Below are 249,855 nucleotides of genomic sequence, written 5' to 3'. Positions count from 1 at the left end.
ACGGTGTGTACCGTGCACTATATGCAGTGTGATCACAGTGTGTACCGTGCACTATATGCGGTGTGATCACTGTGTGTACTGTGCACTATGTGCGGTGTGATCACTGTGTGTACTGTGCACTATATGCGGTGTGATCACGGTGTGTACTGTGCACTATATGCGGTGTGATCACGGTGTGTACCGTGCACTATATGCAGTGTGATCACAGTGTGTACCGTGCACTATATGCGGTGTGATCACTGTGTGTACTGTGCACTATGTGCGGTGTGATCACTGTGTGTACTGTGCACTATATGCGCTGTGATCACGGTGTGTACTGTGCACTATATGCGGTGTGATCACGGTGTGTACCGTGCACTATATGCAGTGTGATCACAGTGTGTACCGTGCACTATATGCGGTGTGATCACTGTGTGTACTGTGCACTATATGCGGTGTGATCACTGTGTGTACCGTGCACTATATGCGCTGTGATCACGGTGTGTACCTGCACTATATGCGGTGTGATCACGGTGTGTACTGAGCACTATATGCAGTGTGATCACGGTGTGTACCGTGCACTATATGCGGTGTGATCACGGTGTGTACCGTGCACTATATGCGGTGTGATCACGGTGTGTACTGTGCACTATATGCTGTGTGATCACGGTGTGTACCTGCACTATATGCGGTGTGATCACGGTGTGTACCGTGCACTATATGCGGTGTGATCATGGTGTGTACCGTGCACTATATGCGGTGTGATCACGGTGTGTACCGTGCACTATATGCGGTGTGATCACCGTGTGTACTGTGCACTATATGCGGTGTGATCACTGTGTGTACTGTGCACTATATGCGGTGTGATCACGGTGTGTACTGTGCACTATATGCGGTGTGATCACGGTGTGTACCGTGCACTATATGCGGTGTGATCACGGTGTGTACCGTGCACTATATGCGGTGTGATCATGGTGTGTACTGTGCACTATATGCAGTGTGATCACGGTGTGTACTGTGCACTATATGCTGTGTGATCACGGTGTGTACCTGCACTATATGCGGTGTGATCACGGTGTGTACTGTGCACTATATGCAGTGTGATCACGGTGTGTACTGTGCACTATATGGAGTGTGATCACAGTGTGTACTGTGCACTATATGCGGTGTGATCACTGTGTGTACTGTGCACTATATGCGGTGTGATCACGGTGTGTACCTGCACTATATGCGGTGTGATCACGGTGTGTACTGAGCACTATATGCAGTGTGATCACGGTGTGTACCGTGCACTATATGCGGTGTGATCACGTTGTGTACCGTGCACTATATGCGGTGTGATCACGGTGTGAACTGTTCACTATATGCAGTGTGATCACGGTGTGTACCATGCACTATATGCGGTGTGATCACGGTGTGTACTGTGCACTATATGGAGTGTGATCACAGTGTGTACTGTGCATTATATGATGTGTGATCACGGTGTGTACTGTGCACTATATGCAGTGTAATCACGGTGTGTACTGTGCACTATATGCAGTGTGATCACGGTGTGTACCGTGCACTGTATGCGGTGTGATCACGGTGTGTACCGTGCACTATATGCGGTGTGATCACGGTGTGTACTGTGCACTATATGCAGTGTGATCACGGTGTGTACCGTGCACTATATGCAGTGTGATCACAGTGTGTACCGTGCACTATATGCGGTGTGATCACTGTGTGTACTGTGCACTATGTGCGGTGTGATCACTGTGTGTACTGTGCACTATATGCGGTGTGATCACGGTGTGTACTGTGCACTATATGCGGTGTGATCACGGTGTGTACCGTGCACTATATGCAGTGTGATCACAGTGTGTACCATGCACTATATGCGGTGTGATCACTGTGTGTACTGTGCACTATATGCGGTGTGATCACTGTGTGTACTGTGCACTATATGCGGTGTGATCACGGTGTGTACTGTGCACTATATGCGCTGTGATCACGGTGTGTACCTGCACTATATGCGGTGTGATCACGGTGTGTACTGAGCACTATATGCAGTGTGATCACGGTGTGTACCGTGCACTATATGCGGTGTGATCACGGTGTGTACCGTGCACTATATGCGGTGTGATCACGGTGTGTACTGTGCACTATATGCTGTGTGATCATGGTGTGTACCTGCACTATATGCGGTGTGATCACCGTGTGTACCGTGCACTATATGCAGTGTGATCACGGTGTGTACCGTGCACTATATGGAGTGTGATCACAGTGTGTAGTACCGTGCACTATATGCGGTGTGATCACGGTGTGTACCGTGCACTATATGCGGTGTGATCACGGTGTGTACCGTGCACTATAAGCGGTGTGATCACGGTGTGTACTGTGCACTATAAGCAGTGTGATCACGGTGTGTACTGTGCACTATATGCGGTGTGCTCACGGTGTGTACTGTGCACTATATGCGGTGTGATCACGGTGTGTACTGTGCACTATATGGAGTGTGATCACAGTGTGTAGTACCATGCACTATATGCGGTGTGATCACGGTGTGTACCGTGCACTATATGCAGTGTGATCACGGTGTGTACCGTGCACTATATGCAGTGTGATCACGGTGTGTACTGTGCACTATATGCGGTGTGATCACGGTGTGTATCGTGCACTATATGCGGTGTGATCACGGTGTGTACCGTGCACTATATGCGGTGTGATCACGGTGTGTACCGTGCACTATATGCGATGTGATCACGGTGTGTACCGTGCACTATATGCGGTGTGATCACGGTGTGTACCTGCACTATATGCGGTGTGTACTGTGCACTATATGCGGTGTGATCACGGTGTGTACCGTGCACTATATGCGGTGTGATCACGGTGTGTACTGTGCACTATATGCGGTGTGATCACGGTGTGTACTGTGCACTATATGCGGTGTGATCACGGTGTGTACTGTGCACTGTATGCGGTGTGATCACGGTGTGTACTGTGCACTATATGCGGTGTGATCACGGTGTGTACTGTGCACTATATGCGGTGTGATCACGGTGTGTACTGTGCACTATACGGAGTGTGATCACAGTGTGTACCGTGCACTATATGCAGTGTGATCACGGTGTGTACTGTGCACTATATGCGGTGTGATCACGGTGTGTACCGTGCACTATATGCGGTGTGCTCACGGTGTGTACTGTGCACTATATGCGGTGTGATCACGGTGTGTACCGTGCACTATATGCGGTGAGCTCACGGTGTGTACTGTGCACTATATGCGGTGTGATCACGGTGTGTACCGTGCACTATATGCGGTGTGATCACAGTGTGTACTGTGCACTATATGCGGTGTGATCACGGTGTGTACTGTGCACTATACGGAGTGTGATCACAGTGTGTACCGTGCACTATATGCAGTGTGATCACAGTGTGTACTGTGCACTATATGCGGTGTGTTCACGGTGTGTACTGTGCACTATATGCGGTGTGATCACGGTGTGTACCGTGCACTATATGCGGTGTGATCACGGTGTGTACTGTGCACTATATGCGGTGTGATCACGGTGTGTACCGTGCACTATATGCGGTGTGATCACGGTGTGTACTGTGCACTATATGCGGTGTGATCACGGTGTGTACTGTGCACTATATGCGGTGTGATCACGGTGTGTACCGTGCACTATATGCGGTGTGATCACGGTGTGTACTGTGCACTATATGCGGTGTGATCACGGTGTGTACCGTGCACTATATGCGGTGTGATCACGGTGTGTACCATTCACTATATGCGGTGTGATCACGGTGTGTACCGTGCACTATATGCGGTGTGATCACGGTGTGTACTGTGCACTATATGTGGTGTGATCACGGTGTGTACTGTGCACTATATGCGGTGTGATCACGGTGTGTACTGTGCACTATATGCGGTGTGATCACGGTGTGTACTGTGCACTATATGCGGTGTGATCACGGTGTGTACCGTGCACTATATGCGGTGTGATCACGGTGTGTACTGTGCACTATATGCGGTGTGATCACGGTGTGTACTGTGCACTATATGGAGTGTGATCACAGTGTGTAGTACCGTGCACTATATGCGGTGTGATCACGGTGTGTACCGTGCACTATATGCAGTGTGATCACGGTGTGTACTGTGCACTATATGCGGTGTGATCACGGTGTGTACCATTCACTATATGCGGTGTGATCACGGTGTGTACCGTGCACTATATGCGGTGTGATCACGGTGTGTACTGTGCACTATATGCGGTGTGATCACGGTGTGTACTGTGCACTATATGCGGTGTAATCACGGTGTGTACTGTGCACTATATGCAGTGTGATCACGGTGTGTACTGTGCACTATATGCGGTGTGATCACGGTGTGTACCATTCACTATATGCGGTGTGATCACGGTGTGTACCGTGCACTATATGTGGTGTGATCACGGTGTGTACCGTGCACTATATGTGGTGTGATCACGGTGTGTACCTGCACTATATGCGGTGTGATCACGGTGTGTACCTGCACTATATGCGGTGTGATCACGGTGTGTACCGTGCACTATATGCGGTGTGATCACGGTGTGTATCGTGCACTATATGCGGTGTGATCACGGTGTGTACTGTGCACTATATGCGGTGTGATCACGGTGTGTACCGTGCACTATATACGGTGTGATCACGGTGTGTACTGTGCACTATGTGCGGTGTGATCACTGTGTGTACTGTGCACTATATGCGGTGTGATCACGGTGTGTACTGTGCACTATATGCGGTGTGATCATGGTGTGTACCGTGCACTATATGCGGTGTGATCACGGTGTGTACCTGCACTATATGCGGTGTGATCACGGTGTGTACCGTGCACTATATGCGGTGTGATCACGGTGTGTACTGTGCACTATATGCAGTGTGATCACGGTGTGTACCGTGCACTATATGCAGTGTGATCACAGTGTGTACCGTGCACTATATGCGGTGTGATCACTGTGTGTACTGTGCACTATGTGCGGTGTGATCACTGTGTGTACTGTGCACTATATGCGGTGTGATCACGGTGTGTACTGTGCACTATATGCGGTGTGATCACGGTGTGTACCGTGCACTATATGCAGTGTGATCACAGTGTGTACCATGCACTATATGCGGTGTGATCACTGTGTGTACTGTGCACTATATGCGGTGTGATCACTGTGTGTACTGTGCACTATATGCGGTGTGATCACGGTGTGTACTGTGCACTATATGCGCTGTGATCACGGTGTGTACCTGCACTATATGCGGTGTGATCACGGTGTGTACTGAGCACTATATGCAGTGTGATCACGGTGTGTACCGTGCACTATATGCGGTGTGATCACGGTGTGTACCGTGCACTATATGCTGTGTGATCACGGTGTGTACCTGCACTATATGCGGTGTGATCACCGTGTGTACCGTGCACTATATGCAGTGTGATCACGGTGTGTACCGTGCACTATATGCGGTGTGATCACGGTGTGTACCGTGCACTATATGCGGTGTGATCACGGTGTGTACCGTGCACTATATGCGGTGTGATCACGGTGTATACCGTGCACTATATGCGGTGTGATCACGGTGTGTACTGTGCACTATATGCAGTGTGATCACGGTGTGTACTGTGCACTATATGTGGTGTGATCACGGTGTGTACTGTGCACTATATGCAGTGTGATCACGGTGTGTACTGTGCACTATATGCGGTGTGATCACGGTGTGTACCATTCACTATATGCGGTGTGATCACGGTGTGTACTGTGCACTATATGCAGTGTGATCACGGTGTGTACTGTGCACTATATGTGGTGTGATCACGGTGTGTACTGTGCACTATATGCAGAGTGATCACGGTGTGTACTGTGCACTATATGCGGTGTGATCACGGTGTGTACCGTGCACTATATGCGGTGTGATCACGGTGTGATCTGTGCACTATATGCAGTGTGATCACGGTGTGTACCATGCACTATATGCGGTGTGATCACGGTGTGTACTGTGCACTATATGCAGTGTAATCACGGTGTGTACTGTGCACTATATGCAGTGTGATCATGGTGTGTACCATGCACTGTATGCGGTGTGATCATTGTGTGTACCGTGCACTATATGCAGTGTGATCACGGTGTGTACCGTGCACTATATGCGGTGTGATCACTGTGTGTACTGTGCACTATATGCGGTGTGATCACTGTGTGTACTGTGCACTATATGCGGTGTGATCACGGTGTGTACTGTGCACTATATGCGGTGTGATCACGGTGTGTACCTGCACTATATGCGGTGTGATCACGGTGTGTACTGAGCACTATATGCAGTGTGATCACGGTGTGTACCGTGCACTATATGCGGTGTGATCACGGTGTGTACCGTGCACTATATGCGGTGTGATCACGGTGTGTACTGTGCACTATATGCAGTGTGATCACGGTGTGTACTGTGCACTATATGCTGTGTGATCACGGTGTGTACCTGCACTATATGCGGTGTGATCACGGTGTGTACTGTGCACTATATGCAGTGTGATCACGGTGAGTACTGTGCACTATATGGAGTGTGATCACAGTGTGTACTGTGCACTATATGCGGTGTGATCACTGTGTGTACTGTGCACTATATGCGGTGTGATCACGGTGTGTACCTGCACTATATGCGGTGTGATCACGGTGTGTACTGAGCACTATATGCAGTGTGATCACGGTGTGTACCGTGCACTATATGCGGTGTGATCACGTTGTGTACCGTGCACTATATGCGGTGTGATCACGGTGTGAACTGTGCACTATATGCAGTGTGATCACGGTGTGTACCATGCACTATATGCGGTGTGATCACGGTGTGTACTGTGCACTATATGGAGTGTGATCACAGTGTGTACTGTGCATTATATGATGTGTGATCACGGTGTGTACTGTGCACTATATGCAGTGTAATCACGGTGTGTATTGAGTAACCCCCGGATGAGGCACGGAGGGTCGGAAGGAGGGGGGCATGACCGGGCAGGTTGCCAGTGACCAGGTGATTGGGTTTTTGGGAAAAGGCAGGGAGAATGACAAAGAAGGAGGGGGGGGAGGAAGTAAAAGGATTGACAAAGGGGGAAATGACATAGGGGAAGTGACCTAGGCATGGGGGGGAAGGGGGGTCAAGGGGATAAAAGGACGCAGGGATTAGCCATAACCCTCTTTTCACTCCCAGGACGGCAGGACAACGAAGCCAACACAAGCCTTTGAAGCAAGCAAGAAGACTTCTGGAAAGACAATGGACAGCAAGCAAGATACCACACCTCCTGGAGATTCAAGTGGAAGGACATTACAGAAATCCTCAGAACAACTACTCCCCTCATCATTTCACATGCACATTCCTTCAAACAAACAAAGAAGACAGGAAGCATGTCTGCTGCTTCAGGGAGTATAATATGGGGGATATAAGTATGGGGGATGCGGGTACATATATACAGTACACAATATACAATATAGTGTCTTCAGGCAGAAACAACATGGAGTTTTTTTTTTGCTTGGGGTGTGTTCACACATAGCGGCATAGCTTGTAACTGTAAGATAATCCATGACTGCCAATCTGTACCAACTCTGGTGGATTTTGGTGCAGATTTGTGCTTTTATTTGCCTCGCCTGGCACTCCTGTGGTAATGGTGGCCTGGTTACCCAGTGTCTGTGTTCTGGCAGACCAGAAGATGGCACAGGCCATACTACTCTCACCATGAGAGGTCCAGGGGGGTATACACAACATAAATGATCACACTGTGGATTTGTTATATATATATATGTGCAGTGTATATATATATATAGGATCATTATATCCTGGGAGATCTGTGTCCTCAGGGATCTCTATATGTTACCTGCCTCATGCGTCCCCGTGGCAGGGCTGCAGACACGGGTACATGTATAGTAATATATATAGACAATGCTTATATTATGTACTGCATGGCTGTTATACCTTGGATAACTACCTGATTATTCAAAGCAGGTATATATATACATACTGCCATAGGGTATGCATGGGACTGGGGGTATTTATAGATACTGTAGCATGTTGGTGTATGCCGATGAGATATACATATCGCAAATGAGTGCATGGCGAATATATGGGATTCTTCAATATAATGCATGGCATGTATGTATATGCTGCAATTGAGGCCAGGGGTATATATTGACACCACAGTACAGTGCATGGCGCTTGTATGCATACTTTTACTGTTAAGGGTGATAGCAGGCGTATCACAAGTGCTAATAGGCAAAATATCCGATATATGGGTTCTGGATTATATATTTCGATATTAGATGATATATATGCCGCCATTAATTTTATGGTGCAAAGGGGTTACATCAATATCACTCTCTAGTAATATCTGCATGCATTAATGTTATTATATATCATAGACACTGGGTTTAATACATGATGGTATATACACATTGCTGTAGGATTCATGGCGGATATATCGATATTACATTATCCAGATATTTCTGGAGCATACAAGGCCTATTGTGGGACACGGGATGTATGGGTATATATATGTCGGCGTATATACATATAAATATATGTGTGTGGGTTTATGCGGGTATGTATATGTATATATACGTGGGGCGGATCTACAGATATTTTGCATGATTCATTGCTGATATATCAGATAATTCAGTATAGTGTAGGGCATAAAGCCATGTATATACTACAACCATCTTAGCACCATTACTGAAGAGACGCTATTACCTTGTGTCCCAACCGGTACTTCCAGTTTTATGATCCCCATTACACCAGGCTGTATGCTGGGGGAGGGGTGAGGCCCTGTGGGGAATTGCGCACACACTCCCAAGGGAAGGGGGAAGCCGGCCCTGTGCTATATGCTTGATGTATGGTCTATATGGAGGCTATCTATCCATGCCAGTTCTGCTGGGAATATATTCGCTTCACCTTTATATGTTGTACCCCTGAGAATAGCTGCACATCAGTGTGGGTGTGGATGTATGTATATATATATATATATATATGTTTGTATACGGCTGGACCTCGGCATATATTACTATTATTGGTTTATATAGCACCATTAATTCCATGGTGCTGTACATGAGAAGGGGTTACATACAGGATTATAGATACAGTAAACAAATTGACAATGGCAGACTGGTACAGAAGGGATAAGACCCTGTCCTGGCGGACTTACATACTGGAAATATTCCTACATTATATATATGTATATAGCAGTCTCCCTATCTGTTGTACCTCCTGAGCTATAATATATACAGGTGTCCCCCGGTACGTTTGGCTCTATACATGTATACTTTTACCCCAGACTTATGGCTGGCCCACAGGATATGGGTGGACTTAATAATAATAATAATAATGATGAAAAATGGTCTTTGTGTCACGCTGGCATGTCCGCGGCGCGTTGCAGTTGGGACACATTGTCATTGCGGTCCACATTGGGGCGCACAATCTAAATAGTTTATATGGCACTTCCTCTATATGTATAATCGGACCCTGAAAGTATAGTGCTACCCGGGGATATACATTATATATCCATACTCCAGAAGCCCAGTATATATGGCCAAGAGGCAGAGCCAAAAGGGTCCGTGTTTAATGGGTATAGCCTCTGCTGCAACCAAGAAGCAGGGCCAAAAACACATGCCAGCATTACCGAGGGCAGGCAGAACCCTAAGCAGCACGGTAGCCCAGTGGTTAAGACTGCTGCTTGCAGCATGGGAGATCACGGTTCTAGTCCCACCACGGGAAGTAGCAAATGGAAGTGCAAAATTTAAGGACATAACACTGCTGGCCATTACTAAGGACTAGCAGAGACAAACAACAAGTTTTTATTTAACACCCTGGGAAATTAGGCAATTGCTTCAATCGCTAGGACAGGCAAGAGTCATGAGCGGTGCCTTTATCCTATATGGTTGACCGTAATATAGATGAATTACCGTAAAGTAGGTAATATAGTGGATGAGGAATTAGTCAACGCAGGACGCAGGGGTCTAATGGGTATAGTCTGATGTTATGGACTGTTATGCTGACCAAGTCTTGTTTCTTTAAGGCTGTCTTCTGCACAAGTAGTAATCCAGTGCAATAAACTGAAGAGCGGTATACCTAATCGGGGGACCTTCAGTCCGGAGGAGTGACAAAAGAAAAAAGTGATCACGTGCATTAACACAAAGGACAATAGGCCTATTCCCAGTGCCCTCCAGCCACGGGAAGCAGCTAAGATGAGGGCGGTTTCAGACATTGGGCCCCGGAAGCAGAAGAAGCGGGCCTACCCTGCCCTCCCGGACTCTGGAGGGGGGCATCAGGGCTGCCAAGCCACTGATCAATTCATCCTTAGCAAGTAGCGCGTGAACGGCTTATCTTTGCACATGGCAGCTGGGGGAATACTGGTTGGGACAAGGGAGGGAGGACTTAACAGACAGGGATTTTTTATTGATGGGAATTAGGCAGGCCACGGTTGGTAAGTGGTCTACAGCGTAGAAAAAATCAATTAATTTCAGGGTTAGTGTTCGGGCTTCAACTGGGGAACAGAACGGACTTAAAAAAGAATTGTTTAGTAAGACAGGCCATTAAGGGTGTCCGGAAAGGAGAAAGCCAGGAAGGATAACAGGCGGCCTGTGCCATTTGGTTTATTGGAGAACCTGGATTACATTTAGAAGCGGGGTGCATGTCACGTTTTGAGGTGGGCCTGTTTAGCCTGGCATTCACATCAGCATTTTTCGGAGCAATGAGGATAGGGGAATTAGAAGCACCAGACGGAGCGAAGAGGTGGGGGCAATCTAGCTAAAGACATCATGGCTAGGCAGAAATTATTAGAGATATAGATCAGAAGAGCAAAAAAGGAAAAGGGTGCTATTGGAAAAGGTCAGCGGTTCTATCCGGTGTCCTTGGAAGTGTTTTATGATAGTCTTGGCCGCCAAGCCTCAACGGGATGAACCACTGCTATGTCACGAGGAGGGGTCCTTCTTGTCTAAGTAGCAATTTATTAAAGTATTCTGGAAATGCCTGGTAGGGACAGGCACGGATCCTGGCAAATACGCGGGAAATCCTTTTGGATTGGGGGCGGCAACAGAGGCCGTGGTGGGGGACTGAGCCCGTGACCAATTATGTTTAATGGCCGGGGGAGTCCCAACGGAGTCTTACGTACGACATCAGGTTATGAGGCAGCAATCTGTCCTGGATATGGTGCCCCGCAATAATTTCTTTTTGGTTTGTTACAGGACAAGGCCCGATCGTGATTTGGATTTTAGGACATTCATACGTTTTCTGTGGAGCACAGTGGGCTGACAGACGGACGGGTGGGAGACAGTTGGTTTTTGCAAGAGTAAGGGCGGTGATTAGGTGGCTGGGTGACAGGGGTTTAACATGGGGCCGGGTACTATACGAGTATCTCGGGCGGTATACCTTTAAGGGACCACAGATATATATTAGTACGTGCAGGGGGTAATGACCTGGGACCCAGCTTGGAAAAATGACTGAGTTCCAACATTAGAAGGGATGTACGTCAGCTGGAATTAGCGTATCCAAGTATGAGGCTAGTGTGGTCTGACATGGTACCTAGAAGGAAATGGGGAGAGGGGCTGGCAATATGTCACGCAGGCTTAGATTCTACGGAAAGAGATTGCTGGTTAGGGGATAGAGTGCATTTGAACACTATAGGGATGGATTTGTGGATTGACGGCTTGTGAGAGGGGATACGGAGGGCCACAGCAGGGCGGTCTGGTGGGGTCTCGAGCACTTAAAGGGGGGTCAGGTGCTCTCGGTGTGGCGCTGGTGGGTCCTCGAAGCAGGCAAAAAAGTTCGGTATGGGGGGGGTCTTGCATTGCGGGCCCCCCCTACAGTGGATGGTTACTGGTCTGGTGAGACTTGGGTGATACCTGACGAGGCAAGTCGGGGTCACATTATCATGGGACCCGGAGGGCCACCCGATGTTGGAGGTCGGGTGCGCGGTACCGATGGGTGGGTACCCGACGATGGAAGTCGGGTACAGGTTTAACGGTGTGGAGGCAACCTCTTCCCTCAAGTCATGGTGCTCCCGAGCCGGGAGGAAAACGCGGCGGGAAGTAAGGCTGGGGAAGAGGCAATGCCGACGGTTTAATAACCAGACCAGGATCGGGTTAGCTTCGAGGGCCCCACCAAGTGTTTTAATTAATATTAATATTATTATTATTATGATTAATAATAATAAATTGGCTGCTGTGGCCGTTATTATCCATAAGTACTGGTGTGGCGTGTTTATTCAAGGGGAAAAAAGGGAGAAGGTCACGGAAAGTCAACCTTGCCAAGGTCAAGTAACCCCCGGATGAGGCACGGAGGGTCGGAAGGAGGGGGGCATGACCGGGCAGGTTGCCAGTGACCAGGTGATTGGGTTTTTGGGAAAAGGCAGGGAGAATGACAAAGAAGGAGGGGGGGGAGGAAGTAAAAGGATTGACAAAGGGGGAAATGACATAGGGGAAGTGACCTAGGCATGGGGGGGAAGGGGGGTCAAGGGGATAAAAGGACGCAGGGATTAGCCATAACCCTCTTTTCACTCCCAGGACGGCAGGACAACGAAGCCCCACCCACCCATCCCAGAGGAGGAGAAGAACAGCTGAGTCGCAGTAGCCGGACCAACTATTCGAATAATGATATGAAGGATAATTATGGAAACGTGTTTAATTGGGCAGTTACCTCTAAGCCCAGGGGAAGGGCAATCCAACGCCATGGTTCCCTGGAGGTTTCCCCCACAGGGGGTTTTTCCTCTCCTGACTGGTGGCGGATGGCTCTTCGTGAGCCTGAGGTTCTGTTATAATCAACGAAAAGTGATTTGAGCGCTGGTGGGTCCTCGAAGCAGGCAAAAAAGTTCGGTATGGGGGGGGTCTTGCATTGCGGGCCCCCCCTACAGTGGATGGTTACTGGTCTGGTGAGACTTGGGTGATACCTGACGAGGCAAGTCGGGGTCACATTATCATGGGACCCGGAGGGCCACCCGATGTTGGAGGTCGGGTGCGCGGTACCGATGGGTGGGTACCCGACGATGGAAGTCGGGTACAGGTTTAACGGTGTGGAGGCAACCTCTTCCCTCAAGTCATGGTGCTCCCGAGCCGGGAGGAAAACGCGGCGGGAAGTAAGGCTGGGGAAGAGGCAATGCCGACGGTTTAATAACCAGACCAGGATCGGGTTAGCTTCGAGGGCCCCACCAAGTGTTTTAATTAATATTAATATTATTATTATTATGATTAATAATAATAAATTGGCTGCTGTGGCCGTTATTATCCATAAGTACTGGTGTGGCGTGTTTATTCAAGGGGAAAAAAGGGAGAAGGTCACGGAAAGTCAACCTTGCCAAGGTCATGCACTATATGCAGTGTGATCACGGTGTGTACCGTGCACTGTATGCGGTGTGATCACGGTGTGTACCGTGCACTATATGCGGTGTGATCACGGTGTGTACTGTGCACTATATGCAGTGTGATCACGGTGTGTACCGTGCACTATATGCAGTGTGATCACAGTGTGTACCGTGCACTATATGCGGTGTGATCACTGTGTGTACTGTGCACTATATGCGGTGTGATCACTGTGTGTACTGTGCACTATATGCGGTGTGATCACGGTGTGTACTGTGCACTATATGCGGTGTGATCACGGTGTGTACCGTGCACTATATGCAGTGTGATCACAGTGTGTACCGTGCACTATATGCGGTGTGATCACTGTGTGTACTGTGCACTATATGCGGTGTGATCACGGTGTGTACTGTGCACTATATGCGCTGTGATCACGGTGTGTACCTGCACTATATGCGGTGTGATCACGGTGTGTACTGAGCACTATATGCAGTGTGATCACGGTGTGTACCGTGCACTATATGCGGTGTGATCACGGTGTGTACCGTGAACTATATGCGGTGTGATCACGGTGTGTACTGTGCACTATATGCTGTGTGATCACGGTGTGTACCTGCACTATATGCGGTGTGATCACCGTGTGTACCGTGCACTATATGCAGTGTGATCACGGTGTGTACCGTGCACTATATGCGGTGTGATCACGGTGTGTACCGTGCACTATATGCGGTGTGATCACGGTGTGTACTGTGCACTATATGCGGTGTGATCACGGTGTGTACCGTGCACTATATGCGGTGTGATCACGGTGTGTACCGTGCACTATATGCGGTGTGATCACGGTGTGTACTGTGCACTATATGCGGTGTGATCACGGTGTGTACCATTCACTATATGCGGTGTGCTCACGGTGTGTACCGTGCACTATATGCAGTGTGATCACGGTGTGTACCGTGCACTATATGCAGTGTGATCACAGTGTGTACCGTGCACTATATGCGGTGTGATCACGGTGTGTACCGTGCACTGTATGTGGTGTGATCACAGTGTGTACCTGCACTATATGCGGTGTGATCACAGTGTGTACCGTGCACTATAAGCGGTGTGATCACGGTGTGTACTGTGCACTATATGCGGTGTGATCACGGTGTGTACTGTGCACTATATGGAGTGTGATCACAGTGTGTGGTACCGTGCACTATATGCGGTGTGATCTCGGTGTGTACCGTGCACTATATGCAGTGTGATCACGGTGTGTACCGTGCACTATAAGCGGTGTGATCACGGTGTGTACTGTGCACTATAAGCAGTGTGATCACGGTGTGTACTGTGCACTATATGCGGTGTGCTCACGGTGTGTACTGTGCACTATATGCGGTGTGATCACGGTGTGTACTGTGCACTATATGGAGTGTGATCACAGTGTGTAGTACCATGCAGTATATGCGGTGTGATCACGGTGTGTACCGTGCACTATATGCAGTGTGATCACGGTGTGTACCGTGCACTATATGCAGTGTGATCACGGTGTGTACTGTGCACTATATGCGGTGTGATCACGGTGTGTATCGTGCACTATATGCGGTGTGATCACGGTGTGTACCGTGCACTATATGCGGTGTGATCACGGTGTGTACCGTGCACTATATGCGATGTGATCACGGTGTGTACCGTGCACTATATGCGGTGTGATCACGGTGTGTACCTGCACTATATGCGGTGTGTACTGTGCACTATATGCGGTGTGATCACGGTGTGTACCGTGCACTATATGCGGTGTGATCACGGTGTGTACTGTGCACTATATGCGGTGTGATCACGGTGTGTACTGTGCACTATATGCGGTGTGATCACGGTGTGTACTGTGCACTGTATGCGGTGTGATCACGGTGTGTACTGTGCACTATATGCGGTGTGATCACGGTGTGTACTGTGCACTATATGCGGTGTGATCACGGTGTGTACTGTGCACTATACGGAGTGTGATCACAGTGTGTACCGTGCACTATATGCAGTGTGATCACGGTGTGTACTGTGCACTATATGCGGTGTGATCACGGTGTGTACCGTGCACTATATGCGGTGTGCTCACGGTGTGTACTGTGCACTATATGCGGTGTGATCACGGTGTGTACCGTGCACTATATGCGGTGTGCTCACGGTGTGTACTGTGCACTATATGCGGTGTGATCACGGTGTGTACCGTGCACTATATGCGGTGTGATCACAGTGTGTACCGTGCACTATATGTGGTGTGATCACAGTGTGTACTGTGCACTATATGGGGTGTGATCACAGTGTGTACTGTGCACTATATGCGGTGTGTTCACGGTGTGTACTGTGCACTATATGCGGTGTGATCACGGTGTGTACCGTGCACTATATGCGGTGTGATCACGGTGTGTACTGTGCACTATATGCGGTGTGATCACGGTGTGTACCGTGCACTATATGCGGTGTGATCACGGTGTGTACTGTGCACTATATGCGGTGTGATCACGGTGTGTACTGTGCACTATATGCGGTGTGATCACGGTGTGTACCGTGCACTATATGCGGTGTGATCACGGTGTGTACTGTGCACTATATGCGGTGTGATCACGGTGTGTACCGTGCACTATATGCGGTGTGATCACGGTGTGTACTGTGCACTATATGCGGTGTGATCACGGTGTGTACCGTGCACTATATGCGGTGTGATCACGGTGTGTACCGTGCACTATATGCGGTGTGATCACGGTGTGTACTGTGCACTATATGCGGTGTGATCACGGTGTGTACTGTGCACTATATGCGGTGTGATCACGGTGTGTACTGTGCACTATATGCGGTGTGATCACGGTGTGTACTGTGCACTATATGCGGTGTAATCACGGTGTGTACTGTGCACTATATGCGGTGTGATCACGGTGTGTACTGTGCACTATATGCGGTGTGATCACGGTGTGTACCGTGCACTATATGCGGTGTTATCACGGTGTGTACTGTGCACTATATGCGGTGTGATCACGGTGTGTACTGTGCACTATATGCGGTGTGATCACGGTGTGTACTGTGCACTATATGCGGTGTGATCACGGTGTGTACTGTGCACTATATGCGGTGTAATCACGGTGTGTACTGTGCACAATATGCAGTGTGATCACGGTGTGTACTGTGCAGTATATGCGGTGTGATCACGGTGTGTACCATTCACTATATGCGGTGTGATCACGGTGTGTACCGTGCACTATATGCGGTGTGATCACGGTGTGTACCATTCACTATATGCGGTGTGATCACGGTGTGTACCGTGCACTATATGCGGTGTGATCACGGTGTGTACTGTGCACTATATGTGGTGTGATCACGGTGTGTACTGTGCACTATATGCGGTGTGATCACGGTGTGTACTGTGCACTATATGCGGTGTGATCACGGTGTGTACTGTGCACTATATGCGGTGTGATCACGGTGTGTACCGTGCACTATATGCGGTGTGATCACGGTGTGTACTGTGCACTATATGCGGTGTGATCACGGTGTGTACTGTGCACTATATGGAGTGTGATCACAGTGTGTAGTACCGTGCACTATATGCGGTGTGATCACGGTGTGTACCGTGCACTATATGCAGTGTGATCACGGTGTGTACTGTGCACTATATGCGGTGTGATCACGGTGTGTACCATTCACTATATGCGGTGTGATCACGGTGTGTACCGTGCACTATATGCGGTGTGATCACGGTGTGTACTGTGCACTATATGCGGTGTGATCACGGTGTGTACTGTGCACTATATGCGGTGTAATCACGGTGTGTACTGTGCACTATATGCAGTGTGATCACGGTGTGTACTGTGCACTATATGCGGTGTGATCACGGTGTGTACCATTCACTATATGCGGTGTGATCACGGTGTGTACCGTGCACTATATGTGGTGTGATCACGGTGTGTACCGTGCACTATATGTGGTGTGATCACGGTGTGTACCTGCACTATATGCGGTGTGATCACGGTGTGTACCTGCACTATATGCGGTGTGATCACGGTGTGTACCGTGCACTATATGCGGTGTGATCACGGTGTGTATCGTGCACTATATGCGGTGTGATCACGGTGTGTACTGTGCACTATATGCGGTGTGATCACGGTGTGTACCGTGCACTATATACGGTGTGATCACGGTGTGTACTGTGCACTATATGCGGTGTGATCACGGTGTGTACTGTGCACTATATGCGGTGTGATCACGGTGTGTACCGTGCACTATATGCGGTGTGATCACGGTGTGTACTGTGCACTATATGCGGTGTGATCACGGTGTGTAATGTGCACTATATGCGGTGTGATCACGGTGTGTACCGTGCACTATATGCGGTGTGATCACGGTGTGTACTGTGCACTATATGCGGTGTGATCATGGTGTGTACTGTGCACTATATGCGGTGTGATCACGGTGTGTACTGTGCACTATATGCGGTGTGATCACGGTGTGTACTGTGCACTATATGCGGTGTGATCACGGTGTGTACCGTGCACTATATGCGGTGTGATCACGGTGTGTACTGTGCACTATATGCGGTGTGATCACGGTGTGTACCGTGCACTATATGCGGTGTGATCACGTTGTGTACCGTGCACTATATGCGGTGTGATCACGGTGTGTACTGTGCACTACATGCGGTGTGATCACGGTGTGTACCTGCACTATATGCGGTGTGATCACGGTGTGTACTGTGCACTATATGCGGTGTGATCACGGTGTGTACTGTGCACTATATGCGGTGTGATCACGGTGTGTACTGTGCACTATATGCGGTGTGATAACGGTGTGTACTGAGCACTATATGCAGTGTGATCACGGTGTGTACCGTGCACTATATGCGGTGTGATCACGGTGTGTACCTGCACTATATGTGGTGTGATCACGGTGTGTACTGTGCACTATATGCGGTGTGATCACGGTGTGTACTGTGCACTATATGCGGTGTGATCACGGTGTGTACTGTGCACTATATGCGGTGTGATAACGGTGTGTACTGAGCACTATATGCAGTGTGATCACGGTGTGTACCGTGCACTATATGCGGTGTGATCACTGTGTGTACTGTGCACTATATGGAGTGTGATCACTGTGTGTACTGAGCACTTGACCTTGGCAAGGTTGACTTTCCGTGACCTTCTCCCTTTTTTCCCCTTGAATAAACACGCCACACCAGTACTTATGGATAATAACGGCCACAGCAGCCAATTTATTATTATTAATCATAATAATAATAATATTAATATTAATTAAAACACTTGGTGGGGCCCTCGAAGCTAACCCGATCCTGGTCTGGTTATTAAACCGTCGGCATTGCCTCTTCCCCAGCCTTACTTCCCGCCGCGTTTTCCTCCCGGCTCGGGAGCACCATGACTTGAGGGAAGAGGTTGCCTCCACACCGTTAAACCTGTACCCGACTTCCATCGTCGGGTACCCACCCATCGGTACCGCGCACCCGACCTCCAACATCGGGTGGCCCTCCGGGTCCCATGATAATGTGACCCCGACTTGCCTCGTCAGGTATCACCCAAGTCTCACCAGACCAGTAACCATCCACTGTAGGGGGGGCCCGCAATGCAAGACCCCCCCCATACCGAACTTTTTTGCCTGCTTCGAGGACCCACCAGCGCTCAAATCACTTTTCGTTGATTATAACAGAACCTCAGGCTCACGAAGAGCCATCCGCCACCAGTCAGGAGAGGAAAAACCCCCTGTGGGGGAAACCTCCAGGGAACCATGGCGTTGGATTGCCCTTCCCCTGGGCTTAGAGGTAACTGCCCAATTAAACACGTTTCCATAATTATCCTTCATATCATTATTCGAATAGTTGGTCCGGCTACTGCGACTCAGCTGTTCTTCTCCTCCTCTGGGATGGGTGGGTGGGGCTTCGTTGTCCTGCCGTCCTGGGAGTGAAAAGAGGGTTATGGCTAATCCCTGCGTCCTTTTATCCCCTTGACCCCCCTTCCCCCCCATGCCTAGGTCACTTCCCCTATGTCATTTCCCCCTTTGTCAATCCTTTTACTTCCTCCCCCCCCTCCTTCTTTGTCATTCTCCCTGCCTTTTCCCAAAAACCCAATCACCTGGTCACTGGCAACCTGCCCGGTCATGCCCCCCTCCTTCCGACCCTCCGTGCCTCATCCGGGGGTTACTTGACCTTGGCAAGGTTGACTTTCCGTGACCTTCTCCCTTTTTTCCCCTTGAATAAACACGCCACACCAGTACTTATGGATAATAACGGCCACAGCAGCCAATTTATTATTATTAATCATAATAATAATAATATTAATATTAATTAAAACACTTGGTGGGGCCCTCGAAGCTAACCCGATCCTGGTCTGGTTATTAAACCGTCGGCATTGCCTCTTCCCCAGCCTTACTTCCCGCCGCGTTTTCCTCCCGGCTCGGGAGCACCATGACTTGAGGGAAGAGGTTGCCTCCACACCGTTAAACCTGTACCCGACTTCCATCGTCGGGTACCCACCCATCGGTACCGCGCACCCGACCTCCAACATCGGGTGGCCCTCCGGGTCCCATGATAATGTGACCCCGACTTGCCTCGTCAGGTATCACCCAAGTCTCACCAGACCAGTAACCATCCACTGTAGGGGGGGCCCGCAATGCAAGACCCCCCCCATACCGAACTTTTTTGCCTGCTTCGAGGACCCACCAGCGCCACACCGAGAGCACCTGACCCCCCTTTAAGTGCTCGAGACCCCACCAGACCGCCCTGCTGTGGCCCTCCGTATCCCCTCTCACAAGCCGTCAATCCACAAATCCATCCCTATAGTGTTCAAATGCACTCTATCCCCTAACCAGCAATCTCTTTCCGTAGAATCTAAGCCTGCGTGACATATTGCCAGCCCCTCTCCCCATTTCCTTCTAGGTACCATGTCAGACCACACTAGCCTCATACTTGGATACGCTAATTCCAGCTGACGTACATCCCTTCTAATGTTGGAACTCAGTCATTTTTCCAAGCTGGGTCCCAGGTCATTACCCCCTGCACGTACTAATATATATCTGTGGTCCCTTAAAGGTATACCGCCCGAGATACTCGTATAGTACCCGGCCCCATGTTAAACCCCTGTCACCCAGCCACCTAATCACCGCCCTTACTCTTGCAAAAACCAACTGTCTCCCACCCGTCCGTCTGTCAGCCCACTGTGCTCCACAGAAAACGTATGAATGTCCTAAAATCCAAATCACGATCGGGCCTTGTCCTGTAACAAACCAAAAAGAAATTATTGCGGGGCACCATATCCAGGACAGATTGCTGCCTCATAACCTGATGTCGTACGTAAGACTCCGTTGGGACTCCCCCGGCCATTAAACATAATTGGTCACGGGCTCAGTCCCCCACCACGGCCTCTGTTGCCGCCCCCAATCCAAAAGGATTTCCCGCGTATTTGCCAGGATCCGTGCCTGTCCCTACCAGGCATTTCCAGAATACTTTAATAAATTGCTACTTAGACAAGAAGGACCCCTCCTCGTGACATAGCAGTGGTTCATCCCGTTGAGGCTTGGCGGCCAAGACTATCATAAAACACTTCCAAGGACACCGGATAGAACCGCTGACCTTTTCCAATAGCACCCTTTTCCTTTTTTGCTCTTCTGATCTATATCTCTAATAATTTCTGCCTAGCCATGATGTCTTTAGCTAGATTGCCCCCACCTCTTCGCTCCGTCTGGTGCTTCTAATTCCCCTATCCTCATTGCTCCGAAAAATGCTGATGTGAATGCCAGGCTAAACAGGCCCACCTCAAAACGTGACATGCACCCCGCTTCTAAATGTAATCCAGGTTCTCCAATAAACCAAATGGCACAGGCCGCCTGTTATCCTTCCTGGCTTTCTCCTTTCCGGACACCCTTAATGGCCTGTCTTACTAAACAATTCTTTTTTAAGTCCGTTCTGTTCCCCAGTTGAAGCCCGAACACTAACCCTGAAATTAATTGATTTTTTCTACGCTGTAGACCACTTACCAACCGTGGCCTGCCTAATTCCCATCAATAAAAAATCCCTGTCTGTTAAGTCCTCCCTCCCTTGTCCCAACCAGTATTCCCCCAGCTGCCATGTGCAAAGATAAGCCGTTCACGCGCTACTTGCTAAGGATGAATTGATCAGTGGCTTGGCAGCCCTGATGCCCCCCTCCAGAGTCCGGGAGGGCAGGGTAGGCCCGCTTCTTCTGCTTCCGGGGCCCAATGTCTGAAACCGCCCTCATCTTAGCTGCTTCCCGTGGCTGGAGGGCACTGGGAATAGGCCTATTGTCCTTTGTGTTAATGCACGTGATCACTTTTTTCTTTTGTCACTCCTCCGGACTGAAGGTCCCCCGATTAGGTATACCGCTCTTCAGTTTATTGCACTGGATTACTACTTGTGCAGAAGACAGCCTTAAAGAAACAAGACTTGGTCAGCATAACAGTCCATAACATCAGACTATACCCATTAGACCCCTGCGTCCTGCGTTGACTAATTCCTCATCCACTATATTACCTACTTTACGGTAATTCATCTATATTACGGTCAACCATATAGGATAAAGGCACCGCTCATGACTCTTGCCTGTCCTAGCGATTGAAGCAATTGCCTAATTTCCCAGGGTGTTAAATAAAAACTTGTTGTTTGTCTCTGCTAGTCCTTAGTAATGGCCAGCAGTGTTATGTCCTTAAATTTTGCACTTCCATTTGCTACTTCCCGTGGTGGGACTAGAACCGTGATCTCCCATGCTGCAAGCAGCAGTCTTAACCACTGGGCTACCGTGCTGCTTAGGGTTCTGCCTGCCCTCGGTAATGCTGGCATGTGTTTTTGGCCCTGCTTCTTGGTTGCAGCAGAGGCTATACCCATTAAACACGGACCCTTTTGGCTCTGCCTCTTGGCCATATATACTGGGCTTCTGGAGTATGGATATATAATGTATATCCCCGGGTAGCACTATACTTTCAGGGTCCGATTATACATATAGAGGAAGTGCCATATAAACTATTTAGATTGTGCGCCCCAATGTGGACCGCAATGACAATGTGTCCCAACTGCAACGCGCCGCGGACATGCCAGCGTGACACAAAGACCATTTTTCATCATTATTATTATTATTATTAAGTCCACCCATATCCTGTGGGCCAGCCATAAGTCTGGGGTAAAAGTATACATGTATAGAGCCAAACGTACCGGGGGACACCTGTATATATTATAGCTCAGGAGGTACAACAGATAGGGAGACTGCTATATACATATATATAATGTAGGAATATTTCCAGTATGTAAGTCCGCCAGGACAGGGTCTTATCCCTTCTGTACCAGTCTGCCATTGTCAATTTGTTTACTGTATCTATAATCCTGTATGTAACCCCTTCTCATGTACAGCACCATGGAATTAATGGTGCTATATAAACCAATAATAGTAATATATGCCGAGGTCCAGCCGTATACAAACATATATATATATATATATATACATACATCCACACCCACACTGATGTGCAGCTATTCTCAGGGGTACAACATATAAAGGTGAAGCGAATATATTCCCAGCAGAACTGGCATGGATAGATAGCCTCCATATAGACCATACATCAAGCATATAGCACAGGGCCGGCTTCCCCCTTCCCTTGGGAGTGTGTGCGCAATTCCCCACAGGGCCTCACCCCTCCCCCAGCATACAGCCTGGTGTAATGGGGATCATAAAACTGGAAGTACCGGTTGGGACACAAGGTAATAGCGTCTCTTCAGTAATGGTGCTAAGATGGTTGTAGTATATACATGGCTTTATGCCCTACACTATACTGAATTATCTGATATATCAGCAATGAATCATGCAAAATATCTGTAGATCCGCCCCACGTATATATACATATACATACCCGCATAAACCCACACACATATATTTATATGTATATACGCCGACATATATATACCCATACATCCCGTGTCCCACAATAGGCCTTGTATGCTCCAGAAATATCTGGATAATGTAATATCGATATATCCGCCATGAATCCTACAGCAATGTGTATATACCATCATGTATTAAACCCAGTGTCTATGATATATAATAACATTAATGCATGCAGATATTACTAGAGAGTGATATTGATGTAACCCCTTTGCACCATAAAATTAATGGCGGCATATATATCATCTAATATCGAAATATATAATCCAGAACCCATATATCGGATATTTTGCCTATTAGCACTTGTGATACGCCTGCTATCACCCTTAACAGTAAAAGTATGCATACAAGCGCCATGCACTGTACTGTGGTGTCAATATATACCCCTGGCCTCAATTGCAGCATATACATACATGCCATGCATTATATTGAAGAATCCCATATATTCGCCATGCACTCATTTGCGATATGTATATCTCATCGGCATACACCAACATGCTACAGTATCTATAAATACCCCCAGTCCCATGCATACCCTATGGCAGTATGTATATATATACCTGCTTTGAATAATCAGGTAGTTATCCAAGGTATAACAGCCATGCAGTACATAATATAAGCATTGTCTATATATATTACTATACATGTACCCGTGTCTGCAGCCCTGCCACGGGGACGCATGAGGCAGGTAACATATAGAGATCCCTGAGGACACAGATCTCCCAGGATATAATGATCCTATATATATATATACACTGCACATATATATATATAACAAATCCACAGTGTGATCATTTATGTTGTGTATACCCCCCTGGACCTCTCATGGTGAGAGTAGTATGGCCTGTGCCATCTTCTGGTCTGCCAGAACACAGACACTGGGTAACCAGGCCACCATTACCACAGGAGTGCCAGGCGAGGCAAATAAAAGCACAAATCTGCACCAAAATCCACCAGAGTTGGTACAGATTGGCAGTCATGGATTATCTTACAGTTACAAGCTATGCCGCTATGTGTGAACACACCCCAAGCAAAAAAAAAACTCCATGTTGTTTCTGCCTGAAGACACTATATTGTATATTGTGTACTGTATATATGTACCCGCATCCCCCATACTTATATCCCCCATATTATACTCCCTGAAGCAGCAGACATGCTTCCTGTCTTCTTTGTTTGTTTGAAGGAATGTGCATGTGAAATGATGAGGGGAGTAGTTGTTCTGAGGATTTCTGTAATGTCCTTCCACTTGAATCTCCAGGAGGTGTGGTATCTTGCTTGCTGTCCATTGTCTTTCCAGAAGTCTTCTTGCTTGCTTCAAAGGCTTGTGTTGGCTTCGTTGTCCTGCCGTCCTGGGAGTGAAAAGAGGGTTATGGCTAATCCCTGCGTCCTTTTATCCCCTTGACCCCCCTTCCCCCCCATGCCTAGGTCACTTCCCCTATGTCATTTCCCCCTTTGTCAATCCTTTTACTTCCTCCCCCCCCTCCTTCTTTGTCATTCTCCCTGCCTTTTCCCAAAAACCCAATCACCTGGTCACTGGCAACCTGCCCGGTCATGCCCCCCTCCTTCCGACCCTCCGTGCCTCATCCGGGGGTTACTATATGCGGTGTGATCACGGTGTGTACTGTGCACTATATGCGGTGTGATCACGGTGTGTACTGTGCACTATATGCGGTGTGATCACGGTGTGTACTGTGCACTATATGCGGTGTGATCACGGTGTGTACTGTGCACTATATGGAGTGTGATCACTGTGTGTACTGAGCACTATATGGAGTGTGATCACTGTGTGTACTGAGCACTATATGCGGTGTGATCACGGTGTGTACTGTGCACTATATGCGGTGTGATCACGGTGTGTACTGTGCACTATATGCGGTGTGATCACGGTGTGTACTGTGCACTATATGCGGTGTGATCACGGTGTGTACTGTGCACTATATGGAGTGTGATCACTGTGTGTACTGAGCACTATATGCAGTGTGATCACGGTGTGTACCGTGCACTATATGCGGTGTGATCACGTTGTGTACCGTGCACTATATGCGGTGTGATCACGGTGTGTACTGTGCACTATATGCGGTGTGATCACGGTGTGTACTGTGCACTATATGCGGTGTGATCACGGTGTGTACCGTGCACTATATGCGGTGTGATCACGGTGTGTATCGTGCACTATATGCGGTGTGATCACGGTGTGTACCTGCACTATATGCGGTGTGATCACGGTGTGTACTGTGCACTATATGGAGTGTGATCACGGTGTTTACCTGCACTATATGTGGTGTGATCACGGTGTGTACTGTGCACTATATGGAGTGTGATCACGGTGTGTACCTGCACTATATGCGGTGTGATCACGGTGTGTACTGTGCACTATATGCGGTGTGATCACGGTGTGTACCTGCACTATATGCGGTGTGATCACGGTGTGTACCGTGCACTATATGCGGTGTGATCACGGTGTGTACTGTGCACTATATGTGGTGTGATCACGGTGTGTACCGTGCACTATATGCGGTGTGATCACGGTGTGTACCGTGCACTATATGCGGTGTGATCACGGTGTGTACCGTGCACTATATGCGGTGTGATCACGGTGTGTATCGTGCACTATATGCGGTGTGATCACGGTGTGTACCTGCACTATATGCGGTGTGATCACGGTGTGTACTGTGCACTATATGGAGTGTGATCACGGTGTGTACCTGCACTATATGTGGTGTGATCACGGTGTGTACTGTGCACTATATGGAGTGTGATCACGGTGTGTACCTGCACTATATGCGGTGTGATCACGGTGTGTACTGTGCACTATATGCGGTGTGATCACGGTGTGTACCTGCACTATATGCGGTGTGATCACGGTGTGTACCGTGCACTATATGCGGTGTGATCACGGTGTGTACTGTGCACTATATGTGGTGTGATCACGGTGTGTACCGTGCACTATATGCGGTGTGATCACGGTGTGTACCGTGCACTATATGTGGTGTGATCACGGTGTGTACCGTGCACTATATGCGGTGTGATCACGGTGTGTACCGTGCACTATATGCGGTGTGATCACGGTGTGTACTGTGCACTATATGCGGTGTGATCACGGTGTGTACTGTGCACTATATGCGGTGTGATCACGGTGTGTACTGTGCACTATATGTGGTGTGATCACGGTGTGTACTGTGCACTATATGCGGTGTGATCACAGTGTGTACCGTGCACTATATGCGGTGTGATCACGGTGTGTACTGTGCACTATATGCGGTGTGATCACGGTGTGTACCGTGCACTATATGCGGTGTGATCACGTTGTGTACCGTGCACTATATGCGGTGTGATCACGGTGTGTACTGTGCACTATATGCGGTGTGATCACGGTGTGTACCGTGCACTATATGCGGTGTGATCACGGTGTGTACTGTGCACTATATGCGGTGTGATCACGGTGTGTACCTGCACTATATGCGGTGTGATCACGGTGTGTACTGTGCACTATATGGAGTGTGATCACGGTGTGTACCTGCACTATATGTGGTGTGATCACGGTGTGTACTGTGCACTATATGGAGTGTGATCACGGTGTGTACCTGCACTATATGCGGTGTGATCACGGTGTGTACTGTGCACTATATGCGGTGTGATCACGGTGTGTACCTGCACTATATGCGGTGTGATCACGGTGTGTACCGTGCACTATATGCGGTGTGATCACGGTGTGTACTGTGCACTATATGTGGTGTGATCCCGGTGTGTACCGTGCACTATATGCGGTGTGATCACGGTGTGTACCGTGCACTATATGCGGTGTGATCACGGTGTGTACTGTGCACTATATGCGGTGTGATCACGGTGTGTACTGTGCACTATATGCGGTGTGATCACGGTGTGTACCGTGCACTATATGCGGTGTGATCACGGTGTGTATCGTGCACTATATGCGGTGTGATCACGGTGTGTACCTGCACTATATGCGGTGTGATCACGGTGTGTACTGTGCACTATATGGAGTGTGATCACGGTGTGTACCTGCACTATATGTGGGGTGATCACGGTGTGTACTGTGCACTATATGGAGTGTGATCACGGTGTGTACCTGCACTATATGCGGTGTGATCACGGTGTGTACCGTGCACTATATGCGGTGTGATCACGGTGTGTACTGTGCACTATATGTGGTGTGATCACGGTGTGTACCGTGCACTATATGCGGTGTGATCACGGTGTGTACCGTGCACTATATGTGGTGTGATCACGGTGTGTACCGTGCACTATATGCGGTGTGATCACGGTGTGTACCGTGCACTATATGCGGTGTGATCACGGTGTGTACTGTGCACTATATGCGGTGTGATCACGGTGTGTACTGTGCACTATATGCAGTGTGATCACGGTGTGTACAGTGCACTATATGCGGTGTGATCACGGTGTGTACCTGCACTATATGCGGTGTGATCACGGTGTGCACTGTGCACTATATGCTGTGTGATCACGGTGTGTACCTGCACTATATGCGGTGTGATCACGGTGTGCACTGTGCACTATATGCGGTGTGATCACGGTGTGTACCGTGCACTATATGCGGTGTGATCACGGTGTGTACCGTGCACTATATGCGGTGTGATCACGGTGTGTACTGTGCACTATATGCGGTGTGATCACGGTGTGTACTGTGCACTATATGCAGTGTGATCACGGTGTGTACAGTGCACTATATGCGGTGTGATCACGGTGTGTACCTGCACTATATGCGGTGTGATCACGGTGTGCACTGTGCACTATATGCTGTGTGATCACGGTGTGTACCTGCACTATATGCGGTGTGATCACGGTGTGCACTGTGCACTATATGCGGTGTGATCACGGTGTGTACTGAGCACTATATGCGGTGTGATCACGGTGTGTACTGTGCACTATATGCGGTGTGATCACGGTGTGTACCTGCACTATATGCGGTGTGATCACGGTGTGCACTGTGCACTATATGCTGTGTGATCACGGTGTGTACTGTGCACTATATGCGGTGTGATCACGGTGTGTACTGTGCACTATATGCGGTGTGATCACGGTGTGTACTGTGCACTATATGCGGTGTGATCACGGTGTGTACCTGCACTATATGTGGTGTGATCACGGTGTGTACCGTGCACTATATGCGGTGTGATCACGGTGTGTATCGTGCACTATATGCGGTGTGATCACGGTGTGTACCTGCACTATATGCGGTGTGATCACGGTGTGTACTGTGCACTATATGGAGTGTGATCACGGTGTGTACCTGCACTATATGTGGTGTGATCACGGTGTGTACTGTGCACTATATGGAGTGTGATCACGGTGTGTACCTGCACTATATGCGGTGTGATCACGGTGTGTACTGTGCACTATATGCGGTGTGATCACGGTGTGTACCTGCACTATATGCGGTGTGATCACGGTGTGTACCGTGCACTATATGCGGTGTGATCACGGTGTGTACTGTGCACTATATGTGGTGTGATCACGGTGTGTACCGTGCACTATATGCGGTGTGATCACGGTGTGTACCGTGCACTATATGCGGTGTGATCACGGTGTGTACTGTGCACTATATGCGGTGTGATCACGGTGTGTACTGTGCACTATATGCGGTGTGATCACGGTGTGTACCGTGCACTATATGCGGTGTGATCACGGTGTGTATCGTGCACTATATGCGGTGTGATCACGGTGTGTACCTGCACTATATGCGGTGTGATCACGGTGTGTACTGTGCACTATATGGAGTGTGATCACGGTGTGTACCTGCACTATATGTGGGGTGATCACGGTGTGTACTGTGCACTATATGGAGTGTGATCACGGTGTGTACCTGCACTATATGCGGTGTGATCACGGTGTGTACCGTGCACTATATGCGGTGTGATCACGGTGTGTACTGTGCACTATATGTGGTGTGATCACGGTGTGTACCGTGCACTATATGCGGTGTGATCACGGTGTGTACCGTGCACTATATGTGGTGTGATCACGGTGTGTACCGTGCACTATATGCGGTGTGATCACGGTGTGTACCGTGCACTATATGCGGTGTGATCACGGTGTGTACTGTGCACTATATGCGGTGTGATCACGGTGTGTACTGTGCACTATATGCAGTGTGATCACGGTGTGTACAGTGCACTATATGCGGTGTGATCACGGTGTGTACTGTGCACTATATGTGGTGTGATCACGGTGTGTACCGTGCACTATATGCGGTGTGATCACGGTGTGTACCGTGCACTATATGCGGTGTGATCACGGTGTGTACAGTGCACTATATGCGGTGTGATCACGGTGTGTACCTGCACTATATGTGGTGTGATCACGGTGTGCACTGTGCACTATATGCTGTGTGATCACGGTGTGTACCTGCACTATATGCGGTGTGATCACGGTGTGTACCTGCACTATATGCGGTGTGATCACGGTGTGCACTGTGCACTATATGCTGTGTGATCACGGTGTGTACCTGCACTATATGCGGTGTGATCACGGTGTGCACTGTGCACTATATGCGGTGTGATCACGGTGTGTACTGAGCACTATATGCGGTGTGATCACGGTGTGTACTGTGCACTATATGCGGTGATCACGGTGTGTACCTGCACTATATGCGGTGTGATCACGGTGTGCACTGTGCACTATATGCGGTGTGATCACGGTGTGCACTGTGCACTATATGCGGTGTGATCACGGTGTGTACTGTGCACTATATGCTGTGTGATCACGGTGTGTACCTGCACTATATGCGGTGTGATCACGGTGTGCACTGTGCACTATATGCGGTGTGATCACGGTGTGTACTGAGCACTATATGCGGTGTGATCACGGTGTGTACTGTGCACTATATGCGGTGATCACGGTGTGTACCTGCACTATATGCGGTGTGATCACGGTGTGCACTGTGCACTATATGCGGTGTGATCACGGTGTGCACTGTGCACTATATGCGGTGTGATCACGGTGTGCACTGTGCACTATATGCTGTGTGATCACGGTGTGTACTGTGCACTATATGCGGTGTGATCACGGTGTGTACTGTGCACTATATGCGGTGTGATCACGGTGTGTACTGTGCACTATATGCGGTGTGATCACGGTGTGTACTGTGCACTATATGCGGTGTGATCACGGTGTGTACTGAGCACTATATGCAGTGTGATCACAGTGTGTACCGTGCACTATATGCGGTGTGATCACGGTGTGTACTGAGCACTATATGCGGTGTGATCACGGTGTGCACTGTGCACTATATGCGGTGTGATCACGGTGTGTACTGTGCACTATATGCGGTGTGATCACTGTGTGTACTGTGCACTATATGGAGTGTGATCACTGTGTGTACTGAGCACTATATGCGGTGTGATCACGGTGTGTACTGTGCATTATATGATGTGTGATCACGGTGTGTACCTGCACTATATGCTGTGTGATCACGGTGTGTACTGTGCACTATATGCGGTGTGATCACGGTGTGTACTGTGCACTATATGCGGTGTGATCACGGTGTGTACTGAGCACTATATGCGGTGTGATCACGGTGTGTACCGTGCACTATGCTGGGAGCCGCTCTCCTCCCACACCTGTGTAGGGAGCGGCGTGAGGTGGAGCCAGTGGCTGGAGGAGGCGGCAGGAGCCCGGGGACGGGGATTACTCACTGCCGGGACTGGAGGTAAAGGTCGCCGGCAGCGGCGGGAGCCCGGAACACCGTATGGAGAGCGCGCTGTGATCTGCCCGGACCCAGCATGTCAGTGTACGAGCTGTACTCCCGGGTGAGTCCTGACGGCAGACAGCGCCGGCTGCACTGGTCTCACTGGTGACAGCGCCGAGTGCTCTGGTCTCACTGGTGACAGCGCCGGCTGCACTGGTCTCACTGGTGACAGCGCCGGGTGCTCTGGTCTCACTGGTGACAGCGCCGGCTGCACTGGTCTCACTGGTGACAGCGCCGGCTGCACTGGTCTCACTGGTGACAGCGCCGGCTGCACTGGTCTCACTGGTGACAGCGCCGGATACACTGGTCTCACTGGTGACAGCGCCGGGTGCTCTGGTCTCACTGGTGACAGCGCCGGGTGCACTGGTCTCACTGGTGACAGCGCCGGGTGCTCTGGTCTCACTGGTGACAGCGCCGGGTGCACTGGTCTCACTGGTGACAGCGCCGGGTGCACTGGTCTCACTGGTGACAGCACCGGATACACTGGTCTCACTGGTGACGGTGACAGGTGCACTGGTCTCAGTGGTGACAGCGCCGGGTGCACTGGTCTCACTGGTGACAGCGCCGGATACACTGGTCTCACTGGTGACGGTGACAGGTGCACTGGTCTCACTGGTGACAGCGCTGGGTGCACTGGTCTCCCTGGTGACAGCATCGGGTACACTGGTCTCACTGGTGACGGTGACGGGTGCACTGGTCTCACTGGTGACAGCGCTGGGTGCACTGGTCTCACTGGTGACAGCGCCGGATACACTGGTCTCACTGGTGACAGCGCCGGGTGCTCTGGTCTCACTGGTGACAGCGCCGGGTACACTGGTCTCACTGGTGACAGCGCCGGGTGCACTGGTCTCACTGGTGACAGCGCCGGGTGCTCTGGTCTCACTGGTGACAGCGCCGGGTGCTCTGGTCTCACTGGTGACAGCGCCGGATACACTGGTCTCACTGGTGACAGCGCCGGGTGCTCTGGTCTCACTGGTGACAGCGCCGGGTGCACTGGTCTCACTGGTGACAGCGCCGGGTGCACTGGTCTCACTGGTGACAGCACCGGATACACTGGTCTCACTGGTGACGGTGACAGGTGCACTGGTCTCAGTGGTGACAGCGCCGGGTGCACTGGTCTCACTGGTGACAGCGCCGGATACACTGGTCTCACTGGTGACGGTGACAGGTGCACTGGTCTCACTGGTGACAGCGCTGGGTGCACTGGTCTCCCTGGTGACAGCATCGGGTACACTGGTCTCACTGGTGACGGTGACGGGTGCACTGGTCTCACTGGTGACAGCGCTGGGTGCACTGGTCTCACTGGTGACAGCGCCGGATACACTGGTCTCACTGGTGACAGCGCCGGGTGCTCTGGTCTCACTGGTGACAGCGCCGGGTACACTGGTCTCACTGGTGACAGCGCCGGGTGCACTGGTCTCACTGGTGACAGCGCCGGGTGCTCTGGTCTCACTGGTGACAGCGCCGGGTGCACTGGTCTCACTGGTGACAGCGCCGGGTGCACTGGTCTCACTGGTGACAGCGCCGGGTGCTCTGGTCTCACTGGTGACGGGTGCACTGGTCTCACTGGTGACGGGTGCACTGGTCTCACTGGTGACAGCGCCGGGTACACTGGTCTCACTGGTGACAGCGCCGGGTGCTCTGGTCTCACTGGTGACGGGTGCACTGGTCTCACTGGTGACAGCGCCGGGTGCTCTGGTCTCACTGGTGACAGCGCCGGGTGCACTGGTCTCACTGGTGACGGGTGCACTGGTCTCACTGGTGACAGCGCCGGGTACACTGGTCTCACTGGTGACAGCGCCGGGTGCACTGGTCTCACTGGTGACAGCGCCGGGTGCACTGGTCTCACTGGTGACAGCGCCGGGTGCACTGGTCTCACTGGTGACAGCGCCGGGTACACTGGGCTCACTGGTGACAGTGCCGGGTACACTGGTCTCACTGGTGACAGGCTGCCTGTATTGCTGATACAGTGCTGGGTATACTGCCTGTTCTGGGTACACTGTTCGTGCTGGGGGGAGAGAGTGCTGGGCAGTGTCTGACTGGGGTGACAACTGCCCACCAGTAGTATTGACTTTGGGGGGTACCATTTTTCACCTGCAGACAAATAGTACACTATCCCTGTTCACAAGTATATATTGTTGTATAATAATGCTCTGGGTAGTTTGGTTACTGAATGATGTGATGCAGCTTTTTTCTGTACAGAGTGAATTATGCCAAGTACTGCCTATATATACAGTGGTGTCAGGTGCACAGATCTGCACAGGGGCCCATCGGGGGATTCCCCTATTCTGGGGAGATGGTGCCGGGTATGCTGCCTGTGATGGTGAGATGGTGCCGGCTGTACTGCCTGTGCTGGGGAGATGGTGCTGGGTATGCTGCCTGTACTGGGGAGATGGTGCCGGGTATGCTGCCTGTACTGGGGAGATGGTGCTGGGTATGCTGCCTGTGCTGGGGAGATGGTGCTGGGTATGCTGCCTGTACTGGGGAGATGGTGCCGGGTATGCTGCCTGTACTGGGGAGATGGTGCCGGGTATACTGCCTGTACTGGGGAGATGGTGCCGGGTATACTGCCTGTGATGGTGAGATGGTGCCGGGTGTACTGCCTGTGATGGTGAGATGGTGCCGGGTGTACTGCCTGTGCTGGGGAGATGGTGCCAGGTATACTGCCTGTGCTGGGGAAAAGGTGCCGGGTATGCTGCCTGTGCTGGGGAGATGGTGCCGGGTATGCTGCTTCTGCTGGGGAGATGGTGCCATGTATGCTGCCTGTGCTGGGGAGATGGTGCCAAGTATGCTGCCTGTACTTTGGAGATGGTGCCGGGTATGCTGCCTGTACTGGGGAGATGGTGCCGGGTATGCTGCCTGTACTGGGGAGATGGTGCCGGGTATGCTGCCTGTACTGGGGAGATGGTGCCGGGTATGCTGCCTGTACTGGGGAGATGGTGCCGGGTATGCTGCCTGTACTGGGGAGATGGTGCCGGGTATGCTGCCTGTACTGGGGAGATGGTGCCGGGTATGCTGCCTGTACTGGGGAGATGGTGCCGGGTATGCTGCCTGTACTGGGGAGATGGTGCCGGGTATGCTGCCTGTACTGGGGAGATGGTGCCGGGTATGCTGCCTGTACTGGGGAGATGGTGCCGGGTATGCTGCCTGTACTGGGGAGATGGTGCCGGGTATGCCGCCTGTGCTGGGGAGATGGTGCCGGGTATGCCGCCTGTACTGGAGATGATGGTGCCGGGTATGCTGCCTGTACTGGGGAGATGGTGCCGGGTATGCTGCCTGTACTGGGGAGATGGTGCCGGGTATGCTGCCTGTACTGGGGAGATGGTGCCGGGTATGCTGCCTGTACTGGGGAGATGGTGCCGGGTATGCTGCCTGTACTGGGGAGATGGTGCCGGGTATGCTGCCTGTGCTGGAGATGATGATGCTGGGTATGCTGCCTGTGCTGGAGATGATGGTGCTGGGTATGCTGCCTGTGCTGGAGATGATGGTGCCGGTGTACTGCCTGTGCCAGGTATGCCGCCTGCCTCTGAGAGATGGCGCTGAGTACGCCGCCATCACCGACTATTTTTTATTTTTCGCAAACTGCATCTTGGAGCGAAAATACATGTCCTGGGAAAGTAGCTCTTTAGTAAGGTCCTTTATACATTTTAATTCTCTCTATACTGGAATCACCTGTCTGTACTGGGGTCATTCACATCTGTCACCTCTCTGTATTGGGGGTCACTTGTACCTGTCACCATTTTTGCCTTCTTGGCCTTTTTTCATAGAATATGAATGATAACACCAAAACTTTTTCTCCACTCATGGTTAGTGGTTGGGTGAAGCCATTTATTGTCAAACTACTGTGTTTTCTCTTTTTAAATCATAATGACAACCCAAAACATCCGAATGACCCTCATCAAAAGTTCACATACCCCATTTCTTAATACCGCGTATTGCCCCCTCTAACATCAATGGCAGCTTGAAGTCTTTTGTGGTTGTTGTGGATGAGGTTCTTTATTTTCCTAGATGCCAAAGCTGCCCACTCTTCTTGGCAAAAAGCCTCCAGTTCCTGTACATTCCTGGGCTGTCTAGCATGAACTATGCGCTTGAGATCTCCTGAGTGGCTCAATGATATTGAGGTCAGGAGACTGAGATGGCCACTCCAGAACCTTCACTTTGTTTTGCTGTAGCCAATGACAGGTCGACTTGGCCTTGTGTTTTGGAACTTTCTCATGTTGGAACGTCCAAGTACGTCCCATGCGCAGCTTCCGGGCTGACGAGTGCTAATTTGCCTCCAGTATTTGCTGATAACTTGCTGTATTCCTCTTTCCTTCAACTTTGACCAAGTTCACCGAGCCCAAGAAAGCAAAAAATTCTGCCGGGGTATGTAAACTTTTGAGCACAACTGTAGTTCCTTTGTTATCCCGCAGATTACGGGTATAATTCAGCTGTACAATAAATATGAATTATCATTCTGTGCAAATCCTCAAAATTTAAACTTGGGATTTATTTATTAAACTCAGTAAAACTTGAAACAGTTTCCAAAGCAACCAATTATAGTTTTCAGACTGAAAACCAAACCCAGGTCTGATATATCTTATAGCTGAGGGTTTGCTACACTGGCTCAGGACAGATTCTGAACCTTTAGGGGGTACAACTCCATTTTGTTAGCTACTTTGTACCCTACAGTAGTTATTCCAATAATTTAAATTTCATTAGGGAATTGCTGCTTAAGCCATTTTCCCAGGAGCTTCCATTTAAAATTCAGCGTAATGAGCTGAGTTTCTGCATTTTCCGATGTGCTGCTGACTCAGATTGTGTTTAAAGCTTCAGCCTCAGCAGCTGATATTCAGGGAGTGATACGTGGATTAGGAAATAGTCTGACTTTTAAATCTCCTGCTCTTTTAATACTTACTTATATTTGTTGCAATCATCCACCGTCCACAGACAAACCATTGTGGATTCATCAACATGAGTATGGTCACACCTAGAAGAACTGTAGACTATTCTGTCACAACTACTATAATACTGCTATGTACAAGAATATAACTACTATAATAATACTGCCCCTATGTACAAGAATATAACTGCTATGATACTGCTCCTGTGTACAAGAATATAACTACCATAATACTGCCCCTATGTACAAGAATATAACTACTATAATACTGCTCCTATGTACAAGAATATAACTACTATAATACTGCTCCTATGTACAAGAATATAACTGCTATAATACTGCCCCTATGTACAAGAATATAACTACTATAATACTGCCCCCTATGTACAAGAATATAACTACTATAATACTGCCCCTATGTGTGCGGCACGGTGGCACAGTGGTTAGCACTGCAGCCTTTGCAGCGCTGGAGTCCTGGGTTCAAACCCCACCAAGGACAACATCTGCAAAGAGTTTGTATGTTCTCTCCGTGTTTGCGTGGGTTTCTTCTGGGCACTCCGGTTTCCTCCCACATTCCAAAGACATACTGATAGGGAATTTAGATTGTGAGCCCCATCTAGGACAGTGATGATAATGTGTGCAAATTGTAAAGCGCTGCGGAGTATTTTAGCGGCGCTATATAAAAATAAAAGATTATTATTATTACAAGAGTATAACTACTATAAAACTGCCCCTATGTACAAGAATATAACTACTATAATACTGCTCCTATGTATATATAACTATATATATAACTACTATAATACTGCCCCTATGTACAAGAATATACCTACTATAATACTGCTCCTATGTATAAGAATATAACTATTATAATACTGCCCCCCATGTACAAGAATAGAACTATTATAATACTGCCCCTATGTACAAGAATATAACTACTATAATGCTGCCCCTATGTAGAAGAATATAGCTACTATAATTCTGCCCTCTACGTTCCAGAATTGTTACAATCCCAAGATGAGTATTTGCTGAGTTGCAGAATTTCAACATTTCTATACTTTTTTTTCATAGTGTTTTTGTGTCTTTTTTATGTCATATTTTAAATTAAGTTACTTTCTTTTTGACAAAGCGTTATTGATACAGTCATGTTCAGATTACATGCATTGTTAGCATATTCCTGCAGCAGAAGCAGAAAAAAAAGCTTATACGCTTTTTACCTGTGGATTTTCCTCATCTACACATTGCATTGTTCCCTCATCCCTGTCCTGCTATGTGTGGCTCCCCCGTCCTGTTCTGCTATGCGTGGCTTCCCCCCATTTTGTCCTGGTATGCGTGGCTTCCCCGTTTTGTCCTGGTATGTGTGGCTCCTCCGTTTTGTCCTGGTATGTGTGGCTCCCCCGTTTTGTCCTGGTATGTGTGGCTCCCCCGTTTTGTCCTGGTATGTGTGGCGCCCCCGTTTTGTCCTGGTATGTGTGGCTCCCCCGTTTTGTCCTGGTATGTGTGGCTCTCCCGTTTTGTCCTGGTATGTGTGGCTCCCCCGTTTTGTCCTGGTATGTGTGGCTCCCCCGTCCTGTCGTGGTATGTGTGGCACCCCCATCCTGTCCTGGTATGTGTGGCTCCCCCGTTTTGTCCTGGTATGTGTGGCTCCCCCGTTTTGTCCTGGTATGTGTGGCTCCCCCGTTTTGTCCTGGTATGTGTGGCTCCCCCTGTTTTGTCCTGGTATGTGTGGCTCCCCCGTTTTGTCCTGGTATGTGTGGCTCCCCCGTTTTGTCCTGGTATGTGTGGCTCCCCCGTTTTGTCCTGGTATGTGTGGCTCCCCCGTCCTGTCCTGGTATGTGTGGCACCCCCATCCTGTCCTGGTATGTGTGGCTCCCCCATTTTGTCCTGGTATGTGTGGCTCCCCCGTTTTGTCCTGGTATGTGTGGCTCCCCCGTTTTGTCCTGGTATGTGTGGCTCCCGCGTTTTGTCCTGGTATGTGTGGCTCCCCCGTTTTGTCCTGGTATGTGTGGCTCCCCCATTTTGTCCTGGTATGTGTGGCTCCCCCATCCTGTCCTGGTATGTGGCTCCCCTTGTTATATGCATGGCTCCACGGTGCCTCATGGCTCACCCCCCCATCCTACTTACCCTCCTCGTGTGTCCCGGCAGCTCTTTCTTGTTCCTGTGCACAGCGGTTATGTGGTGCCGATTATTAAGGTAATGAATATGGGAGTGGAGACCCGTGCATATTCATAATCTTAGTGAGCGGTACCACGTGACCGCTGAGCACAGGAACAGGAAGAGATGCCGGGACGGAGATGCAGTGACGGAGGGTGAGTATTGATGTCTTCTGGAAGCCAGCAGCTGCAGCTGTAAGGGTATGTGTCCACGTTCAGGATTGCATCAGGATTTGGTCAGGATCTTACATCAGTATTTGTAAGCCAAAACCAGGAGTGGAACAATTAGAGGAAAAGTATAATGGAAACATATGCACCACTTCTGCATTTATCACCCACTCCTGGTTTTGGCTTACAAATACTGATGTAAAATCCTGACCAAATCCTGATGCAATCCTGAACGTGGACACATACCCTTACTGTGCTACAGCCGCCGGCTCCCCGCTCCCGCTTGGCTTTCTGGACAATAACTCGTGTATAAGCCGAGGCTGGCGTTTTCAGCACAAAACAATGTGCTGAAAATCTCAGCTTATACACGAGTATATGCAAAAATATGCAGCTCCAAAAAACTCATTGTGTGAAAAAGTGTTTTCCCCCTTACTAATTTCCCATTCTTCTGCATGTTTGTCACACTTAAATGTTTCAGATCACCAAACAAATGTAAATATTAGACAAAGATAACACAAGTAACCACAAAATGCAGTTTTTAAAGGGAACCTGCTGTATTGCGCACAGTAACCTACAGGCAGGGTCAGATCAGTGCCATTATACTGATTACAATGATACCTGTGATGAAATCTGTCTTGTGGTTGTTGTTCAGTCTTTATTTTCAGTTTTGAGTTAGATATGCTTGTGGTCCAGGGCAGCCTGTGTGGGATCTTCATGTGGTGCTCAGCTCAGATATTCACGTGTATGGCTTCTGACAGATCACTGATCCCTCACTTGAAAAGAAAAAATTCCCTTCTTAAGTCAGGTGCAGGCGGTGGCGCCTGCGCTGCAGCATGATTACATGTGTAATGGGCAGTTCATTGTTTTCATTGATGGTATCCATAAATTCCTGAAAAAAAAAAAATCGGTTTGAAAATGGTGCCGTTGGAGGAGGATTTTTTTTTCTTTATCAAAATGGTGCCGCCTGCGCAGTAGCAGCTATCGGATCACCTCTATATACACTGATAGCTGCTACTGCTCAGGCGCAGCCGGCACCATTTTGAAACCTTTTTTTTTTTTGAGGAATTTATGGATACCATTCAAAGAAAACAATAAACTGCACATTACGCAAGCGATCATGCTGCAGCGTCGGCGCCCGCCTGCTGCAGTATATTATTATTTTTTCAATGTATATATGTACAGTATATTCATTATGTAAAATAGGGGGAAGGTCACTGAGGGATCAGTGACCCATCAGAAGCCATCAGTATGAATAGCTAATCAGAGCATGACATGAAGACCCCCTGACAGGCCGCTGCAAAGCACGGGCATATCATTAACTCAGAACTAAAAATAAAGATTAAACAACCACAAGACGGATTTCATCACCAGGTATTATTGTAATGAGAATAACGGCACCGACCTGACACTGTCTGTAGGTTACTGTGCGCAGTCCTGCTGATAGGTTCCCTTTAAATGAAGGTCTTTATTATTAAGGGAAAAAGAAATCCAAACCTACCTGGGCCCTATGTGAAAAAGTGATTGCCCCCCCTTCCCCCTTAACCCCTTTACCCCCAAGGGTGGTTTGCACGTTAATGACCGGGCCAATTTTTACAATTCTGACCACTGTCCCTTTATGAGGTTATAACTCTGGAACGCTTCAACGGATCTTGGCAATTCTGACATTGTTTTCTCGTGACATATTGTACTTCATGATAGCGGTTAAATTTCTTCGATATAACTTGCGTTTATTTGTGAAAAAAACTGAAATTTGGCGAAAATTTAGAAAATTTCACAATTTTCCAACTTTGAATTTTTATGCCCTTAAATCACAGAGATATGTCACACAAAATACTTAATAGGTAACATTTCCCACATGACTACTTTACATCAGCACAATTTAGGAACCAACATTTTTTTTTGTTAGGGAGTTATAAGGGTTAAAAGTTGACCAGCAATTTCTCATTTTTACAACACTATTTTTTTTTAGGGACCACATCTCATTTGAAGTCATTTTGAGGGGTCTATATGATTTAAAATACCCAAGTGTGACACCATTCTAAAAACTGCACCCCTCAAGGTGCTCAAAACCACATTCAAGAAGTTTATTAACCCTTCAGGTGTTTCACAGGAATTTTTGAATGTTTAAATAAAAATTAACATTTAACTTTTTTTACACAAAATATATTTCAGCTCCAATTTGTTTTATTTTACCAAGGGTAACAGGAGAAAATGGACCCCAAATGTTGTTGTACAATTTGTGTTGAGTACGCTGATACCCCGTATGTGGGGGTAAACCACTGTTTGGGCGCATGGCAGAGCACGGAAGGGAAGGAGCGCCATTTGACTTTTCAATGCACAATTGACTGGAATTGAGATGGAACGCCATGTTGCGTTTGGAGAGCCCCTGATGTGCCTAAACATTGAAACCCCCCACAAGTAACACCATTTTGGAAAGTAGACCCCTTAAGGAACTTATCTAGATGTGTGGTGAGCACTTTGACCCAACAAGTGCTTCACAGAAGTTTATAATGCAGAGCCGTAAAAATAAAAAATCATATTTTTTCACAAAAATTATCTTTTCGCCCCCAAATTTTTATTTTACCAAGGGTAAGAGAAGAAATTGGACCCCAAAAGTTGTTGTGCAATTTGTCCTGAGCACGCCGATACACCATATGTGGGGGTAAACCACTGTTTAGGCGCATAGCAGAGCTCGGAAGGGAAGGAGCGCCATTTGACTTTTCAATGCAAAATTGACTGGAATTAAGATGGGATGCCATGTTGCGTTTGGAGAGCCCCTGATGTGCCTAAACATTAAAAACCCCCACAAGTGACACCATTTTGGAAAGTAGACCCCCTAAGGAACTTATCTAGATGTGTTTTGATAGCTTTGATCCCCCAAGTGTTTCACTACAGTTTATAACGCAGAGCCGTGAAAATAAAAATTCTTTTTTTTTTTCACAAAAATGATTTTTTAGCCCCCAGTTTTGTATTTTCACAAGGGTAACAGGATAAATTGGACCCCAAAAGTTGTTGTCCAATTTATCCTGAGTACGCTGATACCCCATATGTGGGGGGAACCACTGTTTGGGCGCATGGCAGAGCTCGGGAGGGAAGGAGCGCCATTTGGAATGCAGACTTAGATGGATTGGTTTGCAGGCGTCACGTTGCATTTGCAGAGCCCCTGATGTACCCAAACAGTAGAAACCCCCCACAAGTGACCCCATATTGGAAACTAGACCTCCCAAGGAACTTATCTAGATGTGTTGTGGGAACTTTGAACCCCCAAGTGTTTCACTACAGTTTATAACGCAGAGCCGTGAAAATAAAAAATATATTTTTTTTCCACCAAAATTATTTTTTAGCCCGCAAATTTATATTTTGCCAAAGGTAACAAGAGAACTTGCACCCCAAAAGTTGTTGTCCAATTTGTCCCGAGTACGCTGATGCCCCATATGTTGGGGTTAGCCCCTGTTTGGGCGCACGGGAAAGCTGCAGAATTGGCTGGAATTGAGATCGGACGCCATGTCACGTTTGGAGAGCCCCTGATGTGCCTAAACAGTGGAAACTCCCCAATTCTAACTGAAACCCTAATCCAAACACACCCCTAACCCTAATCCCAACGGTAACCCTAACCACACCCCTAACCCTGACACACCCCTAACTCTAATCCCAACCGTAAATGTAATCCAAACCCTAACCCTAACTTTAGCCCCAACCCTAACCCTAACTTTAGCTCCAACTCTAGCCCTAACCCTAGCCCTAGCCCTAACCCTAGCCCTAACCCTAATGGGAAAATGGAAATAAATACATTTTTTAAATTTTATAATTTTTCTCTAACTAAGGGGGTGATGAAGGGGGGTTTGATTTACTTTTATAGCATTTTTTATAGCGGATTTTTATGATTTTTATAGCAAAAAAGTTTTTGCGTCTCCACATTTTGAGACCTATAATTTTTCCATATTTTGGTCCACAGAGTCATGTGAGGTCTTGTTTTTTGCGGGACGAGTTGACGTTTTTATTGGTGACAGTTTTTGATCGCTTTTTATTCCGATTTTTGTGAGGCAGAATGAAAAAAAAACAGCTATTCATGAATTTCTTTTGGGGGGGCGTTTATACCGTTCCACGTTTGGTAAAATTGATAAAGCAGTTTTATTCTTCGGGTCAGTACGATTACAGCGATACCTCATTTATATCATTTTTTTATGTTTTGGCGCTTTTATACGATAAAAACTATTTTATAGAATAAATAATTATTTTGGCATCGCTTTATTCTGAGGACTATAACTTTTTTATTTTTTCTTTGATGACGCTGTATCACGGCTCGTTTTTTGCGGGACAAGATGACGTTTTCAGCGGTACCATGGTTATTTATATCCGTCTTTTGATCGCGTGTTATTCCACTTTTTGTTCGGCGGTATGATAATAAAGCGTTGTTTTTTGCCTCGTTTTTTTTTTCCCTATGGTGTTCACTAGTGGGACAGTTTTATAGGTTGGACGCGGCGATACTAAATATGTATACTTTTATTGTTTTTTTTTTAATTTAGATAAAGAAATGTATTTATGGGAATAATAAATATATATATATATATATATATATTTTATTTTTTTTACACATGTGGAAATTTTTTTTTTCACAGTTTTACTTTGTCCCGGGGGGGGGGGGACATCACAGCTTGCGCAGCACTCTGTCAGATCGGCGATCTGACTTACAGTGCTGCAGGCTTACCGAGCGCCTGCACTGAGCAGGCACTTGGTAAGCCACCTCCCTCCCTGCAGGACCCGGATGCCGCGGCCATTTTGGATCCGGGGACTGCAGGGAGAGGAGGTAAGAGACCCTCGGAGCAACGCGATCATATCGCGTTGCTCCGGGGGTCTCGGGGAAGCACGCAGGGAGCACCCTCCCTGCGCGATGCTTCCCTATACCGCCGGCACACCGCGATCATGTTTGATCGCGGTGTGCCGGGGGTTAATGTGCCAGGGGCGGTCCGTGACCGCTCCTGGCACATAATGCCGAATGTCAGCTGTGATTTTTAATGGAGGCCCAAGCAATTATTAGGTTTAGGGGGCAATCACTTTTTTCACACAGGGCCCTGTAGGTTTGGATTTATGTTTCCCTTAATAATAAAGACCTTCATTTAAAAACTACTTTTTGTGATTACTTGTGTTATCTTTGTCTAATATTTACATTTGTTGAGTGATCTGAAATATTTAATTGTGATAAACATGCAAAAGAATAGGAAATCAGGAAGGGGACAAACACTTTTTCACACCACTGTAGATGAGCAGTGAAGGCCTCTTCAGTGGAATCACTGGGGAATGCAATTGGGCGGCTTTGAATACTTGTGACAACAAGAGATCAGATGGGACGCAGCTCGACAGGTGTGCACAGCGAAAGCGGAAGTAGGGGAAGTAGTTTCGATTAATGTGCCAGGGATCGTAGATAATGTGTCCTTCGCCCCGTGAGCCACTGTTGCCTCTGACTTTTTGTGAATGATGTGTAATGGATCTGCCGCTCAGATTGGGGCCGTCGGTTTGGCCGCAAAACAGGTTTTCTCACCGTGTGCCTGTTGTCGGCACTGAATTGATTAGACGTTTACAGAAAACAGCGCAGCTTGTGTGGCCGTCCCTAATAATTGTGGATTTGCTTCAGGGACTGATGTTGCTAAGCTGCCGGTGCAATTTATAACCTGCAAGCTGGGACTCTGACCAGACACCTACTGCTGTGCCTCATAAAGAGACAGTACACCTGAAATCTGTCTTGGCGCCATTTGTAATGCTGAATATTGTTCTGTTATCAGCCAATACAGGCTAAATATAGCATAGCGGTCTTTAACAGGTGCCGCAAAACACCCTGCCCTTTAATTTTTGGGGACTGCACTTCCGTCACAAGCTCTTCTTTACTTTTATAAACAGACTACTTTACGGTTAGTGGCCCTTTAAATGTAACTATATACAGGTGTGACGGACATTTTTTTAATACTATTCTCATATACGGTATATGTGTATTGAAACTTTCTGTGTTCTTATAAGAGCTTTTGTAGCTTTTTTTGGTTCGGTGTACTTTTGCTGTAAAAAGCAATCAAAACATGATTTATACCATAAAACGGTATCAATAAAAATTACAGCTCATCAACAGGCAGAAAACAAGTCCTCATGCCGATCCATGAACATAAAAATAAAATGGATACAGATCTCAAAAAATGCTGATGCAGGCCAAAAATAGTAAAATATATAGAATTTCTGTGTATAAAATATATAGAATTTTGGGGTATTGACTCAGAAAAGATATATATTTTTGTACCGTGTTAGCCAGTAGATAGAATAATATTTTTAATGGCTAAAGATGAAAAGACGGTAACCTGTAATAAATTTGTTTGGGATTTTTTTTTTATATATATAGATCTCAGAAATATATCTATATATATATATATATATATATATATATATATATATATATATATATATATATATATATATATATATATATATATATATATATATATATAATATTTTTTTTTCATCATCTGGTCCGGGTTGCTAACCATCGAGAAATTTGTATTTGTGGACAGTCAGTAAATATAGGGCACTATTTTTTTTTTTAAACTGAAGAAAATTATTCATATTTATTTTTACAGTAATTATCATTATTTTAAGTTTACATTTTTCAGCGTTATGTGTTGGAGACGTTGATCACTTAGAAAAAGATAATAAATCATTATGATTATTTGTGCCTGTAAAAAAAAATATTGTCTGTCTGTGATCTCCATCCACAAAAAGTAAAAAGTAAAGATTGCAACCCTGCGTCTGATAGATGTTCTTCATTGCTCCTCTGTGTAAAAGTTGTATTTGGCAGCTCCCCAGATTTCTTCAGAACCTGTCGATATAGAGGAGGTTAATGCCAGTAGTGCCGTCTGCCTCATTATTACAGCCCATGCCAGCCATGATACCACGTTACCTCAGTACAGGTCCAGCAGGGTGCCCAGCGCTGCCACACAGGGATGCCCGCAGCCTCGACATCTGTTACTGTCTTGTATCTCATTAGTTTTTAAGTCGTCTCAGACAGTAGGGTTAATTAAGGTAACACTGTCATCCTTCATTACCGTCGAGGTGACTTATTTAATGGCCTTTAATGACCTATTAACATTTGCAATGGTGGAATGCACAGGATGACTACACCATGGGCCAGGTATTTGGGTTTGGCCATTGAGAAAGATAGAAAATATAATAATAGACCATGTCCTTTACGTTAAAAATGTGAAAACCGGTTGTGATTATCTTACTTCTACGCTGAGATATCATTGATGGAAATTACAGGCCCAAAGCCTGAGGCAGCACTACTGGAGATGTGCTAATACTTCCTGATTAGGCTTGGTGTCATGGAGACCTTATCACTGCTTACGACCTCCTACCTGGTGTGAATAGTGGCAGTTTTATGTGTGGACATTGGTATATATGGTAATTTTGACCTGTACCTGGCCTCCATGACAACACTGTAGGCCGCATTTTCTTTTCTACATATTTGCCAATGGTTTTGGAATCACAAAGTGCAGGGTTATCTGGTCTAACAATCTCCTGAGATTTGTAGGAAGCGGGTGACATGCCTCCATGATCAGTTCTCCTAAACCCTATACGGCCTGGTGGTTTTTCATCTTTTGCTTTTTTTTTCCCCTCATTTTCAAGAACCACACGCTTTGTATTTTGTTTTGTTTGTTTTTTTTTTGTCTACCTAGATGTGTGAGCGTATGTATTTTGTCAGGACGAGTTGTAGTTTTGAATGACACCATTTATTTTACCATATAATGTACTGAAAAATAAAAATAAAACTCAAAATGCAGTGAAATGTAAAAAAAAAAAAAACAACAAAAAAACCCTGGATTCCGCCATAGTTTTTGGGGTTCTTTTTCTGCGCGTTAAAAATGACCTCTTTCCATGAGTGTCCAGGTCCGTACAATTATAGCAATGCCTGATATCGGGGTTTCTTTCTGCTTATTTTTTTCTGAGTTGTGGCACAGCGGACGTTTTTGTTGATTAGACCGTTTTTTTTTTAAATTTTATTGCAATTTTTTTTTTTTTTTTAGTGCATAGACCATAAAAAAAAAAATAAGCAGAACTCTTTGAGTTTTGACTTTTTTATTTTTTTTCCTTTTTTATTTTTTTTATATTGTTTATTGTTTGGGTTAATTTTAAACTTTGATCATACTGTTATGGATGCCGCAATACCACATTATTTTTTAATTTTAATTTTTTTAATATTAATTGAGAAAATGGGGGTTGTTTTGAAAAATGTAAAAATTAAAAGCTTATGAACCAATCTACGGGACTGAAACCTGTGATTGCGTCTTCTATATTTTGCACTACAACAGTGATGTAATTTATAGAATAGGAGAAACATGGCAACCCATCGGTTCTTCGCTATTGCCGATTGGAGCTGGTTCATATTTTGGCCCCTAAAATGTTATTGACAACTAAGTCGTATCACAAAAGTATTGCAAATAAAAGCATTTTACTTTTTTTTTTTTTTACTATTGGCAAAAGGGAAAGTTGGCTGTGACAGGAAGGAGTTAAATGAAAAAATGCTTTAAACTAATAAAACAATTAAATCGAAAATGGAGGGATGATGACATTTCTATTAAGGAAAGCTTTCTCTGTTGCCCATAGCAACCAATCACAGTACAGCTTTCATTTAAAATTCTGCTCTTGTAACATGAAAGCTGCGCTGTGATTGGTTGCTATGGGCAGAGAGACCGTTTCATAAATCTGCCCCAATATGTGTGTGTATGACAATAGTGTTTATTGAGAAGTGGAGTTTTCCTTCAATTAAAGGGGAAGTGTCTTTAGCCTGTACTCCATTGGGGACAGTAACTGAGGACACCGCAGTGTGTTGACATAGCTGTGTCCATGGTTGCAGCTCCCAGAATGACGACATATGTCGATTCAATGTTGGTTGGATCTGGGCCGAAAAAATACATGAAACCTCTCGTTATCTGTGTGGTTGGGGGTAAATGAGCAAGAAAAGCGCAGCACAAAGTCAGGAGCTGAGCTGCCTCCATACATGGCAGGTGCCGGCTGTATTGATCACTGCTGTTTAACCACTGCAGTGCCGCTGCCGATCTCAGTGCTGCGCCGCTTTCGGCATCCATCGCGCCAGAACCCTGCAGAAGGAACCCGCCGTTGCCACCTTTGTGCTCCCAAGATTCCCAGCCAGTGACACGGCTCCATAAGGAAATTCTTAACCCCTTAGTGACGGAGCCAAATTTTTGAAATCTGACCAGTGTCACTTTATGTGCTAATAACTCTGCAACGCTTCAACAAATCCCAGAGATTTTGAAATTTATTTTTTCATGACATATTATACTTTATGATAATAGTAAATTTAGGTCAATATGTTTTGTGTTTATTTATAAAAAATATCAAAAATTTTAGAAAAATGTTCAAAAATTAGCAATTTTCAAAATTTGAATGATTATCCCTTTAATCCAGATGGTAAAACCACAGCAAACCATTAATAAATAACATTTCCCACATGTCGGGTTTACATCAGCACCATCTGTAAAATGTTCTTTTATTTTGGTAGCATTTTAGGAGGATTAAAAATGTAGCAGCAATTTTTCAAGAAAATTTACAAAATTTATTTTTTTAGAAACTTATCCATGTTTGAAGTGACTTTAGGGGTCTCATATATTGGGAAACCCCCAACGTAATATCATTTTTAAATCAGCACCCCCAGACGTATTGAAAACTGCAGTCAGGTAGTTTATTAACTCTTCAGGTGCGTTACAGAAATTAATGCAAAGTGGCATGACAGAAATGAAAATGTGTATTTTTATCACCTAAATGTCTCTAACTTCTGAACAGATTACTACAGCCGTTAGATTCTTAGGCCACTATTTGGTCATGAATTGCCATCGCAAACATCAGGACCACAAAATCATGATCTGAGGGCACCAATTTGGATAAAGAGGAATCCCCCACACTCTGTTAACCATTTATAATGATGTAGTCACTACTGACAGCAGCATCTAAGGGGTTAAACAGATATGGACGGTGCAAACACTGATGATGGCTGATGCAGCAAGTTGTCAGCTATAGTGTACAGCCAACAGCTGCTGGATTGTCACCTGTATGGGGATGCTATTCTCTTATATCTCAGGTCAGTTAAAAGACGTATTGGCTGTCACTAAGGGGTTAAATGCTCAATATACTCCCAATAATGTTATGTTGCTGTAGAACAAGCGGGCCGCAGCCTCAAGCCCCCTAGAGAGGGGTATACGATAACAGAATAAAATGAAAAAAAAAAAAAAGTTTTGAAAAAATATAAAATATATAGATAGATATACATAAACATATTTTGTCTCAACACAACCGATGGATCAGTATATAAAATGATTGAATACCGTATATATACGGTAAGGTCCATAAAGGGGGGGGGGGAAAGTGAGATGCTAGAAAGGACATATTTCGTTCAGCGCATATACCGCACTTGGCGACCGTCCTGGGTGAGTCGGCCTCCCGTTACTTTATTTTAATCATTTCGGAGGCAGATTTATGTCCCGGCCCCTCCATTGTTCTCTGCAGTCGTTGCAGAAAGCGCTGATAGCAGCACGGAGCGGCGGTAGAATGGTAATATCACTATCTGATTTCTATCCCAGAAGCGGCAGCACCGTCACACGTTACTGGCAGCGTCTTCACCACGTTCTGCCAAATTCCTGCAGTTAACATCCCTGCGGGACGGAAGCAGCAGTTACATCGGGGGATTTCTTCTCCATAAAACATGTGTAATAGTAATATTTGTATAGTCATCACATTACATCAGAACATGATGGTCATATAGGGATCAGCGGCGCTAAACAGACACTGCTTATCTATTCTCATCTGTAACAGATTACTCGAGCATCATGGCGTCACTAGCTGCTGCAGAACTTCATAATACACATCTCAGCTCCTGCAGAACCTCATAACGCACATCTCAGCTGCTGCCGAACCTCAAAATGCACATCTCCGCTCCTGCAGAACCCCATAATGCAGATCTCAGCTGCTGCAGAACCTCATAACGCACATCTCAGCTGCTGCCGAACCTCAAAATGCACATCTCCTCTGCTGCAGAACCTCACAATGCACTCCTCAGCTGCTGCAGAACCTCATAATTACACTCCTCAGCCCAGGTTATTTTACTTGCCCATTTTTCCTGCTTCCATCACATCAACATCATAATGAATAGATCTACCAATAGATTGATGTGAATAAATGGATTCCTGTTCTTTATAAAACCTACTTCTACTCTGGGCACTGACCCGCCAGGTCACCAGATGTAAAACAAATCTATCACCAGGATTCACGTACATTAATAAATAGATCCCTCAGACCTGATGACGTTGGTGTAGTTATATTGTAAGTCTATGGCTATATAATCTGTAAAATGTATTTTTAGGCAGGGAAATGTTTAGAATACAGCCCCTCTGACGTGGATAAGCGTAGTAAGTATACCAGCTTTATCAGGTGTCATGGGTTTACCGCGACCAAGTGGGGCCAGAACACCGCAGCGTCTGATTTAGCAAATACTGCACTGATTAGAAGCACTTCTCCCTCATATTTAATGGTGCAAGTTTCTGTTAGCAGTGCAGGGGTTAAACCGCTCAGCTTAGAGTCCTCTGTAGCTTCCTGCTTGGATAATCTCAGCTCTTCAGTGTTGGCCACTCCTGACTCCTGATCTCTGGCAATCTGTATTGCTAATGTTAGTTTTGTTGTACTGCCTTGTGTGGAGTGGAGAAGTTGGTTGTTGGTAGAGGCGTTTGGAGTGTTGATCTGTGATTGTTGCTTTGTGTTTCTGCTGTGTGCGATTCCTCAAACTCTACTATGTTGTTTATCTCCTTTTTCTCTCTGGTGTTCCTCTCTGTTGTCTGTGAGTGCATATTTGTAAGTTTAGTGTTTTAATTTATCCCTGTACATCCCCCCTTGTTAGTCTGGGTTGTGTATTAGTATACACTACTACTCCCCACTTCCCTGAGTGGAAAAGAGGGCAGATATAGGTCTGATTCAGGAGTTCAGCAAGGTACGTGGCCCCAACGTTTTCACCATCAAAAGTAATCCGGGGAACAGGCATAGGGCATCTAGCAATCTAGGGCACCCCTATTAGGGACACAAAAGGAGACCCTGGCCCTGGGTAATCCAACAACAGTGTTGTGACATCAGGTCTAAGAGATCTGTTAAATAAATTAAAGTTAGCATTATGAAATCTGCAGAGATGTCTGCTTTAACACCCATTCCTGACATAATGGATGAGGTGTGCGTTATAAGGTTCTGCAGCAGCTAAGAAATGTTAGACCGAAATAAAAAATGCAATACAAAAATCAAATTGGTGCCAATAAAAGCTTCAGCTCAGTGCACAAAAACAAGCCCTCGCCCAGCTCCATCAACCGGAAAAATAAGTTACAAGTCTTGGACAGTGGGGACAAAAAACTTTAAAAAAAAAATAAAAAAAAAAATCAGATTTTTTTTGTTAAACTCTAAAATAGATATAATATAGCTATGAAAGTTTATCACCATAATCAGACTGACTTGGAGAATTACGTTTCCTGGTCGTGACCTCCTGTAAAATAAAAATAAGTGTCAGAATTACGGTACATTTTTAAAAATTATTTTTGCACCATACTTCTTTTTTTTAAGGGCATTTTATGGTAAAATGACTGATGTCATTCAAATCTACAACTCGTCTTGCAAACTAAAATCAAGCCTTTTGTTGCCGAAAAAAAAAAAAAAAAAGAATGTCTGGAAAAAAAAAAACAAAAGCAAAAAATTGAAAGTTTGCTTCAGCAAGAAAGGGCTTAAAGGGATATTCTCACCAGGTTTTACCACAGGGGAGCCGTGTCTTACAGAGGGAACTGTACTGTTACGTATTGAGGAGGGTCCGGAGCTCGGACAACCACATCCCTAATACGGTTTATCATCACGAGAGCAATTTTCATTTCTAGTTTTCTTCCTTTCTTGATGATTTTCTGTCTGGAGCCTCCTGGTATCGCTGAGTACCGTGTCATGGATGTGGATGGAGAGTTATTCTTGTTGACCTACTACACTTTTTTAAATTATTTTTTAATAAGTACAAGAATTCAATGTTTCACAACACTTTTCTGCATTCACCGAAATTTCTTGCATGGTAACTGTAAGTGGGTCAGCCTTCAGCATGATTCAGTGAGCAGATTGTGTGGTAATATGGTGGCTCTATGTGCTGCTTCCTAGGGCCCGGAGCCAGGCTGGTCCCTGACAATGACATGAGCCATTATTCCCATCTACTCCTGTGCAGCTGGCATTCCTAAATGGGAAACTGATTAAGCTGACTTTCCCCCAGGCGTCGCTCCAAAGACCATTCTGCAGATTTATTAGTAAAGTGTACTTACTTTTTTCATTTAAAAAGTTCCTCTACATTTAATATACTAGATTACAACCTAATTGATCATCTTTGTACTTTGTATTCATTAGTGATCCTGTACTGATCCCGAGTTACATCCTGCATTATACCCCAGAGCTGCACTCACTATTCTGCTGGTGCAGTCACTGTGTACATACATTACATTACTGATCCCGAGTTACATCCTGTACTATACCCCAGAGCTGCACTCACTATTCTGCTGGTGCAGTCACTGTGTACATACATTACTGATCCTGTACTGATTCAGAGTTACATCCTGTATTATACCCCAGAGCTGCACTCACTATTCTGCTGGTGCAGTCACTGTGTACATACATTACATTACTGATCCTGTACTGATCCAGAGATACATCCTGTATTATACCCCAGAGCTGCACTCACTATTCTGCTGGTGCAGTCACTGTGTACATACATTACATTACTGATCCTGAGTTACATCCTGTATTATACCCCAGAGCTGCACTCACTATTCTGCTGGTGCAGTCACTGTGTACATACATTACATTACTGATCCTGAGTTACATCCTGTAGTATACTCCAGAGCTGCACTCACTATTCTGCTGGTGCAGTCACTGTGTACATACATTACATTACTGATCCTGAGTTACATCCTGCATTATACCCCAGAGCTGCACTCACTATTCTGCTGGTGCAGTCACTGTGTACATACATTACATTATTGATCCTGAGTTACATCCTGTATTATACTCCAGAGCTGCACTCACTATTCTGCTGGTGCAGTCACTGTGTACATGCATTACATTACTGATCCTGAGTTACATCCTGTATTATAGTCCAGAGCTGCACTCACTATTCTGCTGGTGCAGTCACTGTGTACATACATTACATTACTGATCCTGAGTTACATCCTGTATTATAGTCCAGAGCTGCACTCACTATTCTGCTGGTGCAGTCACTGTGTACATACATTACATTACTGATTCTGAGTTACATCCTGTATTATACCCCAGAGCTGCACTCACTATTCTGCTGGTGCAGTCACTGTGTACATACATTACTGATCCTGAGTTACACCCTGTATTATACCCCAGAGCTGCACTCACTATTCTGCTGGTGGAGTCACTGTGTACATACATTACTGCTCCTGAGTTACATCCTGTATTATACTCCAGAGCTGCACTCACTATTCTGCTGCTGCAGTCACTGTGTACATACCTTACATTACTGATCCTGAGTTACATCCTGTATTTTACTCCAGAGCTGCACTCACTATTCTGTTGGTGGAGTCACTGTGTGCATACATTACAGTACTGATCCTGAGTTACATCCTGTATTATACTCTTATACTCCAGAGCTGCACTCACTATTCTGCTGGTGCAGTCACTGTGTACATACATTACATTACTGATCCTGAGTTACATCCTGTGTTATACTCCAGAGCTGCGCTCACTATTCTGCTGGTGCAGTCACTGTGTACATACATTACATTACTGATCCTGAGTTACATCCTGTGTTATACTCCAGAGCTGCGCTCACTATTCTGCTGGTGCAGTCACTGTGTACATACACTGTGTTCCGTCCCCTCATTTACACTCTTCCTCATCAACTCCCCAAATGTTGATGGATAACTCTCGCTTTGGAGCGCTGCCTGTTAAAAAATTAAAGTCAAATGTTCACTTGTAGAGCAAAAGCAAAAAAACAGTATAAATACCCTCCCCCCCACCCCCCTGCAGTGTAGATATTGCTCGGGCTCTTCAGTGTCCTCTGTATCCACTTCATTCATTGCAGGACGCTGGGACTTTCACAAGCCTCCGCATCAAATGTCAGTGCACAATGAAGAGCGCAGTTCCCTATAGGGTCAGGTAGCCGGAGGCTTGTACCGAACACTTGAAGGTTCCTGCAGACATTCCACTAGGCTGAGACGACGACGTCCTTTAACCTCGGACACTCCCAAATTTTGTGCAAAGCATAAATGCATAAATCCATGTCATGTAAATGAGTCTTTGCATATGAAAATGAGGTAGAGTCGTCTTCACAGCGATGTCTCGGAGTTTTCTTGCGCCTGGTAGTTTATAGATCTGGCGTCCGGTGTAACGTGACTCGTTGTATGTTGCTGATTCTTTTGACATTAGCAGACAAGTAATACATCCGAATTCATAGTGCGGCTCGTTCGGCTGCTTTTCCTCTCCATTCACAACAGCAAAGGGTTTGGGACATAAATCTGAGACTTTTATGGCATATTTGTGAATATTTTGTGCTCTCCCTTTATATATTTTTTACTTAGTGTGAATGCCGCTGTTCTCCTGAATCCGGCGATGTTTTTCTTTAGTTCCTGCGCCTCTCCGTTCCTGACATATGGCCCTCTCTTCCATGTATATAAATCTAGCCTTGTTTTTCAAATAGGTGTGGTCCTCATGGAAACACCCACTTGGCTAAAAGGCTAGCTTTATATACAGAAAGAAGACAGGACCGTATCTCAGGAACAGAGAGGCGCAGAAACGAAAGAGTAACAGCGCCGGATTCAGGAGAACAGCGGCATTTACACCAGATAGAAAATAAAATATAACATAATTATGGCAAATGACTGGTCCTCTTCAAGAATCAGCACTTGTGCCATTTTATTATGGACGGTCAGTGAATTTCACCATCTGACATTCGACATGGTCGTAGTCCTGGTCCCTTGTGATGTGAAGTGTTTAGCAGTTTCATACTGAAAAATGGCGCCGTGTCATGTGACATGAAGAATCCATAACAGAAGTGACTGTGTTGGTTTCTGATAAAATGACGAAAGTCGGGAATATGTTTATTTCTCTGTGAGATCCTGGGCAGACGCCTTCACGTTTCATGTTCTCTGCATAAAAATATTTCCATTATTGATCAATATGATTGAGATGAAAGTGTTTCCTCTGAACTCGGCGTGTCAGCCACCGGGGCTCAAAGCCGAGCCGCAGCTAAAGAAACATGAAACATCGGAGGTGCAGAGAGGAGACGCTGCTGAAGAACACACACTCATTCCAATGATCAATAGCGTGGGCTCCGACTCCACAGTTCTAACATGTGAGCGGTGCCGATTCCTGAATATTCCTGTGCATCTGGCAGACGCGAAATCATTGTCAGACTTTATCGTGTTTGACTTAAATCAGGTTTAGCGCATTGGGTTTATGGTAATTGTGCATAACTGACCATCACAGCACAGAGTATTTCAGTTGAGAATATACGTAGGTGTGTGTGTGTGTGTATGAGTGTACAGTAATACAATAATTAATGATTGTTTTGTTTACTCAGTGAAAGTTTCTGAAAAGCTGCTGGCCAAATAGTGAGACCTGGTGTACAATGGAGAACGGTGGTAAAGGGCCTGTCCATCTTTAAATTAAAAAAATACATGATACATTGTAAAAACATATTTCTCATCTTGCACTTGTTACTGTTTTTTTTACTTCCTGTATTATGCTCCAGAGCTGCACTCACTATTCTGCTGGTGCAGTCACTGTGTACATACATTACATTGCTGATCCTGTACTGATCCTGAGTTACATCCTGTATTATACCCCAGAGCTGCACTCACTATTCTGCTGGTGCAGTCACTGTGTACAGACATTACATTACTGATCCTGAGTTACATCCTATATTATACTCCAGAGCTGCACTCACTATTCTGCTGGTGCAGTCACTGTGTACATACATTACATTACTGATCCTGTACTGATCCTGAGTTACATCCTGTATTATACTCCAGAGCTGCATTCACTATTCTGCTGGTGCAGTCACTGTGTACACACATTACATTACTGATCCTGTACAGATCCTGAGTTACATGCTGTGTCTATACCCCAGAGCTGCACTCACTATTCTGCTGGTGCAGTCACTGTGTACATACATTACATTACTGATCCTGAGTTACATCCTGTATTATACTCCAGAGCAGCACTCACTATTCTGCTGGTGCAGTCACTGTGTACATACATTACATTACTGATCCTGTACTGATCCTGAGTTACATCCTGTACTATACCCCAGAGCTGCACTCACTATTCTGCTGGTGCAGTCACTGTGTACATACATTACTGATCCTGTACTGATCCTGAGTTACATCCTGTATTATACTCCAGAGCTGCACTCACTATTCTGCTGGTGCAGTCACTGTGTACATACATTACATTACTGATCCTGTACAGATTCTGAGTTACATGCTGTCTCTATACCCCAGAGCTGCACTCACTATTCTGCTGATGCAGTCACTGTGTACATACATTACATTACTGATCCTGAGTTACATCCTGTATTACACTCCAGAGCACCACTCACTATTCTGCTGGTGCAGTCACTGTGTACATACATTACATTACTGATCCTGTACTGATCCTGAGTTACATCCTGTACTATACCCCAGAGCTGCACTCACTATTCTGCTGGTGCAGTCACTGTGTACATACATTACTGATCTTGTACTGGTCCTGAGTTACATCCTGTATTATACTCCAGAGCTGCACTCACTATTCTACTGGTGCAGTCACTGTGTACATACATTACATTACTGATCCTGAGTTACATCCTGTATTATACTCCAGAGCTGCACTCACTATTCTGCTGGTGCAGTCACTGTGTACATACATTACATTACTGATCCTGAGTTACATCCTGTATTATACTCCAGAGCTGCACTCACTACTCTGCTGGTGCAGTCACTGTGTACATACATTACATTACTGATCCTGTACAGATTCTGAGTTACATGCTGTCTCTATACCCCAGAGCTGCACTCACTATTCTGCTGGAGCAGTCACTGTGTACATACTTTACATTACTGATCCTGAGTTACATCCTGCATTATACCCCAGAGCGGCACTCACTATTCTGCTGGTGCAGTCACTGTGTACATACATTACATTACTGATCCTGAGTTACATCCTGTATTATACTCCAGAGCTGCACTCACTATTCTGCTGGTGCAGTCACTGTGTACATACATTACATTACTGATCCTGAGTTACATCCTGTATTATACCCCAGAGCTGCACTCACTATTCTGCTGGTGCAGTCACTGTGTACATACATTACATTACTGATCCTTAGTTACATCCTGTGTTTGTTGCAGTAACATTTCGGACACGTGTTCCCCATCTTGTGCACGCAGTGACACATTAGCGTTATGATATAAATTGCTGATATTTGGGACATTTGAGCCCCTTTAATCAGGCAGTGATGGCTGCTTCCTCCATGTAGAGAAGACATCCGTACACTGATGAGATGGATGGCGGTGTGGTGGTGGCGGTGAGGTCTTGTGCAGGGCAGTGTTTCTGGCTTCTCCAGGCCGCTGTCGGTCGTTGGTTATGTGAAATTTTGCTCAGCGGGCGTTTGCTGCGGCTTCTTTGTAATTAAGCTGCAGGAAAATTCCACACTTGGTATCGTGGATGTAATTAAGATCTGAGTCAGAAAGACCAAAGCTATTATTAAGGAACGCTTCCCACGGCTCTAGGGGGGAAAGAGTGGTCCTCTAACCCCCGAGCAGGTAACATGGAGAGAAAACCTACAAACACCAACTGCGTGTGTCACTGGCTGCCCAGCATCTGCTAATCTGACCCTACAGTACAGGTGATGTCTCCTCCTCGACATGTGATGACCTGAGCCGGCTCCATACATGTCAGCTGCCAGCAGTGTCGTACAGCCAGTGCCTGCCTCTAACAGCACTATAATGCTGCTTTTAGTAACGACCCCCCATCTTCTTCATCTTGGTGGTCCCATGAAATACCAAATATGAAGTAGTAAATATTAAATGCTAAAGTTTTGCAGTATATTGTGCAAATTGCTGGTTCAAGCTCTGCAGAGGTGTTAGGAAAATATCTAAAAAAAATTGTTAACTGAACAGCCCCCCCCCTCCCTGGCATGTTTGGTGTTTGCCACATTTATAAATAATTATGTAATGGACAGAGGCATTTGTCCAGTGGTGTTTATCGAGAGAGTCTCTCCCAGTAATACAGGCTGGTTGTAAGGCCAGAGAGTCTCTCCCAGTAATACAGGCTGGGTGTGAGACCAGAGAGTCTCTCCCAGTAATACAGGCTGGGTGTGAGACCAAAGAGTCTCTCCCAGTAATACAGGCTGGGTGTGAGGCCAGAGCGTCTCTCCCAGTAATACAGGCTGGTTGTAAGGCCAGAGAGTCTCTCCCAGTAATACAGGCTGGGTGTGAGACCAGAGAGTCTCTCCCAGTAATACAGGCTGGGTGTGAGGCCAAAGAGTCTCTCCCAGTAATACAGGCTGGGTGTGAGGCCAGAGCGTCTCTCCCAGTAATACAGGCTGGGTGTGAGGCCAGAGCGTCTCTCCCAGTAATACAGGCTGGGTGTGAGGCCAGAGCGTCTCTCCCAGTAATACAGGCTGGGTGTGAGGCCAAAGAGTCTCTCCCAGTAATACAGGCTGGGTGTGAGGCCAGAGCGTCTCTCCCAGTAATACAGGCTGGGTGTGAGGCCAGAGCGTCTCTCCCAGTAATACAGGCTGGGTGTGAGGCCAGAGCGTCTCTCCCAGTAATACAGGCTGGGTGTGAGGCCAGAGAGTCTCTCCCAGTAATACAGGCTGTGTGTGAGGCCAGGGTACTGCTGTCTTTGTTAGCTCATATATTAGCACAGCTTCTATCCTGCACTTTTTCTTCTTCATGTCCTTTCTTCCTTACATGTAGCATGTTTTCTCTGCCCTCCCTGAGATTGCAGTTGATTTTTTTTCCCCCTCTACACAGGAATTTGAGTACAATCCCTACCCTTTTACTGCCATCTTTAAAAAATGAGATGAGGAGCATGTGGTCTCGCCCTACACTGAATCCATTAGTGACTGCATTGCGTTGTATGTTATCACTGGCTGTTAGGGGGAGATCTAGCTTTGATCACAAATGACAGGGGCAGGTTGGCGGTGATTACTGAAGAAGTAGAAGGATTAATATGGCTATTCTGGAGCTGGAGGTTTGGGTGCAGCTGTAACTACAAGGGAAGTATTGGGACTATGTAGGCAACGAAGGGGACTGCTGTGGCTGCTAGGTGGCACTGATGTGCGGGTGGGCAATGTGGGGGTGCTGCTATGACCACTGAGGGCATGTGGTGGGGACTGTAACTATTGGGGACTGCTGTGTCCACTGTTAGTGGACACAGCTAGAGTACGAGTGTTGCTGTGACCCCTGTGATAACGGATTGGGTTATGTGACTGTCAGGGGACTGCTGTGGTTTATGTCAGGACATCACTTTGGCACACATAGTCTCAGTATATAGCGCAGCATTTTCTGGAGACAAGTGGCAGTAGTCAGCAGTGACGGATCTTCAGGGACATTGCAGTTGTTCTAGCACATCCTTATCCATCACTGACACGTGAGATAACACTAAAAACCTTGACACTGCTGAGGCGTAAAAAAACTTTTTCCAGCTCTGCGCTAACTATCAGGTACTTGGCAGAGAGTGAACCCCGTCACCTGAAGGCTGCGTATAGGCAAGTGACTGTGCAGCCGTCCTGCTGATTGCAGCACATTATGAAATACAGCGAGGAGTGTAAAGGGAATTATCCGATGTAAAATGCTCTCGCGCCTTAGCCGTGCCTTCATCTCGCACTTGGTTATGCTTATTATGCTTTTCTAAGGATGAATGATTCTGTAATAAAGCCAACAAGAGTCAGGCGTTTGTTTGTGCCCGTACCTGCAATCAGCGCCATCGTCTTACTGCTGATCTGAGCAGCGGCTCCTGAAAGTGAGAAGTCGGCAAAAAAAAAAGGAAACAATTGATAAATAGGAAGACATACCATTAATTGTGAATTTTTGGTTCCATTTTTAACATTAACTCTGTAAGCCACTGATAATAAGCTGCTGGAATCCCAGTGATCATCCGTTGGGGGATCACGCAGAAGGTGCTCTATTCCACTGCAGCGCCACCGCAGGAGAAATGAAGTATTGCAAAGCAGTGTAACCATAAAAGTTTCAAATATTGTGGTCACATTTGGGCCCTGATTCATCGCTGGCCTTTTATTATTTTTAGTCTTGTTTTTTTTTTTTTGTCTTTTATAATTTTTTGCACTAGCAGATTTTGTGCTAAATTCATCAAAATTGTGCACGATGTTTGAGGAATTTAGTGCAAAGATGTTTTATTTTCTATCTCTTTTGCTTTCTTTGTACCTTTTGTTTAGTAAGATGTCACACAACCCCTTGAATAAGCTTTAAAATATTGCATGTTAGGCTTCTACACACAAAAAAAGATTAAGGCACTGGGTACGATTGTGCAAAACATTGATGGGTTTGACCAAAATATCTGAATAATGAAAACCACACCCATATTGAGAAGCAAACCTTAAAAAATTAAATAAAATAAATAAAAGTAGTGTAAAATGGAGCAATAGTCATAAGGAACTTGGTGCACGCATAAAAATGCCTAAAAAACAAACGTTTACGCTAAGGGTGAGTTCCCACTGAGTCTTCTTGTTTTTGGGGTGGAAATGTTCCAAAATCCTCCTCAAAAACTTGGAAGGAAATTCGGCCTCAAAAACTCAGTGTGAATGCAATGCAAAGGCTTTTATAGCAGAAACTGTCCAAATTCTTCTGAAACGTTTGTGTTTTTTTAGATGGATTTGTAGAGTTTCTGCTTATTTTTTGCTCCAAAAACTCAGTGTGAGCACACAATAAAAAAATGCAGAAAAATGATGAATCAGGGACTAAGTGTATGTGCCCAGGGTTAAGCTATGCAGCGAAGTTTCTGAAAAGAATGCCCGCTGCGTAATACAGTATCGGCTTAGTGGATGACATTTTACAAAATCTAATCCCCAACGGATACTGTCTGGAGCTGCGGATATGAAATCTGCAACATGCCAATTTATGCAGCAAATTTCCCTGTGAATTTGCATTGCAAAGGGAGAAATGTGCAGAAGTTCCCCAACAAAATCTGATTTAGTGTGAATTTTCCACTGTGGAATTCCAAAGTGAATAAAGCCCCATGTGGATGTGCATCGCCCCAGAGTCCTGGTCGTTGCAGTAATGTCACTCTTCCACCAGGGGGAGTGATGTTACATCTGATGGTACTAAAGGAGTTCACCTGACCAGGTATCACAGTCACACACTACACTTCACACTCCAGTCTACCTGGGGGAGCAAAGGGTTCTATCTACTAGGCCACTCCTCACACATGGGTAAATCTGGTGGGTTGGATAGGAAGTCAGTCAGAAGCTACCTGGGTTAGACCCAGAGAGGACCTGTCAGGCAGACAGGGGGAGAAGGAGGAACATCTGAGCTGCAGACAGAGGGTCCCTGTCAGGGGTGGGATCCTGACAGAGGCCAAGCACGAGATAGAACGTTACGGAGCTGCGCCTGCACTTCATTGCGGCAGCATCCTAAGAGAGGACACGAAGCGAAGTATATTGTGGAGAAGTGAGAAACGAGATCACAGCACAAGGAGATAATACCGGGAGGAGTTCTGCCCCAAGATCGGCAGCCTCCTTCTGAGGCGCGTAGCCTGTGGCCGGAACACCGAGGGAGTAATAGGCTCTACGCATAACTTCAGAGACCGGCAGGACAGTTGATTCCAAGTTGGCTGCCCGACCTTAATACCTATGAAGACACGGAGGCAAATTGTGGGAGAGGGGCGTCTCTAGGGTCCCTATAAAATAGCTCCAGGCCTATCCATATACACTCACCGGCCACTTTATTAGGTACACCATGCTAGTAACGGGTTGGACCCCCTTTTGCCTTCAGAACTGCCTCAATTCTTCGTGGCATAGATTCAACAAGGTGCTGGAAGCATTCCTCAGAGATTTTGGTCCATATTGACATGATGGCATCACACAGTTGCCACAGATTTGTCGGCTGCACATCCCAAAGATGCTCCATACAAGGCAGGATGGATCCATGCTTTCATGTTGTTTACGCCAAATTCTGACCCTACCATCCAAATGTCGCAGCAGAAATCGAGACTCCTCAGACCAAGCAACGTTTTTCCAATCTTCTACTGTCCAATTTCGATGAGCTTGTACAAATTGTAGCCTCAGTTTCCTGTTCTTAGCTGAAAGGAGTGGTACCCGGTGTGGTCTTCTGCTGCTGTAGCCCATCTGCCTCAAAGTTCGACGCACTGTGCGTTCAGAGATGCTCTTAGGCCTACCTTGGTTGTAACGGGTGGCGATTTGAGTCACTGTTGCCTTTCTATCAGCTCGAACCAGTCTGCCCATTCTCCTCTGACCTCTGGCATCAACAAGGCATTTCCGCCCACAGAACTGCCGATCACTGGATTTTTTTTCTTTTTCGGACCATTCTCTGTAAACCCTAGAGATGGTTGTGCGTGAAAATCCCAGTAGATCAGCAGTTTCTGAAATACTCAGACCAGCCCTTCTGGCACCAACAACCATGCCACGTTCAAAGGCACTCAAATCACCTTTCTTCCCCATACTGATGCTCGGTTTGAACTGCAGGAGATTGTCTTGACCATGTCTACATGCCTAAATGCACTGAGTTGCCGCCATGTGATTGGCTGATTAGAAATTAAGTTTAACAAGAAGTTGGACAGGTGTACCTAATAAAGTGGCCAGTGAGTGTATATAGGGTTGTCCTATCCATATCATCGGGGGGACAGAGAGAGAGAGAACATCAGAAACATCCACGACAGTTGTGAGGACTATCCCGTGGTGCTCAGCAGGGAGGTACTACAACACACAGGCGCTAGTAGGAAGGCTACTGATTTCCACCTGGATAAGAGAACTCTGGATGTGCCTTGGGACCGGCCGGACTCAGCCTGCCCTGTGAACGGTACTCTGGACTGTGGACGCCGAAGTCTTCAGTAAAAGGTAAAGAGACTGCAACCTTGTGTCCTTGTTATTCATTGCGCCTTAGGACGTCCACCATCACCACCTATACAACTGGGAAGCCCTGGGGACACACTTCACCTGTGGGAAGATATACCATCTAGCTGCCATTCCATCACCCCAGCGGACCCCTAGCAGCGTCGGTCATCCTGACCGAATACCACAGGTGGCGTCACGAACACCGTACAAACAACTACACCTTTAAGTGGACGCCCCTCAGAAGGGTCACGGACCGGGTCGGGCCACCGTGACATTCCCCAGAACCGAGAGAGATAGACCCGGTACCGAGTACCCCATTGCCCTTACACGTGGGGGCGATCCAGATGTATGCTAAAAAATGAAAGAAAAAAAAACCCTCTTAGGCCACATTCACATGATGCGTCTGATGCTTTTATGCTTTTTTTTTGCCTAGATTTTTGGAAAAACTAAGCAAAATAAAGCAATTTTACAGGAGAGGATTTTTCGAAAGTAGGTCAGCAGCAGAGGATTTTTTAGTACTAATTCAGCATCAGCAGTGGATTTGTCAGGACTTGTTTATCAGCATCACAGGGTTCAGCAGCAGGAGAGGATTTCCAGGACTAGTCCAGCTGCAGCAGAGGATTATCCAGTAGTAGTCGAGCAGCAGCAGAGGATTTTCCAGTAGTAGTTCAGCGACAGCAGAGGATATTACAGTGGCAGTCCAGCAGCAGAGGATATTACAGTGCCAGTCCAGCAGCAGAGGATATTACAGTGCCAGTCCAGCAGCAGAGGATTTTCCAGTAGTAGTCAAGCAGCAGCAGAGGATTTTCTAGTAGTCGAGCAACAGAGGATTTTCCAGGACTAGCCCAGCAGCAGCAGCAGAGGATTTTCCAGGACTAGCCCAGCAGCAGCAGAGGAATTTCCAGGACTAGTCTAGCAGCAGCAGCAGAGGACTTTCCAGTACTAGTCCAGCAGCAGCCAAGGATTTTCCAGTACTACTCCAGCAGCAGCAGAGGATTTTACAGTACTAGTTATGCTGCAGCAGAGGATTATCCAGTAGTAGTCGAGCAGCAGCAGAGGATTTTCCAGTAGTAGTTCAGAAACCGCAGAGGATATTACAGTACCAGTCCAACAGCAGAGGGTTTTCCAGTAGTAGTCAAGCAGCAGAGGGTTTTCCAGTACTAGATCAGAAGCAGCAGCAGCAGAGGATTTTCCAGTACTAGATCAGAAGCAGCAGAGGATTTTCCAGGACTAGTTAAGAAACGTGGATTTGGCCGTGGACCAAGTGTCTGATAACGCAGCTGTCGCAGCAGCCGCCAAATAAATGGAGCAGAATAACAGTTTCCATTTAACACAACTAACACACACCGGCTGGATAAATTCCTTGCAGATCTTGGGGTGACGCAGGTTTGTGGCACTGTACGTTTGACTGCTCTGGAATTGTCTCTCGATTCTGCTGTCAGAGATTTTCACCTTAGAAATCAATCTTTTACTACAATGTTGTCTTAGGCCAAACATTCTGTGGTGAATGATTTATTAATATGTTTTGGATGACGGTTGGAGCTTTTTATTCCTGCACAGAAAAAAAGTTAGGCAAATCCAGGATTCATAGACTGAGTAGAGACTGCAATGTCCGGCCTGACCTCGAGTCTTGGGTCATATGCATCGTACATATTGTGTGCAAGGAGACCCATGGATAATTCGGACATCACCGTTCGGATTAGAACCATGAATTATGGATGCATGTAGGTGGCAGGTTGAATGAGTGGTCCACCTAATTTTTTTAATTGTTCAGCCTACTCTAAAATAAAAAAACAAAGTACGGTATATTTACTTTTATTCCAATGCTGTCTTTCTTTCTAGCAGCCGAGCAGTGTTTTTCTAGGCAAAGCCGCTTCTGGAAACTGCCGACGGACATTTTCTTGAAGCAGTTTCGCTGGTGGCTTTGTCATAGGGTGGAACATATTACTACTTTTAACCGCTTCATAGTTTCCGTGTAAACGGGTAATGTGCTGCTGACAATGTGATGTTATATGGAGATAGAACAATTGTACAAGTATTATCGATCGTTCTGTTATTTGGTTCTTGCCGGCCCTTATAAACTGGCCAGTAAATGAGTGTCGATTGGCTTGTATGTAATTGTAATTGACCAGCGCTCAGTAACGGGCCAAGATCAGCCCGTCAGAACGTGCCATAGTAAACCATTTGGATGGCCCGATATCTGCCCGATAATGAGCGCTGCTTGACTATCAGCACTCGTTCACTGGTCTCTTACACGGCCCGGCGACAACCGATGGGAACAGAACGATGGATGCATCATGTTGTCAGCAGCACATTCCATGTTTACATCGGGCAATGTGCTGCTAAAAAACATAGATTTTGCCGGCATAAAATTAATCTGAACACCTGATAAATAAATGTTGTGTTCGTTTGTCAGGTAATTTCCAGTATATTAAAGTGAAGTACCATTACAGTACAGTAAATGTTTTGGAGTCCTTAATGGTTACAGAAAACAGAAGCCCCATCTCCTGTGTCATGATGTCAGTACGCCCCCCCGGAGTTTGGTTCTTTTCTTGCCTGCACAAGTTTCCACGTCTGTGGAGAGTTCTGCTTCACACAAATGAGACTTCCTAATTATAGACACTGAATCGTCTATTAGTTTTCTCCAGATTCGTATAATACATTAATGTTAGATTAATATTTTATAGCTCCCAAGGTGGAGGGGGGCGATTACCATTAAAATTAAGGCTACAGGGTGACTAATGGCTGCATGACCGTAATAACAGTGCAAATGTCACAGCTAATAATGGTGAATATTCATTTCAGCCGAGGTTTCGGGATTCGGACAGAAGCTCCATACGGAGGTATGAATCGCGACACAGATGTGATTTGAGCCCGGCCTAAGACTTTATTCAGAAGGCCATATTGTAGACATGCCTAAACAGTGTTGCCCATAGCAACCAATCACAGTGCAGCTTTCATTTTTCTAAAGCACGATAAGAAAAGAAAGCTGCTCTGTGATTGGTTGCTATGGGTAACCAAAACTGTTTAGGGAAAAATTGTGGCCAAAGCTCAGCTTACAGCCAATGCCAAATGCCGACCCAATTTTGTTTCACTATTGTGCGGACATTGGTCTTGAACGCTTGTAGGTAGAGCGTGACTATGCTGAGTAGGGGTCGTCTGAGTAGTGGACAACACCTTTAAATGGTTCCTGACAGGGTGTGGTAGTACGCCCTATGTGGTTTTGGCTAGCTCCATTTGCTGCTGTTTAACCACTTAAGTGCCTGGTCACTCTTTGACAGTAACATTTAAATGTCCTGATTCTGCGGTGCAATTGTTCTAACACCCCTGTACCATCACAACGAGGACATGGGCAGCCAGGGCCGGCTACAGGTTTTCATTGGCCCCGGGTAAAAGCGTTTCAGTGGGCCTTTTTAACACCACAATTTATCTGTATTATACCACCACACCGTGACCACATAATGATCAGTATGGTGTTATTATTCTGATTCTAAGAAAAACCACTGTAACAAGACTAACATTACCACCATACAGTGACCGTATTGTGCTAGATATTAGTTGTACTCAGGTGATCTGTATGCCATAGATATGTGTATTATTTACTGATAAATCCAATTACCCTAAGTTTTCTGTGACTGAACTCTTACGTTTCGCCTGTTCTTCCCCAGCCCAGACGGCTATGACAACTTACTACTATTGTTTTATTTCTGCAGAATTTCACACACAAATTTTTACTCAGCTCTTACTAAACTAAATAGAGGCCTGCATAGTAATAATTACACTAATTTAATCCCCCATTTGCATATCCCAGTTTTCTTGACAACCCCCCAGCTAACACTGTACCCATTCTACCTAAACACAGCTATTCTGCCCTCTCTAGGCCTCCACACAGTAATAGTGCCCTCTTTTTTCCCCCATGAAGATGTCATGTTCCTTTGGCAATGACCTGCTTTGTGCCCCATACGATAATTATGTCCCTCTTTGCCCCCCCCATACAATAATGATGTCCCTCTTTTAAGGCCCATACAATACTTATGTCCCTCTTTGCCCCCCATACAATAATGATGTCCCTCTTTGCAGGCCCATACAATACTGCTGTCCCTCTTTGCACCCCCATGAAATAATTATGTCCTCGATTGAGCTACATGCAACAGTTGTCTCCCTTTGCTCCCCATACATATTTATTAATTCCTTTGTCCTATAAAATAATAATACACCTTACAGTAATAATACTGTCCCCTTTGCCCCACACACCTCGGATCCACCATCACTGATCCAACCACTACCAGGCCAGATCCCCCATCACTGATCCAACCAGTGCAGACGTCAGATCCCTCATTAGTGATCGCTTGCCTCTCGGGCACTGCTGGTCTCTGGGACATTGAAATCTTCTTTCTTCTTGGGGGTCTTTACGGTCACTTTAATGATCAGGGGGGAATTTAAGGAGGTGGGGATGGTGATGCCGACCCTGCGGAGAGCCAATGGTTTGCCGCCATCTTGGTACTCCCCAGACTTTTTTTTCACACAAGTTTGATATTGCCGTAATCATACCGACCTAAGCAATCATATTGCCAGGTAATTTTTACAGCAGACTCGCTACAAACAAAGCTCCAAAAAGCAATGGTGGAATTACATTTTCGTTTTTCACCACTACCACTCACTTGGAATTTTTTTTCCCCATTTTTCCATTTATTGTATAGTAAAGGGAATGGTGTTGTTCAAAAATACAACTCGTTCTGCATGAAAACAAACAATCCCACTTACGGCTTTGTCGACTGAGTAATAAAAAGGCGAGGAAATAGTAAGCGCAAAAATGAAAATCAGACTCAGTGAGAAAGGACTATATGGGTTCACCCACAAACCACATTTTGTTGCCTCTTCACAGAGGGAAAACCGAGCGATATGCTCTGCAATCCACGTCAGTCCTATAGACAATGAATAGAGCATTAGTCTGAATGTGCAGCATCAAATGGGGGCACGGACCCTCATTCTTGGGATCTCTGGTGTAGGGGAAAAAATAAATAAAAAGCGCAACAATGCAAAATCCTTCTAGAGAAAGGGGTTAAAATAACTTGTCATGATTACGGGAGCTTAGTCTCCAGAAACTCGGTGAGATTCACACCCACATGGTTTGTGCTGAAGTTTGTATCCTCTATGCTACAAGTTTGTGAATAAAGAAATGTTATCTTCACGGATTCGGTGGAGCTGGACATTCACTTTTTTTTGGACTTTACACGTTTGGACATAGCGGGTCCGTGCTCCGGAAGTTCAACTAATGCATCACGGGTGAGCTGGTTTATTTCTCTTTTCGTTAAAGTAACTTGCCCGTGAAGCTAAAATGTAGGAATGGCATTTTTTGTCATGTATTTCCATTCCCTAGGGGCATTTTAAAGGCCACTAATTTGCAATTTTTACATTTTTTTTAATGTATTGCCTGCTTAGACTTGTGGTCTCCAATCCCTGCTTCTTCAAAACCTGACATAGGAGATGGATATACATTTTATATTTTATATATAATTTTTATATATATAATTATTATTATTTTTTGTATCTGATCCAAATAGTCAGATGCATTCTAGAGACAAGAATGACTGTGGCTACTGGTGCTTTTCACATTCTCAATACTTCCTGCACCTGTTTTTACAGGGCTGGACATGTTGTTGAATGTGGCTCATACATGCCCGGCGGGTGTCCATGCCCCTCCTATGTTACTTCTCATTGCTGAACTATTTTCATAGTAGAGATAGCATTTGCAAAAAATGTGTTCTCTCTAAAAGGATCTTGAACAGGCGTGTTTTTCATATATATACTGTATGTGTATATATAATATAATTAATTTATTTATTTATACACTGCTCAAAAAAAATAAGGGGAACACTAAAATTCCACGTCCTAGATATCACTGAATGAAATATTCCAGTTGTGAATCTTTATTCATTATATAGTGGAATGCGTTGAGAACAGTAAAACCTAAAAATGATCAACGTAAATCACAACTAATATCTCATGGAGGTCTGGAGTTGGAATGATGCTCAAAATCAAAGTGGAAAATCAAATTGCAGGCTGATCCAACTTCAGTGGAAATGCCTCAAGACAAGGAAATGATGCTCAGTAATGTGTGTGGCCTGTATGACCTCCCTGCAACGCCTGGGCATCAGGGCCGTATTTGCCACTAGGCACCCGAGGGCACGTGCCTAGGGCGGGGACGATGCGGGGGGGCGGCACCAGAGCAAGTGAGCAAGGTTTTTTTTTTTTTTTGATGAGCCATGCATGGGGGGGGGGAGGAGGGGGAGTGATGAGCCATGCATGGGGGGGGGAGGAGGGGGAGTGATGAGCCATGCATGGGGGGGGGAAGGAGGGGGAGTGATGAGCCATGCATGGGGGGGGAGGAGGGGGAGTGATGAGCCATGCATGGGGGGGGAGGAGGGGGAGTGATGAGCCATGCATGAGGGGGGAGTGATGAGCCATGCATAGGGGGAATATGAGTCGTGCATACAAGAGGTGGGGGGGTTATGAGCCATGCATACAGCCAGGGGGGCGGGGGGGGGGGGCGGATATGAGCCATGCATACGGGGGGGGGAATTATGAGCCATGCATACAGGAGGTGGGGGGGAATTATGAGCCATGCATAGGGGGATATGAGCCATGCATACAGGGGGGGAATTATGAGCCATGCATAGGGGGATATGAGCCATGCATACAGGGGGGCGGATATGAGCCATGCATAGGGGGATATGAGCCATGCATACAGGGGGCGGATATGAGCCATGCATACAGGGGGGGGAATTATGAGCCATGCATAGGGGGATATGAGGCATGCATACGGGGGGGTGGATATCGGCCATGCATACAGGGGGGAATTATAAGCCATGCATACAGGAGGTGGGGGGGAATTATGAGCCATGCATATGGGGATATGAGCCATGCATACGGGGGGGGGGGGAATTATGAGCCATGCATACGCGGGGGGATATGAGCCATGCATATGGGATGGGAGGAAGGTGAGCCATGCATACAAGATGGGAGGGCGGCATTATACACTATTGAGCATCATATGGGGTCATTATACAGTATGCAGCATCATGTGTGGTCATTATACAGTATGGAGCATCATGTGTGGCCAATATACAGTATGGAGCATCATGTGCGGTCATTATACAGTATGGAGCATCATGTGCGGTCATTATACAGTATGGAGCATCATGTGCGGTCATTATACAGTATGGAGCATCATGTGCGGTCATTATACAGTATGGAGCATCATGTGCGGTCATTATACAGTATGGAGCATCATGTGCGGTCATTATACAGTATGGAGCATCATGTGCGGTCATTATACAGTATGGAGCATCATGTGCGGTCATTATACAGTATGGAGCATCATGTGCGGTCATTATACAGTGTATGGAGCATCATGTGCGGTCATTATACAGTATTAAACATCATTTGTGGCCATTATACAGTATGGAGCATCATGTGCGGTCATTATACAGTATGGAGCATCATGTGTGGCCAATATACAGTATGGAGCATCATGTGCGGTCATTATACAGTATGGAGCATCATGTGCGGTCATTATACAGTATTAAACATCATTTGTGGCCATTATACAGTATGGAGCATCATGTGCGGTCATTATACAGTGTATGGAGCATCATGTGGGGTCATTATACAGTATGGAGCATCATGTGCGGTCATTATACAGTATGGAGCATCATGTGTGGCCATTATACAGTATGGAGCATCATGTGCGGTCATTATACAGTGTATGGAGCATCATGTGCGGTCATTATACAGTGTATGGAGCATCATGTGGGGTCATTATACAGTATGGAGCATCATGTGCGGTCATTATACAGTATGGAGCATCATGTGCGGTCATTATACAGTATGGAGCATCATGTGCGGTCATTATACAGTGTATGGAGCATCATGTGCGGTCATTATACAGTGTATGGAGCATCATGTGCGGTCATTATACAGTGTGGAGCATCATGTGCGGTCATTATACAGTGTATGGAGCATCATGTGCGGTCATTATACAGTATGGAGCATCATGTGTGGCCATATTTTTTTGGTTATAATTATTGTATATGAAACAGTTGTGATCAGCAGTGCTAAATGGGTGTGGTTGGGACTTGGATATGGGTGTGACTAGTTGTGAAATGGGTGTGGTCAGAGGCGTGGCCTAAAATTTGCCGCAGCGCACTACGTGCGCCGCAACCTTTATACCTCTTTCCCTTCAAGAGTTGGGAGGTATGGTACCGCATTTGCCAGATCACAGCAAGTGCCACAAATCCCATAGCGAATGAATGAAGCCAAGCGCAGTGTTGCCGTAAGTGATCCGTTGTAAGTGATCTGTTACGTGGCAGATGCAAAAAAACTGCCCGATCTGCTGCAAAAGGCTATTTTCGCAACAGCGATTCTTGCCAAAGTCACTGCCGATAGTGTTATACTCACCAATGGGGGGGCAGCGCTAAAAGTGCCTAGGGCAGCAGAAACTCTAAATACGGCCCTGCTGGGCATGCTCCTGATGAGGCGGCGGATGGTCTCCTAAGGGATCTCCTCCCAGACCTAGACTAAAGCATCCACCAGCTCCTGAACAGTCTATGGTGTGGATGGAGCGAGAAATGATGTCCCAGATGTGTTCAATCGGATTCAGGTCTGGGGAATGGGTGGGCCAGTCCATAGCTTCAAGTCCTTCATCTTGCAGGAACTGCTGACACACTCCAGCCACATGAGGTTTGGCATTGTCCTGCTTTAGGAGGAACCCAGGGCCAACCGCACCAGCATATGGTCTCACAAGGGGTCTGAGGATCTTATCTCGGTGCCTAATGGCAATCAGGCTACCTCTGGCGAGCACATGGAGGGCTGTGCAGCCCTCCAAAGAAATGCCACCCCACACCATTACTGACTCACTGCCAAATCAGACATGCTGAAAGATGTTGCAGGCAGCAGATCGCTCTCCACGGCATCTACAGACTGTCACGTCTGTCACATGTGCTCAGTGTGAACCTGCTTTCATCTGTGAAGAGCACAGGGCGCCAGTGGTGAATTTGCCAATCCTGGTGTTCTGTGGCAAATGCCAAGCGTCCTGCACGGTGTTGGGCTGTGAGTACAACCCCCATTTGTGGATGTCGGGCACTCAGACCATCCTCATGGAGTCGGTTTATAACCGTTTGTGCAGACACATTTTCATTTGTGGCCTGCTGGAGGTCATTTTGCAGGGCTCTGACAGTGCTCCTTTTCTTCCTTGCACAAAGGCTGAGGTAGCGGTCCTGCTGCTGGGTTGTTGCCCTCCTAGGGCCCCCTCCACATCTCCTGGTGTACTGGCCTGTCTCCTGGGAGCACCTCCAGCCTCTGGACACTATGCTGACAGAGACAGCAAACATTCTTGCCACAGCTCGCATTGATGTGCCATCCTGGATGAGCTGCACTACCTGAGCCACTTGTGTGGGTTGTAGAGTCCGTCTCATGCTAGCACGAGTGTGAAAGCACAACCAACATTCAAAAGTGACCAAAACATCAGCCAGGCCAGAAAGCACTGGTACGGAGATGTGGTCTGTGGTCCCCACCTGTAGAACCACTCCTTTATTGAGGGTGTCTTGATAATTGCCAATAATTTCCATCTGTTGTCTATTCCATTTGCACAACAGCATGTGAAATTGATTTTCAAACAGTGTTGCTTCCTAAGTGGACAGTTTGATTTCACAGAAGTTTGATTTACTTGGAGTTATATTCTGTTGTTTAAGTATTCTCTTTATTTTTTTGAGCAGTGCATATTAATAAATATATATATATATTATAATAATTAATAATACCTGTCACTACTTAGTGATGTCATAGGGATTATTTTAACCCTTTATGGAGTCAATGGAAGGTTCACACAGATGGGAACTACAATGGATTTTCCGCCTGCATTTTCTGTCTGAAAATCCTCCAGTTAATACAGTAGCTGGAAATGATCTAAGAAAATCTTATCTACACGCTGCAGGAATTTTCAGTGCTTAGGCTATGTGCACACGTCAGGATTTCTAGCAGAAATTTTCCTGACAAAAACCGGACATTTCTGCCAGAAATCCGCATGCGTTTTTTTTCGCGTTTTTTCATGCGTTTTTTACACGTTTTTTGTGCGTTTTTTTCCAAATGCATAGAATTGCGTGAAAAACGCGGAAAAACCGCAAAATTAATGAACATGCTGCTTTTTTTACCGCGATGCGTTTTTTTCACGGAAAAAAACGCACTATGTGCACAAAACATGCAGAATGCATTCTAAATGATAGGATGCATAATGTATGCGTTTTTAATGAGTTTTTATCACGAAAAAACCTGAATGTGTGCACATACCCTTACGGTAATTGGCCTGCGGTGTGTTAAATTTGTCTTGTGGATTTATTGCAGATTTTTCCCATTCTTGATTGAATGATAGAATCAAAATCTGCAACAAAACCCAATTGATGTGGATTTTGCTGCACAAATTTTGCGACTTTTCAAATCGATTTAGTCCAGAATTTAATCACTTTGATGAATCTGGACCTTGGTGTTTTTTAGCCTGTTTTTGATTCTTCTTTTAATTTATGACTTTTTTTTTTCCAAATCTGTTTAAGATGTGGTTTTTTTTTCGTTTGCTTTTTTCCTTTACTATTGCATTCATGGTTTTTGTTTTCCAGATATTTGCGGCTGATTAAATTTTTTTTGTAAATGTACTCAAGTATCATCCCCGCTTCCTCCCTGGAATGATTTTATGTACCGTGTTTTTTTTTTTTTCCCCACACAATTTGTTTCATTTTAGCAGAACATTTCTTTTTTGTTCGGAAAAGGCTGAATAAAGGTAAAATAGAAAAATGAAGAGCTTTTTTTTTATTTTAATTTTGCACAATATTCTTGAACCTTGTGCACCATTTTAAACGATTTGGCATGAAAACATTTCAAGGAATACTACAAGACAAATAAAGGAAAAAAAAAAGCGACTGATGAATCGGGCCCCGAGTATTTTTCCAGTTCCAGCGGTCACTGGCGATGACACGAGTCGTACTTTTCTGTACTGAATGAAATCCGTAGAAAGGCTCCTGCTGACGTCATGTCTGTGCAGGGCTGACAATAGTAATGCTGTAGGTTGTGCCGGGTGTCACAGTTCTGCACCTGAGTCACGCTCGCCTCCTTTTTTATGTCAAGTTAATAGCACCCAGGACATGCTGTCATTGCAGCGGGTGTGGTGTCCCGGCACATGGCGGCTCCACCTATCCCATTCCTCATCAGCCCTGGTAATAAATAACCGAGTCTGCTGATTACATCTGTCTGTAGAGCTGCCATTCCATTTTTAGTAAACTGATCGTGCTGCGGACAAGGTGTTTCCAGGCAGCGAGGGATAGTGCGCAGAATGGCGCAGCATTTTGGGTGGGAGTCAGGTGATCACTGTTGGCCGATCCTATTAGTTTCTATAGCTCTGGACTTTGCACTGAGCTCATCTTACCTGCGGGCGAGGACTAAATGAGTTTATGATGATATCATCGCTTAGTTTGCATTGAGAACATTTCTGCATGTAAGTACAAAGCTGGAAAAACCGCCTTATACACATCCGAGCCGATTTCATCATTTGCGGTTTTTTTTTTAGTCTTCGGGTGTTCTTTGACTTTTTTTTTTTTCCTGCAAAATACTTCAAAATCGCACACGTGGTTCATGAATTTTATGTAAAATCAAAAATGTTTTTTATTTTTGTCCCTTTTGTTTGTGACTTTTTTTTTTTTTTACCTCTAAGGGCTGTCCCACACGTCCAGATAATTCCGGTACCGGAATAAATCGGTACCGGAGTTATCCGTGTCCGTGTGCCTGGGAACTCACGGAGGCCATACGGGCGGCACACGTGTGCCGCCCGTATGGCGAGTGGGTACCACACGGAGCGTGTGGTACCCACTCTGCATGGTGCTGAAGCTGCGATTCATATCTTCCCTGCAGCAGCGTTTGCTGCAGAGAAAATATGAAGAATAGTGTTTAAAATAAAGATCCATGTGTCTGCCGCCCCCCCCACCCCCTGTGCGCCCCCCCGCTGGTCAGAAACTACTTACCCGCTCCCTCGCTGCTTCCTGGTCTGGCCGCGGCTTCTCCTGCATGCGGTCACGTGGGGCCGATCATTTACAGTCATGAATATGTGGCTCCACCTCCCATAGGGGCGGAGCCGACTATTCATGATTGTAAATGATCGGCCCCACGTGACCGCATACAGTAGGAGGCGCGGCCAGACCAGGAAGGAGCGAGGGAGCGGGTAAGTATTTTCTGACCAGCGGGGGGGGCGCACAGGGGGTGGGGGGGCGGCGGACACCTAAATCTTTATTTTTAACACTATTCTTCATATTTTCTCTACAGCAAACGCTGCTGCAGGGAAGATATGAATACCGGCTTCAGCACCATGTGGGGGGGACAGCGCTTACTGTAGCGCTGTCTCCTGCACGCACACGGACCCCAGACGGAGAATGTCCGTGTGAGGTCCGTGTTTTACGCGGACCCATTGACTCTATTGGGTCCGTGTAAAACGTGCGCTCCCACGAACACTGACATGTCTCCGTGTTTGGCACACGGAGACACGGTCCGCAAAAAATCAATGACATCTGAACAGATGCATTGGTTTTTATGGGTCTACGTGTGTCAGTGTCTCCGGTACGTGAGGAAACTGTCACCTCACGTACCGGAATCACTGACGTGTGAAACCGGCCTAAGGCTGTGGGTTTTTGACGCTTCGTATTTCCGATGCATCTTACAGTTCCAGCAAAGTGGATGGGATTTATAGAAATCTCCAGCCCACTGTGCTTTTTTTTTTCACCTGCAGTGCGAATTTTGAATCTGCAAAATGTCAATTTCTCTTGGGGGTACGCCGAGCTTTAGGTGCAGATTGTTCCCGTAGACTTGCGTTAGATGTAGAAAATCTGCAAGTAAAAAAACAAACAAACGCTTTTTTACTTCGGAAGTATCGTAAAAACGCATGTAGTCCGCACAAGACGTTTTGGCAAAGCCAAATCCCAGGAACGAAGCATCTTTATTTAAAGCATAACATAACAAAAAGAGGCATAAAACTCGCAACCAACATCGAAAAAGGCGATAAAAAAAGCAATGACAGATGCAATATAAAAAAGTAACCGAATTTACCTCTGCAACATCAAAAACACACCAAAAGCTCATTGTGGGAAAGTAGCCTAAAAGTCACGTATTCTGGTAAAAAGAATTAAAAATATAAAAAATCACGCAGAGGACTCTGGAGTCATTTACAGATAAATGTTGCAATTTTTTAGAAAGTCGCTATTGGCGAATTGGCCAAAAACAACTGGAAGTTCCAAATCTTGGCCATAATAGTTACAAAACAAACCAGGCGAGCACATATGAAAAAAATAAAGATAGAAAAAGGCACAAAATAAAAGATGGTGCAAATGAAAAACACCAAAAATGAGACAAAAAAGGTACAAATGCAATAATGAATAGGCCTAATGAGTCTATAATCGTATCACATTCGAATGTGTTTCATAAGTTTACCCCGTTAAAGGGGGTTGTCCGGCCTTATGATACAAGTCTGTAGTTTGTGACTGCAGACTTGTGAACTCTCACATCCTTCACTCTGCATGCTGGATTATTTGGAGCGGGCAGTCATCTGACCGCAACTATGCAATTTGCATACTACTGGCTACATTCCGACTAGACTATTCGGCCTCGCTATGTACACTTACATTGAGCGAGGCCATGTGCATCTAGTCGGCATGTGACTACATGTATGTTCATTACATTCTTGCAGTCACCCACCTGAGGTTTCACAAGTCTGCAGTCAAATACAGTGACAACCCATATTTGAAGGGTAGGTGATAATTAGTATAGTGGTGGGGGTCTGACCCACACCGATCAATAGAAAAGAAGACTTGTATCCCGTTTGAAGGTCGCAGTGGCCGCACATGTGCGTTGCTTCTGCAGGAAACAGCTGAGCACTGTACTCCAATAGTCCTATAGAGACTTAACTAATAGATTGGTGGAAGTCCAACCACCACCAAACTAATGGCTCATTCAGACGTCCGTTTTTCTCGTATGAGTTGTATCAAAGGCTTTTAACCAATTTGCGTCTTTGCAAGCTCAAAAGACGGAACCTACGTACAGCCAGTCGCTTTTATATGACACTGCATGTGTGCATCCTTTTTACTGTTTCTTTAGAATGAGTTATTGAGCTGGCCCGCCTGAAAAAGGCGGTTTGTGCACATACCCTAAGGCTAGGATCACACGACCAGGTTGAGAAAAACTGCAGCCCAATGTTTTCAATGGAGCCGTTGACTTGTGTTGCTTACTTTGATCTGACACTCAGATCAAAGTCAAACGTCGGTGATTTTTTTCTCAGTCCGAGGAAAAAACTCGAATAAGTGCAGGACCCACCGAATAACATGGGTACGAGTGCTATCCGTCAAAACCACGGATATCACTCATCCGATTTATACGGTCGTGTGCACGAGCCCTAAGAGTATAAACTGCTGAGCATTAGATCTAGCTCCACTAGCAGCAGTTAGACTTTGTTGCAAACTGTATAATGCAGCCGGCACCCGTGCGGTATGGAGCAAATCTAATGTATGAAAGCGGCATCTTAGATGTTAAACTGCTGCTATTCGATATCCGTGTATACCTCACTCACACCTGTTGTCCTTGGGGACCTTCCCTGTGCCAATGGCTGTGTATAAACCCAATTGTATATAATTTGGGAGTGGAGAAGCCATAAGAGAATGCCGCTGTGATATCTGGACAATAAATGGTGTTTATATGCTATATATATATAGTACGTGTAAGAAGATAAATGGGTGTTTGCTGTAGGTGCGGCCGACGTGTTCTCTTTGACATCTCCATACCGCGCACAGCGTAGGCTCGAGCTGCGCATTAGACGGGCAGGATCTCTGAGAGATGGTGACAGGCTGTAATGGGTTCTGGGTATCAGGCGGCAGCAATGGTTATTTGTAGGTAATGAAGAGCTTCTCCTGTGCACATCACACAATTTATAGCCTGGGACAGAGGGAGAAAACGATCTGCATAACCCTAATGTCCGCGCCACCTCTTATTTATGTACAACGCTTGCTACAGTCAAAGAAAGCTTCTTGACTTGTTCTTAACGCGTTGAGACCCGGGTGGTTGATTTTTGTGTGTTTTTCTTCCTTTTTTCCCAAGAGCTATAACTTTTTTTTTTTTTGAGGGGATGTAGTTTTGAATGACGCCATTCACTTTACCATATAATGTACTGAAAAATAGGTGGAAAAATGCTCAAAAAAGCCCCCCACAATTCTGAAATACTTTTTGGGTTTCATGTTTCCGACATTCAGTGGAAGGTAATAAATGACTCCAAAATATCGTTCTTCGGGTCACTGTGATTACGGCGATATCACTTACATGGTTTGTCTTTTTTAACTATTGGTTACAAAAATTTCAGAACATTGTAGCAAAAAATAAAAATTGTTTCCATTTTCTGAGACTCGTAACTTTTTGTATTCTTCCATCGATGAAGCAGTGCGAGGGCTTGTGCTTTGTATGGCGAGCTGGTGTTGCTATTAATACCATTTTGGGGTACATAGGGCATTTTATCTGCTTTTTTATTGCATTTCGAGAAAGGTGTGGTGACCAAAAACAGCAATTCTACAGTTTTGATATTTTTCTTTTTTCTGGCATTTACCGGGCAGTTTAATTAAATTCATAAATTTTGCTAGATTGGACTTTTCCAGATGCAACAATACCAGAGATGTAGAAAAAAAAAAAAAAAAATTAAACTGTGAAAAGGCGGTGATTTTGAGAATTTTTATTTTTTTTGTTATTTATTTTTTTTTATTTATGACTATATTTTTTTGCCCCTTTGAATCTGGGACCCATTGATCTCTTGTTCTATATACTGCAATACTACAGTATTGCCATGATGCACTGCAAAAGCATTAAAATAGTTAAAAAGCAGTGATCGGAGCCAGCCCTGGTCACTTCTGTTAGATACAGGTGCTGGTTGTACAACACAGCTGACATCTGACTTGCGTGGTGCGGACCTTCATCTCGCCAAGGGGTTAAATGTTTATTACTCATTATTTACTCAGCTGTACATGGAGTGATTTTTCTTCCCACTCCTGTTATTTTGCAGAATCTGCAGCTGCATCCCCCTCTTCTCCCCCTTCCCTATATTTTATATACTGTATTACCTTAGACACATTTCTTGGTGACTGAGGAGGTTTCTGAATATATACAGAGGCACAGCCAATTTTCGACAGTGCCAGTTTCGCCTTATAATATTTATTATGAAGTTTTATGCATTGACATATAGTAATGATGCAGTAGAAGTCTTTTCTCGTCTGACATCTCTGCTTTATTCATTGCTTGTGTCTTGCATAAAATCCAAATGATGCAGCCTATTTGTCTTAGTACTCTACGTAGTGGTGTTCCTCTGTTATTCCTCCTGGAAATGTATTAATAAATTGACAGCTGGCTGCAGCCATTCCTCCGTCATGTCTGTGTTATTGCACTTTGACTTGTCTTTTGAGCACTTTTATTCTTACGTTGTCATTATTGAGGTTAATGATTCCTGTAATAAATGACTTCCTGTAAATTCGCCGCACGTCTCGTTTCTTCTGGACCTTTCCTAGAATCATTCACCAGAATATCTGTTCTTCTAACATAAACGACTCTGCCGTGAACGCGATGTTTAATCCGCTACCCGCGTCATGGGACGCCGTATCTGACCCCTGTATTGACATGTTAGTGCGGGATATAATATGATCTCAAACACTATTTTACTCGTTGCGCTCTGGTTTGGTGGTCATGACGAAACTTTTAATTTAATTTTTTTTTTAATGTAGGCTTCCACAACAAAAGACGTAGTAACCATCTGCTATTTATTGTATTTTTCTTGTTTTTTTTATGCATGTTCTAAGGTTTTTTATGCTTTTTTTTTTTTTTACTGTTCATGCAGCATTTTTAATGCTTTTCAGTGCAAAAACACTGCATCTCCGCATTTGCCACTTTCATTTGCATTTGTTTTCAAGCTCTGTGGGGACAAAATGAACAGTTTCGCCATAAATTTAAACGCACAGCGGCCATAAATTTTCATTAAATCACATTCACTTTGCTTGAATTGTTAGAGTATGTTCACACAGGAGTTTTCAAAACAAAAAGTGGAAGAAAACGTACCCCGGACTAGCATCAGATACGTGAATGGGGCTAAGCTGCAAGTGTCGCTTGATCATGTCATGGGGTACTAAGTGGGGGCTATTCGCTGAGCAATGTCACACAGATGGTCTGTTCCAACACAAGCAAGTGCCGAAGTCTCCGATCTCAGCAGTATAGCCTCTCGGGTGCTGCTGTAAATCGCAACAACAGTATTTTATAGGTTAAAAATGGGGAAAATATTTCATCCAACACCTATTGGGCCCCCCAACATTATTATGCGGTATCCATGGCATTATTATGGGAGAGTGGTGGGCATCGAAGATTCTCGTGTTGTCATGTTTGTACCTTTGAAGGCCAGCCAGTGGCTTGGCTTCATAGGAGATTAGTAATTCTACAGTACGCTGCAATATTACAATATTGTATTTATACAACTTCTCTAGGGGTACCAATAAAAATGAAAAATATATATATATATTTTTTATATAAATAAATTAAAATAATAAAAAAAGTAAAAAATAAATATATGTGTGTGTGTGTATATATATATATATATATATATTTTTGTATAGCAAAAAATGACATTGCTCAATTTTTTCACAGAATGTTAATAAGATCAAAAGAATAAAAATAGAAAAAGAAAATTTGGTATCAGTGGATTTCCCTGTCAAAACAAATAAATCATTATCATATTTATCCCATACAGTGACCGTAGAAATAGGGAAAAAATTGAAATGACCGAATCTATATTTGGTCATTTGAGCTCCCCAAAGAAATGAAAAAATGGAAAGTGTCAGTAATGATAAAAACTACAGCTTATACCGCAAAAGACAACACCTGATCCAACTGTATCGACTGAAGAATAAATAAGAAAAGTTATAGCCTCAGGAAGGCGAGGAGGTAAAATCACCGGCAGTGTGTAATACCCCATCCAGCCTGTAGCAGGCAGTACTCAGGGGATCCAGAATTGGCCTAGAACAATCAGGAGTCCGCATTCCTGAACGCCGCACACCTCATGTATAGGGATCAAAGGACAATCACATAAAGGGACAGGGATATATATAATCTCGTAGAACCGGTCGGCCGGCGACATACGTATTATTCTTCTGTTCTTGTGAAGATGGTTTCCAACTAGCACATGGATATTTGCTTCCTCTTACTACATGTACGCGCCATTCATAGTACCAGCAGCCGTCTGCTCAGATCTCAGGAAAGCTGGGTGGTGTGACAGGTAGATAAATGATCAGGATTAGACAGTCGGTGACTGCATCAGCCCCTTATCTGGTTTCTGAAAAAGTGAAATAAGTCATAAAAAGTGACAGCGGAAATTTCTATTGGGCTCATATATTATTGCTATGTCAAATGTGGACGCAAGCGCTGCAGTGTGAAGCATGGGGGAGGGCACAGCACCTTTAGAAAGAAGAAAATTTTGATTTGTCCAATTTTGATTCTTAGGTTCTGATACAAGATACTTTTGTGACCACCGTAGACTCCTACAGACAGTGCTGATGAGCCGGAGCCACTGACCGTAGCTGAGAGCTGAAACTTTATTACCATTACATCAACCATTGACCTCCAATTCCAACAGGTAAAGGGTAGGTGATGAATGTGTAATCTCTGGGGCCCCACTGATCACAAGGACAGGGTCCAATGGAGCGTCTGTAGTGACTGGCAGAGAGTCATGGGACCCCCGTTTTCACGATGAGCGGGACCCCAGGGATCACATATTTATCGGATGTCCAGGTGAAAGCGGTGGGACGGCCACTTTCTGATCTGCGTAGTCTTATCCCGGATGGAGGGTTTCCGACCCCATAGTCCTCCTCTCCTTCACAGAAAATGAGACTGTGCGGAGACAGCGATTTTTCCGGCTCACAAGCGGGGGCACCTGGCATCAGTGTCGCACCCGTGTATAAATAGCAGCATCCCATAGACTGTGCACAAAACCTAATTAACGGGCAATTAATGCTGACAGCAGAGCAGAACGGAGGCGCTGGCGTGTCCAATGTAGGAGGCAGCGATGATGTGCAGGAGGATCGGATCTGCTCCCTCGGATCACGCGGATTTCTGCTATCGTGTTATTAAATATCCTGGATCATTAGTTGGGGGATTACAGGGAAATCCGCGTGCTTGAATATTTGTCTATGAAATATAAGTATGCGCCCACTGTTTTAGGAAAATCCACCAGAACAATCGCCCAGAAAATGCTCAAAATATTAAACGTATAAGACAGCTCGCTGTTCACATGATCAGGATATTGGGCGACTTTTAACCTCTTCAGGTTTTCAAACACGCCAAGAAGTGACTGGACCATTCTTCAGTAGTGACGAGCGTGTGTGCTTGGATAAGGAGTTATCAGAACATGCTCGTGTGTATAACGGAGTGTCTTCCGTGTGCTCAAAATATATGTTCAAGTCCCCGCGTCTGTTTAGGTTCTTGTCCCCCAGTACAAAAGACACCTATTTTGTAGAGATGCAATGTGCCAGTCATGAGAAATCTAGCAAAGAAGTCATATGCAAATCAGGCTGCAAGTGCACTAGGGGGCAGGGCATGTTCCAAGACTGACACGCTCCCAATGTAGGCATCAGCGAGCCGTCGCCATGCTTCCCTGTAGGCATCAGCGAGCTGCCACCATGCTTCACTGTAGGCATCAGCGAGCTGCCACCATGCTTCACTGTAGGCATCAGCGAGCCGCCACCATGCTTCACTGTAGGCATCAGCGAGCCGTCGCCATGCTTCCCTGTAAGCATCAGCGAGCCGCCGCCATGCTTCACTGTAGGCATCAGCGAGCCACCGCCATGCTTCGCTGTAAGCATCAGCGAGCCACCGCCATGCTTCACTGTAGGCATCAGCGAGCCACCGCCATGCTTCACTGTAGGCATCAATGAGCCACCGCCATGCTTCACTGTAGGCATCAGCGAGCCGCCGCCATGCTTCATTGTAGGCATCAGCGAGCCGCCACCATGCTGCACTGTAGGCATCAGCAAGCCGCCGCCATGCTTCACTGTAGGCATCAGCGAGCCACCGCCATGCTTCACTGTAGGCATCAGCGAGCCGCCTCCATGCTTCGCTGTAGGCATCAGCAAGCCATTGCCATGCTTCACTGTAGGCATGAATGAGCCGCCGCCATGCTTCACTGTAGGCATCAGCGAGCCGCCGCCATGCTTCACTGTAGGCATCAGCGAGCCACCGCCATGCTTCACTGTAGGCATCAGCGAGCCGCCGCCATGCTTCACTGTAGGCATCAGTGAGCCGCCACCATGCTTCACTGTAGGCATCAGCGAGCCACCGCCATGCTTCACTGTAGGCATCAGCGAGCTGCAACCAGCAGAACGGAGATCACTATGAGAGGACAAGGTCAAATGGTTTTTGTAATGAGACTAAGTTCACTTCTGCTGTACTGTTGGCAACGTAGCACACTCCACACTATAAAGCTGTGTGCGATTATGAGAGTGAGCTGTCACTCATTACATGTCTCACACTAGTAATTCCCCCTTTCATATAAATTCCACTCCAGAGGCTGATCTCTCGGGGAGATCCATGTCCGGCCCATAGATCTAAATATATGTAAATGAGCTAAGAAACGTGGATTTCTCTGGAAAAACACATGAGATCAGAGATATCAAGGTATCATTTTGTTAAGTTTCCTATAACCTAGATGCCCACATAGACGGCTTAGGAGGATTGATCCTACTGACAGATTCCCTTTAAGGCCGGGTCACTGCAATGCGAGAAACTCGCCTCAATACCCGGCGCTGCTGCCGGCACTTGGGACCGGAGCGTGCGGCTGCAAATGGACGCTCCGTCTTCTAGGGGGATGTCTGGGGCAAAGTTTTAATATCTTAATTTTTTCTATTTTTGTAACCTATATATTAAATTGGTGCCAGAAAAATGACATAAAGGCCATGATCATTTCTCCCTATCCTCTTCACATTAGTAACAAGTTAGCTTTCTTTTTCAAACATTTTTATTGAAATTTTCAAAAATTGAAACATACAACTGTGAGGAATTTATAGTTTTATATGAGGAAAATATGAGATGAAGGAAATAAAAGGGAAGGGGGGGGAAAGGGGGAGGGGGGGAAGGGGGAGGGTAGGGGACAGAGGGTAAACTGGAGAACTTTAATTCAAGTAGTGTCTACATGAGTAACTTAAAACCATAACTTAATCCTAAATGGATAGAATCTTTGACAAAATTAGCTTTCTAAGCTCCATTGACACAAGGTTGCGGAGTGACTGTCCCCTTATGACTTCAGATGCTATTTACTGGGTAGGATTTGGGCAGGATGCCTGCTGATGAGGTCACAAATAATTAGGACGCAGTGTTTTGTTTTTCAGATGTTTTGGGGAAAAACAAACAAAAATTAATTTGGATGTTATTAGACTGTGGTGCGTCACTGACTAGACCGCGGTGACTGCGACGGAGCTCACTGAGTGGTCAGTCTGTTTTTTTTTCTTCTTGGTATGCAAGTACATCTGTTCCCAAGTATTTTTAGGGCGGCATTTTTAATGTTTTGGTTATTTTTTACCATACCGCTCTCTAATCTGCCTGCAGAACACGAGCCCGATTCGTCACGGCTAGGATACTCATTTAAAAAGTTGTCAAACTTTGGCCACATCTTGAGGCTTTGCCACATTTTTGCATTTTTTGACGTTCTCACTTCATTTTTGCCCAGTACCGATAGAGTTGGGGTGAGACAGGGTCATGATGAGCGGTGATGTTTGCTACTCCACAATTCTTAGGCTACTTTCACACTTGCGTCGTGCACTGCACGTCGCTATGCGTTGTTTTGGAGAAAAAACGCACCCTGCAAAAGTGCTTGCAGGATGCGTTTTTTCTCCATTGACTTGCATTAGCGACGCAGTGCGACGCATTGCCACACATCGCAACCGTCGCCACCAAAAAACGTTGCTTGTAACGTTTTTTGGTGCGTCGTGCCCGTCTTTTCCGCCCCCGCCTCCCCGCACCTCACAATGGGGCAGCGGATGCGTTGAAAAACAGCATCCGCTGCCCCCGTGTGCGGCGCTTGCACAGTATGCGTCGGTGCGCCGCAACGTCGCTAATGTGAAAGTAGCCTTACTCCAGCAAGAACTAGAGTAAGATTTGTGGCGAGGCTCCCATACCTATGTGTCTGATATGGATTGATAGTGGTATGTTCATTTTCTTTAGTGCAGTTTTGTAAGTAATGACCAGAAATTAGGTTTCTAAACCAATACTATATATATATATATATAGTACTGCACCATGCGTGGAGCTGAGCTGCAATATCCTGTCTGCATAACCTGTGGTGCTACTTATTTTTAATCCTGGTCAACCTCAGTGACACCCTGTCACTTACAATAAATATGTAATTTATTTATTTTTACCCACTGTAAATGCCGCTGTTCTCCTGAATCCGGCGATGTTTTTTCTTTTGTTCCTGCGCCTCTCCGTTCCTGACATATGACCTCCTTTCCCCTGTATAAAGATGTAGTCTTGTTTTAGCCATGTGGGAGGGATATTCGGCTCTTTTCTTAGGACATCTATATGAGGACCACTCCCAATTGGCTAAAAAGACTACAGTTATATGAAAAAGTTTGGGCACCCCTATTAATCTTAAGCTTAATGTTTTATAAAAATTGTTTTTTTTGCAACAGCTATTTCAGTTTCATATATCTAATAACTGTTGGACACAGTAATGTTTCTGCCTTGAAATGAGGTTTACTGTACTAACAGAAAATGTGCAATCTGCATTCAAACAAAATTTGACAGGTGCATAAGTATGGGCACCCTTATCATTTTCTTGTTTTAAATACTCCTACCTACTTTTTACTGACTTACTAAAGCACTTTTTTTGGTTTTGTAACCTCATTGAGCTTTGAACTTCATAGCCAGGTGTATGCAATCATGAGAAAAGCTACTTAAAGTGGCCACTTACAAGTTGTTCTCCTGTTTGAATCTCCTCTGAAGAGTGGCATCATGGACTCCTCAAAACAACTGTCAAATGATCTGAAAACAAAGATTATTCAACATAGTTGTTCAGGGGAAGGATACAAAAAGCTGTCTAAGAGATTTAACCTGTCAATTTCCACTGTGAGGAACATAGTAAGGAAATGGAAGAACACAGGTACAGTTCTTGTTAAGGCCAGAAGTGGCAGGTCAAGAAAAACATCAGAAAGGCAGAGAAGAAAAATGGTGAGATCAGTCAAGGACAATCCTCAGACCACCTCCAGAGAGCTGCAGCATCAACTTGCTGCAGATGGTGTCACTGTGCATCGGTCAACGATACAACGCACTTTGCACAATGAGAAGCTGTATGGGAGAGTGATGCGAAAGAAGCCGTTTCTGCAAGAACGCCACAAACAGAGTCGGCTGAGGTATGCAAAAGCACATTTGGAGAAGCCAATTTCTTTTTGGAAGAAGGTCCTGTGGACTGATGAAACCAAGATTGAGTTGTTTGGTCATACAAAAAGGCGTTATGCATGGCGGCCAAAAAACACAGCATTCCAAGAAAAACACTTGCTACCCACAGTAAAATTTGGTAGAGGTTCCATCATGCTTTGGGGCTGTGTGGCCAATGCCGGCACCGGAAATCTTGTTAAAGTTGAGGGACCCATGGATTCCTCTTGGTATCAGCAGATTCTTGACAATAATGTTCATGAATCAGTGACAAAGTTGAAGTTACGCAGGGGATGGATCTTTCAGCAAGACAATGATCCAAAACACCGCTCCAAATCTACTCAGGCATTCATGCAGAGGAACAATGACACTGTTCTGGAATGGCCATCCCAGTCCCCAGACCTGAATATCATTGAACATCTGTGGGATCATTTGAAGAGGGCTGTCCATGCTCGGTGACCATCAAACTTAACTGAACTGGAATTGTTTTGTAATGAGGAATGGTCAAAAATACCTTCATCCAGGAACTCATTAAAAGCTACAGGAAGCGACTAGAGGCTGTTATTTTTGCAAAAGGAGGATCTACTAAATATTAATGTCACTTTTCTGGTGAGGTGCCCATACTTATGCACCTGTCAAATTTTGTTTGAATGCAGATTGCACATTTTCTGTTAGTACAATAAACCTCATTTCAAGGCAGAAACATTACTGTGTCCAACAGTTATTAGATATATGAAACTGAAATAGCTGTTACAAAAAAACAATTTATATAAAACATTAAGCTTAAGATTAATAGGGGTGCCCAAACTTTTTCATATAACTGTAGCTTTATCTACAAGGACGAGAGGGCCATATCTCCGTAACGGAAAGGCACAAGAACAAAAGAAAAACATCACCGGATTCAGGAGAACAGCAGCAATTACACCAGGCAGGGGAAAAAATCATATTTATTGCAAGTGAAAGATCCTATTTAAAATTACATTTTTCTGAGACTATGCAAAACTTTAAATTTTATTAGTCATTTACAAAAATTCTCCTGTGTGTAGATTTTGTTGTCAGACTTTTAGATAAGGTTCCCTGCGGTTCTTTTAATTCTCTCATGGAAAGTCCACATCCAGGGATCATACATACTCGTCAGCTCTGCCCCATCACACGGTAACCATTAGGAAATGGGGTCACAAGTCGTGGATTGTTCCTACTAGCACTTGACAATGTCCTGGCTGTCTAGACTGGAACAAACCCTCAGCTGTGATTAAGTCCTAGAGGTTTTTACAGCCTCTGAATGTAAACATGATTGTTTGCACTTATTGACAGCAAGCTGAGATACTGAAAGTGGTGAGGAACTGAAGAAAAGTATATTAGAAAGATAAAGAAAGGTGAGGAATCGAGGATAAAAGTTACAGCACTGGGAGATATTGCTTCTCACTGTTCCCAGGAGACAGTAGTAACCGGAGGTTTAATTTGCACTTGATACAAGAAATCTCTTATTAATCTAGATTCACTGTCTTTCAGATTTGTGCGAATAATAGTGTTGGTTATGACTGCGGTCTAGTTCTGGCAGACACGCTCAGCATCGAGCGTACATGTATTCACCACTGAGGTATGTGTGCCGGCCTGATATAGCTCTGCTGCAATTCTATTCACTTCAATACCAAAGTCATCTTATTGTGATCTCTCCCTGCAGAGTGCCAGAGAAAGTCATCACTTCTACACGTGACAGATTTATATCTGCTACATGTGGCTAAATCAAAACTGCTGCATCTGATTTACAGGGTTCTGCTGCATCTGGCTAGCTGGGTTCTCCTGCATCTGATTGGGCTCTGCTGCGTCCGGCTGGCTGGGCTCTGCTGTGTCCGGCTGGCTGAGCTCTGCTGCGTCTGGCTGGCTGGGCTCTGCTGCGTCCGGCTGGCTGGGCTCTGCTGCGTCCTGCTGGCTGGGCTCTGCTGCGTCCTGCTGGCTGGGCTCTGCTGCGTCCGGCTGGCTGGGCTCTGCTGCGTCCGGCTGGCTGGGCTCTGCTGCGTCCGGCTGGCTGGGCTCTGCTGCGTCCGGCTGGCTGGGCTCTGCTGCGTCCGGCTGGCTGGGCTCTGCTGCGTCCGGCTGGCTGGGCTCTGCTGCGTCCGGCTGGGCTCTGCTCTGCTGCATTTGGGTGGCTGTGCTCTGTGCATGCGACTGGCTGGACTCTGCTGCATTTGGGTGGCTGGGCTCTGCTTTATCCGACTGGCTGGACTCTGCTGCATGACTTCTACATGTGACAGATTTATATCTGCTACATGTGGCTAACTCAACACTGCTGCATCTGATTTTTAGGGTTCTACTGCATCTGGCTGGCTGGGCTCTCCTGAATCCTATTGGGCTCTGCCTCATCCGGCTGGCTGGGCTCTGCCGCGTTTGGCTGGCTGAGCTCTCCTGAATCTGATTGGACTCTGCTTCATCCGGCTGTCTGGGCTCTGCTGTATCCGGCTGGCTGGGCTCTGCTGTATCCGGCTGGCTGGGCTCTGCCTCATCCGGTTGGCCGGGCTCTGCCACTTTTGGCTGGCTGGGCTCTGCTGCATCTGGCAGACCTGACGGCCTATGCATAACGCATTAATCTTTCCTCCATCTGATGATGTAGCAGAGCTGAATTTCAGTTCTCTGCAAACCCAAATACAACATTTTGTGATCTCTTTGCTTACTGCCAGATGAGAAAATATTCACTTCTACTCTTGACAGATTGATATCAGCTCTGCTGCATCTGGCAGACCCGGCACCTATACATACAATGGAATGTAAAATTTTGGGCACCCCAGGTCAAAATTATTATTATTGTGAACAGTTAAAGGGCACCGGTCAGGTCCCCTGTGCCCCTCCTTTTATTACACTAAAATATATAAACTTTGACTAGTCAAGGGGGCGTTAGTGTCTCCAGAGTAGACGGCCCACTTAGCATGTTATCACACCCCTGTGGGCGTGATATTGTGGTTTACAAGCGCCGGGGTCATTGCAAGCTATATACTTACCTGGAGCATGCGTGCGGCTTCTTCCCCGCTCATCATTGATCCTCTGATGCCGGATGTACGTGTGCTGGCTTCATAGCGGCCCCCTGCACGTGATCGGAAGAGTTTATGTAACGTATTACAGGGACTGTTACGAGGGCATCTGTGTATGCGGACACAACTGCTGCTGGTTCTGGAGGCACGGGGGGCCTGACCGGTTCCCTTTAAGCAAGTTGAAGATGAAATTATCTCTAAAAGGTCAAAACTTAAAGATGACACATTTCCTTTGTATTTTAGGCAAAAAAAAATATACGGTATCTACATTTTCATCTCTTACATTTTAAAAATTACAAAAAGGAAAATGAGCCGATGCAAAATTTTGGGCACCCCGCATGGTTAGTACCTTCTAGCACCCCTTTTTGAAAGTATCACAGCTTGTAATCGCTTTTTGTAGCCAGACAAGAGTCTTTCAATTATTGTTTGAGGGATTTTCATCCATTCTTCCTTGGACAATTCTTCCAGTTCAGTGAGCTTCCTGGGTTGTCTTGCATCCTCTGCTATTTTGAGGTCTAGCCACAGATTTTCAATGATGTTCATATCAGGGGACTGTGAGGGCCATTGTAAAACCCTTCAGCTTGCGCCTTTTGAGGTCGTCTATTGTGGATTTTGACGTGTGTTTAGGATCATTATCCATTTGTAGAAATCATACTCTTTACAACTTCAGCTTTTTTTTTTTACAGATGGTGTTATATTTGCATCAAGAACCTGTTGAAATTTAATTGAATCCATTCTTCTCTCTACTCATGAAATGTTCCTCGTGCCCTTGGCTTAAATGCAACCCCAAAACATGATTGATCCACCCCCATGCTTAATGGTGGGTGAGATGTTCTATTCCTGAAATTCTGTGCCCTTTTTTTTCCACACATACCTTTGATAATTGTGGCCACAGATTTCTACTTTAACCTCATCAGTTCACAGGACTTGTTTTAGATGTTCTTTTGCATACTTCTGAAGCTGACTTTTATGGTGAGGACGCAGAAGAGGTTTTCTTCTGATGACTCTTCCATGAAGTCGATATTTGTGAAGAGTCTCTGAACAGTAGAACAATGTACCACAACTCCAGAGTCTGCTAAATCTTTCTGAAGGTCTTTTGCAGTCAAGCGGGGGTTCTGATTTGCTTTTCTAGTAATCCTATGAGCAGCTCTTACTGAAATATTCCTTGGTCTTCCAGACCTTATCTTGACCTCCACTGTTCCTGTTAGCTGCCATTTCTTAACTACATTTTGTATTGTGGAAAGGACAACTTGAAAACGCTTTGCTATCTTCTTATAGCCTTCTCCTGCTTTGTGGGTCTCCACCATTTTCATTTTCGGAGTGCTAGGCAGCTGCTTAGAAGAACCCATGGCTACTGTTTTTTGGAACAAGGTTAGAGGAGGCTGGTTCACAATAACAGTAATTTTGACCAGGGGTGCCCAAACTTTTACATGCCACTGTAACAGATGAAGCTTTCCTACATCTGACAGCTTAATCAATAACAAATCTAGAACGTCATCCTCTGACCAGCTCTGAGCCGTATAGAGATGCTTTGCTTCTGTGAGAATCCCTCAGCAGCGAGATGTCAGACCCTGTTACTTATTGTTTCATAGTAACCTGCTTTCCATGGTGATTGTACACAATAGAATCTGTGCAGGTCAGTGGAGGATAGGCCGGTCACACGGATGAGATTTCACAAGAATGTGACTTGTAGATCTTATAGCGCTGGTTAGGACAAAGTCCTGTTATTTTTGGAACTCCCAGCGAGACCCCAGATACCCACCACATCCAAGATGTCCTATCTCTCCTGCTGGGGAATGGATGATATCAATGTTTTAGGCTTATCATCTCCCTATAGTTCATTACAAAATAACTAGTGAATGTACACAGTGACTGCATCAGCAGAATAGCGAGTGCAGCTCTGGGGTATAATACAGGATGTAACTCCGAATCAGTAATGTAATGTATGTACACAGTGACTGCACCAGCAGAATAGTGAGTGCAGCTCTGGGGTATAATACAGGATGTAACTCAGGATCAGTAATGTAATGTATGTACACAGTGACTGCACCAGCAGAATAGTGAGTGCAGCTCTGGAGTATAATTCAGGATGTAACTGAGGATCAGTACAGGATCAGTATTGTAATGTATGTACACAGTGACTGCACCGGCAGAATAGTGAGTGCAGCTCTGCAGAGTCTTCCATAAGGCAACAAGTTTACTCAAACTGAGGTGGAAGCAGCGGGTTGAATGCTGGCCATTTCCTCTACAGCTCTTCTGTGACACTCTTAGGCTACGTTCACATTTGCGGTGTGCGCCGCAGCGTCGCCGCCGCAACGCACAGCGCAAATGTGAACACATGCACAACGCTGCTTTTTGCGCCGCATGCGTCCTTTTTTCCATTGATTTTGGACGCAGCAAAAATGCAACTTGCTGCGTCCTCTGCGCCCCGACGCGGGCGCCGCAGGGACGCATGCGGCGCAAAAAGCAAGTGCACCGCATGTCCATGCGCCTCCATGTTAAATATAGGGGCGCATGATGCATGCGGCGCCGCTGCGGTGCCCGACGCTGCGGCGCTAGCCGCGAATGTGAACGTAGCCTAAGTGCAGCACAACCCTCTGTTACTTTTCTTCACAGAAAAGTGCTGAATTTGCTTGCCTAACAGTTTTAATATAGCAGAAAAGGGGGAGCAGCGCTTACCTGCCCAGGTCTCCGGTCTAATACGCTATCGGGATGCAGCAGACCCATGTAATAAAGTTGGCTGCAACACAGGTGCAAAATACTGATAAGGCTACGTTCACATTTGCGGTCAGCGCCGCAGCGTCGGGCGCCGCAGCGGCGCCGCATGCGTCATGCGCCCCTATATTTAACATGGGGGCGCATGGACATGCGTTGTGCTGCGTTTAGCGCCGCATGGCCGCAAGCGTTGGACGCAAGAAACGCATCAAGTTGCATTTTTTTTGCGTCCAACTTGCGGCCAAAAACGACGCATGCGGCGCAAAACGCAGCGTTTTAGCGTGCGTTTTGCCGCGTTTTTGTTTGCGTTGTGCGCTGCGGCGCCGACGCTGCGGCGCACAACGCAAATGTGAACGTAGCCTAAGACAGCCACTCACCGCCTACCAACTCATGGAGGGGATGACTGCTTAGTATATGATTGCACGATAGAGGCTTGTATAGAGCGCTGTTCACATGTAGGTAATGCACAGTATCTGGTTTACAGCCTATTGGTTGCACCCATACTATCTAAATCCATCCCACAATACACCCCAGTTTACAAGACCGAAATTGCTGGGCCTGGCTGCACCCTGAAAAATAAAGTGTAAAAATGCATATAAATATGTGAGGTATTGGTCAATGTTTTGGCCAAGATATGAAAGCTCACAACCCAACCTCAAGGGTCCTCACACTTGAGAGTCCTAACTCTAAACTTAACCTGGGCAGGTGGACACTGCTGCCCCTTTTCTGCTGTATTAGTTCTTGAATTTTTGGAGGATTTTTAGTCCTCTTTTTGTGGCTTTGCTATTAAGTTGTCTTACAGTTTGCGCACTATTGAGGGCTCCTCTTGCAACCTGTTTTCATACAGTTGATCTTACACATATTACTAACAAAAGACTAGCCGCTACTTCCAAACAGAAAACGTGTGTACAGGTGTAAACTAAGAGCAGCCATCTCCATGTACAACTAACAAATAAAATTGCACTTTGTAGTGTTATAACATGAAATATAGGAAATGTGAATTACATTAATGCTTTAGAAAATAGGAAAAAAACATGAATACTTAGCGCATAAATTGGCCAATTCATGCTACGATAAGGCAATTGTCTTTGCTGGGACCTAACCTAATGTGATTCCACTCCTGGGCTGATAGCCTAGATTTATATGGGTAGGTAGGATCCTCATGTGATTATTGTGACTGCTGGGTACACATGAATTGACAAATTCATGTATACCCAGCATCCACGGTAAGGCGACAGTCTTTTCTGGGACCTAACCTAATGTGATTCTGCTCCTGGGCTGATAGCCTACATTTGTTATGGGTAGGTAGGATCCTGTTGTGAATAAAGCTGCCCAAGGCCATCAGCCCAGGAGCGGATTCACATTAGGTTAGGTCCCAGCATAGAGAGTTACCTTATCGTGGCTGCTCGGTACACTTGAATTGGCCAATTTATGAGCTAAGCATTCTGTTTTTTTTTCCTACTTTCTAGAGCAGTAATGCAATTCACATTTCATATATTTCATATTTACATGCTATAGCGCTACAGAATGCTAATTTATTTGTTAGTCATACTACACATATTGACCTTGTCCGTATAATGATATAACACCCGCAGAGTGGCGGACTAATATCGGTGGCCGTAGTCCAGCTAGCTGCCACATTATTGTAGCTGTCCCCAGTTCTTCTCACCTGAGCTGGGGAATTAGTCTAGTTGTCTGCGTAATTATGAACAAAAGGAGCTGACTGCAGATTTAATTTGTAACCTGAGCCACATTCTATCATTCTGTCAACTCGTGTTTAAAGAGCCAGTATGACGAGCGCCAAGTCACAGTCACCTGGCACCAACCGGGGAACGCGCCAAGAGAGCAGGTAGCTGTCAGCTCTAAGTGTGACTCTGGAAATCTGCCTGTGGGTGTGAAAGGATTTATCGTCGCCATTTCTAGCAATAGCGCCGTCATACTCGACAGCGTGGTACACAGATTGCAGTTCTAAGGAATGGAGACAAGTGGAAGATCGCAGACTGAGCGTGTTATAATGGAAGAAGGAGGTTTTCCAGCAGCACAGAGTATTTCAGGAGAGGAGTGTAGTGATCTTGCATCATTTATGTGATCGTCATGGTCTAGTGATGGTGACACCCGGATGATCACAACCCAAATGTGGCAATATAGTTTTTGTTGCACCCCTCCATATACATGCACACTCGGTTCAACTGAGCGTTCACATGTTCTCAGTGGAAAGAGTGGAATAAGTTGCTAGATGCCAACTCCGGTAGGTGTTCTTCTCATAATGAACTTTATTTTATCCAATTCTATTCTTTTCCAACATCTGCTGAACAAATATGGGATGAGCATGGAATACACAATGGATCAGGGGGGCACAGATGCTGAAAGGTTGTGCATCTTTGCTGTAAAGGGAATTTGTCCCACCCAAAAAAACTATTTCTATGCACATGTTGATCTTTCAAAGACCAGTCCAACAATATCTTTACATGGCCGGTCCATTCCTCCATTACTGAGAAATCCGCGTTTGAATTGATATGCAAATGAGGCTGAAGAGCTATGGTAGATCTGAAGCCTCTGTCACTCCAGCTCTACTCCACACCCAGCTTAGACTCCTCCTGCTTGATTTCATCTATATTCTGCGTCTTCAGGCAAAGGATCCGTCAAATTCCCTTTACATGGTCAGATGATCTCACTGGAAACAGCCCCAGCCGGGGGTTTGGAAATTGTTACCGAGAATCTGATGGGTATTTCCCCCAAAAAATCAATCATCGGAGAGAAGATTCTTGTTTCCACATTCTTCTGAGCCAGAAAATGTAACTGTAATGCTGATCTTGTAGTGGAAACATTTTGTGTAATCTGATACATTGAAGCAATCAGGACTAGATACAATTGCAGCAAAATGTAAGATGTGAGAAGTGTTGGGTCAGGACAGGACGGGTTTTTAGAGTCTGGATGTATAGAACAAGGTTTCCATTCACTTACAAGCAAGCAGAGATCTTGGAAAAAAAGGAACAAATTGAGAAAAATAAAAATTAAGATAAAATAAATGTTTATTATTACCAGTGTACTGCTCATTCCCCCAATGACAGAGAGAGAACGTGAACGCTAAATTTCCGCATGTTTTCCTCCCGTTGTGGGAAGTTCTGTATTCCGCGTTCCACAATACAAAGTATTCATATATATTTTATATTCTTGACTTGAGTCAGCATTAAAAGTGGATGAGCCGTCGTCTTGGAGGAATAAAACTTTCCTGTAAATAATGGATGACCCATGATACTGCGCACCGAGGTTCTGGGCATTTTTAGGTTTTTGTACACTTCACTTTGAAAAAAAGAAAATATTTCTAGCGCAAACATAGCAGAGAGTGGGCGGCTTAAATGCTCTGCGCACAAGTTGCTGCACAACTACAACTCCCGGCCTGCTTGTAAAGAGATGCTCAGGGTTGTAGTTTAGTAACAGGAACTCTATTTTTGGACCCATAATAAAAACAAAATAGAATATTCCTGGATAAGCCCTTTAAGCCGTGCACCTTGTTTCGCCACTAAAATTGTGATATCGCCATAGCCTTATACTAGTCACTATGTCACTAGACCGCGACGTCATCGAAGGTCCTTCGCTCAATGCATCCTTGGGAATGGAGGCCGCCGTTTCCACCGCTGAGAGCCGCGGGTAAGTATATCCCGTATTTTTTATTTTTATTCTTTTTTTTACATGAATATGGATCCCAGGACCTGAAGGAGAGTCTCCTCTCCTCCAGACCCTGGGGACCATCCGCACCGCACACGCCGTATAAGATGACTGGGCGCATAATATGACCCTCGTCTTATATGGCGAGTATATCCCAAACTCCATATTTTATATGGAAAAGTTGGGGGTCGTCTTATACGCCCAGTCGTCTTATACACCAGAAAATACGGTACTATAATACTGCTCCTTATGTACAAGAATATAACTACTATAATACTACCCTATGTACAAGAATATAACTACTATAATACTGCTCCTATGTACAAGAATATAACTACTATAATACTGCCTCCTATGTACAAGAATATAACTACTATAATACTGCCCCTATGTACAAGAATATAACTACTATAATACTGCCCTTATGTACAAGAATATAACTACTATAATACTGCCCCCTATGTACTAGAATATAACTACTATAATACTGCCCCCATGTACTAGAATATAACTATTATAATACTGCCCCCCTATGTATAAGAATATAACTACTATAATACTGCCCCTATATATAAGAATATAACTACTATAATACTGCCCCCTATATATAAGATTATAACTACTATAATACTGCCCCTAAGTACAAGAGTATAACTACTGTAATACTGCCCTATGTACAAGAATATAACTACTATAATACTGCCCCTATGTACAAGAATATACTATAATACTGCCACCCATGTACAAGAATATAACTACTATAATACTGCCCCTATGTATAAGAATATAACTACTATTATACTGCCCCCTATATATAAGAATAAAACTACTATAATACTGCTCCTATGTACAAGAATATAACTACTATAATACTGCCCCCTATGTATAAGAATATAACTACTATAATACTGCCTCTATGTACAAGAATATAACTACTATAATACTGCCCCCTATATACAAGAATATAACTATTATAATACTGCCCCCCTATGTATAAGAATATAACTACTATAATACTGCCCCCTATATACAAGAATATAACTACTATAATACTGCCTCCTATGTATAAGAATCTAACTACTATAATACTGCCTCTATGTACAAGAATATAACTACTATAATACTTCCCCCTATATACAAGAATATAACTATTATAATATTGCCCCTATATATAAGAATATAACTACTATAATACTGCCTCTATGTACAAGAATGTAACTACTATAATACTGCCCCTATGTACAAGAATATAACTACTATAATACTGCCCCTATGTACAAGAATATAACTACTATAATACTGCCCCTATGTACAAGAATATAACTACTATAATACTGCTCCTATGTACAAGAATATAACTACTATAATACTGCTCCTATGTACAAGAATATAACTACTATAATACTGCTCCTATGTACAAGAATATAACTACTATAATACTGCCCCTATGTACAAGAATATAACTACTATAATACTGCCCCTATGTACAAGACTATAACTACTATAATACTGCTCCTATGTACAAGAATATAACTACTATAATACTGCTCCTATGTACAAGAATATAACTACTATAATACTGCCCCTATGTACAAGAATATAACTACTATAATACTGCCCCTATGTACAAGAATATAACTACTATAATACTGCCCCTATGTACAAGAATATAACTACTATAATACTGCCCCTATGTACAAGAATATAACTACTATAATACTGCCCCCTATATACAAGAATATAACTATTATAATACTGCCCCCCTATGTATAAGAATATAACTACTATAATACTGCCCCCTATATACAAGAATATAACTACTATAATACTGCCTCCTATGTATAAGAATCTAACTACTATAATACTGCCTCTATGTACAAGAATATAACTACTATAATACTTCCCCCTATATACAAGAATATAACTATTATAATATTGCCACTATATATAAGAATATAACTACTATAATACTGCCCCCTATATACAAGAATATAACTATTATAATACTGCCCCTATATATAAGAATATAACTACTATAATACTGCCCCCTATGTATAAGAATATAACTACTATAATACTGGGAGATTTAGCGTCTCTCTTGGGAAACATTTGATTCTTGTTACATTTTGTGCTTATGACGGTATACGCTGATTAGAGTGTGTCTTGTTTTGTACATGTCGGTGAATGATGTCCTTGGTTTGCATTTTCTGCTCTTTTTGCTCTGTAGAAAGCCTCAGAAGGCTTTGATTCCTCATGGCCCCAGGTCAGGATGGGAGGCTGAAGATTCAATTTCTGCTTTTCTGTGTAGTGAAATCCTCAGAACAATGGGAGATATAATGTTTTATGATGCGTCCATACATGGAGGAGCGTTCACCAGCAGTTTTCTTAGATTGGAGAATATAAGGCCGGGCTTCTTTCTGTGGGTCGATAATCTGTTCTCAGAGCGCTTGTAAAATAGAGATTTTATTGAAAAATATGAGCCCCCCCCAAAAAAAAAAACCCGAAACCAAACCCTCGTTGCTTCTTTTTATTACATTGTTTTTCAATTCTTGAACAAGCGCCTTTTATTTTATGTCTTTTTTCCCCAACCCCAACCTCTTCCATTTCTAATAGGGCCGTAATTTAGAATGCCATGGTTCCTGATATGGGGCACCCACTATAGCCCATGGCCGTTTAGTTTAATGCAAGAAAACTGGCTGCTAATGTTTGGGATATGGCCGCCTACTGCAGATTATTTGGAGAAAGAAAGTGACAACTGCACCTTGTACATTTTTTTGGCTTTGGCTAATCAATTTGTAGTTACTGCCATGATATAACCCGGGCTGTGGAGTCTGAGTCGGTGTCATGGCTTACCTACTCCACAGCCCTGGTTATAGCATAGGACCTAATTACATCATTAAATTCTCCATTCCTAGGGGCCATTATTGAGATCAACGGGGGTTCCAGGGATCAGACCCCCAGCAATCAATTAGTTATCGCCTACAACCCTTATAAATATTCTGATAAGATTTTTTTTCTGCTGTCTTTTATTATTTCCGCATCTGCACTGCCTAGTAGTGCCCTAGAGAAGAAGCTGAGCAGGGCAATTGCTGCTTTGTTGCACTGTGTATTAGTTCTATGGCGTATTTTGTCCATTTAATGTACTTTAAATATATATTTTGGGTAATAAAGTAAATAGACATGGTGGCTGAGATTTTTTTTAATGTATGTATGGACTTTTGCAGTCATTAATTATTGCTTGCATAAATATAATAATTGCTTCGGTATCTAAATCTTGTTTCCTTTTTTTATCTTTTGTAGTACACCCGGGTGTGGATCCCTGATCAGGAGGACGTTTGGAGATCGGCGGAAATCATTAAGGATTATAAAGAGGGAGATAAAGTCCTGCAGCTGAAACTTGAAGATGAATCTGTAAGTAGATTATCGGCCATTACTATTGCGGTCCTTCGATTTCTTACACCCGTCATCCGTGTCCTCTCATCTCCCCGTTAGTGGTCTGGTGCTGTAATGATGGCCGTGGTGGGGGGTCATTTCCACTTGGCCTCTCTTCTGTGTGACACCATTTTCTCCCACTTACAATAAGTATTGGAAATGCACAAAATAAAGTCTCGGCAGTTCTCATTGTAATTGTTTGATCTCATTTGGCAATCAAAAGAGAAAACAATATTCCAGAGGTGTCCCAGGAGATTGGGCGTTCTCCCCATTTCTTACTAGGCTCTCTCTGGCTGTTGGGCTTCGAGCTACAAGCAGGAGCCCCCCGCGGCTGTGTCTGCTCTAGAGGTCCGAGCGAACCATGTCTGCCTACTCGGTCAGATAGCTTAAAGGGTTTGTTCTCCCCTCCATGTCTGTATGGAGCTGGTCCACTGGGCACAGTCATGGGGAACAGAAAAGAGTCTTTCCCAAATACAATTGTCCACAATGTCTTGTGCTGAAGATTAAGGCTATGTTCACACGTTGCGTTTTTGCAGCGTTTTTTTAATTGAAATTTTACCAGCCTTTCACAGTGCCAGCAAAGTCTGAGATTTTAGAAATCTCATGCACACACAAAAGCTTAGTTTTTTATGTTTCTTCTTTGCTGCCAAGAGCAGGTTTTGACACACAGAAAAAACGCAACTTGTGAACATAGTTCCAGGGAAGGGAAATCTTAGGCAAAGGAACCGAGGCCGCCCCCTAATAACAGCCCATAGCATTATCCTCCTCCACCATCTGTACAGCGGGCACAATGCGGTCAGGAGGTAACGGTCTCCTGGAATCACCAAACCCAGACCCCTCCATCAGACGCCAGAGAAGTATGATCCATCACTGCACAGAAGACGTATCCTCCAGAGTCCAGTGGTGGCGGCTTTACACCACTCCATCCGATGCTCAGCATTGTGCTTGGTGGTGTAAGGCTGCATGCAGCTGCTCGGCCATGAAGCTCCCAGAGGCTGAGTTGCTGCTGCTTCTTCCACTTCTCAATAATATCACTTGCAGGTGATGGGGAAAGATTCAGGAGTAAGAAATGTCATGAACGGACTTGTTACCCTCGTGGCTACTATAGGAGGGCAGAGGTTATACACTGGGGGCCCGGAAGTTATACCCTTTGGGCAGGGGATTGACTGTTATACACCTGGGGGAAGGACCGGAGATTATACACCTGGGGGAAGGGCCGGAGGTTAAATACCTGGGGGAAGGGCCGGAGGTTATGCACCTGGGAGAAGGGCCAGAGTTTATACACCTGGTGGAAGGGCCGGAGGTTATACACCTGGGAGAAGGGCCGGAGGTTATGCACCTGGGAGAAGGGCCGGAGGTTATGCACCTGGTGGAAGGGCCGGAGGTTATACACCTGGGGGAAGGGTCGGAGGTTATACACCTGAGGGAACCGTCGGAGGTTATACACCTGGGGGAAGGGTCGGAGGTTATACACCTGGGGGAAGGGCCGGAGGTTATACACCTGGGCGAAGGGCCGGAGGTTATGCACCTGGGCGAAGGGCCGGAGGTTATGCACCTGGTGGAAGGGCCGGAGGTTATACACCTGGTGGAAGGGCCGGAGGTTATACACCTGGAGGAAGGGCCGGAGGTTATACACCTGGAGGAAGGGCCGGAGGTTATGCACCTGGGAGAAGGGCCGGAGGTTATGCACCTGGTGGAAGGGCCGGAGGTTATACACCTGGGGGAAGGGTCGGAGGTTATACACCTGAGGGAACCGTCGGAGGTTATACACCTGGGGGAAGGGTCGGAGGTTATACACCTGGGGGAAGGGCCGGAGGTTATACACCTGGGGGAAGGGCCGGAGGTTATACACCTGGGGGAAGGGCCGGAGGTTATACACCTGGGAGAAGGGCCGGAGGGTATACACCTGGTGGAAGGGCCGGAGGGTATACACCTGGTGGAAGGGCCGGAGGGTATACACCTGGTGGAAGGGCCGGAGGTTATACACCTGGTGGAAGGGCCGGAGGTTATACACCTGGGGGGAAGGGTCAGAGGTTATACACCTGAGGGAACGGTCGGAGGTTATACACCTGGGGAAGGACCGGAGGTTATACACCTGGGGGGAAGGGTCGGAGGTTATACACCTGAGGGAACGGTCGGAGGTTATAAACCTGGGGGAAGGGCCGGAGGTTATACACCTGGTGGAAGGGCCGGAGGTTATACACCTGGGGGAAGGGTCGGAGGTTAAACACCTGAGGGAACGGTCGGAGGTTATACACCTGGGGGAAGGGCCGGAGGTTATACACCTGGGGGAAGGGCCGGAGGTTATACACCTGGGGGAAGGGCCGGAGGTTACACACCTGGGGGAAGGGCCGGAGGTTATACACCTGGGGGAAGGGCCGGAGGTTATACACCTGGGGGAAGGGCCGGAGGTTATACACCTGGGGGAAGGGCCGGAGGTTATACACAAAGGACAATGAAGCTGGGTGTTATATCCAGGGGCGATGAGGCCGCATCTTAAACATGAGGCCTTGGGGGGTAATGGGACTGAAATAAAAACGGAAATTTACTGATTAAGACGTGAGGAACAATAATTTTCTTCATACAGAGGTATATTTGACATTGTGCAGGGGAATATTAGAGGGGGATACTGCGTTGGGTTGAAGGGGGTCCCAGTGATGACCATGAAGTGTTGCTGTATCCTAGTGATGCCATAACTATAATGGGAGCCGGATTTATGTCGGTGTTTGCAGGGGCTGAACCTCTGTGATGGTAGATTGTGGACACAGTGAAATGTTATTCCCCGTTTGCTCCCGGGTGACCCAGAGTCTGGGTTGTTTCAGTAAGACGCCGTGTGTGTAAGACGCCATTATAAGTCTGTAGGTGACGATGTGGTGATCTACAGTGACTGCGATATCCCCGCTCCTGTGTCCGCTCCGTATCTCATACCTCATTATTAGGCTGTCGGGATGTCTCCTTGCCCTTGAGGTGGATTGTATTTTCTTACGATCAGCAGAAGAGCAGTGGATGGCTGTCAGTCGCAGGCCTGGGGTATTGATACATGGCCGGTGTCTCGTCTCGTCCTACTTTTCAAATAAACTGCACGGAATAAATCCGTGTTCATCCCGGTGGACGGCAAAGGAGCTTTTTATGTCGGCTGTGTGTGATCCTGCTGCGTTTGGGAATGGGGAGAATGTTATAGATCCCAAATCCAGAAGACTTCTCTTGGGCCATGTGCATACATCATCTTTTAAACTCAGGCAAATTTAGGCTATGTTCACATGTTGCATTTTTGCTGCTTTTTTTTTTCCTGCCCTCTTGGTGTTTATTGTCTCTTGTGCATGCTGATAAAGTTTAGTGTCCCCTCACCCCCCCAAAAAAAACACACAAAAAAAATGCAACTTCCTAAAGTTTTTGCACCAAAAGTGCAGGAAAACCTGATACCTGTGTTTTTTGATGCGTTTTTGCACTTACTCATTGCTTTCTATGGGTGAAAAAATGCTGCAAAAACACTGAAAGAAGTGACATGCAGTTTTCCAATTTAAAATCGCAATGTCTGAACACAGACTTACAGAGTTTTTCAAGCAAAAGACTCTTCAGGAAAATCTGGCGTCTACTTTTCCTGAAACATCTACTATGTGGGGTTTTTGGTAGTTTCTTGAGAGTTTTTCTGATGTTCTTGGCCGCCCGCAGTTTTTCAGGGGATTTATGTGCCATCTTTTTTTTTCTTTTTTACTGTCGTTTTCCAGTAAAAAAAACAATTTTTGCACTAAATCATGAAGTTGTATTTTTCTGTAAGTAATGGTGAATATGCTAGCAATTTTTAAGCAAAACTGATGGCAAAATGCTGCAAAAATGTCCCTCCGTCCTCCAGGTGTCTTTTAAGCTTTTCATGGACTTTTATTGTAAAGCAGAACGCGGCTTCCATCTTGGAAACCGGAATTGGTTAAAAGACGTTGAAAAGACTGAACACATAAGCAGTAAATTGTTTTTGGTTTTTTTAATAGAAATGTTTATATTGATTGACGTGTGCACATACCCCTATAGGAGATCTGAAAATCAAAAGGAAATAGATTGTATCTAAACTTGTCCTGTGTTATTGTCTGCTGAGCTGTGTATCCAAGTACCTAATGTATCTCAGCCTAACCTGTGAACCTGTCTAGTGAGCATTAATGTATCTAAGCCTATAATGTGTGATATGCTTATATCCAAGTGAATTTTGTGCGATTCTGACTGCTCAGCCACTGTATCCAAGCTTATCATGTGTGGTACCACCTGCTGACCAAGTGTGCCGTGTCTTACCTTATTATGTGTGATACGTCTGCTGAGCTGTGTATCTTAGGCTACTTTCACACTAGCGTTAACTGCAATACGTCGCAAATGCGTCGTTTTGCCGAAAATACGCATCCAGCAAAAGTTCTTGCTGGATACGTTTTTTCGTCATAGACTAACATTAGCGACGCATTTGCGACGCATTGCCAAACGTCGCGTCCGTTTTGCGACGCTTGGGCGTGTGTTAGCGGACCGTCGGGAGAAAAAAACCTTACATGTAACGTTTTTTGCTCCCGACGGTCCGCTTTTTCCGACCGCGCATGCGCGGCCGGAACTCCGCCCCCACCTCCCCGCACTTCCCCACACCTCACAATGGGGCAGCGGATGCGTTGGAAAAATACATCCGCTGCCCCCGTTGTGTGGCGGAGACCACGCTAGCGTAGGGAACGTCGGCCCGACGCACAGCGACGGGTCTTTCCCGACGCTAGTGTGAAAGTAGCCTTAGATCTTACCATCCCATGCGTGATACTGTGTATCCAAGCCTGTGATGTGCAGTAGCGTCTGTTGAGCTGCGTATCTAAGTCTATCATGTGTGATAGTGTCTACTAAGCTGTGTATCCAAATATTTGTGATACCTTCTGCTGACCATGTGTGTATCTTACCTTATCATGTGTGGTACTGTCTGCTGAGCTGTGTATCTAAGCCTGTCATGTGTGGTACTGTCAGTATTAAGTACTCAGGCTAAACAATCTTGTGATTCTGCTGAGGTTGTGTATCTATGCTTATCATGTGTGATACCATCTGTGAAACAAGTGTATTTAACCGTATCCTGTATTAGCCTGCGTATGCTTTCACATTGTGTTCCCCCGGTTGCCCCATTAGGGCTTACATCCGGACCCCCGCAAAACGGGATTCGAGTGTTTGCGTCAACGGAGCCACAGACCATGATGGTGCCGACAGAGCGAACGTGTTTATGGCCGGTGGTTTAATGCTCCTGGATCCCGTTTTGTGGGGTATCTGGACGTCCATTCCATTGGGGCCACCGAGTGTGTCTCCCTAATAAGCCTGTCATGTCAGCTCCTCTCTGCCAACCACTGTATCCGAGCTTATCATGTGCGATACTGTCTGCCGAGTTTATGTATCTCAGGTAACCTACAGATCGTTTGTGTGTTTTTTTTCCTTTTCGCTGTGGTTGACGTGTTTTATTCTCCTAATTTGTGGTGTCCATCCGCTCCCAGGTTCTGGAGTTCCCCGTGTCTCCCGCCTCGTTACCTCACTTGCGTAATCCGGACATTCTGGTGGGAGAGAATGACCTGACCGCCCTCAGTTACCTCCATGAACCGGCCGTGCTCCATAACCTCAAGGTCCGCTTCCTAGAGTCCAACCACATCTACACATATTGCGGTGAGTCCGTGTCACAGCCGTGGCGGCCGTCTTCACCTCGGGATTTGCCTTCATCTTGGGTCACTTTTTTGGGGGTCACAATTAGGGCTCATTCAGACGTCCCATTTTCTCGTAAACGGCCATCTGTGGTTTTTCACGGATAGCACTCGTACCTGTGATAATCTAAGAGGCCACTCACATGTCCGTGACTTTTCGCGAAGAGAGAGCAGTCCGCAGAAAGTCACGGCGATATGTCTGATTTTGATCTGAGAGTTGGATCATATTTATATCTTTATATTATATATAAATGTCTGAATGAGGACTTAGACTGGGATCACCCAATATCATTATCACTGCAGAATTACCTAATTTCTGTAATCTGCCACAAAGGCAAGATCCACCCTGGCTGTGGGGTACGCCAGGGGCGAGGGCATGTGCACCAGGGGCTGAGTGCCAAAGGGTAGAGGCAACAAGCCGTTTTGTCTTATTAAATACAAGGAAAATGCATTAAATTATTTGTTCCGGGTCAGTGGGTTCCGACTCTTGGTTTGCCCTTACGTGACATTTGCAATACTGAAGACCACCACTGCCACCATCTTTCTGCCCTTTTAAAATAAAAATAACTAATAAACCGATTTGGTAGCGCTTTGTCCTCAAAATTATTTAACCCACAAGTTAAAGATCGTAAAGAGAAAATAAAATCAAAACACTCGAATTGTAGGTTTGTTTTTTTATTACCGAATCTTTATACAAGAAACAATTGAAAAGTGATCAAATTGTCATATGTAATCCAAAATGGTATCAATGAAAAATACAGCCCACCATGCCAAAAACAAGCCAGATTGTCGCCGGAAAAATAAAAAGTTCCATTTTTTTTTTAGCCATTAAAATATAGAAAAAAAAAATCTCTACAAGTTTGGTATAGCCATAATTGTACTGACCTAGAGAATCACATCACCAGGTCTTTTTTTTATTATTTTTACTGCAAATTGAATGCTGTAGAAATAAAACCCAAAAAAACTTTGGCAGAATTGAATATATTTTTTTTCTTTACACCATTCCATCCAAAATTGTTCCCATTTTTTTTAGTACAAAATTAATGAAGTTATTCGAAACTGAAACTCATTATACAAAAAAAACAAACCCTTGTATGCGGATGGGGAAAAATATTTAAAAGTTATAGCTCTTGGGAAAAAATTGCAAAAACGTAAATGGGCTAAATTGGTCGTGGTGGAATGGGGGTTAATAGTCATGTTGCAGGTGTATTTTGTTTGCACATCTTTACCTACTGCTACTCAAAAGGCATCAATAGATGATGTACAGACCTCTCCCCAGCAGCTCTGCTCCCCTCCTCTAACCCTCATGGGAAACTGCAGCTGCATCCCCCTCCTCTCTCCTTCTCTCTGCATCATGGAATTTTCTAGTGGTTGAAGAGGCTCCTGCAAGCACAAAAATGTGGCTCCTTTTTGCTGGAAAAAACACTCTTTACACTAATAAAATATATAACAAATAAATAAGTGTACCAGTGATTTATGCAAAAATATTAGTGATACAGAGGCAAGTAAAAGTCACCATACAGCTGCAGCGAAGTTTCCAGTCTCCCATACTTGTATAGAGACCTCCTATATAGGGTTGTAGTTTGATTCCCTTCTTCTTCGGCTAGGACGTTAAGTGTAAATTCATTTTTAGGGGTAAATCATTTACATAAGGGGGGTCATCACTACTGGTTCTTAAATCCTGACTCCTGTTTTCTCCATAGGAATTGTGCTAGTTGCCATAAATCCCTACGAGCAGTTGCCAATCTACGGTGAAGATGTCATTTATGCCTACAGTGGGCAAAACATGGGCGATATGGACCCTCATATTTTTGCTGTGGCAGAAGAGGCCTATAAGCAGATGGCCAGGTATGTCTGTATGTATGCAGTTACCGTAAGACCAGAAAAACTGCCCAGTGCGCACAACGGTAAAGAGGATATCTTCAGATTGGATGTCCGTGATAAAAAGTAAAGATCACTGTATAGAGGATATTCTACAACGGTGTGATATATTCTGTGCTCCTATTCCTTATTATTTGTACGTTCTTGCTGTCAGTGAATGAGAGCTGTCATCATCTCAATTTCAGAAATGGATACAATTGTATCCAGTATAGACAATGCTTTGTGAGCTAAACACATCAGCATCAGCAGCACAGATATCTCTGCAAAGTGTGCTACAATGTATCAGTTTGGAAGTATGTTACAATGTATCAGCTTGGAAGGTTTACACAATGTATCAGTTTCGAAAGTTTACTACGATATATTACCTTGGAAATTTGCCACAATGTATCTGTTTGGATGTTTGCGACAATATATTAGTTTGAAAGTTTACTACAATGTATCAGTTTCAAAGTTTGCTACAATATATCAGTTTCAAAGTTTGCAACAATGTATCAGTTTGGAAGTTTGCTACAATGCATCTGTTTGGAAGTTTGCTACAATGTATCCGTTTGGAAATTGCTACAATATATCCGTTTGGAAGTTTGCTACAATGTATCAGTTTGAAAGTGTGCTACAATGTATCTGTTTAGAAGTTTGCTACAATGTATATGTTTGAAAGTTTGCTTCAATGCATCTGTTCGGAAGTTTGCTACAATGTATCTGTTTGAAAGTTTGCTACAATGTATCTGTTTGGAAGTTTGCTACAATGCATCAGTCTGGAAGTTTGCTACAATGTATCCGTTTGGAAGTTTGCTACAATGTATCAGTTTGGAGCTTACAGAGCATTATTTACTCTGGATACCATTGTAGCCACTTCTCAGCTGAGCGCAGGACTAGTTCGGCGCAGGGATACTGTATCTGAATGGAAATGTGTTCTCATTCCCTGACAGCAAACATATCTTGGAAATGGTAAGAAACTGAAACAAAATATATCAGAAGCTTGTAGAACTTTTCCTGTGTACACTGAATAGGTTACAAAGGGGTACAGGGATAGCTGATTACTTGCTGATTGCTAGGAATGTGACCATTGCCAGAGACAGCCGAGCGCTGTGCTAGTCTTTTTCTGACAGTAACGTTGAAAAAAAAATAAAAAAAAATAAATAACTAATAGCTCGATGGTACACATGCTCGGCCATTACTCTACTCTAGCGGATAATTTCAGGTTCTGGTTTTTGGAATCTGTCGGATCCCATCAGCGAGTGTAAACTTGATAAAATATGAATGACCTAAACTATAAAAGCAGCAGTGTTGGGTACTAGCAACTTTTTCTTTCTTCTTTTTTTTTCAACTTTCTTCTACAGTGAAGGATCTGTCTTGTGTATTATCCGCCTTCCCTTGTTGCACACACATTCCCCACGCTGACTCTTCCGCCTTTGACTGAAGAAACGGATAATTAAAATCTTTGGCAGCATTCCCAAAAACTAAAAAAATGTTTTAATTGCATTTTGGCATTAATATTCAAAGGTGTAAAAAGCACAAAAACAGATTTACAACATTGAGTAAATCTAGTTGGCGTTCCGCTCAGCATCCTGGATAATACATGTGTGTGGCTGAAAATAGGAATAAGAGGCAGCAGCTGTCCGGGCGTAACCCTTAAAAATCTGAGATCTTCATTATTTACGGGGGCTTCTGTGTGCAAGTGGCTTATCGGAGCCATTTGCCAGTGACATGTATTGTTACTCTTCTCTGCACTTGTTATCATCCCCGTCCTGCTGCGCTTATATAACCACTATCTGGTCGGATACATTGGACACGGACTCTCAGGTCGATGGTAATAATTAAATCTTCCCTTCATTTATCATTGAAATGGCATGTGAACGTACAGGGTTTTCAGGGTTAGAAAAATATTTCAGGTTTTTTTTATCCCCCCAAAACAGCTCCACATCTGTCCTGGGTTTGTTTCTGTATTCACTAAAGTGGATGGAGCTGAGCTGCAATACCCTTAATGGCCTGTAGACAGGTGTGGCACTATTTTATAATGAAGGCTGCCAAGTATTTCTAATTCTTTGCAACCACTTTAAATAGAGATTATATTGGAGGTAGAATATAGAGTACCAGCCCCCAGCTGTCACCTTTAGCTTGGCTGGTTGTCAAAAATGGGGGGGACCCCATGCCGTTTTTTAAATTATTTATTTAGATACCTAAAAATACAGCGTTGGGACTCTTCTATTCTTGGTAACCAGCCTTGCTAACACTTGGCAGCTGAGGTTTGCAGCCCCCAGCTGTCAGTTTTTCCTGGCTGGTTATTATAAATACAGGGGAACCCATGCGGGGTTTTTTTCTTATTTATTTAGAGCCCAGGTGCCAGCTGATGAATACTCCCATTAGCCGCCGCCTGCTCTGACTGTTATTAGCAGAAGCAGATGTAGGCTGATGGGAGCAGTAGTCCTATCAGCTTGATGCCAGTGCCCAGAGGTACATTTTTTACCTCCGATCACAGCTGCGGGCTCACGCTGTCATTTGACAGCCTGGGAACTGCTGCTGTCTGACCGGCGGTAATGATTTTACCACCGATCATAAGCTGTGTTTGCCATCCTGTCATGTAAATGACAACGTGGTAAACACTGGATATTCGGGCTCCCATTCAAGTGAATGGGGTTCGGGTCTGGGTTCTGTTCTGGTACCCAAACCCAAACTGTTCGGCCGAACCCACCAGGCCAGAACATCCAGGGGTAAGCCCATCTCTAATCGTAAGTTCAGAATTTCCATCCCTCATACTGATGAGTTGGGCATAAGAGGTGGTCAGCTTGTGTTTTTTTGTTTTTTATTCCGGTCACTTCTGGGACACTTTTTTATTCAGCATTAGTGGGAGTCTTGGCAGCTGTGTCCTCTGTCCTTGCCTGGAGGCATTCATTCCCATTGTGATCATAGGTTTTCAGATCTCCCAATCCTTCACTGATCATGCGTGAACTGTGAAGTTTTCATGAAAGCCATTACTAGGACCCTTTCATTTGGAGTGGGTGTGATTAGCTACGGTTGGTATATGACAGGGCTCATGGACATGGTCTGATGACCTGGAAAATACACTATATGGAGAAAAGTAATGGGCCCCACATCTTAATCATTTAATTCAGGTTTTACATTCAGTCCGATTGACCTGGTATATAGCATCTGGCCACCCCATTGCCCCGGCGTATAATATCAGGTCCCATTGCCCCTAGTGTATAGCATCCAGCCCCTCACTTCCGGTGAACGATATTTGGCACCTAGCCCTCCATGTATCACATCCAGCCCCATTGACCCCGATGCATAAGATCCGTCCCCTCGCGCCCCCAACACCCCCCCCCCGGTGCATAAAATCTGTTCCCTTCCCCCCCCCCCCCCCCCCCCGTTGCATAAAATCTGTCCCCTCGCTTCCCCCGGTGCATAAGATCCGTCCACTCGACCCCCCGGCGCATCAGATCCATCCCCTCGCCCCCCGGCGCATAAGATCTGGCCTCATTGCCCCCTGTGTATAACATCCGACCCCTTGCCCCCGGTATATAATATCCGACCCCTCGCCCCCGGTGTATAACATCCGGCTCCTCGCCCCCGGTGTATAACATCCGGCTCCTTGCCCCCGGTGTATAACATCCGGCTCCTTGCCCCCGGTGTATAACATCCGACCCCTTGCCCTCGGTGTATAACATCCGACCCCTTGCCCTCGGTGTATAACATCCGACCCCTTGCCCTCGGTGTATAACATTCGACCCCTCGCCCCCTGTGTATAACATCCGGCTCCTCGCCCCCGGTGTATAACATCCGGCTCCTTGCCCCCGGTGTATAACATCCGACCCCTTGCCCTCGGTGTATAACATCCGACCCCTTGCCCTCGGTGTATAACATTCGACCCCTCGCCCCCTGTGTATAACATCCGGCTCCTTGCCCCCGGTGTATAACATCCGGCTCCTTGCCCCCGGTGTATAACATCCGACCCCTTGCCCTCGGTGTATAACATCCGACCCCTTGCCCTCGGTGTATAACATTCGACCCCTCGCCCCCTGTGTATAACATCCGGCTCCTCGCCCCCGGTGTATAACATTCGGACCCCGCCATGCTGTCTGCTGTTACTAACTTGGTTATCACCAAGCCAACATGCCGGAAACATATTTTCTCTATTGGAGTTTTGTTTTGGGGAATGCCAGGAGAACGTTACCTCGTAACTGCACTGTGCCCGCTGTACAGATGGTGGAGGAGGATAACACTATGGGCTGTTATCAGGGGGCGGCCGAGGCTTCTTAGTTCCAGTGATAGCATATGACATTGTGGACAACTGTAGCCTCCAGCTTTGTGGGAACAGTTTGGGGAAGACCCTTTTCTGTTCCCCATGACTGTGCCCGGTGCACAAGCTCCATACAAGCGGGGAAGAACATAAGTGGCCGCACAGAGCCCGGACCTCAGCCCCATCCAACACCTATAATGGAGATTGTGAGCCCGGCCTCCCCCCAATATCAGAGTCTGACCTCACTAATGATCTTCTGGATGAAGGGGAAAAAATTCCCAGACGCCTCCAAAGTCTTGTAGAATCGTCCCCAGAAGAGCGGGAGCCGTTATATCTGCAGAGGGGAAGACTCCATAGTAATGTCTATGGATGTAGGATGGGAGGTCAGAAAAGCTCCTGGAGGGGAATGTGGAGGCGTCTCAGTAGTTTTGGGCACATAGTGTGTATTTCTAACTTATTTTCTGTGTGTTTGTGTGAAGGACGAGAGTCTTTTGTTCCCAAACTCGCCCTATGATGAAGCGAACGATATCTGTAGCATAACCATGGCAGACGCGAGTGTTGCTAGGGAATATATTAGGAATACTGCAGTGTAAGATGCTAGAAAATGTAGATTTTCAGAAAAGGTTTTTCAAAAGGCAGCCTTTTTTTTAGTCCCGATAGAGGGTTTCCTTGAGTTGCTCTCAAGGGTTTGGCAAATGGAAAACTATAGGATAACGAAATTTACTTATTCCAGATTATGATAAAAAAAAAAAATCATTTTATTAGCTGGATTATACGTTGCTATAGATACACTAACCATTGTTTTTGGTGCCCAAAGCAACCAATTACAGTGCAGCTTTCATTTTTCAAGATCACTGTAAGAAATGAAAGCTGTGCCGTGATTGGTTGCTATGGGCAACAATGGCCGTCATCATAAATGTCCTCCATTTTATCGGTTATCATCCTTCTTTTTTTAATAATGTATTGTAATGAAGGCTGAGCGGAGGCCAGAACATTTCTACAATTGTGGTTGTTAGGTTTGCTCATTTATTCGTTTCTTTATACGTAATCTAACAATGCAGACTCCGTGTTCAGGGCAGGAACTGACCTTGGTGACGGGACACATTCCAGTCAGATTACTGTCCTGGTATTCCTGATGGAGAAATATTCAGATTTTCAGACGCCCCAATTAAACAAGAATGCAGATGGTTGTAATTATTTTGCCCCAATGCACTTCAATGGTCGCAGACCCAACAACTCTGTTCTTTCATTCATGAGACTTTCATCTCAAGCTGAGAAAAAACACATTATTAATCTTCACAAAATGATCAAACCTGTTTCATAAGTTTAGAGCTTTGATTGGATTTGTTTCTATATAATCAAGGAAAATTAAAACCTGTGTTCTTTTCTTGGACTTCTGCAAAAAACCCCTTCACTTCCAGAAAATAGAGGAAAAAAGTCATCTGTAATATACACCCTGTTCACCATACATTCATGGCGTATCCTCAGGATCAGCCGCCATTTCAGCTTCTGTTAGGATTTCCACCTTCCACCTTCAGCTTTGGTCTGATGGACTGTAATACCAGTTGGGTGTCCTTGAACTGGGACCATCGCAGAACGAAGGGGCTACTAGGCTAAATAAAGGGACAAAACCCTTTAAGAGCCACCTTAGGTTCACACATACTTACCATGTACTAGGATTGTAATGTTTCAGGACAGACATCACGATACTAGGATGATAAACAATGATCTAAAGTACAGGGATAATAAACAGTGATGTCACAGTACAGGGCTAACACACAGTGATGTCACAGTCAGGGCCGGTTTTAGACAAAGTGGGGTCCTGGGCATAACTTTAACCCCTTAAACCTCAGAGCTTTTTTTGTTTTTTTTGTTGTTTTTTTTCGCTCCCCTCCTTCCCAGAGCCATAACTTTATTTTATTTTTCCGTCAATATGGCTTGTTTTTTGCGGGACGAGTTGTACTTTTGAACGACACCATTGGTTTTACCATGTCATGTACTCGAAAATGGGAAAAAAAATCCAAGTGCGGTGAAATTGCAAAAAAAAAAGTGCAATCCCACACTTGTTTTTTGTTTGTCTTTTTTGCTAGGTTCACTAAATGCTAAATCTGACCTGTCATTATGATTCTCCAGGCCATTATGAGTTCACTAGATGGCAGCCCGATTCTAAAGAATCGGGAGTCTAGAATCCATATATACTTTATTTATTCAAATGTAAGAATAATTTGGTGGGCGGGGACCCTCGGCCTCCGATTTGGTTGGCGGGGCCCCACGGCCTCCGATTTGGTGGGCGGGGTCCCTCTGCCTCCGCTTTGGTGGGCGGGGCCGCTCGGCCTTCGATTTGGTGGGCAGGGCTCCTCGGCCTCCGATTTGGTTGGTGGGGCCCCTCGGCCTCCGATTTGGTGGGCGGGGCCCCTTATCCTCCGATTTGGTGGGCGGGGACCTTCAGCCTCCGATTTGGTGGGCGGGGCCCCTCGGCCTCCGATTTGGTTGGCAGGGACCCTCGGCCTCCGATTTGGTGGGCGGGGCCCCTCGGCCTCCGATTTGGTGGGCAGGGACCCTCGGCCTCCGATTTGGTGGGCGGGGCCCCTCGGCCTCCGATTTGGTTGGTGGGGCCCCTCGGCCTCCGATTTGGTGGGCGGGGACCCTCGGCCTCCGATTTGGTGGGCGGGGACCCTCGGCCTCCAATTTGGTGGGCGGGGCCCCTCGGCCTCCGATTTGGTGGGCGGGGCCCCTCGGCCTCCGATGTGGTGGTCGGGGCCCCTCGGCCTCCGCTTTGGTGGGCGGGGCCGGGCCCCTCGGCCTCCGCTTTGGTGGGCGGGGCCGCTCGGCCTTCGATTTGTTGGGCGGGGCTCCTCGGCCTCCGATTTGGTTGGCGGGGCCCCTCGGCCTCCGATTTGGTTGGCGGTGCCCCTTATCCTCCGATTTGGTGGGCGGGGACTCTCGGCCTCCGATTTGGTTGGCGAAGCCCCTCGGCCTCCGATTTGGTTGGCGAAGCCCCTCGGCCTCCGATTTGGTTGGCGGAGCCCCTCGGTCTCCGATTTGGTGGGCGGGGACTCTCGGCCTCCGATTTGGTGGGTGGGGACCCTCGGCCTCCGATTTGGTGGGCGGGGCCCCTCGGCCTCCGATGTGGTGGTCGGGGCCCCTCGGCCTCCGATTTGGTGGGCGGGGACTCTCGGCCTCCGATTTGGTGGGCGTGGACCCTCGGCCTCCGATTTGGTGGGCGGGGACCCTCGGCCTCCGATTTGGTGGTCGGGGACCCTCGGCCTCCGCTTTGGTGGGCGGGGCCCCTCAGCCTCCGATTTGGTGGGCGGGGTCCCTCTGCCTCCGATTTGGTGTGCGGGGACCCTCGGCCTCCGCTTTCGTGGGCGGGGCCCCTCGACCTTCGATTTGGTGGGCGGGGCTCCTCGGCCTCCGATTTGGTTGGTGGGGCCCCTCGGCCTCCGATTTGGTGGGCGGGGACCCTCGGCCTCCGATTTGGTGGGCGGGGACCCTCGGCCTCCGATTTGGTGGGCGGGGACCCTCGGCCTCCGCTTTGGTGGGTGGGGCCCGTCGGCCTCCGATTTGGTGGGCGGGGCCCCTTGGCCTCCGATTTGGATGGTGTGAACCCTCGGCCTCCGATTTGGTGGGCGGGGACCCTCGGCCTCCGATTTGGTGGGCGGGGCCCCTCGGCCTCCGATTTGGTGGGCGGGGCCCCTCGGCCTCCGATGTGGTGGGCGGGGCCCTTTGGCCTCCGATTTGGTGGGTGGGGACCCTTCGGCCTCCGATTTGGTGGGCGGGGACCCTCGGCCTCCGATTTGGTGGGCGGGGACCCTCGGCCTCCGATTTGGTGGGCGGGGCCCCTCGGCCTCCGATTTGGTGGGCGGGGACCCTCGGCCTCCGATTTGGTGGGCGGGGCCCCTCGGCCTCCGATTTGGTGGGCGGGGCCCCTCGGCCTCCGCTTTGGTGGGCGGGGCCGGGCCCCTCGGCCTCCGCTTTGGTGGGCGGGGCCGCTCGGCCTTCGATTTCTTGGGCGGGGCTCCTCGGCCTTCGATTTGATTGGCGGGGCCCCTCGGCCTCCGATTTGGTGGGCGGGGCCCCTCGGCCTCCGATTTGGTGGGCGGGTCCCCTCGGCCTCCGATTTGGTGGGCGGGGACCCTCGGCCTCCGATTTGGTGGGCGGGGACCCTCGGCCTCCGATTTGGTGGGCGGGGACCCTCGGCCTCCGATTTGGTGGGCGGGGACCCTCGGCCTCCGATTTGGTGGGCGGGGACCCTCGGCCTCCGATTTGGTGGGCGGGGCCGGGCCGCTCGGCCTTCGATTTGGTGGGCGGGGCTCCTCGGCCTTCGATTTGGTTGGCGGGGCCCCTCGGCCTCCGATTTGGTGTGTGCTCTGCCTGGGGCCACTGTGCTCTGCCTGGGGCCCCATATGCTGCCTGGGGCCCCTGTGCTCTGCCTGGGGCCCCATATGCTGCCTGGGGCCCCTGTGCTCTGCCTGGGGCCCCTGTGCTCTGCCTGGGGCCCCTGTGTTCTGCCTGGGGCCCCTGTGCCTCTGCCTGGGGCCACTGTGCTCTGTCTGGGTGTAGGACACTGGTGACGTCACTTATCTCCGGACATTAGCTCCGGACATTAGCTCCGGACATTAGCTCCGGACATTAGCTCCGGACATTAGCTCCGGACATTACCTACGGACATTAGCTCCGGACATTATCTCCGGACAATAGCTCCGGACAAAGCCACGGAAGTTGGCACAAATTGCAGGAAGTAGTATTCTAGGCAATTATATATTAGATTTTAATGTTATCAGTGTTTACCTTTGAACGTTTATATTGTATTGTCCTGTCACCAGCCATGTGTACGATTATCGGCCGAAAGCCTCTCTGGAACCAATAATCACCCCATGTAAAGGTATCTTTATAAGTTAAAGATTCAGAATACTATGACTTTTATCATATCCTGAACAGTCAAGTTTTTTATGAACCGTTAAGGTTTTCTGGTTGAAGTAAAAAAAACTCTGAGTGTTTACAGTTTGAAACCATAAAATGTTGAAAAATTATGTCATTCTTGAGTATATCACTCAATGGTGCTCATAAACGTGTCAAATTTGATCTATAATATACTTTAATATACGTTACTTTAATCTTTAATATACTTAAGAACAGGGCCCCAGACATCACACAGGGAGTCTGAAACACCGCACAGTGGTCCACAATATCGCTGTGCTCTGCCTGGGGCCCCATATGCTGCCTGGGGCCCCTGTGCTCTGCCTGGGGCCCCATGTTCTGCCTGGGGCCCCTGTGCTCTGCCTGGGGCCACTGTGCTCTGCCTGGGGCCCCATATGCTGCCTGGGGCCCCTGTGCTCTGCCTGGGGCCCCATATGCTGCCTGTGGCACCTGTGCTCTGCCTGGGGCCCCATAGGCTGCCTGGGGCCCCTGTGCTCTACCTGGGACCACTGTGCTCTGCCTGGGGCCCCATATGCTGCCTGGGGCCCCTGTGCTCTGCCTGGGGCCCCTGTGCTCTGCCTGGGGCCCCATGTTCTGCATGGGGCCACTGTGCTCTGCCTGGGGCCCCATAGGCTGCCTGGGGCCCCTGTGCTCTGCCTGGGACCACTGTGCTCTGCCTGGGGCCCCATATGCTGCCTGGGGCCCCTGTGCTCTGCCTGGGGCCACTGTGCTCTGCCTGGGGCCCCATATGCTGCTTGGGGCCCCTGTGCTCTGCCTGGGGCCCCATATGCTGCCTGGGGCCCCTGTCCTCTGCCTGGGGCCCCTGTGCTCTGCCTGGGGCCCCATGTTCTGCCTGGGGCCCCTGTGCTCTGCCTGGGGCCACTGTGCTCTGCCTGGGGCCACTGTGCTCTGCCTGGGGCCCCATGTTCTGCCTGGGGCCACTGTGCTCTGCCTGGGGCCCCATAAGCTGCCTGGGGCCCCTGTGCTCTGCCTGGGACCACTGTGCTCTGCCTGGGGCCCCATATGCTGCCTGGGGCCCCTGTGCTCTGCCTGGGGCCCCATATGCTGCCTGGGGCCCCTGTGCTCTGCCTGGGGCCCCTGTGCTCTGCCTGGGGCCCCATGTTCTGCCTGGGGCCCCTGTGCTCTGCCTGGGACCACTGTGCTCTGCCTGGGGCCCCATATGCTGCCTGGGGCCCCTGTGCTCTGCCTGGGGCTCCATATGCTGCCTGGGGCCCCTGTGCTCTGCCTGGGGCCCCTGTGCTCTGCCTGGGGCCCCTGTGCTCTGCCTGGGGCCCCTGTGCTCTGCCTGGGGCCCCATGTTCTGCCTGGGGCCCCTGTGCTCTGCCTGGGGCCCCATATGCTGCCTGGGGCCCCTGTGCTCTGCCTGGGGCCCCATATGCTGCCTGGGGCCCCTGTGCTCTGCCTGGGGCCCCTGTGCTCTGCCTGGGGCCCCATATGCTGCCTGGGGCCCCTGTGCTCTGCCTGGGGCCCCATATGCTGCCTGGGGCCCCTGTGCTCTGCCTGGGGCCCCATATGCTGCCTGGGGCCCCTGTGCTCTGCCTGGGGCCACTGTGCTCTGCCTGGGTGTAGGACACTGGTGACGTCACTTATCTCCGGACATTAGCTCCGGACATTAGCTCCGGACATTAGCTCCGGACAAAGCCACGGAAGTTGGCACAAATTGCAGGAAGTAGTATTCTAGGCAATTATATATTAGATGGGCATTTCCTGAAGGAAATACATGGTGCTTGAACAGCGCTACCAGCTTTACAGCAGCACTTTTCACACACGGGACTGGGGGGCGCGCTTACTTTTGCACCCGGGGGCGCGCTTACTTTTGCACCCGGGGGCGCTCTTACTTTTGCACCCGGAGGCGCACTTACTTTTGCACCCGGGGGCGCACTTACTTTTGCACCCGGGGGCGCACTTACTTTTGCACCCGGGGGCGCACTTACTTTTGCACCCGGGGGCGCACTTACTTTTGCACCCGGGGGCGCACTCACTTAATTTTGGGGCCGCACTTACTTTTGGTGGGCGGGGATCCTCGGCCTCCGATTTGGTTGGTGGGGCCCCTCGGCCTCCGATTTGGTGGGCGGGGCCCCTTATCCTCCGATTTGGTGGGCGGGGACCCTCGGCCTCCGATTTGGTGGGAGGGGACCCTCGGCCTCCGATTTGGTGGACAGGGACCCTCGGCCTCCGATTTGGTGGGCGGGGACCCTCGGCCTCCGATTTGGTGGGTGGGGACCCTCGGCCTCCGATTTGGTGGGCGGGGCCCCTTATCCTCCGATTTGGTGGGCGGGGCCCCTCGGCCTCCGATTTGGTTGGTGGGTCCCCTCGGCCTCCGATTTGGTGGGCGGGGACCCTCGGCCTCCGATTTGGTGGGCGGGGCCCCTCGGCCTCCGATTTGGTGGGCGGGGCCCCTCGGCCTCCGATTTGGTGGGCGGGGCCGGGCCGCTCGGCCTTCGATTTGGTGGGCGGGGCTCCTCGGCCTTCGATTTGGTTGGCGGGGCCCCTCGGCCTCCGATTTGGTGTGTGCTCTGCCTGGGGCCACTGTGCTCTGCCTGGGGCCCCATATGCTGCCTGGGGCCCCTGTGCTCTGCCTGGGGCCCCATATGCTGCCTGGGGCCCCTGTGCTCTGCCTGGGGCCCCTGTGCTCTGCCTGGGTGTAGGACACTGGTGACGTCACTTATCTCCGGACATTAGCTCCGGACATTAGCTCCGGACATTAGCTCCGGACATTACCTACGGACATTAGCTCCGGACATTATCTCCGGACAATAGCTCCGGACAAAGCCACGGAAGTTGGCACAAATTGCAGGAAGTAGTATTCTAGGCAATTATATATTAGATTTTAATGTTATCAGTGTTTACCTTTGAACGTTTATATTGTATTGTCCTGTCACCAGCCATGTGTACGATTATCGGCCGAAAGCCTCTCTGGAACCAATAATCACCCCATGTAAAGGTATCTTTATAAGTTAAAGATTCAGAATACTATGACTTTTATCATATCCTGAACAGTCAAGTTTTTTATGAACCGTTAAGGTTTTCTGGTTGAAGTAAAAAAAACTCTGAGTGTTTACAGTTTGAAACCATAAAATGTTGAAAAATTATGTCATTCTTGAGTATATCACTCAATGGTGCTCATAAACGTGTCAAATTTGATCTATAATATACTTTAATATACGTTACTTTAATCTTTAATATACTTAAGAACAGGGCCCCAGACATCACACAGGGAGTCTGAAACACCGCACAGTGGTCCACAATATCGCTGTGCTCTGCCTGGGGCCCCATATGCTGCCTGGGGCCCCTGTGCTCTGCCTGGGGCCCCATGTTCTGCCTGGGGCCCCTGTGCTCTGCCTGGGGCCACTGTGCTCTGCCTGGGGCCCCATATGCTGCCTGGGGCCCCTGTGCTCTGCCTGGGGCCCCATATGCTGCCTGTGGCACCTGTGCTCTGCCTGGGGCCCCATAGGCTGCCTGGGGCCCCTGTGCTCTACCTGGGACCACTGTGCTCTGCCTGGGGCCCCATATGCTGCCTGGGGCCCCTGTGCTCTGCCTGGGGCCCCTGTGCTCTGCCTGGGGCCCCATGTTCTGCATGGGGCCACTGTGCTCTGCCTGGGGCCCCATAGGCTGCCTGGGGCCCCTGTGCTCTGCCTGGGACCACTGTGCTCTGCCTGGGGCCCCATATGCTGCCTGGGGCCCCTGTGCTCTGCCTGGGGCCACTGTGCTCTGCCTGGGGCCCCATATGCTGCTTGGGGCCCCTGTGCTCTGCCTGGGGCCCCATATGCTGCCTGGGGCCCCTGTCCTCTGCCTGGGGCCCCTGTGCTCTGCCTGGGGCCCCATGTTCTGCCTGGGGCCCCTGTGCTCTGCCTGGGGCCACTGTGCTCTGCCTGGGGCCACTGTGCTCTGCCTGGGGCCCCATGTTCTGCCTGGGGCCACTGTGCTCTGCCTGGGGCCCCATAAGCTGCCTGGGGCCCCTGTGCTCTGCCTGGGACCACTGTGCTCTGCCTGGGGCCCCATATGCTGCCTGGGGCCCCTGTGCTCTGCCTGGGGCCCCATATGCTGCCTGGGGCCCCTGTGCTCTGCCTGGGGCCCCTGTGCTCTGCCTGGGGCCCCATGTTCTGCCTGGGGCCCCTGTGCTCTGCCTGGGACCACTGTGCTCTGCCTGGGGCCCCATATGCTGCCTGGGGCCCCTGTGCTCTGCCTGGGGCCCCATATGCTGCCTGGGGCCCCTGTGCTCTGCCTGGGGCCCCTGTGCTCTGCCTGGGGCCCCTGTGCTCTGCCTGGGGCCCCTGTGCTCTGCCTGGGGCCCCATGTTCTGCCTGGGGCCCCTGTGCTCTGCCTGGGGCCCCATATGCTGCCTGGGGCCCCTGTGCTCTGCCTGGGGCCCCATATGCTGCCTGGGGCCCCTGTGCTCTGCCTGGGGCCCCTGTGCTCTGCCTGGGGCCCCATATGCTGCCTGGGGCCCCTGTGCTCTGCCTGGGGCCCCATATGCTGCCTGGGGCCCCTGTGCTCTGCCTGGGGCCCCATATGCTGCCTGGGGCCCCTGTGCTCTGCCTGGGGCCACTGTGCTCTGCCTGGGTGTAGGACACTGGTGACGTCACTTATCTCCGGACATTAGCTCCGGACATTAGCTCCGGACATTAGCTCCGGACAAAGCCACGGAAGTTGGCACAAATTGCAGGAAGTAGTATTCTAGGCAATTATATATTAGATGGGCATTTCCTGAAGGAAATACATGGTGCTTGAACAGCGCTACCAGCTTTACAGCAGCACTTTTCACACACGGGACTGGGGGGCGCGCTTACTTTTGCACCCGGGGGCGCGCTTACTTTTGCACCCGGGGGCGCTCTTACTTTTGCACCCGGAGGCGCACTTACTTTTGCACCCGGGGGCGCACTTACTTTTGCACCCGGGGGCGCACTTACTTTTGCACCCGGGGGCGCACTTACTTTTGCACCCGGGGGCGCACTTACTTTTGCACCCGGGGGCGCACTCACTTAATTTTGGGGCCGCACTTACTTTTGGTGGGCGGGGATCCTCGGCCTCCGATTTGGTTGGTGGGGCCCCTCGGCCTCCGATTTGGTGGGCGGGGCCCCTTATCCTCCGATTTGGTGGGCGGGGACCCTCGGCCTCCGATTTGGTGGGAGGGGACCCTCGGCCTCCGATTTGGTGGACAGGGACCCTCGGCCTCCGATTTGGTGGGCGGGGACCCTCGGCCTCCGATTTGGTGGGTGGGGACCCTCGGCCTCCGATTTGGTGGGCGGGGCCCCTTATCCTCCGATTTGGTGGGCGGGGCCCCTCGGCCTCCGATTTGGTTGGTGGGTCCCCTCGGCCTCCGATTTGGTGGGCGGGGACCCTCGGCCTCCGATTTGGTGGGCGGGGCCCCTCGGCCTCCGATTTGGTGGGCGGGGCCCCTCGGCCTCCGATTTGGTGGGCGGGGCCGGGCCGCTCGGCCTTCGATTTGGTGGGCGGGGCTCCTCGGCCTTCGATTTGGTTGGCGGGGCCCCTCGGCCTCCGATTTGGTGTGTGCTCTGCCTGGGGCCACTGTGCTCTGCCTGGGGCCCCATATGCTGCCTGGGGCCCCTGTGCTCTGCCTGGGGCCCCATATGCTGCCTGGGGCCCCTGTGCTCTGCCTGGGGCCCCTGTGCTCTGCCTGGGGCCCCATGTTCTGCCTGGGGCCCCTGTGCTCTGCCTGGGGCCACTGTGCTCTGCCTGGGTGTAGGACACTGGTGACGTCACTTATCTCCGGACATTAGCTCCGGACATTAGCTACGGACATTAGCTCCGGACATTAGCTCCGGACATTATCTCCGGACAATAGCTCCGGACAAAGCCACGGAAGTTGGCACAAATTGCAGGAAGTAGTATTCTAGGCAATTATATATTAGATAGATACTAAACATGTCTAGGTTCTTTTTTATCTAACGGTGAAAAAAAATCCAAACTTTGTTAAAAAGAAAAATCTGATCTGGGGTTGGGTGAGGGTTTATTTTTTGTGCGTCGAGCTGACGTTTTTAATGATACCATTTTGGTGCAGATACGTTCTTTTGATCGCCCATTATTGCATTTTAATGCAATGTCGCAGCGACCAAAAAAACGTAATTCCGGCGTTTTTACTTTTTTTCTCGCTACGTCGTTTAGCGATCAGGTTAATTCTTTTTTTGTTGTTGATGGATCGGGCGATTCTGAACGCGGCGATAACAAATATGTGTAGGTTTGATTTTAGTGTTGTTGTTTTATTTTGAATGGGGCGAATGGGGATGACTTGAACTTTTTATATTTTTTATTTTTTTAATATTTTTAAAACAATTTTTTTTACTTTTAGCATGCTTCAATTGTCTCCATAGGAGACTAGAAGCTGCCACAACCCGATCAGCACTGCTACATAGAGGCGATGTTCAGATCACCTCTATATAGCAAAAAAAGATGACTGAGGGGCGATCTAATAACCATGTATAAGTATATAAGGGGACAATACAAATATCTCTCTGAGGATCTGTTTATACCAAGGAAGGTGACGGTCACATGAGGGCATTCTGTGCGTCTGGAGGAGAGAAGGTTTTTCCACCAACATAGAAGATGATTCTTTACTGTTAGGGCAGTGAGAATCTGGAATTCCTTGCCTGAGGAGGTGGTGATGGCGAACTCAGTCAAGGAGTTCAAGACAGGCCTTGATGTCTTCCTGGAGTGTAACAATATTGTATCTTACAGTTAGAAGGACGTAGATCTGGGGATTTATTCTGACGGAATATAGGCTGAACTGGATGGACAAATGTCTTTTTTGGCCTTGTTAACTATGTTAGCAGAATTGCTTACTTGCTATGAGCACTGACCACTGGGTGCTGTCAGAGTTTGACAGCGGCTTTTAAATGGTTAATAGCCAGGGGTGGACCGTGATTCCACCCACGGCTATTGCTGGCACATGTCAGCTGTTCAAAACAGCTGACATGTCCCCGGAAAGATGTGGGCTCACCGCTGAAGCCCACATCAAAGGGAGGGAGTCCGACATCGGCAAACTATTATGCCCGATGTCAGAAAGGGGTTAAAGTGGGGCCCCAAATGCTAGCACATTGCACTATCCCACAGAAACATTTCAGTTGAATTTTGACACTTGTTTCACAGGCTCTTTACACCAGCTGAGGAAGAATGACGGTACATAACCATCACTACTAGATCAATCTGTCCCCATACAGTATCAGGTTATCAGCAGCATATCTGCAGTTTTCACGGGGCGATGTGCTGCTGAGAACAATGATTTTAGTTCCAGGATAAACAATCCAATCACTCAAAGAATAGGCAGCATTTTGCTTGTTTAGTATAATGCACCCCATAGTCCTCCACATAGTATAATGTACCCCATAGTCCTCTCTATAGTGTAATGCACACATTATATTCCTCCATATAGTATAATACACTCCCCATAGTCCACCATATAGTGTAATACAATCCTTATAAAACTCCGTATAGTGTAATACAAAACACTCCCCATAGTCCTCAATATAGTATAATACGCACCCCGTAGTCCTTCATACAGTATAATACACACCACATAGTCCTCCATATAGTATAATACACTCCTCATATTCCTCCATATAGTATAATACACTCCCGATTGTCCTCCATACAGTATAATGCACTAACCATAGTCCTCCATACAGTAAAATGCCTACCCATAGTCCTCCATATTGTATAATGAATCCCCCCCAGGCCTCCATATAGTACAATGTACTCCCCATAGTATAATGCACCCCATAGTCATTCATATAGTATAATTCATTCCCGATAGTCCTCCATACAGTATAATGCATTACCCATAGTCCTCCATATATAGTATAATGCAGCGTCGTAGACTATATTGCAGCCTCGTAGCATATAATGCAGCCTCGTAGAGTATATTGCAGCCTCGTAGCATATAATGCAGCCTCGTAGAGTATAATGCATCCTCTTATGGTATAATTCAGCTTCATAGAACATAATGGAGCCCCAAATTGTATAATGCAACCCCCATAGAGTATTATGCAGCTTCATATAGTATAATGCAGCCTCCATAGAGTATAATGCAGCCCCATAGTCCTTTAGTATTATGGCCTCCACAATGTACTAACTGATTTAAAAAAAAAATACAGTACTCACCTCTCCCTATTCCCCATCTCGTCAGCAGTGTGGCTTGCGATGAATTTACGTCATTGTGCCCCACTGTCAGACGCAGTAGGGGAATGAAGGGAGACCATCAAAAGAAGAAGGAAATTGTACTAGTCTCTTAAAACTTCAACACTTTAATAGAAGAGTTAAAACACTGGGTTGCAGGGGTGAACGAAATGCACCGAGGACACAGCGGTTTCACGCCAAACAACACTTCAACAGGTCCTTGTCAGCTGATGCTCTCTCTTCCATCATTGCTTTCAACTCTGTCGGCATTTATGATGCTGATACAGTTGAATGCACGATGCAGGGAAGCTGGAACAGGTGCTGGTACAGGGCACCCCTGACTCGCATACCCCATTGCAGCTGCATTGTGTACCGCTATTAGCGGCACGCCACTAGCTGGGGGCCTCTGGGGTTGTGGGGGCCCTAGGCAAATGCCTAGTTTGCCTGCCCCTAAAGCTGGCCTTTTTCACAATGCAGAGATAATACACAGTGATGTAGTTACTTATCCTGCACTGATCCTGAGTTACATCCTGCATTATACTCCAGAGCGGCACTCACTATTCTGCTGGTGCAGTCACTATGTACATACATTACATTACTGATCCTGAGTTACATCCTGCATTATACTCCAGAGCTGCACTCACTATTCTGCTGTTTATTAATGAAAAGTGTATACATACACTAGGGAAATAACTGTGCACATAGTTGTCAGTTTATTCATACATTTCCAGGAGGAATAACAAAGTAACGACACAAGGCACATTTCAAAGTAAAGATGCTCCAAATTCTTGCTTTATTGGGAATACTAGTACCCGTATGACAAGTACACATTAAATCAAGGTATTTTAAATAATTGAAATTAAACCTGCCAGGAAGACTCTGATATTACAGGTTTCGGCAGTTCGTATGATGATCTTCTGCCTGAACAAGTCTGAACACCGGCATGCTTTGTATTTTGAATGATTGGACAGAGTTAACTGCACAGTTCTTTTGATTGACAGCTCGGCTTCCCTGGAGGTTCTGCAGCGGCTTTACGTGCCAAGTAGCCAGATAATTACTGAGAAGCGAAGGTGTAAATGTAAATTATCAGCCAGCTCCTCTGAGACAGCGTCTAAAAATGCTTTTCTGATGACTCTCCGTGTTATCCTTTTAATGGGATATCTTCTGACCTACAAGATAGAGGGAGGGACATAGAATTTATTCAGCATCGTCAGGAATTCACTAATCACAAAATCACCCATTTATATGGAGATTAGGCAACATGTTTTGTTTGGTCATAACTCAAATGAACCTGATCCCACTTTTTGTATCGAAGCCTGCTTGTATTACATTGTCTTATACTCTAGTCACACCCAGAGCTGCGGTGGCATCCACTGTACAATCCCAATATATAGATTATTGCATTGCGGTACTTCAGTGCAAGTGGGTGACCTGGTGACCAGAGGTTCGGCCCCTGTAATTCCACGATGGCTGACGATGGTAACCCCTTCCTGCCTCCCAGAAGAGACTGATACGCTACTTCTTACATTGTTATTTTATCGCTTGGCATTCAGAGCTGAATCTTAGACAGACTCGTTAATGTTTATTGGTTTCCGTTAATGTTTTCTCCACGCTTTGTGCTGACATGTCAGATCCAGCTGCTCCGTGTAAGAGTTGAATAAAGGTTCAGGAATCATTAACCCGTTACTGTGGCCGAGAATTGGTATTGATGTGAATTGATTAGTTACTAGAAACAATGTTTAGGGTCATGAAACCTTGGGAAACTACATCATTTCTGCAATGATATCCCACAAAGGTAATAATGAACATGATGTCACAGTACAGAGATAATAAACACAGTGATGTCACAGTACAGGGATAATAAGCACAGTGATGTCACAGTATAGGGATAATACACAATGATGTCACAGTACAGGGATAATACACAGTGATGTCACAGTACAGAGATAATAAACAGTGATGTCACAGTACAGAGATAATACACACAGTGATGTCACAGTACAGGGTTAATAAACACAGTGATGTCACAGTACAGGGATAATAAACAGTGATGTCACAGTACAGGGATAATAAACACAGTGATGTCACAGTACAGGGATAATACACACAGCGATGTCACAGTACAGGGATAATAAACACAGTGATGTCACAGTACAGAGATAATACACACAGTGATGTCACAGTACAGGGATAATACACACAGTGATTTCACAGTACAGGGATAATACACACAGTGATGTCACAGTACAGGGTTAATAAACACAGTGATGTCACAGTACAGGGATAATACACACAGTGATGTCACAGTACAGGGATAATAAACACAGTGATGTCACAGTACAGGGATAATACACACAGTGATGTCACAGTACAGGGTTAATAAACACAGTGATGTCACAGTACAGGGATAATAAACAGTGATGTCACAGTACAGGGATAATAAACACAGTGATGTCACAGTACAGGGTTAATAAACACAGTGATGTCACAGTACAGGGATAATAAACAGTGATGTCACAGCACAGGGATAATAAACACAGTGATGTCACAGTACAGAGATAATAAACACAGTGATGTCACAGCACAGGGATAATAAACAGTGATGTCACAGTACAGGGATAATAAACACAGTGATGTCACAGTACAGGGTTAATAAACACAGTGATGTCACAGTACAGGGATAATAAACAGTGATGTCACAGCACAGGGATAATAAACACAGTGATGTCACAGTACAGAGATAATACACACAGTGATGTCACAGCACAGGGATAATAAACAGTGATGTCACAGTACAGGGATAATACGCACAGTGATGTCACAGTACAGGGATAATACACACAGTGATGTCACAGCACAGGGATAATAAACAGTGATGTCACAGTACAGGGATAATAAACACAGTGATGTCACAGTGCAGGGATAATACACAGTGATGTCACAGTACAGGGATAATACACACAGTGATGTCACAGTACAGAGATAATACACACAGTGATGTCACAGTAAAGAGATAATAAACACAGTGATGTCACAGTAAAGAGATAATAAACACAGTGATGTCACAGTACAGAGATAATACACACAGTGATGTCACAGTAAAGAGATAATAAACAGTGATGTCACAGTAAAGAGATAATAAACACAGTGATGTCACAGTAAAGAGATAATAAACACAGTGATGTCACAGTACAGGGATAATAAACAGTGATGTCACAGTACGGAGATAATACACAGTGATGTCACAGTACAGGGATAATACACACAGTGATGTCACAGCACAGGGATAATAAACACAATGATGTCACAGTACAGAGATAATACACAGTGATGTCACAGTACAGGGATAATACACACAGTGATGTCACAGCACAGGGATAATAAACGCAGTGATGTCACAGTACAGGGATAATACACACAGTGATGTCATACAGCACAGGGATAATAAACACAGTGATGTCACAGTATACATGGATAATAAACACAGTGATGTCACAGTACAGGGATAATACACACAGTGATGTCACAGTACAGGGATAATACACACAGTGATGTCACAGTATACAGGGATAATAAACACAGTGATGTCACAGTACAAGGATAATAAACACAGTGATGTCACAGTACAGGGATAATAAACACAGTGATGTCACAGTACAGGGATAATAAACAGTGATGTCACAGTAAAGAGATAATAAACACAGTGATGTCACAGTAAAGAGATAATAAACACAGTGATGTCACAGTACAGGGATAATAAACAGTGATGTCACAGTACGGAGATAATACACAGTGATGTCACAGTACAGGGATAATACACACAGTGATGTCACAGCACAGGGATAATAAACACAATGATGTCACAGTACAGAGATAATACACAGTGATGTCACAGTACAGGGATAATACACACAGTGATGTCACAGCACAGGGATAATAAACGCAGTGATGTCACAGTACAGGGATAATACACACAGTGATGTCATACAGCACAGGGATAATAAACACAGTGATGTCACAGTATACATGGATAATAAACACAGTGATGTCACAGTACAGGGATAATACACACAGTGATGTCACAGTACAGGGATAATACACACAGTGATGTCACAGTATACAGGGATAATAAACACAGTGATGTCACAGTACAAGGATAATAAACACAGTGATGTCACAGTACAGGGATAATAAACACAGTGATGTCACAGTACAGGGATAATACACACAGTGATGTCACAGTATACAGGGATAATAAACACAGTGATGTCACAGTACAGAGATAATACACACAGTGATGTCACAGTACAGGGATAATACACACAGTGATGTCACAGCACAGGGATAATAAATGCAGTGATGTCACAGTACAGGGATAATACACACAGTGATGTCATACAGCACAGGGATAATAAACACAGTGATGTCACAGTATACATGGATAATAAACACAGTGATGTCACAGTACAGGGATAATACACACAGTGATGTCACAGTACAGGGATAATACACACAGTGATGTCACAGTATACAGGGATAATAAACACAGTGATGTCACAGTACAAGGATAATAAACACAGTGATGTCACAGTACAGGGATAATAAACACAGTGATGTCACAGTACAGGGATAATACACACAGTGATGTCACAGTATACAGGGATAATAAACACAGTGATGTCACAGTACAGGGATAATAAACACAGTGATGTCACAGTACAGGGATAATACACACAGTGATGTCACAGCACAGGGATAATAAATGCAGTGATGTCACAGTACAGGGATAATACACACAGTGATGTCACAGTACAGAGATAATACACACAGTGATGTCATACAGCACAGGGATAATAAACACAGTGATGTCACAGTACAGGGATAATACACACAGTGATGTCACAGTACAGGGATAATACACACAGTGATGTCACAGTATACATGGATAATAAACACAGTGATGTCACAGTACAGGGATAATACACACAGTGATGTCACAGTACAGGGATAATACACACAGTGATGTCACAGTATACAGGGATAATAAACACAGTGATGTCACAGTACAAGGATAATAAACACAGTGATGTCACAGTACAGGGATAATAAACACAGTGATGTCACAGTACAGGGATAATACACACAGTGATGTCACAGTATACAGGGATAATAAACACAGTGATGTCACAGTACAGGGATAATACACACAGTGATGTCACAGTATACAGGGATAATACACACAGTGATGTCACAGTACAGGGATAATACACACAGTGATGTCACAGTACAGGGATAATAAACACAGCGATGTCACGGTACAGAGATAATAAACAGTGATGTCACAGTACAGGGATAATACACTCAATGATGTCACAGTACAGGGATAATACACACAGTGATGTCACAGCACAGGGATAATAAACAGTGATGTCACAGTACAGGGATAATACACAGCGATGTCACAGTACAGAGATAATACACACAGTGATGTCATACAGCACAGGGATAATAAACACAGTGATGTCACAGTACAGGGTTAATAAACACAGTGATGTCACAGTACAGGGATAATACACACAGTGATGTCACAGTACAGAGATAATACACACAGTGATGTCATACAGCACAGGGATAATAAACACAGTGATGTCACAGTACAGGGATAATACACACAGTGATGTCATACAGCACAGGGATAATAAACAGTGATGTCACAGTACAGGGATAATACACAGCGATGTCACAGTACAGAGATAATACACACAGTGATGTCATACAGCACAGGGATAATAAACACAGTGATGTCACAGTACAGGGATAATAAACACAGTGATGTCACAGTACAGGGATAATAAACAGTGATGTCACAGTACAGGGATAATACACAGTGATGCCACAGTACAGGGATAATACACACAGTGATGTCACAGCACAGGGATAATAAACGCAGTGATGTCACAGTACAGAGATAATACACAGTGATGTCACAGTACAGGGATAATACACAGTGATGTCACAGTACAGGGATAATACACAGTGATGTCACAGTACAGGGATAATACACACAGGGATGTCACAGCACAGGGATAATAAACGCAGTGATGTCACAGTACAGGGATAATACACACAGTGATGTCACAGTATACAGGGATAATAAACACAGTGATGTCACAGTACAAGGATAATAAACACAGTGATGTCACAGTACAGGGATAATACACACAGTGATGTCACAGCACAGGGATAATAAACAGTGATGTCACAGTACAGGGATAATACACAGCGATGTCACAGTACAGAGATAATACAGTGATGTCATACAGCACAGGGATAATAAACACAGTGATGTCACAGTATACATGGATAATAAACACAGTGATGTCACAGTACAGGGATAATACACACAGTGATGTCACAGTACAGGGATAATACACACAGTGATGTCACAGTATACAGGGATAATAAACACAGTGATGTCACAGTACAAGGATAATAAACACAGTGATGTCACAGTACAGGGATAATAAACAGTGATGTCACAGTATACAGGGATAATACACACAGTGATGTCACAGTACAGGGATAATACACACAGTGATGTCACAGTACAGGGATAAACACAGCGATGTCACAGTACAGAGATAATAAACAGTGATGTCACAGTACAGGGATAATACACAGCGATGTCACAGTACAGAGATAATACACACAGTGATGTCATACAGCACAGGGATAATACACAGTGATGTCACAGTACAGGGATAATACACACAGTGATGTCACAGTACAGGGATAATACACACAGTGATGTCACAGTACAAGGATAATAAACACAGTGATGTCACAGTACAGGGATAATAAACACAGTGATGTCACAGTACAGGGATAATACACACAGTGATGTCACAGTATACAGGGATAATAAACACAGTGATGTCACAGTACAAGGATAATAAACACAGTGATGTCACAGTACAGGGATAATACACAGCGATGTCACAGTACAGAGATAATACACACAGTGATGTCATACAGCACAGGGATAATAAACACAGTGATGTCACAGTATATATGGATAATAAACACAGTGATGTCACAGTACAGGGATAATACACACAGTGATGTCACAGTACAGGGATAATACACACAGTGATGTCACAGTATACAGGGATAATAAACACAGTGATGTCACAGTACAAGGATAATAAACACAGTGATGTCACAGTACAGGGATAATACACACAGTGATGTCACAGTACAGGGATAATACACACAGTGATTTCACAGTACAGGGATAATACACACAGTGATGTCACAGTACAGGGATAATAAACACAGCGATGTCACGGTACAGAGATAATAAACAGTGATGTCACAGTACAGGGATAATACACAGCGATGTCACAGTACAGAGATAATACACACAGTGATGTCAAACAGCACAGGGATAATAAACACAGTGATGTCACAGTACAGGGATAATACACAGCGATGTCACAGTACAGGGATAATACACAGCGATGTCACAGTACAGAGATAATACACAGCGATGTCACAGTACAGGGATAATACACACAGTGATGTCACAGTACAGGGATAATACACACAGTGATGTCACAGTATACAGGGATAATAAACACAGTGATGTCACAGTACAAGGATAATAAACACAGTGATGTCACAGTACAGGGATAATAAACACAGTGATGTCACAGTACAGGGATAATACACACAGTGATGTCACAGTACAAGGATAATAAACACAGTGATGTCACAGTACAGGGATAATAAACACAGTGATGTCACAGTACAGGGATAATACACACAGTGATGTCACAGTACAGGGATAATACACAGCGATGTCACAGTACAGAGATAATACACACAGTGATGTCATACAGCACAGGGATAATAAACACAGTGATGTCACAGTATACATGGATAATAAACACAGTGATGTCACAGTACAGGGATAATACACACAGTGATGTCACGGTACAGAGATAATAAACAGTGATGTCACAGTACAGGGATAATACACAGCGATGTCACAGTACAGAGATAATACACACAGTGATGTCATACAGCACAGGGATAATAAACACAGTGATGTCACAGTATATATGGATAATAAACACAGTGATGTCACAGTACAGGGATAATACACACAGTGATGTCACAGTACAGGGATAATACACACAGTGATGTCACAGTATACAGGGATAATAAACACAGTGATGTCACAGTACAAGGATAATAAACACAGTGATGTCACAGTACAGGGATAATAAACACAGTGATGTCACAGTACAGGGATAATACACACAGTGATGTCACAGTATACAGGGATAATAAACACAGTGATGTCACAGTACAAGGATAATAAACACAGTGATGTCACAGTACAGGGATAATAAACACAGTGATGTCACAGTACAGGGATAATACACACAGTGATGTCACAGTACAGGGATAATAAACACAGTGATGTCACAGTACAGGGATAATACACACAGTGATGTCACAGTACAGGGATAATACACACAGTGATGTCACAGTACGGATAATAAACACAGCGATGTCACAGTACAGGGATAATACACACAGTGATGTCACAGTATACAGGGATAATAAACACAGTGATGTCACAGTACAAGGATAATAAACACAGTGATGTCACAGTACAGGGATAATAAACACAGTGATGTCACAGTACAGGGATAATACACACAGTGATGTCACAGTATACAGGGATAATAAACACAGTGATGTCACAGTACAAGGATAATAAACACAGTGATGTCACAGTACAGGGATAATAAACACAGTGATGTCACAGTACAGGGATAATACACACAGTGATGTCACAGTACAGGGATAATAAACACAGTGATGTCACAGTACAGGGATAATACACACAGTGATGTCACAGTACAGGGATAATACACACAGTGATGTCACAGTACAGGGATAATAAACACAGCGATGTCACGGTACAGAGATAATAAACAGTGATGTCACAGCACAGGGATAATAAACAGTGATGTCACAGTACAGGGATAATACACTCAATGATGTCACAGTACAGGGATAATACACACAGTGATGTCACAGTATACAGGGATAATAAACACAGTGATGTCACAGTACAAGGATAATAAACACAGTGATGTCACAGTACAAGGATAATAAACACAGTGATGTCACAGTATACAGGGATAATAAACACAGTGATGTCACAGTACAGGGATAATACACACAGTGATGTCACAGTATACAGGGATAATAAACACAGTGATGTCACAGTACAGGGATAATAAACACAGTGATGTCACAGTACAGGGATAATACACAGAGATGTCACAGCACAGGGATAATACACAGTGATGTCACAGAACAGAGATAATACACAGTGATGTCACAGAACAGAGATAATACACAGTGATAATAATAATAATTTTTATTCATATAGCGCCAACATATTCCGCAGCGCTTTACAACTTATAGAGGGGACTTGTACAGACCTGCAACCAGGCACAGCATATCACCGATGTTGTAACACACGGTTCTTTTTCCCATGTGCCTCCTGAGGAACCATATCATGGGGGGGAAACGCGTAGAGGCAAGATCTGGGCACAGATAAGTGCACCAGACTTTTAACTATTTATTTCTTTGATTTTTTCACCATGTATACACTCTAAGCTAATATTGATATTGTATTTATGTGCCTTTAGTATATAGAGAGTATTGTATCTCCTTTGTTTTCTGTGATAAATTCACAAACGGTCGATATGTCATATGGATACTGGGTCTGACTCACTGTGCATTTTTTGACACTGCCTTATGCCTATATTGTAGCCCACTAGTACAGCCCCATAGGCACTTTCCTTTAGCAGGTTCAATTATCTGTAGGGACTTGCCTAGGGCATCCAAGGGACAGCCGCCGAGGAGCGGGGGCGCCATTTTGCGTTCAAGAGGGTGCCAACCTCCGCTGTCAGGCAGGGCAGTCCGGGCAGGGACGTATAAGGGTGTAATAGCCAGTGAAGGAGGCTTAGAGCAGACGGCTAGGTGTGCCATATGTTATCCAACTGAGCCTTGAGAGGCAGTGTGTTTGTTTGTCATTGTGGCACTTTGGTGAAAATCTCATCTGGCATCTGTTTTATTAAGTTTGGGCCCTAGGTGTGGGCAAATGTGAGGTGTCCACGAACAATTGTTTACTAGGGATCCACAGGGCATTGAGGGTCAGCCGTCGAGGAGCGGGGGCGCCATATTGCGTCCAAGAGGGTGCCAACCTCCGCAGATAGGTAGGGGGTACTCTAGCGACGTGTAGGTGTCAGATCTCAGACAGGTATCCCACTCCTCTCTGCCCACGTACATACAGGCCAGTTAGTTAACCCTGTCTTATATAGAAGGGTTTTTTAAGGGGTTGTGTTGGTTTGTTTATCCTAGTTTTGAAATAAAGATATTGTTTAAATTAGTTCTTGTTTAGTTTTCCGACTTGTACAGACAATAGACATTACAGCATAACAGAAATCACAGTTCAAAATAGATACCAGGAGGAATGAGGGCCCTGCTCGCAAGCTTACAAACTATGAGGAAAAGGGGAGACACGAGAGGTGGATGGTAACAATTGCTTTAGTTATTTGGACCAGGCATAGTGTAAGGCTCGGGTGTGCATGTAAAGCTGCATGAACCAGTTAACAGCCTAAGTATGTAGCAGTACAGACACAGAGGCTATTGACTGCATAAAGTGTATGAGAACACGATGCGAGGAACCGGATTGTGTTTTTTTTTTGTTGTTCTGTTTTTTTTAATGGGCCACACAGGGATAGTTAGGTTAATGCGTTGAGGCGGTATGCCAGTCTGAACAAATGCGTTTTTAGGGCACGCTTAAAACTGTGGGGATTGGGGATTAATCGTATTAACCTAGGTAGTGCATTCCAAAGAATTGGCGCAGCACGTGTAAAGTCTTGGAGACGGGAGTGGGAAGTTCTGATTATACAGGGTGATGTCACAGAACAGAGATAATACACAGTGATGTCACAGTACAGAGAGAATACACAGTGATGTCACAGTACAGGGATAATACACAGTGATGTCACAGTACAGAGATAATACACAGAGACGTGACAGTACAGAGATAATAAAGTGATGTCACAGAACAGGGATAATAAACAGTGATGTCACAGTACAGGGATAATCAACACAGTGATGTCAAAGTACAGAGATAATAAACAGTGATGTCACAGTACAGGGATAATAAACAGTGATGTCACAGTACAGGGATAATCAACACAGTGATGTCACAGTACAGAGATAATACACAGTGATGTCACAGTACAGGGATAATACACAGTGATGTCACAGTACAGGGATAATCAACACAGTGATGTCACAGTACAGGGATAATAAACAGTGATGTCACAGTACAGGGATAATACACAGTGATGTCACAGTACAGGGATAATACACAGTGATGTCACAGTACAGGGATAATACACAGTGATGTCACAGTACAGAGATAATACACAGAGACGTGACAGTACAGAGATAATAAAGTGATGTCACAGAACAGGGATAATAAACACAGTGATGTCAAAGTACAGAGATAATAAACAGTGATGTCACAGTACAGTGATAATAAACAGTGATGTCACAGTACAGGGATAATAAACAGTGATGTCACAGTACAGGGATAATCAACACAGTGATGTCACAGTACAGGGTTAATACACAGTGATGTCACAGTAGAGGGATAATACACAATTATGTCACAGTAGAGGGATAATACACAATGATGTCACAGAACAGAGATAATACACAGTGATGTCATAGTACAGGGATAATAAACAGTGATGTCATAGTACATCTATATATATAATTGTCTAAGGGTTTTTCTTTCTGTCTGTCTGTCTGTCCTGGAAATCCCGCGTCTCTGATTGGTCGAGGCCTAGCGGCCTCGACCAATCAGCGACGGGCACCGTATCGACGTAGATTGTTATGACCCTTAGTGGCTGAGGATCGCAGATCTAACCAGCTAAGTAACTGAACATAGAACGAGCTCTAGGGAGGTGGTAACTGGACTGACCGCAATCCTGATCCTATCCAATACACACTAAAAGTAGCCGTGGAACGTTTCCTGAAATCCTAGACGTCTCTTCACGGCCTGAGAAACTGACTACCCCTAAAGAGAGAAAGCAAGGCCTCACTTGCCTCAGAGAAAATACACCAAAGATATAGAAAGCCCCCCACAAATAATAACGGTGAGTTAAGGGGAAAATACAAACGTAGAAATGAAACAGATTTAGCAAATGAGGCCCGCTAATCACTAGATAGCAGAAGATAGATAGGAAACTGTGCGGTCAGTAAAAAACCCTATGCAAAAAATCCACGCTGAGAGTACAAGAACCCCCACACCAACTAACGGTGTGAGGGGAGAAACTCAGCCCCCTAGAGCTACCAGCAAGCGAGGAATCACATATTAGCAAGCTGGACAGAACTCATCATAAACAAAGAAACATATAGAACGCAGATGAGCAAAATATGAACAAACAGAAACTTAGCTTCTCTTGGAGAGACTGATAACGAATGTAGTCAGGAGGGATCAGAATAGCACTGAATACATTGACAGCAGGCAACAAGTGAAAGTCCAGGTGAGCTAAATAGGGAACCAACTAGCAGATGACGAGACAGCTGATCCCAGCCACAGACCCGCAGAATGACAAAAAGAGCCACCAGAGGGAGCCCAAAGACAGCACTCACTCAGTACCACTTGTGACCACAAGAGGGAACCCAAGAACAGAGTTCACAACAGTACCCCCCCCCTTGAGGAGGGGTCACCGAACCCTCATCAATACCCCCAGGGCGATCAGGATGAGCCACATGGAAGGCATGAACCAAATCGGCCGCATGAACATCAGAGGCGACCACCCAGGAATTATCCTCCTGACCATAGCCCTTCCACTTAACCAAATACTGAAGCCTCCGTCTTGAAATACGAGAATCCAAGATCTTCTCCACCACATACTCCAATTCTCCCTCAACCAGCACCGGAGCAGGAGGCTCAACAGAAGGAACCACGGGCACCACATACCTCCACAACAAAGAGCTATGGAACACATTATGAATGGCAAACGATGCTGGGAGGTCCAAACGAAATGACACAGGGTTAAGGATTTCCAAAATCTTATAAGGACCGATGAAACGAGGCTTGAACTTAGGAGAGGAGACCTTCATAGGAACATAACGAGAGGACAGCCACACCAAATCCCCAACACAAAGTCGGGGACCCACACAGCGACGGCGGTTGGCAAAGCGCTGAGCCTTCTCCTGTGACAACTTCAAATTGTCCACCACATGGTTCCAAATCTGCTGCAACCTATCCACCACAGAATCCACCCCAGGACAGTCAGAAGACTCCACTTGACCCGAGGAAAAACGAGGATGAAAACCAGAATTACAAAAAAACGGCGAAACCAAGGTAGCAGAACTAGCCCGATTATTAAGGGCAAACTCGGCCAATGGTAAAAAAGTAACCCAATCATCCTGATCAGCAGAAACAAAACATCTCAAATAAGTTTCCAAGGTCTGATTAGTTCGCTCGGTTTGGCCATTCGTCTGAGGATGGAAGGCCGACGAAAAAGACAAATCAATGCTCATCTTAGCACAGAAGGTCCGCCAAAATCTGGACACAAACTGGGATCCTCTGTCAGACACAATGTTTTCCGGGATGCCGTGCAAACGAACCACATTCTGAAAAAACAGAGGAACCAAATCGGAGGAGGAAGGCAACTTAGGCAAGGGCACCAAATGGACCATTTTAGAAAAACGATCACACACCACCCAGATGACAGACATTCTCTGAGAGACTGGAAGATCCGAAATAAAATCCATGGAAATGTGCGTCCAAGGCCTCTTCGGGACAGGCAAAGGCAAAAGCAATCCACTGGCACGAGAACAGCAAGGCTTAGCCCGAGCACAAATCCCACAGGACTGCACAAAGGAACGCACATCCCGCGACAAGGATGGCCACCAGAAGGACCTAGCCACCAAATCTCTGGTACCAAAAATCCCAGGATGACCCACTAACACCGAAGAATGAACCTCGGAAATAACTCTGCTGGTCCATCTATCTGGGACAAACAGTCTCTCTGGTGGACAACGGTCAGGTCTATCCACCTGAAATTCCTGCAGCACTCGTCGCAAATCTGGGGAAATGGCTGACAAAATCACTCCCTCTCTGAGGATACCAGCCGGCTCTGAAACTCCAGGAGAGTCAGGCACAAAACTCCTAGAAAGAGCATCAGCCTTCACGTTCTTCGAACCAGGCAGGTACGAGGCCACGAAATCGAAACGGGAGAAAAACAACGACCAACGAGCCTGTCTAGGATTCAGCCGCTTGGCAGACTCGAGATAAATCAGATTTTTGTGATCAGTCAAGACCACCACACGATGCTTAGCCCCCTCGAGCCAATGTCGCCACTCCTCAAATGCCCACTTCATTGCCAACAACTCCCGATTACCAACATCATAATTCCGCTCCGCAGGCGAAAACTTCCTCGAAAAGAAAGCACAAGGCTTCATCACAGAGCCATCAGAGCTTCTCTGCGACAAAACAGCCCCTGCTCCAATCTCAGAAGCATCAACCTCGACCTGAAAAGGAAGAGAGATATCTGGCTGACATAAGACTGGAGCCGAAGAAAACCGGCGCTTCAGCTCCCGAAAGGCCTCCACGGCCGCAGGAGACCAATTAGTCACATCAGAACCCTTCTTGGTCAAATCCGTCAAGGGCTTAACCACGCCAGAAAAATTAGCGATGAAGCAACGGTAAAAATTAGCAAAACCCAAGAACTTCTGAAGACTCTTAACAGATGAAGGCTGAGTCCAGTCATGAATAGCCTGGACCTTGACTGGGTCCATCTCAATAGTAGAAGGAGAAAAAATAAAACCCAAAAAGGAAACCTTCTGGACTCCGAAGAGACAATTTGAGCCCTTCACAAATAAGGCATTGGCACGCAGGACCTGAAATACCATCCTGACCTGCTTCACATGGGACTCCCAATCATCAGAAAAGACCAAAATGTCATCCAGATACACAATCATAAATTTATCCAGATATTCTCGGAAGATGTCATGCATGAAGGACTGAAACACAGAAGGAGCATTAGACAGTCCAAAAGGCATCACCAAGTACTCAAAATGGCCTTCGGGCGTATTAAATGCAGTTTTCCATTCATCACCCTGCTTAATACGCACAAGGTTATACGCACCACGAAGATCTATCTTGGTGAACCAACTAGACCCCCTAATCCGAGCAAACAGATCAGACAGTAATGGCAAAGGATACTGAAATTTGACCGTGATTTTATTTAGAAGGCGATAATCAATACAAGGTCTCAGAGAACCATCCTTCTTGGCCACAAAAAAGAATCCTGCACCAAGAGGGGAGGAGGACGGGCGAATATGTCCCTTCTCCATAGACTCCTTTATATAACTCCGCATAGCGGCATGCTCAGGCACAGACAAATTAAAAAGTCGTCCCTTAGGGAACTTACTACCAGGAATCAAATTTATAGCACAATCACAATCCCTATGAGGAGGTAGAACACTGGATCTGGGCTCATCAAATACATCCTGGTAGTCCGACAAAAACTCAGGGACTTCAGAAGGAGTGGAAGAAGCAATCGACACCAAAGGTGCGTCGCCATGAACTCCCTGGCAACCCCAACTTGACACAGACATAGCTTTCCAATCCAGGACTGGATTGTGAATCTGCAACCATGGCAGACCCAACACGACAACATCATGCAAATTATGCAGCACAAGAAAACGAATCGCCTCCTGATGTACAGGAGCCATGCACATGGTTACTTGAGTCCAGTACTGAGGTTTATTCTTAGCCAATGGTGTAGCATCAATTCCCCTAAGTGGAATAGGGATTTTTAAAGGCTCCAAAACAAAACCACAGCGCCTGGCAAATGACAAATCCATCAGATTCAGGGCAGCACCTGAATCCACAAAAGCCATAACCGAGTAGGATGACAGAGAGCAAATTAAAGTCACAGACAAAATGAATTTAGGCTGTATAGTACCAACGGTGACCGATTCAGCGATTTTTTTTTTTAAGCGCTTAGAGCATGCTGAGATAACATGAGCAGAATCACCACAGTAAAAGCACAACCCATTTTGACGTCTATGATTTTGCCGTTCAATTCTGGTCAGAATTCTGTCACATTGCATAGACTCAGGTTTCTGTTCAGAAAACACCGGCAGATGGTACGCAGATTTGCACTCCCGCAAACGCCGATCAATCTGAATGGCCAAAGCCATTGACTCATTCAGATCTGCAGGCGTGGGGAATCCCACCATGACATTCTTAATGGCTTCAAAAAGACCTTTTCTGAAATTTGCAGCCAAAGCACACTCATTCCATTGAGTAAGCACCGACCATTTCCTACATTTTTGACAATACACCTCTGCTTCATCCTGACCCTGAAAAAGAGCCAGTAAAGCCTTTTCTGCCTGGTTCTCAAGATTAGGTTCCTCATAAAGCACTCCATGCGCCAGAAAAAACGCATCCACATTCAGCAATGCAGGGTCTCCTGGCGCCAGGGAGAATGCCCAATCTTGAGGGTCACCACGTAATAAGGAGATAATTATTTTAACTTGCTGAGCGGAATCACCAGAGGAACGAGGTCTCAAAGAAAGAAATAATTTACAATTATTCTTAAAATTCAGAAACCTAGATCTATCTCCAGAAAATAACTCAGGAATGGGAATTTTTGGCTCTGACATAGGACTGTGAACAACAAAATCCTGAATGCTTTGAACCCTTGCAGCAAGATGATCCATACTAGAAGTCAGACTCTGAATATCCATGTCTGCAGCTGAACTCAGAGCCACCCAGAGATTAAGGGGAAGAGAGAAGCTGGACAAACTGCAGCGAAGGGAAAAAAAAAAAAAAGCACTCCGGACTTCTCCTATCCCGCTTCTGCGATGCATTAAACACTTTTAGGCCTGCTGTACTGTTATGACCCTTAGTGGCTGAGGATCGCAGATCTAACCAGCTAAGTAACTGAACATAGAACGAGCTCTAGGGAGGTGGTAACTGGACTGACCGCAATCCTGATCCTATCCAATACACACTAAAAGTAGCCGTGGAACGTTTCCTGAAATCCTAGACGTCTCTTCACGGCCTGAGAAACTAGCTACCCCTAAAGAGAGAAAGCAAGACCTCACTTGCCTCAGAGAAAATACCCCAAAGATATAGAAAGCCCCCCACAAATAATAACGGTGAGTTAAGGGGAAAATACAAATGTAGAAATGAAACAGATTTAGCAAATGAGGCCCGCTAATCACTAGATAGCAGAAGATAGATAGGAAACTGTGCGGTCAGTAAAAAACCCTATGCAAAAATCCACGCTGAGTACAAGAACCCCCACAACAACTAACGGTGTGAGGGGAGAAACTCAGCCCCCTAGAGCTACCAGCAAGCGAGGAATCACATATTAGCAAGCTGGACAGAACTCATCATAAACAAAGAAACATATAGAACGCAGATGAGCAAAATATGAACAAACAGAAACTTAGCTTCTCTTGGAGAGACTGATAACGAATGTAGTCAGGAGGGATCAGAATAGCACTGAATACATTGACAGCAGGCAACAACTGAAAGTCCAGGTGAGCTAAATAGGGAACCAACTAGCAGATGACGAGACAGCTGATCCCAGCCACAGACCCGCAGAATGACAAAAAGAGCCACCAGAGGGAGCCCAAAGATAGCACTCACTCAGTACCACTTGTGACCACAAGAGGGAGCCCAAGAACAGAGTTCACAACAGTAGATGTCATAATGGTTGCCATGGCAACGATGATGTCATAAAGGTTGCCTCGACCAATCAGCGACGGGCAGAGTCTGCCGCGAATTCTGGAATCATCATTGTCCATATACTACGGGGACTTGCATATTCTAGAATACCCGATGCGTTAGAATCGGGCCACAATCTAGTAAATAATAAATGGGGATGTTACAGTATGGGGATAATAAATGTCACAGTACACCGGTAATAAGCACAGCGATCACGGTACAGAGAATACATACAGGGACAAAACAATAATGAATAGCCCCGGAATACATACGGAGGACCGCATGGGAATCGGCAAAACGTAAGAGCTAACAAAATCTTCCAACACAAATCATTTCAATTATAAAATAATTTTTATTCAGTTGCAGAAACGTTAAGAGCAATTAAAAAATTATTTTTGGAGATGCAAGTAAACCATACAGGTGATGGAAAAACGCACAACGCTGGACATGAAGTTTATAAATTTGTGCTTAAAATAGGGCAATGTAAAGTATGGCTCATCCTAAAGTAATCGTGTAACCAGAAATATAAACAAAATCAAATGCAAGAGTAAAGTGCATAGTGCATAGACGGTAAAATTAATTGTGCAAATACAGGGTATTTAAATATCTATGGTAATGCATAATAATAACAAAGATCACTCACTTAGTATAGTAAACTTAGCAACAATAGTAATGTGCGCACCATAAACTCGAGGTAGCCAGGTATAGAGATGATGGTATTCAATATAGAAACCCAGAGTTGATATAATTACCCTATATAGGAACACGTCCAGCGAACCCCTTAACGCGCGTTTCGATCTTGTATCTTCCTCAGAAGGGACCCCCTTCAACACTTTGGATCACCAACTCCTCCTCACTATTCTCCGTTCTGTTGTAGGAACTCGAGGGAAGTGCATTTTCCCCAGGTGAAGAGATTGAAGGAGACACCAGGTCAGGTGATAGCTGTGGCTCCGTCAGTAATTATAAAAGACCCAGGAAAGGCAGTGAAGGGAAGGAGTTGGCGCCCGAACCTGTAGGACAGACGTGCGGTTCAGCAAGCTGTTTTTGAGCTTCCATTACGAGACACCAAATCCAAGGAAAGACCCGAGAGAGACCAGAGCCGGGAGAGCTGAGCGAGCAGAACCAGGGCAGAGAGAAAAACAACTAGGCCGCAGCAGAGGGACGTCCGTGTGAGCCGTCACTTCCAGTGTAGACGTATGGTACAAAATGGTCACCTGAGTCGTACTTCAGGGAACGTAGGCGGCCAGTGTGACGAGTGTACGAGTAACTCGAAAAACCTGGAACTTGTGGCCTAGAGGGCAGTATCATTGACTCTGGTTAGGGCCTGTGTGATGTTTTGTGTTCCTTAGAGAGTGACGAATGTGACGGGCCCGGTAGTGACAGTGACGCCCTTTTAGGTTGGGGTATTAGACCTGAGACATCACTGATGATAAGTTATTTAATGATAATAATATAACGGTAGTGTAAACAACATTGTGTCACTATCACAATTACAGTATTCTTTTTGTAACAAAGCTAGTTTCATTTTCACTGTTTGCACTATCCCCTGATATTGAAGGCACCTCGTTGATTGCATTAATCAAATAAATAGTTGTTGGTTTAAGTACAACTGTCTCCTCATTGTCTGCGCTGTTGCATCCGCGTACCTGTTAACACATCTACCATTACTCCCCTGCAGCATGCGAGCTGTCTTGGGGTTATACTTAACTCCGGTCCTTCCTTCACTCCCTACAACCAATCACTCGCTCACTCATGTCACTCACACCTCAAAAACATCTCTAGAATTTAAACTTTTCTTACCTTTGACTCTGTAAAAACTCTTACTGTCGCACTTATTCAATCTCACCTGGACTATTACAACTCTCTACTGAACAGTCTCACTCTCCCTAAACTCTTTCCCCTGCAATTCATCCTGAATGCATCAGCCAGGATCATATTCCTCTCCAACCGCTACACTAATGCCTCCACCCTGTGCCAGTCATTGCACTGGTTGCATATCCGTCACAGAGTCCAACATTAACATATCACTCTCACGCACAAAGCGCTCCACGGTTCAGTGCCCCCCCTACATCTCCTCCATCGTCTGTCTACTACCCTACCGTGCCCTCCGTTCTGCTAATGACATCTTCTATAGTCCAAACCTCCCATCTCCACGACTCCTCTGGTGTTGCTCCAATTCTCTGAAATGCACTACCCAGGACAATTTGTTTAATACCTATTGCCTCACCTCAATTATTCCCATTTTGCTTTCCAAATTTTTCTTCTGAATCTGGCCCTCGTTGCATCTGTTTATACACCCTCCATGCACTTATTAGCCCTCTGTGTCTGTACTTGTGCACACACTGTCTGGTGACCTTTTCATGCAGCATTATGTGAATAATACCCTATTTATTATTCTGATGGCTGGACCGTATAATACAAGCACTCTTTACCATTTCCTCAAAAATTGTAAACTTGTCAGCAGGAACTTCACCCCTCCTGGTATCTGAGTTATGTGTTATTCTTTGATGTCTATTTTATGTACAAGTCCCCTATGAAATGTAAAGTGCTGCGGAATATGTTGGCGTTATAGGAATAAAATTATTAATTTATTATGTGTGGGGGCTTTTCATCCATGGAGGGGGTTCGCTGACAATTTTGCCTAAGAACACTGCCATGAATAAGATCTAAACGTCCTCCAAAAGCACCTTCTCCCAACCATCCAGGAACAATATGGTGATGACGATACTTTTTCCTGCATGATGAAGGCAAAAGTGATAACTAAGTGGCTCAGTGAGCAAAGCATTCACATTTTTGGGTCCATGGTTTGGAAACTTCCCGGATCTCGATCCCATTGACAATTTGTGATATACTCCAAGCACTGATGAGATGAGAATGGGCATCAAGCAGGATTTGGCCCACAAGCCAATATCCAACTGCCGGGATGAAGGGCAGAAGTCTGCAGAAATAAGGGGCAACACTGTAAATATCGATTCTTTATATAAACGATGCGAAAGTGAAAAAAAATTATGAAACATCTGACCTAAAAGGTCTAAAAACACAGAAGCAGCAAATTGCGAAAACCAAAATTTGTGTCTGTCAAAACCAAATATCCCCAAAATTTCAGCCACTATAATATTATAACATGTAAATTCATTAAGTCTGCATTCCTTTTCTTATATTGTCCAGGGATGAGAAGAACCAGTCCATCATTGTAAGTGGAGAGTCTGGAGCTGGAAAGACTGTGTCCGCCAAGTATGCCATGAGGTTCTTTGCCACCGTCGGGGGTTCCGCCAGCGAAACGAATGTGGAGGAGAAAGTCCTGGCGTCCAGTCCCATTATGGAGGTGAGGCTTCAAACCCATGCCTACTTCCAGACGTTACCTATAAAAGCATGTTCACATTTATTTGTGGTTGTCTTGCTTATGCGGTTAAAGATAAATAGTAAATGTTGTAGAACGTGAATCACTGTGAAGTCAGATTAAGATCCGGCGGCCACGGAGGACAGGACTGGGCGCCTATTTTATGGCACAGACGGCTGTTTGGTAATGCGTGTTTTTGGAAATGAGCGACTTGATTTGCGCTGTCCTGGTCCAGCATTAGATCTGGTCCACTGTGGCAGCCCCTTTCTTTTACTGCTTACTAGTCCTCATTCGATATCATGATATAGAATGTGTCGTATGCAAAAGTGAAGACCGGCTGCCACGGAGGACCAGTCCAGAACATCGAGAATCGAATTGCCCATCTCAACATGTAGTGCTAAATGTGACCTTTAGTGTCCGCTGTTTGCCCAACAATAATTGCAGATCGCCAGCGGCAAGAAAAGCCAAACCTGCCGAGATCAGCTGATTGCAGCATCAAGTTATCTTTAAAGAGGGTTGACCTCTGTGAGGAAACCCCTTTTGATAATTGCAATATCTTAGGACCTCTGAATCTACACACACTTGTCAGTTTAGGATTAGAAGTTCATTTATTCTGCTTTTCTTATATAGTTCTATTATATTCTGCAGCACTTTCTATACATCATCATCGCTGTCCCCATTGGGGCTCACAGTCTACATTCCCTATCAGTATGTATTTGGAATGTGCGAGGAACTCGGAGGAAACCCACGCAAACACGGGGAGAACATACAAACTCCTTGCAGATGTTGTTCTTGGTAGGATTTGAACCAAGGACCATAGCGCTGCAGTGCTAACCACTGAGTCACCATACAGTGCTAACCACTGAGCCATTGTTTTGTCCTATGACCTATGCCAGATGTACGACCCACCTCATCTGAGGATGACGTTCGGCACAAATGACGTTCCGTTCCAGGTATAGATAATTAGGTTTACAGGAACTCTTCATCCTGGCAGCATTAACTAGTGTTAGGTGTGGCATTCTTCAGATGAGTAGCACAGATAATCGGCAGCTGGACTCATTTTTAATCTGCAGATTTCATTATGCCAGAATCTATTTGATGTGACCGCACTTAATAAACATATTGGTCATTCTTTCACAGAAAGGCAACGTCGATATTCTAATGCTGGAGGCAGAGAATGCAGAAACAGTCACTTATCCATGATGATGATGGAGGTCACAGCTCACCTCCTCCTCCCTCTCACCGCACAGTAACTTCTGCACATGCCACAGAGCATGCTCACTACACTCCCCCCCCTTAAAAGACAATCAGTCATGTTCTGTCCAGTCTCTTGCAGCACTTTTTTAGATGATTTGTCCTCTTGTCTATGAATATGAACTTAAAGGAGTCGTGCCCATTCAGAAAATCTTGACCACAGGCACAGTTTGTTATAAAAACACAAATCACACTTTACTCGCCGTCCTCAGGTCAAGAGCCAAGCCTTCTCAGCTGCTCCCGGTGTCTGGTATTCACTGTGACGGTGACATCACAGCGGCTAGTCAGTGATCTCAGCAGCTCTGCTCAGAGCATTTCCTCTAATGATTGGCTATCGATGTGACATAATCGCCGCACCCAATACCTGACACTCGGAGTGGCGTAAGGAACTCGGTGCTGGACCTGGGGACAGTGAGTAAACCTTTTTTTTTTCTTTAAACTGAACCTGGAGTCCATGATTTTTTTTTTTTTTTAAAGGGGACAACCACGTCAATTAGTTTTTTACTGGACAATCCCTTCATTACTTACAATCAGAATCGGTGATCAGTGGAGGTCTGACCCCTGACACCTGCACTGAGACTTCGGAACGGTAGCACGAATGTTTGACCACCCTCTCTATTTTTTACCTTTGGGGCTACAGAAAGCTGCGTTTCAACTTTTTCCACCCGAGACATAGAAAATGAATGGAATGGCGGTCAGCATCTAAACTACTGCTTCATTCTATAGCCAGTATGAAAATTCCCATTCTGCCGATCGCCTTTGGTCCCAGCGATCGGACGCCCACGTATCAATATGTTATCTCCTATAGTGTGGATTGGATGATGTTTTTACCGAACAACCCCTTTTAAGATTCCTAAAATTTTTCAACAGGGCTGTCTCTAACTTTTACATTGATGGCCTATCTTTAGAATGGGTCATCAATATGTGGATCATATCATGGGAATGCGACACCCAGCATCGGTCAGCTGTTACCTGTGCCTGCGTCGGCCGGAAGTTCTCAGTTGCGGAGCTGCACAGCTCTCCACTGTATAGTGACCGTAGTTGGTCCCTGTTCAAATCTATACGGGGCGGATGTGCAGTAGTCGGCCGCGACCACAATACTGTTGACTACGCTGTGCTGTGCAGTTCCACAACTGAGCACTCTCGGCGAGGGCCGGCACACGGAAATCGATAACCTATCCAGGGCTAGGTCATCAGTGTGTACAAGTCCCAGAAAACCCCTCTTAAGTTTCCTGAACCGAGAGCAGAAATTTCCCTTATTCGCAGTCACTTCCAATTTATTTTCCAGATAAAATTTTATTTTTTCGCATCACATTTCCATAAAGCAAGCGCGACTTGTAATTGTAAGAAGTAATTAAGCGATATTGTGACGCATCACTGAGATAACCCATCTGATTCAGCGAAAAAAATGAGCTGCAAAATGATAAAACATGTTTCCGAGCTCTGTCACCACAGGCCGTGAATGTATTGACATTTTCATCACAAGTTATTACTAGTTATTCAATTAGCGCAAACCTAATTTTGTTAAACTTTGTGCTTTTTTTTAATGAAATAGTTTTTTTGTTTTGCCATTGTTGTTCTTTTAAAAAGATCTCTCGCTACTTTTTAAGAGTCCATTGACCCAGTGATCATCTGTGATCTGAAAGGAAACCTGACAGTAAGTATTCAGTTTCTCTGCAGTGCCACCGCTGGAGAAATGTAGTATTACATGATGTCCATACAAATCAATTGGTTGTCTGTGTAATACAGGACAGGACAAGTCCTCCAGAGCAAGAGATGCTCTGTGTGACTCTCGCCACTCTGGCCAAGAGATGAGGATCCGGAACAGGGGACCCCTCTAATAACTCAGATTTACCTATTAGGGGGCTATTTTTCTTTGTAATTCTGCCTCCTTGATGGAACATTTAGATATCCAGCGATGTAGGAGATGACATCAAGGATGACTTATCCAGGGCATGTCCCGTATCTGTGTATAATCCGGGTCCCAACAAGAACTGCCTGCAATATTCTCAGTAAGAATATTACATGTAAAAAGTCAAAGACAAATCCTTTTTGTTTACTTCCTATACGTCAACGATTGGTGCTACAGACCTGATGTCATCAGTGCCCCTATTGCAACACTTCTTGTTTTGGCCATCTTGGTCTTCTTACCGACCCATCATTTATCCAAATCACCATCTACAGTGACATGTGGACACCCCTGGTCAAAATTGCTGTTACTGAGAACAGTTAAGCAAGTTGAAGATGAAAATTTGTCTAAAAGGCCTAAAGTTAAAGATGACACCTTTCCTTTATATTTTAGGCAAAAAAAAAAATCTTTGAAATTTCAAAAATTACAGAAAGGAAAATGGGCCAATGCAAAAGTTTGGGCACCCTGTATTTTTAGTACATGCTAGCACCCCTTTTTGAAAGTATCACAGCTTGTAAATGCTTTTTGTAGCCAGACAAGAGTCTTTCAATTTTTGTTTGAGGGATTTCCATCCATTCTTCCTTGGAAAATTCTTCCAGTTCTGTAAGATTCCCGTGTTTTCTTGCATGTAGTGCTATTTTGAGGTCTAGCAACTGATTTTCAATGATCAGGGGACTGTGAGGGCCATTGTAAAACCTTCAGCTTGTACCTTTTTAGATAGTCTAATGTGGATTTTAACGTGTGTCAGGATCATTATCCATTTGTAGAAGCCATCCTCTTTTCAACTTTCAAGCTTTCTTACAGATGGTGTTATGTTTGCATCAATAATTTGTAGAAATTTAATTGAATCCATTCTTCTCTCTACCCATGAAATGTTCCCCGCGCCATTGGCTGCAACACAACCCCAAAGTATGTTTGATCCACCCCCATGCTTAATGGTTGGCGAGATATTCTTTTCCTGAAATTCTGTGCCCTTTTTTCTCCACACATACCTTTGATCATTGTGGCCAAATATTTCTATTTTAATCTCATTGGTCCACAGGACTTGTTTCCGAATGCATCAGACTTGTTTAGATGTTTTCTTGCATACTTCTGACAATAATTTTTATGGTGAAGACGCATGAGAGGTTTTCTTCTGATGACTCTTCCATGAAGACCATATTTGTGCAGGTGTCTCTGAACAGTAGAACAATGTACCACAACTCCAGAGTCTACAAAATCTTTCTGAAGGTCTTTTACAGTCAAACGGGGGTTTGAATTTGCCTCTCTAGCAATCCTACGAGCAGCTCTCGATGAAATTTTTGGTCTTCCAGACCTTATCTTGACCTCCACTGTTCCTGATGATAGTGAACAAGCCATAGCCCTAAAGGTACCTTCACACTGAACAACTTAACAACGATAACGATAGCGATCAGTGACGTTGCAGTGTCCTGGATAGCGATATCGTTGTGTTTGACACGCAGCAGCGATCAGGATCCTGCTGTGACATCGTTGGTCGGAGCTAGAAGGCCAGCACCTTATTTCGTCGCTGGCTCACCCGCTGACATCGCTGAGTCGGCGTGTGTGACGCTGATTCAGCGATGTCTTCACTGGTAACCAGGGTAAACATCGGGTTACTAAGCGCAGGGCCGCGCTTAGTAACCCGATGTTTACCCTGGTTACCAGTGTAAATGTAAAAAAACCCCAAACACTACATACTTACATTCCGGTGTCTGTCGCGTCCCCCGGCGTCCGCTTCCCTGCACTGTGTCAGCGCCGGCCGTAAAGCAGAGCACAGCGGTGACGTCACCGCTCTGCTTTAGGGCCGGCGCTTACACAGTGCAGGGAAGCGGACGCCGGGGGACGCGACAGACACCGGAATGTAAGTATGTAGTGTTTTTTTTTTTTTTACATTTACACTGGTAACCAGGGTAAACATTGGGTTACTAAGCGCGGACCTGCGCTTAGTAACCTGATGTTTACCCTGGTTACCCGGGGACTTCAGCATCGTTGGTCGCTGGAGAGGTGTCTGTGTGACAGCTCTCCAGCGACCACACAACGACGAAACAGCGACGCTGCAGCGATCGGCATTGTTGTCTATATCGCTGCAGCGTCGCTTAATGTGACGGTACCTTTACAGGCTAATTAAGGTCTGAAACCTTGGTCAAAGTTATCTGAGCACACAAATCTCCAAGAGTGCCCAAACTTTTGCATCGGCCCATTTTCCATTTTGTAATGTTTAAAATGTAAAAGATGAAACTATGGATATATTTTTGATTAAAATACAAAGTAAATGTGTCATTTTTAACTATAGGCCTTTTAGAGATCTTTCATCTTCAACTTGCTTTAGGGTACCGTCTCACAAAACGATTTACCAACGATCACGACCAGCGATACGACCTGGCCGTGATCGTTGGTAAGTCGTAGTGTGGTCGCTGGAGAGCTGTCACACAGACGGCTCTCCAGCGACCAACGATGTCGAAGTCCCCGGGTAACCAGGGTAAACATCGGGTTACTAAGTGCAGGGCCGCGCTTAGTAACCCGATGTTTACCCTGGTTACCATCGTAAATGTAAAAAAAAGACCATAAACCATAACCATAACCATCTAATATATAATTGCCTAGAATACTACTTCCTGCAATTTGTGCCAACTTCCGTGGCTTTGTCCGGAGCTAATGTCCGGAGCTAATGTCCGGAGCTAATGTCCGGAGATAAGTGACGTCACCAGTGTCCTACACCCAGGCAGAGCACAGGGGCCCCAGGCAGCATATGGGGCCCCAGACAGAGCACAGTGGCCCCAGGCAGAGCACAGGGGCCCCAGGCAGCATATGGGGCCCCAGGCAGAGCACAGTGGTCCCAGGCAGAGCACAGGGGCCCCAGGCAGCCTATGGGGCTCCAGGCAGAGCACAGTGGCCCCAGGCAGCATATGGGGCCCCAGGCAGAGCACAGGGGCCCCAGGCAGCATATGGGGCCCCAGGCAGAGCACAGGGGCCCCAGGCAGAACATGGGGCCCCAGGCAGAGCACAAGGGCCCCAGGCAGAGCACAGGGGCCCCAGGCAGCATATGGGGCCCCAGGCAGAGCACAGGGGCCCCAGGCAGAGCACAGGGGCCCCAGGCAGCATATGGGGCCCCAGGCAGAGCACAGGGGCCCCAGGCAGCATATGGGGCCCCAGGCAGAGCACAGTGACCCCAGGCAGAGCACAGGGGCCCCAGGCAGCATATGGGGCCCCAGGCAGAGCACAGGGGCCCCAGGCAGCATATGGGGCCCCAGGCAGAGCACAGTGGCCCCAGGCAGCATATGGGGCCCCAGGCAGAGCACGGTGGCCCCAGGCAGAGCACAGGGGCCCCAGGCAGCATATGGGGCCCCAGGCAGAGCACAGTGGTCCCAGGCAGAGCACAGGGGCCCCAGGCAGCTTATGGGGCCCCAGGCAGAGCACAGTGGCCCCAGGCAGAACATGGGGCCCCAGGCAGAGCACAGTGGCCCCAGGCAGAGCACAGGGGCCCCAGGCAGAACATGGGGCCCCAGGCAGAGCACAGGGGCCCCAGGCAGAGCACAGGGGCCCCAGGCAGAGCACAGGGGCCCCAGGCAGCATATGGGGCCCCAGGCAGAGCACAGGGGACCCAGGCAGCATATGGGGCCCCAGGCAGAGCACAGGGGCCCCAGGCAGCATATGGGGCCCCAGGCAGAGCACAGTGGCCCCAGGCAGAGCACACACCAAATCGGAGGCCGAGGGGCCCCGCCAACCAAATCGGAGGCCGAGGGGCCCCGCCAACCAAATCGGAGGCCGAGGAGCCCTGCCCACCAAATCGAAGGCCGAGCGGCCCCGCCCACCACATCGGAGGCCGAGGGGCCCCGCCTACCACATCGGAGGCCGAGGGGCCCCACCCACCAAATCGGAGGCCGAGGGTCCCCGCCCACCAAATTGGAGGCCGAGGGTCCCCGCCCACCAAATTGGAGGCCGAGGGGCCCCGCCTACCAAATCGGAGGCCGGGGGTCCCCGCCCTCCAAATCGGAGGCCGAGGAGCCCCGCCCACCACATCGGAGGCCGAGGGTCCCCGCCCACCAAATCGGAGGCCGAGGGTCCCCGCCCACCAAATCGGAGGCCGAGGGTCCACACCATCCAAATCGGAAGCCGAGGGGCCCCGCCCACCAAATCGGAGGCCGACGGGCCCCACCCACCAAAGCGGAGGCCGAGGGTCCCCGCCCACCAAATCGGAGGCCGAGGGGCCCCGCCCACCACATCGGAGGCCGAGGGGCCCCGCCCACCAAATCGGAGGCCGAGGGTCCCCGCCCACCAAATCGGAGGCCGAGGGTCCCCGCCCACCAAATCGGAGGCCGAGGGTCCCCACCATCCAAATCGGAGGCCGAGGGGCCCCGCCCACCAAATCGGAGGCCGAGGGTCCCCGCCCACCAAATCGGAGGCAGAGGGTCCCCGCCCACCAAATCGGAGTCCGAGGGTCCCCGCCCACCAAATCGGAGGCCGAGGGGCCCCGCCCACCAAATCGGAGGCCGGGGTCCCCGCCCACCAAATCGAAGGCCGAGGGGCCCCGCCCACCACATCGGAGGCCGATGGGCCCCGCCCACCACATCGGAGGCCGAGGGTCCCCGCCCACCAAATCGGAGGCCGAGGGTCCCCGCCCACCAAATCGGAGGCCGAGGGTCCACACCAACCAAATCGGAGGCCGAGGGGCCCCGCCCACCAAATCGAAGGCCGAGGGGCCCCGCCCACCAAAGCGGAGGCCGAGGGTCCCCGCACACCAAATCGGAGGCCGAGGGGCCCCGCCCACCAAAGCGGAGGCCGAGGGTCCCCGCCCACCAAATCGGAGGTCAAGGGTCCCCGCCCACCAAATCGGAGGCCGAGGGGCCCCACCAACCAAATCGGAGGCCGAGGGGCCCCGCCCACCAAATCGGAGGCCGAGGGTCCCCGCCCACCAAATCGGAGGCCGAGGGGCCCCGCCAACCAAATCGGAGGCCGTGGGGCCCCGCCAACCAAATCGGAGGCCGAGGGTCCCCGCCCACCAAATTATTCTTACATTTGAATAAATAAAGTATATATGGATTCTAGACTCCCGATTCTTTAGAATCGGGCTGCCATCTAGTAAGACCATAAAAAGACCATAGACTTTTATGGCCATTTATCCATACAAACATGTTCACTGTACATTAAATAAATAATGGTACATAATGAATAATAATAAATACATAATAACACATGTACATAATAAGTAAATAACTGTACATAATAACTATATATAATAAACTACTTGTTAAGCAAGTAAAAATAATTGTACATATGGTAAGTAATAAATTGTAATAAATAACTGTGCATAGTAAGTAAAAATAAATAACTCTGCATAAGTATTAAGTAATAAATAACTGTACATGATGAATATTACGGTACATAATTATACATAAGTAATAAAAAAATATGAAATAAGTGTACATAAACTGTGGTTTTTGTAGGGTTCGCATTGTAAAGTGTGACGTCTGTAACAGGTAATAATATGCAGCCTGCTACTAATAAGATCTACAACGTCCCTAAAATTTGCCCTGATATTTACCAGTCTGTTGAAAAGGCTCTGAAACCAAATCCTCCAAGTCTGAGTGTAATTATATTGACGTGGTTTTACTCTTGGGAACGTTAAGAATAACCTGGGGATGTTTTATTTTGTGAGGTGCAGTTTGTCTCAGTGGACTCTGGGTGGCGCTGTTTTCTGTAGGTTGCATTCTATTTTCTGGCCTTTTGACCATCCGTGGACTGTAGGTCCACGCTCACCTCTGACATTTTGCTCATACAGGCCATCGGGAATGCCAAAACCACCCGGAACGACAACAGCAGCCGGTTTGGGAAATACATCCAGATAGGATTTGACAAGCGATATCACATCATCGGTGCCAATATGAGAACGTACCTGCTGGAGAAGTCACGGGTCGTGTTCCAGGTTGGTGTCTTCTAGAGTTTTCTTGCACTTTTGATTAAGAAACTTTAATTCACTAACTAAACTTTACTGCACGAAATATCTGAACATTATAAGTACATTTTTCTGTCTTTCTAGAAAAAGTTTCTTTTGAAGCAGCACCGTAGTGGCAGAGGGTGCAAACCCCAGGTCCTCCATAAATCTACCGGTAGCTCACAACATGGCAGCACTTCCAAATCTGCTGACAAAAAAAGGGAAGCTGCCTTTATTTTATTCCATGACTTAAGGCAGCAACTTTTCAATTACATTCTTGGGAAAGGTTCTAGGTGGAACTGAAATGTCGCTGCTGTCAGTCATGGATTAAACAGAGGCAGCTTCACTCTTTTTCTACCTGAATTTTGCAGTGCCGACATTTTTGAGCCATATCTACCCATCAATAGCTCTCATTATCTACCTGTCTTATTATCTCTCTGTCTCTCTTATCTATCATCTATCTATTATTTATCTCTCTATTATCTATCTATTATCTATCTATCTATCTATCTATCTATCTATCTATCTATCTATCATCTATCTATCATCTATCTATCTATTATCTATCTATATCTATCTATTATCTATCTATTATCTATCTATCTATTATCTATCTATTTATCTATCTACTATCTATTATCTATATTATCTATATCTATCTATCATCTATCTATCTACTATCTATTATCTATATTATCTATATCTATCTATCTATTATCTATCTATCATCTATCTATTATCTATCTATTATCTATCTATCATCTATCTATCATCTATCTATCTATCTATTTATCTATTATCTATCTATCTATTATCTATCTATTATCTATCTATCTATCTATTATCTATCTATTATCTATCTATCTATCTATCTATTATCTATCTATTATCTATCTATCATCTATCTATCATCTATCTATCATCTATCTATCTATCTATCTATCTATCTATCTATCTCTATCTATTATCTATCTATCTATCTATTTATCTATCTACTATCTATTATCTATATTATCTATCTCTATCTATCATCTATCTATTATCTATCTATCATCTATCTATCTATTACACTATGTAACAAATTTTTATTTATTTTTTGTTCCTGGGTCCAAAGTGTGTTTTCCTAACCCTTTATGCCTAAAACAAATAGAAAATAGTTGTTGTTCCACAAAAACTTTGCTTTTGTGATGAAATTTAGAAATTTGTCTGTTTTTGGGAAAATTTGCAATTCATATTCAATACTGAGTGGTCTTCGAGAATATTGTTAAACTGCTATAATTGTGCAGAAGTTTCCACAGTGCGTACCAGAGAGGGTACCATGTGGTTGGCGCTCATAGCAATGCTGTAATTCTGCTACATAGAGGTGATCAAGCCATGGCAACTTCCAAAAGTTAAATAAAAAAAAAAAAAAAAAGTTTTTAAAAATATAAAAAAAACATTTAAAAAATATAAAAAATCACCCCCCTTTCGCCCCATTCAAAGTAAAACAATAAAAAAAAAAGGCAAACCTACACATATTTGGTATTGCCGCGTTCAGAATCGCCCGATCTATCAATTAAAAAAAAGGATTAACCTAATCGCTAAACGTGTAGCGACAAAAAAAGGCAAAATTTCCTTTTTTTGACACAATGGCCTGTGGTCATAAAATCAAAGTTTGTGCTGAATAGAGATGTTTTTCCATAGTCTTTAAATAAGCAGTTGAAATATTACACTTGGAAGCCAGGAACAAAAATTGTGTTACATAGTGTTATCTATCTATCTATCTATCTATCTATCTATCTATCTATCTATCTATCTATCTATCTATCTATCTATCTATCTATCTATCTATCTATCTATCTCTCTATCTATCTATCTCTCTATCTCTCTATCTCTCTATCTCTCTCTATCTATCTATTATCTATCTATCTATTTATTATCTATCTATCTATCTATCTATCTATCTCATATCTATCTATCTCATATATATTATCTTTATCTATTATCTATCTATTTATCATCTATTATCTATCGATCTATTTATCTATCTATCTATCTATCTATCTATCTATCTATCTATCTATCTATCTATTATCTATCTTACTACATAATTATCTCTCCCGATATCTCTCGGTCTCTCATCTATCCATCTACTATCTGTGTATTTCATATCTTTCTATCACCATTTTTTGCTTACTTCCACTTGTAGACTTCTAGGATTTTTATCTATACAAAAAATGAATCCGAGCACACAGTTCTTTGGACAGCCATTGAGTCAACACAGGGCAGTATTCTATAGCACCACCTTATGCTGCAGCGTTGTACACAGGATATTTTTGTCCACATCCGTCCCTGTTATCTGCAGGGCTCACAATTTAATTCTCTTTTCCCTGGCGCAAACTTTAAGAAACTTTGCCGTAAAAGTAATTGAATTAGATTTGCTTCCATCTGCCCAAGTGATAAAACCTAGACAGAATCTCAGCTGCCATCCCCCCCCCCCAAAAAAAAAATAAAAAAATCTGAAGATTGAAGTCACTTTCTCAGTGAAAGACAAATGTCCCTTCACCGCTGCTGCTCGGGATGGAGCGTCTCATGTTTTTCTGCCAGATTGATTTTTTTTTCTTTTTATAAACCTTTGATGAGACCAAGGACGAGTGAGGAGCAGCAGCCATCGCTGCCGCCGTGCACAAGGCCGAGTCTCTGGAGCAGAACTTCCACACTGCGTTAAGTTTTGTGTTGTGGATCTCGGGCTTCGGCATCCATGGACGGTGCAGTCACTACGGGACTATTCACACCTCACTTTCGGATTGCCTTTGCTGCAGTTTGGTGAAACCATTCTGAAAAAAAAAAAAAGTCATTTGACCGTGAGATGTGACGTCTGCTCAAAATTGTAAAGAAAATATACAGTATGTGGATATATACATACACATTAATAATTAACCCTTTTCCGATGTGGCCAATCTCTGTTTTTGCGCTTTCGTTTTTTACTCCACTTGTTCATGGAGTCGTGCAATGTGCTGAAAACTGAAAATAAAATTCCAAGTGGGGGAGAAATGGTGGAAAAAGATTCGAAGCTTTGTCATGAGAGCTTGTGTCCCGTCACACAGATAACGTTCCGCCAGCCTGGGGCGCAGGAGGGTAATAGATTTGCGGGCCTCTAGTTTAGCCGTAAGATATTACTGACCCGGACGCTGGGTCAGAATCCGCAAATGGATCTGTTCATCTCTAATGGCAACCCATCGGTTCACACCATCATTAATTGGTTAAACAGCAGCAATCGGGACTTGCTCCAGTCGCTGCTACTTGTGTCTGATATTGGCTGTATAACACAGCCAGCACCTGCCTTGATTGCATTCGGCTTAGCTCTTGAGCTCAACCCATAACTTGCCTTGGCATAAGACATAGCCTCTAGTGATGACTGAGCATGATTGGATAAGGTGTTATCTAAGCATGCTCAGGTGCTAACCGAGTGACTCGGCCGTGCTCGAAAAATATGCTTGAGTCCCCGCGGCTGCATGTCTCGCGACTGTCTGACAGCCTCAACACATGCGTGGATTACCCGTTTGTTAGGAATCCCTGCATGTGTTGCAGCTGTCGATCAGACATGCAGCCGCTGGAACTCAAACATATTTTTCGGGCACACCGAAGACACTCAGTCTGCACCCGAGCATGCTCAGATAACACCTTATCCTCGCATGCTCGCTCATGAATAGTAGTTTTACATCCTATGCTGGGAAAGGATTACAGTTTCTGCGCCCATGATGGCTGCTGCAGTGGCACAGGGATCGTTGGTAAGTCTGAACCATGCCTCCGCTGTACAGGAATTTTGGGCAAGCCGTGATGAAGAGGGGTTGGAACGTTTGTCTCAGCTGAGAGATTAGCCAGAGGCCACCAAGAAGTGTGACAATATACATGAGAAACCTATAGTCATTTATTAGTGCCAGGTTGGAGGGTCACTTTAGGACTTTTAATGCTCCACCTTCTAAATTTAAATTTTAATTTTTAGTATTTACATTTGAAAAAAAATCCATCATCATTTTTAACCCCTTCCCGACATGTGACGGAATAGTACGTCACATGTCGGGACCCCCGCTTTGATGTGCGCTCCGGCGGTGAGCGCACATCAAAGTCGCGACATGTCAGCTGTTTTTTACAGCTGACATGTGCGCGCAATAGTGGCGGGTGAAATCGCGATCACCCGCCGCTATTAACTAGTTAAATGCCGCTGTCAAACGCAGACAGCGGCATTTAACTACCGCATCCGGCCGTGCGGCCGGATATGAGCGCATCGCCGACCCCTGTCACATGATCGGGGGTCGGCGATGCTCCTCCATTGTAACCATAGAGGTCCTTGAGACCTCTATGGTTACTGATCGCCGGTGGCTGTGAGCGCCCCCCTGCGGTCGGCGCTCACAGCACACCTGCATTTTAGCTACATAACAGCGATCTAATGATCGCTGTTATGTAGCAGAGCCGATCGGGCTGTGCCTGCTTCTAGCCTCCCATGGAGGCTATAGAAGCATGGCAAAAGTAAAAAAAAAAAGTTTTTAAAAATGTGAAAAAAATAAAAAAAACATAAAAGTTTAAATCACCCCCCTTTCGCCCCAATCAAAATAAATCAATAAAAAAAAAAAAAAACCTACACATATTTGGTATCGCCGCGTTCAGAATCGCCCGATCTATCAATTAAAAAAAAGCATTAACCTGATCGCTAAATGGCGTAATGAGAAAAAAATTTGAAACGCCAGATTTACGTTTTTTTGGTCGCCACGACATTGCATTAAAATGCAATAACGGGCGATCAAAAGAACGTATCTACACCAAAATGCTATCATTAAAAACGCCAGCTCGGCACGCAAAAAATAAGCCCTCACCTGACCCCAGATCACGAAAAATGGAGACGCTACGAGTATCGGAAAATGGCGCAATTTTGTTTTGTTTTGTTTTTTGCAAAGTTTGGAATTTTTTTTCACCACTTAGGTGAAAAATAACCTAGTCATGTTAGGTGTCTATGAACTCGTAGTGACCTGGAGAATCATAATGGCAGGTCAGTTTTAGCATTTAGTGAACCTAGCAAAATAGGCAAGCAAAAAACAAGTGTGGGATTGCACTTTTTTTGCAATTTCACTGCACTTGGAATTTTTTTCCCGTTTTCTAGTACACGACATGCTAAAACCAATGATGTCGTTCAAAAGTACAACTCGTCCCGCAAAAAATAAGCCCTCACATGGCCAAATTGACGGAAAAATAAAAAAGTTATGGCTCTGGGAAGGAGGGGAACGAAAAACGAAAACGGAAAAACGGAAAAAGCTCCGGGGGTGAAGGGGTAAATGACCTTCAAAAAAACTTGTCCTTTTCTTAGATGAAGGCAACAAGATGATGTATTTATTATTTTTTCAAGTTGAAGTGTTATTGAAAGAATTTAACATATTGATTATTATTTATTTATATAGCATCATTAATTCCAAGGTGCTGTACACGAGAAGGGGTTACATCAAAATACAAATATCACTTACAGTAAACAAAAGTAACAATGACAGACTGGTACAGAGGGGAGAGGACCCTGCCCTTGCGGGCTTACATTCTACAGAATGGTGGGGAAGGAGACAGTAGGTCGGGGGTTGCAGTAGCTCCGATGGTGTTGAGGTGGCCGTGTGGTCATTACAGGTTGTAAGCTTCTTTGAAGAGGAGGGTTTTCAGGTTCCGTTTGAAGGATCCAAATGTGGTGGATAACCGGATGTGTTGCGGCACAGAATTCCAGAGGATGGGGGATATTTGGGAGAAGTCTTGGAGGCAATTGGGTGAGGAGCGAATAAGTGTGGAGGAGAGGAGGTGGTCTTGGGAGGACCGGAGATTACGTGAGGGAAGATATTGAGAGATTAGTTTGGAAATATACAGAGGAGAAAGGTTATGGATGGCTTTGTAGGTCAGTGTTAGTAGTTTAAACTGGATACGCTGGGAAATTGGGAGCCAGTGAAGGGATTTGCAAAGAGGGGAAGCAAGGAGTGTAGCGAGGAGAGAGATTAGTTGGGCAGCAGAGTTAAGGATGGACTGGAGGGGTGCGAGAGTGTTAGCAGGGAGGCCACAAAGGAGGATGTTGCAGTAGTTGAGGCGAGAGATGATTAGGGCATGCACAAGCATTTTGGGAGAGTGAGGGTTGAGGAAAAGACGGATTCTGGAAATATTTTTGAGCTGGAGGCGACAGGAGGTGGCGAGAGCTTGGATGTGCAGTTTGAAGGACAGGGCAGAGTCAAGGGTTACTCCGAGGCCGCGGATTATCGCGACGGGGGAAAGTGTGAATTCATTTATTGTGATAGATAGATCAGGTAGGGAAGATATGCAAGATGGAGGAAAGATAATTAGTTCAGATTTGTCCACATTGAATTTGAGGAAGCGAGAGGAGAAGAAGGAGGATATGGCTGATAGACACACTGGGATTCAGGAGAGCAGAGAGGTGACATCTGGGCCAGAGAGGTAGATCTGAGTGTCATCAGCATATAGATGGTACTGGAAGCCATAAGACCTTACAAGTTGTCCCAGGCAGAGTGTATAGATTGAGAAGAGTAAGGGTCCTAGGACAGAGTATTGGGGACTCCAACAGAGAGGGGGCGAGATGAAGATGTAGTATGGGAGTAGGAAACACTAAATGTGCGGTTGGTAAGGTATGAGGAGATCCAGGATAGGGCAAGGTTTTTGACACCAAAGGAAGAGAGGATCTGTAGTAGGAGGCAGTGGTCAGAGGACAGGTCTAGAAGGAGGAGTGTAGAGAATTGTCTGTTAGCTTTGGCTGTAAGTAAGTCGTTAGTAATTTTGGTCAGGTCAGTCTCAGTGGAATGGTGTTGACGGAAGCCAGATTGTAGGCTGTCGAAGAGCGAGTTAGATGCAAAGTGAGAGGAAAGTTCAGCATGGACGTGCTGCTAAAGGAATTTGGAAGCAAATGAAAGCAGAGATATGGGGCGATAGCTGGACATAGCGCTCGGGTCAAGGGAAGTCTTTTTGAGGATAGGTGTGATTGTAGCATGTTTGAAAGCAGAGGGGAAGGTACCAGAAGTTAGTGATAAGTTGAATAGATGGGTTAGGGATGGGATTAGTGTGGTGGTGAGGTTGGGGAGGAGGTGGGATGGGGTCAAGCGCACAAGCGGTGAGGTGTGATTTGGAGAGAAGATGAGCAAGCTGTCCTTCAGTGATTTTGGAGAGGGAAGTTACGGCATTAGGTCATTGGTCTGGTATACAAAGGGGTTGTGGTGGTTTGACAACAAAAACTTGCCTTGTTTGGTCTATCTTAATTTTGAAGTGTGTGGCAAAGTCCTCAGCAGAGATTAAGGAAGTCGGAGGGTTCAGTGGGGGCGGAGGAGGGAGTTAAAAGTGTTGAACAACTGTTTGGGGTTGTGGGATAAAGAAGATACGAGGGTTGTGAAGTAGGCCTGTTTAGCAGAGGTGAGAGCTGATTTGAATGCGAGTGTTGCCTGTTTGAGTGCAGTGAAATCATCTTGCGAATGTGTTTTCTTCCAACGCCGTTCTGCGATTCTGGATACTTGCCGAAGCTTTTTAGTGGTGTTATTGTGCCAGGGTTGTCTATTGATTCGTCGCACTCTGCTATACATGACAGGGGCGACCAAGTTGATGGCTGATGAGAGTGGCATTGTAGAAACTAGTGGCAGTGTCTGTCGTGGAGTGAGGATATGGATGCCAGTGGTAGAATAGAGTCAAGAGAGTGTGTGGGTGTCTAGGTGTGCGAGGTTTCTGCGGGGGTGCGCATGTTGCTGGACATGGGTGACAGGTGAGGAGGACAGGGATGAGAAGGTGAGCAGGTGGTGGTCAGATAGAGGGAGAGGGGAGGTTTATGACAAACATGATCTGTAGCTTGTAAGAAAAATCACAGCATGAGACAAAGGAGAAGAAAAAGAAGTTCTAGGGGGAAAGAAGAAAAGGGTTGGTAGAGCTGATGGCGGCAGGGTGGTTTTCTATATAACTAACAACTTTATATCATTTTTCTTATCTGTAATACAATGATATCCGTGGAATTCTGCTCCAGGCTTGTGTTCACATCTGTTCACGTCTGCTGAGATATTCCATTATAGGAACAGACTGAACGCAGCAGAGGACCCCATTAACTATTACGAGGTCCATTTCATATCTGTTTTTCAGAACGAAAAAAAAAAATTCTAAAAAAACCTAAAAACCTAGACAGACCCCATAAAAATGACCTGTCCCCTCTGTAGCTGTTTGCATAACTAATACAACTGATCACTTCTTCGTCAGTCTCTTCAGAAGATGTAACAGATAATCAGAATGTTTCAGAATGAATGAGTCGTAATTGGATGTGTGAACAGAATCTTAGTTGGGAGCTAATAGTGTGCACCCTGTGCCAGTTATCGGGTCTTTATTTCCAAAGGGCAGTATGGGTTCTTTACCTTAACATATGCATACACCCATTTGTGTCCCCAATAATTATGACCATGTGGTCCTCCCTGGCCAGTTAGGTTCAGAGACCTCACAATTAACTTATATTGCCCAATTATGGAGGACCTTCGTTATTACGGTGATGTAGATTGGAGCAAGATCAGAATGCAGTGCATGGACTGGCTGGCGGCTCTCCCAAGAAAATGCATGAAGCTGTCACTCTCTGGTCGGGAGATCTTACAGCCGGTGCGTGCACTGTATTCCGATCTCGCTCTGATTTATATGGCCTTCTGACTGCGTCCTTAAAGCGGTCTTTCTGCGGAGGGATATGCTTTAAATCAGTTACCTAGCTTTTCCCGGACCCAAAAATGTACCCTTCCCTAATGATCCAACTTTTCTTGTCGGAAGTGGATACCAGAAGATCAACAGTGAACCTTAGCAGCACTGCAGAGGATCATCGAGGGATCGGTAGGTGAGTATGTTTTACTATTTTTTTGTGGCAGACCAAAAATAACTTAAAGGGAATCTGTCAACAGGATGTCACCCCCAAACTATAGGTGCATGTACCTCTTTCAGAGACAAGTTCAGCAAAACCTTTACGTAGTTAGTCTGTTAGTCTATTATTGAGAAACCAATGTTTGAATTGATATGCAAATGAGGCTGAAGAGCTATGGTAGATCTGATGCCTCTGTCACTCCAGCTCTATTCCCCGCCTACCGCTGCCTCCACCTGCCTGTGTGACATCCTCTATGTTGTGTTATTTCCGGCAAAGGAGCAGTCAGTCAAGCAAAAGGGCGCAGTTTACAGTGATGGGGGGGGGGGAATAGAGCCGGAGTGACAGAGGCTTTAGATCTACCATAGCTCTTCCTTCTTTGCATATCAATTCAAAAGCTGATTTCTCAGAAACTGAGGAGCGGACTGACCATGTAAAGGTATTTCTTCACTAGTCTTTGAAAGCGCTACATGTCATAAACATAGTTTTAAAGGGATTAAATTCTGCTGACAGATTCCCTTTAAGTGGAACCAACATTCCCGTTATAAGTCAGTGGAGTCTGTCGGGCGACATTGTGTGATCTGTCGCTGTGTTGTGGATTTCATTTTATTTAACCCACTTTTCCTCGTTTCTTTCACTGCTCATTATTTTTAGGGGTTTACTCGACAATGTCGGTATGGGTTTCATTACCCAGATGTCTTCAGCTAATTCATCATTTGCAACTTTTTGAAACCCTACAAAAATATTTTGGCAATTGCTCTCCAAAACCTAGTAAGATATATAATCGGGCTATATATTTTTTTCCCAACTTTTTCAAGCTGTTTGCCAAGTCTGCCCTAAAAAAAAAAAAAAAGAGGCAAAGGAAAAAAAAAAAAGTGGCAAAAATTCACAAGAAAAAGCAGAACATCTAAATAAAAATTTGTTAAAAAAATACAAAATGATGATTCGGGGCCATTATTAAAACCTAATACAGGAGTCTGATCAGCACTGACTATGTCGGCTGTGTGTGAATACGGCCGTGGTGATCATGGGTGAAGTGACCTGTTTCAGATAATGATTTGCTCGTTAAGATGTAAATTGCCGTTTGACGCTAACTCTTCCATGTTCCGTTCCCAGGCGGAGGACGAGAGGAACTATCACATCTTCTACCAGCTCTGCGCTTCCTCGGGTTTGCCCGAATTTGCCGATTTATCACTATGTAAGTCATTTTTTTCACAACTCAGCTTTTCGGGGCTCATAAACGGCCCGTTAGATGCGAGAATAAAATCAGTAAAATCCATTAGATTGTCATAATGAATAATTATGGCCCACAGATGTGAGCTCTGATGTAATTATACCAGAATGCGCATAATTTACCCTATCGATAAAGTCTATCAAATAAAACGCTTTACTTGCTTCACCGGGGGGTCGGCAGCCCGCTTGTAAATTAACGGCCCACTCAGCAGTTTGTGTTCCGGCTGAGATCTAATTGGGAGGGGTCCGACAATGTATTTTGCAGCACCGCTTTCATTAAAAGGGTATTCCCATCTCCATGACCCCATCCCAATATGTAGTAGGTGTAATAATAATAATATTAGCAAATACCTCCAATTAGAAATGTAGTATAGTTCTTCTGATTAGCTTATATCTCTTTGTTCATGTACAGGCATTGCAGGACCTTTGGTATCCATGGTTACGACCACGCAGACAGTGAGTTAGCTAGTTGCTAGTGGTCGTCACCATGGATACCTAAGCTACTGCAATGCCTGCACATGAGAAAAGAGATCTAGCGAATCAGAGGAACTGTGCTACTTTTCTAATTGGAGATGTATGCTAATATTATTACTACACCTGCTACATATTGGGATAAGGTCTTTGAGATGGGAATACCCCATTAATACTTCCTAATTTAGGATAAGTTGAACATTTTCTAGATGAAGGCTTTGACTATCAGGTTCTCTTTTTAATCCCATGCTGTCTTAGTTACGTGCACACCGACTAATTTTTTTCTTGGCTTTCAAAGCTGAAACTGAGCAGGAAGTTTGAGAATTTACCTCTTAGTTTCTGCTTCAAAAACTTGTTGGAAAAAAAAACTACGTGTGCACATAGCCGTAGGGTATGTGCAAATGTATGTTTTTTTAGGAGCAGAAAGTGAGCTGGAAACTCCTGAAAAACCTGGAAGCTCTGCTCCAAAAACTCTTCTAAAAAGTCTCCATGTGCACATGTTAAAGGGGCTGTCCATTCTTAGGCTAGGCCCACATAGCCTTTTGCAGGCGGAGAAATTTGACAAGTTCTTAAAGCTGAAAACACTTAAAAAAGGCTCCAAAAAAGGGGCATTTTGTCTCTTTTCTGAAGCAGTTTTGAGAAAGGAATTTGAAATGGTTTGTCAAATTAGGAGCAGATTCTGCAAGGAATCTTCCTGAAACAAGTGACATGCCGCTTCTTTATTTTTTTTTCTATGATGTTTTGAAAACCTCATCTGAAAAAAGTCTCTCTGGAAACCTTCTGGAAGAACAGCAGAATGGATTTTCCATTAAAATGAATAGGAAGATTTTTCAAAGAGTATTTGAAGCTGATTTTGGAGTTGATGCTCTTCAAAATACTAAATAAAAAAAACTGCACGTGAATCTAGATCCATCAAGTGGTGCTCACCTGAATTTCACTGTAAATCTGTTTGAAATCGAAGTTTGCAACCTTTGGCAGTTTTTACACCAGTCTTGGCCAACTCATCAAACTTTTTAGAAAATTAGGCCGGGCGGGACAGGGCTTGGCCAAACACGGTGATCACGTTAATCATAATTTACACCAAAAGATGATGAAAATTACACCAAAATTGTTTTGGACCCACAGTGGTAAATGGCAGGTAAGAGGCACCGAATTCATTAAAGGGACGCACACCTCTTAATGAATTCGGCACATCTTACTCCAGCCCATTTTGCATTAAGACTGGCATAAAAAATGCCAGTGTTAAGTAATCGCAGCATAATAGCGCCACACTGTGCACTGGTTGTCCTTGGTATTGCAGCTCAGCAGCGGTATAAGCTACAGAACTAAACAATTCAAAAAGGGATTTGTTGTGCTGTTTTACTTTTTTTTTTGTTTTTTTATTATTCTGATTTTATAGGCGGTGTTTCATCTTGGGTAACTTTGCAAAGGACTTCTAAAAAAAAAAAAAACAAGCAATGTTTCAATTTATCGCTTATTAAAATTTTTCCCGTACTCCTTAATAAAGGGATTTTTAATTCTAGAATTTAGAACTGTTTTTGCCTAGTTTACTAGCTACTTCTGCAGTCTCAGGGGCGGCCGGTTTCCTAGGCAAGGAGCATGCGCTTTGCAAGCCCTCTGCCTTTTAGAGCCTGCTTGCTCTCCTTTGAAGGTGGATCCGGTCTGCCATTTCTCAAAAGTTTCCTCTGCTTGCAGCATGGGAAAGCTCTCAGTTTGGACCAGTGGTCCGCCCAGCCGCTAGTCTGAATTGTCATTCTTAAGAAGCACGACGACATCCGGCATGCAGAATGTCAGGAGGCAGGGGGACAATGTGCTCCAGAAGAAATAGGATGACACAAGCCATTTAAGATGTCCCAGGAGGCATCCATATTAGTTCCCCCTCCGTTTCGCCCTTTCAGTGCTTATGCAGGTGAAATAGGAAGTCAGTAAAAAGTAAGGCTGGACTTAAGCTTGGCAGGATAGCTTTTCAAAGGCTATTTCCTTATATATTTATGGCATAGCCGCAGGATAAATAGAAGTCTGTATCTCTACAAACACTTTTCCAACCTGGTGTTATGACCCCAATGGCAGAGGGTCTCAAAAGTTATTAGCAAGTCTGCAAACACAAAAAACCAGCTCATAGGGCAGTGGTAACTAGGCTGACCGTATACCTGATCCTAGCACCACAAATAGCAGCAGCCGGGGAACGTACCTACGTTGGTTCTAGACGTCTCGCGCCAGCCGGAGAACTAACTAACCCTAGAAGGGAAAAGATAGACCTTTCTTGCCTCCAGAGAAAAGACCCCAAAAGTTGGATACAAGCCCCCAACAAATAATAACGGTGAGGTAAGAAGAAAAGACAAACGTAAGAATGAACTAGGTTTTTAGCAAAGAGAGGCCCACTGACTAATAGCAGAATATAGTAAGATGACTTATACGGTCAGCAAAAACCCTATCAAAATTTCCACGCTGGATATTCAAGAACCCCCGAACCGTCTAACGACCCGGGGGGAGAATATCAGCCCCCTAGAGCTTCCAGCAAAATCAGGAATCACATTTAGTGCAAGCTGGACAAAAAATAAGAGCAATGCAAATAACCAAAAAAAACAAGGAAGCAGGACTTAGCTTATTTTGCAAGAACCAGGACCAGCAGACAGGAGCAAACAGAAAGGAACTGATTACAACGATGCCAGGCACCAGACTGAAAATCCAGGAAGCTTAAATAGCAACACCCCTGGACTAACGAGCCAGGTGGGTACCAAGCAGGGGAAAGAAACTCAAAGTGTCATGTCGCTAGTGACCACAAGAGGGAGCCAAATAATCCAATTCACAACACCTGGTCAGACTATTGGTTGTCCCATTCAGAAGGAGAAAGGATAGTAAGGTGGCTATCTTCACAGTATTGGCCATAGAAATATCAAAGAATGCTGTGTGGCTACCCTGGAGGGCACTGCAGCAGCCGGCCTTGACTATCTGTCCACGGCTTGGTCCTCGTCCTCGGGTCCTGGTTTTAAATGTGACCTGTTGTGAATTCTGCTCTTGGGCTCCCTCCGGTGGTTATAAGTGGTAGTGCTGCTGTCTTTGGATTTCAGCATTCATCAGGTGTTTCCACTTTTTGCAATTCTGACTGGGCTATTTAGTCTTGCTTGACCCTTTAGTCAGTGCCAGTTGTCCATTGGTCCTGGAGGATTCACATCCCTGCCTGGTCTCTCCTGCTTTGCTGTTCATTTCAACAAAGATAAGTTCTGGCCTTGTTTTTTGCAGTCCACATCCTGTGGCCTTATAGTTCAGTTCATTTCCATGTTTTGTCTTGTCCAGCTTGGTCTGTATAAGGATTTGTTCAGCCAAGCTGGTATCTCTGGAGATGCAGATATACCCTCCATATCTTTAGTTAGATGTGGAGATTTTGTATTTTCTGTGGTGGATATTTTCTAGTGTTTTAATACTGACCGCATAGTACTCTGTCCTGTCCTTTCTATTTAGCTAGAGCGGCCTCCTTTGCTAAATCCTGATTTCAGTCTGCGTATGTTATTTCCCTCTCCTCTCACAGTCAATATTTGTGGGGGGCTGTCTATCCTTTGGGGATTTTCTCTGAGGCAAGATAGTTTTCCCTTTTCTATCTCTAGGGGTATTTAGTCCTCCGGCTGTGTCGAGATGTCTAGGGAGTGTTAGGTACATTCCACGGCTACTTCTAGTTGCGGTGTTAAGTTCAGGGTCTGCGGTCAGTACAGGTACCACCTTCTCCAGAGTACGTCTCATGCTGCTCCTAGGCCACCAGATCATAACAGTGACCATTGTGAATATATCCATGGAGCGGGGGTCATCTGTGGCTGTAAATTTATTCCGTTGTCCTTTTCCATTGATTTACGTGGATAGTAAAGCTTGCCGGTCACTATTTTCCATCCCTTTACTCCAGGGTTGGTTTATCATCTGTCTTAGGTTCCATTCGTGACCATTACGGACTCTCTCTCCACCTTTGGTTATTATCATGAAACTTTTTGCTCTTTCCAAATTGTTACCTCCCTCCTCTTTCATTCTCACTTGTAACACCAAATTGTACCTTCAGGCTTCATTTTTTTCTTCCCGTCTTCATTTTCCACCTACTCGCTACACTAATTTGTGTAATAGCAAATATTCTACATAATCATATAAAAGATAAGAGCCGGAGTAAAAGATACACAGTGATTCTTCTCCCGTCAAGTCAATTAAACCTCGTCTCAGGTGACTCTGAAGACAGAGAGGAACTTCAGAGAGAGCGTGAAATTAAACTAAAAAGTCATCAGTCTCCACAGTTCAGACGCAATCCGCAGCCTCCGCAGACAGAGCACAATTCTCCGAGCAATCACTTGTCTTGGCAAAAGAAAATCCTATTATATTCATGATTTAAAAATTTAGCATTCGTTATAATATATTAATAGTTATATTTTACATGGTATTATAGTAGTTATATTCTTGTACATAGGAGCAGTATTATAATAGTTATATTCTTGTACATAGGAGCAGTATTATAGTAGTTATATTCTTGTATATAGGGAGCAGTATTATAGTAGTTATATTCTTGTACATAGGGGCAGTATTATAGTAGTTATATTCTTGTACATATGAGCAGTATTATAGTAGTTAGATTCTTATACATAGGGGCAGTATTATAGTAGTTATATTCTTGTACATAGGGGCAGTATTATAGTAGTTATATTCTTGTACATAGGGGTCAGTATTATAGTAGTTATATTCTTGTACATAGGGGCAGTATTATAGTAGTTATATTCTTGTACATAGGGGGCCGTATTATAGTAGTTATATTCTTGTACATAGGGGCAGTATTATAGTAGTTATATTCTTGTACATAGGAGCAGTATTATAGTAGTTATAGTCTTGTACATAGGGGCAGTATTATAGTAGTTATATTCTTGTACATAGGAGAAGTATTATAGTAGTTATATTCTTTTACATAGGGGCAGTATTATAGTAGCTATATTCTTGTACATAGGAGCAGTATTATAGTAGTTATATTCTTGTACATATGAGCAGTATTATAGTAGTTATATTCTTATACATAGGGGCAGTATTATAGTAGTTATATTCTTGTACATAGGGGCAGTATTATAGTAGTTATATTCTTGTACATAGGGCAGTATTATAGTAGTTATATTCTTGTACATAGGGGGCCGTATTATAGTAGTTATATTCTTGTACATAGGGGCAGTATTATAGTAGTTATAGTCTTGTACATAGGGGCAGTATTATAGTAGTTATATTCTTGTACATAGGAGCAGTATTATTGTAGTTATAGTCTTGTACATAGGGGGCAGTATTATAGTAGTTATATTCTTGTACATAGGAGCAGTATTATAGTAGTTATATTCTTATACATAGGGGCAGTATTATAGTAGTTATATGCTTGTACATAGGAGGCAGTATTATAGTACGGTAGTTATATTCTTGTACATAGGAGCAGTATTATAGTAGTTATATTCTTGTACATAGGGAGCAGTATTATAGTAGTTATATTCTTGTACATAGGAGCAGTATTATAGTAGTTATATTCTTTTACATAGGGGCAGTATTATAGTAGCTATATTCTTGTACATAGGAGCAGTATTATAGTAGTTATATTCTTGTACATAGGAGCAGTATTATAGTAGTTATATTCTTGTACATAGGAGCAGTATTATAGTAGTTATATTCTTTTACATAGGAGACAGTGTTATAGTAGTTATATTCTTGTACAAAGGGGGCAATATTATACTAGTTATATTCTTGTACATAGGGGCTGTATTATAGTAGTTATATTCTTGTACATAGGGGCTGTATTATAGAGGTTATATTCTTGTACATAGGGGCAGTATTATAGTAGTTATATTCTTGTACATAGGAGGTAGTATTATAGTAGTTATATTCTTGTACATAGGGGCAGTATTATAGTAGTTACATTCTTGTACATAGGAGCAGTATTATAGTAGTTATACTCTTGTACATAGGAGCAGTATTATAGTAGTTATATTCTTGTACATAGGGGGCAGTATTATAGTAGTTATACTCTTGTACATAGGAGCAGTATTATAGTAGTTATATTCTTGTACATAGGGGGCAGTATTATAGTAGTTATATTCTTGTACATAGGGGCAGTATAATAGTAGTTATATTCTTGTACATAGGGGGCAGTATTATAGTAGTTATATTCTTGTACATAGGAGCAGTATTATAGTAGTTATATTGTTGTACATAGGGAGCAGTATTATAGTAGTTATATTGTTGTACATAGGGAGCAGTATTATAGTAGTTATACTCTTGTACATATGAGCAGTATTATAGTAGTTATATTGTTGTACATAGGAGCAGTATTATAGTAGTTATACTCTTGTACATAGGAGCAGTATTATAGTAGTTATATTCTTGTACATAGGGGGCAGTATTATAGTAGTTATATTCTTGTACATAGGGGCAGTATTATAGTAGTTATATTCTTGTACATAGGGGCAGTATTATAGTAGTTATATTGTTGTACATAGGGAGCAGTATTATAGTAGTTGTATTCTTGTTCATGGTAGATGGTATAATAATAGTTTTTATATACATATACAGGTATACTGTTGACACATTGCTTTGCTTGAGGGCCTGACACATTTGGAAAACTTCTTTTCATATAGTGCAGCTAAAATAAAATGTCTGCATTATTTAGTGTAACAGATGACTCCAGTTTCCCTCTGATTTCTTGCACGTGACCAGTGACTGCTGTTTATGCCGCATACAGTATTTCTGGGCTCCACAATATAAAATAGAAAGCTGATATCGGGGTTTACTACACTCGGTGTCTGGGCTCATTTTGTAATTGTTTTTTTTTAATCCTTTCCTCTTCACTTTTCTTCTTCCAGCACAAGCCGAGGATTTTTTTTACAGCTCGCAGGGAGGTGACACAGCCATTGACGGGGTGGATGACGCAGATGACTTTGAGAAGACCAGGCAGGCATTTACACTTCTGGGTAAGGATTGTATTTCAAATGCTCCAGACCGAAAGATCTGAGCGTCTGCGTTGGATTGGAAATGTCCATGTTTCACAGGTGTAATATTCCAGATAATAGCACATAATGGGAGGCCTGAAGGTGCGATACTGATAAATCCCCTCTGATCAGTGGAGGACGTCTATTTAAAAGGAATTAACGTTTTTTTATCGAATAATTCCCTAAAGATAAGATGATCATAGAGCGTCCTGCTGCTCTATCCTCCAACAATCAGCCGCAATCTGTGACCAAACCTGTCAGAAAGTTTCCATCTTCCTGCAGCTCCTCCACAGGTGAATAGAGGTATTACACTGCTCCCATGGAACTAATTGGACCTGGAAATTAAAACCTGCACGAACCGTACATTTCATTTGTAAGATTCGCGTTCAGTAGCCCAATATAAAATATTAAATCCATTTATTTTTTAGACTCTATGGATACTAATATAAATAGCTGAAATTTATAAAAAATTTAAAATCATTTTTACTTCACAATTTTAAAAACTTTGTTTAATGTAAAAAAAATTTAAATCAAACATGAATGTGCATGGAGAGGGGTAAGGAAGGACAGCGGATGATTATTGGAGATGGACCTAACCAGTCCTAGAAAAATAAAATCGCTGCATGCCCGACTTTGATCCGATGAATATCACTTGGCTATGCAATCGATGGATCTCACTCGCCATGCAAGTTACTCATCTATGGAAACCATCGGTCCGCACTCTGATGACATCTGAGTGCAGTCTGATTTTGACAGTATGACACAATGGGGAAGATGGAGAATTATTTTTTTTTCATCACCTCCTCATCCAAGAGAATCTGATCACTGTGGTTTTCATAAATCGACCCCATTCTCTCAGACGAGAGAAAATACTGTCGTCTTCACCTAGCCTTTGGAGGAGTGATTTGTTTCCTGCAGCAGTTATGGGATATGTGCACACAAGGTCTTTTTTCAGGTGGATCCAATCTGAAACGCGCCATCAAAAGCACTTTAAAAAATGCGAAACAGAACGATCATATACTCTGCAATGTCAAAATTACTTGCTATACATTTACTCAGGCTTTTTCCCAAGGTAAATAATATCTAATATTAAAAAAAAAAAAAAACTACTATAGGCAAAAATTGTAACAAGGAACACCCAAAAAAATATTTAGGAAGGACACTTCCAGCATTTTCCGCTTAAGAAAACAGCGGATACATCGGCGCCTAAAAGATGTTGTGGGTACTTAGCCTTACAAGGTTTTGAAGCTTTTTAGGAAAGGTTTTTTTTCCTGAAGGATTTTTTTTTGCAGCCTTAGGGCTCCTTCTCACCCAGAGCAGGGTTTGCTGCGAGACTCGGACGTATTTTACGCAAGTGAGAAGGAGCCCTTAGGCTGTGTGCACACGTTTAGGATTTCTTGCAGAAATTTCCTGAGCAAAACCCGACATTTTCTGCAAGAAATCCGCATGCGTTTTTTTCACGTTTTTGCGCATTTTTTGTGCGTTTTTGATGCGTTTTTTCCAGAGCTTCCCAATGCATTAAATAGCGGGAAAAACGCAAAAAATCCGCAAAATTAATGAACATGCTGCGTTTTTTACCGCGTTGCAAAAACGCATCATGTGCACAAAAATTGCGGAATGCATTCTAAATGATGGGATGCATAATGTATGCGTTTTTTATGCATTTTTATAGCGTCGTTATAGCAAAAAACGCGAAAAATCCGCAATGTTTGCACACAGCCTTAGAGTACGTAATTTGGAGAGTTTCCATCGGAAGCTGCTTCAAAAATTAATAATCACACATTTTCTTTTTTCCCTCCTGGCACTTTACAAAACCAGAAGTGAGGAAAAAACGCTCAGAAGACTGAACACATGAACAGCAAGTGGTTTTAGAATATAAATGAATAGGAAGAGTCTTTTGAGCGATTTTTCAGACATTTTTGGAGCTGTGAACTGCTCAAAAAATCTGTTTGAACAACTTTTTGTGCACAGATCCTGACTTGAGCCATTGACTTGGTGGAGGCAGTCAGCGGCTCTACTCCATCTACAGCCAAGCTATCGACCCCGCGTATAGCTGCTTGTATATAATCACCAGAATTCCCCTATAATATACAGAACATTTCCGATATTAACATTTAAAGTAGTAAGTGGGAGCGCCATGTGCCGCTGCTTTCTTACCCATTAGGGCTGCAATTAACTTTTATTTATCAAATATTAAAAACCAAAACGAACTAGAACTATACGCAGTGCCCAACCAGACCTATGTCCAGATTGTGACCAAATGTTGGTAAGGTGTAATGACCAGATAATTATTGAGGTGAGAACCCAATTAGTCTAACACAGATACAAATACTCACCCTATATCCACCTTATAGTCACACCTGCCTTGCTGCGGAGGTTGGCAGCCTTGCTGCGGAGGTTGGCACCCTAGCTTGAACGCAAATTGGCTCCCCTGCTCACCGGCAGTTCACCTTGTGTGTCGTCTAGAAGCCCCTAATCTCCATTGATATCACAATACTATTGGGGTATTACATTTGATTTTTGTGACTAGATCCAAAATCCAAACTATTTATCAATAGTAAAGATTTATGTAAGCAGGTAGTCTCTAAGGGAAAGATGTTGACAGCAGGGTTTGGAGTGAGATCCTCAAATGTATCACCTAATAATCAATTCTCATTGATCCATTCAAGAAATATGACCATATTCTAAAACAAGGCCTATATTCAGATCCCTAATAACCAATCAAATCAGCCAGAAAGATAAAGACAAAAAATTAATACATAACCTTCCTATGTCCAGGGGAATGGTAAAGATGGGGACTATTAAACTGCTTACTCTCAAAAATCCCTAATAAGTGTCCCTACCTTGCGCCGAGGTTGGCACCCTAGGTTGTACGCAATATGGCGCCCCGCTCACCAACGGCTGACCTTAGCAAACGCTAAAAACTCTCCGTCCTATATATGTGTATCTTGATAACTAATGTAACATATAAGACCCTATACCGGAAAAGTACTGAGATGAAAGTACGAGATAGTACTCAGCAGAGAAACTTATAGCAGTCTCGACACACTTCCCTTCCATGTTAGAAGGTCCTCAGGAGGCTCCTGGGACAAGCAGTATTACAGTCCTGACATCTGGAATAAGTGGCAGCCTGGTTGTAGGTCTGAGTGTATGAAGCTCCATGAGGCATTTAACATGAGGCTCATTCAATCATCAAACATGTGGGTAAATGCATAGAGAGACACAGTCTAGCAACCAGGCAACCCCCACATGTACTCAGGCTGGCTAGTAGCTGTAAATCATTCAGCTGCCGCCATGAAAACTAAATCTCCGAGCAGTCATAAATACTTGGAGGTCACCCGAGCCTGCTCAGGAAAACCCGAGCAACGAGTATATTCGTTCATCACTATACCAGACCTCATGTGGCTGGAGTGTGCCAACAGTTTCTGCAAGATGAAGGCATTGAAGCTATGGACTGGCCTGCCTGTTCCCCAGACCTGAATGTGATTGAACACATCTGGGACATCATGTCTCGCACCATCCACCAACGTCACGTTGCACCACAGACTGTTCAGGAGTTGGCGGATGCTTTAATCCAGGTCTAGGAGGAGATCCCTCAGGAGACCATCTGCCGCCTCATCAGGAGCATGCCCAAGCATTGTAGGGAGGTCATACAGGCACGTGGAGGCCACACACACTACTGAGCATCATTTCCTTGTCTTGAGGCATTTCCACTGAAGTTGGACCAGCCTGTAACTTTATTTTCCACTTTGATTTTGAGCATCATTCCAACTCCAGACCTCCGTGGGATATTAGTTGTGATTTACATTGATAATTTTTAGGTTTTATTGTTCTCAACGCATTCCACTATGTAATGAATAAAAATTTACAACTGGAATATTTCATTCAGGGATATCTCGGATGTGAGATTTTAGTGTTCCCTTTATTTTTTTGAGCAGTGTATTTAGAATTCATCATAAACAAAGACCAAATGATATTAGGGCCCGAAATCAAGACACAATCCTTTTTGTTGGAGTATGTTTGATACAGCCGTCTTTCTAGATATAGTAATGGGTAGAAAAGTTTTTCTTCCATGTTAAAAAATTCTAGGTGTACTCAAATGAAGCAACCATACGGTAATGAGCTTTTTTTCACTAATCCAACTAATATAAATGGTGTAAGCCCCCTTTGAGGGCTGCAATTTATTACATATGTGTTGTTTTTTTGTTTTGTTTCAAGAACTAAATCTTTCTTCTTAAGTAAATTTATAACCCCGATAATGAAGGCTTCTAATTAGACGCAGTTAAGTTAACCGTTTCTCTTACTGTCGTGCATTTATCTCTGATTGGAAACTGTCAGCTTGATGGAAGACCCCATTGTAGGGCTGGAAACTCGTGTTATAATCAATTTTTCAATATTCTCTCTTCTTCAGTCAGGGTTTGTGGTTTTATTCCTATATTAGCAAGCTGTCACTTATCCGGAAGTGGTCAATGGTGGGGGGACGAGTATTGGGGCCTCCAATCTATCCCGAGGATGGGTGTTTGAAATGCCCCTTGATGATGGAGCGAGGGATAGACAACGATACTGACTTCTCTGTAGGAAATGTCAAAAGCCGTACCTATGTGGCCTGGATCCATGTTGCCTTCTGGGTGGCATTTGATGGCCATTTCTCGATGGTTCAGAGAGGGAAGGGGCAATAGTAAGATTCAGCTTCTGCGATGAGTCAAATGTAAGATGTCAACCGATGCCAAAAAACGTCGGCTGGTCCAGGCTTTACTTCATTGATCATGAGCAACATCCTATTCTTATTCTCTAGTCACACCCAGAGCTGCACCGAGAATTGTTTAGCACAGACAGACACTTTAACAAGATGCCAGAAGACTTTTATGGGGCTTGTAGAGAACTCAGGATGCCACAGTCAGTTTTTTTGACTCGTGCACATGGCGGTGTTACCACTTCATGTTGTAACAGGGCACCACTTTATAGACCCCTTTAAGCCTCAGATATCATAGAGAGGCTTTCTCTGCTGGATTCATTTGTATAGCTCCTGCGTGCTAGAACCCTGATCATACAGCAGCACACCGAGCACCTGAGCCACCTAATGTGTGCCGCCATATTGGCTCTACAAAGTGCGTGAGATCTTGTAGACCAGTGTTCCCCAACTCCGGTCCTCAAGAGCCACCAACAGGTCATGTTTTCAGGATTTCCTTAGTATTGCCAGGTGATAATGGCATCACCTGCACAGGCAGGAATTCCATCACCTGTGAAATACTAAGGAAATCCTGAAAACATGACCTGTTGGTAGCTCTTGAGGACCGGAGTTGGGGAACACTGTTGTAGACCAATAAACACTATCTTGGTCTTATATGTCCACAAGACGCTTTCACAGAAGGATTTTGGCTTACTCCCGTACACTATGGTAAACTGCAGCCTAGCTTTTTTATGTTTCTGTGTCAGCAGTGGGGTCCTCCTGGGTCTCCTGCCATAGTGTTTCATTTCATTCACATGTGGATGGACAGTTTGCGCTGACACTGATGCACCCTGAGCCTGCAGGACAGCTTGCATTACTTTGGAACTTGATTGGGACTGCTTACCCACCATCCGGACTATCTTGAGTTGCAACCCTTCATCAATTTTCTCTGCCGTCCACATCCAGGGAGATTAGCTACAGTGCAATGGATTCCTGATTATGTTGCACACTGTGGACAAAGGAACATCAAGATCTCTGCAGATGGACTTGTAACCTTGAGATTGTTGGTATTTTTCAACAATTTTGGATCTCAAGTCCTTAGACAGTTCTCTTCTCCTCTTTCTGTTCTCTTTGCTTAGTGTGGCACACACAGACACACAATGGAAAGAGTCAACTTCTCCCCTTTTTATCTGGTTTCAGGTGTGATTTTCAGATTGCCCACACCTGTTACTTGCCACAGGTGAGTTCAAACAAGCATCACGTACTTGAAACAAAGTTGTTTAGCCACAATTTTGGAAAGGTGCCTTCAACTTTGTATAGCTCATTTCTGGGGTTGTGTTAAATAATGTCCAATTTTGTTCTTTTGCACTGTTCCGATACGCAAAAAGGAAATAAACGTGTATAACAAAACATGTGTAATTGCAATAATATTCTGGGTGAAAATACTTCATTTTCTGTAACAATTTCAAGGGTGCCAACACTTTCAACCATGAATGTTCCCATTTTTTAACTTTTTAAGTAGCTTCTGAAGTCTCTGCTCATTTCAGGAGCCTCCCAGACTTTCTGCAAGTATTGGAAAATATGATGTGTAGGTCTATACAGTGAAACCTCTCTACAGGACCACCTCTTTGAGAAGACCCCGCTTTGTGCACTGCTGAGCTCTAGAAAGAGGGTCACTCTTTACTAATATCGCGCACGACGTGTGTCCACGTTGAGTGGCAAGTCTGGGTCTGTATGGCGGTATGTTAAGCACCTAGGAATAGCTTAAAAATGCAGCTGTTGTAACCAGATGGGTGGGGATCTGACAACCTTGTGCTGATGAAAAGGAGACTGACTCCTGTTACTAGCACCTATCTGATCTTCTCATTTTACATGCTTTTTCTGTATTTGTGCCTTACCAGGAGTGAAGGAGTCGCACCAGATGAGTATTTTTAGGATCATAGCTGCCATTCTGCACTTGGGGAACGTCGAGATCATCTCAGAGCGGGACGGGGAATCCAGCAGCTTGCCGGTAAGCAGCACATCGTTCCGTTCAGGAAATTGTTCCCTATGTGTAACGGTTGTAGGTTCTAATGTAATGAAAGGGATTCAGAGGGATCCACATAGCCCTTTATTTTATGTCAGCCACCGATTGAGATCCGTGAAAGCCCCAAAGACATTGTGATGGAAATGAGTAATTCAGGAAACCAAAAGCCTATCACTGTCGTAGACTGTGCAAATAACATTTGTGTTTTAGTGTTAGTAACTAAAAGAAAGTGTGCAATATTGTCAAAATTATAATGCCACATCATGCTCAATAAAGTGCTTTACAGTGCCCAATAAAAGTGCTGGGTAGTGCTCCATAATAACTGTGCTATACGGTGTAAATAAGCGCCATACAGTGCCAATAATAGTGCTGTACAAAGTCCAAATAACAGTTTTGTGCATTGTTCTATAAAAACTGTGACATACAGTGTAAATAGTGTCATGCAATGCACAATAATAGTGCCGTACAATGTATAAACAACAGTGTTGTGTATTGATCAATAACTGTGCCATACAGTGTAAATACTAGTGATGTACTGTGCTCAATAATAGTGCCGTACAATGTATAAATAACAGTGCTGTGTTTAACTTCATGATGACTGTGCCTTACAGTGTAAAAAAATAGTGCCAGTGTCCAAATAACATTTATGTATGTTGTGCCATACAGTGTATATAATGATGCCGTACTGTGCCCAATAATATTGCTGTGCCATTTCCAAATAACTGCTCCATAACACATATGTAAATACTAGTGCTGTATAGTGCTCAATAATAGTGCCGTACAATGTCCAAATCACATTGCTGTGTACTGCTGCACAATAGCTGTGCCACTCAGTGAAAGTGTCATAAAGTGTAAAACAAAATAGTATTATATGGTGCCCATTGTACAAAAAACAAATGATAATGCTGTCTACTGCTCCATAGTAAGTGTGCCAAATAGTGTAATTAATAGTGCCATACTGTGAGCAATAATAGTGCCGTACAATGTCCAAATAACAATGCTGTGTACTGCTCCACAATAGCCGTTCCATACAGTGCCCAGTAGTAGTGCTGTGCGATATCCCAATGTCAATGCTCCATAATATCTGTGTCATACAATTAATGGCACCATACAATGCCCAAGAAAAAAATATCCTGTGCTATCAAATTAAGTGTCGTATATTTATCACTAATGACAGTGTCCTCATGTGGCCAAATAAAGTTGTCTAAAAAAATAACAACCTCATTAAGTGTACATCTAATAGTATCTGACAATAGCGAGGCCAATAAGTGCCCCAAGGATAATGCCGTATAATCTCCAAACAGCATTGCTTTGTATTGTTCCATAAGTTTTTGACAGTGAGGGTGACCAATGAATGGAACCAGCTGCCACGAGAGGTGGTGAGTTCTCCTTCAATGGAAGTCTTCAATCAGAGGCTGGACAGACATCTGTCGGAGATGGCTTAGTGACTCCTGCATTGAGCCGGGGGTTGGGCATGGTGACCCTGGAGGTCCCATACAACTCTAACATTCTATGATTATAACTGGGCCATAACAATAGCGCCATATAGTGCTCAATAATAGTACCGTACAATTTGTAAATAACAAGGATATGTATTCCTTCCTAATAACTGGGCAGCACAGTGCCCAAATAATGGTGTTCATAAAAACTACAGCCCAGTTGAGTGTCCAGACACAATTGCCTCCAGTCTGTGATACATTGCGAGCATTGATGCAGACGGACAGATTAATTAATTAATGGCTCGCCACTCAATAGACCATTCATCTTACTAGCAGAAGGCATCACCGGATTGACCTGTTTCGGTTGGTAGATAAATTGCCGCCATTCTGATGACTTCCACACCCTCCGATCACATTGATTGGAAATTCTGTGCTGACATCTAGTGATGCTGCCTCCCATACTGGTCCATAGCCAAAATATTGGCCGGCAGCCGCGATAATACTCCCTGGAAGTATGAAAAAGGAGCAGTCGGCTCTCCTGACCTGGCGCCCAGCAAAATACTCCAGTAATGGCAATAGTCCAAATGATATCCAGTGCTCCCATCTTCTTAAAAGAATTGCTTTATTGATCCAATAGTATAAAAGGCACAAAAAATGGATGAACACAACGGCACAAAAATTAAAAAGCCAGAAAAGAAATATCTGCTGCTCTCTCAGGCAGCATGTTTCACACCTACACTGACCTTTAGGACCAGGTCTGAAACCTGTTGCCTGCGAGAGCAGCGGATATTTCTATTCTGCTTTTTTATTTTTTGTGCTGTTGTTTTTAACCATTTTTTTTGCTTTTTACACTACTGGATCAATAAAGCAATTCTTATAGGATGAGTCGAGCGCTGGATATCATGTGGAATGTTGCCCGGAAAAGGGCAACTCACATGTGGAATTTTGATTTGTACATTCATGGATTTTTGTTTGCCCCGGTCTTATTACTACCCCACCCAGCGCTGTCCCCTCCGGATGGTTCCCTTTAAACCTTGTCTCATCTATCCTTTTCTATTCTCTAGAAGGGAGACGAGCACCTGAACCACTTCTGTGCGCTGCTCGGGGTGGAGCACGATCAGATGGAGCATTGGCTGTGCCACCGGAAACTCGTCACCACCTCGGAAACTTACGTGAAGAACATGTCCATCCAGCAGTCTGTCAATGCCAGGAATGCTCTGGCCAAGCACATCTACGCTCAGCTGTTCAACTGGATCGTGCAGCACGTGAACAAAGCGCTGCACACCACCAGCAAGCAGCACTCCTTCATCGGGGTGCTGGATATATACGGGTAAGGGTGCCCTAATAATGATACTTAGCGCTTAGACAATGTACCGATCCGTAGTGCGCATGCTTGACCTCCACCATTGAGCCTGTTCTGTCCATCGGTGGCGGTCCGATCTCTTCGTACGATCTTGGGACAACAACCTGTAACTATTATTCTATCCATTGCCACCTTTGGGGTATGTCCAAAATTTTAGCTACTTTTTTTTTTTAACTGCCCCCAGTGTGCAACCACCTTTTTATGTAGTTCTGCTTTAAAAAAAAAAATGTGTATACAGGTCCCATGCAGATTGATGTGTTTCCTTGGTTATAGACTAATGGCGCTATATAAATAATAATAATAATAATAGACTACAGAGATCCCTGCATGGACTGATCATGGGGTCATGTATAATGTTACACCCTCAAGGTGCTGATAATGAAAGGGAGTAACACCTGACCTCAGACTACACACAGTGTTTGTTTGTAGTCTGTTACCTTGGAGACACATAGTTCCTCATTGGAGCTGTATACAAAGAAAACGTTGGAGATACTCGTTGCAGTTTTGTTTCATTTTGCATGGATTGGAGCAATAAGAAATAGTTGTAAAACTCTATTTTGGTCCTCGTGGGGCCATCGGGGAGACCTTTCCGTCCTTTGTGTCTACTTGTAGTCATACGCACGGAGAGAGGTTACGGCACAACACCGGGTCTTGGCGTTTTTTCTTCAACTTGGAGCGTCTTTGACTTCCTAGATACAAGTAATTGGATGATATATGGAGTCTTGGGGGCAGCAGCAGGGGAGAAGCTTAATTGTTTGTTTCGCTGCTGTGTTGCTTTGGCACGGGGCTGTAAATGAGCGGATAATATAAATCTTCCGTACGACGTCGCGCCGCTGCTCCGAAGGCTCTGACAGGCGCACTGCGTCTCCCTAATTGTCCTCCGAGATTACGGAGTCTCCGAGCAGATGAATGGACGCTTTCCTCTCCCTTATAAAAAGACAATTAGTATCTCCGGAGCGGAACGTGGCCATCGCCTGAGCTCATTTCACAAGATTAAAATTTGTTGTTTTTTTTTTTTTTTTTTTTATAGAAAACTAGAAATAATGTAAAGCTTCTAAAATCTCCATCATGGGGGAATGGGAGCATTATACGTGATGTACCATACTGCGCAATGCCAAACTGCCTCATTGCTTAACTAAAAAGCCAGCGGGCAGGAAAGTCAACCCAAGAGGGGTCTTGCCTGGCAGCGTGGGTCTCCTCCCCTCCTAGGGTGCCTCTGGAATGGAATTTTATTTATTTATTTTTTCTTGTTTATGAAAATTGTTTTCCCATTCTCCAGCTCTTTCATTGGTAAATGGGATCAATCAAAACGTCAAATCGGTCTGCAAAAAGCAAACTCTCGTATGGCTATGTGGACGTCAAAATCGGACAAGTTATGGCTCTTGGAAAAGGGGGAGGAAAAAAGTGCAAAAATAAAAATTGGCCGCGCCAGGAACGGTTCAGAGAGGCTTCTCAAGTTTTAAGGTTATCCCCGATCCTATAACTTCCCAATCGCTGGGGGTCCGACTGCTGTAGCTCAAGAGCCTGGGCTCTGTAAGACTTGTGTGAACGGATTGGAGGTCGCGCTACCCCTCCATTCATGGTAGCACTGGAGATTGCCGAGCGCAGCACCCCTCACCGTCTGATCTTCGGCTATCCTGTTAGAATGAATGGAGAGTCAGTGTGCGTGATCCATCTCCGCTCTACAGACCCCAGCTTCTCGGGAACGGTGGTGATTGGCAAGTTATCCTTTGTCCCATGGATAGGAGATAACTTTCAAATTTGAGAATACCCCTTTAAGCTGTGGTGGCAGACATACCCAACTTTTCCAGATGTAGATATTACGACTTGGATTTATTTTATTTTTTTTTCTTCTTTATTTCCAGGTTCGAAACTTTTGAAATAAACAGCTTTGAACAGTTCTGCATCAATTACGCCAACGAGAAGCTGCAGCAGCAGTTTAACTCGGTACGTTGGCCCTGGGCAACTTCTCTCCATGACCCATGAAGCCACCCCCGGGCGAAACAATTACTCGTAAAGTATTTGCGTATATGCGCTATCAAAATACTTTTCTTTTTTTTTTTAAATGTTTCTGCCTTTTGAGGCATAAAACATATAGAGATTCGTGGGAGGAACTGTGTATGAATGTGAGTAATCTAAAGACTTAGAGAGGCCTAATTCCAGCGATGTGTCACTTACTGTTGGAGCAGTTTTGACAAAAACCTGTTTTCTCTGCTGTAGATGTAGCAGAGCTCAGACTGCTGAGCTGTGTATAACCCCACCCACACCCTTGATTGGCATCTTTCTGTGTACAGTGCGTTGTCAGCCAATTACTGGTGAGGGTGGGGTTACACAGACCTAGCTGGACTGGTTAGCACATGACACCTAGTCCTGCAGTGATAATCTCCTGCTGATATATTACTGATTGTATTGAAACCCAGCCTAATAAGTGACACATCACTGGATTCAGGCTTTTTTTGCCCTATATTATGCTGCCCCCAGATGAAATAGCAAAAAAACTTCTAATAGTTTCCCTTTAACCTTTGTTCAATGACAAAAGTTGGTGCATTTAGAATGGGGAGTGCTGCTCCCGAGCACAAACATCTGCTTTAAAAAGTGGTAAAAAGTTTTTTAAGAGATATATGGAATTTACCAAGGTGGTCACGTGGTTGCTTGTCGTTACCACCCCCCCAGTGGAAAAAGTAAGTTTTTGTACAATTGTAATTCTTAGGTGACCTCATGTAGTGATAACAGAAAATATGAAGCTATCCTTCCATTCTGCCTTTTTATGCAATCAACTATATATATATTTTTTTTTACATTTTTATTTTCTCACCATAAAAAGGCCTACAATATCTGGTTCCTATACTAGCGAAAAAGTGGAGTATAGACACTGAACTGTATGAAACAAATTATAAAGATTTTATTATTAAAATACAATAGAACATCTAATACAATAAGAAATATATATATAACTACATGACAGAACACATAGACATTCTAACATGTAGACAGGAGGAGAACCAAACGGTACACAAAGGAATAGGATACACATCCAACGTATGACTAAGGTAAGTTTATGGTCACAAGGACAAAGTCCATACCCTCATTGTAGAGAAAAATCAAAAAATCACTAGTGGGCCAGAGTCCTATATCACATAAGATACCATGATGTCCCAAATCACTAATGGACCAAAGTCCTATATCACATAAAATACCATGATATCCTGGCATAAATGTATCATCAAAGTGATAAAAACGTACCCATATTCAGTCAGGATGTCTGTATAACCTACCCGCTGCCCCTGACGCGCGTTTCGCTCAATCGCTTTCTCAAAGGGGAAGTGACGAAGGTGTCTTGTTACTGCCGCACTATTTATAGGGGGTCAGATACCAGTATATTCGGCGCATGCGCATCCAAGCCCCACACATATGGAAAAAAAGGCGCGCACTCCATAGGCGTCATTGTGCGGCGCACATGTGGGCGAAAAAACGCCTACGGTACCATTAAACATGTGCGCCGCACCGCCTATAGACGCCATGGAGATCGCCCTGTGTCGGGTAGATACGGCTGGGCATGCGCACTACTAGCATCAAACAACCCGGAAGGGATATTACAAGAGACCCGGAAGTGTCCGATCGTAAGTTGGAATTGTGCTGCGCCTGCGCGTCATAGGCGTCCGGTATATCAAATCCTTGGTGTTGTTACCATGGTGACGCAGGGGAGCAGACGCACGCATGTATTTTCAAAAGGTATATCTAGAAATATTGAAAATGCGCCATAATCAAAGCGTACAATATTTATGCAAATCAGTGCCTCACATACTCAAGATGGACATCGAATGCATGCACTAATCCTTGGTGTCACCACATTAAAAACACAAAAATAATAACATGGAATCCCAAAAAGATATACATATGTACACATATAAATACATATATACATATATATACATATACACCCGACGGCAAAAAAAGGAACATCCATTATACAGTAAATGACTATACCAGTCAACAACCCGTCGGTGCATATGGTTTCCAAAAGGGATCCCATATCAGATACAAGAACGGACATAAATCAGAAGCAAAAAATGAAGGGAAGGGAAAAAAAGAAAAATACGGTATCATGAAGTGCATAGTGACCATGATGTGCACATGTGTAAATAGACAATATACGTTCAGAGATTAATAAATATACTAAAAAAGTGAATAAATATATATACAACAATATTTACAAGTGCAATAGCATGTGTAAATAGACACTATACGTTTAGATGCTGAGTTTATGACATGATAACATATATCATGCAAATATTAGATTAATAAATATACAAAAAAAGTGAATAAATATATATACAACACTATTTCCATATACAATAACGTAGTGACAATGTGAAATAAAGAGTATCCCCCCCCAAAAAAAAAAAAAAAGGAAGGAAGGAAGTTTCTCTCTCCATTTAAATCTTGATCCTAATAAGATGTCCATTCAATTTGTCCAAGGATTAAGTGCTTCGGTATTGTAAACGAGTCTTGATATCCAAATTTCAACAATAGTGCAGAAATTAATGTATCACATGTATAGAATTCAAAGGAAGAAATACTAAAAAGAAAATAAAAAAACAAAATAATGAATAAAAGACACACAGAAATAAAAAAATAAAAACCTGTGTGTCTTTTATTCATTATTTTGTTTTTTTATTTTCTTTTTAGTATTTCTTCCTTTGAATTCTATACATGTGATACATTAATTTCTGCACTATTGTTGAAATTTGGATATCAAGACTCGTTTACAATACCGAAGCACTTAATCCTTGGACAAATTGAATGGACATCTTATTAGGATCAAGATTTAAATGGAGAGAGAAACTTCCTTCCTTCCTTTTTTTTTTTTTTTTTTTTTTTGGGGGGGGATACTCTTTATTTCACATTGTCACTACGTTATTGTATATGGAAATAGTGTTGTATATATATTTATTCACTTTTTTTGTATATTTATTAATCTAATATTTGCATGATATATGTTATCATGTCATAAACTCAGCATCTAAACGTATAGTGTCTATTTACACATGCTATTGCACTTGTAAATATTGTTGTATATATATTTATTCACTTTTTTAGTATATTTATTAATCTCTGAACGTATATTGTCTATTTACACATGTGCACATCATGGTCACTATGCACTTCATGATACCGTATTTTTCTTTTTTTCCCTTCCCTTCATTTTTTGCTTCTGATTTATGTCCGTTCTTGTATCTGATATGGGATCCCTTTTGGAAACCATATGCACCGACGGGTTGTTGACTGGTATAGTCATTTACTGTATAATGGATGTTCCTTTTTTTGCCGTCGGGTGTATATGTATATATATGTATATATGTATTTATATGTGTACATATGTATATCTTTTTGGGATTCCATGTTATTATTTTTGTGTTTTTAATGTGGTGACACCAAGGATTAGTGCATGCATTCGATGTCCATCTTGAGTATGTGAGGCACTGATTTGCATAAATATTGTACGCTTTGATTATGGCGCATTTTCAATATTTCTAGATATACCTTTTGAAAATACATGCGTGCGTCTGCTCCCCTGCGTCACCATGGTAACAACACCAAGGATTTGATATACCGGACGCCTATGACGCGCAGGCGCAGCACAATTCCAACTTACGATCGGACACTTCCGGGTCTCTTGTAATATCCCTTCCGGGTTGTTTGATGCTAGTAGTGCGCATGCCCAGCCGTATCTACCCGACACAGGGCGATCTCCATGGCGTCTATAGGCGGTGCGGCGCACATGTTTAATGGTACCGTAGGCGTTTTTTCGCCCACATGTGCGCCGCACAATGACGCCTATGGAGTGCGCGCCTTTTTTTCCATATGTGTGGGGCTTGGATGCGCATGCGCCGAATATACTGGTATCTGACCCCCTATAAATAGTGCGGCAGTAACAAGACACCTTCGTCACTTCCCCTTTGAGAAAGCGATTGAGCGAAACGCGCGTCAGGGGCAGCGGGTAGGTTATACAGACATCCTGACTGAATATGGGTAAGTTTTTATCACTTTGATGATACATTTATGCCAGGATATCATGGTATTTTATGTGATATAGGACTTTGGTCCATTAGTGATTTGGGACATCATGGTATCTTATGTGATATAGGACTCTGGCCCACTAGTGATTTTTTGATTTTTCTCTACAATGAGGGTATGGACTTTGTCCTTGTGACCATAAACTTACCTTAGTCATACGTTGGATGTGTATCCTATTCCTTTGTGTACCGTTTGGTTCTCCTCCTGTCTACATGTTAGAATGTCTATGTGTTCTGTCATGTAGTTATATATATATTTCTTATTGTATTAGATGTTCTATTGTATTTTAATAATAAAATCTTTATAATTTGTTTCATACAGTTCAGTGTCTATACTCCACTTTTTCGCTAGTATATGATATCTTCCTTGGGAGTGATACTATTTTTTGATTTATTCTGATATTGGGAGAGCTTTTTTTCTTGATTTTTTGAATATGCTCTCGGCCATTTACAATACATGCTTATTGATTATTGTGTGCATCAATATCTGGTTCCTGTAGTCTTATTAATTCCTATGGAGACTGTCTGCACCTAATAACACAGTCTTGGGGCCTGCAATAGCAGTGCCTCGGCAGCCGATCTCCCACCCCATCATACATTTACAACTTGTCGTATTGGCCCCCAAAGAATAACCCTGCCAAATACAGCAGTTATAGGGCATTGTGGCGTTCCTCTGTTATTCCTCTTGACAATGTATGAATAGATAACAGCCCCTCTGTTAATGTGGAGTGTCCATGCACTCTCTTACCAGAACTGATTGAGTCAGACTGTATAGAGACGCCCCCGATGGGGAAGGGTAGTGGGAATACCTAGTTTAAATTGTAATCATACTTTTCCTGGACGAATAGCAGAGAGACAACATTGCGCAGATTACTTTTTTTTTTTTTTTTTTTTTTAGTATTTATATTAGTTATGTAGTTACTAAACCTAATATGTCCAAAGAGCATGGCGGTGTGTGATCTACCACTTTTGGTAAATTTCCAATACTAGCCATGTTTCCCTTGCAGCATGTGTTTAAACTGGAGCAAGAGGAATATATGAAGGAGCAAATCCCATGGACCCTCATTGATTTTTACGACAATCAGCCCTGCATTGACCTGATTGAGGCCAAACTTGGTATCCTGGACCTTCTGGACGAGGAGTGTAAGGTAAGTCAACTAATCAGGACAAATAAAGGGTTTATACCTTTTAGTTTATTTTTCCAGTTTTACTTTTGTTGTAGACGTGACAAGTCATAGTACAAGGTATAAACATTAATGACTCTTTAGGGATAAGCCACCTTTTTGAAGGGGATAATTTTAGTGTAACTTTTTCTGAAAAGTGAAGGATCTACTATGTAGTATGAGCCAAGATAAGCTGCAGTCACACTGATAATAAGCAAAGAGTAGGTTGTACCGTATGAGCCAGGATAAGCTGCTGACATCCTGATAATAAGCAAAGAGTAGGTAGTACAGTGTAAGCCAAGATAAGCTGCAGTCACACTGATAATATGCAAAGAGTAGGTAGTACAGTGTAAGACAAGATAAGCTGCAGTCACACTGATAAGAAAAGAGTAGGTAGTACAGTGTAAGACAAGATAAGCTGCTGACACCCTGATAATAAGCAAAGAGTAGGTAGTACAGTGTAAGCCAAGATAAGCTGCTGTCACACTGATAATAAGCAAAGAGTAGGTTGTACCGTATGAGCCAAGATAAGCTGCAGTCACACTGATAATAAGCAAAGAGTAGGTTGTACAGTTTGGGCCAAGATAAGCTGCTGTCACACTGATAAGAAAAGAGTAGGTTGTAACGTATGAGCCAAGATAAGCTTCTGTCACACTCATAATAAGCAAAGAGTAGGTTGTACATTTTGGGCCAAGATAAGCTGCTGTCACACTGATAAGAAAAGAGAACATTATACAGTATGAACCAAGATAAGTTGCTGTCACACTGATAATAAGTAAAGAGAAGATTGTACAGTATTAGTCAAGATAAGCAGCCCTACATGTCAGACAAGCGGACACACATGTTGATTAGTGATTTATGCTGTCATGTATTTCTATTATAAGGGTTATTCCCATCTTCATAAATGGATATTCCTGGATAGAGTTTGCAAATACAAGGAATTTTGTTGTCTTCTGCTTATTAAAATATTCAGTCATTCTTGAGATAGTAACAGTTTTCTTTTGATTACAGCTCGTTGCTTAGGAGTACGACCACCGCTGATAGCAGAACATGCGCAGTGTTTACCAGCTCTTTTCTATTGAGCCTACACACACGGTTTTAATGCTGGCCAGGATTGCTGGAGCGCGCTGTCACCAGCTTAAGCGCAGTACTTACAAGTTAGACAGCAGCGGTGGTCGGTCTCCTAGGCAACGAACTGTAGACAAAAGAAAAGTGTGAATATCATAAGAACTGATGCAAATGTTAATATGCAATAAACTGCAAAAGTGCTTGTTTTTACATGCACTGATTTATACAGATGGGTGAATAACCCTTTAATGCACATCCAAACATAAAGGGGTTGTCAGAGGCTTATTTTTAGGATTGGCTAATAGATGAGCGGGAGCCTGTAATCTGGGAACCGCTGCTGATCAGTTTATAAAAGAGGCGGCTGAGCTGTAATTTTTTTTTTCAATCTTTTCTCAGCTCATTTATGAGCATTCAACAACATCAAAGTTGAATGTCGAGGAAATTGCTGACTTGTTGACTTCCTTCCATGGAACTCTATGGGTCTCTGTGTCATGTGGTTCTGTAGAATTAGGTTTCATCTTTAGTCCTGGCCGGATGCAGCATTTAGTGCCGCACTATAGTGACAAGTTGTTTGTCTGTAGGTCCCAAAGGGCACGGACCAGAACTGGGCTCAGAAGTTGTACGACCGTCACGGCAGCAGTCAGCACTTCAAGAAGCCTCGGATGTCTAACATCTCTTTTATCGTGCTTCACTTTGCTGACAAGGTAAGTGATGACTCTCGACGATAAAGTCAATGCGTCAAAACCTCAAAGTTTAAGTCCACTTAATCAAAATGGGTTTTTTTAGGTCCAAGATTAATTATAATGGTTAAAGTTTTTCAAATTATCCCTTTCATTGGCATAGATTTAAAACACGACACGCTGGCTACCTGTATCCACCACTAGAGGGAGCTTACCATTATTCACCAGTTATATCGTATGCCAGTCCAGTGCTCTCCACTGGTGACGTCACCTACAGTCACATGATCACATACTTGTAATCATTACTGCTGAAGCCATTGACATCTCTTCACACAGCCAGAGTTAAATGGTAAAATGCCTGCAGCCACCACTAGAGGGAGCTCACTGCATATAGATTTATAGAGTTTACAGCAACCGCCACTAGGGGGAGCTCACTGCATATAGATTTATATATCTTACAGCTGCCGCCACTAGGGAGCTCACTGCATATAGATTTATAGAGTTTACAGCAGCCGCCACTGGGGGAGATCACTGCATATAGATTTATATATCTTACAGCAGCCGCCACTAGGGGGAGCTCACTGCATATAGATTTATAGCGTTTACAGCAGCCACCGCTAGAGGGAGCTCACTGCATATAGATTTATAGAGTTTAGAGCAGCCACCGCTAGAGGGAGCTCACTGTATATAGATTTATAGAGTTTACAGCAGCCACCGCTAGAGGGAGCTCACTGCATATAGATTTATATATCTTACAGCAGCCGCCACTAGAGGGAGCTCATTGCATATAGATTTATGGAGTTTACAGCAGCCACCGCTAGAGGGAGCTCACTGCATATAGATTTATAGAGTTTACAGCAGCTGCCACTAGGGGGAGTGTTGTGAATTCTGTTTTTGGGCTCCCTCTGGTGGTTACTGGTGGTACTGGCTGACTTTTGTCTTGCACCTGTTCCCATCAGGAAACTGGGAGTTTCCTATTTAGTCTGGCTTCTCAGTCATTCTAGTGCCGGCAATCAATGTTACCAGAGCACCTCTGTTGCTTGCTACCTGCTCCAAGTCTGCAACTCAGCTAAGATGGATCTTTGGCATTTTTTGTGTTTGTTTGTCCAGCATGCATTTATATTTCTCTTGCTGCTGGAAGCTCTAGTGATCTGAAATTACTACTCCGGTGTCATGAGTTGATAACGGAGTTAAAGTAATTTCAGCATGGCTGTTTAGGGTTTTGAGGTGACCGCGTAGTCCTCTTTTGTATTTTCTGCTATCTAGTCAGAGGGCCTCACTTTGCTGAATCTATATTCATACTGCGTACGTGTTTTCCTCTTACCTAACCGTTATTATATGTGGGGGGCTACTATCACTTTTGGGGTTTCCCTGGAGGCAAGCCAGGTCTGTGTATTCCTCTACTAGGGGGTAACTAGATCTCCGGCTGGTGCGAGGTGTCTAGGGATAATCGTAGGCACACCTCCTGGCTACTATTAGTTGCGTGTTAGGTTCAGCGTCGCGGTCATCTGAGATTCCATCATTCCTAGAGCTAGTCCGTTTTTGCCTGAGTCCCTGCCATTGGGAACCATGACAGGGGAGCTCACTGCATATAGATTTCTAGTTTACAGCAGCCGCCACTAGAGGGAGCTCACTGCATATAGATTTATAGAGTTTACAGCAGCAGCCACTAGACTGAACTCGCTGCATATAGATTTATAGAGTTTACAGCAGCCGCCGCTAGAGGGAGCTCACTGCATATAGATTTATAGAGTTTACAGCAGCAGCCACTAGAGGGAGCTCACTGCATATAGATTTATAGAGTTTACAGCAGCCGCCACTAGACTGAACTCGCTGCATATAGATTTATAGAGTTTACAGCAGCCGCCGCTAGAGGGAGCTCACTGCATATAGATTTATAGAGTTTACAGCAGCCGCCACTAGACTGAGCTCACTGCATATAGATTTATAGAGTTTACAGCAGCCGCCGCTAGAGGGAGCTCACTGCATATAGATTTATAGAGTTTACAGCAGCAGCCACTAGAGGGAGCTCACTGCATATAGATTTATAGAGTTTACAGCAGCCGCCACTAGACTGAGCTCACTGCATATAGATTTATAGAGTTTACAGCAGCAGCCACTAGAGGGAGCTCACTGCATTTAGAGTTGTACAGTTCACAGCAGCCACCACTGGGCGGAAATCAATTGCATATACATTAGGAGAGTTTACAACAGCTGTCATTAGGGGGAGCTCACTGTGTATAGATTTATACATTGTACATCAGTCACCACTAGAGAGAGCTCACTGCATATAGATTTGTACAGTTCACATCAGCCACCACCAGGGGGAACTCACTGCATATAGATTTGTACAGTTCACAGCAGCCGCCACTAGAGGGAGCTGACTGCACAGAGATTTGTAATTCTCCCATTAAAGGATTAAAGGGAAACTGTCACCTCATTTTGGCCCTATAAACTGCAGCCACCGCCATTAGGGGCTCATCTACAGCATTCTGTAGTGCTGTAGATAAGCCCGCCATGTTACCTGAAAGATAAGAAAAACAAGTTTGATTATACCCACCCAGGGGCGGTCCGGTCCGATGGGTGTTTTTCTTATCTTTCAGATTACAGAATACTGTAGATAAGCCCCTGATGGCGGTGGCCACAGTTTATAGGGCCAAAATGAGGTGATAGATTCCCTTTAAACGCGATAATAAAGTTGTATTCGGTGATCGCCCCCTAGTGGCAGCAGAGAGATATACTTTTTCGTTTTAAATGAGTTTTATGAAATTGGAAGAAAATTCAGGGAGAAAAAGAAAATATAACAATATCGGCATCAGAACTTGGGCAAGTGATCCCGGTGTTATGTGTCCTCCTGGATCTAGATTCCAGTACGTGGAGACGTTTCGGTAATGTCACACAGTTAGTGTAGAGCACAAGTAGCTTTAGATTGATTTATTTTTTGGCTTTTTTTTTCGTACATGGTCTGAGTTTTGGGTATAATTACAAATCGCGGCCCGTCAGGCTTCCCCGTGGTGCCGGCTTATGGCTCCGTACACGGAGAAGAAGGTCACAGACTAGATTTCAGGTTATTTCAGCAAATCGCCCAACAAAATGATATTGAATATTGTGCGCCGGAGGCAAAGTGACCTTTATAAATGGAAAGGGCAAATTTCATTGTTTGGTAACTGAGTGACTACGTAAAGATTTAGACTTTATTACAAGTTGTTATAGAGTTTTTCTTCCTCTGAAACCTTAAAAAAAAGGATGAGATTGAGTTTGTAAGGAGGAATCCCAGCATTAGAGGAGATCACCTACCCAAAGGAAAAGCGATGACTTGCTGATCGGCGAGGGTCCGAATGCTGGGACCCCAGGCGACTCAGAAAAAATGAGAAAAGAAAAGAGATTAGGGAATTCAGCTCCGGAGCACAAACTGCAGCTCTATAGGCAAAGCCAAAAATCCGCTCCATTCCTAAACTTGTGTACGGTTTTCGTGTTCGGCATTTAATGTTTCATCTTCTGTGTGACCCCATCGGACATGTATGTTGTGTAGGTGGAGTACCAGTGTGATGGCTTCCTGGAGAAAAATCGGGATACGGTGTATGAAGAGCAGATTAATATACTGAAAGCCAGTAAGGTAAGCCTTTTCTCCATCACACATTATGTGATTTTTTTTTTCGGATACATTTTTGACTCCTTTCAATATCTCTGCTTGCTGAAACTTTTCTATTAATGTCCAGAGGTTTAAAAAAAAGTAATAAAATAGATCTGGAAGCTTAAAATGTGTATTAAAGGGGTATTCCCATCTCCTAAAATAAAGGCATAGGGCTAGGATATGCCACGACTGTATGGAAGGTGGTGGACAGGCCTCTCGGACCCCCATGGCCTTGGGAATGAAGAGGGCGTAGATCCGGTGTATGAGGACAGCGGCAGTTCTGGGCACCCCTGTAAAGACAAATTAGAAAGGGAAGTATCTCTACCCCAGCGCTCAATCCCCCTGTAGTTCCAGGATTAGAGATGGTGGTCCCAGAAATGAGACCCCAAAATGGGGATATAAAGTGACAGCACGATTCTTTCTCCTGTGCTGATAATTTGCTACATTGTAGCAGTGCAGGGTAAAATCTATGAAATCATTTAACTCCTAGAAGTAGGAAATTCTTAGTATAAGTTTTGTTTGTATGTAACAACAATAATAATAATTAAAAAAAAGTTTCCATTCACTGCCAGCAAGTATTGCACATCAGTCCCTATTCACTTCAATAGGAGCTGCAGTACCCTACAGGGTTACATCTGGCAACCCCCGCCCCCGGAGGAGATAACATCTGATTCCTGGGGACCCCCCTCCGATCTGCCACTGATAGGTCATCAATATAAAAGGACTGGACAACACCTGAAAGTTTTCTTTTTGTAAAGTCAGAAAATTCCTTTAAAGTTACAGCCAGACGTGCAGCGCTGACGTGTGTTTGTCCGACAGTATCAACTGGTCGCCGATCTGTTCCAAGACGACAAGGATCCCATCCCCCCGACTCCGAGCGGAAAATCCAAAATTAACGTCAGACCGGCCAAACCGGCCATTAAAAATGCCAATAAGGAACATAAGAAAACAGTGGGACACCAGGTAAATCTCACATATCTAATTGCTGCTCACTGCACCTGCTTCACTGATGGCTCCTTTGCCGAAAGCCACACAGCATCGAGGCTGTCAGTCATGTAGGAGAATTCGGCACTGGACGGGTAAAAGAGCCGGAGTGACATAGGCATTAGAGCAATAGTAGATCTGAAGCCTCTGTCACTTTAGCCGTATTCCCCGCCCAGTGCGGCCTCCTACTGCTTCACGGACTGCTGCTTTGCCTGAAATCACACAATATAGAGGCTGTCAATCATGAAGGAGCATTCGCTATTGGGTGGGGAATAGAGCCAGAGTGACTCAGGCTAAACAGCTATAGTAGATCTGAAGCCTCTGTCACTTTAGCCCTATTCCCCGCCCAGTGCTGCTTCACTGACTACTGCATTGCCTGAAATCACACAATATAGAGGCTGTCAATCATGAAGGAGCATTCGGTATTGGGTGGGGAGTAGAGCCAGAGTGACTCAGGCTAAACAGCTATAGTAGATCTGAAGCCTCTGTCACTTTAGCCCTATTCCCCGCCCAGTGCTGCTTCACTGACTACTGCATTGCCTGAAATCACACAATATAGAGGCTGTCAATCATGTAGGAGAATTCGGTATTGGGTGGGGAATAGAGCCGGAGTGACATAGGTTATAGAGCAATAGTAGATCTGAAGCCTCTGTCACTTTAGCCCTATTCCCCGCCCAGTGCGACCTCCTACTGCCTCATTGACTACTGCTTTGCCTGAAATCACACAGTATAGAGGTTGTCAGTCATGTAGGAGCATTCGGCATTGGGTGGGGAATAGAGCCAGAGTGACTCAGGCTAAACAGCTATAGTAGATCTGAAGCCTCTGTCACTCCAGCTCTATTCCCTGCCTCCTCCTCCTTGAATGACTGCTCCTTTACCTGAAATCGCACAATCACACGGTTTACAGGCAGTCAGTCATACGGGAGGATTTGTCACTGGGTGGGGAATAGAGCCAGAGTAACACAAGCTAAAGAGCTATAGTAGATCTGAAGCCTCTGTCACTCGAGCTCTATTCCCTGCCCAGGGCGGCCTCCTCCTGCTTCACTGACTACTGCTTTGCCTGAAATCACACAGAATAGAGGCTGTCAGTAAGTAGGAGGAGACTGGGAATAGAGCTGGAGTGACAGAGGCTTCAGATCTATCTTAGATCTTCAGCCTCATTCACATATCAGTACAGACAATGATTTGTCAGTAAGAGAGGAACAGACCGGCCAAGTAAAGATATTGTTCGTCTTGTCTTTTAAAGAACTACATGCCCATGTAAATAGTTGCTGACAGATTCCCTTTCAGTGACAGTAGGATAATATCGAGTCCAACTTTACTGGTCTTTTCCTTTTGTTTCTTTCAGTGATAGGTGTCAATGTATTTTTTTTATATTTTTTTTTTATGATGGTTTGCTAATCTCCATCTACTGTAACGATGATAATCGGTGGTCTGACATGAAATGTCCGGCAACTTGAATCTTGATTATTACATTACGATATGAAAGCTGTAAAAAAATCATAATATAAAAAGTCACAATCTGTTTAGTGTATACAGTTACCGCGCAGACTAATGTGTCTCTATGGTTACAGACTACACACAAACCCTGTGTAGTCTGATCCTGCAGTCATGTGTTATTGATAACCTGTAGGCAGTATATCAGGGGTCAGACTGAAGGGATAACACCTGACTACAGGATCCCACCACACATCTGGGGAATAGGGTGTCAGAGTCTGATGTCGGGGGACGGATCAGTAATGGGAAAATAATTTATATTTACTCTTTTATTTTCAGTTTCGTAATTCTCTCCAGTTGCTCATGGAGACTTTAAATGCAACCACACCTCATTATGTACGCTGCATTAAGCCCAATGATGAAAAGCTAGCATTCAGGTGAGACCTATTCATTTCATGTATAATGTACCGAAACTTATCCTGCACTGATCCTGAGTTACATCCTGTATTATACCCCAGAGCTGCACTCACTATTCTGCTGGTGCAGTCACTGTGTACATACATTACATTACTGATCCTGAGTTACATCCTGTATTATACTCCAGAGCTGCACTCACTATTCTGCTGGTGCAGTCACTGTGTACATACATTACATTACTGATCCTGAGTTACATCCTGTATTATACTCCAGAGCTGCATTCACTATTCTGCTGGTGCAGTCACTGTGTACATACATTACATTACTGATCCTGAGTTACATCCTGTATTATACTCCAGAGCTGCACTCACTATTCTGCTGGTGCAGTCACTGTGTATATACAGGATGTAACTCAGGATCAGTACAGGATCAGTAATGTATGTACACAGTGACTGCACCAGCAGAATAGTGAGTGCAGCTCTGGGGTATAATACAGGATGTAACTGAGAATCAGTACAGGATCAGTAATGTAATGTATGTACACAGTGACTGCACCAGCAGAATAGTGAGTGCTGCTCTGGAGTATAATACAGGATGTAACTCAGGATCAGTAATGTAATGTATGTACACAGTGACTGCACCAGCAGAATAGTGAGTGCAGCTCTGGAGTATAATACAGGATGTAACTCAGGATCAGTAATGTAATGTATGTACACAGTGACTGCACCAGCAGAATAGTGAGCGCAGCTCTGGAGTATAATACAGGATGTAACTCAGGATCAGTAATGTATGTACACAGTGACTGCACCAGCAGAATAGTGAGTGCAGCTCTGGAGTATAATACAGGATGTAACTCAGGATCAGTAATGTAATGTATGTACACATTGACTGCACCAGCAGAATAGTGAGTGCAGCTCTGGGGTATAATACAGGATGTAACTGAGTATCAGTAATGTAATGTATGTACACTGACTGCACCAGCAGAATAGTGAGTGCAGCTCTGGGGTATAATACAGGATGTAACTGAGGATATCTAATGGATATATCCCATTTTTACGTACTATGACCACACATCGGAGCGCAGTGTTACAGATGCCGCGGCTCTTATGTTAGTGCCCCTCCCCCCATATCTCTCTGCTGCTCTGCCCGTACTGACCTCACAGTATTGAGAATCTCTTGCCTCTGCTGTTTCCCATCTGTCTGTGTGTGGCTGCGGAGAGATCGTATTATCGGATGAGAGCAGAGCATAGAGGCAGGCCCATCCTTTCTGCTCAGCAATGAGTCAGGCTAATGGCATAGGCGGCTTCAGTGCAGAAGTCTTCACGCCCTGGCACTGAGATTAGTAACCTGTATAGGAGCCCTATCCCCCAGCCAGGAGGCTGATTGTACAGATGTAGCAGAGCTGAGTTGGTCATTGGGGGATATCGCAGTCTGGGCTTACCTAGGACTGCAGGTCACTGGATTTATAAAAGCCAGACCTAAAGATGAATAATGAGATGCAGGAGGGGACAGTGGCAGGATTGTCTGGGTGTAAGTGTATCTGGGCAGAGCTGGAGATCTGGGCTACTGAGCCTGGGAACCGGTTATCCGCTGCTTCACACGGCCACGGTCAGCGCCGCAGACATGGAGGTAAGCCCCCGCTGGTCACAAAGGCTTGCAGTCATTTTCTAATTGTTCTCTTCTGATCTCTGCTCCTGTCCCTGTGACTTCCTATAAAACAGCGCCCCTCCTGACTCGCTGCTGTGCCTGGTATTGCATCTTAAGCCTATTCAAGTGAATGGGGCTACATTTTAATTTCAGGAAAAGGAGGATTTACCACTTGTGTCCTGTAATATCAATGTAGCAGAGCTGAACCGATCATTGAATGGTATCTAACGTTGTTACTCTGCATTTTTAACTTTCCATAAGGCTAACATTAAACTTTACAGAAAGGTAAACTTGCTCCTGTGCACTGAGCACGCTCAGCTCTGCTGCATCTGTGCACTGGCTTCATAAATGCATCCTCCATATACATCCAGCTTTTCTGACTGGCACAGCGCAGCCGGTATTAAAAGGCCCGACATCGTCTGATAAGTATGTCTGCTCACAGATGGGTCTGCTGGATTCTGTCTCATTGTGTCTATAGCTCCATAAGGACGGACATGGCTAGAAAGGAAGAAAGAAACTGAAGCAGATGTGTAACTTCACAGTGTGATTTTCATCTGGCATACATGTCATTCTCAAAATATATTTGTGCTTCCTGGGGGGAAAGTATTGTACATAGCGGCAGTATTATAGTAGTTATATTCTTGTACATAGCGGCAGTATTATAGTAGTTATATTCTTGTACATAGGAGCAGTATTATAGTAGTTATATACTTGTACACAGGAGCAGTATTATAGTAGTTATATTCTTGTACATATAAGCAGTATTATAGTAGTTATATTCTTGTACATAGGGGCAGTATTATAGTAGTTATATTCTTGTACATAGGAGCAGTATTATAGTAGTTATATTCTTATACATAGGGGCAGTATTATAGTAGTTATATTCCTGTACATAGGAGCAGTATTATAGTAGTTATATTCTTGTACATAGGGGGTAGTATTATAGTAGTTATGTTCTTGTACATAGGGGCTGTATTATAGTAGTTATATTCTTGTACATAGGGGGCAGTATTATAGTAGTTATATTCTTGTACATAAGAGCAGTATTATAGTAGTTATATTCTTGTACATAGGGGCAGTATTATAGTAGTTATATTCCTGTACATAGGGGTCAGTATTATAGTAGTTATATTCTTGTACATAGGGGCAGTATTATAGTAGTTATATTCTTGTACATAGGAGGCAGTATTATAGTAGTTATATTATTGTACATAGGAACAGTATTATAGTAGTTATATTCTTGTACATAGGAGCAGTATTATAGTAGTTGTATTCTAGTACATAGGGGCTGTATTATAGTAGTTATATTCTTGTACATAGGAGCAGTATTATAGTAGTTATATTCTTGTACATAGGGGCCGTATTATAGTAGTTATATTCTTGTACATAGGGGCAGTATTATAGTAGTTATATTCTTGTACATAGGGGCAGTATTATAGTAGTTATATTCTTGTACATAGGAGGCAGTATTATAGTAGTTATATTCTTGTACATAGGAGGCAGTATTATAGTAGTTATATTCTTGTACATAGGGATGGTATTATAGTAGTTATATTCTTGTACATAGGGGCAGTATTATAGTAGTTATATTCTTGTACATAGGAGCAGTATTATAGTAGTTATATTCTTGTACATAGGGGGTAGTATTATAGTAGTTATGTTCTTGTACATAGGGGCAGTATTATAGTAGTTATATTCTTGTACATAGGGGCAGTATTATAGTAGTTATATTCTTGTACATAGGAGCAGTATTATAGTAGTTATATTCTTATACATAGGGGCAGTATTATAGTAGTTATATTCCTGTACATAGGAGCAGTATTATAGTAGTTATATTCTTGTACATAGGGGGTAGTATTATAGTAGTTATGTTCTTGTACATAGGGGCTGTATTATAGTAGTTATATTCTTGTACATAGGGGGCAGTATTATAGTAGTTATATTCTTGTACATAAGAGCAGTATTATAGTAGTTATATTCTTGTACATAGGGGCAGTATTATAGTAGTTATATTCCTGTACATAGGGGTCAGTATTATAGTAGTTATATTCTTGTACATAGGGGCAGTATTATAGTAGTTATATTCTTGTACATAGGAGGCAGTATTATAGTAGTTATATTATTGTACATAGGAACAGTATTATAGTAGTTATATTCTTGTACATAGGAGCAGTATTATAGTAGTTGTATTCTAGTACATAGGGGCTGTATTATAGTAGTTATATTCTTGTACATAGAGCAGTATTATAGTAGTTATATTCTTGTACATAGGGGCCGTATTATAGTAGTTATATTCTTGTACATAGGGGCAGTATTATAGTAGTTATATTCTTGTACATAGGGGCAGTATTATAGTAGTTATATTCTTGTACATAGGAGGCAGTATTATAGTAGTTATATTCTTGTACATAGGAGGCAGTATTATAGTAGTTATATTCTTGTACATAGGGATGGTATTATAGTAGTTATATTCTTGTACATAGGGGCAGTATTATAGTAGTTATATTCTTGTACATAGGAGCAATATTATAGTAGTTATATTCTTGTACATAGGAGCAGTATTATTGTAGTTATATTCTTGTACAGGAGCAGTATTATAGTAGTTATATTTTTTACATAGGTGCAATATTGTAGTACTTAGGGCTGTGGTCTTTTTATTCTCAAGATTGGTTAGGGTCTCAGAAGTCAGACCCCCACTGATCGTAAAGGGTATTGATATACAGAGTGCTCCTTTATTATGCTGTATTGTGGTTTCTTCAGGTGTACAAAATGTTTCCAACTTAGTTTGTCTTAGTTTTGTACTCCATGATAATTTGATAAACGTAATCTCCTTTTATCTGATTACCTTCCTTAAATAAATGTATAATTGGGGTCTCTGTCCCCTCCGTGCTTTTCTTCCTTTATTTCCAATTATAGTGTGCTGTTTAGAACATAATACATGGTCAGATGATTGACAGCCGACGCTGAGGCGTTTGCTTTGATTCTAATGCACAAATTATGTAAAACAATAATTAATTTGCTTGGTAGAAAATCAATGTTTTCCTTTTCCTGCCTAACATGACCCTGATTTAATCTGTGTAATAACTCTGACATCTGCAGTGAGAGTGGCTGGCAGATATGTGATTGGCATAATGTGCAGAAAGCTTACCTCGCATTTTATGTATCCTACCATTTATTGTTTTACAGCTTCGATCCAAAAAGAGCCGTGCAGCAGCTGAGAGCTTGTGGCGTTCTGGAAACGATCAGAATCAGCGCCGCAGGCTACCCCTCCAGGTATGTGACCCGGCCGTCCATCTCCTCTTTTAGGGGGCCATCACTTCATTCAGTTGGACAGTACATATCTGTAGCTTGCTGTAGTGTTTAGTAGCCTATTTGCATCCCATCTTTTTGCAATCCGTAACCATGGCCCTTACCTTCCCAGGCATTACTCGGTTAGCCATTGAGCGGGTATAAATGTGCAGATACATGCGGCTTTCTCTGGCAATTGAGCCTTAAGAAGACAGAAGACGAGACTTACTTAAACTTCTATTTGAAAAGTGGCTTTACTGTCACGCTTTGACTGTCTTTAGTAGGAAAGAGGGGCCTCAAACTGTCCCTGCATCTGGGACCCTAACTATCCCTGCCCTGGGGGTACTCTTGATGGTAGAGAAGCCCGAGTCTCTGACCTTACTATGCTCCTGTTAAACCCTGATCTGTCCCCTTCCCCACCCCATGAGGCATGGGACAGAAATGTAAGGTAAACAAGACACAAAGACAAAACAGGGTTAACCTAAAACCTCTATCATACAAAAGCACTAACCAGCAATAGGGAGGAGGATAGGGACAGGGAGGAGAAAACTAAATTGGAACAGGGACCAGGAGATGAATACGCACGTACTACAGCAAACCTCAGAACACCTCTACAACAACTCTACTCCAACCATTTAGCTTTAGCACACAGCACAGGAAGTCAAATCTTTCACCAGCAGGTGCGAGAAGGTCTTAACAGTTTTTGTAGGAAAAGGTAATGACCAGATCAGAAGCAGCTGAAATGGAGCTGCATGTTTCTGACCAGTATAGAAAGGGTTGTTAACCTCTTCAGCACCAGAGGAAATTAAATCCATTCATCATGGGACACAAATCACACCATCTTTAAAGAAGACCTGCAATTCATTCCCCAACGTGACCGTCTAACTTCAGAGGGACGTGACACCCTTGTGACATTTACTCATGATACGCCCTACGAATCCGGACACCCCATGCTCACCTCTTCAAGGAGAATTAAGCCGAACCAATCAGTAACCAAGAGCTCTTTTGCACCTTTGTGATCAGGTGTTGGGTTCTTTGCACCCCAACCTCCCCTAATCAAAACTTTTTACTTGTTAAGTGATGGGTAGCATTTTATGGGATATTTCCAACTTTAGAAGTTATCACGTATACAAAGGATAGGTGATAACTTTCTGATCAAGGAGTATCGGACCTTCATTAATTGTGAATGGATCTCTGAAACACCTCTACGGATTGGAGCTGTGGCTGCGCAAGCGCTTTGCAGCCTGTTCGTCACCTGGGACCCCTACGGTTGCTACCCCCTAGCCTAGACAGAATTTGAGCAGAGCAATTGCATCACCTTTCTAGTCAATGTCCATGGCACTGATGAAAACTGCAAAGCATTGGTCTTAGCCAGATACAGGTGGGAAAAGGAAAGGAGGCAAAGAGGACTGGGGATCCCGTTTCTTACGATCGATTGGGATTCCAGTCGTCCACCTCCCACTAATCTAACATTGATCACCCTTACACATTTTTGCTGTTAATTTATAATTGACTTCCATCCTGTTACATCGCATTTTTCACTCTGTTCCCTTTAGGCTTATCGCCCATATTCTACATAGGCTTTGTGCTGTGCAGTTACCGCACTGTAACAATTCGTCAGTCAGCGGGTATCACTTTCATTCTTAGAATAAAGATCTCAGACGTTCCTGAACTCTCCGAAATTTTATAGCTGGAGGAAAATTTTATCTGCGTTGGTTCGAAAAGAAGAATAACATAATTAAGAACTATGTTCATGCTGACTGTGAGGACTGTTTGTCTCTCCCAGTAATATAGATGTGAGGTCTGTGACAATCTGGTTTTGCTTCCTCCTACAAAACCCTGGTTCTTCTCCTCCAGGAAGAGAACCAATCTAGACTAAGATCCTAGTTCCACAACTGGGGGCATGACCAACTCTCCTCACCAGATTCATGACCAGCACTCCCCACCAGGGGAACGGCAGGCTCTCCCCACCGGGGGGAGGGTGGGCACGGCAGGCTCTCCCCACCGGGGGGGGGGGCACGGCAGGCTCTCCCCACCGGGGGGGCACGGCAGGCTCTCCACCAGGGGCACGGCAGGCTCTCCACCAGGGGCACACAGGCTCTCTCCACCCCAGGGGGCACGGCAGGCTCTCGCCACAGGGGGCACGGCAGGCTCTCGCCACCCCGGGGGAACGGCAGGCTCTCGCCACCCAGGGGCACGGCGGGCTCTTTACTCGGGGCACGTCAGGCTCTCACCACCTGGGGTCACGTCAGGCTCTCTCCACAGGGGGCACGGCAGGCTCTCGCCACCCCAGGGGAACGGCAGGCTCTCGCCACCCAGGGGCACGGCGGGCTCTTTACACGGGGCACGGCAGGCTCTCACCACCTGGGGTCATGGCAGGCTCTCTCCACAGGGGGCACGGCAGGCTCTCGCCACCCGGGGGCACGGCAGGCTCTCCCCATCTGGGGGTCATGATCAGTTCTCACTTTTTTCAGTACGCTCGGCTGGAGAGCTCCATCTCAGGCTCTTGGTCAGATGAAAAAAAAGCTGTTCTGTCTGTGCTATTGTATATTACTGGGGTGTAACAGTACACTACTAAAACACTACAAATACATACCCGGTATTGTGCTGAGAAATTATACAACACATTGGTAACAGGAAATAGTCAGGACGGTAGCTGTAGGGGTCACTAGAATATAAGAGGTGATGCAACTTGTGGCAGTGTTTTACATACTTACCAAGAACTCCATTTTTGCCCTGACAATTCCATGAATTGGACCACAGAAGTAAAAGTTAAGTAAAAGCATGCCCAAAAGTGTCCCAAAATGGGTAGTTTAATGGAAGTGGGTTTATACATCCAGAATTTGTCTTTCTATGTGCTGGTTTGTTTGCGTGGAATGACATTTGTATTGTGCTGTTAATATTCTGAATGTGCTTCTTTCTAGGTGGACCTACCATGACTTCTTCATTAGATACCGTGTATTGATGACTAAGAAGGATCTTTCCCAAACGGACAAGAAAATCCCCTGTAAAAACCTGCTGGAAAATCTTATAAAGGTGACTGATTAGAAGATAGTTATCAAGCGATATTACAGTCACTCGATCATTATCTTTACATCCACAGAATTTATGCTACTTGTGTAGTGTCTGATCGCAACTATTATTATTATTATTATTATAGCGCCATTTATTGCATGGCGCTTTACATGTGAGGAGGGGTATACATAATAAAAACAAGTACAATAATCTTAAACAATACAAGTCATCATAACTGGTACAGGAGGAGAGAGGACCCTGCCCGCGAAGGCTCACAATCTACAAACTATGCAACTAATTTAGTTGTTAATAATATTGGGTACAAAATTGTGCTAGTGCTGCCATGTTGGAGACATACTGTACCTGTTACATGATTTGTATAGAGAGTGTAGCAGGATGTGTGCTTTAAAGCATGAGGCTCATAGCCACTTAGTGTCCTAATGAAGAGGATAGTGCTCCCCACCAACCAAGAGTAATGTGTATAAGATATGTTGCATACAGTGATCTTTCTGCGCTACACATTTAAATACAGCGGGGTGTGTATATAAATTCCCCTCTATTTTTGTGCATGCCTGCCTGTCTAGTCCCTAGCAGTACAATAGAGAAATCATTTAGTCATTGCAACCTCAAACTCATAAAAACTAGATCTACAAAAACGGGTTATCTTCCAGTGATATAAAAAAAATGGTAATGGGATATAAGATATGAAGGCCTTTAGGGATGTGGGGCCTAAAACAAATGGGGCCCATAAGAATCAGATTGACTACAAACAGTATGTGTTCTCCAAAGATGGCGGTCATCAATCATTAGCATGAAAACAAGGCCACGAGCTGACTGTGGAACTGGTCATGAACTTTTGCTGGCAAAGACTTGAGTCAAGCTGTGAAAACAGACTAGGCAAAAGGTCCAACATACCTGAAGTATTTGGAACAATATGCACAACCGATTTATATCACTGGACACCGATGACAGAAAGCCTGAGGAATTATGGACACATATAAAGACTATTATTACTGAAGAGGACAATAAACAAGAGGCAGAAGAGACCCCAGCAGCCATGGATAACAGAAAAGACCCTAAAGATCATCAAAGAAAAACGAATGGCAAAAGGTAAAAAACAGAATGCAGACAACATCAGTAAAAGACTAAAGCGAGCCAATCGAGCAGATAAAGGACTTTATTACCAAAAAATATGTACAGAGATAGAAAGCGAACATCTGGGGGGCAAGACCAGGAAGGCATACCAAAAGATCAAAGAGATACCACAAGTTTGAACCAAGACTGGGAAAGTTGAAAGACGCCAACAAGAGCTAACTACCTGAGCCAGAACAGATCAAAGAAAGATGGAAAGAATACACGGAGCACCTCTACGAGAACGACTCAGTGATACGGGAAGAAACTGACTGCCATATAACTTCTGTCAAACAACAAAGTGCCTGAATGTGACAATAATCCAACAGAGCTAATAGTCTTCTGAAGCAGCAGTTTGTCATCACATACCTGTGTCCACATATATGGACAACTGGTAAATGGCCCAAGGACTGGACAAGAGCCGTGTTTATTCCTATTCCGAAGAAGGGACATGCTACCGACTGGAAACTATCAGACTATTGCGCTAATACCTCATGCCAGCAAAATACTACTGAAGGTCCTACAAAGACGGTTTACTTTTACAAAGAGCTACCAGAGGAACAAGCAGAATTCCGAAAAGGCAGAGGAACAAGAGATGTGATTGCTAACATTAGATGGATAATGGAAAACGCGAAAGAATACAAAAAGATCTATTTTTGCTTCTTCGACTACAGCAAAGCCTTCGACTGTGTTGATCATCAGAATTTTTGGGCTACCATGAAGAATATGGGTGTGCCGAACCATCTGATCAGCCTCATTAAGAATTTTTACATCTATCAAGAAGCAGCAGTCCGATCGAAATACGGCGACACAGCATGGTTCACAGTAGAGCGAGGTGTTAGACAAGGTTGCATCCTGTCACCATTTCTCTTAGATTTATATGCAGAAGCTATTTTCAAGAAGACTGGACTTGCTGAAAAAGAAGAAGGAATCAAAATTGCTGAACGAATCATTAACAATCTTTAATACGCAGACGATACAACATTGATAGCAACAAGCACAGATGGAATGAAGGACTTACTACAGTGTGTCAAGATGGAAAGCTTGAACATGGGACTTCTGCTCAACACAAAGAAGACCAAGATATTGACTACTGACAGAAACGACCAGGACTCATTTGAGATGGACAACAACAACTGAAAGAACTTCATCCTACTCCGATCAACGATCACTCAAGATGCAGCGACGAGACCGGAAGTCAATAGGAGAACAGCTATGAGCAAATCAACAATGAAGTCACTGGACAAGGTCTTCAAATGGAGGAACATTTCACTAGTGACAAAGACACGGCTCGTACATAGTCTGGACTTCTCTGTAGTAACATACAGGTGCTAAACCTGGGCAATTAAGAAACAAGATAGAAGAATCGACGCCTTTAATATGTGGCGCTGGAGAATGATGTTGTCAATATCATGGATGGCATGGAGAACAAACCAATCATGTACGGAAGAATAGAAGGAAAAAGGTGAAGAGGAAGACCATCAACCCGATGGCTTGATACAATGAATATTACGGTGGAGAAAACTGTGGTGGACCTATCTAGGCTTGCACAAGATCAGTCTTTCTACAAAACGTTCATCCATTAAGTCACCATGGCTCAAGATCGAGCTGAAAGCCCTTAACCCCTTTCTGACATTAGACGTACTATCCTATTGAGGTGGTATGGGCCCATATGACCACCGACGGGATAGTACGTCTAACGCGATCAGCCGCGCTCACGGGGGGAGTGCGGCCGATCGCGGACGGGTGTCAGCTGACTATCACAGCTGACATCCGGCACTATGTGCCAGGAGCGGTCACGGACCGCTCCTAGCACAATAACCCCTGGAACACTGTGATCAAACATGATCACAGCGTTCCGGCGGCATAGGGAAGCATCGCGCAGGGAGGGGGCTCCCTGCGTGCTTCCCTGAGACCCTCAGAGGAACGCGATGTGATGCTCACCACATATCTAGATAAGTTTCTTGGGGGTCTCCAAACGCGACATGGTGTCCTATCTCAATTCCAGACAATTTTGCATTGAAAAGTGAAACGGCGCTCCTTCCCTTCCGAGCTCTGCCATGCGCCCAAACAGTGGTTTACCCCCACATATGGGGTATCAGCGTACTCAGGACAAATTTTACAACACCTTTTGGGGTCCAAGTACATTTTTTGTGAAAAAAAGTTAAATGTTCATTTTTTTTTTAAACATTCCAAAAATTCCTGTGAAACACCTGAAGGGTTAATAAACTTCTTGAATGTGGTTTTGAGCACCTTGAGGGGTGCAGTTTTTAGAATGGTGTCACACTTGGGTATTTTCTATCATATAGACCCCTCAAAGTGACTTCAAATGAGATGTGGTCCCTAAAAAAAAAAAAAAAAAAGGTGTTGTAAAAATGAGAAAGTACTGGTCAACTTTTAACCCTTATAACTCCCTAACAAAAAAAAATGTTGGTTCCAAAGTTATGCTGATGTAAGGTAGACATGTGGGAAATGTTACTTATTAAGTATTTTGTATGACATATCGCTGTGATTTAACCCCTTCATGACAGTGGGATTTTTCGTTTTTCCGTGTTCGTTTTTCACTCCCCTCCTTCCCAGAGCCATAACTTTTTTATTTTTCCGTCAATTTGGCCATGTGAGGGCTTATTTTTTGCGGGACGAGTTGTACTTTTGAACGACATCATTGGTTTTACCATGTCGTGTACTAGAAAACGGGAAAAAAATTCCAAGTGCGGTGAAATTGCAAAAAAAGTGCAATCCCACACTTGTTTTTTGCTTGGCTTTTTTGCTAGGTTCACTAAATGCTAAAACTGACCTGCCATTATGATTCTCCAGGTCATTATGAGTTCATAGACACCTAACATGACTATTGATGAAGGTTATTTTTTACCTAAGTGGTGAAAAAAAATTCCAAACTTTGCTTAAAAAAAAATAAATAAAATTGCGCCATTTTCCGATACTTGTAGCGTCTCCATTTTTCATGATCTGGGGTCGGGTGAGGGCTTATTTTTTGCGTGCCGAGCTGGCGTTTTTAATGATTCCAATTCAGCGCAGATACGTTCTTTTGATCGCCCGTTATTGCATTTTAATGCAATGTCGCGGCGACCAAAAAAACGTAATTCTGGCGTTTTGATTTTTTTTCTCATTACGCCGTTCAGCGTTCAGGTTAATGCTTTTTTTTTATTGATAGATCGGGCGATTCTGAACGTGGCGATACCAAATATGTGTAGATTTGATTTATTTTTATTGATTTATTTTGATTGGGGCGAAAGGGGGGTGATTTAAACTTTTATATTTTTTTTATTTTTTTCACATTTTTTTAAACTTTTTTTTTTTAACTTTTGCCATGCTTCAATAGCCTCCATGGGAGGCTAGAAGCAGGCACAGCACGATCGCCTCTGCTACATAGCAGCGATCTGCTGTTCGCTGCTATGTAGTAGAAAATCAGGTGTGCTGTGAGCGCCGACCACAGGGTGGCGCTCACAGCTACCGGCGATCAGTAACCATAGAGGTCTCAAGGACCTCTATGGTTACAATGTACAAGCATCGCCGACCTCCGATCATGTGACGGGGGTCGGCGATGCCGTCATTTCCGGCCACCCGGCCGGATGCGGTAGTTAAATGCCGCTGTCTTCGTTTGACAGCGGCATTTAGCTAGTTAATAGCGGCGGGTGAATCGCGATTTCACCCGCCGCTATTGCGGGCACATGTCAGCTGTTCAAAACAGCTGACATGTCCCAGGTTTGATGCGGGCTCACCGCGGAGCTCTGCATCAAAGCAGGGGAGCTGACATCGGACGTACTATCCCGTCCGATGTCAGTAAGGGGTTAAGGGCATAAAAATTCAAAGTTGGAAAATTGTGAAATTTTCGCCAAATTTCAATTTTTTTCGCAAATAAAACCAGGTAATTTCAAAGAAATTTTACCACTATCATGAAGTACAATATGTCACGAGAAAACAGTGTCAGAATCACCGGGATCCATGGAAGTGTTCCAGAGTTATAACCTCATAAAGAAACAGTGGTCAGAATTGTAAAAATTGGCCTGGTCATTAACGTGCAAACCACCCTTGGGGGTAAAGGGGTTAAAAATAAAAATAAAAAATTGTGGATTGAGGAAGTAATCCATTTTTTATAAACCCTTGGCTGATTTAGACAGATAGCCAAAGAGCAGCTCTCACTTTGGAGCACTTGGGATGACTGGAAAGTACAGTATTAGACCTTTGACTTCAGTAGATTGATAAAATATTATAGCTGGTGACATGGGACGCTGGACCCCCTACGAACACCTCTCCAGTAGGTTATCTGACCTGGCTTAGGCTTTATTCACATCTTGTTTTTCAGAGGTACAATTCGGGGATCGGACAATCTCTCGACATATGGGGGTGACTTAGCGCCCATTGTATACCGTTCCTACACGTATGACAGATATGTTCTCCGGAAGAGATGAGAGCAGAGTCTAACAAAGATAATTGTACAACTAATTTAAAGTTCTAGAACTTGTGGCTCAGTGTCAAATTTAAGATTCCCTTTCCTCTAATAGCTAATATGTAGGTCCGGACCTTGAATGATTGCGCTGAATGAGGTATTGTGTTTTTCAGGATCCAGACAAGTTCCAATTTGGACGCACGAAGATCTTTTTCCGTGCCGGTCAAGTAGCATATCTGGAAAAACTGCGTGCGGATAAGTTCCGAGCCGCCACCATTATGATTCAGAAAACAGTACGTGGCTGGTTACAGAGACTGAAATATAAGAGGATGAAAGCTGCTGCCATCACCGTCCAGAGATACACACGGGGACATCTTGCCCGCAGGTATGAGAAGATTCACCCCAGCTGTCATACTGGCTGTACTTATATGCAAGGAGATGCCCAGGTTATAGCAGTATGGTCCATATTCTGCATACGAAAATGTATGACTTGTACTAGCTGTCCATATATAATTATTTACAGAAGATAAAAGAAGCTTAGTGATTCCAATATGGCCACACTTCCTTTTTACAAAATAGTCTCCAGGGCATTTCCAGCCACCAACTATTAACCCTTTTTTTCTATTTTAGATTGGCTGACTATCTCCGCAGAACTAAAGCCGCCATTTGCCTGCAGAAACAGTACCGCATGATCCGTGTGTATCGGGTCTATCAGAGAGTCCGAAGAGCAACTATCACTATCCAGTCCTTCACCCGGGGCATGTTTGATAGGAGAGTTTATCGGGAGGTACTGTATTGCTAACTCATAGTATCGTTTCTCCATCATCTGCACCGCGCTCAGGAATATCTGAGTATCGATCCCTATGGCCTCCTTGATTGCAGACATTTGTGCCGTGCCCCATTCTGGTAGTATTCTGCTGGGTCAAATGTGGTTGAATCAAAGCTTTCACTACTTCATCAATATTCGCAGACATTTTACAATATTGCCCGCATCCTCCACCATTTGTCGATGATTCTCTTTCTTCTGACCACTTTTTCTGGGATGCACGGAGGATGTATCTGAAGCCTAAAACCTCGCTTCCAGCCTGTATAATTAATTGGTGACGATCAGTCGGGTGACCATATTGGTGGTCCCACTTGTTTCCTAGAAATGAATGAAACAAAAATTCTAAATAGGTTTGTAATCAACTGAGCAGAAGAAGATGAGTTGAGGACTTAATTGGTTTAATTTTAGAAGGGATGTTCACTTTGTTATTACAACAAAATAAATTACCTACCAAATACAAAAAAAATATCTTAAAGGGAATTAGTCAACAGATTTTTTTCTACCTAATTTGAGAGCAGTTTAATGTAAGGACAGAGACCCTGATTCCAGCAATGTGTCACTTTCTGGGCTGCTTGGTATACTTTATATAAAATCAATGTTTTATCAGCAGGAGATTATCACTAGAGGACTAGCAAAACTGCTGCCATGTAGTCCAACACCGCCCCCATCACTAATTGGCTGCTTTTTGCCTATGCACAGTGTACACAGAAAGCTGCCAATCAGTGGTGTGGAAGGAGTCATACACAGCTCACTGTTCAGAGAACTGATAGATCTGCATCAGGGAAGACTGTGATTTTATCAAAACTATAGCAAGCAGCCCAGTAAGTGACTGCTGGAATCAGGGTCTCTGCCCTTACATGATGTTGATGGATCCCCTGCACACTTATTATTACCATTTGGCATGCTTCTCATCCACAGTCCACTTTTTACTAACGTGTACATGTCCAGTAATGGAGAAAAGGATTGAAGCTTGCAGCTGCAGCCCCTCTTTGTGTCTGTGAGACTGCATGTTGTGGCAGAGAAAAGGCAGCAGACAAGTAAATAAATCGATTAAGTAATTATTATTTATTTATTTTTTATTTTGCAGCACCTGCTTCAGCACAAAGCGAAAATCGTTCAGAAGTATCTGAGAAGATGGATTGCCCGAAAGAATTTCATCAAGTTCCGCAGCGCAGCCGTTGTTGTGCAGTGCTATTTCCGCAGAATGATGGCCCGACGGGAGCTCAAACAGCTGAAGATCGAGGCCAGGACGGCAGAGCACTTTAAGAAGCTGAGCGTGGGCATGGAGAACAAAGTGGTGCAACTGCAGAGGAAGATTGACGAGCAGGTAAGCGGCGTAAGCCTACTGATCTGTACTGGGAGATGTCGGGTTTTGTATTACTGCACCGGAGATGACTGTTACTTGTCATTAATTATTAATTAGTCTAGTGATTTAATTTTAGAAAAAATTATGGAGCTAATCATTTGTGGTAGTTATACTGAATTACAGCCAGTATTATACTTCAGAGCTGCATTCACAATTGTGCTAGTAGTTACAGAAACTGTTTAACTACTGATGAATGAGGGTGAGATTACAGTAAAGTACCGGAATGTAATTTACCAGTTTGAGTAATGTATGTACACAGTGACTGCACCAGCAGAATAGTGAGTGCAGCTCTGGAGTATAATACAGGGTGTAACTCAGGATCAGTAATGTAATGTATGTACACAGTGACTGCACCAGCAGAATAGTGAGTGCAGCTCTGGGGTATAATACAGGATGTAACTCCGGATCAGTAATGTAATGTATGTACACAGTGACTGCACCAGCAGAATAGTGAGTGCAGCTCTGGAGTATAATACAGGAGGTAACTCAGGATCAGTAATGTAATGTATGCACACAGTGACTGCACCAGCAGAATAGTGAGTGCAGCTCTGGGGTATAATACAGGATGTAACTCAGGATCAGTAATGTAATGTATGTACACAGTGACTGCACCAGCAGAATAGTGAGTGCAGCTCTGGGGTATAATACAGGATGTAACTCAGGATCAGTAATGTAATGTATGTACACAGTGACTGCACCAGCAGAATAGTGAGTGCAGCTCTGGAGTATAATGCAGGATGTAACTCAGGATCAGTAATGTAATGTATGCACACAGTGACTGCACCAGCAGAATAGTGAGTGCAGCTCTGGGGTATAATACAGGATGTAACTCAGGATCAGTAATGTAATGTATGTACACAGTGACTGCACCAGCAGAATAGTGAGTGCAGCTCTGGGGTATAATACAGGATGTAACTCAGGATCAGTAATGTAATGTATGTACACAGTGACTGCACCAGCAGAATAGTGAGTGCAGCGCTGGGGTATAATACAGGATGTAACTCAGGATCAGTAATGTAATGTATGTACACAGTGACTGCACCAGCAGAATAGTGAGTGCAGCTCTGGGGTATAATACAGGATGTAACTCAGGATCAGTAATGTAATGTATGTACACAGTGACTGCACCAGCAGAATAGTGAGTGCAGCGCTGGGGTATAATACAGGATGTAACTCAGGATCAGTAATGTAATGTATGTACACAGTGACTGCACCAGCAGAATAGTGAGTGCAGCTCTGGAGTATAATACAGGATGTAACTCAGGATCAGTAATGTAATGTATGTACACAGTGACTGCACCAGCAGAATAGTGAGTGCAGCTCTGGAGTATAATAGAGGGTGTAATGTCATAATGTTTATAAAATATGCCACCAGATTGCTTCTTTGCACTTTCTTTAAACACTTTCTGACCAGTTGTGCTGCCCCGACTGATGACTGTGTTACAGTGTAAATCCATATTTTTCATTATTTGGTCCCCAGGTTGCCCCAACAGGTTGAGGGCAGAATTATTATCACATTATATCATCATGCAATAGTATGGAAGTCCTAAAGATCTGAGGAGCACGGCTGATATTCTCCGCTCTGCTGTTTTGCCTGTATTAGTAGCATAGTCTGCTGGCTATTTCATTCCAGGGGCTATGATAAAGGAACACACGGATCACTGGCTTTTATCGGGAGTCAGTGGGTGAGGCTTGCCGGATAACACCACATTACTCTGAATCCCATCACCGCCAGCTCAGAGACATTTAGTCGTTTCTTTTTTCTGACTTTGGGATTATTTGTGATATATGAAGCCTGTGACCCGAAGGACAATGAAACGCGTTGGGTTCTAGTTCTACAATCGCAGCTGCCCCCGGCTTTGTCACATTGTGAAATACTTCCATAATGGGAAACTTGTACCAATCTCCGGTCCTTTTTACAGAAGATTCAGCTTTATAAGATTAGTCGCCCGGTCCTGGCATTTGCTATTATCCCTGGGGATAAGCTGCGCCATTTCTCATTTGTTGTGTGCTGGATACAATGAGCGCTTAGCTTTTCTTTTTTTTTTCTTTTTTTCGTCCCTTAATACAAATTAAGCTTCTTGAATAGACAATTCGTTCCAGAAAGCAATGTTTGTGTTTTTCTTTTTCTTTTTTTTATTTTGGCCTATTTTTAGTCCTATTTCATCTCAAATGCAATCATGAAAATCACGTGTGAATGTGAACAGGGACAACTCGCAGCCACATGTCATAAAATATTTTTTTTTAATGGTTTTTATAATAGCCAGGATTAAGCCTGGTATACACAATAGATGGCTGTCGGTGCACCAGCGCAAGACATCTCGTCTCCAGCTTATCTCCAGAAGACCATATAATGGGCAGTCCGAAATCGGACATGCCAAATGGATATTTTCCCAGATAATATATTCTCCGAGGCTTCCATAGACACTAGGTATTAGACCAAACCGGTCTGGGCTTCAACTTGTGTCCAGACTGTGATTTTACCGTTCTGTCTGCCTCTATCTCAGCAGGAAATCCCAGCACGTTGCCAAGAACTAATCACGATTATCTTGCCGTATAAACAGGCTGCTGTTCACCCGATGAATGAGCTTGTTCATCAGGTGAAATGATCTTGTGCACTGTCCTAATGATCATCGTCCTCGGCACTGCAGCAACTTGTGTAAACAGGATTGGCACTGCCAAGAACTATATGGCACCCTATGTGCGCTCAGCCATCTAGTGTAGATGTTAGGAAGGTCCAGAACCTTTCAGTACGCAATAAAAGGGTAATTTCCAGAAAACCCGAACACCACTGTAATCACTACTCCTTTGGGTTGAAGTGGTCCTAGAAATCACCTCCAGTCGCGCTTTAGTTGTGCAGTGGCCCAAACGTCATCACAAAGGGAGTGTGGTGTAACAATGATCCGATGTAGCGTGTCCTCCTTCCGTGTCTGCACGTCGCAGCATTTGGCCTACTTGTCTCCTCTCTTGGTGTCTACTGATCCCTGTCTCTTTCCTATAGAACAAAGACCACAAAGACCTGAAGGAGCAACTTGCCACCGTCACATCGGCGCACATCGTGGAGGTCGAGAAGCTGCAGAAGGAGCTGGAGCGGCAGCGGCAGAACCAGCAAGACGAGAACCAGCTGAGCAGCTTACAGGAAGAGATCGAGGCGCTCAGAGGAGAACTCGCCAAGAGCAGAGACGAGAAGAAGATCGCAGAGGACTCGTACATGACTGAGAAGCAGCAGCTGCAACAGGTGACGGGCCGTAGCGTGGGCCTCCCAGGTCCGGCACCCGATGTATCATGTCACATGATCCCCATGATCATGCGAGTAACACACAGGTGCTCTGGGCCACATGGCAGACCGTGACTATTGTAGAGGCCAAACCAATAGGCGGAAATTAATTTTGCTCAATATTAATATAATCTAAAAAAAATAATTACTAATAATTGTATGACTTAATATTGAGCAGAATTAAGGTAAGTATTCTGACATCCCCCCTATATACTGTATGACCCACCACATAGCCCCCTACATTCAATATGAGCACCCACATAGCCCCCTACATACAATATGAGCACCCACATAGCCCCCTACATACAATGAGCACCCTCATAGCTCCCTACATACAATATGAGCACCCTCATAGCCCCCTACATACAATATGAGCACCCACATAGCCCCCTACATACAATATGAGCACCCACATAGCCCCCTACATACAATATGAGCACCCACATAGCTCCCTACATACAATATGAGCACCCACATAGCCCCCTACATACAATATGAGCACCCACATAGCCCCCTACATACAATATGAGCACCCTCATAGCTCCCTACATACAATATGAGCACCCACATAGCCCCCTACATACAATATGAGCACCCACATAGCCCCCTACATACAATGAGCACCCTCATAGCTCCCTACATACAATATGAGCACCCTCATAGCCCCCTACATACAATATGAGCACCCACATAGCCCCTACATACAATATGAGCACCCACATAGCCCCCCTACATACAATATGAGCACCCACATAGCTCCCTACATACAATATGAGCACCCACATAGCCCCCTACATACAATATGAGCACCCACATAGCCCCCTACATACAATATGAGCACCCTCATAGCTCCCTACATACAATATGAGCACACACATAGCTCCCTACATACAATATGAGCACACACATAGCCCCCTACATACAATATGAGCACCCTCATAGCCCCCTACATACAATATGAGCACCCACATAGCCCCCTACATACAATATGAGCACCCTCATAGCCCCCTACATACAATATGAGCACCCACATAGCCCCCTACATACAATATGAGCACCCACATAGCCCCCTACATACAATATGAGCACCCACATAGCTCCCTACATACAATATGAGCACCCACATAGCCCCCTACATACAATATGAGCACCCTCATAGCTCCCTACATACAATATGAGCACACACATAGCCCCCTACATACAATATGAGCACCCACATAGCCCCCTACATACAATATGAGCACCCACATAGCCCCCTACATACAATGAGCACCCTCATAGCTCCCTACATACAATATGAGCACCCACATAGCCCCCTACATACAATATGAGCACCCACATAGCCCCCTACATACAATATGAGCACCCACATAGCTCCCTACATACAATATGAGCACCCACATAGCCCCTACATACAATATGAGCACCCTCATAGCTCCCTACATCCCTACATACAATATGAGCACCCACATAGCCCCCTACATACAATATGAGCACCCACAATATGAGCACCCACATAGCCCCGTACATACAATATGAGCACCCACATAGCCCCCTACATACAATATGAGCACCCACATAGCCCCCTACATACAATATGAGCACCCACATAGCCCCCTACATACAATATAAGCACCCACATAGCCCCCTACATACAATATGAGCACCCACATAGCTCCCTACATACAATATGAGCACCCACATAGCCCCCTACATACAATATGAGCACCCACATAGCCCCCTACATACAATATGAGCACCCACATAGCCCCCTACATACAATATGAGCACCCACATAGCCCCCTACATACAATATGAGCACCCACATAGCCCCCTACATACAATATGAGCACCCACATAGCCCCCTACATACAATATGAGCACCCACATAGCCCCCTACATACAATATGAGCACCCACATAGCCCCCTACATACAATATGAGCACCCACATAGCCCCCTACATACAATATGAGCACCCACATAGCCCCCTACATACAATATAAGCACCCACATAGCCCCCTACATACAATATGAGCACCCACATAGCCCCCTACATACAATATGAGCACCCACATAGCCCCCTACATACAATATGAGCACCCACATAGCCCCCTACATACAATATGAGCACCCACATAGCCCCCTACATACAATATGAGCACCCACATAGCCCCCTACATACAATATGAGCACCCACATAGCCCCCTACATACAATATGAGCACCCACATAGCCCCCTACATACAATATGAGCACCCACATAGCCCCCTACATACAATATGAGCACCCACATAGCCCCCTACATACAATATGAGCACCCACATAGCCCCCTACATACAATATGAGCACCCACATAGCCCCCTACATACAATATGAGCACCCACATAGCCCCCTACATACAATATAAGCACCCACATAGCCCCCTACATACAATATGAGCACCCACATAGCCCCCTACATACAATATGAGCACCCACATAGCCCCCTACATACAATATGAGCACCCACATAGCCCCCTACATACAATATGAGCACCCACATAGCCCCCTACATACAATATGAGCACCCACATAGCCCCCTACATACAATATGAGCACCCACATAGCCCCCTACATACAATATGAGCACCCACATAGCCCCCTACATACAATATGAGCACCCACATAGCTCCCTACATACAATATGAGCACCCTCATAGCCCCCTACATACAATATGAGCACCCACATAGCCCCCTACATACAATATGAGCACCCACATAGCCCCCTACATACAATATGAGCACCCACATAGCTCCCTACATACAATATGAGCACCCACATAGCCCCCTACATACAATATGAGCACCCACATAGCCCCCTACATACAATATGAGCACCCACATAGCCCCCTACATACAATATAAGCACCCACATAGCCCCCTACATACAATATGAGCACCCACATAGCCCCCTACATACAATATGAGCACCCACATAGCACCCTCGGTCAACATCCAAACCCTACATCATGCTGCTCTCAGATTACAATGCAAAAACAACCCGGTGACACATTCCTTTAAACGACAAGTTAAATTCTAGCATTCTTGCTGCCCGCAGACACCACTATGGGGACCGCATGGTACACAGTATACAGAAATCTCCAGAGCGCCCCCTAGTGGTGTCTGAACACAGGCTTATATTTATTATGCATTATTCGGAGAGAGGCTTTAACCAGCATAAAGGTGTACTAAAAATGAATCAGCACAGAATAATTATTAAGAAAAACAACAACGATGGAATAAAAAAATCTAGGTTCACTGTAAAGTATTCAGAGGCAAAAATCTGTAAATATGGGAGAACCCGACCGGGACAGCAGAGCGATCCCAGTCCAGAACTTTACCTCGTGACTCTGCTCCTCTCCTACAGAGAATCTCTGAGCTGGAAGTGGAGAACACCGAACTAAAAGACGAAAAAGAAGAACTTAACAAGCGGATCCTCCTCCGCTCTGAAGGTACGACGTTTAGACCATTGGTGCTTCCCCTCCGTGGAGGACGAGGGTTCAGACATCCACTGCCTTCTAAAAAATGGAGCAGTAATTGAGGGACTTTTTATATTAGGTTCCGTCTTGGAAACATTTCTTCTGCATTTTTCTATGGTGGAAAATTAGGCTTTTAAAGTAGTGAACAACCCCTTAAAATCCAAGTTAATTTAAAGAGGTCCCGACAGGTCCGTTTGGATAATTAGCCTATGAAATAAAAACTTTGTATCATGTTTTATTTCCTTTTTAAGCCCTGTGTTATTCCTCCTGGAAATGTATGAATAAAGGGATAACTGGTTATTACAACCTTTTTTGTTAAGGAGGCGTGTACCCACACTGTCAGCACTGATTGGACCGTGTCAGGCTGTGCCGGGACTCTGCCCCCCAAGTGGTAACACCCACTTGTCAATTTATTATTCAATTTCTAGGAGGGACAACACAACCTATATATTCATATTATATTATTTTAAAATTATTTTTTAATTTCGATGGGATGCCACTATAAATTGGGCTGTCCATAAATGAAAAAAAAAAAAAAAAAAGGCTGCTTTCTTCCCAAAACATCACCCCTGTCCTCAGGTTGTGTGTGGTATTGTAGCTCAGCCCCCAGTCACTTTAATGAAGCTGAGCTGCAGTACCGGAATCGACCTTTGAACAGGTGGGGCGCTGCTTCTGGCTCATCATCACACTTGGACTTTCTTGTTTCTTCCTTGTCAGATGAGATTACCCAGAGCGCCCTCAAAGAAAATCAGGAAATCCAGAAGGACCTGGAAGAAGAACGAGCCCGCCACCAGAACCTGGTGAAGGAATACACCAGGCTGGAGCAGAGATATGACAACCTGCGGGAGGAGGTCACCCTCATCAAGGTCAGTGGGGTCACCACCAGTAAAGGGGGCTGTTGAATCGATAGATTGGTGGATGCCCACTTAGTACAACCATCCTAGACCTCTCCCCTGACCGTGGGAGTCCATTTCCTTGTTTCCAGCACCCATTTAATATATGGTCCCGCCCACTTCATCATGTGACCACAAGGCTGCACATGCCCAGTAGAGTCGGACTCTTCTCTCCTTGGGACTCTTTTAGACATGATTTTAAAATGGCAGCAGAAAAGTTTTAAAGACTTGAGTTACCCCTATAAAAGAATGTGTAATATGATAAGAGGTAATCCCCGACTTAAAGGGATCACCAACCAGGCTCCACTGATCACAAGCTTTCATTGTTATAGCAAGGAAACTCAAGCCTCCTTATACAAGCCTGGCATTGGCAGTGGCAGATTGGTTAGTCAAACTCAATAATGGGACTGGGGTCGAGCATGAAACATTTATTTAGGTTGGGAATCCCTGGCCTAGAGGATTTGCATAATAGGGAAAACAATACTGACACTTCCCGCTTAATTGGTTACCTAAAGTAAATATTTGCCTGTTTATCTAAAAACTCTCTCTTGATTTAAGTCTTAATATATCCTTTTGAGAGTCAGGTCTACTTTTTTCCCTTACAGAACTCCAGATCCCAAGCGTAGAGTTAAATGATATTCTGCTGGCTGCCTGCAGCCACCACTAGGGGGAGCTCATTGCACAGTGATATCTACGGAATATTGCACCGAATCATAAGTCAGTATGCAGTGAGCTCCCTCTAGTGGTGGCAGCAGGAAGTTAGTAATTATTTAACTTCGTCTGCAGGGAATTTGGAGCTCTATATCCGAAAAAACGAAGCTACAAATGCTATAAAGATATATTAAGAAACTAATCAGCAGAGAATTTTAGATGGAAATATAGCAGAATACTAAACTCAAATTGTGTCCAACCACAATAGACAGTATTCACCACTGAGTGTCTGACTTGCTAGTTCCATATTTATTTACCCCCCCTCTTATATTCTAGCAAACACCGGGACATCGCAGAAACCCATCTAACCAAAGCAGTCTGGAGTCAGATTCCAACTACCCCTCAATATCCACCTCTGAGATTGGGGACACCGAGGATACCATTAAGGAGGTGGAGGTAAGAGCTTTCCTGCAGGATTTTGGTCCCAGTGCTAGCACCGCCCGCTGCCCCGCCATCTTGGCTTTGGTAAACTCTTGCCTTGTGAACGTCTTGCAGGAAGCTGGGCTGGAGAAGGCCGCCATGGACATGACTCTGTTCCTGAAGCTGCAGAAAAGGGTGCGAGAGCTGGAGCTGGAGAGGAAGAAGCTGCAGAACCAACTGGACAAGAAGGAGCAACAGGAAAATAAGAAGTCTCAGGTGACAGCCGACGTTTCTTTACAAGCCTGCGCAGTTTCCTGCAGCATCGTCGTGGCGTTTAAAGGGGCTTTGCATATTAAGAATTCCTCTGATGGCATTCCCGCTGTGCAGGGGAAAACTTAAAAGGGTTGTCTGATGAAAACAACTCCTAGATACGGGGGTCCCAGTTAGAATGGAGTCGCATATTGAATTTGCAACCACTGCGCCATTATTTTTTTTATGGGGCTGCCGGAAAAAGCCGATTGCAGCGCTCCTCAGCCCCATAAGGAATGAATGGAGCGACTGTAGATCAGTAAGGTATTACCAATTTAATAAGAGATGTTCAATGTTGTTTTCAAGATTGCGGTGGTCCCAGAGGGCGGCCCTCGGCCAATTATAATGTGACCCCTTCAGTGGCTGTGTGTAATTCTATCCTCATTGTATCCAGGTCATTGAGACCGTAAACGACGCAGACCGTGACACCGACATCGCCTACAACAACCTGAAGGTAACAAAGCGCCTACTCTGGGTACAGATTTGGGCCCCTCTTCTGTCACTGACCCGGGCTGACGGCACCTTGTGACTTACATCCTCCGTCTTACCGCAGAGACAAGAACTGGAGTCCGAAAACAAGAAGCTGAAGAACGAATTAAACGAGTTAAGAAAAGCCATCGCCGATTCCGCAGGCGACATGGACTCGAATGACGAATCCGGAGGCTACACCCTCCTTCTGAACCAGCTGAGGAGCGCCCTGGAGGAGCTGGAGGTGCGGAAGGAAGAGGTGCTGATCCTCCGGACGCAGATCGTGAACTCGGCGCAGCAGAAAGACTCCGACAAGAACGCGGTAAACGGATGCCGGCTCTGCAGTTTCCAGTATTTTGGGGTTGTCGTGATTTCTGAAATTTGCTCCAATTTTGTGCGAAAATTTTCACTTTTATGTCTTTTTTTTTTTTGCAGGATTCCGAAGCAAACTGGGTTAATAGCAACAAGGAGATGGACCAAGATGACGCCATTGAGGCGTACCACGGCGTCTGCGAGACAAATAGGTAACGGGCTGCTAACGTGGCGTGCAGGACCGGGCGTGAGTCAAAAATAGCAAAAAAATACATACTGTAACGAGGGAGAATAGTATATCCTAGCTGCTGCTTCTTATAGAGGCTTGTCCACTTTCATATTCGCTTTTCTTCTGATCTTTTTTTTTTTATTTTGTCTAGTCTTTCCCTGCAATCTTTTTCTTTTTTTTCTTTCTTTTTCTCTGTCCTTTTTCTCTAGAAAGACTGAGGACTGGGGGTATCTGAACGAAGACGGTGAGCTGGGCCTGGCTTATCAAGGCTTAAAGCAAGTGGCCAGGTTGTCTGTCTCCTCCTTCTTCTTCTCCTTTCACTGCATCTAGTTCTCTTTTTCTATCTTACAAGACAGTCGAAAGAAAATATACCAGTTGCAAGAGTTCAGCGTAGCCACAGAACTGCCAGTCGGTGCACTGATCTCCCTGGAAATTTTAGCCCCTGTAAAATAAAGCATCAAGCCAAAGTGAGAAAGCATTTTGGCTTCTTGCAGCCACCAGTAGAGGGAGCTCAGGAGCTGACTGCATACGGTTTTTACATTGACCTTAATAGTAGCACAGTACGCAGTGAGCTCCCCCTAGTGGTGACTGCGGGTACACAGAATTTTTGATAAAAATATCTATGCAGAGGATTTAAATCGCTGGATCAGGAAATAAAATATAAAATAGTGTGAAAAGAGAATCTAAAGTAAAATGATAGTTTGTGACTGGCGTTATGGTCTTCATCACAGGCTCCTGGAGGCCCAATTACAGGCTCAGAGCCAGCAGCATGATGATGAGGTGGAGGCGCTGTCTGATCAGATCGAAGCAATGAAAGAGGAATTGGAGAAACAGCATCAACTTTTCCTCCAGGCCATGCAGCTGTCCCCAGAGGCGCAGGTGGAATTGGGCTTACAGCACGAAATCACACGGCTCACGAATGAGAATCTGGTAAGTGGGCTAGCTCTGACCGCTGCAGTCAATCTCCATTCAAATAAATGGGTCTTGAAAAAGCAAGTGATTGGGAGCATCATTATGCAGGCAAAAATTAGAAGGGGATGCATCCTATGTATAACCCCTTCATTTTCAGTCTGATCAGTCCTACCTAATTTAAATATGTAATAACAAATGTTAACAAAACTTGAATTAATAAATACAGATAATAAGGTATGATGCCAATAAAAGTGCACCCCAAACACACTGATACCCCCAGAGTGAATACCTCCACAGTACTTTACCACATACCTTCTCACCATACCACAGTATGGTGTACCATACTTACCCCTCATTTAAGTATGGGGACCCCAACTGTCATCCCCACATAGCCATCACCACAGTGTAATGGACCCCACATAGTCCTCCTTACATTATAATGGGCCCTTAATAGTGCTTCATACAGTATAATGGGCCCCACATAGTCCTCCTTACAGTATAATGTCCCAACATAGTCTTCCATACAGTATAGTGGGCCCCATATTGTGCTTCATATAGTATATTGGGACCCTTTTAGTGCTCCATATAGTACAATGGGCCCAATATAGTGCTCCATATAGTATAATGGGCCCCATTTAGTGCTACATACAGTATAATGGGCCCAGTATAGTGCTCCATATAGTATAATGGGCCCCACATAGTGCTCTATGCAGTATAATGAGCCCCACATAGTCCTCCATACAGTATAATGGCCCTACATAGTGCTCCATACAGTTTAATGGCCCCACATATTGCAGTGTAATGGCCCATCATAGTCCTCTATACAGTATAATGGCCACCACATAGTCTGCCAAATAGTATAATGTGCCTCACAGTGCTCTGTGCAGTATAATGGGCCCCACATAGTGCTCTATGCAGTATAATGCGCCCCACATAGTGCTCTATGCAGTATAATGGGACCCACATAGTACTCTATACAGTATAGTGGGCCCCAATTAGTGCTCTGTACAGTATAATGGGCCCCACGTAGTGCTCTATACAGTATAATGGGCCCCACAAAGTCCTACATACAGTATAATAGCCTCACATAGTCCTCCATATAATATAATGGCCCAAATAGCCCTCCATACAGAATAATGGCACCACATAATCCTCTGTATAGTATAATGGCCTTACAAAGTCCTCCATATAGTATATTGACTCCACATACTGCTCCATATAATATAATGGCCATACATAATCCTCCATATAATATTATGGTCCCACACATTCCTCCATATAATATAATGGCCCTACATAGTCCTCCATATAATATAATAGCCCCACACAGTCCTCCATATAATATAGTGGCCCCACATAGCCCTCAATACAGAATGATGGCCCCACATAGTCCTCCATATAGTATAAGATACAGGACAGTATGGTAAAATGTAGACATAAAACAATAAAAAAGAAAACACAATTTAGGTCCGTACTTTATGGTATGGCTCGACACGACTAAGTAAGGATGCCGGATTGTGGCGGTTTTTGTAAATTATTACTACGAAGTCTGAATGCCTCCATTTGGGAAAATAAGAGCTGATGAATAAGTAACTCTCTTACTTCTCCCATCAGGACTTGAAGGAATTGCTGGAGAAGTCTGAAAAGAACGAGAAGAAACTGAAAAAACAGCTCAAGCTTTATCTAAAGAAAGTGCAAGAATCTGAAGGTAATCCGCACGGCGGCACTACGAGATGTCGGCTCTGTGGAATGGAAGGCGGTCGCCTTTATCTTTATGACCAATTTATTTTAGTAATTTGCCGCTTCCAATATAAACAATGAAGGTTAACACTGAAATGGTCTCTTACCGTTTTATGTACACAGCCCCTTTGCAGTCCTATGTGTCTACATGGTAGCCGAGCACAGACAAACCCGTTGGACTGATCTTGCAGCCCAAACCATCCTTTGCAAGAAGAAATAGACCGGTAAAAGGGAACTTTACATGGTACAACATGGACACATAGATCTGCATAGAAGCTGTGTACAAAAAACGTCAGGCTCTAAAATATTTCCAGGAGCCATGTTTGCCTAGTCAGGAGCATCTCATGCTATCGTTCCTCATGTGATATGTTCCCTCTTGCTACACAGGAGCGGCGGACATCATACAGCCGGAGAGGAGGCAGTCCGAACTGAGCAGACAGGTGACGGTGCAGCGCATCGAGAAGGATTTCCAGGGGATGTTGGAGTTTTACAAGGAGGATGAGCCTCTCCTCATCAGGAACCTCATCGCAGGTCAGAAATGTCGGGAAGTCGACGCTGCAAAAAAAGTCAGGGTTGATTTCTCTGAAGCAGAGATTTGGGGATCTGTTTGATGGGGGTGTACTGACTGGAGAGTGACCATTACCTTTCTTCCATCAGATCTGAAGCCACAACTGATCTCTACGAGCGTGCCGTGCCTGCCGGCGTACATCCTCTTCATGTGTATCAGGCACGCCGACTACATCAACGACGACCAGAAGGTCCACTCCCTCCTCACCTCCACCATTAACGGCATCAAGAAAGTGCTGAAGGTATTTCATTTGAACCTTACATCCTGTGTCAACTCCCAGAGCTGTATTCATAATTCTGCTGGTTATTATGGGAAATAGTCCAAAATCTTGGCTGATGTGTTAATTATTAATTGTGGGACAACCCCTTTAAAAGGACGTATCCTCCCTCCTGACTCCTCTGTTGTAGTCCTCATAAAACGGAGCATATTTTCTTAGTGTTCTGCATCTTGTAGCTCCTCTGTTGTTCCTCTCGGAAATACACAAATACTTTGAGGACTCTGTGTTACAATCCCCCCTTTAACAGGGTTTATCCCAATTTCACATCCTAGGGATGGAGTACACCATTTTGTCTCCTGATGTTTTTTCCCTTTCTCAGTATAATATTACTACTTTTTGTTATTCTGACAGAAACACAACGATGATTTCCAGATGACGTCTTTCTGGCTGTCCAACTCCAGCCGTCTCCTCCACTGTCTGAAGCAATACAGTGGAGATGAGGTGAGCCACATTATGGTCCCTTTAGTCGTATAAAGCTCATGATCTGACTGCTCCATGTGGTGACAGTGCTTACAGTCAGTGACGGGGTGCCAGGGGTCACCATGAAGAGTGTATGAACACCTGGCCACCTATGGCAAAAGATATCATTGCCTACAGCAAATAATGGGGTTGTCCTTCATTGTTGCAATATGCCTCAATGTTCCAGTTTCCATTCTCTTCCACTCTTTGTCCCGGCAGTTTCGTTTCCATTCTGGCTCCAATGTCATGTGATGAAATGTCATGTCTTTGCTATTGAAATAAGCTAAACCGCGAGCTGTCATCAGTGTCAATAAAAAGTGCCATTGTGATAGATTGAAAGGATATGGACTTTGGCTCATGCATGTATTTCGGGCTAAAAATCTATTTTGTTATTGTTTTTCATTAAAATAATTTTCGCCTTTTGCCTTCTATAGAATTGTATTGATGGGTGCAGAATGAGTCATCCAAATATCAGTCAGTGAGCTCACTCTGGCTGGAGAATTTGGAACTCTTGTATCTGTCTTTTTCTAAAATCCTAAAGTGTTGATTTATGGGCACAAACCACATGAAAGTTGACTTGTTCCCAAATCAGCCGAGAGATGCCTAGAAAAATATGCTTACAAACTTATCAATCAGAACCAGCTCCCTGAAGGATTCTCCGTAAACTCATTCTGCAGCCAGCAATGCGCAGGGAAACAAATAGTCTGTAAAAGCCAAACAGTGCAACATTTTTAAAGAACCCCAATTGCAAAAATTATTTTTAGCCCAAAATACATATGTTTAGCTAGAAATAACTAAGTCCATGTCCTTTAACATGTCATACACAATAGAACAGATTGTTTCGCCTCTGGACAACACTTTTAATGATTTGCGGTGTGATACTACGGTGTACATAGGAGACCACAAAGGACACTTTTAAGGAACGTTCCTATGGGTAACTTGCAAAGAGTGTTTCTTTGCACCATTTTTTGCAATGATTTTTGCGGTGGTATTTATTGCTTCGGATTTCTCTGCAGCGGGAGGTCTGCATCGGAAATGCCCGATGGCAGCATACCTTCAGGACCGACTCCTGCTGCTTCTGCCGGGGTCAGAGATAACTCTGATCCCATCAGTTTAATCCTTTAGGTGTCTGAGCATAGGAGCGGCTCCCTCTTTGTGAAGGAATTGTCATTTTTTTTTTTTTTTTTCTTGCATTCCCCATCCCTTCAAAAGATATAATAAATAAAAGACTACCAATAAACTAAAAGTATCTCAAGGTGGTCCAAGTGAAAACCACATCTATAAAAATTAAGACAACAAAGTGATGTGTCCTTAGTGGGTTGTATAAATTACCGTTGTATAAATTATTCATCCCAATTCATTTTTCAGGGTTTCATGACGAGTAACTCTGCCAAGCAGAACGAGCATTGCCTCCGCAACTTCGACCTCACGGAGTATCGGCAGGTCCTCAGCGATTTATCCATCCAGATCTACCAGCAGCTGATAAAGATCGCGGAAGGCATGCTGCAGCCGATGATAGGTAACATGGGGAGCGGGATGGAAATGACATATGAAGGGCTGGAGCAGGAGAAGACATTAATTACTCCAGCCCTTTACTTCCTCCCTGCCGAGATAGATACTGTAGGTAGATAGACACTAGAGCTGATCCCATTGGCCAAGACAGTGGTCTGCTGGACAGGGGTGGGAGTACCGCCGGCATCCTCAGCTTCTCTTTTGATTAGCTGGCTTGGCGCATCGTCACATGTGCATGAGGCTACATCAATGACGTTGCACCAGGCCGACAATCAAAAGCAGAACCTCGGACGCCGACAGGCAAGAGGCGCTACTTGTGTTCCTCTCCAGCGGCCACAGACCACCGTCGTGATCGATAGAATGGGATGTGCGAATCGATTCACGCCAACTATAACAATGAGACTTTGTCATGGCTGAATCTATCTCTGTACACCTTCGCTGAATTCTATGCTTTTATGTACTACACCCATTCACGGGAGTTACCATGTAGATTGTCTCTCTGTAACTCTGGCCCTAGCGGTGATCACCGGGTTTTCCCGCTAGGCCGCAAGTCTATCTGACGTAGTCTGTTAAAGCTCGATGAGCCTCCCACACAGCAACCGGCCCCCTCCCAACCTGTGGTCCTGACTGCGGCCACTCCGCTTGGAAGTGAAGACCCTGCTCACTCGCGCTGTCCCTCTGCAATCGCAAGCGTGCCTCCCTGGTCGTTGTCTCCTCACGGGTCTTCGCTGCTTGAATGTCCGCTGGGCCTGGAGCAGAGAGAGCTGGGGCTTGGCTCTTGATAGGAGACGTCTGGTCTCTGGGTCTTGACCGACGAAGGGCGCAGGTCCTGTTTTTGACTGGCGCAGTTGGTATTATGGGACTTCGCGAACGTAGCCTGAACCTTGTCAGATGGTGACTGGCACCTTGATGGCGCAGACTTCCGCTGAGGCCTGTCATGCTAGCCTCAGCACCATTCCTGGTCCATGTCTGCTCCCTTCTTCCTCTTGGCGCCAAATCTGTCTGCGCTTTGGCACACAGGGCTTTTATATCCCAGGCTCCGTGTTGCAAGTCACCTGACCAGGTCCATCATACGAAGCTGCTCCCCCCTGCAATTCTTACGATGCAAATTGGTTCCACCTGATTGCACCTGGCCAGCAGATGGCAGTCTTTCCTCACGATGGTCACATCCCACAAGGGCTCTTCAGGGGCATCGCTGCTTCCTCTTACACCTGGACCATTGTAACACTGCGGTTCGTTTCTCTGTAAGCCGTTCTGAGGCAGCGTTGTTCATGTGCTTGGGATCATTGTCCTGTTACATGACCCAGGTTTTGCCAATCTTTAATGATTGGAGAGATGGCCTCACAATGGACTCTAGAATACTTTGTTATAAAGAGGAGTTCATGGTCAACTCAACAAATGCTGCAATCCTAGCCCAAATCATCACCCCTTCGCCACCATGCTTTAGGGTACCGTCACACATTGAAATTTTCATCGCTGCGACGGCACGATTCGTGACGTCGCAGCGTCGTATAATCATCGCTCCAGCGTCGTAGACTGCGGTCACACGTTGCAATCACGGCGCTGGAGCGATGCCGAAGTCCCCGGGTAACCAGGGTAAACATCGGGTAACTAAGCGCAGGGCCGCGCTTAGTAACCCGATGTTTACCCTGGTTACCAGCGTAAACGTAAAAAAACAAACAGTACATACTCACCCGTCGGTGTCCTTCAGGTCCCTTGCCGTCTGCTTCCTGCTCTGAGTGCAGCCGTACAGTGAGAGCAGATCACAGCACCGCTGCGCTCTGCTCTTACTTTCCGGCCGGCACTCAGAGCAGGAAGCAGACGGCAAGGGACCTGAAGGACACCGACGGGTGAGTATGTACGGTTTGTTTTTTTACGTTTACGCTTGTAACCAGGGTAAACATCGGGTTACTAAGCGCGGCCCTGCGCTTAGTTACCCGATGTTTACCCTGGTTACAAGCGAAGACATCGCTGGATCGCTGTCACACACAACGATCCAGCGATGTCAGCGGGTGATCAAGCGACGAAAGAAAGTTCCAAACGATCTGCTACGACGTACGATTCTCAGCAGGGTGTCTGATCGCAGTAGCGTGTCAGACACTGCGATATCGTAACGATATCGCTAGAACGTCACGAATTGTAACGTCGTAGCGATGGAAATTTCAATGTGTGACGGTACCCTTACAGTTGTTATCAGCTGTTTGTGCTGATATGCTCTGTTTAGTTTATACTACACATTTCCACTTTGGTCTCATTTTCTAAAGGACATCCATCCAGTCTTGAGGTTTGTTCAGATGCAACCTTTATTCGTTCTGCTGTGGCGTTTTTAGAAAAAAAAGAGTTTTTTTTCCTAGTGACCCTTCCAATCAAGCCATCACACTTTTTCAGTCTTTTTCTAATCGTACTGTCATGAACTCAAATATTTAGCATGCTAACAGAGGCCTTTAGTGTGTGAGCTGTAGCTCTTGGGTTTTTTGCAGTTTCTCTGAGCATTGCATGGATTAACATTGGAGTGCTTTTATTGGTCCATCAATTCCTGGTGAAGATTGTCAACTGTCTTGAAAGTTTCCTACGTCTCTCACTGTAGAATGATGGTTCCAGATAGTTTTTAAATGGCTTTATAACCTTTCCTAGAAGGAAAGGCAGCAACAACTATTTCTCTAAGTTCACTGCTGATATCTGTTCTCCTTGGTATTATGTTAACACAAACCTTCAGACCAAATGGTGCCAAAGCTTCTGTTTTTACAGAGGTCACACTTGCTGATAAACATTTAATCAAGGGCATGAGATTTGTAGCAATAGGGGTGTACTTAATTTCTCACACCCTGCTTCGGAACTTTGGCCTAGTTTTTGGCAAATAAACATTTACATTAAATACATCATGCGGGAACGGCTGCAGCTTGTGTGACGTGCTATAAGCCTATATACATACAAGTCTTATGCTGTCTTATGTCACCTCACCCACCCTGGGTCATTTTTAGGCTTGCAGTGGTGTGCATTTTTTGTGCTTGACCCCTCGGGTCCAGCCTTAAAGTCCTTGTCCTTGCTGGTCTTCCTCCTGTAATCCAATATGTCCTGTGATTACAGCAGCATCAACAGTGGTTTCGGCACAAAGGATAGGGTGCAGATTACTGCTGTGGAAATGGGCTCGTAGAGGGTGACCGTGACCCGTCTGCAGTGGTCATTTATCTCGTCTTCCTTTGTAGTTTCTGCCATGTTGGAAAATGAGAGCATCCAGGGTCTGTCAGGAGTGAAGCCGACTGGTTATCGGAAAAGGTCGTCCAGCATGGTGGACGGAGGTGACAGCTCGTACAGCCTGGAAGCGGTGATTCGTCAGCTGAACTTATTTAACAGCATCATGTGTGAACACGGCTTGGACCCGGAAATCATACAACAGGTCTTCAAGCAGCTTTTCTACATGATCAATGCCGTAGCCCTGAACAACTTGCTGCTGAGGAAGGACGTCTGCTCCTGGAGCACCGGCATGCAGCTCAGGTAACGATGGCCGATACCCAGCCCCTTAATAACATTGGTCGCTCTTCTCTGCACCCCCTGCTCTACTTCAGCTTTGTCCGTCTTATTCACCGGAGAACAAAATTGTACCCGGTGTCCAAAGTATGGCCGCACTAGTGAAACTATGTTCTTGTCATGAGCATCTGTGCCTAATTTAATGCTTCCCATAATTTAATGGGCTTAGCAGCAGCTGCCTGGCATTGATCACTAACACATTAACTCAGCTGTTCATCACAGAGCATTTCAATGGTTCCAGTTCCCGGCAGTGTGTGGATGGGTTAACATGGCAACCGGGGTCCTCCATTGCTGTATGTAGACGGCCTTAGTGGGAGAACATCAATTTAATTATATACTGTAATACTTCATCCAGGTCAGCAATATATAGTACAAGCGATCAAATGATCACAGGTTCAAGTGTTCTTCAGGGACCAACACCTAAAAAGTGTAAATCATTCTACTTTTCCCAGTTCAAACATAAGGAAAGATATAAACATACTTAATGTTGTCGCGTCTATAAAAGTCCAGATTTATCAAAATTTTAAATTAGACCGTACTTTAAACACTGACAAGAAATGTATAAAAAAAAAAAATAAAAGCAAGAATTGTCAGTTTTTGGTCACAGCACGTACTCCAAAAAATGCAATAAAAAGTGATCAAAACTTCATATATACTCCAAAGTGGTATGGTTAAAAAGGCAGCTGTGCACACAAAGAAAAAACAAGTCCTCTCCCAGCTCAATTATTGGAAAAAATTAAAAAAGTACTGGGTTTCAGAAAATGGCGACACAAGCCAATCGTTTTCTTTATTTTTACTTTTTTTAGTTTACATAATTCTGAATTTTTTTAAACACTAAAATATAAAGAAAAAACTATACGAGTTAGGGTACCGTCTCACTATACGATTTACCAACGATCACGACCTGCGATACGACCTGGCCGTGATCGTTGGTAAGTCGTTGTGTGGTCGCTGGGGAGCTGTCACACAGACAGCTCTCCAGCGACCAACGATGCCGAGGTTCGCTGGTAACCAGGGTAAACATCGGGTTACTAAGCGCAGGGCCGCGCTTAGTAACCCGATGTTTACCGTGGTTACCAGCGTAAAAGTAAAAAAAAAACAAACAGTACATACTGACCATCTGATGTCCGTCAGGTCCCTTGCCGTCTGCTTCCTGCTCTGACTGAGTGCAGCCGTACAGTGAGAGCAGAGCGCAGCAGTGACGTCACCGCTGTGATCTGCTCTCACTTTCCGGCCGGCAGACAGACAGAGCGGGAAGCAGACGGCAAGGGACCTGACGGACATCAGATGGTGAGTATGTACGGTTTGTTTTTTTTACTTTTACGCTGGTAACCAGGGTAAACATCGGGTTACTAAGCGCGGCCCTGCGCTTAGTAACCCGATGTTTACCCTGGTTACCAGCGAACGCATCGCTGGATTGCTGTCACACACAACGATCCAGCGATGACAGCGGGAGATCCAGCGACGAAAGAAAGTTTCAAACGATCTGCTACGACGTACGATTCTCAGCAGGGTCCCTGATCGCAGTAGCGTGTCAGACACTGCGATATCGTAACGATATCGCTAGAACGTCACGAATCGTACCGTCGTAGCGATAAAAATGCCACTGTGTGACGGTACCCTTAGGTATCGCTGTAATCATACTTTTTTCGCACATTGAATGCTGTAAAAACAAAGCTGAGTAAACAATGGTGGAATTGAGCTTTTAGCACCATTTTACCCCCAGTGTAACACAGCACCACCTGGTGTCTGAGAACCGAAATGCAACTGAATTTCAATATAAAAATATCAAGAAAAGATAAACAAAAAGTGTTGCAACCATGGCAGATTTTAAAATTGGCCGAAGTCTGGAGCTCCACTTTGATCCTTGTGCATAAAATATATATTTTTTATTTTAAGCATTTTATTAAAATGTTGTCAAGTACCAAAAGTCAAAATTGTTGTTTCTATAGTGTTAAAATGATCTGTCCACAAATAACGTGTGTTAGTCCGAGGCAGGAAAGGTGATTTTGTGTCTTTCACTAGTAGAAATCAATTCTGGGTAAAGTTGTTCACACTGGGGGGTTTTGAGCCTTTTTCAGGTTTTCTAGGCTGAAACCAATTCCTTTTTTAGGTATTTTTAAGAGATTTTCTTTTCCATAAGAGGTTTTGAAAAAGTTATTTTTTTTCCTAAAGTATTTTTGATTGGATGATGGCTAGTTTGGAGCAGATTCCATTAGGATCCTTTTGAACGAAATGCCATGCAATTCTTCTCTTTTTTTTATATACCAGGAAATTTTCAAAACTTCTTTAGAAAAAAAAAGTGATTTTTTTCCTGTAGAAAGTGTTTTTGAAAAATGTTTTTGAGGAGGATTTTGGAGTGGCTCCGCTGTGTTCTCACTGAGTTTTTTTTTTAATGAATTTTTCGAGCAAAAAACATGAGTTTTCATCATTTCATCTATGTCTCGTTCCTACATCTATGTCTCATTACTACATCTATGTCTTGTTCCTACATCTATGTCTCGTTCCTACATCTATGTCTTGTTCCTACATCTATGTCTCGTTCCTACATCTATGTCTCGTTCCTACATCTATGTCTTGTTCCTACATCTATGTCTCGTTCCTACATCTTTGTCTTGTTCCTACATCTATGTCTCGTTCCTACATCTATGTCTCGTTCCTACATCTATGTCTCGTTCCTACATCTATGTCTCGTTCCTACATCTATGTCTCGTTCTTACATCTATGTCTTGTTCCTACATCTATGTCTCGTTCCTACATCTATGTCTCGTTCCTACATCTATGTCTCGTTCCTACATCTATGTCTCGTTCCTACATCTATGTCTCGTTCCTACATCTATGTCTCGTTCCTACATCTATGTCTCGTTCCTACATCTATGTCTCGTTCCTACATCTATGTCTCGTTCCTACATCTATGTCTCGTTCCTACATCTATGTCTCGTTCCTACATCTATGTCTCGTTCCTACATCTATGTCTCGTTCCTACATCTGTCTCGTTCCTACATCTATGTCTCGTTCCTACATCTGTCTCCTTCCTACATCTATGTCTCGTTCCTACATCTTTGTCTTGTTCCTACATCTATGTCTCGTTCCTACATCTGTCTCCTTCCTACATCTATGTCTCCTTCCTACATCTATGTCTCGTTCCTACATCTATGTCTCGTTCCTACATCTATGTCTCGTTCCTACATCTATGTCTCGTTCCTACATCTATGTCTCGTTCCTACATCTATGTCTCGTTCCTACATCTGTCTCGTTCCTACATCTATGTCTCGTTCCTACATCTATGTCTCGTTCCTACATCTATGTCTCGTTCCTACATCTATGTCTCGTTCCTACATCTATGTCTCGTTCCTACATCTATGTCTCGTTCCTACATCTATGTCTCGTTCCTACATCTATGTCTTGTTCCTACATCTATGTCTCGTTCCTACATCTATGTCTCGTTCCTACATCTATGTCTCGTTCCTACATCTGTCTCGTTCCTACATCTATGTCTCGTTCCTACATCTATGTCTCGTTCCTACATCTGTCTCGTTCCTACATCTATGTCTCGTTCCTACATCTTTGTCTTGTTCCTACATCTATGTCTTGTTCCTACATCTATGTCTCTTTCCTACATCTATGTCTCGTTCCTACATCTGTCTCCTTCCTACATCTATGTCTCGTTCCTACATCTATGTCTCGTTCCTACATCTATGTCTCCTTCCTACATCTATGTCTCGTTCCTACGTCTATGTCTCGTTCCTACATCTATGTCTCGTTCCTTCATCTATGTCTCGTTCCTTCATCTATGTCTCGTTCCTACATCTATGTCTCGTTCCTAGACATTCTCCTTTTTTAGAGCTCCGATCCCCCATCTAACTGCCCCGCTACCTTGAAGAAATCTAGTGGCTCAGCATTCGTAATCCGAAGCCGCTGCCTCACGTGTAATCCAATGTTTGGGGGAAGCCCGCCCGCTCTATACCTGTTAGATCAGCAGAGCCTGTGGATTTTGAAGAAAACCTTTCTTAGCGGAACATGTTGTTGTTCTCGTGCAGGTATAACATCAGTCAGCTGGAGGAATGGCTGCGGGGGAAGAACCTGCACAACAGCGGAGCCGCACAGACCATGGAGCCGCTGATCCACGCAGCACAACTCCTGCAGCTGAAGAAGAAAACGCAGGAGGATGCGGAGGCCATCTGCTCCCTGTGCACCGCTCTGACCACACAGCAGGTGAGCGGGGCGGGTGGTGATTGCCTCTGGTTTAGATGCGGTACTTTCTGCCATTTTTATGAAGAATTGCCTTAAAAGAATTCCTTCCATCTAGTGTATACAGCTACTATTCAGATGTGTCTCCATGGAAACAGGCTACGAAACAAAACCCTGTGTAGTCTGACACCGCCCCCCATTACTCTGTAAGTGACAGCAGGATGGGACTAGGTTTGTTTACTGTCTGTCACCATGGAGACACATAAATCTGCCTAGGAGCTGTGTACACAGTATAATAGAGTATTTCTAATCGGACTTGCTCCACCTTTTAATTTAGATGTTTTGAGGCAATAAACTAAACTGTTGCAAAAGTCATCACATCCATTAATCCCTGGTGACGTTTATTCCTATGGGAAGCAAGAAACCAATTCAGCGCTGACTCCGTATTCTGCATGCGAGCACTCCCATGTGCGTGGCCATGTCCTGGTCCAAAACTGAATATTTTTTCTTTCTGTAACAGATAGTAAAGATACTGAACTTATACACCCCGGTCAATGAGTTTGAGGAACGTGTGACGGTCTCCTTTATCCGGAGTATTCAGGTGAGTCCTATTACTCTGCATGATAGCTGCTCGTACTCGTTAGATTAATCTGATGTATATGGGGCTCTCCCAATGAAAAATGCTGGGGTAAGCAAAGATCAGACATGTTCGATTTTACCATGCCTAATCCTTTGTTCGGCTGCCTAGCCTGCAGGCATCAGGCCCTAACAGCAGAGACAGTAAAAGCTGTCAGTCCGATCTCCATTATTGGCACCAGTCGTTCTCCTCACAATGCGATTATGGGGCGCAGATGGGCTGCTGAGCTCCCGCGGCTCTGCCACCTTGGTCTTCTTGTGAAGCCCAGCTGCGTGCGGTGCTTCATGGGAGATCATCATTTTCAATGTGTAATGGCGAAGCACTGATATATATCACAAGCGATCAAACAAATGTAGATTCAAGTCCCCCAGGTGTTTTGTTTTTCTTTTGTTTTTTTGTTTTTTTAAATGAACACATCTGGTATTGTACACCTTGTAAAAGACTAGTCTATTACAAAATAAAATAAATTAATATGTACAAAAATAATAATACCAAAAATACCAGAATTTCTGTTTTTGGGTTGTCGCAATTCCTAAAAAAAGAAATGGAACAAAAAGAGATCAAAATGTATGTAATCCTAAAATGGTACGAATTAAAATGTCAGCTCATACAATGTAAGCCCTCATACATAGTCATAGTCCATTGGCTGTAAAATAAAAAAGTTACGGATCTCTAAATAAAAAAAAAAAAATGTTAAAAATTTGTTGGCATTGTTGTCAGATAAGGTGTAATCTGAGCATGCTCGTGTGCTGGCGGATTGTCTACGGCGTGCTCAAAAAATATGAAGACGCTCGGTTATTACCAGAGCATGCTCAGATAACACCTTATCTGACCACGTTCGCTCATCAGTAGTACTAACCTAAAGAATCATTTTTACTGCACAATGAGCGGCAAAAAAATGGCGGAATTGTGGTTTTATTTTTAACATTTCACCCCCCTTGGAATTGTTTTTATCGTTTTTACAGTGCAACAAAGAATTATATGGTAAAAATTAGTGGTGTAATTCAAAACTTAAAAAATAAATAAATAACAAGTCCTCATATGGGGAAAAGTAAAGAAAATTAAAAGTTACGGCTCTTGGAAGAAGGGCAGGAAGAAAACCCCAAAGTGCAAAAATTAAATATTCCTCAGGATGGAAGGGATGAATAATTATTTTTTTATTTTAATTATTAATAATTGATTATTTTTTGTTGTTGTTTTTTTTCCAAGGCCCAGTTACAGGACCGAAAAGACCCTCCGCAGCTGCTGCTAGACTCGAAGTACATGTTCTCGGTTTTATTCCCCTTTAACCCGTCGTTAATCACCTTGGACACTGTTCACATACCCGACATCCTCCACCTGGACTTCCTCAACAAAGTTTAAAAGAAAAAAAAAGACTTTTTTTTGTTGTTTTATTTTTATCAATATGATAATCCAGGCAAAAAAAAATTAAAAATGTATAGATTTGTAAAATCTGAGGACCAAGATGCCAAATATTAAGGTAAAAAAAAAGAAAAGAAAAAAAGTTGGAACCTCCACAGTACCTGATTTTTTTTTCTGTCATCCTTTTGCAAAGAAAATGTTATTATTTTTTTTTAAAGAAAGAAAATCTTGTAATAACGTTAGAAAAGGTTTACATGGCGCTGCGATCCTCCTGAGGCCAAGAATAAGGAGACCTCCAGCGTCTGCGCCATGTTTTACCTGTAGAATCAGAGACTCTTACGATCTGTGGTCAGAGAACTTCTGTGTTGTTTGTCCTAATGGGCACATATCAGGCGGAAAGGAGAAAATCTTATTTATCGGATGCAGGACAGTATCTTCAATGACTTTAATTTTCTAGATTTTGCTGTAAATATAAACTCGAGATTTAAAGCAACAGAACCGATGTAGCAGGGCTGAGTTTATCATCTGGTAGAACTCGTGGTGAGATCACATGGTTTTACATAGGACTGAAATTATTATTTTTTTTTTCTACATTGTCTAGTTTAGAAAACCTACCCCCCTTTATATGAGAATGGGGGTCTCCTCATCTCTCGATCAGAGAGGAGAGCAAAAATAAAGAGCGTCTCTCTCTCTCTTTCTGGAGGACCCATCTTGTCCTCCATTACACAGACATCTCATTGATTGGATTGGACGTGGTGTAATACCTAACTTCCCCTGTGGTGGCGCTAGCTGAACACTTACCACCAGGCTTCCGCACAGATCATTGCCAGAAAGGGAAACTTGGTGATCAGACTATCAAATCAAGACTGTCTCCAGTGGACAACTTCTTTATAGAGGACCTTTCACTTGTCATAAATATATATATATATGTTTTCTTGTTCTAAATGCCGTTCTTCTCCTGAATCAAACAATGGTTTTCCTTTGTTCCTACGCCTCTCCGTTTCTGAGATATGGCCATCTCTTCCCTGTATATAAATCTAATCTTGTTAGCCAACTGGGCTCGGTCATCAAGGAACCACCCACAGAGGATGGCCGAAGACCACACCCACTTGGGAAAAAAAAGGTTTGAAATGTATACATGGAAAAGAGGGCAATATCTCATGAACGGTGAGGCACAGGAACAAATAAAGAACAGCGGGTAAAAAAAAGACCTATTTCTGGTGTCCTCTGCCTTACCGCTCTCTGATTTTCCCTGCAGTCTTGGAGAACCATCTTCCTCCCATCCCTCTCGCTGTGTAGGAACGCTGGGCTAGATCTCTGCCCACAAAGTATAATGCAAGAGCTGTTCATAGCCACCAAAACCATTTGTGACCAACGAGGATTAGTCAGACATTCTTCCCATCGGTCAGTGAGACATTTGCTGAACGGTTCCGTCCTGGAGATGTCCCTGGTGTGAGATCAGTGATCACCTCTCCGTCCGGCCCGATCTTTGTCGGTCTCTAAGAAATTCATCTTTGGCTTGAGACTGGGTCCTTAGCTCCTTCCTTGCCAGCCTTCTTTCCTTGGATCCACGTAGGAAATTAATGGCCCAACCTTATTGACTAGAGGAGCCATAAAGAACCTACTCCAGCTCTGCTCCAGGAGCAAGACTTCCTAGTGGTCTTTGTACTGAAGGTGTCCATTTTAAAATATCGTGGTGGTCTAGGGCAGAGAAGAGGGTTAACCTCAGCATCCCTGGTGGTCTAGGGCAGAGAAAAGGGTTAACCTCAGCATCCCTGGTGGTCTAGGGCAGAGAAAAGGGTTGACCTCAGTATCCCTGGTGGTCCAGGGCAGAGAAAAGGGTTATTCTCAGCATCCCTGGTGGTCTAGGGCAGAGAAAAGGGTTAACCTCAGCATCCCTGGTGGTCCAGGGCAGAGAAAAGGGTTATTCTCAGCATCCCTGGTGGTCTAGGGCAGAGAAAAGGGTTAACCTCAGCATCCCTGGTGGTCTAGGGCAGAGAAAGGGTTAACCTCAGCATCCCTAGTGGTCTAGGGCAGAGAAAACGGTTAACCTCAGCATCCCTAGTGGTCTAGGGCAGAGAAAAGGGTTAACCTCAGCATCCCTGGTGGTCTAGGGCAGTGTTCTTGTAGCGGAAAGGAGCTACTTTAATCACCCCTAGTGGGCCTAGTACGGTGAGAGGGTTAATGTTAGTTTCCCTGGTGGTCTAGTGTGGTGAGAGGGTTAAAGTCAGCATCTCTGGAAGTTTACTTTCCTGGGACTGTGAGGAGAGGGTGTCTTGTCTCCAATAACATATTTCTGGTGTACAGGAATCTATTTTTTTTTTCCTACAAATTACAGGGATATTCCCATCGCCAAGATCCTATTCCAATACGTAGTAGGTGTAATAATAATGATAAGAGCAAATACCTCCAATTAGAAATGTAGTATAGTTTTTCTGATTCGCTATGTTTCTTTACTCATGTGCAGGCATTGTAGGACCTTAGGTATCCATGGTTACGACCACTAGCAGCTAGCTACTGTCACTATATCAGTGGTCGTAACCATGGATACCTAGGTTCCTGCAATGCCTGCACATGAGGAAAGAGACATAGCGAATCAGAAAAACTATACTACATTTCTAATTGGAGGTATTTGCTCTTATCATTATTATTACACCTGCTACGTATTGGGATAGGATCTTGGAGATGGGAAGACCCTTTAAACCTCAGGGTCTTTATCTTGTGATCCATATCTGACATTTCCCTTTAAATGCTACTGACTAATCATCCGCCATCCTGTATGGCATTAAGCACTCCATCCTCCCATGCCGTCAGGCTATAGTAATCCCCCCATATCAGTAATGTATATTCTATTTATGACGTGTGATTTTACTTTTTTTTTTATAACTTTTCCCATTTATTATAAACTCTGTGATTAATTAAAAAAAATAAAATAAAAGCCCAAATAATGTAATATTACTAGAACATTGGTGACTACCGGTCAGTGCCGCTGCGCCATTCTCTCTACCACCGCCATATTTATTAAGTCCTTGTGTTGTAAAAAAAAAAAAGTGAGTGACGCTTTCACGGTGATTCCACATTGACATCATTTGTAGGCATGCGTCACGTCGTGTAATGCGCGGCACTATTTTTCTAGACTGGTGCGCCACTTTTAGTACGTGTGACCCACGGTGGGTTTTAGCAAGAGTCAACTTTTAGCGTGCCACAGACAATATTATAGTATTAGTAAAAAAAAAAAAGTGGAACCACTACAATTGCACCTGTTATCCGTAAAGATGGCGGTAGGAGCGGCCATCTTTATTCAGCGCTGCCATCACATCTTGCACATACTAGGTAGCTCGGATCTCTTACTACACTGTACGTTCCTATATATGCTTATATATGACTCTGTCGTCGTGTCCATGGAAAAATAGCTGTGTACAATGCACTGTAATATACAAAACACATGGAAATGTACAGAATGTGCCCGGAGCAGCAATGCACAAGATGTAAAAGGACAAATAAATTCTCTATGTTTTATGCATAAAGCTTGGAATGACTTGTGTATCTAAGTATTATTATCAAAGTATTATTGTGCCCTAAGCACGTGAAGCCAATGGCACCCCCACCTTCCCCAAAGAAAAGGAATGCACCTCCCCCCTTCCTATCCGATGGGTTAAGTAGCAAGTTCCGATGACCACTTCCACTTTTTCACAGAAAAATGTAATGAAAAGTAAAAAAAAAAAAAAGTAATATTCAGTTATGGAAACTAATAAAGCGTACCTATAATAGGGCTGTTGGTTTTCAATTAAGGTGTCCAGCATTTGGCAGATACTCTAATAGAAAATAAACAGACCCCTATTATAAATAAAGAGATCCGTCTGATGGTTTTGCAACCGTCATGCGACAAATTCTGCTTGCACAAAACTGATGTTGGTTCTGGTGATGTATTCTGGTTTTTGTTGATATTCATGTAATGATGGTTGTCCTGGTGCTGTATTCATGTACTGATGATAATTCTGGTGATTATATTCATCACGGGAACCCTCATCAGTACGTGACTACGAAGCCAAAATCGTCATCAGTACATAATTAATTAGAGCACCAGAGCCATGAATAGTACATGAATATGGCACCAGAAACCTCATCAGTAAATAAATACTTCACCAGAAACAACATCAGTACATGAATACATCACCAGAACCGCCATCAGTACATGAATACGACACCAGAACCACCTTTAGTACATGAATGCATCACTAGATCCACCATCAGTACCAGAAACCTCATCAGTAAATAAATACTTCACCAGAAACAACATCAGTACATGAATACATCACCAGAACCGCCATCAGTACATGAATACGTCACCAGAACCACCTTTAGTACATGAATGCATCACTAGATCCACCATCAGTACCAGAAACCTCATCAGTAAATAAATACTTCACCAGAAACAACATCAGTACATGAATACATCACCATAACCTCCATTAGTACATGAAAACATTACCAGAACCAAGAGTATTTGAATACAAGAACCATGCTTAGTACAACAATCAATTATAATATCAAGTCAAAAATATAAACAATTGTATTGCATGAAGCTACAACCCTACAACTCACAGTATGTCCTTAATAGTGATGAGCGAACGTGTTCAGATAAGATGTTATCCAAACATGCTCGTGTTCTAACCGAGTGTCTTCGGCATGCTCGAAAAATATGTTCAAGTCCCTGCGGCTGCATGTCTCGTGGCTGTTCGACAGGCAGGCAATCCCTGCATGTGTTGTGGCTGTCGAACAGCCACGAGACATGCTGGCTCAGGGACTAGAACATATTTTTCGCGCATGTCAAAGACACTGTTTGCACCCGAGCATGCTGGGATAACATCTTATCCAAGAATGTTCGCTCATCACTAGTTCTTAACAATAGTAATTAGATTCTGGGAGTTATTAACAGCTATCATCAGACTGCGGACCATGCAGGAACCACTGTTGTTCTCTGCAGACCTCCTCTTCTTCGGTCTTTTGCAGCACATCCCGACACAGTGCCCTTAAAAATAAGAGTGTTATAAAAATGCCCCCTGCATAAAAGTATCTGTCCATATTATGACCCTAAACCAGCCACACCATCCGCCCTTATGAATCACGTCCTATACCATGGCTGTCCCCTCTCTACTTTTCCATTACACGTTCTATATCTCCACACTGTCCCCCATCATGTTAACCCCTCTCCATATAGTGCCTCCATTTCATATCCCATCTGTGCCCCTTTTCACACTATGCTCTCATACTTCCCTCCATGCTGACCTCTTCAAACTGTATCGACTCCCCACACTGTAACCCTACAAAGTATGATGGTCACCACAGCCGCCCATATGGTATATTATCTACAACAAGCCACCAATATATAGTATGGTCACCACCACAGCCCCCCATATATAGTATGATGTCCACCACATACCCCCATAACTAGTATGATGTCCAAAACAGCCCCCATGTATACTATGATGGCCCCCAAAACATCCCATACAGCATTATGGCCCACTGAGCGCACCCCGAACAGTATGATATTCACCACAGCCCCCTATCCAGTATGGTCCCCACAGCCCCCAGTATTATATCCTCCACAGCCCCATATACAGTATGGTCACCACCGCTCCTCATATACTTTGCTGTCATCCCTTCACAGCCCCTCATGGCAAAAAACGCACAGCTCCTCATTTCATGTCCTCCACACAGCGCCTTATTTCATACCCCCCCCCCACACTTCCTCACATTTTATGCCCCCCTGCAAAGCTCCTCATTTTTCCCCCACTCTATAACCCCACTTTATTCCCCCCCATCAGCACAGCCCCTAATTTTGTTCCTCCTCATAAGCACAACCCCTCATGTTATCACCCGATAAGCACAGCCCCTCATTTTATCACCCCATAATTACAGCTCCTCATTTTATGCCCCCCATAAGCACAGCCCCTCATTTTATGCCCCCCATAAGCACAGCCCCTCATTTTATGCCCCCCCATAAGCACAGACCCTCATTTTATTCCCCCTATAAGGGCAGACCCTCATTTTATTCCCCCTATAAGGGCAGACCCTCATTTTATGCCCCCCCATAAGCACAGCCCCTCATTTTATTCCCCCTATAAGGGCAGACCCTCATTTTATTACACCTCTTCATCCCAGCACAGCCCCTCATTTTATGCCACTCTCCACAGTAACATAAGATTTAAAAAAAATATATATATATATATATATAAAAGCTGGACACAGGACAGAGAGAAGCGTGAGCGGTGTCGGTGGCTGATACTGCTCTCCTGTGTGCTCGATCACGGCCATCACTGTGCTGAATGCCTGTGGCCGGAGGCAGGTGCCGGGCGGCCGCATACATTCAACTTTTTTTTTTTTTAAAGTGTGCCCCCCTAAGGCAGGAGGAAGCACCTAGGCAGTTGCCTACCCCTTGTCCCGGCTCTGGGTGAAGAGGTTGACCATAAGGAACCTAAGGTGCAGCATAGAATAAGGATCCCCTTCCTGCAACCTGATGTACATGTACAGCTGTATGGCGCAACCTCAGGAGTTGAGCCCCTTGTGCCAGCTGTGTTATAAAACTGGCACCTGCTGTTTAACAATTTTTATGGTTACTTATTGCCTCCGTCGCTGCCATGTTTGTGCTGTGGCTGGGTTTCATAGACCAGTAATTTCCCTATACATCACAATACTGTATATAGCCTCCTGTATACAGTGTGAGCCCCACATAGCCTCCCTATATACAGTATGATCCCCCACATAGACTCCTGTATACAGAATGAGCCCCACAGAGCCTCCCTATATACAATGTGAGCCCAACATAGCCTCCCTATATACAGTATGATCCCCCACATAGCCTCCTGTATACCGAATGAGCCCCACAGAGCCTCCCTATATACAATGTGAGCCCCACATAGCCTCCCTATATACAGTATGATCCCCCACATAGCCTCCTGTATACCGAATGAGCCCCACAGAGCCGCCCTATATACAATGTGAGCCCCACATAGCCTCCCTATATACAGTATGATCCCTCACACAGCCTTCTGTATACAGTGAGCCCCACATTGCCTCCCTATATACAGTATAATCCCCCACACAGCCTTCTGTATACAGTGAGCCCCACATAGCCTCCCTATATACAGTATGATCCCCCACACAGCCTTCTGTATACAGTGAGCCCCACATAGCCTCCCTATGTACAGTATGATCCCCCACACAGCCTTCTGTATACAGTGAGCCCCACATAGCCTCCCTATGTACAGTATGATCCCCCACACAGCCTTCTGTATACAGTGAGCCCCACATAGCCTCCCTATGTACAGTATGATCCCCCACACAGCCTTCTGTATACAGAGTGAGCCCAACATAGCCTCCCTATATACAGTGTGAGCCCCCACACAGCCTTCTGTATACAGTGAGCCCCACATAGCCTCTCTATATACAGTGTGAGCCCTCACATAGCCTCCTGTATACAGAATGAGCTCCAGATAGCCTCCCTATATACAGTGTGAGCCTCACATAGCCTCCTATATACAGTACAGCTCTGGCAAAAATTAAGAGACCGCTGCAAAATGTTCAGTTTGTCTGATTTTTCTCTTTATAGGTACAGTATATTTTTGAGTAAAATGTAAATTATTTTATTCTATAACCTTGACAACATGTCTCCGAATTTCCAAGCAATCAATTTTGTATTTTTTTTTATGAAAAGTAGCCAAAATTACAAAAAAAAATTGCTTTCAGACATAAAATAATGCAAAGAAAACAAGTTCATGATCATTCAGAAACAACAATACTAATATTTTAACTCGGGAAGAGTTCAGAAATCAATATTTTGTGGAATAACCATGATTTTTAATCACAGCTTTCATGCGTCTTGGCATGCTTTCCACCAGTCTTTCACACTGTGCCTGGCACAAAAATGTAAGCAGTTCTTGTTTGATGGCTTGTGACTATCCATCATCCTCTTGATTTCATTCCAGAGGTTTTCAATGAGGTTCAGGTCTGGAGATTGGGCTGGCCATGACAGGGATTTGATGTGGTGGTCTCTCAATTTTTGCCATAGCTGTATAGTATGAGCCCCCACATAGCCTCCTGTATATAGAATGAGTCCCCACATAGCCTCCTATATACATAAATATCCCATACACATAGGGAAAAAACACCACATACTTACATCGCTCTTTAATTGTCATGGGGTTACCGCGACGGAGCGAAGCCAGAGGACGCAGTGTCTGATTGCTCCTACTCTGGCGCTGAGAAGAATCACTTCTCCAGCTTATTAAACGTGTTTAATTCCTGTTCTGCTAGAAGAAATAATCAGCCATGTTGGAAATCGCTGTGCTCGGTTAGCCACTCCTTTTCCCTGTAAAATCTGGGCTCTATTGCTAGTCCTTGTTAGAGTTAGCTTTTGCTGTATGACTAAAGGAGGGAGAGAAGTTGGTATGAGGAGTCCTGGAGGAGTTATAAGCAACTGTTGTTTGGTGTGTACCCTTGGTAATTCCTTATGCTTTCTTATTTTTAGTTTCTTCCCCTTCCTACACACGCCGGTGGATTCCTCTGTTATATATGAGTGAATATTTTGTGTGTGTGGAGTTTTCTATTAACCCTTTTCTTTGTTGCCCTGTTTGTTGGGTTGATGTACTGTGGTGCACAGTAGCGCCCCCTCTTCCCTGGATGGGGGAAGGAGACAGATGAAGGGCTACCTTAGGAGATAGGGCGGAGGCCCCGGCATCTTCTCCATCAGAAGTATCCCGAGGAACAGAGAGAGGTAGGGCGCCCCATAGTGTTAGGGCCAGAAAAGGAGCCCCTGATCGCAGGTCACCCGACAGTTGTATCGTCGTGACATTAATTATCCTGAACAACACAAGCTATAAATCTATCATGTTGTTTACCCTCTGATGAGCACTAAAAAAAACAAATAATGTCGCTTTTTCATCATACAGACGCACATAAAATTACATAGTTACATACAGTGCCTACAAGTAGTATTCAACCCCCTGCAGATTTAGCAGGTTTAATAAGATGCAAATAAGTTAGAGCCTTCAAACTTCAAACAAGAGCAGGATTTATTAACAGATGCATAAATCTTACAAACCAAAAAGTTTTGTTGCTCAGTTAAATTTTTATAAATTTTAAACATAAAAGTGTGGGTCAATTATTATTCAACCCCTAGGTTTAATATTTTGTGGAATAACCTTTGTTTGCAATTACAGCTAATAATCGTCTTTTATTAGACCTGATCAGGCCGGCACAGGTCTCTGGAGTTATCTTGGCCCACTCCTCCATGCAGATCTTCTCCAAGTTATCTAGGTTCTTTGGGTGTCTCATGTGGACTTTAATCTTGAGCTCCTTCCACAAGTTTTCAATTGTGTTAAGGTCAGGAGACTGACTAGGCCACTGCAACACCTTGATTTTTTGCCTCTTGAACCAGGCCTTGGTTTTCTTGGCTGTGTGCTTTGGGTCGTTGTCTTGTTGGAAGATGAAATGACGACCCATCTTAAGATCCTTGATGGAGGAGCGGAGGTTCTTGGCCAAAATCTCCAGGTAGGCCGTGCTATCCATCTTCCCATGGATGCGGACCAGATGGCCAGGCCCCTTGGCTGAGAAACAGCCCCACAGCATGATGCTGCCACCACCATGCTTGACTGTAGGGATGGTATTCTTGGGGTCGTATGCAGTGCCATCCAGTCTCCAAACGTCACGTGTGTGGTTGGCACCAAAGATCTCGATCTTGGTCTCATCAGACTAGAGAACCTTGAACCAGTCAGTCTCAGAGTCCTCCAAGTGATCATGAGCAAACTGTAGACGAGCCTTGACATGACGCTTTGAAAGTAAAGGTACCTTACGGGCTTGTCTGGAATGGAGACCATTGCGGTGGAGTACGTTACTTATGGTATTGACTGAAACCAATGTCCCCACTGCCATGAGATCTTCCCAGAGCTCCTTCCTTGTTGTCCTTGGGTTAGCCTTGACTCTTCGGACAAGCCTGGCCTCGGCACAAGAGGAAACTTTCAAAGGCTGTCCAGGCCATGGAAGGCTAACAGTAGTTCCATAAGCCTTCCACTTCCGGATGATGCTCCCAACAGTGGAGACAGGTAGGCCCAACTCCTTGGAAAGGGTTTTGTACCCCTTGCCAGCCTTGTGACCCTCCACGATCTTGTCTCTGATGGCCTTGGGATGCTCCTTTGTCTTTCCCATGTTGACCATGTATGAGTGCTGTTCACAAGTTTGGGGAGGGTCTCAAATAGTCAGAAAAGGCTGGAAAAAGAAATAATTAATCCAAACATGTGAAGCTCATTGTTCTTTGTGCCTGAACTACTTCTTAATACTTTAGGGGAACCAAACAGAATTCTGGTGGGTTGAGGGGTTGAATAATAAATGACCCTCTGAAAAGACTTTTCACAATTTAAAAAAAAAATAAACAAAGAAATAACATTCTTTTTTGCTGCAGTGCATTTCACACTTCCAGGCTGATCTACAGTCCAAATGTCACAATGCCAAGTTAATTCCAAATGTGTAAACCTGCTAAATCTGCAGGGGGTTGAATACTACTTGTAGGCACTGTAGTTATTAAGGTTGAAGGAAGACTGTAAGTCCATCTAGTTCAACCCATAGCCTAACCTAACATGCCCTAACATGTTGATCCAGAGGAAGGCAAAAAAAAACCATGTGGCAAAGAGTAACTCCACCATGGGGAAAAAAATTCCTTCCCGACTCCACATACGGCAATCAGACTAGTTCCCTGGATGAACGCCTTATCAAGGAATCTAGTGTATATACCCTGTAACATTATACTTTTCCAGAAAGGCATCCAGTCCCCTCTTAAATTGAAGCAATGAGTCACTCATTACAACATCATACGGCAGAGAGTTCCATAGTCTCACTGCTCTTACAGTAAAGAATCCGCGTCTGTTATTATGCTTAAACCTTCTTTCCTCCAGACGTAGAGGATGCCCCCTTGTCCCTGTCACTGGTCTATGATTAAAAAGATCAGCAGAAAGGTCTTTGTACTGTCCCCTCATATATTTATACATTAACATAAGATCACCCCTTAGTCTTCGTTTTTCCAAACTAAATAGCCCCAAGTGTAATAACCTATCTTGGTATGGCAGACCCCCCAGTCCTCTAATAACCTTGGTCGCTCTTCTCTGCACCCGCTCTAGTTCAGCTATGTCTTTCTTATACACCGGAGACCAGAACTGTGCACAGTATTCTAAGTGTGGTCGCACTAGTGACTTGTATAGAGGTAAAATTATGTTCTCCTCATGAGCATCTATGCCTCTTTTAATACATCCCATTATTTTATTTGCCTTTGTAGCAGCTGCCTGACACTGGCCACTGAATATGAGTTTGTCATCCACCCATACACCCAGGTCTTTTTCATTGACGGTTTTTCCCAGAGTTTTAGAATTAAGCACATAGTTATACATCTTATTACTTCTACCCAAGTGCATGACCTTACATTTATCCCCATTAAAGCTCATTTGCCATTTATCAGCCCAAGCTTCTAGTTTACATAAATCATCCTGTAATATAAAATTGTCCTCCCCTGTATTGATTACCCTGCAGAGTTTAGTGTCATCTGCAAATATTGAAATTCTACTCTGAATGCCCCCTACAAGGTCATTAATAAATATGTTAAAAAGAAGAGGGCCCAATACTGACCCCTGTGGTACCCCACTGCTAACCGTGACCCAGTCCGAGTGTGCTCCATTAATAACCACCCTTTGTTTCCTATCCCTGAGCCAGCTCTTAACCCACTTACACATATTTTCCCCTATCCCTATTATTCTCATTTTATGTAACAACGTTACAACGTTTTAAAATAGAGTAAAAAGCAATCAAAAAGCCTTATGTAAAAAAATATATATAGCACTCAAAATATCAACTTGTTCCGCAAAAGTACAAGCTGTTTCTGTCAGCAGGAAAAGAATAAAAAAGTTTTAACTCTCAGAATATGGTGATGCAAAAATACATTTATTTTTGTAAAATACTGTATTGTTTACTGTGCAAAAGTATCAAAGCAGAAAAAAACCATATAAATCTGGTATCGCCGTCATCGCCCCGACCAGACAACTAAATCCGCCTTATCAAAGTGATTAAAAAAAAAAAAGGAAAAAACAACTGAATTGCTGACTTTGTTCATTCTGCGTCCGAAAAATCTGAATAAAAAGCGATAAAAAATGTTCTGTATATCAAAATGTTACTAATAAAAACTTCAACTCATCTGTCACTGGAGATATAGGGGGTTCCAGGTCACAGTCATTGCAACCAAAGATGAATTTGAGAGGGGTAATTTCTACAATGGGGTCACTGTTGTGGTTTTCCTGCTGTTCTGGCACCTTGTGGGTTACTATTACCCTTCTGGAAATTACAAACTTGGGGCTACAACAAAATTATGCAGTAAAAATCTTAATTTTCTCATTTACATTGTACATTTCTGTGATGCATCTAGGGGTACAAAATAGCTAACACACCCCTAGATTAATTCCTTGGGGGAAATGTAGTTTCCAAAATGGGGTCAATCTATTGGAGC

At 44.8% G+C, this 249,855-nt stretch overlaps 1 protein-coding gene across 2 annotated transcripts; it reads left to right on the top strand.

Annotated features, from left to right (window-relative positions):
* Positions 1–30,848: 30,848 nt before the first annotated feature.
* MYO5B (myosin VB) lies at positions 30,849–237,449 on the top strand. Of its 2 annotated transcripts, XM_077283516.1 has the most exons (40): positions 30,849–31,014; positions 98,535–98,645; positions 104,156–104,321; positions 106,060–106,204; positions 144,586–144,742; positions 153,700–153,843; positions 163,844–163,925; positions 171,286–171,393; positions 177,982–178,091; positions 180,610–180,875; positions 182,774–182,855; positions 187,993–188,133; positions 189,798–189,920; positions 193,429–193,512; positions 194,350–194,493; positions 196,291–196,388; positions 201,202–201,288; positions 204,228–204,339; positions 210,031–210,242; positions 210,488–210,644; positions 211,771–212,010; positions 215,051–215,287; positions 218,732–218,816; positions 219,561–219,709; positions 220,724–220,843; positions 220,943–221,083; positions 221,511–221,570; positions 221,670–221,906; positions 222,020–222,108; positions 222,335–222,412; positions 222,857–223,055; positions 224,652–224,745; positions 225,165–225,308; positions 225,435–225,586; positions 225,974–226,063; positions 227,450–227,600; positions 230,800–231,088; positions 235,162–235,336; positions 235,833–235,913; positions 237,159–237,449. In XM_077283516.1, the coding sequence occupies exons 1-40, from the start codon at positions 30,988–30,990 to the stop codon at positions 237,309–237,311; spliced, it is 5,520 nt and encodes a 1,839-aa protein (XP_077139631.1). In that variant the 5' UTR covers positions 30,849–30,987; the 3' UTR covers positions 237,312–237,449. The 2 variants fall into 2 exon arrangements, with proteins under 2 accessions (XP_077139631.1, XP_077139642.1); XM_077283527.1 differs by lacking the exon at positions 222,335–222,412.
* The last annotated feature ends 12,406 nt before the right edge of the window (positions 237,450–249,855 follow it).

This window comes from Ranitomeya variabilis, chromosome 1 (assembly GCF_051348905.1).
Source record: "Ranitomeya variabilis isolate aRanVar5 chromosome 1, aRanVar5.hap1, whole genome shotgun sequence".
NCBI lineage: Eukaryota > Metazoa > Chordata > Amphibia > Anura > Dendrobatidae > Ranitomeya > Ranitomeya variabilis.
This window is presented reverse-complemented; position numbering and strand designations above follow the sequence as displayed.

Coding starts and splice junctions, on each gene's coding strand:
- MYO5B (XM_077283516.1), top strand. CDS start 30,988: ATGTCAGTGTACGAGCTGTACTCCCGG. Junction 221,084..221,510: donor AGGAAAATAAGAAGTCTCAG/GTGACAGCCGAC, acceptor CATTGTATCCAG/GTCATTGAGACCGTAAACGA. Junction 223,056..224,651: donor GGCTCACGAATGAGAATCTG/GTAAGTGGGCTA, acceptor TTCTCCCATCAG/GACTTGAAGGAATTGCTGGA.